This window comes from Phaeoacremonium minimum (assembly GCF_000392275.1).
Source record: "Phaeoacremonium minimum UCRPA7 unplaced genomic scaffold PA7_03_scaffold_560, whole genome shotgun sequence".
NCBI lineage: Eukaryota > Fungi > Ascomycota > Sordariomycetes > Togniniales > Togniniaceae > Phaeoacremonium > Phaeoacremonium minimum.
The window spans coordinates 101,180-354,337 of record NW_006921462.1 but is presented as its reverse complement, the minus strand read 5'-3'; the positions used below and the strand labels follow the sequence as shown (position 1 = coordinate 354,337).

The following is a 253,158-nucleotide window of genomic DNA, read 5'->3' as shown; positions in this document are numbered from 1 at the left end:
GGGGAAGAGGCTCACTCAGAAGCAATCAGATGTTGATCGACAACAGCAAGTGGCGGACTGGCCCACTACGAACAGTTAAATGAATGACAGCTACGAAAGGACGACAATCCAGCGAGTTTTCTGCGTATGATGACGGATGACGCAAGGAACAATGCCGAGGCGCTGACACGTGCAAACTCAACGCGCGTTTGTCAAACGTGGTGGGATGGGAAATATCAGGCATGATAATTTTCGTGGGGGAGATAAGGGAGGGTGTTGAGATGATGGAATGCCGTCAGGGGTGTGTCTGTCCTAAGGTAATGTACCCCCAGCCTTGCAAGGCTTGTGCAGGTACAGAGGGCGGACCATACAGTCTTCAAGTAGTCTGCTTCACAGGAAACATGAACAATTATCGGAGATGCCTCTGCAAGAAACAAGTCTTAGTCTATTCGGTGGGCTAGAGTCTCTGTGGCTACTCTAATTGAAACTGGCGTATTCGATTTGCAGAAGTCATTGTTCGTTCAATTTAAGGTGAAGAATGGGATGAGGTGCAGCAGGTACGTACCATTTTGCGGAGTAAAGCGATCTGGAAGCGTGTCGGTGGGCCACAAACCGGGCAGCGGGACCAGCTCCATGCAATCTGACCAATTAGATGAGCTTCGGTTCCCAACATTTTGGACTCAACAAATCCACAACGGCAAAATGGAAGTTTCCCAGAGCTCGGGACTGGAGGGTCTCATACAGGCCCCTTGTTGATTGCCCAAGTACTGACGCAGAGAAAGAGAGACACACACACATAGAAACTGTGACGAGTATGGCATGATCACAGGCATAACATGACCATCCTCGGCTGCGTCCGTTCCCAACTCTCGTGATTCTGACTTACACTGGCCTTTGGGGACGGAGTTGAGGAAAGTGACAACATTTGGGATCTCAAGTGGCTAACCTCAGCCCATTTGGCCCAACGGCTACAATCGACCGAGTCACGGTCAACGCCGCTTCTTTCTTGTTTTTGGGCAATCACTTTCAATGTTAGTTAAAGCGAATGGAAATAGTTACGTGTTTGAATAGGTACAGTACATTGTATGTTGGCCACGTCGGAGTCGTGTATTGTAGTGTATAAGAGACGAGGCTGTACGTCTAAGACCAGCGGAAATAAGGTACTTCAGAGCTAGGTCGGTTAACAGAAACGGAAACGGAAGAAGAGCCCTTACCCATCAGCTACGGTGCTTTACTGTGCTGTACTGTAATTGCTGTACTCACAGTCGGCCGTGGCTTCCCTTGAAACCCTGGGCCAGCCTTCGGGAATCCAAGGAGACCCTCACCCGTTCCCCGCTTGCCTTTGCCCACCATTTCCCATCCGTGTTTCGACTCCATAAATATTTTTGCCCCCCAACCGTTTAAGAAGGCTGGCCTCCGTCTCCCTTCTCTGTCCTCCAGCTTTCACACTTCAACCCCCGCCGACTTTCTTTCGATTTTCAACAGCCCAGGCGTCTCCTCCACGTCGACGTCCTCCTTATCCCCCTACTGCGTGTCCGACTGACTGAACGAGAAGAGTCCTCTTCCCAGAGACTCTCTCAATCGTCTCCGGCTCCAAATATGGCCTCCTCATCCTCCTCGATGCAGGCCGAGGCCTTCCCCGACGGGACCACAGACTTCGTGCCCTTGCGGTCTCAGAAGTATGACCTGCGCAAGCCTCACATCACAGAGTTGCCCATCACATGGCAGAACTGGTACAAGCACGTTGACTGGCTGAACTCGGTGTTCATTCTGTTCATTCCCATGGCTGGCCTGGTTGCTAGTTACTGGGTGCCCCTGACCCTCCCGACTTTGATTTTCTCCGTCATCTACTATTTCAATACCGGGCTCGGTATCACAGCAGGTAACTTTAAATTCTTATCATCAGCTTGTTGAGCAAGAGTGAATTGGCGAAGACTAACATCTAATCAGGCTACCACCGTCTTTGGGCACATACCTGCTACAGGGCTACTCTGCCCCTCAAAATCTACCTTGCGGCTGTTGGTGCCGGTGCTGTTGAGGGTTCTATCCGCTGGTGGTCCCGTGGACACCGTGCTCACCACCGATACACCGACACTGACAAGGATCCCTACTCCGTCCGCAAAGGCCTCCTGTACTCCCACATCGGCTGGATGGTCATGAAGCAGAACCCCAAGCGAGTTGGCCGCACTGATATCACCGATCTCAATGATGACTCCGTTGTCGTCTGGCAGCACAAGCACTACATCAAGACCGTCTTGACGATGGCCCTGATCTTCCCCACTGTTGTCTGCGGACTGCTCTGGAATGACTGGATGGGTGGTTTCATCTACGGTGGAATCCTCCGTATCTTCTTCGTCCAGCAGGCTACCTTCTGCGTCAACTCTCTGGCCCACTGGCTCGGAGACCAGCCTTTCGACGACCGCAACAGCCCGCGTGACCACGTCATCACTGCTCTCGTCACTCTGGGAGAAGGCTACCACAACTTCCACCACGAGTTTCCCTCCGACTATCGAAATGGTATCGAGTGGTGGCAGTATGATCCTACCAAGTGGTGCATCTGGACCTGGAAGCAACTTGGCCTCGCCTATGACCTCAAGCAGTTCCGACAAAACGAGATTGAGAAGGGCCGCGTCCAACAGCTGCAGAAGAAGCTCGACCAGAAGCGTGCTAAGCTGGACTGGGGTATTCCCCTGGAGCAGCTTCCCGTTGTTGGCTGGGATGACTTCGTTGAGCAGGCCAAGGGCGGCAAGGCTCTCATTGCCGTTGCTGGTGTCATTCACGATGTGACCGACTTCATCAAGGACCATCCCGGTGGCAAGGCCCTGATCACCTCCGCCATTGGCAAGGACGCCACTGCCATCTTCAACGGTGGTGTCTACAACCACTCCAACGCCGCCCACAACTTGCTAAGCACGATGCGTGTTGGCGTCCTCCGTGGTGGATGCGAGGTTGAGATCTGGAAGCGCGCCCAGTTCGAGAATAAGGATGTCTCCTACGTCAATGACTCGACTGGCCAGCGCATCGTCCGCGCCGGCTCGCAGGTTACCAGGATCTCGCAACCGGTTGCGAGCGCGGACGCTGCTTAAGCTTACCGCCTAATGAACGTTGACGAACGGAGTACTTTCCCAGATGGACTGGCGTTGCTTTCATGCAGCATGCAGTGGGAGCCGCGCACTAGTGCTGATGGCAGAATGTTATCAGACTTATCCTTCTACTTCGGAGTCTGAACAGCCAACCACAGCAGCCCATGTAAAGCTGACTCAGCGGGGTCTCGAGTTGTCTCAACTCTCGGTGTGCAACTCGACGAGCCAGCAACTATCTCAAATGAAGGTGGGCTTTTTACAGCTCCGGAAATCTTCTTGGTCAACACGCCACGACTTTTTGTTTCACTCATTTCATACACTGGCGTTACGTGGACCTGGTTCCTTTTTAAAGGGAGGGGTGGAGTCTTGAGGGTATATCAATGATTGATTGCTCGGCCATTTTGAAGAATGGGATGAACACCACACAAACCAAAATGCCAACAGCTGGGAGGAGTTGTTCGCTTCAGTAGATAGCTTACGGGCTGAGTAGATAATGAGAATGAACCTTGAATGATACCTTTCGCTACACTTGGTTGCTTCGCTCATGTGATGGTGCTCGTTAGCCTCGAGAATGAAATCAGTCGAAGTTTGAAGATTGGACCGCATGTCATCACGAAACATTTGAAGTCATATGGATGTTAGTTACGAAGGGTATCATCTATCATGCATTGACTGCCTGTGCCGCCCTCTCTATGAGCTAAGTACCTGGTTGATGGCGGAGATCTAGCCTCCTGAACCTAGTCTACGCCTAGACGTAATCGTAACAAAAGCCAGCTCCCCAACCAAAACATCAATGCAGCCTTTCCCCTGGCGGTGTGTCTGAGACCATCGCGCATCCATTCATAATAATGCTTCGCTTCGTGTACCGGCCGAGTAGTACGGCCCTCCATACTCACACAGTGCAGCTCTAGCTAGAGCTGCAGCATAGCAGAGTCAGGTCAGATTACCTCGAGCAGGCTCTCTGTCCACCTGGCCGGCTTTGAAATCGTGAAAGATAATCCAGTAAGCAATGTGGTTCCTCGGCGCTATCTGGAAACGCCACCTGGGATGCTGTCCGTCGAGACGCCAGGGTAAATGCAAAGCAACATAGCCTCCTGTCCTAGACCGTGGCTCGTGATGGGGTTGTCCTCCGTAGAAACGCCCGAAAATAGCAAAGTAATCCGTTGAGCATGTGTATTCGAGCCCTAGTTTATTTATTTGAATAGACTACGCAAGTCCATGAGTCGCTGCTTGGCAGCGTCAACTCGTGTCATGGTCTCCCGCCCTTCACGATTGCCGTCCATACTGAGGGACGCCAACTTGATCTTCTTGTCTTGCAGCTCGAGCATCTTCTCCTCGAAGCTGTCCTGCATGATATAGCGAACTGTGGTGACCGGGCGCTTCTGGCCTAGACGGTGGACACGATCAATAGCCTGCGCCTCGGCTGCCGGGTTGTATTGGGGTTCCATGACGTAAACTGAATTGGCGGTTGTGAGATTCAGGCCCAACCCACCCGCTGTGATTGAGACCAAAATGACCTGGACTGAGGGGTTCTCGCGGAAATTATCCATAGCCTGCGTACGGGCATTTCGTGACATCTTTCCATCGAGCCGAGTGTAAATAATTCCCGCAGAATCGAGGGCGACTTGGATCAGGTCCAAATGAGACGTCCAACCTGAGAATACTACTGATTTGAAGGGAGGTAATTCAGGATTTTCTTCACTATCGGCCTTGTTCTTCAGAAGTGCCTGAACAAGCTCTTTCGTTTTCGTATGTGGGCCGCCATAGTTGTCGATGGACTTAGTCCCCGTCTTAGTCGTCTTCGCTTTGGTGTGCAAGTCATGTTCTTCGGCTGCACGGGTCGATCGGAGCTCCACGCAAGCAAACTTAACCTGCTCTTGACAGAAAGGGCAGTGACCATATGACTTGCTGTTATAGGTGGCCCCGGTGGTCTCATCGCGGAATGAGCGAATGTGATTCGGGCAGAACAGATGGAAACAAGGTGTCATATAACCTAGCACATCCTCCTGACGCTCCGACTCGATATCCGCGCCATCGTTAGAGCCCAGCTTGCGAGTGCACTCTATGCAAACATCGGCATTCGTCTCCTTCATGAGATCGAACATGTCGTATGCCTTCTTTTCAGGCAATGCAGGCTTTCCATCATCTTCGTCGCTGTCGAGATCAATTGCTGACTCTTGAGTCATGCCCTGCAAAACTTGGAGATCGTCCTCGTTCAGGAGCTCCTTGCCATGAGCACAGATGAGGCGTAGACGCAAGATTGCCTGGAGAATATGGATGTAGGTCTTACCGCCAACCATACGCTCCCGACGATTTGTGAGAACGGCAACTCTCTCCTGCGCGTATTTGGCGAAGAGATCATAGAGACGCTGTTCCTCGTCAGAAAACTTGAGCTTAACGATAACATCCTTTCGTTCGGGCAAATTAATCTTGTTCTTGAGACGCCGCAGAGTGATAGTGTCCACAAGAATACGCAGCTTTGGTACAATCTCAGGGTCGCACGACTTGAAAGCTTGCACAATGTGCGTCGTGAAGAAACTGCGATCGTCAAAGGGTTTGACGCGTAGAAATGCAAGGAGTGCTGCGAGATCCTCCAACTTGTTCTGAACGGGAGTACCTGTAACTGCCCATCGGCGGCTTGCTTGTAGGCGACATATGGATTTGAACTGCAATGTCGACTGTTCTCGAATCATATGTGCCTCATCGAGCACAATGCGAAACCAAGATATCTCTTCCAATGGATGCGAGCCTGCCTTTCCCTTAGAGCGGGCATTGAGCTCACTTGATACAGATCCATAGGTTGTCACGACGAGATCAAAGTCCGCCAACTTCGCAGAGTCCCTGATTCGATTCGGACCGTGATAAATATGATACTTCAAGGTGCCGGGTTGGATGTGTTGTTTGATCTGCTCCTCCCAGTTCGTCACCGTACTCAGGGGACAGACAAGCAATGTAGCTTTGCCATTCCTGTGGAGCCGCGTTAACCCAAGGGATTCTGCGACCGGTGGAACGAATCGATTTGATGCGGAGGGCTTCTTCACAGGCACTTGAGGCTGAATGGGCTCCTGTTGCTCCCAGTCTACGGCGGTAGACATAGTCGAGGTAATCAGAGATAGGACACTCAAAGTCTTTCCTAAGCCCATCATGTCGGCCAGAAGGCCACCTAACATCTTCGGTGGCGGTTGCCGAGCCCTATGGCCTGTGATGACGTTCTGAAAGAACATCTCGCCATTCTTTCCTTGTTTGCGCTGCCACAAAGGATCAGGTGTATCAGGAGAACTTGATGCAGAAGCGTTGGGGTCTTCTCGATTCGTCATGAAGAACAAGGCTTGCTTCTGATGCTTGAGAAGCTCCGTCAAGATTCGAGGATCTGCCTCGGCTTCAGGTAGGTGTTCAGATTGAGTAAGCGAATCAAAGACATTGAGCACATCTGACCGTATTTCCTCAACGGTTCTAATCGTCGTAGATGAAGACGGCTCAAATGATGGACCACCGCTTGAACCGTTGCCATTCGTTTGCTTCATAGAGGAGGGCACTCTATTCTCCTTGGCCAGCGGATTGAAAACACTAATGCCCTTCTCAACCCTTGGCGGGCTAAGGAGGTTCAGACCGGCGTTTGCCAAGTATTTCCCTACTGTTCTTGCGAATTTGTATTTTCCGTAAAGCATCAATTGTACCTTATACGCACGCGAGATCGGCTTGCCAATCTCCTCGTCAGGAAACCGACGACGCGTCGGAATGATGCAATCCGTACGAAGGCCAATCTGACGTGAGTCCAGGAGCTGGGCTATACCGGAAGATGTGGCTGCGTCGACGTGACCGAAGATAGAACGTGTATGATCGTATACCTGAATCGTTGTGGTCGGGTCTCCTGTTTTCCTCCGAAGGACCACTTTCACCTGTGGCCACCAACTAGGTCCGCCAAGAGATTTCATACCAGGCTTTGGTGCAGGAACCTGATGGCAGTTGACGGTAGAACCTTCGATCATGCCGTAGCAAACTTCTTCCATCGACTTATCAAGGACGACAACGTCGTCGTCTTCACCATCATCGGCTGATTCCTATGTCAGCAAGTGAAGTTGCATAATATGATATCCTTTGCGCTCAGACTTACCCCCGGTTAGATCTACGGATGGGGCCGACTTGAGAGTTGGCACAGATTGCGTCTGATCGCGTTGCTGCCGCACATATTCTCCGAGCATGCCATTCCCGCCACTTCGAAAACTGCCGGGTGTGGAGGAGCCGTCCCCATCCTCGCCAATCTTGCGTCGCTTAGGAAGAGGGAAAGAACTCCGATCCTGTACGTTATTCATACGCTCTATCATGCGGCTCATACCCGCAGCGGGCGCATCCTGTGAGTTGCCGTTCACATCCTCAGGGGTTGGAGTAGCGGGGCTCTGATAGCCGCTATTCGGCGTGCCATTAGTGCTGGAGAACTGGAAGACCATGTGGTTCGCCGTGTTGGCGTTTTGTGCGGGAGATCGCTGCGGATCTTGAGATCTGACAGGGGTGGTGGTGGTATGAGCCTTGGGGTTTAGAAGAGCAGCAGCATTCCATGACGGAACGCCACCATTGGCAGCCGGAGCTGCTGATCGTGCAAAGGGATGTCGTCCTTGATGAGTAGAGGTGTGAGTATCATGGTGAGACAGATCTGGCTGCAAGCTCAAGGAGATATAACGAGAGGGAGAGCCCGCCCTTCTGGCGCGCTTGAAGCCCGTGGGAGACGGGGAGGAGGATGAGAGGTATAGAGGGGTGAGAGAGCGGTGGCGGGGTGGTGAAATACCATTTGGTTGATTAGTCGAGGCCATTCTGACACTGCCCTCGAATGGTGCGCCGAGTCTCAGCGGCAACACGCAGGTCGAGATTGTCAGGAGGATCGAGATACCTTCATGACAAAGGCCGAGGACGAGAGAGGAGGTGGGATGTTCGGGATCGAAGAAGAAGGTGGGGCGAGGGCAGGCATCAAAGATCTCCTCCGAAGAAGGCTCGAGTCCGTTCAGTGCGTCTCTGCTGTTGCCCGTTGCGAGAGGCCAAAGTGAGTGATATGCGCGCGCGCAAGCAGTGGACAGCGGAAGAAGCGTCGCTGGGTCGTGTCGAGGAGGAGGAAAAGTCAGCAAAAGAAGACGACTGCCGCGTCGGGCAACGGATTTAATTGTTGGAGGGCCGATCGATAACGATCGATGGAGGTGAGCCTGGATGGTGCGGCACCTTGACTTCAAGGTTGCAGATTAGTTTTTAGTTATCGGCAGGCTCTTGCGATAGGCGCTAATAAGCCGGATAAGTAGCCTACTATACCTAGGGCTCTCGCGGGTGCAGGTGGGTGCAGGTGGGTGTGATATGACAGGCGCCGCTGCAGCTCACATGATGCAAGCAAGATCTGCCCTTTTCTTGTCCATGCAAGTTGGACGCCTAGACCACCAACCTGAACCTGAACCTCAAGCTCAAGCTTCAAGCTCAAGCTCAAGCTCAAGCTTGACTTCCATCGTATATTGATTCATTCGTTGATCTCTCAAGTAGCTACCCTTCGCTGCAGTACTTCCATCCCCCTCCAGAATGAGGCTTTACCCCACTTACTCTCGGAATCGCTGAGAGGAGCTCCATCAGCATCCATCTTAACTTTTAGTAGCTGCTTAGCTGCTAAAACTGTGCGCCTCACGTGGCCCTCCCTGTCACATGGCCCCCCAACTGCAGATGCGGCAGTCGGTATTGCGCCTCCAAAAACTCAAAAAGCCCTGGACTTGTAAGACATGTCCTATATGATACCAAGGCACTCTATACATGATTACGCTTTACTCGTCTTTTCAGTATGTCTCTTCGGACAGTTGGGTAATCTGTTGACAATATTGCATATATTGTAGGTATAGGTATATGTAACACGAGGCGTATAACCAGCTTTCTGACTGATGTGGGCAAGGGGACTGGGCTAGCGGCTGTTACATAACACCACCACGGCGTCCCCACTGAAGCAAGCATCAATGTAGGCGTCTTGGGTGAACCCTAGATATCTAGGAAACACACTGGCCATACTAGGACCTTCAGACTTTGAATCCGACAAACAGTTTGAATTTCATTTGACTCCAGCCTTGAAAATCCATACTAAGCTATTCATATTGGTATCAATCGTCACAACGCCAGAACGACCTTGTCCCCGTCCCTGAAGCCCGCTTTTCTCACACATTGAAAGCTGAGGAGCAGCTGTCACCGCAAGGCAGCTCAGCTGGCCTCACGTGTAGCTTCGTATGTCGAATGTAAAATAAACCGTTTTGTGCGTATCTTGGCCGCTCATCCGGGCCTTGGACTTTTCCCGCATGCCATTGACTACCAACTCTTGTCGACTCTCGTACTGTGTGAAGAGTCGTTGTTATCCAACAGTGGCTTCTTCTAATCCGGCCGGCAGAATTCCTTCCATCCGACCCATGGCTCCGTTTTCCTTTTCCTGTCTCCAAGGCTAGGAATCTCATCCTTCTTGCTCCTTGTCTCTAGAGACCTCGGGCACGGTCGTGAACTCGAGACGTAACGGTGACTGCTGCGCTTGCTCCACCAGAGCAAACGACACCACGCCCTGGTGGTCCCGGCTATGGCTCGTCGTCCTTTGCCGCCTGCGCTTGACCCCCTCCCTGTCGTCGGGCGAGCGGGAGCGGGAGGGACTCTGACTGCGTCGCCGGCCGCCGCGGCGCTCGAGGTTGGCTACGCGGAAGAAGCGCTTCCTGGACGGCGAGTACGAAGCGTCCCGGAAGTTGCGCGAGGTGTTGCGGGACGAGAGGTTCACCAACGACGTGGACCGCTGTCGGCAGCGGCCTCGAAACGTCTCGCCCGAAGGTGTTTGCGATGTCGTGATGAGAGTGAAGGGGAGGGGGTCGCGGCGCCGCTTGCGTCCTCTCTGGACCTCTGGCTCCGGAGAGGAGAGCGCTGACAGGACCTTGGTCGTGACTTCGTCCGAGTGGACCTGTGGCTCTGTCTTCCTAGGCAACAGAGGAAGCTCCATGGTAACAAGGCAGTCTCTTTTTGAGTTGGGTTCAGAGGTTGTTTTGGAAGTTGTACTTCATATTATACCGGACTTGATTTGGCGGACGTGAGGATAGGTGGTCGTTCGAGGGGTAAGGCTCTCAAAGGGAGAGCTGATTCAGGTTCTGGCCTATCAGAACAATATAGGCGGGATGACTACCTAAGGCAGGTAGGTACCGAGGTGACACAAATAAAAGGCCAAGCTTATGCCTCTAGGAAGATGTTGGGTAGGCAAGCAAGGCAAATGAGGGGTGGCCTTGGGTGCTAATATAAGTGAAAGAGAACCAGATGTTTCGGCGTAAGAAGAGGATCATCGATGGCTTACTGGGGTCAGTCTAGCGAGCATGCTTCAGACGGCTGGAGCCATTCAATGCAATCCGGGGAACAATCCGTAGCCGAGCATCAGCGGTAGATCATGACGGAAAGCATCGAATTGAAACGGCAGCGTGACCTCCATCCTAGCTAGGAAAATTTGACAGGGTTGATTGGGCAAGAAGATAGACCTAAATCCACTGACCCAATCGAAGCTGAACTATAAATTGATATAGTGCGTTAGTTGTTTCCTGAAACTCGGGTTCACAGCCAAGACAGGCGATCGCATTACAGAGTAATTCGCGAGCTTTGGTAGCTCAGGGGACACTGTAATTCCAGCGGGTTTTCTTGATCCGAACCCTGCCTGTGAATTTTCGACAAGATGGTGCTATCTAGTTCTGCCATCATATGGAATTGAGAACTACCATCCGAAACAAACTCCAGATCGTCCGATTTATCGTGCATGTCATGCCACAATGATTGCCATGTGGTATTCTCAGCTACTTGTGTAGCAGCTAATTTATAATGCGGGGAGGACGAAGCACACGTCAAGCCGAGGAAGCGTGGAGTGCCTAGCTGAGTCCTCGTGCTCGGGAACGTGGGGAGGTCATACATGAAGGGTGCGGCTATCGAATCTGAATACTCGTGTGTTTAGATCACAACAGAGACTGGTAACATCGGCATGGTAAGCACATCTTTGCTACAAGCTTGGAGGAGGGGTATTGCTCTTTTTGTGAACTACTCGTACATACTGTACACAGCCTTAGATATACAAGTTCAGCTTACAAAATTGCACGGCGCTCTGTCACCATGCAATGTTATATACAACTCGGGTTTCACATCGAGTAATGTCGACCGGTGTCAGCCTACGTAGACCGACCGGTACGTGGCACCTGGCGTGTACATTATGCTCCGGCAATCGCTCGTGGGCGTCCTCGTTCTACAATGCTTTACGAGGCTGCCTCTTTCACCAATTTCGACACCGCTGCCCTGTCCACGTCCTTTCCATCTAACGGCCCACCCTTAGCCATGAGTCTCTTCATGACCTCGCCTGACTGTTTTGTCTTGTCCAGGCTCTCTGCCGCAATCTCTGTTATGACGTTTTGTATAATAGCCTTGAGCTCCACCTCTCCTAGGCTCTCGACGCCGCTTTCGGCCGCGTATTCCTCGAGGATCCGGACCTGAGCCTCTTCCTTTTCGACCAGGTCTTGTCGTCCTGCATCGCGGAACTCCCCAGCCGCGTCCTGAAATGCCCGAGCCGTCTTGCGCAGGAGGGCTACGAGCTGAACGTCGGTCTTGATGGGCGACGATGTCTTGGCGGCATTGTTGGTCGCGGATATAATGGAGCGGAGGACAGTTAGGCGTGCTTGGTCTTTCGCTCTCATGGCAGCCTTGAGATCACCCTTGATCTTGGACAAAAGGGGCGGTGATTGGGGCGTCTCGCTCGAGTAAAGGCGAGCCTGACATGACACCCTAGGGCTGGGGACTTGTCTTGATGAAGCCGCCCGAGTGGGAAGCCGCTCTAGAGCACGAATGGAGTAGGGCAGTAGTCGGCTGCCCATGTTGACGGGTATCGACTGAGTCCTTTTCGCGTTGCGGGATGGTGTGCCTAAATGGCAGGCCAGACCAACTCTAATGGCTCAATTAGTTCTGCAGAAATAGATCAATTACAGACAACTGTTCGTCAAGGCTTGTACAGGTCTGCGCGCGTAGTTGCAGTGCGCTAGATGCTGGTGATGACCGGACTGTAGGAGAGGAGGAGACACATTTAAGCTGGGAAAAATGAAAGCACTCTATTGCAAGAAAAACGTTGTGATAGCAAACGGGTGGGAAGAATTCCAATTGGCCACTAAAACATACAGGCCCAGCGGCAGACAGGTCAAGTCGACTGAAACGGGTGCTAAGGCGTGGGGGATTCCCACCTTATGAAGAGCACTAAGCTTGAATGGCCTTGGCCCGCAGCCAGGAAGCACCACCTGCAGTACAGTTGTTCTTGCAGCAGACTGCAGCTTCCAGGCTCTAGACTCAGACTCTAGGCTCGGATGCGCTTCGTTTTCTCGATCCAGACCTCTGATAGCAATTCCCTATATAGAACAGTACTTCAAAGCTGTATAGCGATTTCCATAAAGGCCAACAAAGTGATGGTAGAGAGCATTCACTCCTTCAGGCTTTGTCAGCTGCTGGGTTGCTTCGTGCAGGATTCGAGAAGGTCACCTGACGGAATGGACCACGCAACTTAAAATTGGGCTGGGAAATTTTGAGCCCGCTTGCATGGGTTCGGGTCTCTGGAAACAAACCCGCGGTGCGCTAGCTGGCCCCAGCCAGGGCTTGTAAGACAACTTGGGCCAGGATCATGGACCATGGGCTTGACCTCGAACTGCCCAACGGAGGGTCTTTGCGCTGTTGTCTGCGCGTCGATTTCCCACTTATCATCGTGAGACTCGGGTTCCTCGGTCGGGTCACCGGAGAAGGATCAGTTCGGAACGGAACAGCAACGTATCTTAGTGATACAAGAAAGTAGGCTCATGTGTATTCAATGCGCATGTATGAGCCGTTGGTTGAGGCTCTGAAGCCGTCCATGCAGGCGAGCGATTGGCGTCGCTGCCAGACCAGGACCGGGGCACTGACAGGCGTGCGATGCAGGACGAGGTTCAAGGGCATCGTCGGCGGAGTGGAGAATCGTTCATTACCTTAGTCTCTCATTACCCGCCCAGTTCTTGGGTGTGCATAGGTAGTCCTTGATAGTCTTTGCTGTGTTACACCTAGTGCACCAAGTACCGGGCGGGCATGCCTTATATACCTTGCCGTAGAGACCGCAGCTCGAGATACCCGTCGCAGTTAGGTCGACATGTTGGGCACAAATGTGGGAACAGGCAGGGTAGGCCGGTGTGATTGAATGTGACAGGAGTCGCATCTTGGTCCATCTTGATACATCCGGAACACGGGGCCGTGATTATCGGACCCGGTGGTTTGGAACCGAGAATGAATTTGCTTCACACTCATTTCTAGCGAGCCATATAAAGAGCTGCCCGGCCCCCCTTCCCCCGCTGGCTCTGCGTCCGGGCGAGGCGTGTCCGCGTGTGTTTGGACAGGCAATTTGTTTAGCCCCTCGGGCGTCGTTTCTGGGGCCACTTGTCTCACCCCCAAAGCGGAAGGATGGTTGAAAGCTCCCTTAGATTCGTCGTCTCGCGGGCTTGCAGGTGGTCGCTCGCTCACTCTCTCGCTCATAGCCAACGCGGGCAGCCCTCAAATGGCCCCCTGGCCCACCCTCTCTTTCAAATCGCCCCTTTCTTTCCGTCGTGTCTCTGTGGCCTGTGAACTCTTCTCGATTACGACGGTTTTCTTCGACCCACGCTCCGGTCTACTTGGCATCGCCGACACAAGAGGCCGCATTTGACCCTTTTCAGTCCTCGATGCTCAGTCTAAATCGAAATGGCAAAATGGCGAGGGGAAATCCGAGTATTGACAGAGCATGCCTTCCGAGGAAGATGGAAGAAATGAGAAGAGGAAGGAGACAATGTTTTTTATTCATGGTCTAAATGATTGACTGGAAGGAGCGGTGGTATGTAGGTAGGTCGAATGAGCGGATTGAACGCAGTCCAGACAGGTAAGGAACGACCACGTTCTTGCTGCAAGGACGTTGTCACCCTTTCAAATAAACACACACACACACAACATGGCCCCATACCCGCCGCTCGTCTTGATCATCGACGTCGTCATCGTCATCATAATTCATGAAATCATGCCAAATGCAATCGCAAACAACGCCACGCCATGCAAGAAAGGCACCCTTTATATGAACTCTCCCCGATGCGACGGAAGAGTCGGACCTAGCTCGCATGGCCGCCTCTATTGGGCTATCGCCTTCCAAGAGATACCACGGTCTCAAGGCCTATTCAGCGTCGTTTCCGACCAATGCAAACATAACTATAGACATCACACTTGTTAGCTCACGCATACAGAGGCCTATAGCGCACGTGCACTTAGGATATGTGTATACATATACAAAACCGGGCCCTTAGCACTTACACAGGAAAATAAGCCTGCGGATACACCCGGACAATCAGCCAATGCCAGCATATTCGGACCGCGCAGCGAATAGAAAGGAGGTCCTCACTTCGTCGGAGACCCAATAGGAGTTCTTACCTTGAATGCAGGATTATCAGCCTCAGCACGGGCTTGTGCTACTAACAGTTGCACGTCTGCAATGGGCATACTGAGCAACGATATCTTGTCAGTTATATCTCGCTGCAGGCGATTCCCGTGCCTAGCTTACCCCAGTAGCTCCGTGAAGGGATACGTGGCTAGCGAGGCCAATAACCGATGGACATTCTCCTGGTTCGCCGTTCCGATGTTATGTTCTCGAGTGTCTATTTCCCACAATAGTCAGACATTGGCTAGGACTCATGGCTAAGACTTCGGTATACACATACTAGTAGACCAGCCGCACAAGTGTAGCGGTAGCAATCTGGACTCGACGTCGACGAAACCAGCGTGTCTCATTAGATTTTCCAACTGTAACGGCGCCCTTGGGTCTTTGAAGGGCTGGAGGCTTTGCAGATACGCCTGAGACCATCTTCGGAGCGCATTATCTGTCGTCACTTTCGTTATTATGCTTCTTTGGCAGCTTGGGGTCATGTCATTGACATACCACTGGTCAAAGTTCCATTGTCTGACTGGGCGTTGAAGTATACCTCGACCATCTGGCACCAGCCTCCCGCTCTCAGAACTCGGAATATATCCCTCAAGTAACTCCGCCACCGATTCGCATGGATTCCTCCCACCATAAGCTGGCTATGCACAAGATCGAAATAATTCGAAGGAAAAGAAAACCTAAAACGGTGTTAGGCTAGATACGCTAAAGAACCGTTCGAAAGATGGTACCGCTGGTTCAAGTCATCTACTTGAAGTTCGAGATTCGGGGGCTGTTCTAGCGGGATCATATGCGGGCTGATATCTATTCCAGTGACCTATTGCTCCAATGTTAGTGATGACACTTGGAGAAATTATTTTCAGAGGAAAACTCCATGAAGTCTTATGGAAGCCTCAACAAATTGTCGGCAGTTCCCACTTGAGAGGTTATGAACCCCTGACTTTCCTGGCTTTTGGCTAGTAGGCGTCAAGGACAGAAACTCAACTTGGGATTCCAAGAAGAGCAACGATTAGTCTGTCACGAAGACACCGAGTCTTCTTTCGAGCTCGAGAATCAAGTCGATTCGCTGATCGGGAGCGGGAAGCGGTAATTTCTTACCTCGCAATTTGGATACCGATCCGCAACATCGGTGGCCCAAGAAGCATTGCCAAATCCGCAATCGAGAATTCTCCTGGGAGACTGTATAGGTGGAAAGATGAGTCGGCCGTCAAAAAGTCGTTGGAAGACCCCGTGCTGGATTTGCAGTCGCTCTGCTTCGTCCTATTCAGGGGTTAATCAAAGTTGAGATGTTTTACAACAATCTCGACGCTTTCCTAAGGCGTTGAAACATACCTCATCAACAGGAGCAAAATAGGCCCCATTATCGACGGCATACCTTTGGTACTCTCTGTCGTGGTGCGTGACGGTCTCGTAATAAGTGTCGTCGAGAGGGACGGTTCCCGGGTCGCTACGGGGCGAGAATCTGCTTAGTGATCTCCCTTCTGTACAACCAACAGGGGCTCCTTACTTTTCCATGGAGGTTTCCTTCTGGAGTTTCCAGTAAACAGACTTGAAGATAGGGGTATGTGGAAGTTTGTTGCAAAACTCCAAAAGATGGTGCGCCAAGTTGGGTGTCGCTTTGGGTTTCAGGCCGGTATGATATAACTCGCGATGTTCTCGACAGGCGCCAAGTAGCACCCTCGGGCGCGAGCGCGAGTTATCGTTGCCCCTTGCGCCTCAAGTTACTCTTCAGTGAACAAACTATCGGGCCATGAGCGGCAGCCCGAAGCCGCAGGCTCGTCTGGTACGCCTTCTCAAGTGTGCTGTGGTAAAAGCCCAGTTATGGAATTAGTGGACCCTTGGACCTTGTCAGATAATTCAGATTGGCCGGCTGGAGAATTCGCACCCCACGATGCTGTTGTCGATCATGGGCTGGCTGGCACTTCTTACACACATTGGGGATTTCCAGTCAGGCTAGTTCCCCCTTGCTAGAGTCTGCAAGAAACCCGGCAGCTCGGATAACAGATCAAAGTACTATGGTGGCCTCATAGCCACATAAGCCACTGTGCGAGAGCAAGAGAGAATTCAGACACGGTACTTGGCCGTCAGCATATGGTCAGGATACCGCGTCCGTCATGAACACAACTGATTTCCGCAGTCCCGGAGGCTGGCCTATAGAGATTGCTGCCCAAGGCCTACATCCCTCTGACCTCACAGGGCACTTATTCAAAACGACGCAGAACCAATGGCAGACCACTCAAACTTTGCAAAGATGGGCCGTCTTTGTTTTAACCCATTCTAGCTTCGCTCCGGGCTGTTCATGTCTTTCTGATTGGAGCAGTTCTGGCTAGGAGTGCTGGTCGACGTGTCTCTTGACCATGACTGCAGCCCCAGGATGCTGTTAGCCTGATACACCCCCCATATTAGCCACCCTCCTCGCTGGGTACTCAGCGGGTCCTCGTTTTCGTCCAGGACTCAGACAGTAATTCCAGCTGGACCAAAGCCGCGGGTAGCGGAGACATAGCTCGGTGTCTTTCTACTATGATAATAAGCCTGCTAAGTGCACACGATATGGTGCCGTTTCCCTGGTATTTTCAAGGACCAAGACAAGATTTGACGGCCCAGAAAACCGGGTCAATGAGCCAACAGCGCCTCCAAATGTGCAAAGCGGGCCTGAACGGTGATGAAGCGCTCCAGACTAGCAAGGAACGTTATTTGCTTTTGGCGTCGATCAGAGCATGTACCTGAGGGAAGCAAGCACTGGGTGATTATACATGGCAGAGACAGAAGAGAGGAACCCGGTGACATGGACTTGGGATTTCGTCGAAGGGCAGGACGCGCCGGTCCCGCCAGGATGCTGCCGCTCTGAAACTAGTTTAACCGTTTTAGAAGGCTCAGAGAAGGACGATGGAAGGCGAAATTCTCCGCTACAAGACTGCCGTTTCAAAAATTAAACCAACCATCCCGGCTTGCCACTGCTGCATGGCTGACCACTCTGACCTCATATCACTACCCCCGTTAGGCCTCGTCTGCATGCTGGCACCCAGGCTAAGGGAATTGGAGGGTGTCCCAACATGATGGTGGAACAATGGACGGACGGAATGAGGCACACACAAAGGCATGTCCTTCAGGTGAGGTGTCTGTTTGCAAGCCACTGACCCTCCCACGGACACGTTTCTAGCATGGGTGGGTGTGCTGTTGCATATGACGATCATGAAAAATAAAATCGTGGAATTTGAGGATTCTAAACCCTTAATAACAGTGCCACATACTATGCAGTACGTAGGCTTCATGCCTGAGCCAGAACAGAAACGGGTCCGAACTATAGGTAGGGGTAAGTCTCCGACCCGTGCGGGTAGCCTCAGTGTGCTGGGCGCCCAATAGTCTAGTGGTGTACGTTCATGATGACTACAGTATAGCCCATATGCATCTACCTCACTCGGTCTATTCGCCGACATCCCTGTTCTAAGCTCTGAGCATTCCCTAAGGGTCATGGTTCAGCTGAATACATACACCTGACCCCTAGAAATTCTCTCTCCGTCCTGAAATCACTTGCAGCACAACGCGGAAGAGGAGGAGGAGGAGGAGAGGCTTTAGCGAGAAGGAAGCGGAGTCTGAACCCTTGGGATCGCGTAATGACTTGCCGAGACATGAACGATAAGATCGACTTTGATCAACGCCTGTGCGGGCCGCTGCAGCGGAAAAGACCGTTCTGGGTACAGAGACGACGGCTGGCGTTACTTAACTGAGTCATTTATCTCCGGGTCCAACTCGCTCCCTTACAGCATAGTACAATTCCGGCACGAGTCTAAGGGAAATGACGCGCTGGCAGCCGAGATGACGGGCTTTAGACAGGCAATCCCTGAAGAGGCGCTTTAAGCTTCCCAGACCACCGGTAATGAGACTGAGCGGTGATGAGGATTATCCCTCTAATTTTCCCTCTGCTCCCTCAGACGGCCATCCCGAGGAGCTGGTTACTGAGAGCCACTAGCCACAGGGAGATCTGCAGTTGCCAGGTTGTCCACGCTTGTCTACCGCTCTAGTCACGGAATACTCGAATACTCTTACGACGACGACCCGCGCGGACGGTAATGGTGTCTAACCCCTCAAGGAATGCCCTGTCTGTCTGTCTGTTGGACAGGTTTGGGAACTCTTTGCGAGTTGGGCCGTCCCATCGTGGCTTAGTTAGAGACTATGGATTGATTGCCAGTCTTGATAGCGGCAGACGACTAATTAGTTTGATATCGCCCCAGCTGGTCTGGTCTCCCGCAGATACCGACAACTCAGAGCCCAAGCAAATACGAGGCACCCCAAGCTGCTGGCTGCTAGAGATCAGCAGCTACGGTTTCTGCATTCCGATAAAACCGGGCACAGCTGTCGTTTCCGAAATCTGCAGATGGCTAGTTGAAGCGAAACCGCATGGGGAGAGATTCCCGAGCAGACGGGCGCACGTCAGCGACTCGACATTGGCTGAAAATGAAACGCAACGGCCGCCCAACCTTCTGGGTCCTCTCTGCCCTTTTTCGCGTCATTTTAACTTTTGACCGTGCTGACAGGGTCTCCTTGCTCCTTTCCCAGAGCGCCGGGTCCGAGGCGAAACACGACCTTACCTCAGGTCTCTTCTGAAAAGCAGAGGCTCTCATTGCTCCAAATTTGCGACACCCCTAACCCTCCTGTCGCAGGACCGCACAGGAAAAAGGCAATTATGGAGATACAACAAGGCGGAGGAAACTGTCCAGAAGGATTTGCCTGACGACATGCATGATAGTTAAATTATGTCACACACCTCCATCATATAATAATTTGTTGTGATATGTGATGATAGCATTGCCCGTCCCAGCTCGCCGAATAATCCACCGCGGACCGAGTTCACCTCTACCTTCACAGCCCCTGGAAGCCAAAAAAGCCCCCTTCGGCCGAGTTTGCATGCTTGCCTTTGTCTAACCACTGTTACTGGAGGGTGAAGGTCTGTGTAAGCCTCATTTTCGACTGTACAACCTGACATATCACTTTGGCTCTTCACCGAAATTTGTCACTCAGCAAGCCGGCCACGACCTGCCAGGTCTCCTGTGAGGCCTCTCTCCTCCCAGCCACCTCACCTGGCCGTGATTCGATACCGGAGTTGACGGAGACGAGAGATACACAAATGCAATGCAAGGAGAATCATCCAAGGAGCAGCGTGCTTGCATTTCCCCATCCCAGAAGCACAGATGGAAACCAATGGAAACCGTACCCGCCCCATCTTGAAGTGTGTGATGTGGTGTATTTGTCTGGATAGCCTCTAGTCTCTTTTTTCATCATTGCCGTTTCTGTAACGCAGCCCAATGCAGTGCGACCTGTGTCTAACCTATCCCAAATATGGCACAGAAAAAACAATAATACAGCACACCGAGTAAAGAAAAGAAAACCCACTACCAGCATGTAAACACCGGGTTTCTAGCCTTGACCGCTTCCAGCCTCTCGACGATAACCTTGCGCTGGTTCCCCTCCATGCCCTCCGCCGCCGCATAGCCGAGATCGCCCTCGACATCATCCCCGTCATCCCAGCTCTGCCGACCGCTGCCGTATAGATGCTGCGCTATGGAGTTGCTGTTTCGTCGCCCAATCGCAGTTGCGAATGAGTACCGCCGCTCACGGTGCGGCGTGTACATATTGAGCGACCGATGTGCCCCAGAATAGCTAGCCCCGATAGATGTTTGTGGGAGCCTTGGCCGGTCCCTTGTCTTACTGGGAGATGACGCAGCCGTATCGAGGGGTGACACCGCTTCCTCCCCAGGAGATGCCATCTCCTCCCCTGGAGACTCTCCAACTCCAGCAATCTCAAACCTCCCTGGATGAGGAAGATCGGCCGGTGGACTGGCCAGGCCGAGCAGGTCGACTGGCTCGGAGGACGGATTCGCGGCTCCAATATCCATCTCCTCTTCAATGCCTTTCTGGAAGTCCGCCTGGGTCCGTCGCCGCATCTCGGCTGATGTGACCCTCATGGGAACAGCCACCGGTATCTCCACGAGGTCATCCCATACACATACCTTGGCTCTACGCGTAAGCTCCAATGGGCCATGGTCCGGCGTCTTCAACGTCTCCACCACGTTCCAGGCCTGTCCTTTCATGACGGCTATTTGTCGTGCAAACATCTTCTCCTGGAAATCAGGATCACATTGGAATATTCTTCGTAGAGCCAGCTGGGTCTGACTCCACCATTGCGTGGAGGTCAGCAATGGGAGGAAGTGGTCTCTCGTTTTCTGCGAGAATGGCCGCCCGATGAGGTCTACAGGTAGGAAAAGCCATCCGAAAGGAAAGCTGCGCCAGGCGTCTGGATGTTTCCACGGCCAAGACAGCGAGTTGTCGATAGCTCCGATGGTCATTTTCGGATCAGGCGGTCCTTCCCCGGGGCTCGCGGCCTCCATAGGCTTCTGCTTCCTGTACGGGTAGCTTGCGCGGTCATTTGTCTTCCTTTGAGACAGGTCTACCGGCCGCGGTCCCTCTTGCTCGTCTGCTGTGTTGGTGTTGAGTTGAACGGGCTCGGACACAATCGAAACATCTTGTGATTCCCAATCCACTTTGATCATCCAGTTATCAAGACCTCGGTCGGTGTTACGCATGATATAATCCAAAATGACGAGCTTCTCCAGCTCTTCCCTGAACGACTGTTTCAGGCCTTCCGTCCAGACAAAATTACCAGGGCTAGGCACTCGTGTCTCTGGGGTGTCATAGCCATCATCGCTTCCTGTATCATCTTGGGAACGAGCACTGGACGGGCGACAGTTGTCCGCCCACCTCTTCTTCTTCTTGCGGTGGGTTTCATTCGTCCGGAATCCAGACAGGTACTGGTCCGGCCACGGGTGTTCCCGAAGGAAAACATTTGCATCTTTAAAGCCTTTGAGAAATACCTGAAAGCTGCCTGGCTTTGAGGGGAGCGGTTTCCTGTTTCTGGAATAGTTATAGCGATCCCAGAACGGATAATGAAATGACTTGGACGACAGATAGACGACGTCAGTATATGGCACCATGTGGGTGCGGAGCTGAACGTCGAGAACGTACGCCGCCGCCTCGCTGACATATGAGAGATTGGGGATAAGACTGTTTAGTAGCGTTAACAAGATACCATGCTGAGGAGTCTCGAGATGATGCATACCAAGCACGTCCGAAGCAACATGGGAACAAGTTCCTGTGAATCCACTTGTTCCATTTCGGATTTCCAGCCGCATACGGCTCCTCGTCCTTCGGCTTGAAGACGCCGACCACCTTGCCCTCTGGATTCCGCGCAAAGTAACTCCCGGAGCTGCCCTGAGAGATCATCCTCGGATGCACACCCTGCTCGATGGCTAGCCGTACGCTATTAACAATCGCCTCGAACTCGTCACGAGTCATCACACCCGGCTGGGGAGCGGCAAGCGTCTCCGCCGTGGCCGGGCGCACGCCCTCGGGGGCCTGGAAGACGGAGTGGTGTATCTCAAGGCGCTCCTCCTCTCCGGTCTTCTTCTTCCCCCTCTTGAAGCGGGCGGCAATCTCGTCGGCCCAGCGCTCGAGCCGCGCGTTGATAGCCTTGAGGTCGACGCCGGAATTAGTGCGGACGCGTCGGCGTCGGCCGGGCCGAGAGGATGAGGTCGCTTTGGGCGAAGTCATGCCCGAGTGTGGGCGCGGCTGGGAGATCGGGGCGAAGCGCGGGGCCGAGGCAGGCTGCAATGAGGCATAGCTCTGAACCATGAAGTCATCGTCGGAGTCGTCGCTGAGCTGGTCGGCCTGAGCCAGACGCTCGTAGCCCGTCGTCGCTGGGCGGTCGCGCGGCATCGTGGCGGGAGGATGTGAAGGGAGTAATTCGTAAATCTAATCGATGGTCGATGAAATGGCGGGCCGTCCTAATCCATATGATTTATGCCATGATCCTCTAAGATGCAAAGAACGGCTCGTCGGTGATGCAAATGCAGCAGTCTCAAGGAGGAGGTCGCAACGAACAGCGTGATGGCCGAAGGCTTCTAACAAGGGATCCGGAAATGACACGAGTGAAGAGAGCAAAGCCTAGAATAGAAAGGAGGGTGACACGATACAATACAAGCGCTCTGATGCCTCTTCCCAAGCCAGTGGAAAAGGAATCAAGGTGCAGTCATGAACTGGGTGAATTGTGACGTCTGCTGGACAATGGGAAGTCAAATGTCTGTCACAAGTTGATGTTAGGTAACTTTAACAGGTCAGTCAGGTAGCCTGCTGGATGACCAGGAGGCTTGCCCGTTTCTTGACTAGCTGTCCCTACATCCAATTTCACTGGTCCCCTAACGGTATACGGATCAGGCCAGACCTCCTGAAAGTCCAACCCGCCAATAGCACGAATGACTAAAACGACCATCTTAAACTGAGCACGTAATTATGCCATGTGATTAAGACGCAGACGTTATCGTCAATTCACCAAACGAAACCCTCTGCATCTTATTCGAGTTTTTCGATTTCTTGAGAGCTATTCTCTCACAGCTGCCTAGACTGTCATTGCCCAATCCCCAGCTCGATCGATAAGCGGGACTAGTACAGGGCTTTTCCCCTGTGAAAACGCCTTACAAAATGAATCCACATGCATGCTCTTAACACGGTCCTCCTGCCCGCCTTCAGTCTAGACAAAGGAGATTGGTATATCATACTCATATCACGATATCTTCATCATGTCTCAGCCCAGCATACTCGGTGCCCTGGTTAGCAGTGCTAAGCCGTGCACAAAGACTGAGTAATACTACGGTCTCCGTGGCAGCGTAGTGGTTTAGCGCATCGAGCAGGATCTGAAGATGCCGGCTGAAGTTGCCCTCCCACTTCTTCATAATCTCAAACAAATTGTTGATCCTTGCGTCGGTATCTTGCCCATCCTTGTTAGAGATGCCCGAGTCATTGTGGGAAGAAGACTGCCTCTGGCTCTTCACAGCCTGGAACTGTCGCCACTGCTCTTCTGTCATACCGTGTGGCTTTGTCGTCCCGCTTAGGTCAGGGTCTGACTTCTCCAACTCTCTAGAGAGCCAATTTGTGTAGGCGGCGAAGATGGTGCAGGTCTGCATGAGCTTTGAATGAATCTATAAATTCAGTTAGCGAATACCCCTTCTTACAATAGATACAGGCAGACTCACCCTGAGAAGCTTGCTGTTGGTTAACATGCATTCCTTCAAGCAAGTGTCGAGGAAATCCACATGATCCTGCATCAACTCGTCCACCGTCCTAGTCAAGCCTCTTGGGCCACCCTGAGCATCATCCTTTTCCTTGAGACGAGACATTAGAGACTGCCAGTTCGGCTCGATGACTTCAGCTGTGCAAAAGTATAGTAATTGCTGCACGAACACAAGCATACGAGCCCTCAGTGTCCAGACACGTCGCTTCCAAATCTCCAGATTTCGCGAAGAGCTCTTGTGACACCAGGTAACGCCCCGGGCATGAGTCTGCCAGGTAGTAGACAGCTGAGATTCCAAGTATCGAAGAGATAGAAGGTACCGGAACAAGGCTTGGTATCTCCAAACAGTCTTCCTACTTACTACTAGGGAGACTGGGAAGGGGACTGCATAGTCCAGCTGCAATGACGTGAAGCCGATGGCGTTCTTGTCATTGTCTATAGTCTGATTTGCAAGAGGCTGTAAAGCCTCGCCTTGTTCAATACCAGTGATATTGACCACTCGTTGCAAAGACTTGACTAGAGTAATCTCATTCATCTCCACCTTGACATCTTCTTTGAACGGGTCGAGAGAGACAATGCTGCCTGGCTGTCGTAATACCAGATCAAGTAACGATTGTAGCTTGCCGGTGTTAACAGACTTGACTGGCTTACGAAGCTCTGAAGCACCGAGTTCAAGGAAGTATGAGAAGTAATCAGATGGGTCCAGGAAGAAGTAGTGTTTCAAGGACTGTAGTCGCGCTGGGAGGCCATGAGCTGTCAAGAGCAGTTGCATCAACGACTCGTTGGCATGAGCATAGGCATTATTGACATTGTCGAGGAATCTGTTGTCGTCGAATGACGTTGGGACATCTTTAACCTCCTTGCTGACATCAACTCCGCCGCACTCCCGAACAACATTTAGATACTTGCCCGCGAGTAGCACTTTGTCCTTGACACCTTCGAGTTGCGGAGGGACGTCATGCTTGCGGATGGTATACCGCCTCTCCCAGTACTCATCCGTATAGTCTTGCTCCAAACGCTCTCTCCTTATACTTTTCTGTTCCTTAACGAGGAACTCTGCGTGCGGGTCATTGATCCCACCATGGTGCAGCCATTCGTTCAGCATGACCATGTATGGTCGGCTGGCGTCTCGTAGGAGAGTTGTAAGTAACGCTCGAGCGGCTGGGTCTCCTGACATTGTTTCTAGCCTCTTGGTGATAAGGCCCAGTACTACACCTCCCTTACAAATCTTCTTCCCAGTCATATTGCCTGGGACTAAATCTCCGCCTTCTCTGAGCTGCTCAAGAATGTGGTCAAAGTCGTCGCCGCTGTTACTTGATTCGTCCGTCTCATCATCCAGCAGTGCGTTTCTTTTTAGTAACTCGTGCGCTAACGCATAGAGCTGAAACATCATCTGGCTGGTGGGGAGAACATGGATATTTAGAACATGAAGGGTGAATGTGTCGTTTGTGAGAAATTGCGTCTCTAGTTGAGCGATCAAGATAAGATAGTCTTGTAGAAATTTGCGGATCGAAGCGCAGAGGGCGTGGTTGACGGAACCAAACTCCTCTCTGCTTTGCACATCCACGAAGGTCTCCAAAGCAGAGTAATGGGTCGCCATCTTAAGCATGGATGATGTAAGGTCCAATAGGCTAGGATCTAGCCCCGGAAGTATTCGAAAAGTCGGGCCCGAGAGTCGGTCTCTTTCCTCATGAGGATTGTATCCCTTTGCAAAGCGAATGTATTGCCCTTCAAACCCCATGAATACGAATAGCAGGTCTTCGATCATAACGGCCTCTTGAGCCTCGAGAGACATTTCATGGAGAGGGTTTGGTTGGACGGACTGTGGCGCCTGCGATGCCAAGGGTGGGATAGATATTCGAGACGCGAGAGGAGCAGACGTGTGCGGAAGTAAGCTTGCCTCCGGCTCCCAAGGGGCTGCATGCCACTGTTAGTGAAATCCATAGAGTAAATCGGCCAGAATCACATACCTTGCGGAGGTGGTTCAGCGCGAGTATCCTTTACTTTCGCCTCTGATGCTCTTTGTCTTTCTCCATCAGTTCCCCTGCCCTTCGCACTTGGAGCAGCCGCCGCGCTTCGTCGATCTGGGCTCTTCGTCCTCGACACTAGTGTCTCCCGCGTCGTGACGACATGTCTCTCAGTCCTCCTCTCCTCGGTAGCTCGACTCGCCGGCCTGGGATTTCCAGAAGCGGATCGTTTATGTGATGTCCCAGCGAACTGCGGTTGCGGCGACGGTGCCTTTTGCTTAGATTCAGACTGCTGGGTCTTGAAGCTGTCGTGGGCGCTCATGCGGGGTCTGCCCTTGTCCCCCGCGGACGTGCCATTTGTGGCTCTCCGGTCCGTGTACGTGGTGGAGGTTCGGATGGAAGCAGACGACATGGCTGCGGTCTACATCTGACGAAGGGCTGCGCAGTGTCCTCGATCATTTGGCGGCGGTGCGAGTGTTGGCGCAGATCGTTCTATCGTGAGAGATGTTTACTCGATAGTGCAGCACAGCTAGAATCGCGGTCAAATTGACGGTGGGCGCGTCTTATCGGTAAATCTACGTACCTTGGAGGTGGGTTGTGGGCTGTGAGCTCTGATTGGTTTGAGGTGTGTAGGGCGGTGTGGGAGGCTGCTGGGAGCTCTGAGCCGCCTGTTGGCACTGAACTAGGGTCTCAGGCTGAGGCTGGAGCTGCGTAGACGGTTTGCTTGCCTGGAGCTTCCAGCATTACCATCACCACAGCAAACCACCACTCTGGCTCCCCAATTCCCCCAACCTGCAACGAACCACATCGTGCAAGCGCCTAGATCACGACTTAGAGGGGATCATCACACGATATCGCCAAGATGTTTATGGCAAGATCAGAATACGGTCAGTACTTTTGCTGCATGAAGCTCCCTCTGCCAAACCTCCTGCTTACAATTCACCTACCGCAGACCGGGGCATCAACACCTTCTCGCCCGAAGGCCGCCTCTTCCAGGTCGAGTACTCGCTCGAGGCCATCAAGCTCGGCTCAACAGCCATCGGGGTGGCCACGTCGGAGGGCGTGGTGCTGGGCGTCGAGAAGCGCGTGACGTCGACGCTGCTCGAGACGTCGTCCGTCGAGAAGATTGTCGAGATCGACCGGCACATCGGGTGCGCCATGTCCGGGCTGCAGGCCGACGCCCGCAGCATGGTCGAGCACGCCCGCGTCGAGTGCCAGAGCCACGCCTTCAACTACAACGAGCCCCTGCGCGTCGAGTCCTGCACCCAGGCCATCTGCGACCTGGCCCTGCGCTTCGGCGAGTCCGCCGACGGCGAGGAGAGCATCATGAGCCGGCCCTTTGGCGTCGCCCTGCTGATTGCTGGCTACGACGAGGACGGCCCGAGCCTGTACCACGCCGAGCCCAGTGGCACCTTCTACCGCTACGACGCGAAGGCTATTGGCAGTGGAAGTGAGGGCGCACAAGCGGAGCTGCAGAACGAGTATCACAAGGTAGGTAGCCATGATCTCCTTTGATTGTCCTGGTCTCAGGCACCTTGGCGCGGAGCACAAAGCTGATATGATTACAGTCACTGACCATCATCGATGCTGAGACCCTGGTCCTGAAGACCCTGAAGCAAGTCATGGAGGAGAAGCTAGATTCGAAGAACGTCCAGCTGGCGAGTGTTACCAAGGAAAAGGGCTTCAGGATATACACAGATGAGGAGATGGCCGCCGTCGTAGAGCGCCTACCAGCGAACTAGAGCTCTCCGGGCCTCGGACTTGACTATGCTAGAGGGTCTGAATGTGAAGACATGCGGCTCACAAAACGATTGCCTTGCCCAATCAAGGGCGCAGGTGAATTACGACTTGTATCATTAGTGTAGGAACCCTCAGATAAGCGGTTCCCTCGTCAAAGAATAGCATTCTGATCTTCAAAATGCCAATCCGTAAACATCATCTAGAGCTAAAGCTTGCCTTGCCGAATATCGTCGCTTCATGTGACAAACAACAATACGTAATTACATGGAGAACGTGTCGTCTCAACCGCGTTCTTGTAAAACCAGCTTTTCTAGATCCTGCTCAACACTCAACAGTCCAAGGGCGTAGTGTGCTCTCTCAGACTTGGCCAACACCAGCTTGTCTTCGTCCCCACTCAGTTCCTTAATCCTCGCGTCAATACGCCGTGGATTCGCCCACACGGACTCGTGCTCCTCAGCGGTCAAGTTAGGATCTCTCTCATATCCCGGCCCGTGCCCTAGGTCTGCTGCTTTCCTCCATGCGCTCTCGCACCCATTAGCAATCTGCCTCGCGGATTGCCACCCAGTCAGCCGGGCAATGTCGTGCAAACGTCTGATGGTCCAGTGTCTTTGGACGGGATCTTGATACTGTAGGTTGTATGTCAGACAGATAACTTTTGGGATGAGACAAATGGCAAGAACTTACTTGGACTCCAGCAACAAAGAGGCAGAAGCAGCTCTCAATAAAAGCAGCTCCGACTAGGGTGCTGATAGCCGAGACGGTAGCAGAGTCCTCAGCGAGACCGGCGGCGATTCGACCAATCTCAATTGCGTAGCCGGCTGTTGACCTTGCAGCCATGCCTGCAGCGACCATAGCGAATGGAGGCATGCTCGGGTGCGCCCTATATAAGGCTATCATACCCATGTAGTAGTTCATCCAGATTCCAGCAATGCTGTACGTGCGGTATGTGAGCGCCAGCCCAAATGGTGTGGCTTGAGGCGGCTCGAACTCGGGGCTCATCGGCTCAAAGTCCTGGCCCAGCTTGGACTTGAAGACCTCAAAGGCTCGCCGGATGGCGGCCCATTCTTCCAAGGCGGCCTGTGTGCTGGTTTCGAGATCGATATTGTCACTGCTCTCCGCAGTTGGAATATCTCGCGGTGGGCTGAAGCCGGTTGGCACGGTGACCCGTCCACTAGACGGCATCATTCCCGCAAACATCGGCGGAGAGTTGCCCTGGCCAGGTGGCCCGGGCGGTCCTCCACGACCTCCGGGACGGCCGGGGGGACCCCCGGGACCTCCTGGTCCGCCGGGCCCACCCCTTTCCTTCATTGCCCTTCTCTTCCGAGCCATATCTATAGACGCAAAACTTGCGAGGCGTCCGAGGACCAACATGAGATGGTCAAAGGTCCCATATCTAACCATGGCTTAGTCAAGCATCGTTGGTAAGAAGAAGCACAAAACTCACATTGCGTCTATCCTCCCGATGGGGGCTCGAGGTATACACTGGGTCCACTTCTCGTACTCCAAGCTATTCAACATTAGTCTTTCGTTTCTAGATGCGACTAATGGGGACGTACAATGGCTTTGTAGCACCGAGAAAGCTCTGGTAGACATCCATTTTGCAGTACCACCAATAAAGGTCACTTATATGCTCATAGTTCTCCAAATCTCTCTCGGTGTATCTGACGTGGGTTGGAGGCGGAGCCCCGTGGTCGTCCTCGAAGCAGACAGGCCGTCCGGTCAGTTCTCGGACCAAGTTCACGTCGACATCTTCCACATCGTTATCAAGGATGTCGTGATGTGACGGCATAAAGCTGTCATATTGTTGCTGCTGACGCCGGAGCTCTTCGCGTCGTTTCATACGCTTGATGGCAAGGATCGACTGCGTCATCTGCCGCAATGGTATCTCTTTAATGATCGCTCGTGCCCCCCACATGTGCTTACACCACTTGTCGTGGTCTGAGTTCCAAACCTCATAAAAGCCCAGCAACAGAGTGGCAGCGAGGGTTGCCGGTTGGGCTCGTCTGTTATTACTTTGGTAGTTCTTCGCAACTCTTCGCAAGCTGAGATGGTAGTGTTTCATAGATGCTGTCGCGGGGACGCCTTGCAGCTTTGCCATCTGAAGGCTACCAAGCGCAAGCATTGCCTGCAGTAACGCAGGGTGATTGAACGAAATTATGGGGAAAGTGTCTGCAAAACATTAGCCATAGGCCGCTCACGTTCTCTAGAATCAACTGACATGTCCATATATGCTGCTTAGTCTTTGGGACAGGCTCTCCCTGAAACATGGGAGATGGGTCAAATGGATGTCGCTCATACAGCGACATGCTTGGACCCGTGACATTGACGAAATACCAGAAAATAGCAGCTGTCTGAGCATCATTTAGGGGGGAATTTGTAGATGACGGGATATAAGTGGCAAGGATATTATCGTCTGCGAATGTATGGAAGGACCGGACCTGCGTTCCATACGGGTCGAAAGGGGCATGTAAACGCTTTGCAACCAAGACACCAAGGTCATTCGACGTGAGATTAGCAGCATGTTGTTCTGGGCCGAACTCGTCATCAGACTCGCCCATAGAGGCGTCATCGTCAGAATACCAATATCCGTCGTCTGCCACGGGCCCAATATACGTTGCGTGGGGGTGATCTGTGGGAGAGATCAGATCGGAGCTCTCAGCCCGGTGCAAGTCGGGTTGCTGGTGAATAGTGTGCGCCACATCATCTCTTGGATGATGAGCATGACTCGTAGCTTCCGAGACGTTGTAATAATGGAAAGCGTCAGCTCTTCCTTGATGCCCTTGGAAGGATGTCTTTCTATGGGAGTCAGGCGAGAAAACGGGCGTGTTCCCAGCATGCTGTGCGCTATACGGTATGTGATTAAAGTGCATCGAGGACGTGGAGTCCGCTCGCGGTGCCTGATAAGCTTGCGCATATTGGAAAGTAGCCGGCGTGCCAAAGTCCACTGAAGGTGGCTTGGGCGCAATGATAGGAAGAGGGCCACCTTGAGAGGAGGAAGACTTTGACTGAGCTGAAGAGAGTTGGGCAGAAACGAGGGCGTCGGTTGGATCAGGGTGATAAACTATGGGTCCGAAGGGGCCACCTTGGTAGGTTCCCATCGGCTCCTTGAAGACCACTCTGGTATTGTAGCCCTCGCATTGTCTCTTGGATTTGATGCAGTTGTTGCAAGTGGGCTTGCCCTCATCGCACTTAATTCGACGTTTTCTGCAGGCTGAAGAGAGGTTAGATGATACACAAGTCTTCCAAGACCACATGAAGGAATGTGAAGAGCCCTGTTACATACTCAGACATCCCGTTTTGGTTCGTTTCCTGACATTCGCCTTTTTAGGGGGCGGGTTGTCCTTGTTGTCGGTTGTCGGGGAAGACTCCTGAGGCTGAGACTCGTCCGCGCGGTTGCTGTCCGACGACGCCTCTGGCGTTACCTCAGTAGAAGCCATCTGATAGGAGGTATTCTGTGATTTTAACGAGAAAAGCTGTTAAGTATATGGACGCTGAAGAGACCCGCTAAGCCGTCAGTCGAGGCCGCTCCTCACATCGTAGCTGGGATACCCGGAAATGGGGCACTTCGTCGCAAGCCCACACGGTGCCATGGACCGTACCCGGCAACGAGACTGACTGGCAAAGAAGGGAATGGGCTGGAGGTGAACCGTCTGGTCTCTGGCCGAGACAATTGGCAGCTAGGATAGAGAAAGCAAGACAGGGCAATTATTTTCCGCCGCTGTGCGCAGTTACCGCTCGAGAGGGTAGGGAGTCAGCCAAAGAAAGAGGAGAAGAGGCCGGACCAAGTATATAAGGCAGCTAGCTGGTTGAATTCGACTGAAACAAGCTGGTGTAACTGTTGGGTCGTCTTGTGTGCATCGGTAAGCGTGGTTGGGCGAGGACTGGTCCTGTGAGGTTGTACTCTGGTGTCTTATACGTATATACAAAGCCAAGCTCTCCCTCTGCTCGACGGCCCACCCAGCACGCGGAAGTGGCTCCCCAGAAGGGTCTTGAGGGTCTTGATGAGAGCTCTAATCAGATGAACGGCGGATCAAAGACGTCGATAGTAGCATACACTAGTCCGCAGCGTGCTCCGCCCTTATCATTCCCGGATCTAGGTCCGTTCGGAGAGCAGCAAGCAGTGCTTGAGACTATGCAATGCGGAAGCGAACGGACGGCGAGCAACAGGGGAAAGAGACGAGGTGGTGCAAGCTTCTTTCTCTTCCTCCAATTCAGGACCTGCCCCGCCTGGCTTGTCACCGAGTCCACAGAGCCGGGAAAGGTAGACAAGACAAGAATGCTGGCTAGACCGCAGAGTGTCGAGTCGTTGAGTCGGAACTGCTTGGCGCTGCTTGGCTTAGAGCTGCTTTAGCCAACGTCTTCAACGCGCAAGATATGCGCGACGGGAGGCACTACCTTTTAAAGGTATCGGTTTGACCAGGTTCGAGGCGGTAGCCTCGGAGTGACTGTAAGGCCGGCGGTGCTGGTGGACTGAGAGACAGAGAGACAGACAGACAGCTAACTAAGGCCGGCCACTAACCCTTGGCGGCGAAAGTTGCAACGGACGTTAGTGGTGAGGTGCTACTACCTACGGATGGTGTTGAAGACGACGGGGCGATGATGATGGTGCGGAGCCAGAGGGGGGAGATCTCCAAAAATACCTACCTACCTACCTAGACTACCCTAGATAGTGCAGTGCATCCTCGTCTTCCAAGTGTGGTATGTGATGAGAAGATGGCTGCCCCTGTGGCATACGCAATAGTACGGGGTGCATAAACCTCGCTCTAATTTAGAGTACTGCAGTACATAGTACACACATTCCCTAGCACACAACAGTAGCATACATAGTACATACAGTAGTAGTCCGCTTCTCACGGCAGAGAGGCTTGGATCGACGGGCGAGGCGTCGAGACTACCTCACTACCTGTTCCCCGTTGAGGATCATTTGCAGGGGCCGGACAGGCTCGAGCTTTGGGCTCTTCTAAATAGAGGCAAGCGGCAGCAGCCCGTGGTGTTCAATGGGGATTGTGCGATAAGATTTGCGCGCTAAACGGAGGGGGGGAGGGGGGGGAGGCTCAGGGGGCCGGCACAATGGGCGCACAGCGGAACAGGGGCTTCTAAATTGGCGGAATTACTACGCAGTAGACCACTGATGCCGCATGCATGGGGGCCACAGGCGACGATTGGACAAATTCCCAGCATCCCAGTAAGCCCGATTTCATACATTCAGACTGGCTGCTCTGGTGTGTGGTGTGAATAATGAGAATGTGAAGAGCTTATTAGGTATCTAGATAGGTACTGTATCTACCTGACGTAGGTGGTGTGCCAGCCAGCGAGCCGGCCAGGCAGGAGGCCGGCCAACCTGCCTGAGCTACCTGACATTTCAGTAAGGTAGCTGAGGGCAGGTAGAAGGAGCGACGGCAGTCAAAAAGGACAGTACATGAACATGGAACATGAAACTGAACGTGAACTAAGGCACGATGTCGACTTGGCAAGCAAACGAGTCAAACCGCTCCCAAGCCTGGCGCCGAGAGACCCGGCAGAGGGAGCAGCCCAAGGACTCCCATACCATATCTGCTATGTACATGTAAGCGCACATCCGGAGAGTTACTGAGAAAGGCTGACCCGCACAGCGGACACCGAAGATAAATTTTTTCTCCTTCTTTCATGCCACTCACTGATCGCGGGCTAGTCTACCGGTAGTTGCTGCATCGTAAAGGAGGGCCGAGGAGGAAGAGCATCTGCCTTGCCAGCGATCTGCTGGCCTGCGTTCTTAGCCTCCCATCTCCCTGGTCTTCTCCAACGGACCTACTGCATAGTAGACACAGGGCCAATCATGCCCTGCCTGCAGTGTTCTTTCAGGGTCAGGGGTGGCTCAGGTGCTGCACTGTTATTGAGTAAATGTAACACGGGCAAATCTCGTCGTGCAACACAAACTCTGCGCACTGGATCGTGCAACATGAAAGGGAGAGAGTCTCTAGATGTCATCGATCCTCATTGCCCCTCGCAGCCGCAGGAGATCATTGGAGATCTTGTGCACGAACAGCCCAGAGTGCACATCGTACAGTAGAACAGGCAAGGTGGTCTGGGTTTGTCCATGAACTACCTAGCGACCAGAAGGTAATTAGTTGATGGAAAAGAAGGCCCTAGGACGACTACGACACTGAATTACTCAATTAGCCCAGGGAATACAAGCCTCGGTGGTCTCGTAGAGTTATGTTTGACGTGTGACTGTCATAGAAAGATCTGATAGCGGACCAAGCACCCGCTGGTAGACTCTGTAGAGTTTCAACATGGGGGGTGATGCTGTCGTCCTTGGGATGGTTCTTTTGGGGATGGTTGATTGTTGGTGGTGGGAAATTCCGGGCCAGTAGGTGTCGATCGCCTGCCAACATGCTTTAGTCTACACTAGGCCGAACACCGTTCATTGTTGGCGCTGTGCGGTCGATGCAGAGTCTGAACCTGTTGGACTCCTTGCTCCATCAAAAACCACACCCGAATGCCCCGGAAGGGCAGAATGGCTCGAATGGGCTCTGCTGCCCCCGCCGTGCGCCGTCACTACACGGAGAGAGGAATGGGGTCCCATATGTCGGCCACGCGAAATCCAGGGATCCCAAGAGAGCCGGCCGAGGCGGTGGAGGTGTAAGTCTGCCTTGGAGAAATGCCTCGAGTCATGGGCCAGACACTGGCCTTGCATAATTAGTGCAATATGATTCAAGTGCCGTCTGCTCAACAATTGACAATATTTGCAGTAGCTCAGTCCGTAGACCCTCGTTTCGCATGCTCCTTGCTGAGAAGTTGCCGAGGAAGGTCCATGATAGCTGCCATCTTGTTCGGGCTGCCACACCTGCGCTTACCCCACATCGAGGAAAGCGCCTCAATGAAGTCATATGGGATACCCTGGACGGTTAAGGCGCCAAACTGTCAATGGTGGAGTTGGAGAAGAAGCACCGAAGAAGCTTCCCCGTTACTGGACCAGATGGATTCAAAACCTGACAATGTGGACAATGCAACCTCGCCAAATATGTTGCTGGCATACTTTCCGTACCTCGGTGGCACCTCGGACAACCGCGTGGCAACCTTATCTGGCAAAGCATCGTCGTGTGAGATCCGGAATGAGACTATACCTGTGAGACAGGACGTTGTGCGTTGCTGGAGGCCTGAGTTTCCTAGACGCCAGGAGCTTCACAACTCTGGAAGTGATAGTCACAGTCAAGGGTTGTCTTGAGTCCTGGCCAGGCTCCTGCCCACGACCGACAGTCCTAAAGGAGAAATTAGTTCCTTGTCCTTGTCCTTGTCCTTGTACACCCCCGGGAGGTGACTTGAGTTTGGACCAGGAGATCGTAGCAATACTGAATGCAGTGACCCTCTCTCTCGCTAAAGACGGCCAAACTCATCCAAGCAAGCCCCACTGGTCAGATTACCTGGCATATTCTTCAGTCGCACAGAATATCGTCAATTCGCCGGACACTTCTGCCTTGAAGACGAAAGCGTGAGGTTCCACAGGTAGAAGCCATGACATGCAGCATACGCCCGCAAGGCGATATCGACCAATGACTTGCACCTAACGTCCGGCTGCCCAGTCGTCTTCTTGGCCTGGTGGTTGCTCCCATAGTAAAATTGTCTTAGGCATCCTTTAAACACCTGACACAAATAATTCCCCCGGCTTGAGGCATTGGCAAGACGACCAAATTGTAAGTACCTAGGCATACCTAACTTATTTCCAGGCTCTCGCTGCACCTGCAGTCGACGTATCGTGCTTTGGCTTGCTACTTGGATGTTGAGAGTATAATATAGTTCATTACAGAGTCTTCCGAGGGTTTTAAAACCTATAAAACTTAGCTGGAGAGAGAAAGCGAAGAATATCAGGGTATGAATTGGTAAAGTATTCAGATTCTGGACAGCGATCCCGGCGGAGGGACTAAAACTGCAGTGAAATATGTAATAATGTGGGTCGTCCTCCCGACCTCCGAGTGCTTTACCTTATCGGCTATCGTTATCGATAGGCTGGAGAAAACCAAAATTTCCTGCACAAGCATCTTTCTGCTATCACTGACATCTCTTTTAGACGAACTTGGTCTTGAAAAGCGCCAAAGAAATATACTTGGCCGGCAAGAAGGATGTTTGCAGTACCAGGTTGGTCCGTCTCAGCGGACAAGCTGAAGTCGGAGATCACAAACTCAGCTGCAAATGGTGATCCATCCGCACCAAAGCCCAAGAAGCGCAAGAGACCTGGACGGACAAATGAAAACGTCACGGCCGCCAACGTCGCTGACCTCTGGGAAAGAGTGATAGAGCACAAGGATGTGCCGAAGAAATCGGCTGAAAAGAAGCCTAAGGACGAGAAGGAAAAGCAGGAAAAGCGTGAGAAGAAGCGCCAAAAGACCGAATCTACTCAAGACACAATTCCGAAGAAGGATTCTGTGAAGTCACCTAAGCAGGTTAACTCGGCTAGCAAGTCAGAGCACAAGTCTGAAAAGAAGCAGAAGAGAGAAAAGAAGGACAAGAAGAAGAAGCACCATGATGAGAGCAAGTCCAAAGAGCAGCCAGACGCCCAAGCCACCTCACCGCAGGCTCAGCAACTCGTCCCAGCACCGAAGCCGGCACCGAAACTGACGCCTTTGCAAGCTTCTATGCGCGAGAAGCTTGTGTCTGCTCGATTCCGGCACTTGAACGAGACTTTGTACACCCGACCATCCGCCGAGGCCTACCAGCTCTTCCAGGACTCGCCCGAGATGTTCCAGGAGTACCACGAGGGCTTCCGCCGCCAGGTCGGCGTGTGGCCCGAGAATCCCGTGGACGGCTACATCGCCGACATACGGCAGCGCGGGCGCGCGCGGTACCCTCCCAAGGACCAGCACCGGCGGCACCACGCTCCGCACCAGGCGGCGCGGGGCGGCGCGCAGCCCCTGCCACGGACGGACGGGACGTGCGTGATCGCGGACCTGGGGTGCGGCGACGCGCGGCTGGCGTCGGAGCTGCAGGCCGACAAGCGCAAGCTGCGGCTCGAGGTGCTCAGCTACGACCTACACAGCCCGGCCGAGTTCGTCACCAAGGCGGACATTGCCAACCTGCCGCTCGCCGACGGCGCGGTCGACCTGGCCATTTTCTGCCTCGCGCTCATGGGCACCAACTGGGTTGATTTTGTCGAGGAGGCGTACCGCGTGCTGCGGTGGAAGGGCGAGCTGTGGATCGCCGAGATCAAGAGTCGCTTCGGCGCCGTGGGAGGTGGCAAGAAGGGCGGCGGTGGCCCGGGCAAGGTGGTTGAGCACAGCGTCGGGAACCGCAAGAAGGCCGCCGCGGCCGGGAAGAAGGGCAAATCCAAGGATGGTGACGACCCCGAAGCAAACGAGACGGAGCTCGCGGTTGAAGTTGACGGCGTCGAGGACAAGCGTCAGCAGACAGACGTGTCCGCCTTTCTCGAAGCTCTTCGGAAGCGGGGCTTTATCCTACAAGGCGAGGCTGAGGAAGCGGTTGACCTTAGCAACAAGATGTTTGTCAAAATGCGCTTTGTCAAGGCACTATCACCGGTCAAGGGCAAGGGGGTGGCGGCTGCTAAGGCGAGAGAAGCAGCGTTCGACGGGCAGAGGAAGATGAAGAAAAAGTTCATCGAAGATGAAGCCGACGGAGAAGTCAACGAGGCAAAAATCCTGAAGCCATGCGTGTACAAGATCCGTTAAGGGGGGTGACGTTGGCACGTATATTAATTCTAGAGGCTAGCTATTACTAGATCCTTTGGCTGTGGGAGCCTGACATCCTGCTGTAAAACAGAAAACTGTAGCGACAGCAGCACGTAGAACAAATCAGTGACCACCAACATACGCCAGAGCGAAGCGATCTACAAACAGGGGGGGTGAGAAGACCAAGATAAACCAAAAATACGTTCCGATGCTTAAAATGACCCTATGCGCTAGCGATGTCATACGCCGATTGACGCCCTCTAGAATCTGTGATGTTCCGAGCCCTGTACTGACCTTCGCTATGCCATATCCGTCCGTGCCGAGCTTTGTATGTTTGCGTGTATCTTTTCAACCCTGGAAGAGCAGGCCGGCAGCATACTCCACGTTACCTCCAGTGGCCTGCAATGCATTGATTGCTGCTTCTCTCGAGAAGCCCAGCTGCATGAGCTGTTCGATCGCCTCATTCGGAAATGTCTGGCTGGGGGGGTTCGAAGGTGGTGGTGCCTGGCGTATAGGAGTTTGTGAAGATGAAGGGGCTGGTGGTGCCGGAGGTCCTCCAGGACCCCCAGGAGCAGAGACAGCGCCGGATCGCGCACCAATCGTGGTGCCTCCAGGTCCACTAATTGTCGGTTCTTCCACCATGGCTTCCTCGGATTCCTTGGGAATATCTGCCTCTCCCAGGAAGGGTATCTCCACACCCTGGATGATGAGCTTGTCCTTAGCCAAGTCTATACTTGCTTGGTGGCGCTTGAGCATATCGAGGCCCAGAAGGAGATCCACGGACTTGCCCTCCATCACAGTGAAACTGCAAGGCAAGAATAAACTCCCAATCTTGATCTGGGCAGAGTGTACCCGACCAATAATGTTTGCTGTACCAACGCCACGGGCAATTCCAGCAAACCGCTTGTCAATCAGACGCATGATGCCACAAGCCTCAGCAGAAGCGGGTGACATGATGGTTGCCTGTGCACCCGAGTCCACCAACGCCTTCAGTTTGTGTCCGTTAACCTCGACATCAACATACAGCAGGTGTACACGGCCGAAAACTATTTGGAGAGTCAGTACAAGTTGCGAAAGCGCGCACTCGATGCAAGGGGGTGGTGCTCACCCTCGGGGTTATGCTCCATAGCATTCTGAAGATTCTCCATGACCCGTTCCTGTCGAATGATCTCCTCGATCTTAGCTTGGGCCTCGATGTCGAAGGGGTCGGCGTTGAGAGCAGCGATTTGTCGTTGGCGCTCGGCACGTTCCCTCCGCTCACGATCATAGCTCTCGTTGAACAGCTGTGCAAATCTCTGAGGGTCCTCTAGAGCAGCCGCCAGCTGGGGTTGCTGCCTCAGCGCCTCAGCGCGTAGTCTCGGGTCTCCGAGGATCTGGAGGCGGATCAACTCAGGATCCTGACCGGCCCCGGCCTCTGGCCGCCTGCGTTCTTGCTGCTGCTGTCCCCTACTTGCCACGGGCACTCCTGTGCTCCCCCGCATGTCTCTAACATGCAGGGCTAGCATTTCCCCGTCGCCTATCCTGAGCTGTTCCATTGTCTTGGTATCATCTGTTATGAGCTGGCCGTTGTGGTAAAGGTGCTGTGCTGTGGGGTGGATCTGTGTTTCGGCTTGGATGGAGTTTCGTAGCGTCTCCAGGGTCATGTCGGGGAAGACATCTAGTGACAGAAGATCCTGGTCCTCGACCTCGGGATTGGTGATGCTGAGCGTGATCCGCCTGTGTCGGCTGTCAGCTTCCGTTTGCAGCATAGGGATGATGGCCTGGTAGCCGCAACATAGCACTCACATTTTCACGATAGAACGGCTGCTGTCATCCGATGCAGGTACGTCGAGGGTGTGGGTATGGCTCGGGTCTGTGACTTCTAGACAGACGAGTGAGATATGACAGGTAAGGAAGTCTATGCAGACTGGCTTGTTTCAGTGCAATAGCGGTGCTTGAGCCGGCGCTTGGTTGTTGTGCTGGAAGAGCTGCACGTAGCGTAGTCGTGAAGCCTCGGCAGGGTGATCGTGGTGGAAAAGAAGCGGGCAATAGCAAGGCGTGTCAAGAGCCTTGGAGGATTTTCCTTCCGTCGGGGCAGGAGAGGTGGTGGAGGAATGTAGAGTGTAGAGGTGAGTGGATGGAGGGATGGAAGCTTAGAGAAGTTGAGGCGGCGGCGGGCAGGTACATTAGCATAGCGTAAGCAAAGAATGACGACGGTCTGGAGCAATACCAAGCTACCGGCCCAGACCAGGCGGCCGGCAAGCCTGTTAACCCGCTACTCCGTCAGCGGACCAACATGGGGTTTCCAGTGGATTGGACTGCGCGAATGCCCTGCTGCGACACCCCAATGAGCTTAGCATTGAGTGGTTTCAGAAGGGTACAGGACTAACGGGTCGGCGACCCAGGGATCTGAAGCCGGCGATGCGGGAGAGGTGGGGCTGGCACACCTCCCCGAGCACCCCTCCAAGGCAGCAGGTGGGATGCGTGGATACTTACGGCGCAGAACTAAGTAGGGGACTACCTACCTTAATTCAGCTGTCATGCCAGCAAACAGAGGCTAAGTCTTTTGGAAATAGACGGCAAGGCTTTCCAGGGTGATTCAGAGCTCTACATATATGATTCCAAGCAACTAATGTGACTCGAAGAGCACCATAAACATATTATCAGCCCTAGGAAGCAGAAGGAGAGTCGTTTCTTGTCAGACATGTGAAAATACGTCAGCTGGGAGGGGCAACGGAAACAGAACAGAAACACAACAACCGGTCAGGAGTTCTTCTATTTTGGTATGGTATGGTATGGTATGGTATGTATGCCTTAAGACTATATAGAGTTGCACATACAGGGCAGGGCTTACATGATGAACCTGGCTCCTGGCAATCCTCACATCGGATGAGCTTTATCTCTATCTCGCTCGGATGGCAAATCTAGCTACTCTACATGCCATGCCCATCCGTATGCCTTGTTTGTGCTGACCTGCTCACATCTTTCGGGTATTTAGGTACTCTTTGCAACCCTACTTCACATTGCCCTGAATCCTAACCCCTCCCCCCCCCCTTTGCCGCAGCCTTGCCTGCCCTATCTGGGTATCCTGCAGACCCCTCGCATCTCCTTGCAGCATGTGGACCAAGAAAGCACATCTCTGGTTCTTGGCCTCGGAAGTCATACCGGCATGTTCTCCATCTGCTTTGGGTTGACCGCCACGAGCGTTGGCGACGGGGAGCTGGTTCAGCAGAGGCAGATACGAAGCTGCTCACATAGTCTCCTTACTCGAAGTGCTTGGTGCAGTGCGACACCATGGCATGTCGAGGCCAACACAACTCGTCCTGCACACCTACCTAGGTGTAGAGGTAGGAAACTAAGTTTAGCCTGTGCTAGGTTTGCGTCGGTTGGGGGCGACGATCAATCAACCCGGGTTGATGCAACCTGAAAGGATGCACTCTACTGTACGGACGGATGGTGGACAGCGGCATCCACGCCAACTTTATACCGACCTGCAGTTGCATCTCCCCGCCCGCGGGGGCTCACAGACACGAATGAACGTTCGAGAAGGCGGCTCCCACTGCAATGACCGTCTTCTCCGCATATATCCCTGTATGACCGTCAGTTACACAGGCGCTTCTACCCATCCAAAGCCGATTCAATGCGAGCTCCTCAAGCTGGAGTGGGCTTCAAGCCGTTCAGACCGAGTACATCACAGCATTGATATACGTGTTCACGGAGATGGCTATGACGCCCAAGCTGCTTTGAGTGTCTGGCTCTTCACTCCTCTGACGGCACCAATCTCCAAGATTCCTGCCACGCAGTGGTGAGGACGTTGTCCAGCCCCCACTATACAGGTGGTTCTCTGCCCAGGTGGGTGTAAGTGCAGGCCTACTTAGCCATAAGTGATTCTGACTGCAGCAACTCGATCGAGCTCATTGGTACTTTTGAGGAACTCTGGATCACGATGGGTTTACTCGAAATGGAATCTCCACTTGAGCTTGCATGTATCGCAATATTTCTTCCTGGACCTTGCTGTGCCAATGCAGCCGTGTGGCCAAGCCTCGTGTGAGCGCCACTGAAATGGCGGAGACGGATCATGTAAGCCTTTACACATCGGAAACTAGCTAGGTGACTTCATATAGTCATTGTTTGTCCTACACAACTCCTGCGGCTCTAGAGCCTGGGCTGATTCAGAGACCTGCGTTTAATCACGGGCTACTGTCCGTCCACCATCTGGCTCAAATATCTCATGATAAATGCAACTGCTTAGTCAAACTGTATTTCAGCAACCACGAGCAATCTCTTGAACCTTTGGTAGTATGGCTGTTCAGAAGTCCCTTCGAAACTCTAGTAAGTCATATTGATCCGTTGCGTTGGTCAAGCTTAATCCGGTGAAGACTCGTTGGGATTGGATCGTGTCTCATCTAAAGGTTCTGTCATAGGACCATCATTCCTACGACATCGTTTTGAACTCTCCCTTCTGAGAGAGCTCCTGAAGAGAGCCTGCCTACCACTTGGATGCACTTAGCAGATCCTTTTTCTTTTTTGCTCAATGGTTCCATAAATAGAGCGTGTGCCGCTGTTCTGGCTGCCGTTTTTACTGAGCATTGACCCACCTTTTCTGGTAGTGCAGAGCAGCCCCAATAAGTACATTTAGACCGGCGCTTATATACATGATCATACCTACGTAGGGAGGTAGGTCTTCTTCCAAGCTCACCATAGCGATCTATTCAAAGTTGTAGATTAGATACCTAAGGTATGCCTTATACAGTAGGTAGTTTCATCACCAGCCAGTCATATCGAGAGGCAGTCAACGGCAGCTCTCAATACTAGACAGCAACCCTTCATCAAGTGAACCCTCATTACACCCCTTCTACAATACCCAGCGAAGAGCAGTGTTGATCGAAATCAATAAACAGAACGCTCCTGCCAAGCTCGTCTTTTCCAAGGGTGTGCTTGACAAGTATTCATTGACTGCAGACGGACGGTAGGTTAACTACTTAGGTAGGTAGCCATGACTATATGGAAGCAGACAAAATAGACTTTTGGTCATGGCATGTTGCCAATGGAAAGTAAGGGCACCGCTGCTTCCCGATTTTACAAAGTGATAGAGCGACAAGACGTTCGTGCTTACTACTACAATAACCTCCTACCTCAGTTACCATTTCACAGCTACAGAGGAAGAGCCTTAGAAACAGCCGAGACAACAGGAAGTCAAGTATGCAGGTCGAACTTGACGTTCACAATCATGATAGTCACAAGCCGCCTGTCAGAAACTGATGGTCCACGTCAAGCCTCTGCGTCGCCGCACCCTGAACCACACATACCAATTCGGGCTGTACGGTAATGTCTCTTCCATTTTGCGACTGGGTGCTGGCCATGCACTGTTGTACTGGTGTCCTACAGGATTGTCTTATGCCAAGAAGGTGCATTTAGATCAAAGTGTCTATAGAGGAAAACGTTCCATGGCTATGTTTACTACCTCAGAATAGAAGTCCGTGATCATCTGTGCCTTCCTGTATGCTTTGAGAAACGTAATTTCGTATTCACTCGCTCACATGCAATCTCTCCTGCCAGAATTTGATGCTAGCGAGGATGTATATGCAAGTAGACAATTCCCAATTGTCACTGCCGATGTCCTCGATACTATAGACCCGGTCTGCCTCTCTATCCTTGACTGGATACTAATACTGAATTGTTTGTGTTGCAAAAACCATGCGGAAGGAACTATTCATTTTCTCTTGACGTAGTCTCTAGCCATATATCCCCCCCAGCTTTGTCTATTATTGTTGTTGTTCTTCTTCCTCTCTTCATTTTCCTCTCTTCATCTTCCTCTCCATCTTCTCCTCTCCATCTTCCTGATCGCCATCACCATTTTCCTCAGCATGTTCTCCTCTCTCTCCCCCTCTCTTTGATGAACTGCCTGTTCCCCCTATCCACTTAATTCGTGTCTCTCCTTGTTCGCTCAAGCCCTCTGTCCTTACATGCGCTGCACCACAGCCGAATCCCCGAGCCATCACCATCTAGCTTGATTTTCGTCTTGATCCCTCCTTGTTTATGCTTCGTGTATTCCCTTGTCTTCGATGCCTTTAGTGTATCAACCGTACGATTAGCAACAAAACAATCATGTTCAATGCTCTGGATTGAACTCACCAGCCTTTGACTGGATTAAACGATTTCTACGTTTCTTTTCCCTACTCTTGATGGTGTAAGTCTGTTCCATCCTGACACTTCAGAATCGTACTGACGGAGTAATACCCAGGCAACTCGCCCTCTCACCAGGACTTGTCGATTAAGTCAGCCCCTATTCCTTAGCTCGTCCTAGCCCTTTCGTCTCAATGCCTCAGCATACATCCCAGCTCCTCCCTACCTCAACAGTGTTGTCACTGTTTACGAGGGCTGTTTCAACAGTCTGTGGAGAGTGGTGTATCATCATTGGCATTAGTTGAAGGTGAGGCCCCCAGTGAAGAGCATCGTTACGATCTGAGCTTCGGCAAAGAGGACATACAACGTCTGAGGGGACCTCATAATGTCAGCGTGAGCTGACAGCTCACTTTTTGCAACTTCTAGGGGACCACCTTGCCTCAGAATCGATGGGCTGCCGGGCAGCTGCTATCATCATTGGCTGTGAGAGCACGATTTGGGACTTCTGATGGTGACGATGACGACAATGAAGTGTGTTCGGAAGATAACTTGATCGACAGCATCGTGGGCCGAGTAGAAAGAGAGCATGCATGCACTTGCTTGCACTGGTGCTGTCAATTATCCAGTATTTAATCAATGGCAATCTTGGGCGTGAGCTTTCGCATCGTGGGATATGATTTGATACAAGAGATGTTTCCGTGCTGTGTCTTTGCGATTGACGCTCCTTGCTGAGAGCACCTAGGCATTATGAGTGGCTACGTCGTCTGTTGGAGAGTGTCGATCTATGGCCTTCGAGCGTACACCACGCACGCACGAGCGCACGCGCATGCCTTAGTGTCAAGTGACGAGATATATGGAAAAGACGGACGATTTGTTTAGTCGGATCTGATTAGTCTGATAGGCACAAAGAGTTGGCTGTCTCGAAGAAGAAGAAAAAGAAAGGAGAAAAATAGAAGAGGTCAAGTAAGATAGTTTTTAAGGGCAGCTGGTGAGTTTTGACTTCCATGTTGGCAGACAGAAAACGCACGCTATTGGCGTTGCCAAGAGAATCCTTGGTTCTGTTAGAGTCACAGAGACAATACCGACGTGACACACGACCAGGTAACGATGGGCATTTGCTTTCAAAACCCAGGGTCATTGAGCACCTTACCTAGGTAGATATGGTGGTGTGCAGGAAGGGGACTCATTTGATCTTTTTCTTCCTTGCTTTCGTTCTTCGCGCGCGCATCCACTGCTGAAGTCCAACGCACGGGCCAGGCGGGCGAATCAAAAGTGGCAATCCAATTCTTTCCTGAGTTGAAAATTCGTATTTCTTGCCGTACTGTTGACTCGTCCAAGTTTTCTCAACGTACATGTTAGAGCACCCCTCGTTTAGAGACGCTCCATACTCTTTCGCCAGGTCAATAAACATTAGGTCTTCAAGGATGAAGATATTGAATGTTGAGAATCACGATATTCATTGAGGTTTCGGAGATTCTATTAAGCACCATGGTCTATCAGCCTCTATAAGGGTAGTAATACTTTGTTGGTCAGGTAGTGATACCCTTGTCGAGTTAACATTCATCACCATAGCGGACGAGTACTCGCTTGATGTCAAAAATGTATGGGCTTCCGTTTTCATTGATGAAACCTGGCTAAACGAGCTCTGGGTCAACGTCCGAGTTGTCAACTACTCTTTCTTTTCCGTGGGCAGCTGGATTGGGTTGGGATTCAAGTTGGGGTAGCTCACGTTCACCTCACTCCACCTCCACCTACCGACCGACCTTTTGCCTCCCTAGGCCAGCTGGGGCCAGTTTGGAGACGGCAGGACATCCCATTGCCAACAAAACCGGTCACGCGACTGGAAATGATATTCATTTCATCCATTCACTGGTGGCTCGACTCTTCAAACAAACTCCTGCCCAACCAACACTGCAGTTTGCTTGCTGCATGTCCCGATTCATCCTTTCTAAGGTTTCTCCCACTTTGTCCTCTCTCCACTCTACACCTTGCCGCCCCTCTGTCACCTCGAACTCATCCCAGGTCCCACTTACAAGACCCTCCCACCGCATTAGGTCACCTTATTGAGAGCGAGCTCTTTCAACTGGACCACCATGCCAGTTTCTTCTGATCCAGAGGTGGCGAATCCTACGCCCTCGATCGAGGAGTCCGACAGCGGTGCCATCGACGATGGCGACGGCGATGATGAATTGTCAGTCAGACCTCAATTTCCTATTTAGGCCCACGCCTTACACAGGTGACGGGAGTTCAGGGCGCCCCCCCGAGAGACATGCACCTAGCCTCCGGTCTTGGCGTCACCCCGTCTACGACCTCTACACAGGACGTAAAAGCTAACCCCAGTTGCACAGCGTCATGATTCAGCGAAGCATCAGCGCGAAGCGACGAGAGGCAAAGGGTAACTGCTCTGACAATCGCATCCAGGAGCTTCTGCCCTTTCCTTTTGCGCCGAATATCAGGCCGTTGACCATATCCGACTTGCAGTCCTGCGTTGCGTTGGAGAATGCTGCATTCCCTCATCCGGAGCACAGAGCCACCCCCGAGAAGGTAAGCTTGCGAACAGCTCTTCCTATCCTTATTTCATAAGAAATCTATTTCCTGAGCCCCTGAGTTCGCCATCCTCAATACTGGCGAGAAGATCTTCAGAAACACATATGCAATGCTACATAACACTACTCACACAAGTGACCCTGCTACAGTTCGAATACCGCCTCACTACCTGCCCAGAGCTGAGCCTGGGAATCTTCTGCACTGTCGTCCCTGATCATGCAAAGGACTTCCAGGTGGAGACACTGGCGACAGCTCACCCGGTCGAGACCGATCGAGCGGACCACGCCGTGAGCGTTCTCCTAGCTCACATCATCGCCACGGCCTCTAATGCGGAGGTAGTCACCGACAAGGACATGAGCATCCCGGCGGGCTGGAGGGCGGCTCACGGGAAGAAGGCCGAGGTGGGCCATCAGGAAGGCGGCCGCACGGTGTGCATTCACTCCCTCGCCGTGGCGCCGAAGCTCCATGGTTGTGGCCTGGGCAAATTAATCATGAAGTCGTACCTTCAGCAGATCAACAACTCTGCCGCTGCGGATCGTATCGCTTTGATTTGCCAAGATGTCAGTCTTGTGGATTGCGGTCAACTGCGCAAAGTGAAAGGCTAACTTTATTTCAGTATCTGGTATCCTACTATGAGCGCTTCGGCTTCAAGCACAAGGGAGAAAGCAAGGCAGAGTTTGGAGGAGGTGGCTGGCACGATATGGTAAATATGAACAGTCTATACTGAGCTTTAAATCATTAGACGCCTATAAGCTAACAAATATGCACCAGACCTTTGACTTTGCCGGTTCTGATAAGCCGCCCAACTGAAATGAATTTGACAGGCAAGGCGGCTCTGTGTATGCTCCAGGCATGGAACCGCCTATCGAGCTAGCCACCAGCTGGCCATTTGCGAGTTGTTGGCTTCACAAAGCCCCCTTGAACATAGCATTGGGTTTCCCCGCGTCTTCTTGCTCGCATAAAAAGCGGTCATCTAACGTTATCTCATTTGCAAAATGATAAAGCAAGGAACGGTCAAGGGGCAAAGATCTTCTTCGTTCGTTCAAGTGCATGTGGCACGGCGTCTTGGCGTTTCTCTGGCTTGTTTTATTTCGAGTGTAAGAATAGACAAAGGCATCTTCAATAGACGTCGATTTCTTCTAATCACTGGCTTTGTATTTCAGGCGGTAGGCCTCTGTTCTTCTGACATCGTCCCCAGAGGCGAAGCTCTTCATGCCCTCGATGATGTCGTCCAGTGTCAGGATCGCGAGGATAGGAATGCTGTACTCCTTGCGCATCTGGCCGATGGCGCTCGGCCCGGGTTTGCTGTCGTCGCCGTCCGCGGCGGGCAGCTTCTCCATGCGGTCCACCGCCACGATAATGCCCACGACGATGCCCCCCTCCTTGCGGATCTTCTCGATGGCCTCTCTCTTGGCGGTGCCGGCCGTGACGACGTCGTCCACGATCAGGACCTTCTGGCCCTTCAACGGCGCACCCACAATGTTGCCGCCCTCGCCGTGGTCCTTGGCCTCCTTGCGGTCGAACGAGTAGCACGTCTGCGCGTAGTGAGCCGGGTCGAGCTCGGCCAGCTTGTCGACTGTGGCGGTCGCCAGGGGAATGCCCTTGTAAGCGGGGCCGAAGACGACATCGAACTCTAGCCCGATCTGCTCGCGTGCCTCGATGATGGCGCTGGCGTATGCGGTCGAAATGGCGCGCAGTAAGTCTGCGCGGTAGAAGTTGCCTGCGTTGAAGAAGTAGGGGGATATGCGCTTCGACTTGAGCTCAAAGGTGCCGAACTTGAGTGCCCCGCCATCGATGGCCGCCTGCAGGAAGGTCGCCTTGTAAGGCGCGAGGGTTTGGCTTGCCATGGTTTTAGATCTGATACTGGATAGAGAATGTCGTATACGCAATCAATTGGCTTGAGACCCTTCAGAACGAGTCGTCTTGCATATGAAATAACTTGAATTATCGGAATCTTACTTGCCCGACTGCTTGTTTTTCGGCCAAGAAGTCCTGAATAACTATAAAATTTCCAGCCAATGCGGGGCATACAATACATGTAGTGGGGTCCCCTGCCGGCGCATTTTGCAACTCATAGGAACCTCGCCGCCGCCCTTATCGATAAGTAGCCGCAGATAATTTTTTGATAGGGGAAGAAATTTATCCAAGCCAGCCCAGCCCGCCGAAACTCTCACCGATTGCCCTCACTTTTACACATACTAGGCCGCCACCGAACAGACTTGCCCGCCATGAAGTCTGCCACGAGCTGGAAGGACATTCCCCCGGTCCCTACGTCGACCGAATTCCTCGATGTCGTGCTCTCACGCACACAAAGGCGGCTGCCGACTCAGTGCGTTCCACTCAAGATAACCCAATGTTTCGCAGCGAACTGACTTTGTGATGACAGAATTCGAAGCGGCTTCAAGATCAGCCGTATCAGAGGCTTTTACACCAGGAAGGTCAAATTTACCCAGGAGACGATATCTGAGAAGATTGGATCTATTCTGGAGGCTTTCCCACGATTGAACGATATCCACCCGTTCCACCGCGATTTGCTCAACACTCTGTACGATGCGGACCATTTCCGGATTGCCCTCGGTCAGTTGTCGACAGCAAAACATCTCATTGAGACGATCTCTAGGGATTATGTTCGTCTACTGAAGGTTAGTGATATTGTATAAGCCTCTGGAGCGCTGTTCTTCATCGTGCAATGGAGCAGAATCCTAATCCTTTGTATCGCAGTACGGACAAAGTCTCTTCCAATGCAAGCAGCTGAAACGAGCCGGCCTCGGTCGTATGGCCACTATCATCAAGCGACTCAAAGATCCCTTGTCCTACTTGGACCAGGTCCGCCAACATCTTGGCCGTCTGCCATCTATCGACCCCAACACCCGGACACTTTTGGTCTGCGGATACCCCAATGTCGGCAAGAGCAGCTTCTTGCGCAGCGTCAGCCGTGCCGATGTGGATGTTCAGCCATGGGCCTTCACAACCAAGTCGCTCTTCTGCGGCCACTTTGACTACAAGTACCTTAGATTCCAGGTTGTTGATACACCCGGTATTCTTGACCACCCCCTCGAAGAGATGAACGTTATTGAGATGCAGTCGATCACCGCCATTGCTCATCTTCGCGCTGCCATTCTGTACTTTATGGATCTATCAGAGCAGTGCGGCTACACCGTGCAGGCGCAGATGCAGCTTTTCCGAAGCATCAAGCCCTTGTTCGCCAACAAGCTTGTCTTCCTTGTGATCAACAAGATCGACGTTGTCAGGCCAGAAGATCTTGACCCCGAGACAGCCGCTGAGTTACAGTCTCTTCTGAAGTCAGGCGAGGTGGAGATGCTGCAGCTCTCCTGCAATACGCAGGAGGGTGTCCAAACCGTAAAGAACGCCGCGTGCGAGAAGCTCATCCAGGAGAGAGTGGCAGCCAAGCTGAAGGCAGGCACTACCAGCAGCGGCGCCGTGGGTGGCCGTCTTGCGGATGTCATGACCAGAATCCACGTCGCCCAGCCCATGAATGGCACAGTCCGGGAGACCTTCATCCCAGAGGGTGTCAAGAATGTCAGGAAGTATGACAAGAGTGACCCAGAAAGGCGGACGCTCGCGCGGGATATCGAGGAGATGAATGGAGGCGCTGGAGTGTTCAACGTCGACCTCCGTGCTGACTGGTTGCTCGAGAACCCTGACTGGAAGCACGACAAGATTCCTGAGGTCTTTGATGGCAAGAACGTCTATGATTACATCGATCCTGACATCGATGCTAAGCTGGCAGCCCTCGAAGAAGAGGAGGAGCGTCTAGAAGCTGAAGGCTATTATGACTCCGATGAGGAGATCGACGATGACGAGGAGGAAGAGATTCTCACGAAGGCCGAGCAGATCCGGGAGAAGCAGGCGCTCATCCGAAATGAGGCCAGAATGAGGAAGTCTCTGAAGAACCGAGCTATAATCCCCCGAAGCAAGACAAAGAAGCCTCTGTCCGCTCTGGACGACCATCTGGACTCACTAGGTGTTGACACAACGGAGATTGTCGAGAGGGGTAGATCCCAGTCTCGCCCTCGTGGCCGATCTCTGGCAAGGAGTCGCCTCGGTACTGAGGACGCTGACGCTATGGATCTCGATAGCACGCCCAGAGAGCGTTTGAGGTCGAAGAGCAGAGCCCGCAGCCAGCCGGCCACCGACAGACGGCAGGATGGTGTCCAGGATGAGACCGCTAGATCGAAGGCGGAGCGTGTGGCCAAGCTGAGCCAGCGCAAGATGAACAGGATGGCAAGGGCTGGTGAGGCCGACAGACATATTGCCGCAGCGATGCCCAAGCATCTGGTAAGCCCGACTTTTTCCTACATACATGTCTTGTACCCATTGATGCTAATTGTGTACTAGTTCGCCGGCAAGCGTGGCATGGGAAAGACTTCTCGCCGTTAAGACTTCTCGCTTTATGCTGGTTTCTTTTCATGCTGGATTTGCTCATTACGATCATGGGATGGCGTTTGGACGGGTGTCAAAAAGTGTCGGCCGCAGTAATTAGTCGAAGGCTTTTGCGAAACGTCCTTTGATTTCATAGATAACTGGAAACGTCTGTGATGAACACCAAAGCGTCTTCTCACACACAACGTAGTCATGAATGGCATTCTTCAAGTCCCGTACACACGCCGGGTTCCTTGAATATGTGGTGCTCCTGACTCAAGCTGTGCTACAAGTCTCACGATGTTGCAATGGAGGTGATGGTGGATATTGATTGGTGTGATATACTGCTACGTTTCTATTCCTCCCTTTCCACCTTTTCACAAGGAGAACTCGACCCTAACAAGACCTCAACGTTTGCTTCCTGCATTTGCTTTCAATGTTCCATCTCAGCTACATTTCAAAGAGACCCATTTACTCCTCAGCAACCTGGATGCCCTCCCTCAAGCCCTCGACAACAAGCTCCTGGCCGGCTGCGCGGCGATAAATGTCCCTGACGTCGTCTGTTGTCGTCTCGAAGTGGCTGGTTGCATCGTAGCTCTTGGACACGAAAATGTTGTCCTTGGTGCCATCGTCGACAGGTGCGTATAGTGGGATCGGGGCACCCTGGGCAATAGTTAGTCTAACGGCACTAATGAGAACGGGTTGGTCATATACGCACCATGAACTGCTCCTCGATCTTGCCTAGCCGCTCAAGACCAGGCTGAAGCTCGAGATGGTGGTTGGCTGAAGACTCCGCAATGGTCGAGACAATAGCAATCCAGTAGCCCTTAGGACAGACGTTGTGTGCAGAAGAGACGCAGGCAATGTAGATATCTAAAATCTCATGTGAGCAAAGAAGAACGATACCAAGATTTCACATGTGGGTAGCTTACCGTTCTTGCGGCCGACCTGAGACTGGGGGATGATGAGCTGGGAAGAGTCGCTGTCATTGGTACCCGCCAAGGGGTGCTTGAGGATGCAGATCGCACGGAGGACATGGCCAGTGATCTTGACCTTGTTGGGGAAATAGGACGGGTCTCCCAGGATCATCTTTGCCTTGGTCTCGAACTTCATCTCGGGGTCCACGCCGGTCATGGTCGCCTTGATGCCGGTAGCCTTGCCGCCCTCGTAGACGATCTCGTCGACGTTGGTGTTGAGCATGTATGTACCACCATAGATGGCTGACAGACGAGCAAAGCCCTGGGGCAGCTCTCCTAGACCGTACAGAGGGTAGATATAAGGCGACTTTCCGTATCTGGCGACAGAGTTGCCGTAGAGGCGAATGCGCTCGATGGCCTCGGGAGCTTGGCCGGGGTTTGTGATGTAGTTGTCGTCGAGGTAGAGGGCCATGGCGTGGCCAATGAAGTCTTTTGTTGTAGCCTCAAGCCCGAATTTGTCGAATACCTCCTTCATGGTGCAGCTGCTCATATCGAGGCCTGGAGTATGGTTAGTGAGTGAACTGACGAAGTCGGGGAGTCGCTCAAGCCATAGATGTGGTGTTCCTACCTTTGTGTGTAGCCGGGTCCTTTGGGTTGAAAGTTCCGACCCACTCAATGAAGCTCTTCATGCGGCGCTTCTCGAAGATGCCCATAAGGGGTGATCGCAGTGCCTCAGCAGCATCGGACGGCACCTTGGCGACGGTGGCCCTTGAGCCAGACCCCTGTTGTACATAGCTGCCCGCGACCTGCTTGAACTCGAGGTATCTGGTGACGTCGGTGGAGACGAGAATGTTGGTCAATTCGCCCGACGACATGAGGAATTTGGGGATGAGATCGATGTTCCAGTCGTTGAGACGGCCATACTTCTTCCACGGCTCCTCGCCCTTGTTGAAGTTGCCATATTTCTTGAAGAGCTGCGTTGCATGCTAAGTCAGTACGGCACGGAAGACATCTGCCAAAGTGTCAAGATCATACCGTCTCGAGGTTCACAGAAGCCGCCTCGCTGTGTCACGTCCACGTCAGTGTCTTCCAATGCCATTTGAGCTCTAGTTGCCCAGCATCGAGGGGGCGAACACACCCGCCGTAGTGGTCATTACGATCAATGTGGAGGACCTTCTTCCCCTTGACGCTCAGAACACTTCAGATAAATCTCATGTCAGCATATAGTTGTTATGAAGCTTCGATATAGTCGTAAGGGTTGGTTACCCAGAGAGAATGCACTCGGTCAGGCCTGTTGGGAGAGCACAAGTCAGCCAGAGACAGCTTCAGCCAGCCAGCCAACCCCACATCGGGATTGCGGGGCTCAGGGAGGACGAAACATACCAGTGCCCAGCACAATGACATCGTATTCCTTCGCAATCTCATCCATGGTGAAGGCGCCTTGCTTGCTGTTCGATATAGACGTCGGCTGGGAAGGCTGAGCGAGGAAGTGGACGGGCAAGCAGACAAAGAAAATGTCGGTGTGTATGTATCAGAGGGAGAGGGTCAATGATCTAATGTGGTAAATGTGGTGACGGCGGGCAGAGCTACGGCGGCGGGTGAACAACGTTGTAGCTGGCAGGTGGTTGCCCCACGCACCCACACGCCTAGGAGCTCTGCTGCTCGCTGTGATTCGTCTGCTTGGGTTAGCGGTCCAACTGAGGTATCAGCATGCAGGTCCAAGTCTCATATCAATCATGCAAGCAGAGACAGAGAGGGAAATAGTCAGGGCTGTAGACAGACAAGTCTCCAGGTCTCGTGGGCAAAGCTCTCTAAGTCTTTGTTGTTCCGATATCAATCAAGAGCTGTAGTTATACCTAGGTAGTATCCATCTTGATAGGTAGTTAGGTATTGGTATTTCAGATGTTCTACAGGTAGTTTTTACAGATGGGTATTTGTACAACAGCGGTCGCTCTATGTATGCAGCCCTCATGTCTTTAGATCATTCGAAAGATACATGTACCGGTGCGTCTTCCGGAACAGGCTCTAAAATTATACTCTCGGTGCTTCTTGTGGAATCTTGTCAGTGGAAGGCATCGTGGAAGGGTCGACAGTCGAGCGTCCAGCGGCATCCTGCTCTTCAGCAGCTACCTTTTGATTCTCTTCAGCATCTTGGTGTTCCTGCTCTTGCGCTTCAATAGTCTCTTCCTCAAAGGCCTCCTCCTCAAGGTACTCCGCCGGCGTGTAAGGGGTTCCTTCGCCGGACAAATCAATTTCGGGATCCGTCTCCGCCAACTTTACAGCATCTTCCCAAGCATACAGTCGCTCCGTCAGGGTGTGTTTTATGGCTCTCATAGTAAGCCTCACCTGCGCGTGGAATCAATTAGCGTATGCAGATAGGTAGGAAGCCATGACTTGTCTGGCTGACAGTGAAGCTGGCAATGCATTGGCAACAGAGGCGGAGACTTACCTGTGCGTCCCGTTGGCCCGACTCAGCGGTGCCGTATCCGTATTCTTTCTTTTCTCGCTCCCAGTTTCCTGTAGCTATACGATTCCTTTCCTTCACGCACACCCACCACAGTTTGTGGAGGTCGTCCCAGCTCTTCTTCCTGAGCTCCTCGGCCGTCCATGCCCTCCCGTGTGCAGAATCTTCGGCCGGGGTGTTGATTGGCTTTTCCTTGGAATAGAAGAAGTCCCATAGACCGTGATTCGGGTCCGTCTCGACCTGAGGCATCTCCTTGGGGTCGACAGGCTGAGGGAGCTCATCGTTCGACACGGAGAGGAACTCACGAGGACCTGTCTTTCGGATGCTGCTGACGCCTCGGCTCCGACTCCGATCGGCCGTCTTGCGCTTGCATAATTGAGAAGAAGACGAGAACTTTGAGGTCTGAATAGGGTTGAACGCGGTTGCAATTGCAGCCGCAGCTGTCGCTCGTCGTGAGTGAAGCCCCGGGAAGCTTGTCGGTGTCGACTGAAGCACGCGGCCAATGCCTGGTCTTGCAGCCGCATACGGAACTGCCATTTCTGAATAGCAGGAAATTATATGGACGCCAGCGGCGCAGTCAACCTGAATCAAGAGTCGGCGCAGATAATTGTCGTTTGCCCTCCTCGTGATGCTCGCGCAGGCTGGACTGATGGATCTCCAGAAATTTTGGGAGGACGGCAGAACATAGTTTCCGGGCCCACCAATTGACCAATTCGGTCTAGGCTACAAGGTTCGGTGTCACCCATCTCAACTCCCGGTCCACTAGAACATGACTTCACGAGATATTTTGCTACTTTAGAGGTTGGGACTGACTTATAAATCATCTACGGTATGTGATGGCATCATGGGCTCTCTATGCGAGTCATGCTAATAGTGCGATGCAGAGATTACAGCTCTCATACGATGTCACTTAAATGCTAACCACGTGCCCTACGTGAAGTCAAGGTTGAAGACTAGGGGTCATGTCTATCCTGGGGTTCGTTCCGAGTTGCAACAGACATACAAAGCCACTCACTAAACATTTCTTTAGGTCCTACCGCGGCCTGTCCTCGAAAGCCAGGTTAGGCTTTGGTTTTGGGCTCTTGGCCTGGGGCGCAATCGGCCTCTATCTCTCCGATCGCGCCGAGGAGAAGTTCGGGTTCAAACCAAGTGATCAGGACAATGAGGAACTGGAGAAGTACACCCCAAAGATCCATGTCATAGACAAGGGTTCGAAGTAGCATCGGCAGACGATAGACTCAATTGAGTCGGTGATGCCTAACTGCGGAACAACACACTCCAGCATGCCGCAGGGTGGAGACGAGCATTGTGATCTCTCACAAATTGATGAGATGGCAGCGGTCTACCACAGAAGTGGCGCCTAACACATACAAAGAAAGTCAAATACTGATGCACTTTTCGGGCCTGGGCATGGTTCATTAGGACGAGACTACAGGGAAGATCAATCGAGAGGAACAAATTCATAAATGTGAACACTTTCATAACATAAACTATCATAACAGCAAACCGGCATTGGAAGCAGCCTGCCTCCCCAAACCTCCTAGTCTATGATTGTTGGTGAATGAGTCTAATGCAAAGCCGTGGGAAAATCTATCATTGCGATCCGTCTGCAAATGCAAAGCAATAGTACCGCCGTGGTGCCAATCTGATATGCATCAGGGGAATCGACTTTTTTGGACGAGAGCTGAAGATAACCCCCCATTAAAGCAGAAAAAGAACGCCGCAAAAATGCAGAGGAAAGAGTTGCCACTATACGAATCTTACGCGATTTCCGTTTTGACCGAAGTTATTCCTGGGGATTCCACAACCTGGGGTAAAGGCTTGAATAATTGTGCCATATCAAGCGTGAGGTTCATGACCCCGTAATCCTTATCAATGTCTCCGACGGAGCCCAAATCTTCTCCTCTCGATGCCCCATCATTCAACACCCATGCTCTCACTGACTTCAAGAGATGAATTACACGCGTAAACCGCTGATCAGGAGCCATCTGCAATTCAGCGGGTCGAGTGTTCTTCAACAAATAATTCGCCAACCAATAGAAGTGAATAGCATCCTTAGAAAAGCCGTATCGACGAGGATTGCCCGATGATGGAGGAAACTGTTGAATCATATCGGTATCCCAATTGTGCTTGAACTTGTCCAGGGCTGTTGCCAATGTCTTTATGACATGAGGCGGTATAATGCCATCAACCGGCGTTCCACGACCACTGCTATTGTTGCTCAAACTGCCTTTCAATCCATCATGTCCGACCCCAACCACCCAGTCATTCTGCGACAAAGGAGTGGCCGAACCTGAGACTATGCCGGCACTACCATCCGTCTGAGCGCGTCTCAACACGGCAATGAGACAGTGTATGAGTATGAATTTGCCTAGCAGATTGGTTGTTCCTGGTTGAATTTGGTATGAGCTGTCCAGAAGCGCACGTAACGCACGATACAATTCAGGCTGTTTTGCACGTTGTGTACCGTCTGAATTCCGAAGTTTTGCTTTGTCCGGTCCATGAAGACCTAGAGCTTCGGCACATGTAGTGGCATCTGGTGCATCCCATGCTGCATCGTCGCAAGGCAGGGGCACCTGGACCTCGAAGGGGCTGAATAGAGGTGGAGAGTTGAAGTAAAGACCAAGAGCTGCATCACAAAATATGAGCGTACACATGATTCGCACCCGCGTCTCCTGCTCTGCCCATGATACCCAATCAAATGTGAATGTAGATGGGTCAAAGGTGGAGAGCGAGAAGTTTGGTTGATGAAGAGGGCTGAATAGTGAGGGGCTGCTGTGTACACGCAATAAGTCTGCTTTTCTGGCCAAGTTAGCTATTTGCACCCATATCAGCCCGGCACTTTCGCGTTGGGCAGGAGTTCCGTTCCAAGTGAGCAAGACATGTAGCAGCATAAGCGCTTGCAACTCCTCGATGTCCGCCTTGTTGCTGCCAAATGCTGCGAACTCGTCTTGTGCACCATTCGACAAAGAGGCTAGTATTCTAGAGTCTCGTTCGAGGGCTGTCTTGAGGAAATTCATCATATCGCGAACATGATCGGGTGAGACACGGTCGGAATAGCATGCTCCTATACAACACATGGAAGCCAGCAAGCCGGTATACGCGGACATGATACGAAAGGTAGGAATATGCAGCATGGAAAAGTGGACGTGGAAATGGGTGTATCGCTCGAGGAAATCTTTAACGTTTTCGGGGGAGAAGTATAAATTCATGCCGGCGCTCTCGGGGGAGATGACGACATCAGGAGGGTAGAAGAAGTTGATAATCCGGGTCGAAAGTTGTTGATAAGGATCTTGTATATAGGGGGGGCCCCAGTTACCGAAGAAGAGGGAGCGGTCATCGGTCGGATTCCCGGTAGGAATAAAATCAGGTCTCGAGGGATCGCCGTTAGGCTCTGGTTTGATTGCGGTCTGCGTCTGTCCAAGATTAGGAGGGAAGGTATTGACGTAGGTATCTTGCGCACCACCTTGGGAAAACATCTGAGACCAGTCACCGCTGAACTGCTGGTTCGAGTTTTGTCCACCAAACATAGGCATTCCATTCTGGTTCGGAGGCATGTTGTAGTTCGCCAGCTGAGGGTTGATGTTGGCAGCCATGGAGGCGGAAACGTTGCCGTTGTACGTCTGGTCGAAGCTGCCGCCGCGGGTCGACGCACCCATAACAGAGCCAGCCACGCTTCTTCGGTCTTGGTTGTTCGCGTCTTCGAGACGGTTCATGCTGCTAGATCGCGAAAGTTGAGCCTGGTCATTGGACATGTTGTTAATACCGTCAGGAGCGGGGATGAGACCAAAAGGGTGAACCATGCCGTCGCCAGGGACGTTGTTCATTCCATTCATGTGGTTCAGATCCCCATCCATGCCAGCCGCCTTCTGCGCAGCCTGAGCCTTCTTGACGTGAGCATGAGGGTGGGACAAGTGACTTGCGCCAGTGGGGTTTCCGCGACGAATCGAGCACTTTTGGAAGTGGCGCTTCAGGATATCACTGCGAGAGAAGGTATCGCGGCAAAGAACGCACATGTAGGGGCGATCTCCGGTATCTAGCCCAGTCGTCAGGGACAAAATTCAGAAATCAACACAAGGAAAAGGAGATCGACTTACGACGTAGGAGATGGCGCTTGAGATGCTTCGCGTGCAAATAGGTCTTGGTACAATGAGGGCACGGAAACTTTCCGTCAGCGTCTTTCTGAGGGATCTGGTTCTTGGCAGATGCCGTGCCAGCGGCCGGAGCGGCAGGCCTCCCGGGGGCACTGGGCAGGATGCCGCGGCGACCCTGAGAACCAACCACATGGGTTGGCTGCTCGCTGTCCTGGAGGATAGAGGGCTGTGGCATCAACGGGCTCTGCGCATAGGGAGAGGCCATACCCGGCTGCGGCATGACACCGCCAGCAGGCATGGGGCGCAGCACCGGAGGGACACGGCCACCGGGAGACGGAGCAGGGGCAATGGGCTGAGGGTGGGACGTGGCCATAGAGGTCTGGGGCAACATGCCGGACGAGGTCGCGTACGACTGGTGCGGCTGCTGGTACGGGTTGTTGGACATCATCTGGTAGGAGCCTCGCCCAGCGTTCTGGGTAGGCGGAGGCGGATAGCTGCCCATGTTGGAGCCGGGAGTGTTGGGAGTAGCTGGAGTGCGCGGCGTGTGAGGGTGGCTCGCGTAGATAGATTGCATACCTGGGTTATGAGGCTGCAGAGGGGGCAAGGTGTGAGGTTGACCTTGCTGAAGATGGTGAGGAGAGATCGCTGATGGTGATGGATAGGAAGCCGTCGTTGTGTTGATCACATTAGACGCGTAATGATTTGTGTCCATAATCCTTCTCGAATCCAACCCTGATGTGTCGAACCCAACAAGACCATTCGATCACGGCAGCGTGGCGGTCGTGACTCGAGGTGTTTCGAACTCGACTTTGCTGGCCTGGACGGCGGACAAAACAAGCAGTGTCTGGATGAAGAGGTAATCCTCAACAATAACAAGCACTGACTGGAGTGAGGGGAGAGGAACCGCTGACGCGCAGGATGTTCCTGATTGACCCGACACACGAAGACGCGACGATAGACAAGAGCTGGACCTCTGCTGTGGGCGCGCGCGAGGATCTAGACTCTGGGCACAATGACAACCGCTGCAGTAGATCGCGTGGTTGCACGTTGAAAGACGTGAATACAGGCAACAACAAGCTCCAAGGGGTGGAGATGATGCTGGCAGGTGGATAAGGTGAGGCTGATTGCCGTTTGTGTAGGTGGAGAGAAACAAAAAGAGGGTTTCTTGGGCAAGATGGAAGGATGAGGTCTGAAGTGGAGCACGACGTTCAGATGCTGTGCTTCTTTTTTTTCTGTTCCTTCGGGAAGCTGCCAGGTACAGTGGTGGGCTGGGTGGGCTTCCTTTTTTCTGCGAAGGGCTGCACGAGCAGCCGTTGGGTCGATGAAGGTGGGTGAGTGGAGCTTCCTTGGGGGGGTCCAGGGAAGGTCTGAGGTAGGTGGAGGCAGGCAAATATATCGTGGGACTTGGGAGAGAGGGGGGGTGATGTAGGTTAGGTGGGACGTGGGACCCGCGACCCTCCTAAAAATCTGAAATATTTCTTATATCAGATAGTAGCTTGCCGCTTGCTGCGCGCGCGATGCTGGGATCCGGCGCTTTTCTAGAAAAAATTTCCCTTTGCCGCCAACGGAATGTACGCCGCGATCGCAAAGTCTAGTTTAGCCTCCTACTGCCGCTGACGCGGTCTAAAATGAAGTAGTCCGAGTGGATCACGACAGTGACGGATGATGTGTGTATGAGTAGGTAGGCAGGCCGGCAGGTAGTACGATGATGATGATGGCGAAAAAAAACCCAGGTAGGTGGGCGACGGATACGGGATAGGCGGTAAATGGGGAGGAAAGAAGAGGGAGAAAAGATGGATACAAGAGTCAGTCAGGATTCGTAGTCGGGGGGAGGGAAGGCGAAAAGTAAAAAGGGAAGGAAGAGAGAGAGAGAAGAAGGGTTCAGCGCCAGGACCGCCGATGTTTCTGATGGAAATGACAAGAGAAAAAGGAAAAGGAAATTTCGGGACACTGTGCTTGTTTGTAATGGTAGAGGGAAGGTATGAATCGGAAGCGCGAATCCTAAAATCGCAGGCGCCCGGGTGATATTTGTGTGGTCTACTGCTATGTACTGCATAGTAGTACCTGCCTGCCTCCTACTCTCGCTACTGTACAAGCAACTACCTAGGTAAGTCACTTTACCCTTTGGTCAGGTTGAGAGGAAAAGAGAGTACTGGCTTGCTGGATTGGATCACCTTCCGGTGCCGCTCTAACCTCATTCACGTCAATGTACTGTACATTCATTGCCTTCTACAGCTTAACGTCTTTTGCCTACTGACAGTCGATTAAATATCAAGACCGATGCGAGGAAAGAGCACTTGACACACACGCCATGCTACCTACCTACTGCATAGTATGTAGCTACCTCCAGCTAGGTAGCCACTCGATCCAACCTCGACTTGATTTGATCTGATTTTGGCTTGCCTTGCCTTGACTTGACTTGACTTGACTTGCACCGAGCAAGCAAGCAAGCAAGCAAGCACGAAGGCATGGCATGGCATGGCACTGGGCAGACAGGCATATCGTGCCTTCCTCACATCCATGCCCTTGCCCCCAATCCATGCCTTCCCTTCCTCTCCTCTCCTTAGTTAGTACCTTCCTTACCTTACCTTACCTCACCATGGCTGTACCTACCTTGCTTGCCAGCCAGCCAACCAGCCAACCAACTGATATGCAGGTGTACTTCCATTTTCACTGCTGGTGCTCAAGTTACATGCCACACAACCTCACTATGCCACTTCGAATCATAACGACATGGTCGAGCATGCCCAACCTTGGAAATACGTAGCACTCAGACAAACATGGACTGACCCGAGCGTCTGAGTATGGAGGAGTATGGATCGAGTATGGATGATTCCTTCTCCATGTCTCTCCGCTGGCCCGTCTTGACCTCGACATTGTCTCTGCCTCTGAACTCTCTTTTTCCCTAGCACTCAGAGCGACATGGCCCAGAGACCGAGACAGCGACAGCCCTTCCTCCTTACCCACATGTACCTCTGCCCAGAGCTAAGCTATCTCAACGGTATCTGCTTGCACGGCGTTCTGACAAGTGACAGGAGCACCGTGGCTCGCATGAGAAACGTGATGGCACAGTGCTGGCCCGGGGGAACAGACTGTCTTGTTTCGGTACCCTTACCCAACCTTGACAAAGCACGCTAATACCACCGGACACGGTCGACCTGCGAGGGTAAAAGACAGGGCGGTTCACTGCTTCCTCACAAAAACCTGGCGCGGGTTTACGTTCATGTGATGCCACGACCTTGTCAAAGCTACCGCTTCAGGGTTCTTTCCTGACTCGCCACCACTCGGGTCACCGCAAGCATCACATCGCCCACGGCTTGGCTAGCATCGTTTTAGCAAATTACGAATCGACGCTACCTGACCCTGATGAACGTCTCTAGCGACCCATGGCCGACTCGCGGGCTGAATTCTACTGTATCAATCCAGTTGCTCCCGCATGCGTGCGCTGCTGTACACCTACCTTACCTCTCCTCACCACATATGCAACATGCACCATGTATGTATAGTACGCGCACAAGGCGCAGTGGGCGTGTTGGCGACGATCCTACGCAAGAGAAAATCGTCCAGGGAAATTCTAGTTCTGCCCGCCTATATGCTGCAGAGAAAAGTGAGCAACTATCGCCCAGTTCTGCAGCGCACAGTGTCTCTTGTCCAGTACACATCTAACACGAATGACGGCCGCCTAACCTGCTTGTTAGTCTCAGTTTTGAAGCCATGGCCCCCGGCGGACGCGTGTAAAGATAGAATGTACTGCCTCACCCAAACCAGGGCAGGGAATACACGTCGCAAAGCTCGGCAGAAAAATCGGCAATACCTGGCAGTCATGTACCCATACCTCCGACACCCCGGCTCACTGCGCCTACGAATCAGCACGCATCGACACCTACCCTGGAGTTTTGAAGCATATGCACCTTCGTGGGACAGGTTGTCCTGGAGCGTTGGCATTGCATCAATTACATGAATCAAGAACGATGTTCTTGCGACGCTAAGAATTACTCGTTCATGACGTTCTGTCATCAAGTACTGTACGAGGAGACACGACTCCGAAGTTTCTCCTTCACCGCAATATGAAGTGCGCAACTCGGCCGCGGGTGCGATCCCATGTATCACTCTTGCGTGGTGTTAAGACACATAAAAAAAAAAGAGGACGTTGCTCAGTCCGGCATGGCAATGTGCCGTTACCCTCGCGCAAGACTTTTGTCGCCGTTCTGTACCCCTCCATATCTGATTTATTAATTAAATCTTGTCCCTCCGTGATGAAGCGCGGGCTTTAGAGTAGCGGCGTCGATCGCTTCGAAGCCGAGTGGTGCTCTATCCTTTCCACTCCTTCCCTTGCGGAGACCCCTCGAGTGCCGGCCGTTCAGAGCGATCCATGGAAACGGCACCCTAAGTGGACTTCACAATGCAATGAGGTGTCACGGCCACTCCCTAAGCTCTCCATACTAGAGCAAGGAACAATCAGCAAACAAGTCTAAACGGTACCCATCATGGGCACGAGGTGGGGATCGCGCTCTCTAGGAGATGCAAGATCTAAAGCATCGTGAAGATCTCACAAAGCGCAAGAAGTGCAACGGCGAGTCGCCGTTTACTCATCACCTCGCATCCTCTCAAATAGTGCTGACAGCTAGGAGAGTGTGTGGCATGTCCCAGCCTACTGCCTGCAATTGCGCATCGTAAACGCCCTCCGGTCACGTCGCTACGTAATTTCCTCGTTAGTTGTATACATGAATCGTCAGGACGTCGGACAGGCCAGGAACTCAAAATACTGAGGTCCAAGGGCTCAGTCTTCAACTTCCTATCAGTCATTGGCAGGACGACGAGGAGACAAGGTTGTTATATCTCGAGATGGAAGTCGAAAGCCCTGATGATCTGACCAGAGTCCATGCGGCTTTTGGACAACACATCCAGTTAAGTGCTGCTCTTTATCCCATTGATGATCAAATGTCACTTCACAAAATTTCTAAACATGTTGTCGTACATGCACAACGGCAGCCAATGCCTTCTTCCGCCTGACCGGCACTGTGAAGAAAGGACAACCTGTAATTAGTCACAGACCGTGAAAACTTTGATCTCGAAGCTCTTCCGCTCGTGATACTTCCGCGGGCAGGCAAGTCCAAAATGGATGATTATCAGACGTGCAGAAAAGGGTACGTTGCAGCAACGGTACGAAGTACACCGCGGTACTTGGCGCCAAAGTACACTACTTCGCTTTAATGTGATGATGTGCAGCATCCACGAGTCAGAAGGTAGCGAAACAGGCACAAAACACCATTCTGACCAACCTCCCCTCGATGACTTTCCCTATCTGTCCTCGGCGTTTCTTGTTATGGTTGCGGCCAATTAAGCAAATATCGGCGAAGCTGACTATAGGTCCTTTGACTTTGGATTTGCGCCTGCGCGAGGGCGTGTCTCAGTCCTGTGAGTAGAGGATTGCGACGCTCTTGGAAGTCGACTCCTGTTGGGGAAAAAAAAGATGCGATTCCTGAAACACGGCGCCTGTGTGTATTCGGCAGCAAAGTGGAACGTCGTCGTCACAACCGCAGATGCGTGCGGACTAAGATGAGCCCATTTCTTAGCTGTCAGAGACGGCATGTTTTGGGATGTTGGAGCACCTCCAGGTTCCCTGAAATAGTCCGATAGGTAGGTGTGCGACTACCTACCACGCCTCGTCCACCATCAAGCTGTTTGAAACAGGAAGAAAGTGGTCCACATGGGTCACAAAGGGGTTTAGTGAGCCCCATAACGCCCTGGGGAGATCTGCTTTACATAGTTGGAGGCTCTGGGAGGGTCCCATCGTGAATCCACTCCCACGGGATTCCTTGTGCGACGTAAATTCAAATACGATTGGGTTGCCCGACGAAAGCAGACCTGCACAGGCAACGGACGGCACTATCTTCATCACGAACTTTTGGAGATGGTCATCAGCTTCAATGGAGGAAGGCACACCTTACGACAATATGGCGTATGGCCTTCTGTGGCCTATTTTCAGTGTGACAGGGGGCCCGCGGTCAACTCCCCCGTCCAATGCGCGGCATGTGTAGTGGGAGCCGTCGGTCAACCGCGGGATTTCAGTGGTGATTGGACCGTACAGCACTCAACTACCTTTGAGGCCTCACTTGCCCGGATTGCGGTTTTCATATCACGGACAATGTCGCATTGATCCTGCGATATGGATTGGGATATTGAAAGCCATGGCACACCCTCCTACCGACGATCCTCTGCATGCCGCAGGCTTTCAGTGCAAGCTGAGTAGCACAAGTCAATTGTTCAGGGTCTCCCACACTGTCGTAGTGATAATGAAGGTGGCCTAGTCCTGGAGACAGTGCCCGAAGCGGTGCTCACAGTGGAGCTGCTAGGACATCATTTCCGATCTTAAACCCGGCTAGCCTTTGCGCGAACACATTGGCCCATAACGCCGTTCCTCTTACGAGAACGAACATGGGACCGTGCGAAGCATCGGACGCGGACACTGCCCAAATGAAGGTGGCTTGGGGAGGGAAGCGTAAGCTCGGTGATGCGAACCGCGTTGGTCACAGAACTATTGGTCATGCTGCGGCGAAGGCACTAACCCACCTATCCATCTAGCAGATCAGAAGGGAAACACCGGAAGTGAAGAACGGCAAATTGGTTAATGATGGCCGTCACACTCAGCATTCCATGTTTTAATTTGTGGTTGAGAATGACGCTATTGGCATTTATCGAGTGTCGGAGGATGCGCGTCTTATCACGTCCCTGCTTGTCGGTTGCGCTACGCCGTACACAGTACAGTTCCCCTCCTATACACATTCTCGAGGGCCTAACGGCTACGGCTATCCACAACCGGCGTGGGTTGCTAGGCTTTTCGGTTTCTAGGCGCACCTACAATGATGAAAAAGTCGCGCCATTTTTGCATTTCCCTGGCCAGGGAGATGCATGTTTCGTCGCCCGAATTTCACCCGAAAACCTCATTCGGGGTGCTTTGGCAGTCCGCGATCGGTGCTCTTCCTCTGTTCCTCGGTCGTTCCTGAATCGCGCGGTACGCATCATGCCCAGGAAGATGTTGAAGAATCCGAGTAATGTAAGCAGAATCTTGGTACTGGTGCAGCTTCGGTTTCAAAATTACTGAAGTACTATACGTCTTCCTACTGGCACTCAATTCCCTTTTTTTTTTTTTAATTTTTTTTTTTTTTTGGACGCGGTTCAGGAAAGCAGAAAAGCTATGGATAACAGACCAACCCAGAGCATTGGTACGGTAGCACGCACTACGCCGCCCTATCTTTTTTGTGGTAGGGTTGCGAATTCCAAGCAACATTGTCTGAGTTCGGCGCCCCATCTTTACCCAGATTAGCCAGGGCAAAGATGTGTACCTCTGGCAGGTACAGCACAGGGTAATTTTGTCGAGCGCACTACTGCGCCAGGTACAAGGATAGCTCGAAACGGTGCGACCAGGATTGTCAAATGCCAACAGGGCACTCTCTGATCGGCTTAAGTCGAATTGGGAACTTACGCCGACGGCACTTTGGAAGCGGTGTCGCGAGCTGCGACAACCCAATTGAAGGGAGAGAGGCGCAATTGAGGGAAGCTCGGCAGACGCTTACCAGCACCATCAGACAGCAGAGGTCGAGTTGATATTGTCAACAAAGAGCTCCTGGATCTCCATCCTCTACCCCATGAACTACTGGACCCCTCCCCTCACAGGTGACGGCATAGGGACCCAGGCTGCCGCATCTGTCCCAAACGGCCAGCAGTGTCCCACTGTGGCTTGCCGTACTGGAGAAGGACTCGCTGCCGTGCGAACGCTGGGGCAGTTTTTGGGGGGCTGGGATAGACACTGGGTCCCTCTGGGGGGGCCATCCCATCAATCCCTCGTGGCAAATCCCTGCAAATCCGGCGGCAGCGCTCAAAGGAGTATGCCGTTCCCTGCGTGTGGCTGGGCGATCCTGTCCAGGACCCTGGTCGGCCTCGGTTTGATGGAAACAGCGAATAGATGAGCACACGCGGGATGATTGGCCCGGGGTCTTGAGGGTGACTGACGACCGATTGACAACATCCTGAGGAAGCCCTGTAAGAAAGGTGTACTGCAATCATTGAATACTCATCATCCAGCACACCACAGGAGGGTGTAGCGATTGTCTTTGGCGAGTATCGCCGCTATATTCCCAATCCTCTCCCATTGTGCTGTTGTACGGTAGGGGCTTTCATTGCATGCCATGACGAGCTTATGCCGGACCTGGGGTTGGACGGGGAGTAGCGGCAGCGAAATCTGACATCGTGGCATCGCGGGGGCTTGACATGATACTCGCTCACAATGTACACAAGGCAATGCTATGCTTCAGCTTGATTAAGTGGCTTTCAATGAAGGAGTGGCGACCGAGCGCTCCGGCAAAAGAGAATCGGGGAATCGGCCGGTGTTTGTTTGAGATGATACCTACCTACGGGTGGTAGGTTTGTTCAAATGCCTCTGCCTCGACTTGACGAAATTGCAAGGTATTTCTCTGGCTGACCGCTAGTTTGGCAATTTGCCGTCGAGGTAATTCACACCCAGTACCGTACTGTACGAGAACCAGGGATTAGGTCACTGTTTGTGATTTTGCAAGACAGTCCGAGAGAGCACCGAGGTCTTTTCCAATCACGACATGGTCTTAGCAGGAAACTTTCTGTCAGTCTTTTGTCTTAGCACTTATCCGCGCCGCCGCCAGCCCAAGGCAGACTGCATCGGGACGCGGCATGTACTCTACATCTACCCCGTCTCGAGGATCGACAGCAAGTGATTTCAGTTGCAGAGTGGCTTTGGCCAAGTTCGTGACATTGGGAAAAACTAAGATGCCGGAACTGGCAGAGAGGAAGGGATAAACCTTGGGCCAAACCCTTTCTACATGCACGAGTCATGGCCGACTACTCGCCTACATGTCTAGCGCATTACTGATTGCAGATGGCCGCAGGTCGTTGATGGGTCTTGGCGTCGGCCAAATCTGCTAGAAAGCCGATCTCCGCCTTCTTCCCTCTTGTCACTGATTAATTTTTCTTCCCCCTGCTGCGACTTCTCACAGTTTACGATAAGTACGTCATCCAGCATTGGCCGGCATGTCAAGCTGCGGCCACGCCAGCCAGGGTTCAGGGAGCAGTGGTTTTTCGCACGCAGCGTTACTAGCTAGCACGGTTTCCTGCGGGATGTTTAGGATACGAACCTCGGGTCAGTTGGGGCCACCTTGGCGGGCAATGGCGCGAGGGGTCCTCAACTCCTGCATGACATTGTTTCTGGAATGACGCCGAGATTTGGCTCTCGTAGTTTACTGCATAGTACATAGGAGAATGATCGGACCAGCACCGGACATGACTCCGATAGCTGGTTGCTCGTCCCAATGGCCCAATGGCCTATTGACGCTTGATCCTTTCCCCCCCTCCGCGAGACATCACAAGAAGATGGTTGTGTATGATGTATGCAGGGCAATTTATTCTGGTATGTTACTCGTAGCATCTCACGCAAGTTGTCAGCTCGAGATCGAAGCAATAGTCTCGGATCGGATCTCGGAGCCCACTCAACAACAGAAAGAGGTAACTGAAGTCAGCGCCTCAACAGAAGGGGCCGTCCGTCTGTTTGTCTGTCCCCTCACTGCCTCGGGACCCCTGGAGTTAGGACCCATGAGGTTAAAATATGGTGACCGTTAGATGCCTTGGAGATTTCCGTCTCACGGTGGCTAGCAGTGGGGGTACGCAGAAACGAAGCGATGAAGCAGGCTTCTGCCGACGGCCTTACTATGTTGGTGATACCGCAAGCGACAACGAGACGGAATATTCCATGAGGACCCATTAGTTCATGCACTCCAAGTCTCTAAGAACCAAGGCAGGGAGAAATCCAGGGAGTTTTCGCGCACCGTACGTACAGTGCCCGTCCAGAATTACTCAATTGGAGTAAGCGGCATCTGCGTCGTCTCCACGGAAAGTGGGATGGGTGGGTGGGCTCAGCAGGGACTCAAGATGATGGTGGGCTCAGGCGGTAGTCGCTGAGTTGCATCGTGCTCGGTCTGATTCCGACGGGTCCTCCTCCTGGGGGCAGCCCCCCAGCGCCTACCCCTGGCTATTCACCGTCCAGCGGGGACGCGTAACGCGTGCCAGTGTTTTGGCCCTTGGGAGTGCACCATTGACTGATTGTGAATGCTTGAGTGTCTCGAGACGACGAAGCTGTTACGAGGCAAATAGCTCACTTTGGGGCAGTGCATCGCTGGTGGAAAAGGGGTTGGTGCCGATCTCAACCTCTGGTCCTCGGCCCTTGCAGGGTGATCTCGTCTGATAGAGTGATGCTCAGCTGAATATTGGCCTAATCACGTCGTCAGTGCCGGCTAGGAATTCAGGGTCCTCGAGGAAACGATGCGTCTGTTCCTTCATTTGACCTAATGGCTCCTTGGCCTTAGGGTGGCCCTTGAAGTCCACAGCGAGGACCACAAATGAGGGGATATCGAGGAACCCTGGGCGCAGTTGGAGATCAGCCCTGGGAGTGGAGGGAGTTCCCACACAACCCCCTAAAGAGTCTGGGGAATGAAGCTTCAAGAGGTAAGAACCAAGCACCATAGAACTGCTCAGGGTAATCAACGTCTCGATACACCCAGCGCTTAGTCTAGATAGTGAGCGCTTGATGGCGGGCCTCTTGAGAGAGGACGACTATCTGCTATAGTAGTTTGACATATCTAGCGTTAGCAAGAGCCGAGCAAGACTATGCTCTTCACCGTACCCATCGACGCTCCTAGGAGTTACCCCATCATGCTTGCCACTATACCCCACCTTCTCGCTCAGGCCTCGACAGACGGTGATGAAGACGTCGACCTTTTTGCGAAAGGACCTATATAGATGTGCTGCCTCCTTCTCCAGATCCTCTTGCCTGGCCTTCTTGGCGAACTTCAGAATCACGTTAAAGATGTCCTCTAGGAGTTTCAGAACAGGCTGTTGCCGTTTTCTCAAAAGCAATGCCAGCATGATGTTGTCTAAAGTGCCTTCGTAATAGTTCCGCAACCGATCTGGGCTGTGGTTATACTCCAGCGATAGCCCCGAGCCATCATCTTCGAGCTTTGCCTGAACTTGATCCAACCAGGACTCCAAGTGTTTCCACGGGAGCTCGATACCAGTGTCAAAGAAGTACGCCGCTATATGAGAGATGAAGTGGTGAGATTCTCTTCTGAATCGAAGAGAAGCGTTGCTCGACTGCTGCGGATGGTTACTTCGCGGGCAAATATCTCGGTATAGTTGGTTGACAACATAGAGCATCCTAATGATGCGTAGGAGGTGTCTAAACACCCGGTCGTGCTTCATCAGTATCGTGGGCGTCATCACAGGAAGGAGAGTTGAAGGTGGCTTGTAGGATAGACGGAGAAAATCAAGCGCTTCGAGGCCATCAGGATCTATGCATCGCTCCATCTCTTCCGTTGATAACTCTCTAACCGCAAAGCTCATATCCCCTGGCAAACTATCCTGCCTTGTGGAAGGGGCCAAGCGGTCGGAATCCTGTCCTTTCTGCTTCGTGATGAAACTATCGGACAAGATGCCCATCAACGCCAACCGCAGCTCTGAGCTTGCAGGTGGCCAATTATCCCTACTACTCAACCGAAGGCCCATGCCAACCCCAGAGCGGGCTACGCCTGTATGCCGTTCAGTCCCCTCAAGGTCTGAGTCGAATAGAGCATGAGACAAACGGCTGCAGTAAGTTCCGTTTCCAAATAGCGAGAACTCTTTCAACAGGTGTAGGTGCTCGGGCAGCCTGTGCGTACTGAACAAGAGCCTAAGGCATTCCCGGTTTATCAGACGAGATTGCGTCGATATGAGAGGACCAAATGACAAAAGAGGCAGGAGAGACCAATGCGGTGTGAAATCTGTGACGCCCGTCCGCGTATGTCTCGTTCTTATGAAGAGTCTTTGGCTAAGTATGGTCGCAAGTTTGTGGCCTGCTCCTGGTGTTTGAATAGGGGTGTCCAGTGCGACTATAGACGCCAGCATCTGGTCTTCAATCTGAGTTTCGTCTCTTCCAAAGAACTTCAGTTCAGAAGATCCTATACTTGTATGCACTTTTGACTTGTGCGATGCAATCTTGTCGGAAGTGGTCTTCCGACGAAGCGCATCAAAAACAGCCTGCTGGTACACGGCGGCTTTATGTTCGATCCTTGTGATATCGTCCCAGTCGAACTGCCACTCCAGCCGAGGGCACACGCTATCGTCGACTTCCATATGTGAAAGCAGGTGGTCAGGATGATAGGTCCGTAAGAAGCGCAAATTGCGACCTGTTTCGAAGATCATCTGACCAACGTCGTCTGGTACGAAGGATGGCATTTTCTCTTCATCCAAAAAGAAGTCTGGCTCTTCCATCTCAAGCCCAAAGTCATCCACCCACATTCTGTTGTCGACTTTGACAAAGCTCTTGCCTGGCCCTTCTTTGGTCATGATGATACCTTCCTCGGGCTTTAGTCCAATCCACTCTGCAACAAAATCTGTCCAAGGTTTCGATACCATCTTTAAGACCTCGCGCATTGTGTCACGAAGGTAAAGCTCGCCGTACTCCGCTGATTGGGCTTCTTCAAACAAGATCGAAAGCAGGTTCTCTTCTGATGTTGATTTGGTCAATCTGACAATGAGTTTCATAAAGTAGGAGGTTATGGCGTGTACGGGACGGACAATTGCTTGCAATTGTAATAGCGACCTTACACTCTGGCCGCGGGAGCCCAGTTCCGACTGAATGACGAGGAGTATTTTGTCCAGGGCATTTGCAAAGGCAACGGTGGCAGGGCTAGCATGCGCAGCATACATCGAATCAACGAAGGACCGCAGATGTCGATTTGCATTGCCACTTTCAAGGCAAGCCTTGTTAATGCCCCGGAGTACATCCCCAGAATATCCAGAGATCTTTGTGAGAGGCAGATTCGCAACAAAAGAGCCATCATCTTTTCTCCAGGTGAAGAGCAAAGACTCTCGGCCGAGTGCCAAAGCAAGGAGACAGTTGATATAGGCTTTGTCATCCAGCGTATCGAATCGATCATTAGATTTGGTTCCGAAGGGGTTTTCGTTTGACGCAAGCAGAGCATCGTACGCTGCCGGTCCAGCTTCTGAAATAAAGATAGGCGCCGCATGACCTGTCAAAGGTGCATCGAATGAACTCCATGTTTTGAACTCAGGCTGCTTCAAGGGAATTCGGTCATCGGAAAGCCAGAGATCATCGTGCTCTACAATCTCGTCGAAGGTTTCAGTATCCTCCAATCTGCTTTTAGGGCCGTCGGCCAAATTCTGGTCAGGCTCGACAAGCTCATTGAGACCTTCTGGCAACTTGAAGAATTCATCACCGCCAAGTCCTGAGACGTCCTGAAACTGTATGATTTGTTCACCTAGTCTCATCAGACTTGATCTGGTATTCAACTGAAAGGTCTGCATACATACTTTTGGTGCTGATGCCAAAGAGATCTACATTTTCAAGTCCAGCAGTTGGTGCGTCGTACAGTTTAGAGGACTTCCAGAAATCGGGGATAGCGAAAACATTCGCCGCATCTTCCTCGTCAGACATGACTCATAGTGGCTCGCAACTCTGCAGTCTCATGTACAGCCGATTCCGTACATACATCAAAGAAGAGGGCGTTATGGTAACTGATACAAAGCTTCATTTATCGTTGTCATACTCATATCGTAAACGCGGTCGCGCCGCTCGATCGCGGCAAATAGTTAAATAACCCTAACCCTCGTCAATGGCAAGGTGGGGCTGATCAGGGCAAGCTTTGGTTGGCTGGTCTCTCAAGCTGCTTTCAGTCTCACCGAAAGCTTCAGACCTGCAACTTGCGCGACAGGGAGCAAGCAATCACCAACTCACTCGTGGATCATACCACTGACCGGTCTGAAGCATTTTCCAGCCAATTACACCGCAGACGCAAATTCAGATTACTCTCAAGCGATGCCACCCAAGAAGAAGGGTCGCAGCAGCGTCCCTGCTGTTGCGACACCTTCAGCATCAGCAACCCCGGCCGCCCATGATGACGATGCCATGGATATTGACACACCTCAAGCGTCGGCAGCTGACACGCCTACCGCAGCGACAGCTCTGAAGCCTCCTCCCGTCGACCTTGCTAGCCCCTGGACGGACGACCAAATATCCTCACTCTTCAAAGGCGTTATTCGGTACAAGCCAGCAGGTTGGTGTTTACATGTTTAAGCAAAGCGCAAGCTGGGCAGGAGCTAATTAGCTAACAACTTCAAAGGCATGCATAAGCATTTCAGGATGATCGCAATTTCAGAACACCTCCGAAAACATGGCTTTGACCCGGACAGCGAGAAACACACACGAATACCAGGCATCTGGGTGAAACTCCGAGAATACTACAACCTGGACCTGGTCGACGATCGGGAGAATAGCTTGGATTACATGGAAGATGATACCTTCGACGACCGCTATAACTACTTCGATTTGCCCTGGACTGATTATGGCGAAGAGATATTGAAGCGTGCCCAGGCAGATCCTAGCGAAGCACCAACATCTCCACCAGAAATGGAGCTGACGCCGCCGCCCGCCGGTCAGAAGAAGCGGAAGAGGGCAAATACCGCCTCGAAAGCGAGGTCAAGCACTGTTGAAGACACGGAAGGGGAGACGCCGGTCCCTAGCCCGGCTCCCAAGTCTGCGCGTGGCACAAGGAGCTCCAAGAGGGCGGCATCGAAGCAAAAGGCCGAGTCTACAGAGGTGGAGGAGACAGCGGCCGAGGAGGAGGAAGAAGAGGAAGAAGAGGAGCACGAGTCGGGGGACGCTGACGAAGAGAGCGAGGAGGAAGAGGAAGAGGGAGAAGAGGAGACCAGCACACCGGCATCCAAAGCGACGAGAAGCGGTAATGTTCGCAGTCGAGCTCGCGGAAGAGCCCGTACGAGGGCTCGCGGCCGGGGACGATGATTTGATATCACTGGCTCTTGATGTAAAAATTGGAGAGCATTCGCCGGAGAACTGAAAATTGCATATACCCTGTATCAGTAGTAAGATTAAAATGAGATAGAAACTGGCTGGAAGTTTTGAACTTGGATTATATGTTGGTCTCTCGCCTCATGGACACAAGGACTAGATAGTTATTGCTCGGCTACATGTGCCCGTAAAATAGACAATCCTATATTTTGACAGCTTAAAGGGTTTCCATGACGAATTTGAGCGCTTAGGGGTTGTCAAGACACGACGACGCATGTTCGTCTAGAGATGAAAGTTGGCAAGTGCGATTGGTTACCTATGTGACGACATGCCCCTCTGTTATAGGGTCAATTACTGCCCCGCATCGCGATCAACGACGCGCTTCAACAAACCAACGCACCGCGACATTCGTCCTAAAGCAGAAATTTGTTTGGAAACCTTTGGTTCTGACGCCACTGATCAAAATGTCTCGCGCCGGACCTTCTGCAACGAGGAATCTGTCCTTGACTGAGGAGCTTGAGAAGCTCGAGCAGTCAATAACGCTGACACTGCAAGGTATCAACTTAAGACTGACTTCAACAGTTACCGACACTTTGTGCTAATATGTTGCAGAGATCGATCACAACTTTAGCAAGGCGCATCGCATCGTGACAACGAGTATATTACCATTGGTCGAGCAGTACGGCGAGCATTCTAAATCTGTCTGGGAAGCTTCAAAGGTTTGCCGTCTAGAAATCCGATACATAGGCATTCAAGAGGGGCTGACATGGTGTAGTTCTGGAAGCAATTCTTTGAGGCCTCTGCCAATGTTTCGCTGTCCGGTTATGAAGAGCTCGCTGCAGACGAAGATACCACAGCAGCTGAGGAGACAACAGTGCACGATGAGACCACAGCGACATACACTCCTCGCGCACACGGTAAGGACACAAGCGCCATGACCGATCAGACGCCAACGTACCATGGCCAAGGAGAGGACTCGCTCTTGGATGACGGCGATGGCGATCTTAGTGGGAGCACGCCTCGCCCGCCAGCGACGAAGACCATTCAACCGCAGTTTGCCAACTTTGGATCCCCGTATGAGGCATTGAAGCGCGAGTTGAAGGGAGATAACCAGCCATCTGGAGATGAGTCTGAATCCGACCTTCTCCCACATCAGCACACGGCTCGTCTGCCGGATATGTCGATGACTCCACGCTCATCCATGGCTCCTACAGGTGATGACCTTGATGAGGACTTGTTCGCATCAACTGCGCGCAAGAACCAAGATCCTTTGCTACATCGGATGCTCGACAAGAATTATCGCGTCCAAGCTACACCGCATAAACCTACTGGTGTCTCTCCAATCAAGTGGAAGGTGACTGAAAAGCCAGCGGAGAAGGAAAAAGACAAGGGCAAAGTGCCTATTTGGCAAGACGACTCACCTATGTCGTCTCCCGAGATGCCGGTGCCGACGCTTCGCACTGAGGCGTTTATGTCGCCGGTAAAGTCGGCTTACCGCAGTAAGCTGGCGGCTGCCACTGCAGCACCTCGAACTCCAGGGGTCAGTGTTCAGACCCCGGCTACCGGGAGGAAGACCAAAGATGTGTTTGCGACCCAGGAATCGGAGAAGAGGGGGCGTGAGCGACCAGAGATTACGTGGGACAGCGATGAAGAAGACGATCTTGCTCTCTATGGAGGCATAAGCCCGCCGAAGACCATCCAGTTTGCTCTTCCTCCGTCGAAGTTGTTGCAGACACCAGGTATGTCTCTCCTGCATCTAACCCCCAGCCCCCGATCTGGTTATATCTGACCATTTTCGAAGCCCGAGAAGCAAGCAAGCGCATTGTAGAGGATATCCTTCTAACTGCCGGAGCGGAGCCGGACGGGTCGTCGGAATATAGTCCCACGATGGTGAAGATGAACCAAAATATTCTGGACGACACATTCTAGATGCGAGAAATGACAAGGTGTTCAATTTAGAGTGTAACTACTGGTAAGCTCAGGCAGGCGAGTTAAGCAAATACAATACCCCTTTTCTGCGATTGCCATTGCCAGCGGCTTGGGAATGATACTTTTCCATATATTCGCAAAGAGAAAGGAAAGTCCGGATGATGTTCCAGACTAAAGAAGGTGAAAACACATTGAAGATCATTAACAAGCATTGAAAGTTCCTCCGAGACCGAAAGCCTCTCCAAGAGTGATTCTGCTGCTCTGCTGCTTCTCTCCTTTCTTCTTCTTGGATCCTTCTTGCTGCACTGCTCTTCCATCCTCCTTTTCAACAGGGATCTCTGCGGATCGAATTTTGTCACGGCCGACAATGGAGTCGAAGCTCCGCCCGTCCCCAATCTCACCTGGGGAGCGGGTGCTGCCGTGACGCCGCGATTGCGGCCCCTCCTTCGCGGACGCCATGTCGTCGGTGTCGAAGTTTTGGTCGGGGTGGAGGGCGCCGGATGGGATCTGGCGCTCCTCAGTTACTGACGCTGTTATGTCAGGGCGACATTGTTCTCAAGAAAGACAGTCTGATGACGAGAGATGATGACGGAGACGCTCTGTAATTAAACGTTGATGTTTACCATCGATCTGAGAATCTTGGCCTGCTCCTCGGCGCGCTTCCTGTCAGCGTCCTTGCTGCTGCTCTTGTGGCTGCTGCTGAACTTGTTCTTGAGCAGAGCCTTGGTGGAGGCGAAGGTCGAGGTGCTGGCGATGGAGGCGTTGTCACTCTTGCTGCTGTGCTTCTTCTGCTTCTCGGCGTCGGCGTAGGGAGTCTGTTCTACCGGGGGAACATAGCGGAACATATCGACGACGGGCTGGGTGTGACGTCGGTCTTGGGGAAGGGGGAATGGGACGTTTGTAGACATATTGAGAAATCCTAGGTTTGCCGTTTGCTTAGATTTGGTTGATGAACGGTCCAAGTTTGAAGATATAGAGACACTAATATAGAAGTGGATGCCTTATGATATTGAGGGTGTTGCCTGCGAATTGTGGTGATACCTCAGGAGGCTGCCTGGAACTCAGGGGCTATTGCAAGATTATATACAACTATTACGACCACCACGATGAACCACCCTAGCAATCTCATCACGCTTAGTCAAACATCATAATATCCCTTCATCGGGATCATTAGTCGTATGAGTCATCTAGAAGACTCCATCAAGGAGGCTTGCATGGTGTGGAAAAAACACACGCGTTCACGCGGCTGTCTATTTGAATAGAACGCAAGTCACTTGTCAGGGGTGGACAGAGTTTGGGGTGTAAGACGCTGCGTCAGAAAGTCAAGAGTTGGCCCGGGCGGAGCCATTCCAGCTGTTTAGCGACTAGAGTAAAAATACTATTGATCAATGGCTGTAAGATTCGGATCCGAGTGTGCGTGTCGGTCGTGGAGGGCTTTCGCGGCTTCAGGCTGATCTTCGTCAGTACGCCGGATATCCAAGGCAGACGTGCGGTGCTGGTCCATCACACTGGTGATGCCTGCTAAGGCCCAAGGAGCAACAGTCGCAATCGACACTAACAGCTTTGTGGCCCCGTGCAGGATTCAACTATTTTGGTGCCCCTCTTCGGGCCTGAGTCACCGGGCACCGCCCTCCACGCCCGCCAAGCGCTTTGTGACGAAGCCTCCTGCGAATAGAATCGAGTTGCCCGGCTGCGCGTTGCCCGCATTCGTCGGCCTGCAAACTGTAGTTGAATAAGCCACGGTTTCGCACGCATTTATGGTCGCACTGCGTCGGCGTAGCTAGCACTGCAAAAGAAATTTCTCATGACGAAGCAAGCAAAAGCCCTCCGGTTAAGCACGATGGATGACTCTTGTCCGGACAAGCCGTTTCATGTGCTTTACGCCTTTGCCCTGCTTCTAATGATGTCCCAAGTTTCCAATCCGTAGATAGCCTCTTTGCAGTGATGGTGTAAGCAAAGCCACTTAGCATACCTCACAGGACGTCTTCAGTTTAGGAGGACCTCCGCATCCCTGTTGTTTACTACTCCTCTGCCAGGGTAATAAACGTTAGTTCTTGAAGGGTGAAGATACTCAATTCTGGTCATAATACTCATCAAGCCCTCGAATATTCTGTTTACTACTATGTATCTATCAACTTCTACAAAGGTAGTAATGCCTTGTTGAGGAGGTAGTGATGCCCTTGGTGAACTAAGATTTATTACCCAGACGGGGGAGTAGTATGCTGTCCGGTCTTATCCGTAATACCAAGCCGGAGAACTTGTCAGCTGTCATGAGAAAGGCCAACCAACCGGCTCCGATTCCTTGACCCCGAGACTCGGGCTCAAGTCCGCGTATCATCCTTCGTAAGCGTCCCAAGTGATCATCGCTTATCTGACGACACATTGAAGACGGTCTCCTTGGAGCCGCATTGGCCGTACAAGCATCAAGTCCTTCCTCCGTGGCTTATGATGTCTGTTGTCATCGTCAGACTTGACTGTTTTGAAATGCTTCGCCTTTCCCACCTCAGATTTCGTCAGCACTACAAAGTTTCCCATTTCTGATCGCCGTGACTTCAATCACGGACCCAAACTACCGTTATGTTATAAGCTGCCTCGTTTTCATTCATTCAATAACTTGTCCTTATTTTCGGCATACCTGAATACAAATGTTCGGCCTTTCGAACTTTCGAGTACTTCAACTACTTGGGTGAGTAGCTATGCTGGCGTACTTCGAAGTTCATGGTTCTGAGCTTATCGCAATGACTGAGTCGATGTGCTCGAGCTTCGCATAATAACGTAGATTTGAATTGTTGCCGCAATCCATCAGGGTTTAGAGGGTAGCTACGAGAAGCTAGAAAAACTTTGGGATATCTACATGACTTTCGGTGATTGGTTGAAATCCCTTCGCGTGGGAAACTCTGCCCACGTCAAGCCATCAGGAACTACCAGATCTATTCCGGCCCAGAGGTTCAATTCCCTTGCCCTCTGAATTCAGGTATACCGTTTATCAATCGCTCCTCATAAAGGCCAAGCCATCCGAGAAGTCACAGTGATATCCTTCCAAACCCTGACCACAGATTTCGTCGAAGAAAACCTCGAATAACGTCAACAACCTTTAGGGATATCAAAGTCTTTGCAAGTTTACATTAAACTACGTATTCGAGACCTGGGTCTCACTTTATGCTGTGTTCTTAATAAGTTGAATGGTAGTAGTCAGCTATTGGTTGTCATTCCAGGAATTAATATTGCCAAACTCAAAAGAAGTGCATTCAAACCGAGCGTGGGCTTATTATCTTCACAAGCTTGTGTCTTGTATTGCAGTCATCGTCGCCTTGAACGTGTTGCGCCCATACTTGAAGAATGACACATTTGCAGCAGAGGAGATTGGCCGTGCCGGCACATATCAAAGCACCAATCTCGCACCCGCTCTTGTTATCTAACTCGGTGATTGATTGGTGATGAGATAAAACTGGATGTCTTTTGGACACAACTATAGCCTTCACCTCAGTCAATCAGAACCAAGCTACTGGGCTGTTGAATCGGTTGAATCACGCATGCTCTCGATAACCATATTTCGAGCTTTGGTCAATAGCCGGTTCATAATCAACTTGTCACTTGACAAAGGTAGTTACGCATAATCGAAACGAGGTTCCGTTGCTTGTATGGAACCTTTTGAGACAACAAGTCTGCAAGGTGAGTGAATGAATGCTGCCACCCCGCGCCGATGCGGGGTTCGACACACATGGGCAAGGAAAGGGGTGTGGTGTGGGTGTGATGGGAAAGAGCTACCCCTCGAACTCGGCAACGTATTCGTATTCGCGAGATGGCGGTGAGGATTTAAGCATCTTTTATTGCCGCCTCAGCAACGAATTGACCAATTGGATGTTGAGGGTTCGAATTGCTGTCGTCTCCAGCGTGAAATCTCAGCACGGGCCTGGCTTGAGCAACAAAGACCCCGAGAGTGCCCCCAAGCTAGTCACCAATCGTGCGAGCCGTGACAACGACAGGCATGACATGAGCCGAGTATCAGGAACGCGGCCGCGCATCATGTCGCCCAAATGTCCCCAGCATTCCACAATTAGAAGACTACCTAGGTAGCTTCCTCAGCCGCCCTCGACGTCGAGTGCAAGGTTAGAAGCCATTGCGGATGGCAATTACAGCAGTAGGTAGGCACGATCCTGCTGTTCTTGCCACATGCTGTTTGATCTTTCCCAAAACGGCGTTGATCAGGTGCATGCGAATGTCGGGAGAGGGCGAGGGTGGCAGACCTGCGGGATGACGGACATAATGAATGGAATAAGGCAGACAGACACCAGGCACAGCGGACAAATGATTTGACTGCAGCGGATGTGGGCTGTTTTCCAGCGCCCGGATCTCAGCCTAGCCGGCCCCACCAGATGTGCGCCGCTACTACTAGGTATGTATGTAGATTTTCTCTCAGAGTAGGTACTTCTCTTATCTGTTTAGTGACCTTATCGCCCAATGTCGAATCATGCTCTGGAGTTTTTTTTTTTTTGCGAATACCGGCAAATGCCCAACAAAATCCGTGCAAATGGACTGACATCCAATTGCCTCTTGGACATAACCACTCAGTGCAATCACGCTTAGACAATCAAGCACAGCGAGCGGCACAGATCTCACACCGCGTAACGAAGGTGCATGTCGAGACTCTAGAGATGCTTCGGCTACATCTTGCGTGTACATCGAGTACTATACAACATAAGGCAGTTAGCTATTCAGGCATCAGTCTGATGGACAAGAAATCATGAAAGACGCACATGCAGTTAGGATCTATGCCACACTCTCAAAACACCTACCAAGGTACCAAGGTACCAAGGTATAGGGGGGACTTGCACTAAAGTTGATGGACAACGGACTGGGCATCCCAGCCAGGGCCGTTGCCGTACTCCCCAAGCGGGCCATGTCTTGTAATTAATCAGAAATTTCCCACCAAGACTGGCCCCCCGTACTATGTAGACCACCACCAAAGCCCCCCTGTAGCGCCGGTCGGTACCCTCAACTCGCGGTGCTGCACCGGTTTAGCTAAAAACTCCTGCCCGAGCCGTCGATTAACTCTTTTCTGCTTCTCTGTTTGCGAGACCTCCATTCTTCTCTCTACCCTCCTCCTCTCCTCCCCTCCACCCTCATCCCCACCGACACCGAATCCTCCCGTCGTGTGAGGCCCATTGCCGCTTCGATTGCAAGCTCCGCAGGCTCGGCCGTGACGGCATACCAGTTCCCGCGCTAGGGCCTTCTTCTAGAAGAAGAACAAAAAAGAAACAAGCGTTGAATCGCGACTGGCAGAGAGCAACAATGGACACCAACGCAACAAGCTTCACCTCGCCTCTGGCCAATGCCAAGTATGGCAGCGTCAACGTCCCTCCTCAGGTCGAGTACATCATCGATGCCGTCTCTAACGCGAGCGGATGGACCATCTTGTTCACGCTCCTGGCAGTTGCCGTGGCTTATGATCAGAGTACGTCGCAAAGCAAGCCAATCTCTAGTTTTCAGATTGCTGACCCCGTGAACCATGTACAGTCATGTATGTGCTGAGAAAAGGCTCCATCGCTGGCCCCTCATGGAAGGCCCCCTTTATCGGTCCCTTCCTGGACTCCATGAACCCCAAGTTCGAGCAATACTACGCAAAATGGTTGAGTGGGCCGCTCAGCTGCGTCTCTATCTTCCACAAGTATGTTTCCTGATATTCTGAGCTGGACGCTATCGCAAACTCAAGGATGTTAACGTCTGCTGCCACAGGTTCGTTGTTATCGCATCTACCCGGGATATGGCTCGGAAGGTCTTCAATTCGCCCACGTTTGTCAAGCCCTGTGTCGTTGATGTTGCTCATAAACTTCTGGGTGACGACAACTGGGTCTTCCTCGATGGCAAGAAGCACGTCGATTTCCGCAAGGGCTTGAATGGTCTCTTCACCCGAAGAGCGCTGGAGTGCTACTTGCCAGGTCAGGAGGAGGTGTATAAGCGGTACTTTGCTCGATTTCTCAGGATCACCAAGGAGGCCAATGGAGAGCCGGTCCCTTTTATGCCCGAGATGCGCGAAATCATGTGCGCTGTCTCCCTCCGTACCTTCTGCGGACACTATATCACGGATGACGCCGTGAAGAAAATTGCCGACGACTACTACCTGATCACCGAAGCCCTTGAGCTGGTCAACTTCCCCATCATCATCCCCTTCACCAAGACCTGGTATGGCAAGAAGGCGACGGATATGGTTTTGGTCGAATTCTCCAAGTGCGCTGCCAAGAGCAAGGTTAGAATGGCTGCTGGCGGTGAAATCAGCTGCATTATGGATGCCTGGGTTAAGTCGATTGTTGACTCCAAGAAATGGCGAGAAGCCGAGGCGAACGGTCTGTCCACCGAGGGTATCGAGAAGCCTTCTCCTTTGTTGCGCGACTTCAGCGACTACGAGATTGCCCAGACCGTTTTCACCTTCCTTTTCGCTTCTCAAGACGCCACGAGCAGCGCCGCTACCTGGCTCTTCCAGATCATGGCCCAACGCCCTGAGATCCTTGACCGTGTCCGAGATGAGAACTACAAGGTCCGCAACGGCGATATCCATGCTCCGGTCAACTTGGACCAGCTCGAGTCGATGACATACACACGTGCCGTGGTCCGCGAACTCCTTCGTTACCGCCCTCCCGTCCTGATGGTGCCATATGAAGTGAAGAAGCCTTTCCCCATTACCCCCGATTACACTGTCCCCAAGGGTAAGTGACATTATCCCAGTGGTATTTAAAGAGATGCTTACGTAGATTAGGTGCCATGGTCATTCCGAGCACGTATCTGGCTTTGCGGGATCCTGATGTCTACACCAACCCTGACGAGTTCGATCCCGAGCGGTACTACACCGGTGACGCAGAAGAGAAGGGCGCAAAGAACTTTTTGGTATTCGGAACTGGTCCTCACTACTGCCTAGGACAGCATTATGCGCAGCTCAACCTGGCGCTGTTCCTCGGAAAGGCGTCCCTGCTTATGGATTGGAAGCATCACCCAACGCCGAGATCCGAGGAGATCAAGGTCTTTGCCACAATCTTCCCCATGGTAAGCGCAATTGTCTTCGATAGACGACAATGCTGTTTGCTAACATATATAGGACGACTGTCCATTGACGTTCGTTGAGAGGAAGTGGTGAGCCCAAAAGGGCTTATAATAGAATGCGGCTGAGTCCGATTCCCACGCAGCTCGGGATTTTAGTGAGGCGTCGCACCAACAGCCAATGGCGATGGTCATCATGATGTCGCCATGATGATGTCGAAGCCTGCACCAGGCAGGGGATCGTCTCAGTAATTCTGACCCCACTAGTCATTCGCATGCATTATATCAAGGAGTTTTAAAGCCTGGATCGCATGATATTAGAGCATCGGCAGCGGCATATGGCGCCGGCCTGTTATGAAAACCAACACATATGCCTTACTCTACGTAACTTATAATACTTAGTACTTGTACATACTTCAGACAGTTCTCTATATAGGAGACTCCGAGAATAAATAGATCTTTCTCCACAGAATATTATGTACATTTGACATCTTTAGTCACGGAGATTCGTTGAAATCTGAGATAATCTGTACAGAATGACTCAACATTTTTCACGAGACGCTTTTGGAAAAATCCAGTTCAATTATTGACCTTCCACATATATATACTTTGACAACATTGAAGTGATTTGATATCTGAAGAGCTTTGTTGGTTGGGTTCCTGCACATGTGTTGTGTCCCCTGTCCCCAGAACACTATGGCTGCAGGCGGGTGACATCAGTGGGGTCGTTGGGGCTCCAAGCACCACTTACGGGAATTGGAGCTTATAGAGGTTCAGCAAAGTCGTCCTGAACCTTAAACATATTGTCTAGATTACCTAGGTAGGGCAATTGCGCAAGCTTTCCACATATACCAACAGATTGAAAGCCCCCCATCCAATATGGCGACACGACGAGCAGTCCGTCTCTCAACTCTGTTGCGGCAGTTCCAGAAAGTAGCAGCCGCTCCATCCCGGCAACTCGTCACTCCCGTGCAGCACAGATTCCTGCCGGCGACATCGCTGCGCAATGGTGCGAGGATAGCACAGCCCATTGGCGTACGGTACTATTCAGCAGGGGCCCAGAGCAAGATATGGGACTTTGAACAGGTTCGTATACTTCTCTAGCAAAGCGTTCCTGGACTGCCATGAGTTTTCTCCGGGCCGAGGCTAACCATTGTCCGCACTACTCCAGATACAAAAGCTTACACAGGAGCCGAACGCCAGCATCACCATCGTCGGTAGGCGCATTTCCTGATTCTTCTAGTCTTCTAAACATACGGGGCTGATGGACTTACGATCAACAGACTCCCGTGAACCGGGCGAGCTCAAGAAGAGCGGACACATCCCGGGCGCGATCAACATCCCGATCACCTCGAATCCGGACAGCTTCCACATCACACAGGAGGAGTTCGAGGACAAATTCGGCTTCCCGCGGCCGGGAAAGGACCAGGAGCTCGTCTTCTACTGCAAGGCCGGCGTGCGGAGCCGGGCGGCTGCGGCTCTGGCGAGTGACGCCGGCTACACGTCGGTGGGCGAATATCCGGGCAGCTGGGTAGACTGGGAGGAGAAGGGCGGGAAGATTGAACGGTAAAGCTATGAAACCGTTCTGGCGAGGACAGGCCGTGTGTGCGCCGAGTATGTAATTCTATGGAAAAAAAGACATGTCACCTACGGTAGATAGGATCTAAGACATGCTCTTGAGAGCGCTTCTGGCGCCGAAAGTCCCAATTCAAATGAGTCTAATAGTGTACATAAAGCTGATATCACAGTGATCTCACAGCAATGCCCGCTGAAACACACTTCGAGAAACTCCAGGTATTATCATCGTCCTCAGACTGTCAATGCAACACATGCAAACCCCTTATTCCTTCACTGCCGGACTCTTGTGCGCGAAGAAGAGAATCTTGATCGCAATGGCCAGGCCAACGTGGAGTGCAACCACGACAATCAGCAGGATCTTGCTTGTCTGCTTGTCCGTGGCGCTGAGCACGGGGTACAGGTTGCGGAGGATGAAAGACACGGACAATCCGAGTCCGACTGCCACAAAGACCCAGTTCAGGATGTCGATGCGGCTCCAGCTGATCAGGGCGACCGGTATCCAGATCAGGTTCGAGTAGCCGTACAGCGCCCAGCACTCTAGGAGGTTGGCGGACTCGCTGCCGAAGTAGCGAAGGGCGAGATATAAAGCGACGGGAATCACGAGAGTGTAACCGTAGATCAGACCAGCCGCACCTGTCCACCACTTGTCAGTACATAAATCCTCTCGGACACATGTCAAGATAGACATACCGCTCAATAGCCTGAAATCATACACAAACGGCTCGCCTGTGGTTGCCAAGTACGAGCTGATTGTACCGCCTAGGAATAGAATGAACACCACAGTTGTCGCTATCCAGAAGGGGCCATAAAGATCGGGATTTCCTTCCAGTACATCGAGGAAGTTTGCTCGAGGATACAGCGCTGCCCAGCACCTTGTCAGGACAGCAGATGTGTCGACATCGAAGAACTGCGCGTAGAACGACATCGACCACAGGAACCGCTTTCCCGATGACGAAGACGCCGTTGCTGGCAGTGGCAGCCCGGACGAAGGAGCTTTCCGGTTTCCCGGCGTGGTATCTGCGAAGTTCGAGTTATGGAATTCGAGATCCTCCTGGAGGTCGGTATGGCCGAGGTCGCCCTGCAAAAGCGCACGCTGTTAGTTTGACCATAGACTGCAGGCAGGATGCCGCCATCGCACCTCGTCATCCACGTCCACTACAGCATCATAGCCAGCTCCCGACATTGTCGCACAGTTCCAAGAACGAAGTCCTCCTCGTTTATAGAAGCTCAACTATGTTTTGGCAATTAGCCGTTGCGTCGTGAAAGCCTGTGGTCGAGATGTAGACGTTCGAGTGGATGCTATCACGGTAGCTAGAGTGAAGCTGGAAAGGGAAGCTTGTGACAGGTTGTCGTAATTCTAGGCATTTGCAGGGGTGGGGACGCGGAGCCGCTATGCAGTGCAGACCAAATCGCTACTAACAGGCACACCACTAAGATTTGGAGGGTCAGTCGCTACAATTTACCCCAACGCAGCGCTCATACAATGAGTAGCAGTATTTAAGTTGATTGGAGTTGAACGTGATACCACAACATCATACTACACAGAATTGTCGGTTCACATATGCAATGGCTAAGCAAGGTCGTTTGATGTATGCTCATGACTGAATTGCTAGAGGGATCTGTATGCTAAGAACGAAAACACAGCATCGAGAGGTTTGTAAAGTGACCACCAGCCCCTTGCCATCTTCTTGCCATGATGCCAAAAACCCAGTACGCCAGAGATCCCAATGACAATCGTTTATTTGAGCTTCTTCTTGGGGCGGAGCTGGTTGGTGTGTCCGCACTTTCGCTTTCTGCAGTTGGTAGCACGGGGTGGCAGGCGGGCCTGAAAAGCTTCTTGTTAGTATTTTTTCGGCTCGGCCAAAGTCATCCAGGGAATCACACATACGTAGCACTTTCGGCAGATCATCTTGTCGCAGTTGAACTTGGAGGCAAGGGCCTTCAGGGAGGGCTCAATGATACCACCACGCAGACGCAGCACCAAGTGGAGGGTAGACTCCTGTAATCCTCGTTAGCCAAGGCCCCCAAAGTCTTTGCTTCTCGAGGTTCGCATGAAGCAAATCCCTATGCTCTTCCCCATATAGCCTTCCTTCTCTTCCTCTGAAAGCACCACCAGATGAATTCTTCGAAATCTTCGGAGGTTGGACGAACCTTCTGGATGTTGTAGTCGGACAGAGTGCGGCCATCCTCGAGTTGCTTGCCGGCGAAGATCAGTCGCTGCTGGTCGGGGGGGATGCCCTCCTTGTCCTGGATCTTCGACTTGACGTTGTCGATGGTGTCGGAAGACTCCACCTCAAGGGTGATAGTCTTGCCCGTCAGGGTCTTCACGAAGATCTGCATGGTTGAACTAATTCGAAACAGTCCGTCAGCATTTATCTCCTGTGATTGCGACAAATATTGGCGAACATCGGGGGGTGGTACTCACTCTCGTCTTGACGGCTTGATTCTTCGTGATGGAGTGGAGGAAACTTTCACAGAGGTGGGGGATTTGTTAGCCCTAAGCAGAGAAACCGCGACCCTGACGAAAAATCAGGTGGCGTTTCACGTGATTGACTCAAGGTCAATGGGTTAGCCCCAATTTTTTTCCTATCGGACAAGGGGCAAGTTTCTCCTTCGTGACTGAAGCTAACATAGGTATGTCCTCAGATGTGACTGTAGCCAGGCTTGGAGGCAACTTGAGGCGACCACATAATTGCTTCTGGTACATTCGTTTTCAATTTCTAATCGATTACAACGGATGCACTCGCCTTCCGCTCCTGTACTATCCATTTCTCAATCAAACGCTCAAGCTTAAACACAGACTTGACGAGCCTGTCTGTTGATAGCCCAGATATCTGGCCAGCTTTCTCATAGAATGACTTTGCTGTGTCGGGAAGATCTTCAACCGTTCGGTAGATCTCATGATCATCCCCGGCTCTCTTCACTTCATCGCTGGGTCGGGGACGTATCACCATGAGATATTCTTGAATCTTCATCATCCTCTCATCTATAGCTGTGTCTGTCTCGTGGAGGATTTGTGATCCAGATGCTCTCTCGCTCAAGGGAAAGAGGTTAAAGTCTTCACCATCTGCATAATTTTTAGTGAAATTCGCCCGTCCGGAATGTAGAACCGACCTTCTGTGTCTCGAAGACTTGTCTTCTGGAACCAGTTCATGTAATCGTCAAGCTTATTCTCATCCATCGCCCATGCATCCTCCGGGCCTAAGCGATCCATGTCTCGTCTCTCCAGACGATCGATTGGTGATTCTTTCATGGCTGTCTGCCACCTTGCCCAGTCCATCTTGAGGCAAGTTGGGTCGTTGTGACTGATTGGGTATCTCTTTACATCGTCGAATGGGTATAGGATTTTCGTCGTGAGAATAATACAAGAGACCAGAGCAATATCAGGATCGTCTAGACCGCTTGATCTTTGTTTGGTCAAGTCAAATGAGAAGTCCAAGTCAAGCAGGAAAGCTAATTGCCGTACTTGAAGATAGACCTCCGCGGGAAGGGCGAGTTCTCGTAGGTATTGAAGCAGCAGGAGTGGGACATTAAGGGGCGGAAAGGTCATTTCGTAGTTGAGATGGTAAGATCTGACCAGCTCAAAGATGGCCTCGTGAACTTCCCCTCCTCGAAAGCGAAAATTCCGTGCCATGAGCGCTCGATGATATGAGCCAGGTAGTCTCATCTTCATCTCTCGCGGCAAGCTCTGAACCGCTCCCAGGAACAGCATTTGATCGTCCTTGGCCCAGTTGTAGATATCGCCTACTCGTATGGGCAGCCTCAGTAGGATGCATCCCAAGTAACAGATCGCAAGATTGTCAACTAGCGCAGGGAGGTTCCAGTGTTCTCCTGGTTGTGACGTCCAGCTCCGTGCTCGACTGACAGTCGACTGCGTGGTAGATGCAGAGGTCCTGGACCGCTCGCTCTCGCTTTGGGAGCTGAACAATTCATTGTCCGTCGTGTACTCCGTGCCAGACTCCACATCTGCCTCGCCGGCCAGCTTCAGCCCAGAGAAGTTTCGCACCCGTAGATCCCATAGGTCACGAACCACAGTCTCGAGTTCATCGGGCAGGTTCTTCTCTTTGATGAGCCACCATACCTGCTTGCGCAGGATGAGCTGCAGACATTCGAGGAACAGCTCCCTGGCTGCATTACCGGTCAAATGGCGCACGACCTTCTCCTTGGCTTCTTTCTCCTTGCGCGAGACCTTGCCCGTGTTGCCAAAGTTCTCTTCCTCATCGATGTCTCGCTCAATGTAGCCCTATAGAATTTTTCAGCACAAACAGTCGTCTGACGCGGGGGAACGGAATAATTTACTTCGACTCGGTGTCCATTTTCACAATACCTGAACCCGCTCTCAGAATACCATCTTCGCGCGCGACATTCATCGCATCTTTCGCCGTTTGGAAATTTGTGAAGTTCACGGTCCCGGCCTGAGCGGCCATGTCGACCGCGCTGACTGGACATTAGCGCTCTACTTTCGCATCACAGCCTAAATCGATGAAAAATATAAGGCGATTTCATTATGATACATGATATGTTGTCTTGTTGTGTTTTGTCTTCATTGTTTAGCGTTGTCATTTGCCTTGGAATGAAATGGCAGCCCGAACAGTCAACGTGTAGAGGGGAAAGTTTGTCACGAAGATGGAACCAACAACTTTGACTTTTCACCGTATTACTCAGAGCAACACCGCCTACTTTCCTGCTATATCTATATTGTTGCCTTATCATCAAATCATAATTTCTATGCAGGTTTCTACTGATAGGGTCACAAATTACTAACACAGTTGCTTGTACGAAATTGATGGCGAAATATCTTGAATTCTATAGGACAGATCTGTCGCCACTCGCCGGCACCCATTTTTCATCTGCCAGACCAGATAGAATCCATAGTCTGGACAGAGCATTCCATGTGTGAAATACGGTGAACAAAGGAAATCCGAAGTTGTGCGAGAGGACGTTTTGTGCCGAGTGCTAAAAAACCTGCAGAAACAGGTGCCCAAATAGAATATTTTTCGGTTGCAACGACCAGACAAGCAAATGAATTGTGCCTAGGTGACATCAAAATGTGATACCTTCCCTGGCGACCAATGCCAATTGACAACAATGGCAGGCCGCACCAATGCCGCATAAAAGATCGTTGGCATGGACATCGTCAAAAAAGGAGCTCTTTAACCCTGGCGGGGAGCCTCCTTAGCCTCAACAGCAGCCTCCTCACCCATGGCAGTCAAGATGACAACGTCTGGAGAAGATGTTAGAGTTGATTCGACTGGTAAAAGTGGCAATTGTGGACTTACTGGTATCCTTCTCCTCAGTCTTGAACAGCTTGGTGATCTTGTCACCGATCTCACCGTCGGGCATCTTGACATCATCCTTGGTGTCACCGTCATCGTTCATGAGGGAGAGGTATCCATCATCGGAGATATCGAGCTGGAGAGATAATGTCAGCCATTGTCATTGTGTTGTTGTGGCTTGTATGGCGGGACAACTTACGAGCTGGTACTCGCGACGAGTGACGTTGGGGACATCCATGTTGTGGGTGGAGGGGCACAGATCTTCGAGCTTCTTGCCGGTGAAGATGTCGATGGCAACCAGATGGACCTTGGCGTGACCGTGCTTGCCAGTCTTGGAGGTAGACATGTCGACGATCTTGCAGGGACGGCTCTTGATGACGACGAAGCCGTTCTTCCTCAGGGCAGAGCACTGCATGGGGAAGGTGGCCGAGGCACCGGCGTCGGCCGAGTCGAAGGTGTGCTCATGCTGTAGAGAGGGCAAAAGAGTTAGCTATCGAATCCCAAACAATGATGACCGTTGGAAGAGACGATCGAGCACGAGCACCTGGATGACCGTGCGAGGCATCACAGCGACGTTGACAGCATTGGGCGAGCAAAACGACCCAGTCCCGTGCGCCGGCCATTTATCGTGGGGTTTGCTGGTGCGCTGCGATGCGGGGTGATTTTTCCCTCTTTCCGCTGGGGATGCCACGAAAGAGGAGCAAAGAAATGGGCATCTTACCTGAGAATCGTCCGCCATCTTGGAGATATTGACAGGTGAGGGTCTGAAGAAGGTGTAAGGAGAGGAGAGGAAGGATGCGACAGGGCCAAAACGATGTCCAAAGCACCAAAAGAGGAAGAAAGGTGCTGGTTTGCAGAAATATTTAGGAGGAGGGGGTCGGTGGAGGACGGGGCAGAATTTTGTAAGAAATAGGTTTTTGCGATTGGTTCTGGCTTTCCCTTGCCGCCTCTCTCCCACCAAACCTACCTAACCTCCTACCCTACCCAAATTCCTGTTTGGCGCGGTTCGCTAGAAGGCAACAAGAGGGACACCGTAGTTCAGTCAGTTATGTTAGCCGGCTACCTGGTGCGGCTTGTGTGGCCGCTGATGCCTGGCGGGTGTGTGGTCTGGAAGGGCCGTATTAGTCTAGCAGCATTTCATCTTCTCCTAAGTATTGGGCTCGCCGCTGCTCTTCTCATTAGGGAACTAAGGCACGCTGGCACTCGCCGCCCCTCCAGGTGAGACCCCAATCCCACTATACCTAGGGACAACCCGAGCTCAGCAATAATGCACGCCTGAGGGAGGAATTGCCTTTTACGAGTGGCTAGCAGGAGCTTTGTCGGTCCCTGCAGGCCATTGCATATGGAAGGAGACAGTTTTCAGCCTCCTACAAAGATAGAATAGCTCCGATGCACATGCCTCTCGGTGACTCGACTCGAACTGGAGGAGCACGCGGGGGACGGGAAAGGGAGCTCCTCAGGTAAGGTAGCTGTCAGTTCAGATCTACGGGTGCCAGCGCATCAGCGACCCCGACAAATACACAAATTCTCAGCAGGTCAGACACTAACTGGATGGCCTGAACACCACTGGACGAGGCTGCCAAACGGCCCGCTGTGGCTGGGACTTCCACCAATTGACGCGTACCTGACGCTAGACAACTCAGCCTTGCTGCCTTTAACAGCTACTCAAGCCACAATGCACATGCTCCCCTGCTCTACCATCAACTCGACATCGACTGCCCAAGCCGATTGTTCCATCCCATCTACAATAGCTGACGCCAGAGAGAGAGATCATACAGCTACTTAAATCGTGTATACACTCGGCGACGCATCCTATTCTTTCTTGCAACCCACCCGTCTTCCCGCCATGCTAGGACCGAGTCCGTAAGCTTTCCGAACATGTGGCTCGACCGACTCGCCAATACGGGAACCCCTTCCCCTCAGTCTAACAGTCGCCCAATATCTCCGCTTCCACTTCCGAGGAGGACGTCGAGCAAGGGCAGCCCATACATCACATCTTCGCGATCGGCTAGAGCGTCATCGCTATCATTAGCCTCCAATGACTCCACAACGTCCCTCCTCGCCTCCGCACGACGACCGAATGGGTCCAGCTTGAAGCAGTCTACCATCATTGTCGACAGTAAGGAATCGCTAGAGATACTGGACAACCTACTGAGCTCCGAGACGAGCGAGGGGAAGACGGGGCAGAAAGCTACACCAGCCATCACAGAGGAAGACCTCAGCTTTGACTTCGACTTCGGCGGGCTGTCCTTACAAGAGCTTGCCCGAGGCAGCTCTGAGCGGGATGGCGGGGTTGCATATAGATCGCAAACGATCGACGAGTGTATGTCTCTCACCCGACTTTCTATACTGTTACTTACTGTCTTGTACAGATGAGAAGGATAGGACCAAGTTTGAAGAGCTCCACAAGTCCATTCGCGCCTGCGATGACATCCTGAACTCCGTCGAGACAAACCTCACAAGCTTTAGAAACGATCTTGCCACAGTCTCTGCCGATATTGAATCACTCCAAGCGCGTTCAACTGCTCTCAACGTGAGACTGGAGAACAGGAAAGCTGTCGAGAAGAGCCTAGGTCCAGTCGTAGAGGAACTCAGTGTTTCACCGGTTGTAGTGTCAAAGATATCAGAGGGGCACATCGACGAATCATGGGTCAAGGTCCTCGCGGAAGTGGACAAAAGGAATGCCGCGTATCGCAAGAATTCGAATCAGGGGCAGAGCAAAGCTATGGCAGACCTTGGCCCATTATTAGAGAAACTGAGTCAAAAGGTGGGTTGCTACACTTCGGTTTTGAGATGTCAATTATTGACTCTAGTGCAGGCCGTGGAAAGGATACGAGACTTCCTCGTGGCACAAATCAAGGCCCTGCGATCACCACATATCAATGCGCAGATAATACAGCAACAGAATTTTCTCAAATTCAAAGACTTATTCTCATTCCTGCATTGGCATCATCCCACGTTAGCAGATGAGATATGCCTTGCATATATGAACACGATGAGGTGGTACTACGTCAATCAGTTCGGTCGTTATCATAAGTCGCTGGAGAAGCTCAAGCTCCATGTGCTAGATAAGAACGATGTACTGGGTCATGACGATACGTCAAGAAAAACGACAGTACTTACAGGATCCAAGATCGCTGGCCCGCCCCATGATGCTTTCAATCTTGGACGGCGAATTGATCTTTTGAAGGCCACCAATCAAGTCGCGATTTCTTCCTACTTAGCAGAAGAAGAGCATTCAACACATTACCTTGAAGTGGTTTTCCGCAATTTCAATCTCGCGCTCGTCGACAATGCTACCGCCGAATACACCTTCCTAGCTTCCTTCTTCAGCCCAGCCCTTACTATGGCGACGGTGTCTCGCCATTTCAACTACATCTTTGAACCTACTTTTACCCTCGGTCAAACCGTGACACGTTCCCTTGCTGGGGAGACCTACGACGCTCTGGGTCTTTTGTTATGTATCAGGTTGAACCAGCACTTCGCCTTTGAGCTGCAGCGCAGGCGCATCCCGGCAGTAGACGGATACGTCAACGGCACCAACATGCTGCTCTGGCCTCGTCTGCAAGTTGTCATGGACCAGCACTGCGAGAGCGTGCGCACGCTGACCAATGGCCTGCCGGCGCGCGCCCCAAGCGCCGGCAAACAGGGGCACTCTGCGGCGCCGCACGTCACCACGCAGCGGTTCGGGCAGCTATTGCACGGCATTCTGGCGTTGAGCACGGAGGCTGGAGATGATGAGCCCGTAGTAACCAGCTTGCGGCGGCTGAGGGCCGAGATGGAGGCTTTTTTGACAAAATACAGCCAGTCATATTTCGGCAACGACAAGCGGAAAAGGGAGAGGTTCTTGTATAACAATTACTCGCTGATTCTCACGATCATCAGCGACGTCACAGGGAAGCTGGCAGTCGAGCAACAGGAGCATTTTGAGACCCTGAAGACTGCTTTTCAGGAGGCGGCTTGAAGAGGCTCAACCTTCGTGGAAGAAAAGCTAGATGTCTATATTTCGGAGAAACTTCATGATAGATCTTACGGTGAGGAGCATAGGAGTTATGAGTCTGTCGCTTCTGTCCCAGCAGTGTTTGGACATCGACAAGTTGGCCCGTATAAAGATGTGGATAGACTCGAGTAGTCTAATTTAAACGCTTGTAGTCCCACAATGACTTTTACGACCGCGCCAACTCTGGCCTTTCAATATCTTGACATTTCTTTGAAATTTTCCTTGGTTCAAGGAGACCTATAAGAGCATCACGAGTAATGATCCTTATTGAGAACAGTTGCGTGATCGGCAATGCCAGAGAGTCAAACTAAGAGCTAGAGCAAGCCGGCTCCTGCTCGCTCAATACTTTATGAACAACAACCCTAGTCCCAAGTATCCAAAATAACAAGCCTATTAATAGTACACAAGGGGGTATGAATAGATCTAATGCCCGATCAACCGAGAAAGCCACGATGTAAGAGAGGTCCAAGAAGCAGGTGACCGCCGTAGCAGGTACGCCACCACACCCACAATGACTGCAAGACCGACAGCTCGGGCCGGCCGTCTGTACCTCCAGGCTACCGCCATGACCTTGTCTCTTGCCTCCGCGAGCCTCAACTCTATGACCTGCTTTCGGAAGAACTCCCTGCCATCCTCGATGCTTTGGCGCGCGCAGTCCTCTGTGCTCCTTGCAGTCTTGAGCACGCTGTTCCTCGAGATGCCTCTCCAGGCGCGCAGCTTCTCGGGCGGGTGGCGCTGGAACAGCACGGTGGTGTCGCGAATCAGGCCGTCCAGGTCCAGGGGCTGCGGTAGCTTGGAAAGAATGCTGTGCAGCATCTCGGGCTCGGACTCCGGGGTGTCGAAGAGCTCGGCGCGGCGGTTCAGCACGATCTGTGCGAACATGTAGACGGAGAAGACGGGCTCGCGGGCCAGCAGCACGTCGAACAGGCGTGCGATCTCGCCCAGCGACTGCACATCGTGCGCGTACATGGTTAGCGTACCCGAGAGCGCAAAGAAGGGCTCTGTGTGGGAGAGGTGGCGCCAGAGGGTTGGGTCCGCGGCTCGTAGGATGTCAGGGATTAGCCGCAGCTGGGCGACCGCCGGGGCGAGGTTGGGTAGCATGAAATCTCGGATGCGTAGCGCGGAGAGGCGAGCCACAAGAGGGGCGCGCAGTGGCGCCGGTAGGACGAGGAGGAAAACCTGGCAGATGTCATGGTAACCTTGGAAGTAGCAAAGAAAGGGATATCGTCGAAGCACTTGGACGATCACGTCCGAAAGCTCGCGTTTCTGACGATCAAGCTCAGATGTGGATTGGTCTGCCAGGGGTGAGTTAGCTGCGTGTAATGATTCATGATACCAGGCTGGTGGCTCGCGAAGGAGGGCAACAGGGACCAGGGCTGAATTTTGTGACATCGTTGGAGCGGAGGGGTTCTTACGGCTCGGATAGTAGATGAAAGCTCGGTTCACGTCAAGTTGAACCTGCTCCTCATCTTTGTGAGGACTAAGTTCCTTCCACGAGCCATCGTCTATCTCGGAGGATGTCAGAGCTGGAGTAATGGCTGTGTCACTTTCTGTTTTGGCCTCGCCAGGGAGATTGGGTAGTCCCAATAAGATTGGCCCTATATGACTGTTAGTTACAAATGATGAGATATTTTCTGTGAGCCAGTATTGGCCGTGTCAGCGGGATGCGGTACCCGAGGAACAGTTACAATGGCCAGGAAGCATGGACGCGGCTGCAGCACTTACATGCCTGTTGCCGGAGAATGTCCGTCAGGAAGCCACCTCGCGATTCGGCAAGAGCCTGAAGTTGGCTGATATTTCTCCACCTGCATGCATCAAGAATCTCGTGCGCCTTTTTGGATTCGGCGTCGGTAAGGCTCTCACGACTAGCGGTCAGCTGGGGGAACGACGAGGAGGTGTGGTGGCTGCTCTTCTCATTGAACTCCTCGTCCACTTCCATGGCTGCCGTGCAGTGCAACCTCCCCACTCTCACACTCTGCACTCTGCCCAATGCCCTCGGAGGCCGGTCGGATAGTTGACAATCCGAACTGCGTATTTCCGGAGCTTCAGAGCAGATGCAGTATGTGAATTGTTATATTGAGTCTCTGGATCTGATAAGCCGGGGCGGGCCGAGCGAGGGCTAGGGGCTGGCGCGAGATGCTGGTGTAGAATTGCCTGCCAAGACTGGAAGCTGGAAGGCGTGTATGTGGCCGCTGGTGGGAATGCGTGTGTCGCCACGACGTCCGACACAAAGCCAGCAATACCGTGGAAGTCTGGAAGCCTTCCCGGTAAGACGGGATAATGGCGATCAAGGAGGCGGATCACACCTTCCACGCGATGATCAAGCACTGGCTTGAAGAGTCATGTAGCTGAAGGTCTTTCGGTGCACTTGACTAAGATGGATTCCGATATCAGCACTGATTCGAGATCTACAGGTACGGTGATCGTCGAGTCCGTCACTTAGGCCAAGTAGAGGTGGCGGGGCACTGTAAAGGTATCGATCAAGTACCTTGATAACGAGGCAATCAACTTGAAGCTCAGTCGAGGTTGAGAGATGTTATAAGATTGCATAAAATATACATTGAGCTTGGGAGACAATCGTGGTGGATTAAGGAGCTATCGAACTTCGACGCGGCAGTGACGTGCGTTGTCTTGAGTGCTGGATTGCTTAGGTCAGGTGGCCTATCAGCGGTTCTATTGGCCGCTGTGGACATTGAAGGTGCGACCTAGGCGCATCTCTGCAGCACCCGCACAGGCCAGAGAATGAGCTCATGTCCACCTGCAGAGCCCCTTGTTACTGGACCGACAGATAATACCTAGGTATGCTCGACCAGTTGTAGATCTGAGTGTCTTGGACTCGTCGCAGAGATCTGACCGCGTCAGATCCAGACAATCATCTCTATTTTCGCAGTTGCCTCCTCAAGAATCCTCCACCACGCGGGATATATCGCTTCCTGGTAGCGCGGCCTTCTAGCGTGGCATGAGCCGAGCAAGTCTCGAAGACACTGTCTCGGGGGTCTCCTCCGCCATTCTCGCGGCCGGACTGCATGTCGAAGAGCCTCTACATCAGATCAGACAAGCAGTAGTTCTCGAGTCTCAACGGTCTAGGCCACATCCTTGTAAGGCTACTGTGGCGTCAAAAACTCGCCCTTGCATTGTGAACCGCCGCGCGCGCACTCAGTCAGCTACCTACCCTCGCGAGCCTCGATATATCGAGCAGTCATGATGCAAGCCACATGGAGGGTCGCTTCTCTGACCGCCCGAATTTGCCGATATGCGCGGGTGACAGGTAACAAGCCGGCTGCACAGCAGGGCAGTGTCAGTACCCGGGCTACCTAGGTAGGTTGGGGGAAATGTGATATATCACAGTTAGCAGACGCAAATATAGTGCCCGGTGAGCTGAAACAACGCGGCTCGACGGGAGATGGATGGATCAGATCGACCCCCGCGCTCTCGACCTGATCAACTAGCATCCATCGGGCTGTAGCCCTTCAACCCTTCTAGAAAAGCGAGGCCAGAGAAAGCATTGTCGTTGTGTGTGGAGCCGTAAGGCTGTTGCTCTATTGGAGAAGCCCGGAGCACATACCGGCCATCTCCCACCCCCTGAAGCACACCCTCGCCCGGCCCTCGATGTTGACTTCCGTCATCCTGCCCCCTTCACCGGTCCTGCCGCGCACTGACACCACGGCCTGCCACGATGCGCAACTGCAGCGGTCGTCGGGCAACAAAGTCCCGATGAATCAGCCGTTCAGCAGCCAGGAAGCCATATCAGGCTCCGAACTGCCCCGTGTCGTGGCACTACTTGCCTCATTCGGCGGCGTGGACAGGCCCAAGGGGCACGATCTGTGCCTACCCCAGGACGAAAGCGCCCTGCTCCGGCTCTTTGATCACTGTGATCTGGCCGAGTAACCGTCTGCGAGGACTACTGACCACTCAACATTCGTGGTCTGATGCTGATCCAAGGCTCGCTACCGAACTGCAGATTAGCAATAGCCCATTGCGCGCGGGCGCGGCCCCCGAGGCGTGTGTGTTACTCTGATTCTTCACTGATTTTCTTCCAGGCGGTATTGACTTGTTGGTCTACGATCACCACCACCACTACAAATCTTGACTCACCTCGTAGGAGGAATTGGCGGTCTGGGCTAGCTCTCTGGAAAGCGTTTTCCCGTAGTCATCGAGGCAAATACGAGTGCGGGATTCGTCCTGAATAGCAGATCACATCCGGCAGACATGGTTCAGTCTCTCTGGCCTGCTGAGTGCAGGTGTGTAACTCTCGTGAGACCTAAGAGGTGCAGGCGGGCTTAAGAGATGGCAACACGATCGACAGGCCTAATGTAGGCTCTGCCCTGCCGAACAAGAGGGGCAAGACCGCCATCTAGACGCCGTGTCTGGGCTGCTCTGGCAATTAAGCCCATTGAGCCTAGCCTAGGGTAGCATTCATGAACTAAGGCGGAAGATCATATCACGTCGGTTCACTTAGTCTCCTGTAGGTACGGTGGTACTCGTAATTCGAGTCTGCAAGGGTCTTGGAGCCCTCGGGGGGGGAAGAAAAAAAAAATGGTTCAACACGACTTCTCTTGTCTTTATGGGCAAAGGGAGGCTGGCATGGCTGGTCCTTGCTGCAAGTCCGAGAAGGATGGTACTTTAAGGGACAGGCAAGGGCAGACTTGCATGGTAACGGTGACGAGCTCAACTCGCGCAGCAGCTAGGTAGGTCTGTAGGCAAGCAAATAATTGACTCGAGGCGTGTAAGTGAGAGATGAGCAAAGAAGCAGTTGGTCAACTCCCTGGGCGCCTATACATACAAAGCGGAAGGATCAACGGAGAAGAAGAATATATGAGTGGTTTAATATCCTCAACGTCTTGCTGTTCCATGTAGGTACAGTACATGCTTCCTTCCTCTACACTCGCAGGTAGGCATCTTCGAGATCGGGGAAATACACACCCCTCTCTCGTGCGTTGTGCCTCCACTTGCGCATTCAATTTGAATGGCCCGCAGCCCACATTTGATGCTGCAGAAGCAGCTCCTGCACCCAGCACTATCCCAGCACATTGCACTTAGGCACAGCTGTCTATCGCCAAAACATACCATTCTTCAACGTTGCATCTTAGATCTGCTCGACTTTGCACGGCGGAAGCAGCAGCAACAGCAGGAATAGAGCCAAGGCGAGCCGGTTCGGTCTTATCTGCACATCTCATCCTGCTGGCGCAGAGAGATGCTAAGTACGTGCTGCTGCTGCTGCTGCTGTTGTATATCCATCTGATCCTTCCGGAAAAGTGCAGCTCCAGTCCCAGCACAAAGTTGACATATCTGCTCTCTACCTATTCTACCTGCATTTACTTTTCATATGGCAAAGCACAACAAATACAACACACAACAACGATAATCATAATAATACATTCATAAGGTATACCGACCTTGTGCTGTACCTGATTTAGTCACGGCCGGCTGGCACAAGGCAAGACAACCTACCTGAGCCAACAACCTTTACCCATCGCCGGAACCAGCAGCAGGCAGACCACACCGGACAACACCGCAATACTGGTGCTTGCCCACCACCACCACCACCACTACCACCAATACACACTTACTGCCGTCGCTCGCGCATACACTCGCAGACGCATGCTCATCCTGGCTGCATGGGAGCTCTCTGCACCTGACTGACTGTTGTTGTCAATCCCGGCGCTGGCCTTAAGCTTATTACTGCTAACGCAGCCCCGGTTCAAGCAGCCTGCGCATGAGGTCCTCGTGGTGCCCGCCTGCCCTGGCCCTTTTAAGTTCCGCTCTTTTCGAGAACCTCTTCTGCAAGCCAGGACCAAAGATGTGTACCAGTGACCGCACAAGAGACTTTCGCCTCCTTCCATAACCCCTTCTTTCTCTCATTCTACACTGCCAACACAGCCTGTTACTCAGGGCCCATTGTGGCTATCCTTTCTTGTCTGAGGTTCTTCACCTGCAGTCGTCACTCCTGAACATTTACGTCCACTGCTCAGTCTCTTCAAGTAAATCCAATACTTGCCTTGACAATACTTACGCTAAAGAACGAACCGAACCCGACAAGACTGTTTCCATTCCCAGACACCAGCATACAGGTAACTGGCAAGGCTGTCACGACCTCTCACTCTATCATCGCCAATATATGCAGTTTAAAAACCACTATGGTCACCCAGCATGGCTTTCCAAACTAATGTTCTGCGCGACGGTACCTGGGTCACCGAGACCATAGACCTGCAATCCGTCCTGAAGGGCAACACTGCCCCTAAACCACCGAAGAAGCGCGTCCCTAAGCCACCTCAATGTGGCATTTTGACCAGGACCATAATAGAGAGCCCCGTGGCTCACTGGATTCTCCCTGTACGGCTCAGGTCGCCTCAAGTTAATGATGTCGCATTTGTTGGTGTGAGTCCTTTCCCCCTGATCTGTTCTGGAGCTTGGTCTTTGATATTGAGCCCCGTCTCGCAATAATTTCTTAACTCCTCTTCCCCTGCCCGTGGGAAAAAAAGTCGTTATTTCGAAGGCATGGTCCAGGGGGGATAGTATCGCCTTGTATGGCTAGATACGCAAGAATACTGACAGCTTATCTCTGTAAAGGATCAATATGTTCAAATATATGAGCTCCAGAAGAACGGCCATCTCCGGAGTGTCATCAGAAAGAATGACTTTGGGTCCCGGATACAGAATGCGAAAGTCATCGGCTCCTTTAATGCAGCAGTCTTTGTCAAATCGGAAGAGGAGGACATTGACATGGGCCTTCTCGGCTCCTCGCCTTCAAAATCGCCTACAAAGGGAGGCCGCCTTCCTCCACAGCTTCTGTTGCTAGTCTTGGAGTCTGGCGAAAGCGTATTCCTCTTCCTCCGATCGAATCCGCAAGGGGACCTCGAATTTGTCACCTCCATCTTCCCAAGCCCATTACGAACGCAAGTCCTGCCAGGATTCCATCTTGCGGTGGACCCCAGCTCGCGTTACATAGCGCTTGCTTGCGCAAGTGATATATTTATGGTGTACGAACTGGAGTCGGTCAAGACGCTTAGCGATCGCTATGCACGGAATCAGCCCCTGGACCCTGTCATGTCGTACCGCCCTCGTACTGTGAATGGTGTGATCCACAAGATGGAGTTTCTCTATCCGAGACCAGCGGATCCTAACCATGTCATCCTGTTGCTTCTGGTCGTCAAGAACGGAAGGACTAGGCTCGTCACTTACGAATGGGAGCTGGGAGAAGACTTGAAGCGGGTTTTGGCCGAGGAAAAAAACGGGCATCGACTACCTCCAGAACATCAGATGCCACTACTCATCATACCCCTCACAGTCCGCACAGCCTTCTTTACGGTCTCGCCGGGCTTCATCGCGATCTGTAAAGATGTGTTAGAAGGGCCACCAGCTTTTGAAGGCGTCGTCATCGAGAATGCTCCCCCATCCGATCTTCATCATGGTTTAGATTTACCTCTCTGGACTGCCTGGACGCGTCCAGATCGTATCCCCGAATACGCAAGCAGCAGGGATGCGATATACTTGGCAAGGGAGGATGGAAACGTTATATTTCTAGAGATTGGACGAGAAAATATTCTTGAGGCAAGCTTTCCAATGGGAAATCTTGGCTGCAATGTGTCCGGCACCTTCGCTAGCTTATTGAATGCGTATGCTGATATACTCATCCTTGGCGGCGACTCAGGGCCAGGAACAATCTGGCAGGTAAGATCGAAACACTATCGTTTCCATATCTGAAAGATTACTGCTAACATGTGATAGGCATCTCCAAGAGTACTACCGACTGCACTCGGGACGATTCCCAACTGGTCTCCCACCGTTGACTTTGTTACTACAGACGAATTTCGGACATGGAACCAAGAAGAAAGCTCAAAAGGCACACCCATGACTCCATGGCGAGATAGACGCCGAGACACATTCGGGAACCCTGACAGAATATTTGCAACGACAGGAAGAGGCTTGAAGGGCACTGTTGCGGAGTATCGATACGGCCTACAAGCTGACATCGGGCTCGACCTTGAATACGGGATGCCAGTGAGACGTGGATGGCTGCTTCCGGCTGACCTAGTAGCCGAAGATTGTGGCTATCATGTGCTTCTATCAATGCCTGACAGGACTTCAGCTTTGAGCCTCGACGGAAGATTCTCCGAGGTAGATGAATTAGAGCCGGAAACAGCGGCATACGACTTTTCGTCTCGGACGTTGGTAGCCGTCAGGATATCCGCTTCCATGATCGTGCAGATCACTGAAAGGGGAATTATTATTGTCACGCCAAGCCAGAAGTAAGTCAATTTTTATGATGCCCATTCTCAAACCTGCGATCATTCATTTGCAGAAGCTGTTGTAGGGTTAACAATTCCTAGCGCCCGCCACACCTACAACGAAATCCTAAGTTTGGACAACGCTACTCCTGTAGACGCTTCGATTCGTGAAAATCTCATCGCGCTCACGACCCATACTGATACACAATTTCACCTGAATCTCCTCGAGATTCAGGATCTGCGTGTGGTTCTGCTCAGAACTTTTCCCCTTGAAGGAGAAGCCACTTGCCTGACGCTTTCCCAAATACATGGCGATCGATATGCTCTTGTAGGTCTTTGGCTTCATGAGTCTCCATGGCTGGCATCCTACTCTTGTGATGGAGACGCGCCCGGAACATTGCGGACGATCAAGATGGATCGAGGTCAGTTATCCGTGTATCCACAGGGATTGTCTTCTAACGTAGTCGCTTCAGCTGCGGCAGAATCTCCTACTTCGCAAGAAGCACGAGGCAATATCTTTTCGGTGGAAGCTCTTACAAGCGTTGTCACTATGGAGGAGACTTCTGGGCTGAGCATCATTGTCGCTGGAACTCGAAGTGGCGAGGTAATTACCCTTACATTAAGTGATCAGGACCATGAAAACTACTTGCACACGGAGAAATTCGGTGTCACGGCCGCCACTGTTTCGAGAGCAGACAATGCCACAGTCTTGATCTGCTGTAATTCGACACTTCTCCACATGACGAATTACGACAGAAAAAGAAAATTATTCAAAACGAAGCACACTGTACTTGTCGTTGACGCCAATGATCCAAGCAAATCATCGGGGCCCATCACTTCAGTCACAGTGCTTGATGAGAGTCTTTCTGAAGACGGAGAAAGTCTCTCATTACTATTACTCTCCGACACTCATATCCTCTTCGCAGAATTGCAATCAGAGGCGAGGGCAATACCAAGACACTTGCCAGTTGGCGGCACACCCTTGAAAATGATTTATTCACATGCCCTTGAATGCCTCATCGTTGCTGTCAAAGTGGACGACCAGCCCACTTTAAAGTTTGTAGACCCTGATACTGGGAAGGATCTCTCTAAGCCAAGCAAAAAAGATGGACAAATCGTCGACTACATCTCAGGGCTGGGCAACCATGGGGATCGAATCCATGGGCTAGCCGAATGGGAATACAAAAAGGAAAATAGGACTTGGCGCTTCATCCTCGTGTCAACTCACGAAGGGCGATTACTCGTCGTTTCGACAGAGAGAGAAGAGCCACAAGGATCAGAAAGGGGTATGGTACGTTACTGGACCCGGTACAAGAAGAAAGACTACGATCGACCAATCTATTCCGTCCTTGGGCACGCTGATGGGTTGCTGTTTTGCGCCGGCACGACCATATACTGGGAGATACTGGACGACGTAGAGAAGAAGCTCAAGCCGATGAAGCAGTACGAGCTCAGCTCACCTGCCACATCCCTTCGAGTTGTAAACGGCAAGATCTTGGCGTTGACAACGAAAGACTCCTTGGAGATCATCGATTTCGGCACTGACCAAACTTCAGGCCAGATGCAACTATCGCACTCTGACCCGGTGAGCCGGCGGGCATTGCATATGATGGAGATCGCCGGAGATGTGGAAGGCACACCAGAGTCATCTGTCGTGCTTTTATGCGATATCTACTGTGGCATTGCGGGCCTCTGGGTGCCGTGGAGGCAGCCCAACAGAGACTGCGAGGTGTTGTTCGAAGCGGACTTACCAGCATCCATCCGCAAATTCCGCCGAGGACGAACGGCACCAGGCTGGCTGCAGGCCCAACGACGTCCTCAGTTTGGACTGATACCTAGCACGATCGATGGCGCCGAGATTTTTGGGATGGGCATCGATGGCTCTCTACAGCACTTTGCGCTGCTGAACATGGAAGTCTGGCGGCTTCTCCGGTTCATCCAGAACATTGCGTGCGAGTCGCCTCTCTTCAGCCTGTATCAACACAACACAGGGGCGGATGATGATTTTGACCCCGAGCCGAGAGTCACGAGAGACTTGGAGATGCATGTCAACGGAGACCTACTACAGAGGATCTCGGCCAAGCGTGCCTTGGAGCAGCTTCTGAACAAGCCCAGTCATATCAGCAGATACATTGAGCTCATTGACGAGATTGACGATGGCAGGTGTACAGCAGACTTTGAGGGAGAGCCCGGGGAGATGAAAGAGCAGTATCTTGAGCTCGGGTATGACATCCTGGATTATTTCCTGGCACCTGTGCTTTGAGTTTCATGTTTCTGTATAGGCATTGTAGGCGTTTACCCTTGTCTTTTCGAAGATAGCATTGAGCGTTTACAGGGAGGCGAGATGATTCTTACATTTAGCATTGTTCCCCATCCATAGGTAGCGAGTTTGAGGGGAGGATTGGTTGATTACAGGCACAAGAATGAGATTACAGGTAAAGAGCACTAGGACAGTAACGGGTAGGCTGTTTGGACTGGCTACCCTACACCAGGCGGACGGAAGCATAGTATCATAGACAAGACGCCAGCGACTCTTTGGGATGATTGGTCCCATGATATTGGGATTGTGACTCATTGAGAAACATCTGGATAGCTCTGACTCTTCAACTGCATCAAATAGCTTGCCATCTTAGTTGTCTACCTTGCCTTGGGATGTTGAATGTGTATAAGTAGGTAGATATCTGTAAGCCTTATCGCCGGTGATATCAGCGGAGCCAGTCACAAGCACACACCTAGACACCGCGCACAAAAAAAAGATTATCGCCATTCCGCTAACAAACACTGCCCCGCAGTGCAAGCGTTGCCGCCCATCTGGCTTACAACCACAACTTGAAGCTGTAGAACTGAAAGAGACTGCTGGTTTTCCCTAGCATGCCTGGGTTCTATCACCTCAAAAAAGAAGGGAGATTGAAAGGTCTCCTTGAAAATCCAAAAAGAAAGCCACGACTTCGTATATTGAGGTGCACATATAAGTCAAGCTGGTGAGGCGAGTCTCGACTCTCTGCCCGGCTGCCTTGTCCCGCCGCCCACAAAAACCCCCACATTTTGCCCTGCACGCCAACATCATTCTGTGTGCCCCTCCCTCAACCTGCTTTTTGGCGCCTGCACCCGGGCGTTTCTGACAAAACAATCCCACCACAGAAACCTTTCACGGTTCCGGATATCTTTTGTTCAAGGAGATCTAGTCCGAGGAAACAGCTCTATATTCGTCCTTCAAGGTTCCTTCTACAGATATCCAGTCGCCTACCATGGCACCCAAAGGGAAGAAGGGCAAGAAGGGCGGCAACGACGACTGGGAGGCCGAGCTGGGCGAGAGCATCGCCCCGGCCGCTGCCTCGCCAGACGCGGCCGCCAACGGCGATGCGAATGGCGACGACGAGTCCGCAGGCGGCGGCGGCCTGATGAACCTGATGCGCAAGAAGAAGGAGAAGCGGAAGAAGCAGGGCCTGTCCGAGGACTTTGTCGAGGGCGAGACCGCCCCTGGCGCCGAGCCCGAGTCGACCGAGCCCCCGCTGTACGCAAAGGCGCCCGAGGAGGCCACCATGGACGACGAGTTTGCGCTCCCGGAGAAGAAGGGCAAGGGCGGCAAGCAACAGCAGCAGCAGCAAAAGCAGGATGCTGGCGCTGATGACGATGAGACTGGTGAGGGCGGCAGGATGTTAACGAAGGCCGAAAAAGAGAAGCTCAAGAAGGAAAGGGAGAAGCAAAGAAAGAAGGAGCAGGTGAGTTTAATATTTCCCTCTCTATCTCGATCCTTACTAACATTGCAATCTGCTATAGGCGGCAAAGAAGAAGGGCACCGGTCCAGCTAAGCCAGAGCCGGCAAAGCCAGCAGAGAAGAAGGCGGCAGCGCCCGTTGCCGAAGCAGCCCCGTCTCCTCCACCAACGGAGGCCGCTGGAGGCAAGAAGAAAAAGCTTCCGCCACACCTCGCTGCCCTGCAGAAGCAACAAGAGGAGCTACGCCGTGCCCGAGAAGAACAGGAGCGATTCGCCGCTGAGGAGAAGGCGAGGATAGAAGAAGAGGAGAAGAGAGAAGCCGAGGAGGCTAAGCGAAAGGAGGAAGAAAAGGCCAGGAAGAAGCAGAAAGAAAAGGAGAGGATCGAGCAGCTCAAGAAGGAGGGCAAGTTCCTCACCAAGGCACAGAAAGAGGAGAAGGCCCGTAATGAGCGAAAGCTCCAGCAAATGATTGCCGCTGGCATCAAGGTCGGACCGGCAGAGGGAGCTGAGGGCGAGAAGAAGAAGCCCGTCTACGACAAGAAGAAGGCTGGCAAGAAGAATGACAAGAAGGTATGGTTGTGATCCACGTGCAAAGTTTCCCGTTCTATGCTAATCTTTCTTCAGGTCGATGAAGAAAAGGCACTTGCTGAGGCCGCCGAGCGTGCCAGGCTACAAGCTGAGGCTGCTGCCAAGGAGGCAGCTGAGAAAGAGCGACTAGAAAAGGAGAAGGCCGAGGCCGAGGCCGCTGCGAAGAAGGCTACAGAGAGCAGTGATGTAGACGAGGATTGGGAGGCAGCAGCCGCTGACGAGGACGACGTCAAAGATAGCTGGGATGCCGATAGTGATGAGGAGGCCGAGAAGAAGGCAGCTGCAAAGGATGCCTCCAAGGCTGAAGACCAGCAATCATTACCATCAAGACCTAAGCCAACAGATGAGGATGAGGATGAAGATGAGGAAGAGGAGGAATCTTCCGATGAAGAGTCCTCGGAGGACGAGTCTCTGGCGGCGCAAAGGAAAAAGGAGGCAGCAGAGAGGCGCGAGAAAGCACATCAAGCCGCATTGGCTGCCCGATCCAAGGACAACTTGCGCTCACCAATCTGCTGTATTCTCGGTCACGTCGACACAGGAAAGACGAAGCTGCTCGACAAGATTCGACAGACAAACGTCCAAGAAGGCGAAGCTGGTGGTATCACACAACAAATTGGTGCTACTTACTTCCCCGTCGAAGCTATTAGGCAGAAGACAGCTGTCGTCAACCGAGACGGCGCCTTCGAGTTCAAAGTTCCCGGTCTCCTTATCATCGATACCCCCGGTCACGAGTCTTTCTCTAACCTACGGTCCCGAGGTTCCTCCCTCTGTAACATTGCCATCCTGGTCGTCGATATTATGCACGGTCTAGAACCCCAAACACTCGAATCGATGAAGCTGCTGCGTGATAGGCGGACGCCTTTCATTGTGGCTCTCAACAAGATCGATCGTCTCTATGGCTGGAAGAAGGTTGACAACAATGGTTTCCAGGAGAGTTTGGCTCTTCAGAATAGGGGAGTGCAAAACGAGTTCAAGAACCGTCTGGAGCAGACCAAGGTCGCCTTCGCAGAACAGGGCTTCAACGCAGAGCTCTTTTACGAGAACAAGTCGATGGCAAAATATGTGTCCCTTGTTCCCACATCAGCTCACACCGGCGAGGGTATCCCTGACATGCTGAAGCTGATTCTCCAGCTGACGCAAGAGAGGATGGTTGGATCTCTCATGTACCTCTCAGAGGTCCAGGCCACTGTCCTTGAAGTCAAGGCTATCGAGGGTTTCGGTATGACGATCGATGTCATTCTATCGAACGGTATTCTAAGAGAAGGCGACCGTATTGTACTGTGTGGTACTGAAGGCGTCATCAAGACGAATATCCGTGCTCTCCTAACACCTGCTCCTCTCAGAGAGCTTCGTCTCAAGTCAGCATACGTGCACAACAAGGAGGTCAAGGCAGCCCTCGGTGTCAAGATTAGTGCTCCAGGCCTAGAAGGCGCCATTGCCGGCTCTCGCCTGTTGGTCGTAGGCCCTGACGATGACGAGGAAGACCTTGAGGAGGAAGTTGAGGCAGATCTCGCCACACTGTTCAGCCGAGTCGAGAAGTCTGGCCGTGGCGTCAGCGTCCAAGCTTCTACTCTGGGTTCTCTCGAAGCCTTGCTGGACTTTCTCAAGGACTGCAAGATTCCCGTCGCCAATGTCGGTATCGGCCCGGTGTATAAGCGTGATGTCATGCAGTGCGGTATCATGCTGGAAAAGGCACCTGACTATGCTGTCATGCTATGTTTCGATGTCAAGGTAGACAAAGAGGCGCAGGCATACGCAGAAGAGCAGGGCATCAAGATTTTCACCGCCGACATCATTTATCATCTTTTTGATGCGTTTACTAAGCACATTGAGGAGCAGAACGAGAAGAAGAAGGAAGAGTCTAAGATGTTGGCTGTCTTCCCTTGCGTTCTCAGCCCAGTGGCCGTCTTCAACAAGACTGGCCCCATTGTCGTTGGTGTTGACGTTATCGAAGGAAATCTTAGAATTAACACCCCGCTCGCTGCCGTCAAGCAGAACCCGACAACCGGTGTGAAGGAAATTGTCAGCCTCGGCAGAGTGTAAGTTTGCCCTTCATTCAAACATTTCCCTAAATTCGCAGACACTAACCTTTGAAACCAGGACTTCAATCGAGCGTGATCACAAGCAGATCACAATTTGCAAGAAGGGCCAGCCGTCCGTTGCCATCAAGGTTGAAATGGGCGGCCACCAACCTGTCTACGGCCGACAACTGGAGGAAGGTGACACGCTCTACAGCTTGATCTCGCGCAAGAGCATCGACACGCTCAAGCAATTCTACAGGAAGGACGTCAGCAATGACGAGTGGGCGCTTATCGTCAAGCTCAAGCCCCTGTTCGACATCGTCTAATCAAGCCACTCTACTTGCTTAGTTTATCAAAAAAAGGGGGCTAGTATGATGGCTGTCTATACCTTCACTGTATTATGTTTTGGGATGTATTTGCGACCAGCCGTGCCATATGCGCGCCCAGGTGCGAGGTTTAGAAGTGTATTTCATGATTGATGGATGAACCGTGTCTCCTTTTCTACTACAAAAAACATCTCCGTCGCATTTTCAACCTCAACCCCTCTCAGGATCAGCAGTTGCTGGGGCATAACGTAGGCCAGACAAAAAAGAATGGGAAAACTTGTTGGCTCAAAACATGTCAAAGTTGGAGTTGGTAATAATAAAAAGCATTACACATGACAATCAGAACATCAACATCCAAAGCTCGATGGAATCCGTGTCATGAACTTTCTCATTTCGCCGTTTCTATCTAGTTAGACGGTTTCCACAATGGAAAAGAAAAGCGTAAAACATTTCCCCTGATCTATCTTGAGATATCCACAAGGCAACAACTATGCGTAGCAGCACCTCGTGAACAAAAATGCTTTCGGTTAACAGGGCCATCCAATTGACTCCAACACACAATATAGACTGTGCTCTCATTGTCGAGCCGCCAAAAGAGGAAAGCAGCCGGTTGGTGTGATTCTCTTCTTTTTTTTTACGGTCTCGCCATCCATTCTATGAAAAAACCAACGACTCTACACTTGTGAGTCTACCTCTCATGATCCGACGCCATGGGCGGACATGTGCATCCCTGGCATGGAGAAGTCGACAGTCTACTCAACCTCCTCAACCTCAGCCTTGGGGGCCGCGTCCGCGTCGGTCATCTCCTCGTCCTTCGGCGCCTCCTGAGCGGCCTTTGCGGCCTTCTCGGCCTCAGCAGCCTTCCGGGCCTCCTCTTCGGCAGCCTTCTTGGCGGCCTTTTCGGCATCGATCTTGGCCTGAATGGCTTGTCGCTCAGCCTCGACCTTCTCGAAGTGACGCTGGACGACGGGGCCGGCGAGAGCGCGGATCTCGTCCATCTTGGCGATGTAGACGGCCTTGGTGGCATCGTCACCCTCATCGTAGAGCCAGTCCTAATCGAAAGTTAGCAATGGACCAGTACTGGATTGGTGATCGATTTGTCCGCTTTGACTTACCTCTGACGCATCCAGCTTCGCGCGGATCTTCTCCTTCTCCTCGTCGCTGGCGAACTCGGCATATTGGTCGTCCAGCTTGTTGCGCAGCTCGTAGATGTAGGTCTCGAGCTCGTTCTTCTTCTCCTCGGTGTCGGCGACCAGCTTGTCCTCCATGACCATGGCGGCTTCCTTCTCGGTGGCAGCGTTCTTCGCCGACTCGTCCAGGGAGTGTGTGCCGCTCACGATGGGGAGCTCGCCCTTGCGCACCTGCTTCTTAACCTTGCGTGTCTTAGGCTTCTCCTCCTTGTTCGCGTCCGTGTCCATTGCCTTCGTGTCACTTGTCAGTATTGTATTATCAGGTCGCAGAGGGGGCAAGGGAGGACTGGTAGCGTCGCGGAGGCTTTGCTCGTCGATACGCGGACGTTTGAAAGGGGACGGCTGGTCTTCTCCAACAGATGCAGATGACGACGACGCCTTATTCTGAAAAGTGGAATGCGGATCGCGATAGCTAGAAGCGAATGTACTCACATCGGGGTCCTTCTTGTCGCCCTCCTTCTTCTCCTCCTCGACAGGCTCCTCAACCTCTTGGTCCTCAACATAGTAGCCGCTCTCTACATTCAGAACACCGTGGATATTAACCCTGGCCTTCAGCTTGCAGATCATGAAGTCTTCCTGACCGCCACCAGCCTTGACACCCTTCACGGAGAAGCGGCCAATCCACGGTGAGATCTTGCCAGGGAGGTCTTCGGGCTTGACGTAGCGAGCCTCGAGATCAAAAGGCTGTTTGCGGTAGAAAGTGAGGATCTTGGTGGAGGGGAGAACGTTGCCCTTATTAAAGACAACCAGGCTCGTGTCCTCGTCCGGAATATCAGGGGCCTTCTCCCACGCGAACTCGATCGGGTAGGTGACGATGTCCTGAACGGCGAAATCTCGGACCTTGAAGACGGGAGACAGGATAGCACAGCTGAAGGCACAACCGCGGGCAATAGCCTCATCCTGGTTCAGCGTGAACGACAAAGGCTTGCCGAAGAAAGCCTGGATACGCTCCTTGACGGCGGGCACACGCGAGCCACCGCCAACGACCTCGATGACATCGATATCGTCCTTGGTCAACTTCGCATCGGCGAGAGCCTGCTCGAGAGGGACAGTGGCGCGGACGAGTAGCGGCTCAACCAAGGCCTCGAACTCCTGGCGGGTGATCATAGCTCGCACATCGATGTCGTTCATGAGAGATTCGATGTTGAGAGGAGCCTGTTGGTTGGCGGATAGGATTTTCTTCAGCTTCTCGGCGGCGGCCAGTGTTCGGGCCACAGCTCTGGGGTTTGAGAAGATATCGATCTTGTATTTGCCGATGAACTCCTTCTGCAGATGGTCGACCAGGGCCTTGTCGAAGTTTCGGCCACCAAAGTGTCGGTCGAAAGCAGTAGACTTGACGGCCAACTCGCCCTTCTTGAACTCGACAATCGAGCAGGTGTAGTTGCTGTGACCAACATCGATGAAGGCAACACGGCGAGGCTTCTCGTCACCGGAAGGCAGGTCGAGCTTGGTGATACCGTAGCCCAGAGCCGAAGCGGTGGTATCGTTCATGAGGCGGAGGAGCTTAAGGCCGGCGATCTCGGCGGCATCGATCAGGCTGCGGCGCTGGACATCGGTGAACCAGGCGGGGACGCTCATGACAATGTCTGAAACGGGGAGCTTGATCTCGTTCTGGGTGGTCTGCTTGATCTTGCTCAAGTACATGGCGACGAGCTGGGTGGCCGAGAACTTCTCCTTCTTGCCCAAGTATGAGACCTCAGCGCCGACCTGGCCGTTGACGTCGACCAGCGGCGCCGACACGAACTGCTGCTCAATCTGGACATCGGGATCGCTGAATGTACGGCCGGCGAGACGCTTTAGGGAGCTAACGGTGTTCTTAAGGTTGGAGATTTCCTGTGTCTTGGCAGCCTCGCCGAGGTATCGAGACTTTGGGCCGAAGCCAACCAGAGAGCTGTAGAACTCGAGTCAGCAAGTCTGCGCAATGCAGGTCAGCGAACAGGCAGTGGCGAGAATCTAACTTACGGTGTTGCTCGGTTGGAAACCTCATTTGAGATCTATTGCGATGTAATATCAGTATCAGTTCACCTAGGGTGGGCTGGGCTGGGGAAACAGATGTATCGAGCGTAGTAGGATTGAGGGGCACATACAACATCGACACCTCGATTTCTTGCGACGGCAATAACCGTGTTGAGGGTACCGAAATCGACACCTGCAAGAGGAGAAGACTGTCAGCAACGATAGAGCAGCTCGAGAGGGTGCAGACTCTTTTTACTCACCTACAACACTCATGATGGCGGTACTGGAGGATGCCTGGATTTGCTTGCTTGGTAAACAAATGCGGGACAGATGGGATTTGGATGGAGGGGGAGATTGCTCACAAACTCAAGGAGATCGGTCTAGGTCACGCAGCAGGGACACAAAACACAGAGAGGATGTTGGTCCAGTCCGTGGCAATATGTAGTCGAAGAGTGTGCGGTGACAAGGCGATGTTTGTGTTTTGCGAGGTATGGGGAGAGAATAGCGGTCGAAGATTCGGTCGAGGTCTAAGGTCAGTCAAGAGTCAGGTAAAGGTAGGTAGGTAGGGCAGAACGAGAGAAAAAAACCAGTCGCCCAAAGAGCACAGCAGTGCACAACCCGGCCCGGATGGTGGTGGTGAGGGGCGCTGCCCGCAGCCTCACATCGACGCTAGCTGCACACCTCGGGCGTGGCAACTCGCGAAAAGAAGTTTACAGAACTTTCTCGATCCATTCAGAATCGCCTTGATTTTAAGCCCACTCTAATCCCTCTCATAGCGCGTACGCGTTGACCGCCTTCTCTACCTGAGTAATTCTAGGGCAGTGAGTAACTTTTCCACGGGACACATTCACTGCTATTACCATTCAGAAACCAGGTTTAAGATTCTCCCCTTTGACCAGTCTATTGGCATTACTAAAGTCTCTTCTCTACTCACTCTTTTCAAGAGTCGTGCTACATTTGCAGAGCCCACTGTTACCTAATGCCTAGCCAAGCCAGCTTCTAGGGCCAAGGTGCCTTATCACCCTGGCCACCTCCTGGTGCGGCCCTATCACCCCACCTACATGTACCAGGTACCAAGTCTTTATCCTGTTTCTTATCGCAATCGCAAAAGACCCTGTGCTCTACGCCAGTTGCCCCGCCACGACTCACATTTGTGTTGTGTCGTCTCTTGCAGTATGTAGGTGCAGAATCTGACCGTCGCCTTTTGACAACGGCAAGGCAGACTGCTGTCTTGTCTGTTGTGCACTTGTTCGAACTACATGGCTTTGGAATGAATATCCCTGAACACACAAGACTCAAAATGATGGGTCACGACAACAGAATAATAGGAACACATATATCACCGAGCAGGGAATAGACACAAAGTAGTACACACGTCCCTTCTTCTCTTCTGATCTCATCCTAATGTAGTTATCATATGGTTTTGTTTCCCGAAACGCCCCTCAAAATGCCAAATTTCCGAGCTCCGAAATGTAACCAAGTTTCTCCTTAATTTTTCTTCTCGTGTGGTGGCAACCTGCTGCTCTGTCCATCGCCGGAACTACTAACACGGGAACCACCACTCGACTCGTCAATCTGTTGCTCGACTTCATCCATCGTCGAGTATCGCACTAGGCTGGCTCGTCCAAGCGGACTGCGCCCTGCGCGGGTGTTGTCATGGATGCTATGAGGTAACGCCAGATATTGCCCGTCCAGTGACGATGCTGTCGTTGCTGTGCTGTCGTTGCTGTCCACCCGGCGGTTCGGCGGGCGCACGTGTCCGTGGACCAGTGGCTCCCCAGCATCTGCCTCATCTGGTCTTCTCAGATCAGCATCGGAGACATCATAGACGTGCCCATGCGGCGGGAAGCGTCGAGAGTTGGCCATAAACTGGGTCACCTGGTTCGCCTGGGCGAGTTCATACTTGCGCCGGTCCTCGTCGCCCATGATGCTTTCCACTCGGCGGGGAATATACACCGAGTTGCCGGTCGTTTGTGCAGACATGAAGCTATCAAACGAATCGCGGTGCTGCAAAGTTCGAGGCTTGCCGTCGCCAAATATGGACGAGGCCCCCAAGACACTGATGCTGGCGGTAGAGTCGGCCGGATACTGGTACCAGCCGCTTGCTGTACGCTCTGGGGCGGCGAAAATACCATCGACCTTGTCTGGAGGCTGGATCTTGCTCTTCGATCTGGAAACTGCGCCGCCCTTGCCTTCCAATTTGGCTTTCTCCTCCTTTTGTGCTATCGTAGCGGGTATGAATGTTTCCGGGACGATGTTAAGATCGTCGCCTGTTTTCTCGGCGTACTCAATAGCCTCTTGCACCGATGTCGTCTTGTCAGCTGCACCAGCATCGGCTCGTGGACCGCCCCATGTTCTTTGGCCAGCCGTGAAGATACCATACACCATATAGTACCAGTTGAAAAAGGGGTTGAGGACAAACATCATCGGGTATAGCCAGATCTTGAACCGTCGCAGTTTCGCCCCGAAATATATCATCATGAGCCAATTTAGACCCAGCGATACAGCAATGAATCCAACGGGCAAGTCGGCGATCTTCTTCGTGGTCGTGAGCAAGGCCAGAACCATGATGAAAAACAGCAGCGCCGTCGTGCGAATGGTATTCTGCATGAAGCGGACCAGGACGAGAATGGGATACCGTTTCCAAAGGCGCCAATCAGTCAACATGCATACCTCGTTGGTGATGAACCCAAGGAACCAGCGACGCCGCTGCTTGATCAGGGATCTCATTGTCTGGACAGCTTCAGTCTTGCAGAATGCTGAAGTGCACATCTGGATCTGATATCGCTTCTTCGCTCCAATCATGAACAGATGGGTCAGCCACCTGTCTTCTCCCAGATGACTCTTGGCAAAGTCGAAAAGATCCTCGCACTGCTCTGCCTTGTCCGCAAAGTAGTATTTGGCCATTCTCCTGAATGCGGAAAATCGTAGCATCGTCAACGCTCCGGGTAAGCAGGTGACCGCACCGCAGCCAGACTCCACTGTTCGCTCGTAAAGTTGCCCATGAATATACTCCATGTCTTGTAGAAGCGTGATGAGGCTGTGCTTCTTAGTGGTAGAGGTGATGACGCCCGTCATGGCCAGCATGTCCCTTCTATTTCCCGGGCTAAATTCCATGTCATAGAGAAAGTTCTGCAGACAGACCCGGTCCAGAATGCAGTCCGAATCGATAAATAGAATAAATAGGTTATCATTTCTCTTCAGATACTGATGATACACCTTGTCAATTAATTTGAACGTCGACTTCTGACAGTGTCTCTTTCCCCCATGAGGAAAGCGAGAGATTGTCACCCTGGCGGCCCTGTATGAGACATCAATACTCTTAGGATATGACTCCAGAGTGAGGGGAACGCCGAGGCTCTCGATGGTGCTCAGATATAACTCATCTTCTTGGTCACCATCGAAGCTCAAGAAGACGTGAATGCATGAAGGCGGGTAGTCGCAGTCTACAACAGAGTTGATAGCGGTGATGAGGATTTCCGGCTCTTCCTTGTAGCATGGCATAACAATGACGACTTTCGGAGCTGACACTTCATCCAGCACCTGTTTGATTCTCTTCGTCCTTCCAAGCTGATGTGTCACAAGCTGATAGACACAGAATAGCCACGGTATCGTCAACAACCCGGCAAAGCTCCAAAAAGCGAACCACTGGAGAAACTTTACCATCTGCTCTGGCCAGTACTTAACGATTTGACTTGGCAGCGGCAAAGTCACGATCATTATGGGCAAGAAGATACATCTATTTTCGAGGAATCAGTAAGCAACGATACACATTTCTCAGGAGATGTACCTTAGCAGGACGAAAGCAACTCCCACCACCACTGCGAGAACATTGATGGTCCAGTGCTCTGCTTTCCTAAACACCTTCCACAAGCAGTACAAGAAAGCTGCCAACCACAGAAACCATTCCAGGAACGCTGCTAGCATCACAAGCCCAACGATGGCAGTGTAAATGATCTGTAACAATTTGATGATTTCGATCAGCGATGGACTGATTGATGTGTTAGTCTACAAATACGCACCTCATTGACCGGCCATGCCTGCGTTGTGGTCGACATATTTCCAGATTGTTCAATGGAATAAGATCACCTCTCGACTCGTGGTCGGGAGGGGAAGGAGATAGACGGGGACGCCGAGAATATTCCCAAAACACGAATGGATTTAGGTGAGACTTTGCGTCATAAATGCCTGTACCGATGCCAGGATTTAGGCTCGGTGGTGTCGGGTTGGTGCAGTTATGGAAGGGCAGTGAGCGGCTGCTTGCAGATGAAGTATGTTTATTGATAGATCAGCCGTAAGAGCACCTTTGGCGAACCCAGACACCGAAGAATTATGATGCTTCAGCAAGTCGGTTCAATAAACCAGAGTAGTTATGCTAAAACCCAAGCAGAAATAGTAACAGTTCGTACGAGGCGGTTGAGTAGATCGACATCGATCTTGTCGAGGCCTCGAGTTTTAGCCTGGCAGATGGACGCAGCTGGCCAGCCTCCTATGAGGTAACACAGATCGACGACTGAGTGAAGAGACAAAAAGTGGGTGTGTGGTTTCTTGTCGATTTCTGTTCAGGGCATGCGTAACACTGATGCCCAGAGGATGCGTTGAAGCTGTCCTCATGAATAGAACTCGTTTCTTGAGGTTTTGGCGAATTGGCTGCTTCCACAAATCGGTGAAGGAAGTACACAACAAGTTGACTTATTTACGGTCAAATTCCGTTACCTAAGAAGAGGATAAGTGAATGATTCGAAGAAGTTGCAGATTAGATAAGATCGCGGTGCACATCAGACGAAAGCTACTGACGCAACTTCCATAGTCGGATGGTCCAGCCTTTGATGTCAAGGTTGATGGAGGAAGCCACGATCGAGGCTCAAGTCAGAGACCAAAAGACTTGAAGAAGTCTTGTACGTCTACTTATTATCGCAATATACCAGGCCCGTGTGGCGACGTCGATGCATATCCCGTAGCCGATGTCACCCAGGTGAAGTTTTCCTCATCCGTGCTCTACGCCGGGATGCCGTTCTACTCAAGTCCAGACAAGCAGGTGATCAAGTCCAGAAACATAGGTAGTGGGAAAGCACTGGGAATTTGACACTGATGCTTTGAGTTGCGAAGATCCTGCAGTTGCTATGCGATGAACAAACGAAAACTGTACTAGGTATCGCAGATGCGGACGGCTGAGCGGAGGAACGGCTAGTTCTGGTAGGAAAGAATGAGAAATCCTGCTCGGCAACCACGAAAGATCATTCGGTAGTCCTTCTAGATTACAGCGAAAGGGGATTAGTTTCCGGTAGACCTGACGATGACTGAGTCTGAACAGGGTATCGCGCAACGCATGAATACCAGCACACTCTGGCCTAGATGCGGTCGACTCAAGCAATCCACACTGCCACTCGGTACCGAACGAAGCTACGCAGAGATAGCAAAGTGCCAGCACACAGAGGTCGCATGAGAAAAAGATTCAGGTAATGGAAATTACATCTAGGGTGGCCGATCCCGGGTAAGTCACACTTAAGGTAGCTCAAGTCTCGCGAGACTATACAAGGTTGGCAGTATAACCTCCTAGGCGAGAAACATTATCTCACTACTACTGATTTCCAGCATGTGCGAGTTGGTAGGGTAGGATGAGGCTGCATCTCCACGGGTAATGGTGCCGACCCTGAGGCTAACATATATGCACTATAGACGTACCCCAGGAACAGCTCACCTCGACCCAGGTAAGCCTTTCTACCGAGCCAACCACTTCGTTGATTGACAGATCGCCAAACTTGATCGCGCTAGAACGCCGTCGTTGGGGGTACTGGGAATGTTCGGGGTTGTGGAGGATGGTGCCGGCAGAAGTGTCGTGCGGCTCGACTGAACAATCAATGTTGCCCGGCTAATATCAGCTAGAAAGTCCAGCCCACAAGCTGACATCTAATTCGATGGACATGGCGACACAAATAGAGAACACTCTAATATGGGGTATACCTGGGAGCTGGTAACACCAACTATGCTAGAACGGCAGACGGGGCACTGGAGAGCCTTTCTGTCTTGGGGTTGCCGTAGTACTTTCCTGCAGTGGCTGGAGAACCCATCAAGTCTGCTTCCAAGAAAGCTTCTCTTATGGGCCGTGTAGCATATAACTGGAAGACTTTCCTCCGCAGTCGTCGTCATCCTCATCAACTTCCCTGCCACCTGGAGATGGTGACCCTCCCAAGGAAAACTTTCACGAGAGGGACAAGGTGGCATCGGAGGTCTGTGATCTCTGCGATCTAAATTTTGCTATCTCGCCATGATCTTCTTGTCGGCTGTTCAGAGCAGAAGGGTCGAGGAGAATTGTCCATCGAGAACATATCGACCTGGCACTGGTGATTCTTCGGGGGCATAATCTGACATGATCAATTCATCTTTTTGAGGTGCCGATGGTTCCAGCTGATCGACACGATACTCCCACAATTCTTGAGATGCCTAAATAGCCCAAGTGGTGGGCTGCGAGAAAGACATGACAGGCACGGCACGAGATTTCATCCGGGGAAGCCCCAATATATAGCAGCGGTCGGCCCTACCACAGGCGGCCCGGCGATTGCGAGATAATTACAAGAAGTGTTACGCCCAGCTCCATAGGGCGAAAATAAGCAATGACGAGCAAATCTTGAATTGCGTCTTTGTACATGGTGGTCTTTCAGCCACCGATGTCCATCTCGGTTTACTCGCTCCTAATATGTAGGATCGTCGGTCCTCCACTGCGATAGATCGTAACTACCCACTGCCAAGCACGTCGTGCATGATGGCAGCATCGTCCTCCTTCTTCAGGACGTGTTGCATTCCTTGACCTTGTCTCAACCCCAGGTTGCAGAGCCTGTAAGGTGCGAGATTGTGAACATGTGACGGCTGGGCTGTCTGCCTCACCACTCAACCTGAAGACTTCAAGTGCCATATTCGAATGTTCTCGAGAAGGGGTTCTGGCTTGATTAGTTGGACCAACTAGACAGATTGCGCCCTAGTCGCACTCTGTCCGAAAGGACCAGGGGCACGCTAGATCTTATTAGAAAGTTCTTAGGTTCGGCTTCCTGATGAGCTCTATTCAGAGGCTCTCTGATCATGTCCTGTAACCACGCCGAGTTCCGGCTTTGTCAGCACTATCCGTCTGAACGAGTTTGCCTAGCGACGTTTTCCGCTAAAGTCCTTGCCCTGCTGAGGTCGATCAGAAGAAAGCATGAAACGCTTGTTCAATTTTTCATCTGTCGCATTGACTGGAGGCTGCATATCCTGAGCCTCTCCGTGTTTTTTCGTGGAGTGCTCTGGATATTCTGCTTGGCTGGAGTCGCTAGTACTATTTCTTGAACGAGGTCTATCATACCAGTCAAGGTCGCTCACTTGGAGCTTGCGGACGCGTTGTGCACCGCGCTCTTTGCCAGTCTTGTCGGCTCGATTATGATGGTACGTGGAGGGCTTGGTTTCGTGACCTGAGGATGAGGTTGCATGAATATTTGTGTTTGGTGTCAAGGGGGGCAAAAAACTATCACCATCTTGATCTTCGTTTTCCCGAAGATCGTAGTTGAGCACGAGATTCTTGATACGCTGCTGCTCCTCCCACTCAGCCTGTTGCTGATTCTTCATTGCCACTGCAAAATGAGAATCAGATGGCAACTCCAAGGTTCGAGTCTGTACGCTATTAGTAATGGCAATATGACCGTGAGTAAGGCGGCTCACCTGTTGACGATTGCCACGCTTTGTGAGCAGGGAGAAAGCCATGGTCGGCGCCAGGCCGGCTTCCATCTCTCCTGGCTCTGTGGTGCTCGTCGTCTCGCGCGCAGTTCTAGGCCGAACTGGAAGGGGGACATCGAACAGGGGCTTGCGATCGAATTTTCGTGATTCTAAGCTTTCAGCCATCATCTTTGCATACTCACGCTCAAATTCAGCCTCGTCCTCGGGATCGACTTCTTCTTCTTGTCTTGTCACCACAATAGCTTCATCCTCAGATTCGGAATCTCGGGAGGATGCTTGCTGCTCAATATCCTGTCCCGCGAGATCATCGTTGGTATAGTTCACTGACTTGTTGGTAAGTTTAGGAGCGCGTACCTCGGCCTCTTCTTCCTCTTCCGAGCCTGACTCTTCATCCCCGTCAGGATCCGGCAGATCATCAGCATTCTCATCATCTGATGAGGCTTCACTAGGGGCATCATCTTGATCAATGGCCTTGTCTAAGCCAGAAGTCTTCCGATCTTGAGCGACAGCTAACTGGAATGCCTTGCTTGCCTCATCAAAATTCGAAGCAAGTTTCCACTGTGGTCTAGTGAGGGCAAAGATATCCTGGACAATGAATTCAATGTCCATTGGTAGAGGATTTTTTGTGAATATGTAGTACTAAATTCAGGTGAGCATTTCCTCCCGGTTGCTAGGCTCCGGGCTGCTTACCTGAAAGAAAGAGAGGAAATAATCCAGTTTTTTCCCCGCAGCACCACGATTGAAGAAGATGCCACAAGTCTCGAGGATTGTGGCGATGAGTCGAATGCGGAAATAATCATCTGGTAGGTCAAGAGGGTTGACGCGTCCAGGTGCTGGAGGCCCACCATGGCCGAGGGTCATGATCTTGTACATCGTATCGAATATCACCGGGTGTTCGAGCATCCGATAATTATAGAGTTCTCCCAGATACTTCACCTCAGCGATTCTTCTTTGGTTATATTTGAAATCGTTTAGCTCCAAACCAAAAACGACGGACTCGACAACATTGTCGATGACAGTGACCACGAAGTCCGCATGATAGCGGTACAACGCACTTAGGAGAATGGCTAGAAGATGAATATTGCCATATTTGACTTTGCCAGGCTTGGAAAACACTTTCTCGAGGATAGTAACGACCTATGAAAGTTAGAATGACCAAACAAGAATATTTTGTGTACTGACCTCTTTCTCCTCCCAATGCAGCCGTCGTATTTGCTTCAGAATCTTGCTGTAGTTACGCTTAGTAAGATCTACGTAGACCAGCTTCCGGATGAAGAGCTCCATCGGTGTACGCTCCTTCTGCTGGATTGCAGGTCGCTCTGGTGGATCTACGTAGTACACAGCGTTCTCAATCAGCATTCTCTCAGCCTGGCCGATATGCTGCACAGACTTCTTTCTTTGAAGAGTCTCTAAGAACGATGCCATCCGGGGCGAGGTCTCTGGATTCCTTAAAAGGTATCGGCCGCAATTTTCGAGCAGATTGCAGATGATCTCGATATTCATCCGCGAAAAATCGTCTAAGCTGACTTTGAGACAATGGAAAACGACGTGCTCGGGGACCATGCCAAATTTTGTCAGTTCGGCCAAGTATCGAATATTGCTAAGCCGAACTTGCCCGAGGAAGTCCTTCTCTTTACGGCGCTGAAGACTGCGGAACTCAGCATCGAGATACTCCACAAGCGCCTTCGGAACATCAGGCATGTATTGGCCAAGTGTCGCAACTAGCCTTGCCCAAGATGGTAGAAGATCGCTGCGACCTTTGGGAACGTCTGTCAATGCCTTGATCAACCTATTTCTGGACGCCTTTGAGTTCAGAAAACAGAAATCAATGGCTGTCTGATCAATGGCATCCTTCGTTGCTAGGTCTGGGAGACGCAAGAGTAATGCATCAACCTGAGCACCGATAGTTTTGTTTGCAATAGCAGTAGACTGATCGTCTGCAGAAGTGTCCGTTGGCTTGGAGGTTTCGGTATTCTCACTTGGTTCGATTTTCTTGCCCACTTGCTCGTCGGTATCCGGCTTCTTCTTCTTGACGTCTTCGAGGAGGATTCCAGGCACCTTGCCCTTAAGATCAACGAGATTCTCATAAAAGCGGCGCTCTTCCTCATCTTCCCATATGCCTGAGCCGTCTCCTTGACCACGCAGATATTCTCCAGCTTTCACTATGCCGATAGAGCCGCCTGTTGATCCAAGGGAATCTTCACTGTTCTTCAGGTCTGGCATCTCGGCACCGAGAGCATCCGCGATGACTTGGGCATTCGCTACAAGTCGTTCCTGTGACTTGACCTGTTTCTCAAAGTTTGCCTGGCGATCCTCGAAGACTTCACCGGATTTGACATATGCCTCAGCATTTCTACGGGATTGTGAGAAGATAGCCTTTTGGTCTCGCTCAAGGTGGCTTTTGACATCGTCAAAATAGCGTCTCAGGATGTTTCGGAACCGCTCTTGAAGCTCTGGTGAGGTGAAGGGAGGATCATCGGAGGTATTTTCTTCCCCTTCCTCGCGATCGGCCGGATCGGCCGACTTCGTTGCACCATCTTCCTCGACAGTTTTGCGACCTTCGGATCCGGCAGCTTTTACGCCCAGGATGTCCCAGCTGAAAGCCTTCACGAAGGTGACCAATAACGGAAGGTTGGCATGATCGCGATCATGACCGAGCAGGTCTTTTAAGACCTCGAGCGGAAACGGCTCAGCACCTCCTCCTTTGCCGCTGGTGCTGGGGCGAGGTTTAAGCTCTGGTACCTTACCGGCGGCTCCCTTGGTGGCATCATCGGGGCGCACCACATCATCGAGCGTTCGGAGGACGCCCACCAGCCACAGCTCGCTGACTACACGTAATAACACTCTCTGCCTGACAAGCCGATCTTTCTCTTCTTTCTCACGGGCTTCAGGGGCTAGGGTTTTGAGAAAGCCCTTATCCGGCGTTGCTAATCCCTTGCCGAGCAGCCAGCCCAGATGCTCTGTAAACTCCTCGGGGCCGAAACGCTGGTGCAAGGCACTAACAATCTCGACGCCAGCCTCGATCTCGCCGGGTGTCTTGAGTTTGCAGAGACCCTCGTAGCAGGCAGAGATTATTTCGGACAGGTATTTGTGGAGGCTGAGGGTGCGGATCTCCTGGACAAAGGTGTTGAGGGTTGCGGCAGTGACGGCGGTACGCAATCGCTTTATAAAGGCTGTGTTCTTTTTCATGGACGAGTCAAGAGACTTGCCTACGGAGAATAGGTCTAAATGAAGATAAGCAAGGAATTCCAGAAGACCTGAAGTGGCCAGGGTGCTTGCCTTTTTCTCCAGCCCATGCGCGCTCATTCTGAGCACGAAGCTCGCCTATGATGTCTAGTCAGATCCGGAGTAGGCGTAGATGCAAACGTAGAAGAGGTGAGGGGGTTGGCCATACGCTTTCTTGGTCGGTCCATAGTTGATGGAGATGATTATAGTCTTGCGCGCAAAGAAATGGCCCGTCAAGTGTGCACTGCTACATCTGCAAGGGCTCAGATGCTATGGGATGACCTGAGCTAGGAATCGGAAGAGGCTGTCTCGGTCGACCTGGGTAGGCATCGGTGAGGCGATTCTGAGCGAGAGGCCGGGGTAGGCACTCCGAGAGGGCAGATCGATATCGATGGTTTGGGGAGGAGTCGCCGAAAAAGAACCGGTGAGAATAGAGTCGCCGGGAGATCAGTCGTCTTCAAAAGTCAGCGAGGCGCCGGGGGTGGTCGTCTTGTCTCACTTACTGTTTGCGACGAGATCGCACGGGGGGTTCTCGAGGTTGCTCTGCTGGGAAACCCAAGTCGCTGCTGCAGTGGGCTGCAGTGCCTGCATCATTTACCTGGTCACCCAGCGGTTTGGTTGGCCTACAGCGTGTTAGCGTTCCTTCCCGGATTATCGTTCCAGCGATTTACCTTCCAAAATTAGTGGATGGGGCAGCCTACCTACCAAGGTAAGGTACTTGGGTAGGTATCAGGTGGGGGCGGGGTCTTTTTTAACCCAACGGTGCAGCGCTGTAAGTGCTTTCCTTTGAGATGCCTCTCAAGACGGCCCTACCACATTGCGGTGCGTAACGAGCTCAAATTCGGCCTGATGCGAGAAGAGGGTTGAGGAGGGAGTTCTTGCGTCTTTCCATTTCCAGGGTGTGTGGACTGCCAAAGTTCTTAAATATGGACCTTACTAGTTGTTGCGATTCACGTCCTAAATACATGACTCTTGAGTCAATTCAATTGACTTCCCAAGAATGAATGCCGTGCTTCTCAACTTGTAGGTTTTCTCTCCAGTAGCAAGCCATCTGGAGCTTGTGAAGATAGTTGCGTATCATTCTTGAGATCTGGGTGATTGGCGCAACAAATGAGCCTCTGCAACAAGGAGCAACAACTTTTTAGTCACGTCTTGTCAGTCATCTAAGAAAGGCATGCCTATCAATCAGGCTTGAGTAGTTGTTCTCAGCAAGCAGCCTCAGAAAGCTACAAGCCAAGCTATCGACATCGAGAGCACCCAAGGATTGTTCAAATAATACAATCCCGCAGAATCTGAGAAGAAGAAACAGTCCCTGTTGCCGTTCTTGGCGGTAGGGGAGCGAGAACGAGATGGGCCACCACAATCCATTCCCCCCATGCCATGCCATGCCAGTGCCGTCGTCATACACGGGATGGATGCAGCTCGACCTTCTCTGATCACCACGATGGGTTGCGCATGGCACTGCACTGCACTGCGCTGCAGCAATGCCCTTACGACGTCAATAATTGCCCCGCAGCTCTCTACATCGGTACTGTGCTAAGGTTCTTATTATCCCCTGTTGTGTACAGACTCTTATCTCGCAGATCGCACGGCGCAGCACTCAGATTGAAGCAGATGAGAAAAGCAGCAGCAGCAGTATATGTATATAGCTGTCTTATCATACCATTCAAGCAGGCTCGTAGCCATCAAGCTGCTGGACTTCTAGGCCCTGGATCAGTCCGCTCTGCCGCCGTCGTCTTGGGGCTCAAGAGGACCCTTGCCGTTTATGGAGTCCGCCATCGAGTCTAAGAGCTGCAAATTGACGTATCTCCGCCCATCCCTAGTAGCTCGTCCTTATCAGCCAATGTGATTCGAGCACGAGAATCCATTTTCAAAAGAAGTCGACGGCGAGAGATAAGAACAAGTCGCCAGCGCCCAGACAACCCAGGCCCGACTTACATGACGAAACCGCGCACATCCGCGGAGGAGATGGCTCTCTCGACGTGTGGGGACTGTTGCATCTCCGGCCGACCTCATCGTGTTTGTCAATGTTGTCACCCTGCTTTTTGGGCTTGTCCTTGGGCGCCGGAGATCTCTCGCAATGCCCCAAGCTCCCGTGTTTTCGGCGTCAAGAGTCTCGCCCAGATCACACAGAGGTGCCGTGTGCCGTTGAATAATTATACGTGCAAATCGTAGGTCGCCAGTCGTGGCCCATTTCATTCCGTCTTACCATTTGCCTCTCCTTTTTCACTCCCCGGAGTTGGCTGTCTTCGTCAATTTTCCCTATTGATACAGTGAAAAGCCCTTACAATCCCAATCCTGCTTGTATCACTTACAAGTCTAAGCGCCTTTTGCACCACCTGATCCTTCATCTGTCTGTCTCCCAAGTCAGATCGAGTCTATTGTCCTGCATGTCTTATCATGTCTACGAGGTAGACCACCCCTTTCCTCGCCCCCTTTTCTTCACCTCGCTGTACATTGGCCTCCGCACAGCCCTAGCATGGAGGGCACCGGCGCAACAGCCCAGCCGTTGAGCGTGCCTCAACCTTCTATGCAATCATTACAATTACCTCCAAGCCCCCCGGCAACAGTGAATGGGTCAAAGAGCTCCAGCGCAGATGGGGACTTGGACTTCCCCGGTCCCGCAGGCGACATGGGCGACTACACCACAGATGGACCACGGACATATCCCCTGCCGCCCCTGGCCAGGCAACAGAAAGTGCTGTCAGAAGACCTCAAGACTCCCGACAGCCATGTACCCAGAGACCCGCGCCTCATCCGGCTGACCGGCGTCCACCCCTTCAACGTCGAGGCGCCCCTCACCGAGCTATACGACGAAGGCTTCCTGACGACCAAGGATCTTCACTACGTCCGGAACCACGGCCCCGTGCCCCGTGTGGAGGACGCCGAGATCCTCGACTGGGAGTTCTCCATCGAGGGCATGGTGGAGAACCCGGTCAAGATGACGCTCAGAGACCTCCTCAGGGACTACGAGCAGGTCACGTATCCGGTGACGCTGGTCTGCGCAGGCAATCGGCGCAAGGAGCAGAATGTCGTCCGGAAGACAAAGGGGTTCTCGTGGGGCGCCGCGGGCCTGTCGACCGCGCTGTGGACAGGCGTGTCTCTGTGCGATCTCCTCAACAGGGCGGCCCCGAGGCGTGGTGCGAGATATGTGTGCTTTGAGGGTGCGGACAAGTTGCCGAACGGATACTACGGGACGTCGATAAAACTGAACTGGGCAATGGATCCGAACCGGGGAGTGTTGGTGGCACATAAGATGAACGGTGATGTGCTCGAACCGGACCACGGCAAGCCCCTGAGGATCATCATACCGGGCCAGATCGGCGGGCGAAGTGTGAAGTGGCTCACCAAAATCACGGTGTCGAATAAGCCGAGTGACAACTGGTATCACATCTACGACAACCGCGTGCTGCCAACCATGGTTTCGCCAGAGGCCAGTGCAAACTTGCCAGATACCTGGAAGGATGAGCGGTACGCTATCTACGACCTCAACACCAACAGTGCCACCGTCTATCCGGCGCATAATGAGAGTTTATCTCTCACGAATGCTTCAGAAAGCTACAAATTTCGAGGATATGCGTACGCCGGAGGCGGTAAAAGGGTGACCAGGATGGAAGTGACCTTGGACAAGGGTAAGACCTGGACACTGGCCAACATATCATATCCAGAAGATCTATACCGAGAGGTATTGGAGGGCGAGATGTTATTTGGGGGCAGGCTGGATGTATCATGGAGGGAAAGCTGCTTCTGCTGGTGTTTCTGGGACCTAGACATCCCCATCACACAACTACAAACAGCCGACGACATCATGGTCAGGGGCATGGATGACTCGATGATGGTGCAGCCCAGGGACATGTACTGGAGTGTACTAGGAATGATGAACAACCCGTGGTACAGAGTTGTCATTCATAAGGAGGGCCATAGCCTTCGATTCGAACACCCTACACAGCCCGCTTTGATGCCCGGCGGGTGGATGGAGCGAGTGAAGAAGGCAGGAGGTAATCTCAGCAACGGTAACTGGGGAGAGAAACAAGCCGGCGAAGAGGCACCAGCAATGGAGGAAGAAGACCCAGCTCAAGCTATATGCATGGTGAACAAAGACGTGAACAGAAATATAACTGTGGAAGAACTGAAGAAGCACGATGGAGAGACACAACCCTGGTTCGTGGTAAACGGCGAGGTATATGATGGTACAAAGTTCTTGGAGGGTCACCCAGGAGGCGCGGCATCAATCATCGGGGCAGCTGGGCAGGACGCAACGGAAGAGTTCATGACCATCCGTAAGTCCCGCCGGTATAATGATGACGAGTCTGCGAAGCGATGCTGACCTTTCCCTTAACAGATAGCGAGAACGCCAAGGCCATGATGCCCGACTATCACATCGGCAGCCTCGATGAGAAGGCCAAAGCCCAACTTGCAGACGACGAGGTCATTGTCGAGGACACCCAGCCACGCGAGGTCTTCCTGCAGGCCAAGACTTGGTCCAAGGCAATCCTCACAGAGAAGCGTAAGGTCTCCGCCGACACCAAGATATTTACCTTCACGCTCGACCACGCAGCGCAGACGGTCGGCCTGCCGATCGGGCAGCACCTCATGATGCGGCTCCGCGACCCGGTGACGCGCGAAGCTATCATCCGGGCGTACACGCCCATCTCCGAGGGCACCGGGCGCGGTGTGCTGCACGTGCTGATCAAGATCTACCACGACGCGCCGGACCGCAAGGGCGGGCGCATGACGCAGGCGCTCGACGGCATCCCGCTCGGCCACTTTGTCGACTTCAAGGGCCCCGTCGGCAAGTTCGAGTACCTGGGCCGTGGCCGGTGCAGCATCTCCGGCAGGGAGCGCCGCGTGCGCCGCTTCGTCATGGTCTGCGCGGGCAGCGGCATCACGCCCATCTTCCAGGTGCTGCGGGCGGTCATGAAGGACCGGGATGACCCAACGTTCTGCCTCGTGCTGGACGGCAACCGCGTCGAGGAGGACATCCTCTGCCGGCCGGAGCTGGACGCCATGGTCCGCGGCAACGAGTACAGGTGCCGCATGCTCTACACACTCAGCCGGCCGACAGCAACCTGGACGGGCTTAAAGGGCAGGATGGACCACACTTTGTTCGAGCGTGAGGTTGGGCGGCCCCTAGGCACGGGTGAGGACCTTGTGCTGATATGTGGGCCGGAGCCTTTGGAGAAGAGTGTTCGCGAGATCTTTACGACGAGCTTGGGCTGGAAAGAAGATGATCTATTGTTCTTCTAAGTTGTTGAATCGTGATCATCTATGTATATATGCATTTACGACACAGCGTTTCCTACTCTGATTGCATGCAACGACGAAACGAGGTGTACGTGTGTGGTCTACTCTAACCTTAGATGCAACTCATCTTGCACGTGGCAGAGGGAGTTGCATAGTTGAAATGGCTGAGAAAGCGGATTGTTTGTTGGAGAAACATGCTACGAGGGCAAAAAGTATGGCCAGTTAGAGTTACATACACAAAGAATTAACGCCTGCCTTTCTACCAAACAATGTGATACATTTTGCCGTTTCGCTCGCTATGCGTACTGTGCCGACCAAGAACCAAAAGAAAACATAACCGACACCGAGCAGCTAGACAATCGATCTCACGTCGAAGTGATACTAAAACATCATGAGTCTGTGAGCCTCAGAGCCACTGGACTCGCCGCCACCCTCAGCTGTGGATCCCTCCTCATGTGGGTTCGGATAGTAGAAGGCGGCGACAGCAATGGCAATGTAGACGATGACGCAAAGGAAACCCTCGAGATAGTTGCTCTTGCCGTCTCGCAGGAACTGCCCGACGGTGACGATGGCGAGGATCAGCACGACCATGTTAAAAATCTCAAAGTCCAAGCCCATCTCCTTTTGCAAGCCCCAACCAACAATAACGACAAGGGGTGCGTTAAACAGGGCTGTCTGCAGCGTGGCGCCGAGAACGTGTGACAGGGCGAAATTCATTTGGTTGTCCCAGGCCTCGTCAATGGCTGTCAGATGCTCTGCAGCCTTCTCAACAAGAGGCACGAGAATAAGACCCATAAAAGGATCCGAGACACCATGCTCAATAATAAAGGGGATCTCATCGACCAGGGCAATTGCACTATATCACAGCAAGTTAGAATACACATGCGCCAGATGCCGTTGGGACCAACTTACAGGATAGTGACGAGCGCGATGGAGATCGCTAGAGCAATAGCGCACTCCGTAAGGGTAAGCTTATCCTTGTGCATATCTCTAGTCTTATCATTGTCTCGCTCCTCGTCGTGTTCGAAGATGGCAGCATAGATTCCGTGGTGGGTGCGAGCCTGGAACCAGATGTAGACGAAGTAGGCGATGATCAATAGAATGGAGGTAATACGGCTGACTTGCATTGTGCTATTTGTCAGGCTCTCGGCGTTCTCAGTCTCGGCGAGGGACCAGCGGAAGACAGTTGGCACGGCAAGGCCAAACCCTCTGTGGATACATATTAGCAAGTCGAGCATAGACTATACATATTGGAGCTCTATAACTCACGCTGTGAGCAGGAGCCCGTTGCCGGCTTCGCTAACAACCTCGCTAAACGAAGACTCGTCACGTTTCATGCCTCCGGCGAAGAAGCACAATCCTAGGCATAGGAGCATTGTAGCGAGGATCGAACCTAGAATAGCCGCCTGAATGACAGGGAACTGGTCTCTGCTAAGAAGCACCATGAAGAGAACAATTTCGACGACCGAACCGAAGCTAGACACGAGGGTCAGTTTTGGAAGGTAACATTCACTCGCGGGAAACTATTCTCACCATGTCTCTACGAGGACGCCAGCTACGTGGGGGACTTTTCTGGCGAACTCCTGGCCGGCGAAGCCAACGAGATTGGCACAGGGTACCATGGCGATGTAAGCCAGGACAAAGATGGCCATATGCCACTCATGGCGGGCATATTTGACTGCGATGGCGGCTGGTACGACAGGCCACAGGATGCTGACGACCATGGAGATGCGGCTGGAGGAGCGGAAGGCAATGCGGAAGAAGTGAAGCGGATGGATGCCACGTCGGCCACTCTCACCGGCGGCCTTGATGTGTGGTGTAAGCTTCGAGTTGCCGTTCGCATCGGCATACTTGTTGACGTGCGTGGGCAGAGTTGGCTCCCGCGAGCTGGTCTTCTCGGCCAACACAAGGCCGTGGTCCCTGGAACGGGACGAGGACGGTGGTGACCTTCTCGACATCTTCGCGGTATCAGTGTTTTTGGGCGAAGGGTAGAGAGGTCCTTCTACTTTGGGAATTGAGCGTCTCCTCCACTGAGCCTCTACGAAGGGAAAGTACGGTATTAAAAGTAAAGGTACGATCGGGGAAGATGAGGGAAAGAGCTGACGATGGAGACAGAGGAGGTGGCCCGCCAGCAGGTCTTTAATATTACTCTCCCCGTTGGTCAAGACGAGCTTTGACGCCACCAGTACCAATGGTGCAAATCAAGGAAGACAGAGGCTGCTGCAAGGGAATGGGCGGATGGAGGAGGAATCGGAATGACTGCAATGAGATGAGTTGAGAGGCGTGCGTGGGAAAAGAAAGCCAGCCAGCCAGCCCCAGTCCAGCCAGACCAGCAAGCGACAAACGCACGTATCACTTCACTCACTCACTCACAACTTGCTCGCTTGCTTGACTTTTGCCCGCTACACTATTGGCACCGCACCGTAGCACTGTGCGGTCATCGCCAAGCCGCCAGCTGGCCCTGGCCAGGGATAGAAAGGGGTCTTGGCGCTTGTTTCAAGTGGTCAGAGGCCGCCAAGAGCAAGTCGATCACTGGCTTACGGCGAAACTCCACTGCGGCATGCAGTGGATGACGGAGTTGCAGCAGGGTTCACCGCTGTGGGAAATCGTCCTTTCAGCTGAGCGATCTGAACAAGCCTGGGTTCTGAATTGCTTGGCTGTCGCGATGGTCCTGATTCACGCTCGGTAAACCGTAGTGAATTAAAGAACCGAAAAGGATGAACTACTCAGACTAACAGCGTAAGACAGACGGCATGTTTTTCGCTACGTCAAGCAGCATAAAGATTGACAGGGGTTGCTTTACTCATCGGTGACAGTACCCGGATACCGACTAATTTGCTCTGTTCAGCCACACTGGGGCATTCAGTCCCACACAATTTCATCCAGGCCTCGTATCTTATGAGAAGAATATACCTAGGTACCCTTCTTACTACTCTATTGAATCGGGAATGCCGGCTTTCCAAAATCAAATACGGCTGGGAAATAAGGCATCACTGAGAATTCGCTATTGATCAAGTCCATCTCCTTTAGTAGCTTTGGTGCTACAATGAGTGGACCCGCGCGGGTGCTGCCGCCACGTCGTTTCGCTACTAAAAAGTGACGGCAACGACTTGGCTCCAAGCCCAAGCATCAGCCATTTTGCTTGTCTATCGCCAATCCGCCTGGGCGAAAGCTTGACATCCGTTTCCAGCATGCGCCATGTGTCATCACATTTCTTGGGAGCCACCGTGGCTGACAGTCTGGTCAGCCGTACATAAGGGCCATCCAGAAATCCCCTAACTCGACTGAGGACAACTCTCTGAATGAGAGCAACCATAAAAGAAGCTCACACGGAGATTCGGTAACTCTCAATCCGATACCTTGGTTGCACACTGATGTGCAGTTTGCTGTGCTTGGTCAGGTTGTCATGTAAGATTGGAAAATGTAAGGGCTTCTGCACTAGAAACCTCGTAGATTCAATACTTATATTCGTGACATTGCCGTGGCTCATGTTTCTCGTACATTCACCCGCGGAACACTCGCAAGCACTCCCTCGCCCTCATCTTCTTCCAGCTTGATACCTAGCTCCTGAAGAAGTCTCTTGTCTCTCGGTAGAACAGGCTGCGCCAGGACCACCGTCTCAACGCCAGCGGGACTGAACTCCTCTGGTCCCATCGGCAATGCATCCACGTCAATTTCAATGTTCAGGAGACTCTTCAGGATCACCTCACTTCCCGCCTTGCTCATGACCTCATTCGCCTCTTTACAGAACTCTGATGCCACACACTCCGGGCATCCCGACAGACACCCACACCCGACCACGCGCTCGAGCGCCTGCATCAGGAGTAAGTCAATGAACTCGAATGCTTTCGTGTTGATTCCTGACCCGCCAGCACCACCCTTTGCATCGTAGAAGGTGAGCCGAGCGGGTCGCTTCCGCTGAGTTTCTTTTTGCGCGAACTCCTTGAGGCTGTTCTTACACTCCGTGCGTATGTCGGTCGGCATGCTGATGACAAAATTCGGAACAAGACTCATGATGGCATGCTCGGCCGCATGAATGGCGCCTGCTACGTGAAGTCGCCGCTCGACCAGGATCTCCAAAGCCTGCTTTGGTATATCGAGCCACATGCCCTTGCTGTATCGGATGACTGGCGGATTACTGACGTGGACAGCGTCAAGAATACGCTTGTTCCTGTCGACCTTGAAGTATCCAAAGACAACCTGCGTGATTTTGATGGTTCCATGGAATGCCCTTGATCGAGAATTTGGAATTTGTTTAATGGCCTCCGTCTCGATCGGGTCGATGTCGGTGAAGTCTCGCTGTTCCGTGGTCCAGTCTACTTTGACCTTCTCGACCTTTGCCATATGCCTCTCCGGGTTGAAGTCCCTGACGAGATACGTATTGCCTTGGTGCAGGAATATGGCACCATCGTATATGGTGAAGGTCGCTCTGGACGCTTCGAGCTCTTCCAGAACCACATTTCGGCCGTGGCTGATATCGATAATTGCAAAATGCTCATCTTCGGTATCTCTTATAGAGACGAACTTGGAAGGTAGCGGCCGAAATCTGTCATGGCAGTGGAAGAAACCTAATTCATCCTTCAGAAGTCGCTCTTCACACAGTTTAAGTAAATCGTCTCCAAAATATTGGGCATCCACCTGTGGTCGGATTGGCATTTCATATGCTGCACACTGCACATGACCCTCTCGAACGAGCATGTTGTCAAGGTCGACCTGCAGTTCGCAGTTCGGCTTCGTGAACAACTCATCAGGATTCTGCATGTAATGCTGGTCTGTAGCAAAACAGTCGCCAACCAGAATGGAAAGTGAGTCCTTGTTCCGTCGGCCAGCTCTGCCACTCTGCTGTCTCAGATTGGCGATTGTGTATGGAAACCCCCAGGTGAGTACACAGTCCAGGGATCCGATGTCAACACCCAGTTCAAGCGCAGTGGTCGCGATGATGCCCATCAGCTTGCCCTCGAACATTTCGGTCTCGATCTGGCGCCGATCTTGCGCGGTGTAACCGCCACGGTAACCCATCACACGTGCGATGCATTCGGGTCGTCCAAGGGTCTGCAATTCGTGTTTCACAGCTCCAACAAGCTTCTCACACTGTTCCCTGACCCTGGTGAATGCGATGACACGAACACCGCGTAAGATGAGTTGGCAAAATAGACGAGCACACTCGTACATGGCATTGCCACGCCCGCTCGAGGGATCGCCAGCTTCCTTGAAAGGCGTATTCCAACAGAGGAACTCCTTGCGACCAGACGGCGAACCGTCAAAATCAACCAGTTTGACATCATCAATGCCAAATATTGTCTTGAAATGCTGTTCGGGGTTGGCTACTGTGGCAGAGCATGATATGAAGCGAACGCGCCTGTTTCCTACTGCTGCACATATCCGTCGTAAGCGCCTCATGATGAATGCAACGTGTGATCCCATCAACCCGTTATAATAATGTAGCTCGTCAACGACAACATATTTCAGATTCTTCAAGAATGTTCGCCACCTCTCTTCCTGAGGAAGAATGGTAATGTGCAACATGTCTGGATTAGTGAAAATGATGCGGGCTTCGTCACGAATGAGATTCCTCTCCTTCATGGGGGTGTCTCCATCGAAAGTCTCGACCAAGACTTCTTCTAAACCTGGTAGATAGGAAAGCATCTCCTTCAGGCTCCGTTTCTGATCTTGAGCCAGAGCTTTTGTGGGGAATATGTACATGGCTCTCGCATTGTGGTCACTCTCTAAGGCGTGCAAAACCGGTAGCTGATAGATTAGTGACTTGCCCGAACTTGTCGAAGTCGAGACAACGACGTGATGTCCGTCGTGAAGATTATTGATGGCCTCAGTTTGATGAGCGTAGAACTGCGTGACGCCTTTCGCGTTGTATAGTGCGTTCACCAAATCTTGACTCAAGAGAAAGTTAAGATCTCCGTACACCGGCTCTTGAGCGTCAAACACCCGGTGGCCATCAGGGACAATCTGTCCCGTGTACCAGGAGCTCTCTTTCAGTTCTTGTATGATTTCCGGAATCGTCTTCCGTTCCGTCGGGATCGATTCTGGGAGCGTACTTGGTACCAGCTGTGGCGAAGACTCTCGGGTCTCAGTTGGCTGCGGGATGAACTTCTCAGCCTCGCTCTTGAGAGCCATCTCTGGATCAAGACTGTCGGCAACACATCGGTTGATAAACTCATTTGCTGCGTTTGTGAATCTAGCGTTGCGCTTCTCGATGAGCTCCGTCAACTGCTTCTGGCTAAAGACTGGCATCTTAAGCTCCTCCTCCCGGAGCTTCCTTGTCGGCTTTGTCGGCTCCCCAGTCTTCTTGTCTTGTACCTGGCGCTTCAGGTCGCCGTCAATGAACTCTAAGTAAAGAACTTCCTTTCCGGTTGTCTCGATGTCCTCCTCCGGGCCAAGACCTTCTCTGCCAGTGAAGCCACCGACGGATGCATCGGGCGCATACGCCTGTGAAGACTTGCCTCTATACCTGCCGGTCTTGAAAGTATCGTCTTTTTCTGCTCCCTTGACATCGATTTGCAGCATGACCTCATCCACATAGCCGAAATTGATGCCTGTTGGACGAAGAGCCACAATCGCCGCTACATCCTCGATGAGCAGCTCCCGCTTGATATGAGACTCGACTGTGGAGCGAATCGTATCAAACGTAGTAGCTAGGTGCTTTCTGGTGCTGCAGAACGTAAAGACAAGATTCAGCGCCCGGTGCGTCTTCTCCAGTCTCTTGAACCATTCAGGCCACTCAACGAGACAATCAACAGCTTGTATACTTGAGTCTGCCTTCTGCAGCTTTGGCGCTTTCTTTGACTTCGCCGTTCGGCGTGCCTTCGGAACTCCCTCCTCTTCTTTGATCACCGGCGAATCCGCCTCGGGCGGACCATCTGCTGTAGCCAACCCATCGGCAGCAGCAATCTGTGCTGATTGAGGACGTTTCCGCTTTCCAGTCGCTCTGCGCAGCGGCACCGGTTGCCCGAGCGTAGACATGGTTGCTCACACCATCACACTTGAATGATCTTGATTCTGGCCTGCCAAACGATCATTCAACCTGTTGGCACCGTTGTCTCAGGAGAGTGGTGACGTCTTCTAGAGCAGGGTGGCGTATCGCGTAGACTTTGACACGAAATTCACGCGCGTCACGTGCGACCACTTAATTGAACATCGGATCCGGCCTGTCATGAAGCCAACCACTATAGATGCCTCACGGGTCAGCAGTATTATCTGAGCCCAGAGGGAGGTATCTGTTGGTTTATAATTAGTAAAGTCTGGTCACAAATCAACGCCTGGCGTCGCAGTTATAGAGTAACGGTGAATTGTTTGACAAATCCTGATCCGCATTTTCCACGGCTACCTCGTCTATAAGGGTGTGTTGCGGGTTTCTCGCTATCATAAACCGAGTATGAACCACCGTTGGTATATACATGAGCTACCTTGATTCCGGCGAGCCATAGCCATGCTCCTTGTTTCCATTGGTATGCCGACGAACCTCCTGGCCTAGCCATCCTTACGTCCGTCTTGAAATGCTCATTTGCCAGAAAAAACTCCTCTCCTCTCCCTGAGGCAAGCAATGATGAGAGAAATTGCCCCTGCACAGTCATAGTTGTATCATACGTGTGTTCGTTTATTCCACCACACATTGTGTTTCATGCAAAGAACGGTTACTTAGGACGACTTCATGATTCGAGCTCTCGCTTGATAAACTCTACCTCGTTCAGGAAGACTTTGGCGTTGGCGGCGTTCATCTACATCCCATGTTAATGGCAAATCAAAGAACACTTCCGTAGGAAAAACTTACCTTCATCTGTATTTGCGTGGGTTTGCCTGTCTCGCCCTCGAAAGCTGTGAAGAGAACAGTTGTCGACTTTAGCGAGCTCTTTTCTTGAAAGTCCATGCCTCGAACGATAGTTGTATTCAAAATGACACGAAGGGTAGAGTCCTGACGCATGATCAGGCGGACAACTTTCCTAGCCTTGCCCTCACCCTCGTCATTGTCGCCGTCATCCTCGAGCTCCGAGGCATCGAACGAGCCCGGAATGGGAGCGCCATCATCGCCGAAAGACACGCACTCCTCTGGGACATTGATCTTCAAGTTGCCAACTCCGCGTTCCTTCCAAGCAGGTTCCTCTTTACCGTCCTTAGCGGTAATCTTATCGAGGTAGAACATCTTGGCTCGCACGGCAAGAATGGTAACTTCGCCTGCCTCGCCGTCGTCGACCACCACTAATAGATTCGTTAGCCGTTTCCTGTCCGTAGATGTGACAAGACATGAATACATACCTCGTTGCAGCCGCAGCTTCTTCTTCTCTTCAGCTGCAGCCTTCAAGTCCTCCTTATCGCCCTCATCTTTCTCCTTCTCGTTCTCAGCCTCATTCTCAGCCTCGTCGTCGTCTTCGTTGCTGTCATCCTCAGCATCGCTCTCTGGGGCACCGAACGGCTTGGCTGGCTTGTCGCTCTTAAGGACTTCGCCAGGCTTGCCGAAGCTCGACAGAGGCTTGCCGCCAGACAGGGCGCTGCCGAATGCGCTACCACCGCCAAATGGACTGCCGAAGCCCTTGGAGGGGCCGTTGAGACTTGCGAAGGGAGAGGCTGCGACGCCATTGCCGAAGCTCAGGCTGGGAGTAGGGGGTTTCGCAGCAGATGCAGCGCCCAGCGCACCGAACGGTGAGGGAGAGGCGCTAGCTCCACCAAAAACGCTCTTTGTAGAAGATCCTAAAGCTCCAAATGGAGATGTGGTTGCGGCAGACAGTTTGGCAAAACCTGACTTCTCGAATGCGGTTGAAGATGTGACTGGTGGTGTGTTCTCCTTCTTGTCGGTCGCGGCGGTCTTCTCGGCTGCCGGGATACTGTCCTTCTGCTCTTTGGGCGAAGGCTCCTGGAAATTTCCTTTAGCCAAGGGATCGAGCCTTCATAAATGCTATAACTTACCGAACCGTCCTGTGAGCCCTTGCTCAACTCGTCGTCGCCGCGCTGGCCATCTCTGGGGCGCTTCTTCTCTGGCTCAGATCTAGCCCCCTCACCGGCGGCCTTGTCTTGAGCGCTGTCCTTCGGCTCGTCGAGTTGGTCATGAGCGCGCTTCTTCTTGGGGGAAGAGACCTGATCCTTCAGTAGATCATTCTGGTTCTCCGAGACCTCGCGCTCGGGCGTCTTCGTTCTCGCCTCGTCGGGCTTGGGCGGCGCATCGGCGCCGTATCGTCCGCCAGATCGTGTAGCCACCATCTCGTCTTTTGTTGCCTCGTCGGCTGTCTTTGCTGTTCTTTCTGAGATGACGGTCTGCTTCAACTCTTCCCGCGCGGCGGCTGTCTCGGCGTCTTCTTTGGTTTCAACGTCAACTTGCTCGTCGGAGACGTTGCTCGTGTTGTGTGGATCGTCTGCCATCTTGAGAGAGGGCTCTGCGGTCGGGTTTTATGTGAAGAGGATTGCTGAAAGCGGAGCTATCCTGGTATTGTTGCTATTGTTTGTGTGGACAATACGGCCTTGTGCAGCCTTGTCTCGGGGTGGCAGCTATTGTAGTCCAAAAAAGGTCGCCGTTATTGTTGTCTTGTAGTTCAATCGTTTGAATAGGCAAAGCTTATTTATTGTCGTGAAAGAGGTGAGGTAGTAAATAGCTAACTACGGGTAGAGTCCAGCTGGGTGGGTGGTGGTCGCGCTTTGGGCTACCCAACTACGACTAGATGGCAAGTGGGCTGCTTGCGCTGCCCAGGGCAATGGTACTTCCAGGGCTTGGATCGGGGCACAGAACGCCGTCTCATTGGTAGCGAGGCCCCTGCACGGGTCCTGCAGTGATGAAATGGCACTGGCCATTGCTGTTTCCGTAGGCGGGACAATGCACGGCATTTTAATTCGCACTGCCTCGCCGCATCGGCGCAAATTGAGGCGCGACGACGTGGGGCAGGAGAAAGCACGTTAAATCCGTAAGACCTCTCTTATCAAGCCTATAATTTCACAGCGTCGAGCCCTTGGGCCAATGGAATTCTGTCTCACGCCGTTCTCTGTCTAGGTAGCATACCGCTGACTATACCCTTCTGGATTTGGATGAGCCTGAGACAGAATGAAAAGGAAGTGCTTGAGAAGCTACTGTACTCTATCTCCAATTCGCTTAGACAAAGAGATGAAAGCCGGACTCTGGGCGCCTGCGAACAATGTTACAATAAGGCTTGAGACTTCCGTCCAGAAGACTGTGTCAAAAATGGAATAGAATATGTCCCGGCAGTACTATATGAGCCGAGTACATGCAACCAGCCTCTCGCTTTGAAGTCAATATTACACTTGGATATTTACAAGTACACACGATCGGTCATCCCGACATCTTGCGCCGTCCATGCAAACCAATGATCCTCCATCCAACACGCCCTGCAGTATCCTCGACAATCTCACATTGCCTCTCTAGCTGATGAAGCACAAGCACCCCAAGCTAAGATAGAAGACGAACAGGGGATACACCGCAATCCCAACTCGGTTCTTAACCACACCGCTGCCGCCGAGAATGCTGACACCAGCAGCCAGCGACCAGGCCACCAGGACGATGTAGATGGGGATTCGAGGGATCGGATGCAGCCCGACCGCAGACAGCGTAGCAGCAATGACCAGGGGGAATAGCGTATATCCAATAATGCACACGCTCTGCGCAAAGGAGCTAGACAGTAATCGTTAGCAAAAACTCTATTGCACAGCGCCATTTGTGCTTGTTGACTTACATGTTGCCGCCCAACAACTTGATCTGCAAGGTGACGACGGCTTCTCCAATCCAAATCAGGGCGAACACACCGCTGAAACGAACTTCGCTCTGTCCCTCTTTCGCGTGAAGGCTGAGGAGTACACTCAGCAACAGGCAGAAGATGAGCGGGCCCCACAAGTCCCAGTCCCTCAAGCCGGGCGTCATGGTGTTCTGGGTGAGGAGCGACTCGGGATCCATGACGCGACCGGCGAGGCCCTGCAGCTCCTCTCGGGCGCCCGCTAGTCCCGCCGTACGGAGATTGGCGTACGCGCCTCTGAATCCATCTTGGGATTCAAACATGGTTCCGCCAAACAGGTATCGGGGGTAGAGCACCTCGCGCATCTTGGACCAAACGGCCAGGAGATCTCGTCGCAGGGTGTCCCAAACGGATTCGTCTATCGTGTTAGTCGGGGCACGACGGTCCTCGCCAGGTATGCGAGATGTCAGGTAGCCTTCATCAAGCGGACGCGAAGAGGATGACGAGGAGCCAATGTTGCCCGTTAGGGGTTGGCGGGAGGACTGCTGCAGAGGATCGTCGAAGTCATTCAGATCAGCTGTTTTGAGTTAGCGACATCCATCATTACCATTGCCCCAATATCTCTGGAGTTTGCAGGTGGCCATGCCGAAGCGGATCCATAGGTAACGGATTTACGCACCATCATCAGGGTCGATCAAGTCGTCCTCGTCGTCGATCGGGGGATTTGAATAGTCCCCCCTGCTGCTCGAAGCTGCCATCTTCGCTTAACACAACTAGCTGGTGTATGCAACTTGATCTCGCAATCAATTTTCGACGCCCACTTCGTAGTCGTGGTAGTGGGGTGGCGGCACTGGTGCTGGTGCTGTAAATTAAGTTGTCGAAATGGCTGTGATGTTTTGTCCTAGGCAAGGAAGCACCACGGTTTCCTGAAGCTCGAGGTTGCGTAGGCAGGTGGTCCAAGCTCCCTCCCTTCCAAGGTTGTCTCCAGATGTGGGCGGGTCGGCGAATCAGAGTACTCTGCCGCCAAGACTTACAGGACCCCTATCTCGTATAAGTCTACCCTGATACCTCAGGCGAAAAGAATGCACTGCATGACCACTTAATTGCTCGCCTAGATTGACAGTCATTGGTTTGATCTACCTAGGCTGGTCTTGTCCTGAATGAATCGATTTCTTCTACCATATAGCTATGTACAAATATGATTAAACGATAACTAAGCTTGCAATACTAACTTCAGCATACGTTCGTAGGCATTGGGTATCTCTCAGGTTCATTTATCGTCCGTCCCAACCGAATAATCATTTCTAGTAAAATGATGTGTATGCTCCAATGTGGTATCCATATGATATGCCCCGAACAAATTTTGTAAACAAAGTTGCCGCCCATTACCCAATATGTTGTAAGCGTAGTGATTAAAAAAGAAAATGACCGAGAGCGAACACCAACTTGTCTCTCGATCTGCGATATAAACCGCAGGATAAAGTATATTTGATGTTCTCGTGCCCTTGATAGTACACCATCTCTTCCGCATGATGACTTGTGGACTAAGAGTCCCGGCAACGAATGACATTGCCTAGATAATAGATAATACCGATATATGTGAAACAAGCTGAAGAGACTAGGCCTCAAGCCAGATTCATTTCCAGTAATGGTAGTGTTGTGAAGTGTCATTGGGGGACGGTGATTGTGTTGTCGGAACTACATAGCTGGCTTGGAAGTTCGGTGAGCCCACCGACGGCTCAGGCCACGATTCTTGTTGTGGCAAACCATGGTAGGCAGGGGGCGGCTGCTGATGGTGCCGAGTTGCCTGTTGGAGCATCGTCTGCTGTTGCTGGCGTTCGTAGCCCGCGCTGTAAGGCGTCGTAGACCCCGGCCACATCGTCGGTGTGCTATAAGTATAATTATCGCGACTTTGTTGCGGTACTTGGCCGTAACCTTGCGAAAGGTCTGCACGCTGCGAAGGAGGAAGGTAGCTTGCGGCGGGCGGCGCCTTGCCACTATCCAATTGCGCCCAACGTAACGCTGCTTGGTTCTCGGGCCCGCGGTACGGAACATTCCCGGCATTTGGGTCCCAAACAGGCAGGCCGTCTGGAGGAGACGCATCGCCTCTTGGCAGTCCGCGAGAGAAGGCGGCAAGGTTGCCATTGATTCCCACTAACGCCCATGCGAATACTGCAACATCGCGGATCGACCTCATTAGTTGGTCCAGTGGAGGGCCGCCAGCTGCCTTGACACTTTCCCTCAACGGCATGTATTGCGGTAGTAGAGGCGGTCTAAACATGTACAGCATGTCTGGGTCGACATGCGGCTGAATGGGCTGTTGACCCCAAGGCGCAGCGAAAAGTCCGTTTTCGAAGTCTAGTGGAAGTAAGGGTGGATGTGCGGCCGGAATAGGGGGTCGCGCTTTTCGAAGCACAACGACGAGACCATCAGATGTGCAAGACACGACTGCCTCCAACTCTATAGATGGAAGCGGTTCTCGTATCCTTTGACGAGGAGCTTCGGGGATTGAAGAAGTCCTGTGTGATGTGGGGCCCATTATTGGGTTCGTCATCGCGTCGATGCTAGGCGGGAATCTTTCTCTCAATCCCTGCCTCGGAGGACTTTCCTCCCGCTTGATATTGTGAGACGTGTTGTCCGAGTCGATGTCCATGTCACAGCTAATATCTACACCACCGCCATCTGAGTCACTAGAATCACTGCCGTTACGTGTCACGTCACCTTCGTCGTGTTCCTCCTCGTCGAAGTCTTCCTCATCCCGGGGATCTCGAAACCAGAAGCGCAAGTAAGCGATCGAATCGTTTGCCTTGGCACTTTCAAGACATTTGAGCGCTTCTGGCAGGCAATTTTCCTGAATGCATCGGTAGAAACTCTTGTTCTTGATCTGGTCCGGCCGTAGTCCAAAGATGGATGACACGGCGTTAGTGGCAAACATAACAGTAAGGTTTCTTGTAAAACGATTCAAGATCAATGCTGCTCTGGGTTCACGCTCCATCGGCGGCATCTTAAATTTGGGAGAGAGGTGCTCCAGCATGTGGTATCGCGGGTCTCGAGGCGAACATGAAAAGATCCGCCTGATCTGTGGAGCTTCGATTGCGCGCCCTGCCAACCCACGCGATTAGTTTACCATCCAACAACCAGATTCAAGGAGAGCCACACATACTCTGGCTTCTCTCACCCCGGCGATATATACTGGTGCAGGCGACTAACACATCATGCACTATCGTGAAGCAGCATTCGCAGCTCACCCATTGCTCATCCTTGGAGAGAATTCTGCAGTAATGAAGTACGGCTGCCTTGTCAAGCAACACGCCCCTGCTATGCACCGATCGCGCAAACGGAACCTCTTCTGGATGAAAGTAGTCAAAACATGATTTCCCCTGCACTTCGTCTGGATGATAGCCTAGAATATCGATAATAGAGTCAGATGCAAAGAGAATGTTCGCATCGGGAGTAAGGTCTGTGCATTATATGTTAGCACCATGACCACGCCAGACCACCATACGCCGTTCAATGACATTGCCATTCACATGTATAACACTAGTCTTGACCATGATTTGCACTCTTGAGGTCGCAAGGGATTTCCCACTCACTGTGAATTGTCATAAATGTTTGTTCCATGGAGATTGCGTCTTGCCAGCAACTGCGATTTCCGGTTAAGATTTGCAAGCAGCTTCTCCATGCGCCGACCAGAATGAAATGGAGAGAAAGCCAGACGTATCTCCTCAACGGCAGTGTTAAGTCTCAAGTACGCCCAGTAGAAGACACGAGACCGGGAGGAGCAATGGTGGTGCTCTGTCTAGCTCGTGCGAAAGAGCAGGGACCGGCCTTGTGGGAAGTTCCGACACGGGTGCTTGAGTTGGTGATGTTGGTGGTACAGAGCAAGAAAAAAACAGTTTCTGGCCAACGGTGGTAACGTGTGGTCCCCCTGCGATGATCCCAAAGGGGGCCCCAGTTGTGGTCTCGCGAGCCGAGTAGTGTAGGACACAGATCCCGCCGTCACGTTGGAATGGCTCTACCAAGACTCGTTCGTTCTACCAAGAAGCAGTCTGTGAGATGCGGCGTACGGACGAGAGAGATGGCAAAGCTGACGGCCGTTTGCAGGGCCTGTCCGATGGGAAACCTGATATCCGTTTCAATTGCTGCGTCGGCGTGTCATGACAGGTTAAGGCAAGAGGGAATGGGCTCTCCCAAAATGTCCCCTGCCGGTTCTCGTCTTTCGGCTTGATGCAGGATACAAAGCCAAGTGTAGGTAGGTTAGGTACTATGTAGTATGTAGTATGGGTGACAAGCCAAGGTTCAACAGCAGTAGCGGGGTGGGGGGCTGGAGTATAACGTTATGGAGCAGCGTGGAGACACGCTGGAGACTGTAGGCTGTGTTTCCCTGTCTACTCTCTCTAAAAAGAAAGGAAGACAGGAGGGGGAGGATGATGAGAGGGGGGGAGAAAATGTAGAGGTGGAGAGAACGAGGTTGAAGTCAAACAAAGTCGACGACAATGGAGTGCTCTCGACTCAATGGGACGATGCAGACAGGCTAATAAGTACGGTCAGGTAGGGGACGGTAAGGTATGGTATTTGCGAAGTCCGGTGTGTGGTAGATCAAACAAAAGCACCGGCTTCTTGTTGGCAGGCAGGTAGAGGCGGGCTGTGAAGCGGACAATTGGCACTTTCTCCAGGGAAGAACCCTGAATTATGCAGCGGGAAGGACAGCGAGCAATCAATCAATCAATCTTCGTCACCAGCAGCAGCGAAGTCCGTCGGACGGGGGTTGCAGCAGCCACGGGCAAGACAGGATGTCATCTCTTTGCCTTCCAGCAGGAAAGCGATTGGGATATGAGGATTGTATGTCGAGAGATGATACAGTAATATACCAACCTACGGCATTGATATGTGTGTGTGTGTGTGTGTGTGTGTGTGTATGTCCAGTACGTACCGTACCGGAAAGCCAGACCGTTGAAGCTGTGCCCAGGGACTCCCTCGTGTCCCTTCGCCAGAGCAACTTGCATAGCCGGGAACGGGAACGTCCACTTTCTGTCCGTCAAGCCAAGCGAGCACTCGCGCGTTGACTCCAGTATCACCTTACCCTGGCTGGCCTGGCCTGGCCGGCCTGGGTGCTGGTCGCTTGTACTCTACCTGGCTGAGGACTCGAGTTGGTACTCTACAAACCAACTACCATGTAGTGAGTACGCAACCCTGCTCTGTCTTTGTCCTACTTATTCTAGGTCGTAATCATGGTCTCCGACTACCTACACTGCCAATCGACAAGGTAGCTGTGTTCCTGGCTTGGCCCAGCTAGGTTGGCACACCATCACATCCACCGGGGAGGGGGGACCACCGTGGACAGCCGCCTGCACTACAGCTTGACGAGCCGAGCTCTCCCAAGACCACCATCACCGCCTTGTCCCACCCCAGTCAGCTTCGAGGGTCGGGCAGGCAGGCGGTATCTCGAACTACACTACTCAATGTGGAAAGCACCTGTGGGGTGTCTTGACCACCCTATTCTGTTAGTCTGCCTCTTATGTTCAGGTTGCTTGAAGCTCGACTTGCTTGTCCACCAAGAACCTGGACATGAGGCGCCTCTTGGGGAATTGTGCCAGGAGACTACGTGATAGAGTCTTCGGGTTCTGTTAGCGCCGAGTCTGTCGCGGAACCCATGATTTCCGTTACGTTCATTCTCTGGGGAAGCTGAGAGGTCAAAGCACCGCTGTACCGCTGTTATCAGACAAGCGACAAGCTGATCAACCCGTCGCCGCGCCGTAGACGGCCCGACATTTGGTTTTGTTTGTACTTCTTTATTTCCTGATAAAGGCAACTGACTTCCAACAGAAGCAGCAGGTACGGTCTCTCAAAAAAGGGGCGCTGAAGAAGCCTGCCCGGAGAGACAATTGATACCAAGCAGAGCTGTGCCGTTGATGGCCCTGAGTGGAGCGGCTGCGGAATTGAAGTGCCACGATACAGAAGCTCTGGCGAGTCTGGTCGATTCAGAGCTCCACCCCACTTGCTGTAGTAGCTCTGCTCCCTCCTCACATGAGATCATAGACAGCAAGCAGCAAGCACTCTTCTGGTAGAGCTTGCGAACAAGCGGGCTCTACAAGGGGCTCCGCGGCCAGGACAACTCTTTCAAGCTACGGGGCAGAGACTAAGTTATCGATCCCAGAGCGTTGCATGTATGCATGAGCTTTTGGTTTGACAGTAACAATGCCAATTGACAGCTAAACAGCTCCCAGTAACACCTTAGATAATCGATCACCCTCTATCTTGATTCCTGGTCCTGGTATGCCTGGCCAATGCTCACAACCTCTGTGCACTGCATAATTCGCCTCTGTACTGTACTGTACAGTCCAGTAGTGATGAGAGCTGGGACCAATATGATCTGCCCCGGGATTTGCCTTCGCCTTTCTCAGCTCTGCTGGAACAGCTTGACGCGTTCGGTTATCAACCTCGAGCATCGTGGTGTGATGAGAGACAATTATGGGGCAAACAGGGGCGTGGCTCAGCTAGCCTGGTACTACTGTGCATTAGTAGTGGGATTGTCTGCTCAGGAGGTGCTGAACCTCACAGTAATGTTAATGAATTAGCCACCAACCCCAATGTTTCCCTGGAACGAACCTTCAGAAAACCGGCCCGTCGTGGAGTCTGGCGGGTTTTAGGGCTTGCGAGTGGCGCCTCGCTTTCATTACTCGCATACGCGGACTCACGCAGTTTCTTGACGCCGATCGTAAACGTCCCAGGCTGGCGGCACTCGCTCGCAGCAGATTCAGCTCCAGCTCCAGCTCCAGAGGGCTGGTTGTGGTGTGTAGACGATCGCCTCTCTAGCATGCAACCTATACTACATCGAAACACCAAGGCAGTAGTCCCTCGACTGTGTGTTTATTGGCTCTCGTTGACGCGAGTACGAACAAACAGCATCCGATGTTTGATCAGATGTGTCAAAGCTTTCCCAGCATTGAAGACCGTGCTCGATTTGAAGGCACCCTGGGTCGCTACACTCATCGAGAATCAATCATTGGCTTGAGATTGAGAGGCCCCCCAGTCAAAGGATCCCCGAAGAGCTTCGGCTTGGCCGAGTTTGAGGAAAGTGACTGATGAGTGCTGAAGAACACATAAAAGCATTAAACCCCCAGCAGCCCATATCCGAGAGCAGGGTAAAGGAGGGGAGGGGCAAGGGACCGACCGCATGCAGAATGCAGAAGTTTGGCTCTATGACAATTCCCCCGCAGCTGTTTGCAAGACCGTTAACGTTAGAGGCTCGTGGAATTGATGCCAAGACTCTACTCATGAGCCTCCCTGTCAACCAATGTAGCGAAGGACAAGGGGTCGCAATCTAGCCGGGCTCTGGAGGGTATAGAGTCTACGCCTGTCGGATATTGGTATCGCTCTGCTGCTAGTGTTGCGGGGGGTGCTCAAGGGCGAGGAGTATCAGTCTAACCTGGATGGCCTGTTCATAGTGGCACAAGAAAGCTCATGGTCATCGGAAGGACAGAAGCAGTATCGCTCTCTAGTCTAGCGACTGTGTAGGATTGCGATGCTCTTATCAGAGCCTGCACTATCTCGACGATGCACTTGTTGCTCTGACGAATAGCAATCCAGTTGTCGTCCCTTCGAGATATGATACCCTTTTGAAGTGGTGTAGGCAAATCTGCACTCTTCCAAGTTAGATCGCCACACATCGTGAAGAGGCCGGTCTCTCTAGTTTCCACCATTCCCCTCGCTGCTTTATGACTGTGATCAAACAACCCGTCATGGATCGTAAAGTGAGGGGTTGAACAAGTCATCTGGTCATGAAGTCCAAATGTGTGGAAGTTGTGAATAATGCCAATGTCGAAATCTGTGTGTCAGTGAGTGTCCTGGCTCGACACGGGCCTCCAACATGGGGGCTCCTTGCCATCCTATCAACTTAATGGACCCAGGCTCAGGTTGCACAGACACCTGAAGCCTGAAGGAATCTTTTTCGCTCCGTAGTATGAGTGGGCTAGGTGGGCTCACCGCGGTCCCTGTCCCTGCACCTCAACCTTGGTCAGGCCTGTCAAACTGCAGGGTCCTCTCTCTCCATATGGCGACACCTGGCAGCTCTGACCGAAGGTTGACATATGCAGACGAGTAAAGGAAGGGCACATCGTGGCCAGAGGTCTAGATTCTCACTTCATACATTGCAAAAGGTTGGGCTCGACTAATCAGACCCTCAATGGAGCCTAATGACACACATTCAAACAACGGAATGTCTTCTGCTTTCGGAAAGCCATGCGTCGTGGCATGGCTACAAGGATAGCGACTAGGTCGTTGGAGTTGGAAGGAATGATTGACACTTGAGCAACTCTGATTTGAGGGCGGAGACGTATGAGGAGCCTGTCAAGGAATTACTCATGGCTAGGTGAAAGCTTAATGCCATGCCCAATGTACTGTACATTTTTGAGCTCTTATCCAGGTAATGAACAGACTTTCAAAGAGTGGAGTGGATAGTAAATTGAGGCGAAAGCAGCCTTCGATCGCGAATGGCTCTTGGCCGCCGAGACATCGGTGTGGTTTACACCCTGGCTTGCCTGGCTTGTAGAATCAAGGAAAGGCCATCGCGACGATTATTGGAGCAACGACGTGCTAAATGCACCCAACAAGACATTGTCACGACTATGGTTTGGGGAATGATCGACAGGTAGAAGCCTCAAAAGCTGGCAAGTCTCCATTACAGCTCCATATAATCGGCGTCTTCGGTATCGCTTACAAAGAATCTGGGTTCAGGTAGTATTAGGTGCAGAATGTCGTGGGGCGGCAAAGTGAAGCCAAGGAAACACCGAAAGGCCTCGCTCTTTGCAGTACCTAGGTAGATATGATATGCTCACACGCAATTTCAGCTATTGCTGTTGTGTAGAATTGACAAAAACAAGACACAACAAATTGGGGGGGGAAATCGGTCCTGTAAAGTATGACATTTGACAATAGAAGGACGTAAACATTTGTAGGCCCTCAGCCGTCTCACTGATCTTTCTTACTGGTGTCCTGTCCAGCTTTCCAACACTGATCGTGAGCCTTCTAGATGTAGGCTGAATCAATCAAGTCAACTTATAAGTTGAGCTGTCTCCGGGGTACTGTCATGATACTAGGGAAATTTGAATTTGCCATGAGGGTTGAGGGCCTCATTCTATGAACTACTGCCTCACCATTCAGACATCTAGTAACCAAGGCAACAAACGCGAGCTTGGCTCATCGACTTCATGATCAGCATCACATCTACCGAGATCTCGGTCATGCAGCCTCATACATCTGTTATCAAAATAATAGCCTTATATCCTCATGGCCGTGAAATTTATCAGAGAATATGCCCATGTCTGTGCATTCACAAGTTGCACTCGTCGTGCCTTTACATTCTGGGTCCTACTCCATTGGTCCATAACTACCGCGGCCACTTTTGAAGCAATCCAATCAAGACATAAATCAATTTAGCGTTTCTTCCTAGAGGCCATCAATGATATGATAACAATAATAAATTGAGATCCAAGAATCCAGCATTTCATTCTCAAGGCGATCTCACCAATCTGCTATTTATGACTATGATGGATGTAAGCAAACCTGGGAAATTAAACAGGGTATTGGTATGTCTGATCCTCGTTTCGGACTACCTTCACCTATCCCCTACTATTTTCACTAGGAGATCTAAATGCTCAAGATAGTGTAGAATTAAACACATTACTTTGGCTACAATATCGATTCTTGATGCAATAAGAGATGAGATGTCGCATTAATGGTCGAAGTAGGAGCTTGGTCGGCTGTGGAGCCACCCAGAGTTGGCTCGTCAGTTCCCACCAGCTGCAATGGCCTGCCAGCCGAGGGTGCCAGCTGGATGTTACCAAAACCATTGCACACCCATGCCATCAATCTTTATGTGCTTCTCCCTTCGACTTCATGGCCCAGCTGACCGCGACGACATCACTTCCTCAACATGCTAGGTGTGTCAGCAGTTCACCACCGACTGAGTGAATATTGAGGAGACGTGCAATCACCAAGTTAAAACATCTCCTTGCATCAAGCGAAGCATGCCTGCACTCATCACAGACGCGGAGTGGGATCTCCCAAGGTTACGCGCCTCCTTCGGATTTGAGGTAGGTCCTCCCCTATGTTTACAATGATGATCTTGCCCCAGCACCACCCCATATTTTCCACTACATACATGTACTAGGTGATTCACAGGATCTGTATTCTACTTTAACCTGATACAAAATCCGCATAGTGTTCATGTGAATTTCCCATACTTGTTTACAAAGCCCGCTCACTGACTACATGGGCCATAACAGGATGACTTTGATTATGTCTCTCAGGAGCTTGACGACCAGGGAGATACAGGTATGTTTTTCTGGTGTGCTTTCACTGTATATTCTTTGTTGCTAACAATCACTTACCAGAGTTTTTTGATGTCAAATTCTACCCCTATAATCCTATAGGGGCTGATCCTATATTCGCTGCTGTTAGCAAGAAGCATGTATGCAACCCTTGGTCTCCAATTGAGCGCATTTCTAAGATTATTTCTTCATATTCTGATAAATTAACAAAAATCCTCCAGGTTGTTGTTTGTCGGCTTTCGCAGACAGCCGGTGGTAATCCATGCCAGGTCATTCGCGTGATTCGAGATGATGATGTGAGTTGTGAGTTCTTCCACCAGATTAATAGTCTAACACAAGAGTCAGCCAGAAGCTTTGAACTGTTCATGTTGCTGGACGAAAGATATCGAGACTGAACGGGCATATCTCTGCATTGCTGGCCGAGATGCCAAAATCAAAATTTACAATATCAGGGAAGGGACATTAGTCACGGTAAGTCATGCCTTATTTCGTCTATATACAGAGCTGATGTCCATCTATAGACACTGGTCGGTCATGGTGGAGTGAGTAGATAAGCTTAAACTGCTTCTCTCGGTCTTTGTGACTGACTGTGCTTTCAAACAGGAAATCAATGATCTCGCAACTTCACCCGTCAATCCTTGGATCATAGCTTCTGCATCCGATGACACTACCATCCGTATATGGAGTTTGGAACCTGTCCATGCTAATCAGCCATGTCTCTGCCTCCTAGCAGGAGAAGGCCATTCCTGGAATTTGCTTAGTATCGTCTGTATCCCGCATGATTATTAAAAACCCTTCAGGTCTGACAGTAACATAGTCATTCCACAATACTGGCCGTTACTTGATCTCTGCCGGCCATGATCAAGTAATCAATCTCGTAGGTCTATCCTCTCCGCATAACCGACACACATTATCTAATGACTTGAAGTGGACGGTGCCAGATCTTCCCACAGAGCCGCTACCCAAACCCCCAACTCTCGTGCACTATCCGCATTTCTCCACGTCGGAGATTCATAGCGGTCTTATCGACTGGTAGGTCTCTTCAATTCTATATGACTGATGTTATACTAAAATCCTTTCGATACCTAGCGTTGCGTTCTTCGGTGATAACATAATGTCTCGGGCTTGCCATGAAGAGACTCTTGTTATCTGGAGAATAGAAGGCTTCAGCAGTGATGACCCTCCGCCCCCTCCGTCGACAGCGCCGACAACATATGATCAAAGTCGGACTACTCGATCTGCATTCGCCCCCATCATCTCTCCTTCATGCCCATCACAGTATACCCGTCTCTTGACTCTAGCTACGCCGGGATGTGGTCCACAGTTCTTCATGAGATTTAGTCTATTTCATTCCTATGGCCAGCACCCGGTATTAGCTTTCTGCAATGCGAAGTCCAACATCTTTTTTTGGGACTTCGCTCGCTTCTCGTCATATAAGGAGTACACAGATGCCCTTACTGACCCGGACAGAGATCAAAGCATTCCTATTCCCCGGCCATCGTGGTTGGTGCCGATCGCTCATCGTAAGAAATCGGTAGCTGCAGCCAACCAGAAGGCTCCAGTCCCAGACGAGAAGGAGTCAAAGCGGCCCGGTGCAAAATGGGACGCAGATACTGTGGCGGCTTTGTCGACCCTGTATAGTGCAGAAACTATAGCAAGCTGGAGATCCAAATACAACATGGCAAGTCCACATGACGCGATAAAGCCACATCGTACAGAGCAGTTTGGAAACGCCTCGTTTGTGGGCAGGCAAGTAACCTGGAGTCCAGAAGGCGACTATTGCGTTGTTGTTGGGAGCAGAAACCTGGCAGTAATTCTACAACGTTGGGCGAAGAACAAGATCCAGAAGCCGCCGAAAGAGACAGAGGACGATACTGAGATGATAGATGCTTGAGACAGAAAAGGCTTGATATAAGCTTTCTAATGAAACCAAGATGTACTCCAAATGTACCTTATCGTATTGGTAGTGACGAAAACATTGGCGTGTCTAGCTCATCGACAAATTCTTCTAAGCCTAGCAGCTGCTCAATCCATCTATCCAATTTTCCCCCTTGCTCAACTATTTTGAGGAAAACTCCCCTTGCTCGCTCGCGCTCTTCTGTTTTTCTAGTCCGCCCTTCGTTCTCCTCATCAGCTGACCTTGGAGGTGGAGGCATTGCTAGATCACCCATGTAAAGAGCCATCATCCCACGTAATCGTAAGAGTTCGGTGCTGGATGAATATGGTTGACTTTGCATAAGTTCGTCCATTTGCCTCGTGATCTCTCGCATGTCTGCGTATGCATCTTGTGACACTCTGGCTTTCTCCGCTTTTGAGCGTATATCACGGCCACTCCGCTGTCGCTCATGGAATGAGTCCTCGCCGCCACTGCTGTAATCCACTGGCATCTCGGATTCTCCAATATCCGACCAATTCTCAGACTCGATCTCCAGCCTCTCTAAGCGCAACTTATGTTCAATGTAGACATTGTAAAACTCGCACCCCAGTAATGCAGGCCAGAAGTCCAGCGCGCTGATTGATTTAGGAAACAGGCGGCTGTAGGGGTACCGGCGGATGAGGCCCTCAAAGAAAATCCTAACCTGGGGCATGTTTGCAGCAGAACCCCATCGTCGATGTTTCTGATCGATGGCGATCTCTTGCTCACGCGGGACATCACCTGTAAATTCATCAATACGACCCAGTGGCTGTTCCCCATCTCGCATTAGGATTTCTGCCCCAAGAGTCCAGAGTCCGTCCTTCCGCAGATCTACCGGCCGACCCTGGATCTCTGCCCGCCTCACAAGGCCGAATGCGCGCTTCGCACGCGCAATATTGCCGTCTTCTAGGCTGCGTAAAATCACCGCCGTCAGGAATCCAAGATGTTTTTCTTGCGCCTCCCGTTTGCGCTGCGCATTTCGGCTTTTCCGCTGGCGGGAATTGGCATCAGAAGCCGCCGTCGTGTAGGCATCATCGCTGTCCTCCTCGTCCTCCTGATCGTCTTCATCGGCACTACTAGCCCGATCGATAGGCTGCTTCGACCTTTGGCTATGCTCAGCCTGACTTGCCTGTCTGGGTACGGGCCGGTGCGGAAATCCAGGTATCAGACGAGACGGAACATCTTCATAATCGGGTTGGCCGGCGACGACAAACTGCTTCAGTGTGCTGGGGGTATGGCTGAGAGGATTGATAGAACCCTCCGTGAAACGCGGTGTTGCGGGCTGTGATCGACTACTCGCAGAACTGAAGACGGACGATGATCGTCTTCGTTTGCGAACAGACATGGTGGTGTATAGATATGCGTTTGGAATTTGGTGACTGTTTTCAATGCTCCTGGTAAGTTTTTATGTGATAATCCTCCGAATTCCTCAAATGTCGTTGAGATCGACACGGACGAATGTATCTTGCAGGCTCAGTCATTATTGGTGCGGAAGTTTATGCACAATTGCCTTTCCTCTCCGAAAAGAATAGTTTGGAATGGTGATATGTTGTTTGGGGAGTGAAAGGTTTCGTTCAAGATTTCTCAGAGTTTGCCTCTGATTGTAATACCCCACTATAACCTCAGCAAACGCAGGCCAACATGAATAACACGAAAACAAGATACATGCTCCATGAAATCAGCAAGTATGAATACATAGCTGCGATAATGACTGTAGATGATTTACTTTACTTTTACGTTCTATCATCATCCGTTACTTATATTATAGCGGTGTGATGATCATGTTTGGACCATTGCGATTTCTATCCAACCGAAGCTTACCTGTCGCAGATACACGTGCGTCTCTTCAGATTGCCACTATTCAGATCTCGCACCATAGAGCCAGCCAATTTCGAAAGTCACAGTTGACGTAGACGTTGCGAAGATACCTTGAGCGATCAACCGTTACGATTCCCAGAATGTCTAAATATGTACATCTTCTAGCTCTGTACTCTACACAGCCTGCAATAGACTACTGAATGATGTCCTATCATTCATAGATCGTGCGAAAATCCACTATGCTTTCCTCTCGAAGTATGACCATTGACCCTCTGCCGGCTTCTCATCGAGGCTCTCCCATCTACATCATCATGACATTAGCTTCGGCCGTGATACACCAGACCTATATCACTTACACTTTAGCTTGAATCATTGTGTCGACTATTCGTAGCTCGCCCTCAGCAACCTGAACAACCTCCTCGATCAGACCGGCCCCGATCTTGCCTTCGATCTCTTCGATTCTGGGCTGGGTTAGCATTGAATGTTCTGAAGTAGTTGCTTTCTTGGTTGCACATACTGATCAGCAGTTAATTGCGGCTCCGGCTCCCAATGAATCTGTTCGACTTCGTCCAGAGACTTTCTCTCCGCAAGGAGTACCTGGTCCTTGCGCTCCTCCTCACTCCGCGGGCCCTCGAGTTCCGGACCCTCGTCAATCTCGCCATCCCACTCCTCGTAGCGGATATCTTTCTCCTGGGGTAGATGACGGATCACGAAGGACATGCCGCCACGCTCGACACGAATGGCACGAGCTCCATCGACACTCCCGAGCGACTTGACGTTGAAGCTCTCCGGGTGCTCTGACATCTGCTTCTTGGCCTTGGCCACCCACTCATCATAGCCGGGAGGCTTCGCGGACTCGACGATCGACATGCGGTGCTTGGTCAGAGCTTCGACAGACTGGCGGTAAAGCGACGACTCCGGGACGGCCTTCAGCTTGTCGAGGGTGCTTGTATAGAGGTAGATGAGGGTCGACCGTGGAGAGCCATGTGTGTAGAGGCCAGTGAGGCCAGTCGGAACGCCAGGCTCCAGATAGCGCGCTGGCTTGACGCTCGCGAGCAAGCGGAATGTCCGTTGCATGGTGGCGGGGGTCAATGGCTGCGAATTGAGGTATTCGTTGTGATGCTTGCCAGCTGCTCGAAGAAAGTTGAAGCTGCCCTTAAGCGAATGAGAGATCGCTTATTCAAGCGTAGCAATTGGGTTAAGCGACTATTGCCGAAAGTCACGTGCTCTCTCACTTAGACGCGATAGAAACTTTGGCGCATCTTTCCCTCTGAGACATCGCTTTCTAGAAGCCTTCAAGTCACCAAGAAATCGCATTGCGCTTTCAACTGCGAGCAACATTGGTAAACTATGGAAGTAAAGATCAGACGGTTTCAATTGACATGACCCTGCTGGTTGCTGTCATGGCATGGCAGCCAATCACGCAGCATTTATGGAGACAATTTTCTCATAACGCTGTCGCGCATCCAATTTTTTAGGCGCATCGTGATACCGTCTGCCTCCACGTGGCTTCAATGGGTTTCTGTTTTGTCCTGAGAACGGGCTGATCAAATGCTGAAGATTCAACATTCCCGGCAGCAACCTTCAAACTACGTGGCGTACAGATGGAAGCTGTCGAGTAGATCTCGACGATACCTGTCCAGCTTCTACACTCATGCGAATGACTGACCGAGCACTCCTCAGATCAAGGCCATGTCGTATTAGAAACGCCGCAGCTTCATACGCTGAAGAGTTTGACTGATGCTATGAGTATCGCTCGCGCCTTGGACTTGATCCTCTAGGATCTATGAATCGTGGGACGCTGTTCACACCATATTCAAAGACAAATGGATGACTTCATGATACCCTCGGTGAGGTTACGCTTGTTATCGAGGCCAGGAGCAGTACCCAGTCCCTTCATCCTGAGCGCCTGGCTTCTGGGTATTATTTTTGAGGTGTTACTGTCCTACTAGCCACTGTGGCTGAGCTGTGTCATTTTCGATCCAGTACCCGAAGACAAGTATTAGCAGCTGCAAGTGGCTGCTTGTATCGTCAAACCAAACGAGATGTGGTATGGCTTGTCTACCTCGTTATTGCTCTTTCATGAACTTTGAGCTGGATGGCCCACCGTACATCATCCCCCGTGCCCAGTCGGCAGTTCATGACAAAAGTCTAGTGGGGTCACATCGCCTCACCAGGATAGGGCTGGTTATTGGCTGAAGCTGAGCACACATCGCAAAATCCATCAAGACGTCAAGATTATGATCAGTACGGCGTTCAAAATAATCTTCATTTGAGGATTGTTTCTCTTTCGTGTCAGCACAGTATTGCATCATACTTTGAAGTTGATGCGAGCCGCGAGCGAGGCGGTAATGCCGACCCCAGTCGGTGGTTAGATCAAACGGGCTAGAGGGATTCGTCACCCTTTCTCTGGCTCCTCCCACCTGAGTGGTTGCCTGCCAAGATGGCACCCCACCAGCATCCAACTGCTTGCGAATGCCTCCCGGTGAGCATCGGAGCGTATCAGCCTTAGGAACCAAGTTAACTGATGTTTTCCTATGTTTTCATTCTCTCCCGTCGCAGTATCTGATTTTGATGGTTAAAGGCAATTATCACGGTGCTTTGGCGCTACATATCTTGAGATATCCTGCGCTTTGAAAATTTAAAAACCACTAGATTGAGAGGTGTAAGTCGTGGTCGAGCCCGGATCCCATCGACCTGGTTTCGATTCAGACCCGACCCCGTCCCCCCACATTCGCGGCCAGGAGACTCATTTGCGCCTCTTATTATCCTCGCCACCCCGGGAGCCATAGTCTCAGGCTTCTATCTCTTCTATTCAGTGAATCGTCTGCCTATCACTGACGACGCTGCCTTGGCCATCGTCCACAAAGGGTGCCTTTTCGAATCACAAATTTCCCTGTATTGGACTGGTGCTTGATTCTCTCTCAGCATGCGTGGCCTTTCGAAGGCTGCCCTCTTGCTGGCGCCGGCGCTGGCAAGAGCTGTATCATTGGAATCAGCCGATGGTAAATGATACATGTGTCTATAATCGTTCGAAAATTCACTGACTTTGGATTTCCTGCAGATGCTATCCCGTCGGCTTTCATCAATCTTCGCCTTCCCGAGTCAGGCCATGAGCCATTTTCTCAGGATTTGGTATATCCAGAATCATAACTCCGCAAAAAAATGGGTTGCTAATCGTTACAGGCCTTCCGTTTCGATGTTCTCGAATCCAAGGATGCTTGTGGATATGCGAATGTGACCATCAACGGCCAGACCTTGCCCAAGGGAGGTTCTGGTTCTCTTACAGCTGACCAGGACCGTGTTTTCATTGCTAGCTGGAACTTCACCTGCGTGAGATGGAATGATGAACCCCAGGAGCAGCTCATGAGTTTCGATGTCAACTATGTTAACGGCAACCCGGTTAAGGACGTTGGCTTTACCATTCGATTCCAGCAGGTTGCTCCTGTCTGGATTTCCGATATTGAAGGCTCGGCTTCGATGACGCGCGTTCACAAAATTGGTGATTTCAAGAGCGATTTCGCCAAGGACGAGATGGACCGTGATTTGGATGATGAACTCGCCGAGCTAGATTTTCTACGGATGCAGTTGGCCGAGTTGGAGCAGCGTATCTTCATGAAGGAGAGGCATCTTCACCATGTGTTTGGTTGGTCCGACAGGAAGGGTGGCATCGGCCAGTGCGACAATCTGAAGTGTATGATGAAGGCCATCTACCACAAGATGAGCGGTGCCGCAATGGCCTTCTACAGCGATCTCGACTTCTTCAACGGCGAGGGACCGAGACACCACCACCGCCGCCCGCACCCACACTGGGAGCACCCTCACGGAGAGGCAGGAATGTCTGGACATCATGGCAATCACACTCATGGCAACCATACTTTCCCCAGACCGCCGTGGCATCCTCCTCACCACAAGAAGCCAGGCTTCCCTCATCCTCCTCCCTTCTGCAAGTGCCCACCTCCTCCTCCACCTCCTCCACCGCCGCATCATCATCCGGAGGAGCCTCCTCATCGTGGCCCTCCTGGTCCGCCGCCACCTCCCCCTCCCCCTCCTCCTGAGGGACCGGATCACGATTTCCCGCACGAGTTCCCACCAGAGTTCCCGCCCGAATTTGAACATCCTGATTATCACCGAGGCCCCTGGCATCATGAGCAGCCGCATGAGGGCGACTGGCCGCACCACCATGGCCCCCCACCCCACTTCGAGGAAGATCGTCCCGAGCGACCATTTGATTTCGAGAAGCCTGATGGGCCACCTGATGGACCGCCTGAGGGCCCTCCTGAAGAGCCACCTCATGGTCCTCCTCATGGTCCTCCCCACGGTCCTCCCCATGGAGAGCCTCCGAAGGATGGTCCACCATTCCCACCCCCTCCTCCGCCACCACCACCGCATCACCATGAAGGGCCTCCTCATGGCGGTCATCGGCGACCACCCGTACGTTTTACCCTGAATTCTAGAATAGACGCCCTTACTGACCCGTTACAGCCTCCTCCTCCTCCCCCTCACTTTCGACGCTTCCCTCATCCCCTGAAGGCTATTGTCAGCGTCGTCCTCCTGACAATCCTGGTCACCATGCTGCACCGCCGCTTTTGCCTTCGCGGCACCCGAGAAGAGCGCCGTTCCCGCCGTCAGTCTCGTCGCGAGGCCTTCCAACGCCGACGTGCCTCCCGCAAGGCCCGCTGCAAGTCGTTCTTCTCGCGGCTGTGCTTCGGGCGGTTCTGCGCCGACGACGGTGAGGACGAGGAGAAGACCGCCATGATGCGCGAGAGGTCCGACAGCGAGGACAGCACGACCATGGAGCAGGAGATCGCATCCTTCCGCAACGCCGCCGATATGGTGGGCGACATGGTCGCCGCCGAGGAGGGCCGCTCTCACCAGCGCGTTTGCCAGCACCATCACTGCCACCATGCTCAGCAAGCACACCACCCCGGCCATGAGATCAGGCAGATCCCCGCGGAGCTGCCGAGCCCGACCTCCGCCTTCCCGGAGTATCACGGCGTGCAGGACGAGATGCTGCCGGCGTACGAGGACAGCAATGAGAACACCTCGGCGATGGCGCCGAGCGTGGTGACCGATGGGTTCAGATACACTCCCGGCTCGAGCATCTACACGCCGAGCAGCGATGGAGACTCGTCGGTTGGAGCGGATGATGTGTTGCGGGACACAAAGCACTAGAAAATGTGTCCTTGAAGCATGGCGAATGATTACACTCGTTGTGTCCCTTGTCATTCTTTCTTCATTGTATATTAGCCTTCTGTGATTCACTAATCCACATTTCCTATGTTTTTTTGGTATACCTTTTTGCATTGAGCGCGATGTCCGTCGCATAATGAGGAAGAAGGCCATTGTCCGTCATCTAGGTCAGGGGTTTCGAGAACGGTCCAACGGCATATGGGACAGTATGATAGATCAATATGAACGACGGCTATTTTAGATTTTGTTCGCTTTATTTGATTAAACTGTGACTATCTCGATTGAGATCGGCTATCAACCGAATATAAACTCCTCATAATTCTTTCGTATCCTCTCGATGCCTTCTCTTAGTCCCCAGCCCTTGATCTCACAGACTTTCCTATACATCTCTGCAAGCATGCTGTCCATGGACTTGCCAGCTGTGTGGAGGTCGCTCTCTATCAGAATGCGGTTGTCGGGACACTCACGGATGACCTGCGGAGTCTTGTCCTCGCCGCTGGGCGTAGAGAAGTTTATGCATACGGAAAAGGAGAAGAAAATTTTAGCTGGGATCTTCTTGTCCTCGGTGTACTGCTTCATCACCTGCAGCGGCCCGCTGAAGGAATGCAAGCATATACGTGGGGGATACGGCCTGGACTTTGGTGTCTTCGTCGTCTTCTTCCCGCCGCTCTGTCCTTCGCCTTCGGATGACGAGAAGTCCTCGTTGACCCCTTTCGCCAGCATTTTTTGCTCGCGTTTGCTCACCACCCGCTTCTCGTGCCCTTTCCAAAGACTCTTTAGGGCTTCGAATAAAACGCCATGCGCTTGGACACCATGAACACTGCATGCTCGTCCGAGCTCCCCAGCCACAGCCAGCTGGGCTTTCAAAATGCGGACTTGGTGATCCATATTCACCCGGTATGGCGACAGTTGTCTGCCCTCCCGGCCACCTGGAGTCAGTGTATCATCGCGTGCCGAGTGCTCGGCATCCGACCAGGCATTAGGCAGCCGGAAAGCCTTATCTAGACCGACTTCGCCGATGAGAGCCAGCGGATATGCATGCAGGTAATCCCGGGTTTGCGCAAGAAATGCGGATAGGGGCTTGGGGTCTGGAAGACCGGCGATGAAGCCATCCTCCTCAGAAGGCGGCGGAGCTAGCACAGCTTTGTAGTGGCCTGTTTTCTGGGTCTCCGGCGATGCGTCATTAGGATTGTACGTAGAGTCTTTAGACTCCAGTGTGTCGTCGTACAGTTGATAGGAGAACCAGGGGTGCCATCCGAAGGCCGGGATGACGCTCTCGGCTGTATTTGATGCAAGAATGGCCTCCTGGCTGCGAACGCCCTTTTTCTCGGCGACAGACGCCACAAGTTCCTGATCCTGAGACCGTGTGGCCATAATAGTCAGGACACGAGCGCCCATCCCAGGAATGCCATCGATCGAGGACATTGTGTCCGTCGGGTGGCAGTGTGCGTCAAAGACGCCGGCATCCCAGGGGAAATCGTCATTTTGCGGAGAATCTGCACGGTCATCCGTAGGGTGTGGTGGGTTCGAGGATGTTGGTGGACACATGGCTGTGACCGAGTGACTGACACAGCGTGTCTACCTCAAAATGCTATGATGTGGAGCGAGTGTTCATAACTGAGAATGATATCGTATTAGTCCCGAAGAAGTACTCTCGAGGTACAATGGGGCCGGTCAGCATGTGTAAGTTGTTCCAGACTCGCAGAGGCCGACCCGGAGTGTGAGTGATGCTGAAGAGCTGTGCAAGCCACAAACGCAGGGCATCAAAGCATCGAGGGTGAGGTAAAGATAGGGAGTGTACGTGTGAATGATGTCAAAGAGCTAATGCAAGTCAGTGTGCGAGGCAGATAATTAGTCAATCTGGGTCGCCCTGTCAGCAGACGCTAATGCGGCCCCGGATTTCAGAAGGCCTCGGCCGCTACGACACCATCCGATGCCCCATCTCCAAGGTAAGACAAGGGTTCCCTCGCTTTGGATGGATTAGATGATCAATACCGGGGCCTCATGAGCTTTTCCTTTAGTCACTGATGCTAAAGGAAACCTTGGGTGATCTAGCAGAGCCTCTTGTCGCCCTTATAGCGATTAGGATGAGGAAGAATGGAGTCAGTCCGGTGGGTTGCGGGAGACTCTACCTAGGTAACTACAACACCACTAATTTATTCAACATATGTTATTTGGAAAAGTTGCTGATTGCCTCGATAAGGTTACTTCCGCTGTGGTAGAGAATAGAGGATAACATTACGGATCGACATCCGTTGGCGGTTAGGTGGCAAACCATTGCATGCAGATGGCTTAGGTGCCCTGACTGACAGAGCCTGCCTCTCGGGACGCATGTGTTTTCTGTCGTTGACTGTACTTTCGACACATCTTCAAATAGCCCGGCAATGAACAAAGCCTATACTACCTAGGTAGGTACCATAAAACCACCTAGGTAGTTTACAATGCCACGGACTTCTTGATCAATTGCTTCAAGCTCGCACTCGGGCACACGAGCTCGGCTGGTTCCAACATGCCCTTTGTTAATGGCCGGAATGCTATTGTATGCTGTAAGCCTGCTCCTAGAATCTAGATACCCCGCTGGGTTTTGATTTCACATGTCATTTCTATACTGTATGGTCTGTGAAACACCACCAAGAAAAAACGCCATCTGCGAGCTAATGTAGGCCAGTCTCCTCATCCAACCGGCGGCATTGCATTGCATTGTGGTACTGGACTGGAGCTTGCCGCAGCTAACTAACACTCTAACACACCTCCAGCTCCTTCACAATCACACACCCTCTCTCCCTCTCACTCCCTCTCCTCTAAGAGGAGGCGTCTCTTATCTAGCGTTCCCTCCATCCCCCTCACGGGCCTCACGGGGAAGAGCTCTAGCTTTCTTCTTTCAGGAGCTGCTCTCCTTCCCTCATCATCTACGGCATCTCGGCTCACACAAGAACGACCACATCGGGTGCCGATATGCTCTTCCCCGCCATGTGAAGTGAAACATTCTGGGGAAAGGACGCAAGCCATCACAGTGCCGTAGACCTTTATAGTCACCTTCGTCTGTCACACTCTTACCGGCACACCCATACGCAATGGCGCTTCTCAATCCCGTCTACGGCCTCATTGTGCCCTTCCTCTTCGTGGTGACGCTGCCGTTGGCCATCTTCGCCGGCATCACTACTACTATCGCCTTCGCTCTGCTCATGTTCCGCGTCGTTATTGTCTATCTCGATCTCGCCTTGCACCTGATCCCACAGTATTTTGCCGGCGGCCAGCGGGGTCTACATGCCCTCCCCCGCGGCTATCACGGCGGTCACGCACTGACGTCGCCCACGAGCGCCGTGAGCATCAGCAGCGGCCAGAGCAGCCCGACGCACTCGTTCTCCCGGCAGAACGGGGGACGGTACCGGCGGCGTCGGCTGAGCGGCGCGGGCAGCAGCGGCTCGCTGGGGAGCCTGACGCCCAAGAGCGACAATGGCAACGGGAGCAACAACAACAACAACAGCGGCAGCCTGCAGGGCTCCATGCTGATCCCGTCTGTGGGGATGAGCCGGGACTTTGAGGGCGTGGGCGGCTGGCGGCTGGACGACCAGGACGATGGGGTCTGGATGCAGATCAACTCGCGGCTGGAGCTGCCCATGGAGCGGAGCAGCGGCCGGGGCCACCACTGGGCATCTCCCTCTGGGGTGCCCAGCACGCCGGCGGCGGAGGGCAGCTGGGTGGTGATGCAGCCCGCCGCCCGACCGAGGTCCAAGGACGGCTCGCCGGAGAGCGGCAACGGCAATGGGCCCCGAGGTAGAGAGGCACCAGCCAAGGAGCGAAGCTTTGTTTCGCCCAACAGCTCACGAGTGAGGACGCCGACTGCCGCGCCGCACGCTCTAACGGCCATGGATCGCGAACAGTCATACTTTGCCTCGCCCACTAAACAGGGGAGGAAAGTTGCGTGATAAAGGACAGATTCCCGGCGGCGGAACATTCTTGTATGATTCTTGTCTTAAAAGCAGTGCGGAATTTAGGTTATCGAGGCTGGAGACAACCTGGATAGGACTACGGTACTAGGAGTCTCTGGATGGATGGCCAAGGCACGGTATGCACAAGGTACAGGGTTTAAAAGGGGCCAACTGTACGAGGCTTTATGAATGTTACGACGTCAATTGAATAATGTTTGTCACAATCCTCCCATCCTTAATCTGACAAGTGCCCTCGTTGCACGAAGTAGTATCCTATACAACAATATCCTGAAACGCCGACCCTATGCAAATGCCATAACTTCATCAATGCGGTCGCTGCAAACAGCTACTCAGAGCGTCTGCCAAAAGTAGTTGGCGTAGAAGAATCGCGAGAACTTCTTGTCCATGTTGACCACATGCACGTCGCCCTTGCGGTCGTTGCGCACGATCGCCTTCGTGAAGTCGCCATCCTTTTCGTCGCGCTCAATGTCGATCCCCAGGCTGCGGTACACCTTCAGGCGCAGCAGCACCTCGTCGTCGACGGGATCGCGCGCCGCGTCGGCCGGCGAGCCGTCCACGCCCTGCAGCTCGAGGTCCTGCAGCCGCGCGGCGAGGTCCGCGGCCTGGCTGGACAGGCGCTCCGTCTCCATCTCTAGGTCGGAGGCGGCCTTGGCGGTGCGGAACTTCTGCGTGTCGAGGCGCGCGATCTCCGAGGCGTGCGCGACGGATGAGTGTGTGGAGGTCAGATCGTTGTGCTGCGACTGCATCGTGTTGAGTTGGCGGGAGAGCTCTGTTGATTGTCAGTCAGCGCGAGGGTTATATTTTGTCAATGACAAGGCGCAAGACATACTCTTGAGCGCATTCTCCGCCTCCTGAAGACGCAGCTCACGCGCCTGCTGAAGAGTTGAGAGAGATTCATTGACTCGTGCAACAGCAACCTTGTCGGGCGCGATGTTGAAGTTGTTGATTGTGTGGTGGATGAACTGCCGCATCGTCAGTAACTGGTCGTAGCGTTGCAGATGTAAGCAGCGCGGTGCCTTACCGTGGCTGGTTCTTCTCCGAGGATCATTTTGATGGGTTTATATGGGTGATAAAATCCTTCTCTACGGTGTTCTTCGAGTATGATATGTGTTCTCCGTATTGCAGTCCTATGTTCGGCGGTTTTCTCCTCTACTCTTACAGATGCGAAATGATAAAGTGACCGCGCGTGGTTGAGCAAAGTACAGTGTGTAAGTCTGGTGCCATTGGTTGCCGATCGGACAACAATCTCGTCGTCGGGACGACTATCTTATCGCGGGGGGTGCCAGGATGCGAGCCTCTCGAGCCCGACCGAGGTGGTGGCGTCACCGCTACGCCACTTAAGAGACAACGGGGGCTACCTGGGTACCTAGGTGTCTGGCACATGCTGGAAGATGTGAGGCCTGAGCTCCCCAGCTTCAGCCACACAAAACCCGCTGTGGCCTTGTGACGACTGCAACACGACCTTTGCATCTCTATATCATCCTCTCATTCTGACTTCCCACAGCGAGCGCGCATACCAGCTGTTACTTCATAACTCTAATCTGCGAGCAGAAGACTCTCCATACTCCAGCGGCAAAAGCAAGCGCACTTACATCCAATAAAGATGACCAACTTGCCATGTCAGTCCACCTCGGTTATGCATCACTTCGTCCACGCAGCATCACTAACACTCCATGCAGATGCCATCGATGCGGAAACGCCGCTCAACCCTGCAGAGCTGCAGGTTCTGCGGTCTCAGTATGAAAAGGAGGGCGACATGGTCGGTGTCCAGACCAAATTCAATTATGCCTGGGTAAGTCTTTTCACACGTTCTCCACTCAAACATTGAGCCGGACTAACACTCGCGTTTGCAGGGTCTTGTCAAGTCGAATACACGAAACGATCAACACCTCGGTGTAATGCTTCTCTCAGAGATTTTCAGGACATCGCCGGAACGGCGACGAGAGTGCCTATACTACCTAGCGCTGGGCAACTACAAGCTGGGCAACTACGGCGAGGCGAGGAGGTACAATGATCTACTGCTCGACAAGGAGCCAGCAAATCTGCAGGCCTCCAACCTGAGAGCATTGATTGACGATAAGGTGGCAAAGGAGGGCCTCATGGGTGTGGCCATCATCAGCGGAGTAGCAGTTGCGGCAGGAGTTGTCGGCGGTATCCTGCTGAGGAACCTGGGCAAGGCCAGGAGGTAATAAGAGTCTCGACTGAAGAGTGAAGAGATACGCAGGAGTTGAAATTCTTCAACCGGGTTCAGGATTGGGCAAGGAGAAATCTCCACCATTAGGCTCTGTATTCGTAGTACATAAGGTAGGGCACATGTTACTGCCCTCGATAGTGGGATATATCAGACTTGGGCGTTATCATTCTGCTACGCCTTTAATAGCAGTATGGACACACTTTTATCGTCCTTTGATGTCACATAATCCTCTTGTACAAATAAAAGACCATTCAAGACGCCACCTTGGTAGGGCAGCCTAGAAATGACGGTTTTCGATTCTGGTGTAGCGATATGAATCTCAGAGGGAGACGTGGGGATGGATGGCTGCCGGCTGATGCCGGACACTCGGAAAATGAACGTGTGGCTGTGCGTCATGTAGAAGAGAGCTAACGTTATGTCACTGCCCCGCCATATAGCGGCCAAATAATCGACGGCCTTCGTCACGGTTCCATTTGCCGCAGGTCACCCAAAAAGCTGAGCAATCTGTTCGACCTCCTGCCACACAGTGAGTGAACGGGCATACAACGCGGCATGGCATATGCGCCAACGAGCAGCAAACAAAGACATTTCCTTTAGGCTACTTGGGATCCATCGTTTGCTGATAGACTCATCTCTGCACGTGCAAGCTCTGCCTTCTCTTCTTCACAGTCACGATAACCAGCCAGCAGTATTCTACCTTACCTGCTCACCTCACGCCTCACCTATACCTACCATCTACATCACATCGTTGCATACCAGTCCTCAGCCTCCCCACCCGCTCTCTCTCTCTTTCTCTTCACTTACCTAGACGGACTGCATCTACTCAGTAGATGCAACTTCCACTCTTGCACGGCGATATACGCATAGGTGACCCGTCAGTATCTCTCGCTCGCGGCTCGAAGTTCCAGCCTCAAGACTTGCCCACCACCGACCTCCATGCAGCAGTAGAATACACTCTGCAAGAACCAGCGGAGTACCTGAGGCTGAGGCTACACCAACTGGATGCTTGCTCTTCCAGTCCTTTGCAGCTTGCCTGATATTTCTCTCGGCCGGTTCATGGCAAGGCAGCCTCCTACCCTGCTATCGTCCTCCTGATTCGCTCTGCACTCACTTGCCACGACCTTATACGTGTCGCTGGTCGCCACCTCGCTGCTCAACAGTCATTCAAAATAGTATGTGGATGCATATTTGTTTTGTTTCCTTTGCCTGAACGTTTACAAAACCACCAATCACTTCTCAGCCGCAGGTCCGGGCCTGGATTCTCGGGCCTAGGCCACAGTGTGTTCCGTGACAAGTTGCACCTGACTTCGTCATCACCAAACCCGTTTGTTGGCCATACTCTAACAACAAATGACTATTAGGATCTGCTGTGACGGCACAGCCTTTCTTCAACCATTCCACATAACTTATCAAACATAGCATTTCTCTTTGAATGCAGCTGCCGGAACAAAGCCTTTATTCGCGATATCCTTGACCTTTATTGCCTTGTTCTTTCTCCAGCCCACTGTTCAGCAACCGAGACGCAAGCTATAAAAATTCACCAGAGAGTCTAAGACAACGGCGTCGAGCCTGACTTCACCTCAAACCTCGAAATCCCTCCTCAAGCGCGGTACTCTCAAGCAATCAAACATAACTTTACACACTGGCTTTCCGGGCACTTCGAGCAGCAGGCCTTGCAGTCGGCCTAGGACTAGCCGCACTAACGGCTTACCAACAAAGCCAAGAGGGCAGACGGGAGGCAATGGCGGCGTCTTCTGCCGCCCAGCACCTCGACGCCTTCGCCGGCCGAGACGTCGTCTATTGCCACTCGTGCCAGAATGAGTGGTTCCAGGACGAGCATGGACTACAGTGCCCACGCTGCTCAAGCGAAGCGACAGAGATAGTGAGTGACTTGCGCAGTTTCCCAGGTGCTCTCTCTAGGCTAACATTCAGTCAGGTGGAACCTGACAGCGACCCACGAGACATTCATGACGATGAGCCTTCACCGCCGCCTCTTCCTCCTTTCGGGGGGTTTCACGAGTTTCACCATGGGCACGACGAAGATTCCGATCCCGAGGAGGCTGATATAGAAGAACAGGTTCGGCAAGGACCTGGGGGATTCTACATGCGGCGCACAATATACCGTTCTCCATCTCAGCCGCCGGAAGGCAATGCCTCAAGATCAGGCGAGCGGCCCCCCGCGGACCCCCAAGATGGAGACGCGATTCTGCGACGTTTCACAGACATGTTGATGCACGACTTCAGAGTTGGCACGGCTGGCAGATCAGGACCGGACACTCTGTATCCTGAAGAGGAAGGTGAATTCATGTTTGGTGGGCGGGCTCCTCACGTACACCGGACGACATTCAGAGGCCCCGGGTTCTCGGGAGGTACGACGACATTCACTATTGCGACGGGCCCGATCACACGAGGGCCGGGGAGCCCATCGAATGCCCCCCCGGGTATGGACTTCGACACGTACGATCGCCCCCGTGATGGACAGAGGCGTCTGCCAGCTGTCACCTTGATTACTCTGGGCACCAGCACTAACAACCGTCCCAGGGTCTTTGGAAACATAATGGGTGGTGGAAATGTCCCTCCACCGGATCCCAACCGTGCTGGTGGTGCGGCGCCTCCCCTACCCGGATTCGCGGCAAGCCTGCACGAGATTCTCGCCTCACTCATGAACCCTGCAAATGCCGTCCACGGAGATGCAGTCTATTCTCAAGAGGCACTAGATCGTATCATCACGTCATTGATGGAAGCGAACCCCCAGTCAAACGCAGCCCCGCCAGCAACCCAAGGTGCCATCGAGCGTCTCGAGAAGAAAAAGCTGGACGCGCAGATGATGGGCTCGGATGACAAGGCAGAATGCACCATTTGCATAGACGAGATACACCTTGGCGACGAGGTCACCGTCCTGCCTTGCAAACACTGGTTCCACGGCGACTGCGTCGTGCTGTGGCTCAAGGAGCACAATACGTGCCCGATATGTCGTCACCCGGTCGAGGGCGGCAGCGGCAACAGTAATGCTAATCCTAACATCCCAAATCAGCCACCCCAGCCGTCCGCTGCACCATCAGGTCCCTGGGTGCCGCCTCCCTCGTCGCCCCCTTTGGAATTTACCAGCTTCCGCCGCCGCGAGCGGCCAACACGCGGTCCCGCAGAGAACCAGGAGCGACTCGACGCCATCCGCAATGCCGCCGGTGGCCCACCGGCGAGCTGGCGCAGCACACCGCCCCGGCCACGTCACGGCTCGCTGTCCCCGCCTAGTCCGCGGGGTGACGGCAGGTCGGCCACGTCGTCAAGGACGAGACTGCGCAGCCCGTCGGCGTCCAGCCGAGACCGAGACAGGGAGCGCGAGCGGTACCCGCACCGCTACGAGTCCTCGTCGTCGCAGCGTAATAGCAGCGGAGAGGACGGCAGCGGCGGCACGGGCGGGCACGGCGGTGGAGGAGGCCACGGGCCGTTCAGCTGGTTCAGAGACGCGTTCTCGCGGAACTCGGGGAGCGGGAGTGGCAGCGGATCGAGTAACAACGGCCGCAGGCGCTCATGAAATACGAGAGCCTCCCAGGAGGTCTCAGGGGCTGATTGCGTAGGACGATTTCACGAGATAGCTTATAGGGATGACCATCACAGGCGGCTCTCTCACCTTTTCTTTCCCGGCGAGAAAATTCCGTAACGTCGTCGTTGCAGCCGGCCGTGGCGTTGGTTGGGGACTGGAATTACCAATTGTAACATAGATAATGGCAAGCACCCGTGGGTACAGTTTGAGCCCGCTTGACAAGGGGGCACGATGCCAATGATAGATCATGGACGGCCCCGAATCGTATACACCTTTAAAAATTCACTTTCGTGCTATGCAAGGTTCGTGCAATGTGCGGGTATATTTGTACCTAAATTACATCTACAGGTTGGGTCATTAGTTGCTTGTTGTGACTGATACTGACTACCCTCTCCTCCTTTGTAACGCCCTGCAAGCCGATACCTATATGTTGAATCCTTCTCTCAAACGACCATGCTTGGTTGGGTGATGCGATGCCAAAGGATATAAATCACAAGAACTCATTAAGCACTTGGACTCGCGTCCTTGCCACCTCTGAGCCGTTCTCGCCATCCCCCATGGCGTGCAAGATTGCAATCATGCGTGCTGTTATTTCTGTTAGTCCAGCTGCGACAGATGGAAGTCCACTTCCGGATGTGGATAGCACTCACTTATATCAGACTTGGCCCTCACGAACAGCGGATCCTTGGCCATCACGTCTGCGGTATTGGGATCCCTCATGGCCTCGCGCAAGACGCTGCCGATACACAGCGCTTCGAGGAACGCGCGATGGTTGAACACCCACCACACCCGTGCCTCCAGCTCAAACAGGTTGTAGAGCATGAAGAACGAGTTGATGGCGTCGTGTGCGGCTTCCAACGTCCCCCTTACGTTGACGGGCACATCTGGGCCCTCTGAGGCGTGGACGAGCATCAGGTTGTGGAAGTAGTTGCTCGTCAGGAAGAGAGTCTGGCGCACGACGCGTTTATTATTCTGCGCCATCGTGGCGATGGTGTCAGGATCCCAGCTGCGGAAGGTATCGGGGAATGACCGGTACACGGCGCGGAAGTCAGCGATAAGCTTAGACTTGTGGCGAGCCGTTGCGCAAATGGGGAGATCAAGACAGCGGGGACTGCATATTGTCTCCTGCACCAGATTCGCCAGCGTCCAGGAACCGCGGATATAGGCGGTGTCCATCGGGTTGCTGTGTGCGATGGAGGACGAGTCGTCCATGAGGTCGTCCACATTGACATCTGTGTGCGTTGCGTTAGGTGGAAGAGCCAACAGAACAGTCAAGAAGGTGTCTTGGTGTAAGACAGCCTGCCAGACTTTCCGCCGTTGTTGCTTCTCAAATATGGTAGCATCAGGTGTGACTTTGGGAATGTTAGAAAAGATGATCTCCATAAATGGACAGTCAGGTCAACTAACCAATATTAGGATCTCGATGCAGACCCATGGCGTAGGCTTGCCTCATGAGAATACCAGCGAAAGCCCACCCATCAGATGCATGGTTGTCGTTGATCAGGAAATAGACAATCAGCACCATGGCCTGGATTGACCTTAGACTGGCAGTGCTCAAATAGGAGCTCATACGCAGAGCTTGATTGCTGGCAGATGCATAGAATTCTGCGGTCTGTTTCCTCTCTCTTGCCGTAGTGCTTGTGACGAATTGCGTACCTAGGGCAAGCATGACGAAAATGAGAGCGACAAATGAAGCGTCCACACGATCCTTCTCCGGTTGCGGCAAAGACCAGAAATGCTCGTAGTCGGCGTAGAAAGTCTGCCTGTGAAGCATAGGGTATACGGGATCGACACACTCAAAGTAACGGCCAAGAAGAATATCTGCCTGCAATTTGTCGGGCAGTACTGATATCACTTCCGGCAATCCACCCTCGCAGGTCCAATAGTTGGCAAAGGGGTGTTCTGAACCAATGCCAAAGACATTAGACGACTTAGGGTTGGAATATGGGATGTTAGACAAAAGTCCCGTTGACAAGGCCACGGCGCCTCTTGAGCTGCTCCGGCCATGTACAATACCACGGTCTGCCAGATTCGAAGTCGGGGATTTGATGCTTCCTGACCTCTTCTTAGGAGGCTTGGTCATCCGCCGTCCATTAGCAGCAGAGCGTGTTGTTTCCCTGAGCACAGATGAGTTTCACGCGCAAAGAGGAAGAGGGGCTTAAAAACGCACTCGAGTAGATTTGCAACATGTGCATATTTGCACTCTGTCTGGCGTTTGATACCTAGGAATTGGTTAGCAACCAACACTTCAAATGATTAGAGGTCAATAGGACTAACAAGCAAGACAATGAGGTCGTCCTCGGTCACACTAAACGGTCTTGTCAGCATGCTGTACGTATGGTTGCGAAGATCGGAAAACACTGCGTAAGAACACCAAGCACAGCATGTCTCAACACAGTGCCACACCAAATGAAGGGAACAAGCTGCTGAAGCGATAAATGCAGGCAAGCCAAAACATGCAAAAGTGAAGAGTCAAATTTGAACAGTGACGAATCCATGTATCTGAAGAGTCAACCATTGTCTGCACCCCGAATTCCCCAAGTTGTAGGGGCCATCCGGGCAACTCCATACTACCAGATCCAGATACTAGTACCAGCAACCAAGACAAGCACATTGCGGGGGAAAGGAACGGGTCGGTCAGAAAGCCACGTGGAGTAGGTGAGTTGCATACCTTTGTCTTCCTCTCGACACACTCGAAACAGCTTAGGGTAGGCTTGTTGCGCTTCTGCTTCTTCCTCGAGGGCTGATCGGTAGTGGGGCTGGCAGTTGTGCTATTCCCGTTGCTGCTGGCGAAGCCGTTGACGGTGACGCTGGTGCTGGTGGGACTGGACTGGTCGTCCTCGTAGCTGGTAGCGCGCCGGGCAGGCAGATGGTGATGGCTTGGCGCAGGAGAGGCATAGATGGGGCCGGAATTGGGCGTGAGGATGGTGGTGGCTGGCCCAAAGGCTGCGATCTGGTGGTGATGGTGCTCCATCGAGGGCGGCAGATGGGCGGGAGCGCACGCCGGCGCAGTCACTACTGTGACTTAATTGAGCAGCAGCAGGGCCCAGGGCCTCACAAGTGCCGGCAGCGTCTGCGAGCGAGCGGCTCCAGAAGCAAATAGCGAGGCGAGCTGAGGCGCCTCGCCTTCGGGAATAAGCACGCACGCACGCACGACGGTAGGCTACGGTGATGTTTGGAGAAGCGGCGGTCCGGCAGAGGAAGGGTAAGCTCTGTCGCGGCGCCGGCTTTAAGGGCGCTGGACCTGGGAATAAGACGAAGATCGCAGCGGCGCGGGGAATTGGCTTGCGCTGGCTCGGCTGGGCAGGGCGCTGGTGGAACAGAGGGGAATAAAAGGATGGGGAAGCGGTGGAAATAAGAGATGGAGGATCGTGGAGAGAGAATTGGCGAAGATTGGATTGGATTGTGAAGAGGAAGAATGGAGAGCGAAGATAGGTATTAATCATACGACGAGAAACCCGCCCGCGCTACTACGTCTTGCTGAAGAAGAATTAAGGTCAGTAATTGCCCCCCTTTCGAAGCGGGGAAAAGAAAAGAGGCCCTACTACGGAGCTCCTCGAAAGAACGAACAAAAAGACGAACGAACGACGACACCGGCGGAAACTCGAGGCAAGGCAAGGCAAGGCAGTCGAACAAGGCAATGAGTGAGTGAGCGCGTGCGTGCGTGCAGTGCAGTGCGTGAGGGAACGGCCGGGCTGCTCGTTGAAGAAAAACCGGGGGAGGGAGACGACGACAAACCATCGGGTGCACTCGAAAATCCCCCCATTCAAATCTAAGGGACTAGACTAGAGAGTACTGGGTCCGATACCAAAAGAACCCAAGGGGTACCCGTCGTGCCTGGGTCCACGAGTGGAAGAATCGAGGCGTTTTTCTACTCGGCGCAATCCAAAGTTCCAAACGTCTGGCAAGCCATGGAACGCATGGCTGGACAGGGAAGACATGACTTGTTTGGGCTCCGCTCTTCGGGCTCGCCATCAAGATACTAAGTAAGATGAGGCCATGACAGCTTCCTCTTACCCCAAAAGTGGCCGCCGAGGGGCCTGGTTCTCTCTTGGTACTTGTGCTACTCCCGGCAACTCCCATCGACATCGATTCATCGTACACCGACTGAATGACTCGCGCGCGGGGGCGTTCGTGCAGCATGCCCACGAACCACGAACCCCAATCCCATCCACGCCTCTCTGGGGGACAGCCGCTGCACAGGGGATGCATGTCCGCTGCAGCCTCTCCGGAGTTCCATCTCGGCCATCTACCGGACCAATATCAGATCGAGAATCCACCCTTCACCTCACCTTCCCCCTTCAAACTTGACAGGACTGACGAACACACGGGCAGACAGCTTGACAGATTGACAGATTGACATGACATGACATGCATGCAGACGAGACAGATGGATGGATACGACTTCCCCGATCCATAAGGGTTTTGCCAAGCCACCACAAGCAATCAGGATCAATGAGCTTAAATCGCTCGCGTTTCCCGCTAGAGCATGTACCGAGTCTAAGATACATTCTACACTAGTCAGTTGCTCAGCCCATTCAATTGGGACTACGGAACCCGTGTCTTGGGAGACGAAGAAGCGTATGAGTAAGATGCTCGCTCCATGTCATGTATGCTTTGTCTCTCTTTTCCAGCTGACGGGCCAGGCCCTCGCCCTGAATCGTTGCATAGTATCCGCCTTGCAGTCTCGCCCTGTTGGCGTCATTGGGGTCAGGGCACGGGGAGGCACGTAGGATCACACCTACATCGCGACACCTTCACTACATGTGTCCATTGACCCAGGAATATTGCAGTTCCTACCTTACCGACATAATCAACTGTGCATGCAGGCACTCCTGCATCGTTCCGGCCGTCTGGCGGTCTGGTAATTGAGGCTCACGTCAGCTGCATCGCAACTACTCACCTTTTTTACCTGTGAAGTCTCCTCCGAATACCCAATCCAGGCTCTCTAATTTGCACATGATCTCATTCCGTGAGTTGTTTTTCGGAAGCGGGTACCGAAACTGCCTTTATCACCTCTTGACCCCATGCAACAGCACAGTTACATTGGTAAAGATATCTCCGCGCGGCGCGCACGCCCTTCGTGTGTCGTCCAACACCTTTTCACGAATACCGAATGCCGATGATGCGGTTGCTGATAAGACGCAGCCGATGGGCTTCGGGTACCGCCCTGCATATGGGAGGCTGCCAGCCACGTTTTCTGGGGGAGGTTGGGGTAGCACCACCCTCCGCGTTGCTTTTGTCTCGCCCCGGGGTCTGCCGGGATTTGACATCGGCTCCGGCCATGCCGTGACAATCAATGTGCGGCCGTCTTTTCCGACACTTCAGAATCGTGTATGACGTAGTCCCATCGTGCTCATCTGTTGTTGTGGTCACCCTGACGGGTAGCGTCGGTGTAATTGCAACTTGGCGTTGTAACTGTCTCGGAGAGGAGCCAATGTCTTGTAGGTGTGAGGTCGTCTGTGTGTTGCTCTGTGGCGAACGTAGATTCGAGAGTGAGATGACTAATATATGCCTTTTGATATGGCTTCGGTGTGAGGTCAGTTGGGACGGTATAAATGAAAGTCATGTTGGATGGTCCAGTGGAGGTTATGAAGATATCTTGCACATCGAATGACAGCTAAGAGAAATCTCAGCCGAAGAGTGAAGTGCGGATTGCAAGACGTTGACCTGTCCAGCTGCAGATTGTAGTAGTAACGAAATCTCATATCCGCTGTATTCTTGTAATGGATTGCCTGAAATTATTAGACGAAAGCATCGCGTGACGTCTTGATGAAGCATCGTAGGCATTGTTTGGTGTCTTGTGTCATAAAGCTTCTAAGGAGCACAGTGAAATATTTATGAATTGAACCACGCCGTAAGTTTTCGCTTCATAGGATGAGGATTGTTTTGGATGTTGTCAAGGCCCTCTTCGAATTGTAGTAGTTCATGATCAGTGAATTCGATACACCTCGACCTTTATCTCCGTGTTGCTATCCCATGGAGCCTATGCTTGGATGATTGTGAACAGCAGTCTCCTTGGCACCGTCTTGTAACCAGACCGAACTTGTTAATTTATTGAGCCTGCTTCTCTAAATATTGTGAGATGATATATAATACTTCATTCCAGCCGACAATGTATCGTATATAGGTCGCCTCCGGACGGGGAAAACTTGGACCAAGGTTTGGCAGGATTTGATAAATCAGAAGTCAGGGGGGGCTCGAGACAGTTGGCATAAACCCTGACGCTCAATATGCTCAATACATATCAGGAAAATGGTAGTGCATGGTTCCGAAAGATGGTTCAGGATCGTGTTGATATATTGTAGGATTCTGAACGTACACGGGGTACCGCCCTTCAGCAGAGGAAAAGGAGAGACAAAATGAAAAGGGCGGGCACCCCTACCCATGTTAAATCATTTTCTGAGACACCAAAATCTCACAGTTGAGTCCCCATCGTGCACTGCCCACCAAATTCAGGAGGTAATATCGCGGGAATACTGTGGGTTTGGATTGTGTGGCAAGGCGAGAATGCAATGCCCACACCCACAGATATAGAGACTACGTATCGGAATATTGTTCTGCTTTCATGACGTGAGAAGCGCTCGTGGCTCTTCTCGTGTTGGTGCATCTCACCTAGAGTAGTCACCTACGCATCACAGAAACGAGCTGGCCTGGATTGATGAGGTCCCCTGATGGAACTGGCAGTGGTTGAAGACGGGTTAAATACGCCACTGTCCCTACAATAGCACACAGGTAGTGTCGTATGCGGTCTCCGTAGCGACAGAAAGCACTCATCGGCAATGGCCTACTCACAAACGACAAATATAGGACGTGTTGCACCAATTGTCCAACGATATAACCCCGTGAGGCCGTTTTCAAGACCAGTCACGATCTCCGAGTAGCACATGTAGTATCTCAAGGAGCAATATATTGCTATTCCAAGTGCTTTTCGTATTGGGTCGCTTGTAGTATGGATGTCGTTCCCTAGCGCTCCTACCATATCTGGTCTAGAAGTGGGAAGTGAAAGCACAACTGAGGCTATTGAGCTTGACTTCCTTATGTACGTACACCGGTGCTAATGCAGCTCCTGGTCTAATCTGCATTATACTCATCACGACACACCCCCTGGAATGCTTTTATGAGAAGACACGTTCGACCAGTTCTAGTGAATGTCTTCAAGCAACGATGCTCTCGGTAATGGCAAGTCCACAAGCTCTCCCCAACTTCTGCTTTCTTGCAATTTCTTCCACTGGGGCATTGATCTAGCCAAATATGGATTGTTTTGCTGTCCAAGTGGGCATCCATTGAAAAGGGGTCGGTTGCGAAGCGTTTGTCACCTCGTCCCCACTAGGCTGAGCAACCATAACCTTTATATGTTGGGACTATGACAGTATTAGTCGCCCTTTGCAGACTATTATTTCATAGTCAGGGCTCAATCAGCCAAGATCCTCGATGTTGTAGATTGAAGTTTGAGAGGGAATTTGCCTGGGATGTGAGCCTGGGCCCAATCAGGATTAGGGTCATGCCTACGTAATGGATAGAACCTCAATCTTATATCAAACTCTCAACTTCAGCAAAATCCCCCATCGTCTTTCAACTGGCACTTCCCCAGAAAATGTGATTGACGAAGGCAATTGAATTGCTTCTTACTATATCCGCATAAGTCTTTTCACTTTCATGCTCAGTGAGCTTAAGTGATTTCTATTTCAAGTAAGCATCATCTCCACACAAGTCATGAATCACCACACCCAAGTTCCAAGTATCAACTAAGAGCCAACCTACCACAACATCTCCAAGCATCATAAGACATCTCAAATATCTCATCAGAGACACAGTCTTCAAATTTGCTTATCCGGCTTAGGTAAAAAGCGACCTCATCGATTATTTCTGCACGGGGGTGACTGAATGAGTTCCAAGCTCTCCCAGCACCTTTTCACCACGGCTACATACAGATCTACACAGAGGCTATCTTCCATTTCCTCCCAACTCACCGGGATCCATTCAGAGACTATGTCTTCGTCATCCTCTTCCAAGGCGGTAGCAGCGCCATGGCGATCTCTCTTCCTAGAGCACGTTTCGGGCATGAAGCAAGCCCTGTTTACCTTCTCCACGCTTCACCCCATCCCCTCTTCAGCCCCCAACGCCCCCAGCGTAGTCCCCCGGGCGAGGACTTGCGTCATGCGTGGCGTCTGGGGCACGATGCCGGAGAACGACAAGAACAAGGCGCCCCGCAATCCGGAGGGCGTCTACGAATCCGATCTGCCCATTTTCACCACCGACTGCCGCATGGACAAGGTTCCCGAGATCTTCGGCGGCTCCGGCCTGCACTCTGTGGGCAGCAGCGGCAGCGGCGGCGGCGGGGCCGTTGAGGCCGTGTTCTGGGCCACGGAGCCGCAGACACAATGGCGCGTGCGGGGCACAGCGTGGGTGCTCGGCCCAGACATTGATGGCGAGGGAGGCAGGGCGGTGCGGGAGGCGTTGGAGAAGCGGATGCGCACACCTACAGATGGCGGAAAGGGCTCGTCGGAGGAGAGCTGGAGCTGGAGCCGAGAGATAACGGGCCATTTCGGCAACTTGAGCCCCGGGATGAGGGGCACCTTCCGAAACCCGGCGCCGGGCACTCTCCGTTCTGTCCCGCCGAAAGAAGGCGAAGGTCTTGGCCAGAAAGTCGAGGACCTGGACGACGAGCTGGCCCGGACGAACTTCAGGGTGGTTGTTATTGTGCCCACAGAGGTTGATCAAGTCGACTTGTCAAACCCAGAGGATGTCCGTAGATACCTTTACACTTTTGTGGGACAGGAAGGGCGGACAGTTCATGAGGGCGGCAAGATCACTGGAGAGTGGGAGAAGGTCGAATTCTGGCCTTGAGCCTTATTTACCTACAAACGCCAGGGCATCGTGATAGGCCCGCGATATTGAAATAACCCCTCGAGCATTGCGGTAAGGCCGAGTACATGAAAAAGCACCGACCTCTTAACCCGTGGCCATTGTGTGCGAGCACTTCACTTATAACGAGATATTGGAACTGAAGGGCTCAATGAGAGATCGAAACCTAGACAATTGAAATCGTCAAGGCATTTAAGAACACTTATGCTCAGCTTCACCAAACCCCTTGCTGTCGTGCTTGTTATATATATATACAATATCGTGATTAGATACTACAGGAAAGTCCGCGGATCATCACACTATTCCCCGAACGTAGGGATAGAACCGCTAGCACATGTACGTTGAATAGTTTCTAATTTTTCCTATACATATATAGGCTCAGATGGTCCTGGTGATCCTTATACTACCAAAGACCCATATCATCTTATCCAGGTATCAGATCGACGTAAACTGTCTCGAACCTAGCTGTGAGTATATATAAGCTTTCTGAGATCTAAGATGTGGTCTACTACTTAGCCACCCAGGTAGCCTGCAGAGACACAGCCATAGGGGTCGTGTACACAGTCACCTGGGGTGTGCCGGTGGGAACGGCGGCAGCGTAGAAAGTCGAGGACCCGTCATAAGTCAGGTAGGTGCCATCGTACCCGAAGGAGCTCGCATCAGTAACGCTCGCCGCGCAGGAGATGGACGCGTCGTCAAGAATGGTGCATTTCCCCTTGCTGGTGTTCAAGGTGAAAGTGAGGCCGTCGGCGTTTGGCGTGGCGGTGTAAGTCGCCGGCGTGCCACCGTTGCGGTACCAGGTGCCGCCGCTGATGAGGAAGCCGCCGGTCTGGCTGGGCGGGACATCGGGAGACACGACGTTGAAGATGCCCTTGCCGCTGAGCGCGACAGGAGAAGCGCTCGTGCTGGAGGTGGCGCCAACGCCGGTAGTTGTAGCTGTGCCAGTGCTGGTTGGCGCGACTGTGCTGGATGAGGCAGTTTGGTACTTGGGCAGGTACTTGATGCCAGTGGAAGGGCAAGTCGAACCAGAGCCAACGGGCTCGACAGGGACGAACTCTCCGGTCTGGATAGAGCCGCGAACATTGAAGTGGTACCACAGCTCATTGAGCTCGTGCTTGCTGTTACAGTCAATGACCACGTTATGTCCGAAGTTAGCCTTCAGCGCAGCCTGGATGGCGGCCAGAGTGTATGTTGTGGTCGTCGATGGCACAATTCCAGCCTCAGCGAGCCATTTATACGACGGTAGGGTCTTGAAAACGGACACGGTCCTTTTGAAGTAGTCGGTGGCCTCCTGGGTAGGTTGATAGTTGTCATAGCAAGTAGGTTCAAGTGTACTCATGCAGGTACCATGTTTTCCGAACTCATGCTCCCAAAAGGACTCATCATCACCGGTATAGTCTTTCCAATAAGTCTCCATATACTTGAGAGTGCACGGAGCAGTGGCCTTCAAAATTGCCGTAATATTGGTATATTCCCTGGAGGTGTCACACCATTGTGGGTAAGATCCATCACAGTAGTCGGGCCTGTCCTGGTGTCAGCAGATCGATGGCAACATTGTACCGGATGGCCAGGCAGGAGGAGCTACCAAAGTCCGTGAATGGTCCAGGAATCGGAAGGGCCTGTGGAAGGATCTGTGTCCCAGAACTGTGTCTGGAGAATTTCTCCTCCTGGGTAGTTGAAGCAGCAAGTATCAGCATACACGGTCGTGTTCTGGCAGCTGAGAGGTGCATCCACTGGGCAGCTGGCGGAAGCGGCCGTGACGGAACCGACCGCCAGAGCGGCTTCAATGATGAGATATCGGGACAACATCTTGAAACTCGATTCGGAGCTGGGAGCAACTGTCTTACCACCTGAGAGATTTTGAGGGACAGCGGAAGTTAAGATGGCCCTTTCCAGCCACCTCCATCCTCAGTGCGGTGGATTCACATATCTCTTAATATATACGCTTGATAGGAGTGAAGTTCTTCATTAATGCAGGTTGGCCGATACCATGGTGTATTAGGTAGGTAGGTTCGGAGTTGGAATGCTCCACAGCGAATCAGCACTCCTCACAGGTTCCCGTGTCCTGACTACCGAGTAAATGTTACGCTGTTCCAACTCACAACTGTGCGCTAGGATGATCTAACGAGAATACGACTCCATCACAGCAGCATGCAGAGCATCTGCCAAGCTGCTAGCAAGCACAGATCTGCCCTGGCTTTGCGTTCGGATCGTTTGGAGGAAGGGCGTCACGATCTAAATAAGCAATTCAACCTTCCACCTTAGTGCGGCTCAGCCGCCTCCCACATGAGGGCAGCTTGGCCTGTTATAGGTCTGGCCAACTGTTGTTCCCTTCTCAACAACCCCAGATTGTCAGCTATTGAAAACTGGTCTCTGATCGTCTTCACGAAACGGCCCGCTAGTAGGGTAGGATCCGATAGAATGCCTGCGAGGTTAGAAGGACTCCGCGGGGCAAAGTCTGGACTGCTGGGCGACCGTTGTGATAGAGATGGAGTTGACACCGTAATGTTGATGCTTACTGCTTACACTTGGGCCTAGAATTGGCCGACACATTCGCCCCTAGAGAGGCGTCACAGTTGATGGAAACATACCATGGAACATGCTGGCAGATGTTGATATCGAATTCGACGACGAACCCACGTGCCCCAGATCAACGCGTTTCTAGCCGTCACGAGATCTTCAAACTACTCGAGCTTCCAGGTAGACCATCAGTTCAGCTAGTCGAGACGCTTCTGATATATTGGCCAGGAGGTGAAATAAATGCTGGGATATCATGTGGTTTCTACTTCACATTTCACAGGAATGACAACGACAATGGGATAAGCATCATAAGATGACAATATTGAAATACTTTTACCACAGCTGGACTGAAGCGATGATTGCTGTGAATGCCATCTACGAGAGTAGTGTACTTTATTGAATACTGCCATACGATACTTACTATCGGCGACGATATTGGCCATGGGGTGCGTTGGTCATCCGAAATTGATCATTTAGATTGACCGTCTGCTTGGGACGTTAAGAAGCAGGGTTGGTTCAGTATATACTAGAAATCAATCATCGTTGGCTCTCGTGCAATGCATGCAGATTTCAGCTTGGACCACATGTACCAGAGAGCCGTCTGCCTCCTTATGCAGTCGCATTGGCGGTAGGCAACAATATATTGGGACGCGGAACCAATGGTAGGATCCGCGTTGATGATGTGCAGATGGGGGGAGCACGGGCTCGACCTGCGAACGGGGGGGATCCAAGTTAGTAGCACCTGCTGACAAGTCAGCATGAGCCTACCTTGTCATCGAACGACAAAAGTTGTTGAAGAGTTGCTGAAGGGCATCTATTGAGTGCTGCCACGGCACATGCTCTCTGCACGTAGCTGCCCGTGCAAATCTCCTGGCCCCTTTGGACACGTTTCGTCATGATCTGCCTGCTGAACGCTTTCAGGAAGGTCCTTTCTGCAGCCGCGAAGTGTGGCTGTTCACCTAAGCCAGCAAAGGGAGTGGTCTCGTGCCTTGCGTTTCACGACGAGACAAGCTCTACTTCCTCTAAGGCTTTTGATGAGGGAGAGCGAAGGGGGGCTGGCCTGCGAGAGCGTCTGCAAGTGGCAGGAGGTTTGAGGGTGTAGGGCAAGGAGAAGCGAACGCTAGTCGAAACGAGGTTGGCATCTCGTTCAGTGCAGCGATCGCAAGAGTGAAGAGACACAATACCCCACTTTCTCGCAATGAGGGAAAGTCGGAAGATTGCGGTTAGGGAAGATGGACAAATTTGTTGGAGAAGCTACTGCAACGCACCTCAACATACTTGCAGAAAGTACCTGGTGAGGTACTCGTCAATCCGTGTTGGAGTTCAGTCAGAGTCGGACTACAGGGTCGGTGTGTTCATTTGTGGGTCGACAGTTGTCTGACGGTTGAACAAGACAGGAAATTGTGTGTGTGGGGGTCGTCGAGATGCTTCATGTAGTGAGAGACAGGCAAAGACGAGAGACAAGTCATTGTTGACCTCACTGAGATAGTCGTGATCCTCAGTGGGGAGAGGCTGGGGACGAGATAGCGCGCCACATATCATGTCAGTGAGTTGTCAATCAAGGAAGGTCGTTAAATAAGGGTCGCGACAAGGCTCCAAGATGTGATCTGTGCTCCCCACCATGCTTTCCATTTACCTCACTTGCAGACAGAAGTGCAATTTTGCGCACGATTCTGCCTGACTAACATGCATACCTAATCATACATGAGGTAGGCGAGGTTAAAAGTGCCAGACTCACTCGGGACCCCTGAGGCTATTCCCTCTCAGACTACGGCGATGCGTCTTGGGTTTCACTCAGGAGAGGTGAAGAGACATCGAGTCGAAACCTAAACTCGCGTGTAGTGATTCAGCCCCGCGGCTGTTCACCAACCCGGGTGCTTTAGCATGGCCGTTGTTGCCCGATACAGCCCATTGAGGATAGACACAGGGGTGTGGTCGCGACCCGTAGTCGATTCCCCTCATAAGGCCATACACACTGTTGATCTTTGAATACAAATCGGGCAACTTTACAGATGGATCAAGCACGCTCTGCTGCCGCGTGGCATCGCTTCATTTCCTCTGCACTATTACTTTTCATCGAATACTTGTCACTTTCACGAGCCCGGGCGAAGTCGTTGACTAGAACAGTTAGTGGCGGAGGTTGTGAGGTCCGTCTATTGTAAGTACTCCTCGGTTGGCGTCCAGTTTTCGTCTGTGCTCTACAATATCCTCCGCTACTGGGCACTGCTAGGCCAGGAGATCAGCATCGACACGTGCCAGTGCGATTAGCAGAATCATTGTGGAGTACGCTAAAGAACCTAGTTGCCATCGAGAGACGGCTCGGAAATGGCGCACCAAGGGGATACGCTGCACCAGCAAAAGAACGACAGCGCTGGCTGTGTGATCTGCCTTGACACCGGCCTGCTAGCGAAAGGATAGACGGCTGGAGATGTTGCTCTTGTACGTGTCAGGCAGGCGAGCAAGAGTACCCCCAATGCAACCCGCGCTTGCGTCTTTGTCCCCCCTCACGCGCAATCAATATGTTGCGTAAACGTCGATTTCAACGGTGCAAGGTATTCAGCGTCGAGGAGAGTTTCGGGAGGCCGGCGATGGCCCGTCTCGCAGCGTGAAAAGCCACATGGCAAGTCATCCAGGGACCGCGAAATTGAATTGACGAGTCAGGCTAGGGTACCAGAGCAGGGTTATTCGAGTAGTGGTAGTAGAGCAGAGTATCATAGTAGTCAAGAAGATCCGGGTCCCCGGCACCAGGGCTAACACATGATGAGATATCACAGCGCTTGGGTTCCAGGCAAGCTGCAAATGGGCTCCTGGAACCTGGTGTGTGTGTGGTGTGTGTGTGTGTGCTCACTTGTGTGTCTGTGTGTGATAAGGGTCTCGCCAGCACAAGTTCCGGCTCCCGACCAGCCATCCAGCCTATCGTGTGGTGCAGATCCACCAATGTCGACCCTGGTTTGGGTGATCCGCCAGACCGGAGCAGCGACACCGACCCTGGTACTGTAGCGTACAGTCAGTGTGCTACTTGACTGGCCAGACTGAACGGGAACGCTTGGGTGGAAATTGAAATGATTTGACCGAGTAGGCGAGTCGGCCGTGCTTTTCTTGCCTTGTTGCTTGCTGCTGTTCCTTCGACTCCTCAGAGAATAAAAAGCGGGCATAGCATGTTGCTTGTTGCAATTGGAGCAGACTCACTGGCCCGTCTTCCCCCCCAATCGTCGTCCACCAATCCCCAGCCAGCCTGCAGCCTTTTCCTGCGTTCCGACCCACGGTGATGGTGGCTTTTCCCTTATCTCTGGCCCCAGCGGGCTGCAGGACCGAATGAGACTAGGCCGTTTAGCCCGGGCATGCTAGGTACCCTTAGAGACTGTGTCCCCGAGACGGGCTTGACTGGTCTGGCCGCTGTCCCAGAAGCCAGCAATACGCATACGCAGCATGCTCTGGTAGCGACGATGTACCGCTCAGGTTCGGTACATCCCACTCGTCAGATTGTGTCGGTGTCTGTATTCTACCTGGCGTCCCAGTGCCACGACCCAAACCCAAATCTGCCTCTGCTGCGCATTGCCTCCGGTTGGGACATCTTGGCATCTTCAGACAGACATGCGATAGCCTAGTGCACTATGCAGCACTGGTGCCAGTTCGGTTCGTAGGAACAGTGTCCACTGGGCCCCTCTGTACTGAGGTACGCCATAAGTGTTTCTGCAACGCCAGCCCGAGCGTAGGGATGGATATGGAACCGTATAGCCCCGTAGTTGAGAACCCTTGACCGACAGAGATAAGAAACCGTATGTTATCCTAGGCGAGGCGATGCGATGCGATGCGATGAGATCTGGGACCAGCCACCAGGGAGGGAACAATGAGCAGATCGGGCTGGACTCGAGCATCTCAGACTCGCCGTCTCACGTAGCAGCCTCCTTCCTCCACCTTCTGGCCCGCTCGGCCCAGGGCAAGCAGAGAGGCTTGCGCCCAGCAGATGTACAGTACGTACTCGAGGTACTGCAGGTTGTGTATTGAAAGTGACGGTCAGCTTGCAGCGGGCGGGCGGGCGCGCCAGCGGTTTGCGGGATGCACCCGGACCATGTCCCGTCTTCCTCGCTCGCAATCCAATCCGATGTGATGTGCCCATCCCATCCTGCTGCTCGAGTCGCATTGTCACTCCTGCTGGTAACACGTTACCCGTCGTTCTGTACCTCTGCTACATACCAGCGATACCACTCCTCCTCGCATGTGCTTGCTGGATGGTGGTTGTACTTGTGGTAGCCCGGGGCAAGGCTCCCTGGATGCCTGTATCTCTCGCTCTCTTGTGTTGTCTGTCCAAAGGAAATTGAAGTGAAGAGAAAAGGCAAGTACCACCGCAATGTACATGCGGCGCAATACTTGTTCGGTACCCTCGCGCCATTTAGATACGACGGACGACAGGCGGGCCCAGGGCTGCGATAGTACACCACTGCTACTATGCAATACTGTGCATGTACCAACGCCAACGCCAGCGCCAGCACCAGCAACCAAGGCCGCAGGATGGGGATGGACGGGGGAGGGAACGGCTTGGGATAGGCCCGCGATAGCAGAAACAGGCCAATGCCCGTCGTCCTCCCACCCTGAGATACTCTTTGCACCCTTCCCGGAATCCCAGCCCACGGGCGGAGATCCACATTCATCGAATCCATCAGCAGAGCGGCGCACAATCCATGTCCGCTCTGCTCTCACTTATAGAGCAGAGTACATACTATGCAGTACTGCCTACTGCTGCTGCATATTATTAGAGTAGTGGGCATCCCAACCCGGTCCCCGTACCATCTCACTCCAGCTGGCCACTCTCCGGTCTCCAGTTTCCAGCCCAGCCCTGGACCCTTCCTTGCTGGCGGGCGTATCTTCGGTGCTGCTTGTAGTCTAAGTCTAGGGTATTGCTGCCTCTCTTACCGCACTCTCCCTCCTCCTCCTCCCCCTTCACTTCGCCATATCAACCACCACACACTCGTGTGATCACGACGGTCAACGGTTCTTCACCTCGCCCTGCATGGGATGTGCCGCCGGGACTCCCTATCTCGAACCTCGCATCACCTCAGATCGCCTCTTATGTCGAAACAAACCGCCTATGACAACAATCGCATTGTTCATGCAACCGCAGCAGATTCACTCGCTACCAATTTCCAGCGCACCACAGACCACTTTCACGTCATAGTACCCCCCGAGTCCTATACGACCCTTCGAGTCCCTCAATCCCCATTGTCTCGAGGCTCTCATACCAAAACTACCGGTCACCAGCAGGACGACGAGATAGCCATCGCCGTTAATTGGGACCGACCCTTTTCGTCACCTCCCGCCGATCGAAGTCTCTAAACCCTTCCCGCTCGTCCCTCTCCGGAGGTTGACGAGCGTGGCGACTCTCGAGAGCGAAAATGACGCTCTATTCAGATCCCCCGGCGCTTCATTCCTTCGACCAGGAGAAGCCGACCCTGCTAGTATGTTGGTGGATCACCCTATTTTGCACGACCATTATCATGCTGCGGGTGGGCGGACGCTTCATCCGCAGCGAGAGGCTGTTCATGGAAGACAGGGTGGCGGCGCTGGCCCTCATTCCCCTATACGCACGCATGGGCTGCGTGCATGTCGTGCTCGTCTACGGTACGAACAACGTCGACTTGTCGGGCGCCAGGTTGAGCGAGGAGGCTCTGCGGAGGAGAGAAATCGGTAGCGGCCTCGTGCTCGCGAGCCGATTCTTTTACGCTGCAACGTGAGTGGCTACCATCTAGCCGGGTTGCTCTTTGTTAGAGTTGTCGAAGTCTACGGGTGCTAACGGTTTTCTTGCATACAGGTTGTGGATACTCAAGAACACGATTCTAGAGTTCTTCAAACGTTTGACTGGCGTCACATGGGAACGTTCCTACGAAATGACGCTACTAATTATCCGATGCACCTTGGCTGCCACCTTCATCGCTGTCTTGATTAGCGATCTCGCCGAATGCCAACCTTTCGCCCATTACTGGCAGGTCCTACCAGATCCTGGTGGCCAATGTCGCCAGGGCTATGCGCAACTGTTGACTATGGCGGTCTGCAATATCCTTACTGACCTCTTGCTGGTCTTCTTCCCTATCCCAATCATCATTCGAAGCCAAATGACAGTCAAGAGAAAGGTTCAGCTCACCCTCCTCTTCTCACTTAGTCTCGCCCCTGTCGGTGTGACCCTTTATCGTGTGCCGCACATTATCTGGCAGGACGGGAACCAACAGACCCGGTCTCTGCTGGCATCCGTTGAGCTTCTATTCGCTACAGCAGCTGCCAACGCCCTAGTCCTCGGCTCATTCGTAAGAGACCGGGGAACCAAAAAGAAGAAGTTCAAGTATGGGTCCGTCGCCGACTCCATGGACCGATCTAGTGCCTCACGATCACGGCGTCCGACGGTACGGCCATGGGGCAGTGATGAGGATCTCGTACGAGACATGGGCTACGGTATTGACCCCAACCTCCGGGAAATCCCCGAGTCGCCTGGTATCGACGACAACAAGTTCTACCCCGCTGCTCCTGTAGGAAATATCGCCAGCGATATGAAACACTGGCAGTTCCCAGAACGTCGAAAGAGTGGCGCCGCAAGAAGCGACGACTCTCTAATTCCACGGGATCAGCTATCACCTGCCCGGAGCAACTCTTCTGCTACTCCGCGTAGAGTTTCTTTCTTCGACGTTGGCGGGCTTCTGGCCGAAAGCGATGATCGAAGTACGCTCCGTCGGGATAGTTATCTGTCCAGCGTAGATCCATTGTCGCCACACAGCGCACCGTCTCCGACGATACCAGCTGGCGCAAGCGGCTTCAGGAGAGGCTCGCAGGCATTACTGCAGGATCTAGGAGGACTTCTCGGTCCTTTCAATAAGACGCCATCAAAAGACTCTGGCGGATCGAGAGGCAAAAATGGGACCGAACTGCAGCCCATACCCCGAGAGTCCCCGTATGAGTCCTACTACGATTCCCCACCGGGAGGAGGAGGCGGCGGCCCAGACTTGATGGATGTGGGCGGGCTACTGAGTCCCGGAAGGCAGCACTAGGAGCCCTTCCAGCTCTCCTTGGAGCAAACCCTGTACAAAGTAAGCGACGACAACGCATTCGCTGGCGCTGTGTGCTGGCTTCTTTTTTACGAGCATTGTAAGATTTTGGATGATGATCCGGAACGTTTTTGGGAGGAGTTCTAGACACTAGAGCCGGGAGGCGTTCTTTATTTTGGGGACAACTCATTATTTACCACGCTTATCACGGATTCATGAACTAAGGTATTATTTTTGGGATGGAAAGATCTGGGGGAAGGGAAAGAAACATCATGACTCATGATGGTAAACGGGGGACAGGAATTTGGGGGGGAGTGGACGAGAAAAAACTGAAGCTTTGATAGCTTCCTTACTGGGTCACCCCTTGTTGCTGTCGCTCGATGTCGTCTGTTGCGTGGCTACTGCTGCTACTACTGATGCTGCTGCTGTTGATGTTATAGATATACCCGGGCGGAGAGAGCGCCTCAGTTCTCAAGGTCGGCATTTGCAGCGGACTCCTTTTGTTGTTGTTGTTGTTGTTGCTGTTGGTCGTTCAAGACGATATACCTATTTGCTTGAATGCAGGTTGATTGAATGAAAACTAATAAATATTACTTGAAAGTCATCAATAGTAAATGTCCAAATGTGATGGTATTATAGTCCGAGCAGTACTTTTATTTTGTATGCCAGACACGCAAGGTTTCGGGTGATTTTATGTGGAACAGTGAACACAACTAATCTTCAGTTCTTCTCAGTGTTCAACACAGAAAGTTCTATGGCTGACAAGCCTTGGTCGTCCATCTGTCTATACATATTGGTTGGATGAGTTGTACTCTTGATCTCGATGCTCATCCTGAACAGGTTACCCTACCTAAACTGAGCCCTCAAGGACAACAAGATGTGTCTTGTACATCCCATCAGTCGTCAAACATATGAGGTATCTTGAAATGAGAGAAAGAATCTCGAGGATTCAACTGTATGATGATACTATTTACTATGACGAGAAAGACCGTACATAATGAGCCTCAACCGTGTATATTACTATTGCTGTCCGGAGCTTTGTAGCTCTGAAAACATCAAATCGATCTCATCAATGTCACAAAGACTCGTCAAGACAGCCCATGAGTCCCTTATGCGAGAAAGCTGGACCACGATTTAGTATCTTCCCGGGATTAAGTGATGAGCTAACCATCAATAATCCGCCAGCTTCAGGTCGCCTTGAATGTATGGCTTATAACAATCACGATCTGAATAGAAGCAGCATCTTTTGCTAACATTTTTGCTGTCGAGTTTATAATATTCGAGACAGTCCTCTCGAATCGAAGATGTCACAGCTGAGCGCCTCTGTTCCCTGCTGAAAATAGGAGACCACATGTATGTGCCCAATGCACCAAGACCAGTTTATGTAACTTGCATGCTCATGCAGATTATCGTCAATTCCATGTAGTCTAGTAGACATGTAGGCTGCAGCCAGCCTATCTAAAACTCCGTGACGCCTCTCAATTCCATCCCTCAATCAGTGACGCCCCTTTTCAATGAACCCCCAAGGAGAAGTGTTTACGGGAAAGAAAAACACTCAGACGCACAGCCTGTAGCTGGCATATCGGCCAGCCGTCTCACTCTTCCGGATGATCTTGACAACCTGGCCGCGCTTGAGGCCCAGGTATCTCGCGACCGGGTCCTTCTGCAGGATACGAGGCAGCTGCGTCTCCTTGAGGCGGTAGCGCTTGAGCAGCGCGATCTTCTCCTCCTTGCTAAGCAGGACATGGGTCGGCACGAGCTCGTGGTGGGTGATGTTGACCAGCAGGTCCTCCTGGATGAAGCACTCGATCTGTGTGTACTGCTGCGTGGCGTTGATGACCTTGCGCGCCTGCGGGCTGAGCGCGCCGACCGTCACCATGATGCCCGCCTTGAAGTTGGAGCCTGCGCAGTGCTGGACGAACTTCTTGATCTCCTTGACACCGATCGAGTTGTCCGACATGAACTCCACCCAGATGTTGCCGCACTCTGGCGCCGGGTCCGGATTCGCGGGCGTTGGGGGCGGGGTGAACTTCTTCATCATGGCGTCGCTCGGCCGCGCGGAGAAACTGAGCTTTGATTGGCTGTTTTGAAGGGGTTTGTCAGTGTTTTCACTCTTGAAGCTGTCGCCTAAATAAGTCGGGCTTCCACTGACATTACGCTACCGTCTGTAGTGCAGAACTCGGCCTTGAATTGATCCAGAGATATCTTGACTTCCTCCTCTGTCAGTTCGTATCCCTAAATCCAGTCGTTAGCACCAGATCTTAAGGAATACGGCCCTGTCTCATTCAGATCTCGGGCAGAGCGCTTGAGCCTTGCGCAAAGGCAGGAGGAGGAGTCGCATACCCGGTCCTGAACCATCTCGTGCACCGTCCTCCAGGATCGCCAGAACTTGAGCGTCTCTCGCGCGTTGGCGTCTCTGTTTGAGTTGCCTTCTTCATCCATGATGGCGGTGGACGAGTACTAGGGTGGAGAGTTGAGTGGTGATGGGTGGCGACAGCAGCAGTCGTGGAGGAAAGCAGATCTCTTTGTCAAAGAAATCTTTCTACCACCGATGAGGTTGGTGGGTCACGATACGCTCTGCTTTCAGCCTCCTGTAAGGACAGCCTAAAAAAATTCCCAGCAGTTGCTCTCACTTCCTCAGCAGTCACTACAGGGGTCGTTTGGGTGGTGCGGGGCCGGACCGGATTAATTCTGGGTCAGTGCACGGGCCAGCCAGCCAATTGTGCCTGGACCAGAGACCGGACGGGACACGAGGCAAAAATTTGGAGTGAATTGGCGGAAGCTGGCGAATTTCAAAGGGTTTACAGTCTCGTCCCAACTCAGGTTCTAGGCTGCACACCTTGCTTACCTCGACTCGAATCCTTCTTAAGGGAGCCCGTCGACGGTTCATCTCTGTTGCAAACCTGTAGCTATCCTTCTACAGGCGCTGACTCTTGGACAATTCTTTCGGTTCGTCGACATGGCTGATTCTACCGCTACCGCTGCCGCTGCTGCCCCGGCGGCCAAACCTCAGAAGCCAGATGAGGCCCTTTACAAGGAACAGCTGGCCAAGGCCGAGAAGGAGCACAGCGAGGTCATGACCAAATACGTACGTTTTACTTGATTATTTCCTTGCGCATAATGCATTGGGTCTCCACGCTCAATTCCTTATCAAACTGACTCTCCGTTTGCAGAAAGCCATCAAGGAGAAGATTGAGCTCGCCCAGCCGAACAAGAACTCCGACACCCCGAACCCGACCCAGAAGCGCCGTCAGGAATTGATCGCCCAGGCCAACGAGATCCGTCAGAAGCAGGCCGGCGGCAAGAATACCCGCAACACCAAGCTGGATCAGATCAAGCGCATCGACGAGCAGCTGCGTAGCCGTATCAACGAGCAGAAGAATGCCAAGAGCAAGGTCCCCTTCAAGAGCGTCGAGGATGTCGACCGAGAGATCAACCGTCTCGAGAGCCAAGTCAACGGCGGTATGATGAAGCTGGTTGACGAGAAGAAGGCTCTTGCCGAGATTAGCTCCCTCCGCAAGCAGCGCAAGAACTTCTCCCAATTCGATGACCAACAGAAATCTATCGACGACCTGCGTGCCAAGATCAAGGAGATCAAGGACAGCATGGACGACCCGGAGGCCAAGGCGCTCAGCGACCAGTACACCAAGATCCAGACTGAGCTCGATGCCATCAAGGCCGAGCAGGACGGTGCTTACAAGAACCTCTCTGGCCTGCGAGACGAGCGGACCAAGCTCCAGGCCCAGCAGCGCGAGAAGTACGATGCCATCAAGAAGCTGAAGGACGAGTACTACGGCGCCAAGAAGGCCTTTGCTGCATATGAGCGCGAGGCCAAGCAGAAAGCCTGGGAGCGCAATAAGGCTGAGCGGGACCGCATTGTGAAGGAGCAGAAGAAGGAGCGTGCGCAGAAGATGCTCGCTGAGGCCAGCGACCCGGCGTACCTGGAAGAGATCCGCCGCGCTAACAGCTTGCTGCACTTCTTCGACCCCTCTCACGTCTCTGCTGAGAAGGCCCCCCTTCTGGCTGACAGCGGCCTCGGCGCCCAGGCTCAGCGAAAGGTTGACGACTCTGGCATGAAGGGAACCCGGCTGGTGCGCAAGGAGGACCGTGATGAGGACTATGCTCCCGCCGTGAAGAAGGGAAAGAAGGGCAAGAAGGGCGGTGCCGCCGAGTCCGCCAAGTTCAACCTGCCGCCTTCCGTCGTGGAGGACTGCTCTTTCATGAACATCGACCCTCCGATGAGCGCTTCTGATGTCCCGGCTGCTGTCGAGAAGATCAAGGCTAAGCTCGACCATTGGAAGTCTGACCAAGCCGCTCAGACTCAACGGGTATGTTAAACCAATTACTTGCCGCGCAGAAGCAGACTAACATGATAAAGAACGTCGAGAAAGCCAAGAAGGAGATTGAGAAGCTTGAGGCTGACGAGGCCGCCGAATCCGGTACCGCCACACCCAACGGCGTCAACGGAAAGAAGGGCGAGGACAAGGCCGTCGCCGATGTGACCGCCGACCTGAAGGACTCCTCACTCGAGGATAAGAAGGAGGAAGTGGCCGCATAAGCCGTGCTTCCGAACAGACTATCCGACCAAGACGGAAAACCAAAACATATTGGACATCACATGCATCTTGTCCACAGTCGCCGCAAGAATTCTCACCTGCTGATTTCGGGCGGCGCAATTGACTCTTTCTTGTCTTTACTTAGGGTGGGAAAATAACTGAGATCATATTGACTTTTTGTTGTCTCCCTCGGCCCGTCCCTGCAAATTGAACCTTCCAGGTAGCTTAGCTTTGCAGCCGCATGAGATGAACGACTTGCATCATACATCAATCCACTCAGATCCTCCACGCGTTCGTTGCGCCCACCACCTTGGGCACTCGTTGGGCATGCCCACTCTTGCCAATCGTCGTGACTTATACCCCGTTCGATGCATGCCATTGAGCAACGCAGCCAATGCATTACGGTATTGCTTATCAGCATAGCTCCCACGTACATGTGAACCAACAAGATCAGGTTGTGCCGATAGCGCTACGGATCATTACCAAGATGTAACAGGGTAAGCTCAGGAGCTCAGGTGAGTTTTGTGACGAGGTTGATGGTGTGCTTTCACCTAAACATGCCATATTTGCGAGCGTTTAAAATGTGTTTCGATTTTCGATTACTTGACCTTAACCTTGCGGGTACCGTAATAGCCGTGGCAATGATAATTCACAAACCGTGTACACCCCTTGTACTCCAATAAGAGAGACAAAACACAGGAAACAAGGTATCTGTCCGTCCGTCCAGTTCATTCCGGCCCAGAAGCAGCGTTAAAAAAAAATCCATGCATGAACATGTCTTATCCAAAGGGGGTCAGAAAGGGTGAAGATAGCAAAACTCCACCAAATGGGAATCATCAGTGGGTCTTTGTCTAAATGAGAATGCCATAAAACGTCCGCTATGCAAATAGTCGTCAAGTTCCTTTTGTAGTTTTCCACTATCATGCACTTCGTACTCGTGGGACTCGTAGGCGTCATCGCATTACACACAAAATCGGAAACATAGGGAAAAGAGGGCAAGAGGGTGGTCATCAGGTCAGTAGGGCATTCCAGGGAAATACGTTGTGGGCGGCGGGGGAGGAGGCGGCCGGTACGCACTCCTCCTGGTTGGCCCGGGTGTTCTTCTGTCGATACGTTCAAGAGGCGGAGGCGTCCTCCCCCTCGGGAGGGCGTCATGGCCCAGGCTGGGCCCGCTGGCAACGGTAGCTCCACCTGTTCTCCGTGAGGCCTTCCGTGAGCCGTTGAGGGCGCTCAGCGGTGGATCCCTGACTTGGGGCTCCTCATCCGCTGGCAAGGTCAGCTCGACCAAGCTGTAGAAATACTCGAGCACCTCAGGGTACCGCTGTACAGATGCCTGCCAGTCCTCGTCGATACCTCGCTTCAGGGCTGCCTGGGCCGCCTGGATCTCATTCGGATGCGGCGGAGCGTGATAGTAATGATATGCGTGTGCTGTGATCCGGTCCAGATGTGCGGTATGAGCCTGCTTCCGCCGCTCTGTGAGGAGGCGGAAGTACTCCAAGATGTAATCTTGTGCATGAGCCCGTACCCAAGAACTGAGATGTCATGATCAGCCTCGACTTCCTTAAACAACATTTGCCGGAATGTTGACCGCTCAAGAGCCAGGAAATCTAAATTACTTACCGTATGTCATTGTATATGGACTGCATCATTCGGCTCTCAGCTTGCCGGACAGCTACCTCGAGGCCTTTGGCCTCACAATCGCAAGCCAGGGTTGCCGGAGCATGGCATATAGCACAATCCGGGTCCATCCTGATCACAGATTTTCGAGGTCGGTACTCTGTGGTATACATGGTTTAGCGGGGAAGCGGGGGGAGGATGATACAGTGCACCGGGCAGTTAAACAAGAATGATATCTATTAATACAAAAAGAGTGATGCTGCTATCACAAGTACTCATGCTTCCTCATGTTCACCCCACGCGGGGCTGGGAGAAAGACTCACAAAGAAGGAGAGAGGAGGGCAATAACAGCCGGGGAAGAAAGGAGCAGCAGGCCGAGTAGTAGATAAACGACGAGAGAGCAAAACGAACTGACCTGATTATATGAATACACGCAGGTGAGAGGTGCAAATGCTGGCGGTAAGAGAGGGGAAGAGGGAAAAAGCCAAATAACGCTCCGCCTGCTTCTTTCCTGCAGCAGTAGCAGCAGCACGAAGAAGAGGCGAGCGACTTCTTGAACGCCGCGTCAGGAGAGGGACGAGGTACGACACGAACTGGGGAAAGCTGTGCGTGTGTTGGAGGGGAGAAGAGGCCGAGATAGTGTGGTTTGTCTGTGGGAGCTCGTCGAGTAAGGAAGAACTGTGGGTAGCAAGAGCGTCCTCTTTGGTGGAGAGATGCAGCAAGAGAAGATCTACTGGAGGAGTGGGAAGACGCCCCGGTTGAGTAGTGAGGGCACGTCTTTTAATGCCACGCTCTGAGCTTAACCACGTTAGCCCGGAAAACTGTGTCGTGGCTCGAATTGTGTCGAATTGCGGGCTCGTGCTTGGAGTCGAGTGCAGCTTGCTTGCAGCAGCCCAATCGCCGACTGTTTATGATCTTCGGTTTGGGCTGGGCTGGAGCGGGCCCCAGTAAATCTCCAATTGTGCCTCCGGGTGCGGATGCGGGTTGCAAGTTACAACCAGTCAGGCCCGGGGCGATATGCGAGAAAGTAATCGAATACCTCTAGCTGCTTAGGTGATTTGCCCGTTGTGAGATGAGGGGCGTTCCGAGATAGAGAACCCCCAGATCAGAGAGACGAGGGTAGCAAACAAATATGAAAGGATCAAAGAGATTGGAAAGAAGAGACGATGCCCAACCCCATTAAGAATGGAACCCGTTCATTCCGCTTGGGCTAGAGTCTCTTAGTAGACAGATGTAAGTATGCATGGAACGGCGGTACGCACGCACGCACGGTACGGTACCTGATCCCCGGAAGAAAGACAGGCATTGGAATGAAGAGGGGATCTCGGTGCGGATGAGCCCACTCCTGGTTGGGCCATGGGCCATCTTGGATACACCGCATCTTTCTTTCCCCTTCTCGTCTTGGGTACCGGTAGTGGAGCAATCAATGGCAGGATGACCCGAGCCGTCTCATTTATTTCCCAATCCCACAAAGCCATTCGAAGAAAAAGAGACCACAGGCTCGCTCTGTGACATTTAGAAACAGCAGCATTCATTGCTCCGTGAAGACGGGCAACCGCTGTCATGAGACTGCTCTGGCAGTCGCAGCGGCAGGCTCTGGGGATATGCCCAATGGAAATGACACCGTCCTTTTGTGGCACCATGGTGGTGTCGCGTGAGGGCGATCATCAAGCCCCTTCGATATCAGCCGCAACAGGCGCTGTTGTTGAGGCTCGTACGGTGCTCTCGCCTCAGAATCCCTATTAAGCTGTGAGAGAGTGACTTATAGCGGGCGATCCGCTTTCGTGGGGAGGGGCTGGGCTGAAACGGTTCAGTTCGGCTTACGGTGGTAGTAGACCATGTGCTGGGTACCAGGAAACGGCCCGGTGCGTCGGCGCCTGTCCTTATCTTATCGGAGCTTACAAAATTTCCTGCCGACCTCGAGTGATCTCAAACGCCAAAACTTCAACCAGCTCCGAGTTGCCTCCTGCGACTTAGACCTCTCTACTTTGCTCCACGGATGAAGAGAGTTTGCAATGGCACCAAGATGCTCTCGAAACTCTCCGCTCTTGCTGCCATTCCTGTATCCCTCCCTATTCCTGTCCAATTCGAGTCGAACTGCTAGGGCAGCAACCCGGTTGAGCGTTCGCTTTCACGTCACTGAAACCGCGGCTCCAGCGCCATCATCGCGTCTCAATCCCGACCCAGACGACTATTCGATTACCAGTTTTGCAGACAAGGCAAAACTCAACATATTTGCGGGTGATGGTGGCAGTGGCTGCATATCCTTTCTCAGAGAAGCATACCTAGATGAAGGACCTGCAAACGGAGGCGATGGTGGCCATGGTGGCAATGTCTATATCCAAGCAGTCCACGGAGAGACGTCTCTTCATAAACTCTCAAGAAGACGTATAGTAAGAGCTTCGAGAGGAAAGCACGGTCAGGGCAGCAGTAAAGCTGGCCAGAGGGGCGATGATGTGGTCATCGCTGTGCCAGTTGGGACCGTGGTCAAGGAGCTCAGCCGAGAAGACCCAGTGGCCGAGGAGATTCAACTACGGCGGGCGCGTAAAAGTCGCAAACTTTTGTCCGCTGAGGGTGATAGCCCTGCGCCACAAGATGAGGACAATGACGACCGTCACAGATGGCTCCTCTATCCTGGGATGTCATCGTCGGAGGCTAAACGAGTGGAGTTGCCAAGGCTGCCACATCGTGAACGGCTCTTCGCGCAGCCTCCTGGGCCGATACACATCGACCTTTCTAGGCCAACTCCACGCCCCATTTTACTCGCGGCTGGTGGCATTGGTGGTCTTGGAAATCCTCACTTTGTATCAAGAACTACTCCGCGACCGCTGTATGCCACCAAGGGTGAGAAAGCTGTATCCATGGAGATTGAATTGGAGTTGAAGCTCCTTGCTGACGTTGGTCTTGTGGGCTTGCCCAATGCGGGCAAGAGCACTCTTCTTCGAGCAATAAGTAACAGCCGCGCAAGAGTTGGCTCCTGGGCTTTTACCACACTCCAGCCTAATATTGGCACCGTGGTGTTAGACAGCAACAAGGGTCGCCCTGTGGTAATGAGTTATACTCGGCAAGCTGTGTCTGGCACCCCAGAGTCGTCCGGCATGATGGGCGAGGAGGAGGAGACGGAAGTTGTTCAACGTACTAAATTTACCGTCGCCGATATTCCTGGGCTCATCGAGGGCGCTCATTTGGACAAGGGCCTCGGGATTGCTTTTCTACGGCACGTTGAGAGGGCTGGCGTACTAGCCTTCGTGATTGATCTCAGTGCCGGCAACGCGGTGAAGGCACTGAAGGCTTTATGGAACGAAGTTGGTCTATACGCCCAGATGCGAGAGGAGGAAGAGCAGGATCGAGAACGAGAATCCAGAATTGACTGGAGCAGCGACGCCGGCATGTTCAGCCGACCACATTGGGCAAACGGCCCCCTGATGATGGCCGACTATCCAGCTCCGCCAGCACCCGAATCGGGGTTGCACATTGCTGCTAAACCATGGTTCGTCGTGGCTACTAAGGGAGATCTGCCAAACACGCAGGAAAACTTTAGGGAGCTGCGGGAATACCTATCCAGGGTCACCAGTGGCGATGAACCCCATCCCAGCGGTGTTGCTAATGCTTGGGTCAAGGACTGCGCAGTGATCCCTGTCAGTGCTATCAACGGACACGGGGTGGAGCGGATAGTTCACTGGACGGTTGGCCTGCTTGATGGCTAAGCATTGGCCGAGGCTGTAGCTTTGGTCATCTGTGTTGCAATCCTGAATCTGTACAAATACTGCCCTAATATATAAAAGAAGACAGGAAAATTCTACTATGTTTCTCTGTCTTGATGTAATACATATCTACCTGCCCAGGTAGGCAAATAGATATATATAATCGTACATGTCTGGCAAGACATCCCCATTTTCTTAGCGTATCTGCCTCAAAGTCTGGGCTGCACATGGGAGGGACCACCAACCCCTCTATGTGGTGGGAACCCCACCTTCCATTTTAGCGGCAGACAAGCCTTGCAGCTTTCCCATCAATTGAATTGAAATTTTTGGTTTTGGAGCTTGCGACCAAACCTTCAACCGTGCATGTGCTCACTTGCGCTTCGTTCTTGTCACCCTCGTGGAAAATAACAAGGGCATCAATCCAACCGCAAGATGGGTCGCGGCAGGTTCAAGGTGAGTCCTATTTCTACCTACAAGCAAGTACAGTCACTCACCAACCACCAGGGACGAGGCGGTCGAGGTGGCAACCGTGGAGCTCCTCGTCGCGATAATCGAGCTTACCCACCGGTCCATAAGGAGAACGAGAGGCTGCAGAAGTATTATGACTTGCTCTTATCTCTACCTCAGGAGGAGAACAAGGATTTTTGGGATGCTTACAAGAGGGACTTACCCAACAGCTTCAGATTCTGCGGTTCTAAAGGGTAAGGGGTACGAGTTCAGTACACTTGAGGGTCTGCCGCTAAACGGATTTCTAGGCATGCGCTCACCGTGAAGAAGCTGCTCGAGACCAGATACATTCCCGAAATCACCACAATTACTCACTTCGATGGCCAGCCTATCGAGCCCCCTCTCCCCGTGCCGTGGTACCCTGAGGGACTGGCTTGGTGGATGACTACCCCCAAGAATATTGTACGGCGATTCCCGCCCTTCGCTTCTTTCCAGAAGTTCCTGGTGTCAGAGACCACCGTTGGAAACATTAGCCGGCAGGAGGTTGTCAGCATGATTCCACCTCTCCTGATGGACCTCAAGCCTGGCATGGTCGTGCTGGACATGTGCGCCGCGCCAGGAAGCAAGGCTGCGCAACTTTTGGAGATGATTCACATGGGCGAGGAGGGCCGCGTGCGCAAGGCGCTGCAGCTACACTCGAAAGAAGATGGCCGTGAGGTTTCGGCAGGTCCCGACGACCAGGACGTCGACATGGATGCCGACCCCTCAGACGATGGTAGAGCTACGGGCGTGTTGATCGCCAATGATTCCGACTACAAGCGAAGCCACATGCTGATCCATCAGCTCAAGCGACTCTCATCACCGAATATGATCGTCACGAATCACGATGCGACTATGTTTCCACCTCTAAGAATCGGCGTGGACGAGCACAACAAGCCAAAGTATCTCAAGTTCGATCGTATCCTTGCTGATGTGCCGTGCTCGGGAGATGGCACTTTGAGGAAGAATGTGAACCTCTGGAAGGATTGGCTACCGGGAAATGCGCTCGGGCTTCACCTTACCCAGGTCCGAATCTTGGTACGGGCTCTTCAGATGCTCAAACCAGGAGGCAGAGTGGTGTATTCGACCTGCAGTATGAACCCTGTAGAGAACGAGGCTGTTGTCGCTGCTGCCATTGATAGATGTGGCGGGTTGGAGAAAGTTGAGATTGTGGATTGTAGCAAAGAGCTGCCTGGCCTTAAACGTGTTCCTGGTTTGAAGAAGTGGCCAGTCATGGACAAGCAGAACCGCATCTGGAATGACTGGAATGAGGTTGAGGAATGGACCAAGCAGAGCAAGGATGGCGTGACACCCGGACGTCTCGTCGAGTCCATGTTCTCGAGAGTCGAAGGCAGTGACACTGAAGATCTTCCGCTTGAGCGCTGCATGCGAGTCTACCCGCATTTGCAGGATACCGGCGGCTTCTTCATCACGGCTCTGCACAAGAAGGCGGAGTTCAAGGCCAAGCCCGAGAAGCCCGCAAATAATCCTACTACAAACAAACCTGCAAATGGTGATGCTCAGGCCGCGGAGCCAATTACGAAACCTGAAGAGAACGGCAATGAGAATGGAACGACCGAGGAGCCCAAGAATCCGCTGAAGCGAATGATGGAGGATCCTCTTCAGCAAGAGAATGGCAGCTCTGAGTTGATCAAGAACCCCCTCAAGAGAGGTTTAGAGGAAGACGCCGGCGAAGAGGTTCCTGTGAAGCGACAAAATACGGGAGATGAGAAGCCAGACGCCAAAGTCGAATTGCAAGACGGATATGGCGTCAAGAAGAAGAACAGCGAGCCTTTCGAGGAACCGTTCAAATATCTCCCTCAAGGCCATGAGGTTATTGAGACGATCAAGACCTTCTACAGCATATCTCCTCGCTTCCCGACGGATCGCTACATGGTCAGGAACGCTATTGGTGAACCTGCCAAGGCTATCTACTACACCGGCGCTCTTGTACGCGATATCCTGGTGAACAATGAGGGCAAGGGTGTCAAGTTCATCCACGGCGGCGTCAAAATGTACATGAAGCAAGATGCACCGTCCGCGGAGGTATGCCGATGGCGTATCCAGTCGGAGGGCCTCCCGATTCTACAGGGTTACGTCGGCGACAACCGCGTCGTTCGCCTCCGCAATAAGGAGACGCTTCGCCGGCTGTTGATTGAGATGTTCCCGAAGATCTCGGGTGATGAGTGGCAGAAACTGGACGAGATAGGCGAACGCGTCCGTGAGATCGGCATGGGCTGCTGTGTGCTCAAGGTCGAGCCTGACGGTTCGGATGAGGATTTCACCGAGCACATGGCTCTCCCGCTATGGAAGAGCTTCCATTCACTGAATCTCATGTTGCCAAAGGAGGACCGAGCTGCTATGTTGCTGCGGATCTACAATGATACGACACCACTGGTCAACAACGTTCAACCGAAGAACAAGCCGCAGCCGCAAACCGAGCAGTCGGAGGGCAAATCGACTGCAGAGGAAGCTGATGCGAAGATGGTGGAGGGAGACGCTGCCCCTAAGGAAGAATTGGACACCGAGCTTGCTGCCGTCAAGGATGAGGAACTGGAGGCAGAGCTCGCTGCTGAAGATGCACCTTCGCCGTGATAGATACCTTGTTAGATTAGATAAAGGTCGCAATTGATTGTTCTGTGGTCACATAATCATGTCTTTGGCGAGTACTCATCTCTCAGGTTCAAGAGGGGATTTCCCAGTCCTATGTAGATCACCCTTATAAGTTGCCAGAACTTCTTTAGACCCAGAAGCATAGACTTAATTAACACTCTGACGCGTCTACTCTTCGAGTGTATTGCTATGGAGGCAAAAGTCCGAACCTTACAGCAAGTGATACAAAGTATCTAAGCAGTCTAGTGAATCCTTTCATAGTGCCAGTTTCGCGTTTTCGGAAAACTGACAGCTTATGTCGCCTGTCACATGCCGGACTATTCGGACTGGGGGTCTTGAAGTTGGTCATCTCGCTTTACTTGCCACTACTGGTGTTCAATTTGGCGGCACTGACCATGGCCAGCCCTGCTGACTAACACAAGCTTCTGTTCGAGATGGAGACCTTGAAAAATCTATTTTCAGACCCAAGTGAACTGGAGCACTGCATGCCAAGCAAATGACAAACAAAGCACGGCAGACGACGGGCTGTGGCCGCTGGGCCGGTCACCACGGCAGACATTCCAGAAGCACCCGCGTGTTGATCACAGAGGGCCCGTTCATTCCCGCAATTGCTTGGTGAAGAGCACCTACCTGTGTATGCATGACGTGATGGGTGAAAAACTCGTATTAATTAGGAGCCTTTTTCTTTGCTTGCAGAACAGAGACTTGGAAATACGGGGTTCTTGTCGACCTGCAAGCTTTCCCAAGCGTGGGTGGGTCGGAGAGGAGTAACCGCAATTGGCTGTGGCGGCGACGGATCGCTGCTATTAATGGCCAAGCCTGAGTACATCAGGTACCCTAACCGCAGAAACCCCCCGGATAGGCCGCCCGGGATGGATTCCACCATTGGATCAGCCGGGAAAAGGAGATCGACTGGGGTGTCATTGATCTTCTACTGATCCATCCATCCATGACTTCATGCACGCGGCGCGGCGCACAAACAAACACGAGAGAGTCAGGCCAAAGGGAAAAAAAAAAAGACCAAGTCTCGTGCAAAAACACGAATACTGTAAGCCTGGACCGCGAACTGAGGGCAGACGGCCTACAGCGAGCCAGCATAGCCCCGGCAGCCTAAGGGAATGCCAGAGCGAGGCAATTCTTGTCAAAACAGTCTTTTCTCAAACCCACCGGTGTCCAGCTCTAGCGTGCAAGAAACAGAGACATTTCGACAATGTTTCCCCTGAGCTTACGTGTAAGGGCGCTGGCCGCAGTAACGTGTGGTGGGCTTGTGGGCTCGTGGGCTCGTGGGGCGGGAGATGGGGAGCGAGAGTGGGAATCCTGCCTGGATCTCGATGCCCAGACTCGCCAGACTCGCCAGAACGGGCCCCCCCCCCCAGCGATGGAAAGCGATGGAGAGGAGAGAAATGGGTCGATGGCAATTGGGGCTTTTCCAAGCTTTCCAAAATTATACCGTTGCATTCTGAGCAAGGAAGGCCAGCAAGGAGTCTGGGAGTATCACACTCACAGCGAGGGGGAATCCCGTCATTCATGGGTGAGTTGCCACTAGCGCAAGGTACGATGCACAAACAAGGAAACAGCAAGCAGGGGAGCTGCGTGGTTGCGTGGAGATGTGGCCCCAGTGTGCCCAGGTGGCCCAGGTGGCCCAGGTGGCCCCAAGACGGCTTGAGATGGCTTGACTCTACTTGACTCTAAGAAGCTCCCAGAGTGGATTCTTGACTCTCGCTTGTCGGCTTTGGGTCACTTTTGGCTGCGCGTGTTCAGGGATCGGCCGTTTCTTTTGGTCATTCCCGGCCAGCCGGCCCCCTGCTTTGTTGTTTCCCTCTCGATGCAGGTGGATGCTGCTGGATGGTCGCCAGCGCGGCTTCGCCTGTGACTGGCTGCGCTGCCAACTTACTCGCACCTCCATTTCGTATGCTAAGAAGGTCTACGCAGGTAAGGAAAGGAAAGGTACGTTACCATACATATTCGTATGCCTTTTCTCTCTAGCTCTTCCTCTCTCCTCCTCTCCTCTCTTTTCCCTCTCTATCCTCAACAAAACTGTACGACAAACACCTTGAATCCTCCTCTTCGCTGAGTCTGGATCTCGACACATTCGTTTTTTGACACCATCAGCCAAACACGCATCCTAACAACGGACCACCGCTTTCCTAGCTTGTCTGCTTTGACACAGTCGCTCTTGCTCACGGCCTAATACACCCGGACCTGTAGTTAAAAAGTCAATAGTCTCGACGACGCGCTCTTCAGATCCTTCAACTTCTCCTCTTTGGAACTTCTTAGGTCTCTTCACGTCCTATACGTTGTAAATTCTCCTTCCGACAAAACAACAACATGTACGCCAAGTCGAGTCTGGTGGCTCTTGCCGCCGCCATCGCCCCTGCTCTGGCCGCTTACCAGGGCTTCAACTACGGCTCCACCGACAGCAGTGGTGCCGCCAAGCAGCAGGCCGATTTCGAGAATGAGTTCAAGATTGCTCAGGGCCTCATCGGTGCTCCCGGCACCTTTAACAGTGCTCGTCTCTACACCATGGTGGTAAGTTTCTGTCACTATCATGATCCTTACACCTACCTTACTCAGGTGCAAACTCTACATGCTTTCAGTGTGACTGACACAACTTATAGCAAGGCGGTACTACCAACGACCCCATCTCCGCCATTCCTGCTGCCATCAGCACCAAGACTTCCCTCTTGCTCGGTCTCTGGGCATCTGGCGGTGATGCCGTGTTCGCTAACGAGCTGGCTGCGCTGAAGTCTGCCATCTCTACTTATGGTAGCAGCCTGGGCTCTCTGGTTGCTGGCATCTCCGTTGGAAGCGAGGACCTGTACCGCATCACTCCCACAGGCATTGAAAACGGCGAGAACCCAGGATTGGGACCCGGCCCTCTCACTGATTACATCAACCAGGTGAAGAAGCTCATCTCCGGCACCTCTCTGGCAGATGTTCCCGTTGGCCACGTCGATACCTGGAACGCTTGGACTAACGGTTCCAACTCGGCCGTTATCGAGGCCTGCGACTGGCTCGGTGTTGATGAGTACCCTTACTTCCAGAACACCCAGGACAACGGCATCGATAACGCAAAGGCCCTCTTCGACGATGCCTACGGTGCCGTGACCGGTGTTGCTGGCGGCAAGCCTGTCTGGGTGACCGAGACTGGCTGGCCCACCGCCGGCAAGTCCCAGAACCTCGCTACTGCCAGTGTCGCCAACTCCAAGACTTTCTGGGACGAGGTCGGCTGCCCCCTGTTCGGCACCACCAACACTTGGTACTACACTCTGTTCGATGCTCCTTCGTCTCCCACCTTCGGAATCGTCGGCGACACTCTGAGCACCACTCCCGTCTTCGACCTGTCCTGCAAGGCTGTTTCTTCCTCTACCTCTTCCGCAGCTCCCACCACCACTAAGGGCAGCTCTGGAACCGGCTCTGGCTCTGGATCTTCTACTACCACTGCTGCCGTCGATTCTAGCGCTAGCGCTTCTGCTTCTGAGGCTGCTTCTACCTCTGATGCTCCTGTCGAGAGCGGCAGCCCCGGTATTGGTGGTGGCCTGCCCAGCTCTCAGCTCTCCCTAGAGACCTCGACCATTGCAGCGACCGCGACGGGCACTGGCTCGGGATCCGGCTCTACCGCCTCTGTCACCTCCGGCAGTGGCTCTAACAGCACCATCTCCGGCACTGCCACTCCTTCCGCGTCCGTCATCTCTGACAACGCCGGCGGTGCCACCACTGTCTCCCTTGGCGCTGCCTTCGCTGCCATCATGGTTGCCGTCCTTGCTCTGTAAATATCCTCCTTTTGACATTTTGCTAGACAGCCTTTCCTAGCAGCATGATCGGCGTTTCATATGGAAAAGGCACGGCTCATAGGGGGGGAACATACTGTCTGCCTCTTCTCTCACCAGGTGGTGATGGGTTTAACATACAACACTTGTAATTAAATGGGGGAAAACTGGCATGGCATAGAAAACGGAATGCATTTATATATTTTTTGGGCCCGGGAAATAGAATGGGAGCACAATAGACCTGATGGGAGGATATTTCGTGCTCACTGGGCCACCGACACTCCTTTGTATACCCAAAAAGAGGTGCGACAACGAGCGCCTTACACACACATATGATACAATCTTATTTATCAGCTGTTCAAATTGACCTTCTTGTGCCATTCTTGTTCATCAGTCGTTGCCTTAGACTCGTGTGATCGGCAATGCACCGTTCGCACATACCCGTGTCTTACCATACACATGGCCTCCCTATCGCATCTATCCGCCCGTCCATCCATTCCCTTGTGCAACCAGCCTCCCCCAACCCTACCAGCCTACTAGCCCAGCTAGAAGTTTGTCTCGATTAGCTGCGAGACAAGGTCGTTGCCCTGCGGCAGCTCAGGGTAGTCCATGGGCACTATGCCCAGGCGCCTCTTCCCCGCGCCGCCGGCCCCTTGCTTCCGCAGGTAGTCGCCGATCGAGACGTTGACGCCGTCGATCCATTCCCCGGCGTTGCTGTAGCCGCCGACCGCCACCCACCGCGCCTGGGCGACCTCGCCGTGCTCCATCGGCTCGCCGACCGCGCTGCAGAAGTTGACGAACCAGACCTCGCCGCGGTTCGAGGGGGACGTCCTCGTGGCGTCGTGGCGGGGGCGCACCAGCACGAAGTCGTCGACGGAGGCGTCCGAGTCCGAGTCCGAGTCCGGGTCCGAGTCCGAGCCGGAGGGCGTGGAGGGCCGCGACGACATGGCGCGCTGGAACATGGCCTCGACGTACGCGCTCTTGGACGCCACGAGGTCCCGCAGCCCGATGCGCTCCGAGTACTTCCACTTGTCCTGCAGGCGCACGACGACGCCGGTCGGCGTGACGATGGTGAAGTCCGGGCTGTCGTTGACCCACGCGCTCAGGTCGAGCCCGTGCCGCAGCGCCGGCTTGATCGCCGGGTGGCCCGGGTAGCGCCGCAGCAGCACGGCGCGCCCGCGCACGTCGCCCAGCCGCGAGGTCACCGTCTCGACCACCCAGCGGGAGGTGCCGTCCGGGTAGGGCGGCGTGGAGATGATGGCGGCGCCGATGGCGTTGTAGAAGATCGCCGGCGCGTTGCCTATGCCGCGGGAGTTGTTGTCGTTGTTGATGGAGATGAGGACCGTCTCGGTCGGCTCGTTCTCCGCGGAGGGAGGGTTGAGGAAGTCCCAGATCTCGTCCATGACGGACTCGAAGGACAGGGTGCGCGGCCACCCCAGGGGGATGCCGCCGTGGTAGCAGTACAGGCGACCGTCCTTGTGCAGCCGTAGTCGGAGGTCAAAGAAGCGTATGCCCAGAGCGAGCTGTTGTGTGATGGTAAGATTCTGTGTTTTTGTGAAAGGTATTGTTGTCCTTGCAGGGCTATCGTGTGTGCCTGGGATAGTCATGTTGCTCAAGAGGGTATCATCGGGAATGCCAGCCATCCAGCTCGAGGGAGAATAGTCCAAAATCGACCGGCTGTACCAACGTAAATCTCGAGAGGATGTTCCGTCGGGGAAGATGGCGTGGATCCTGCCACTTAGTATCGCAATCTGAGGCACGTCCGCGCAAGTTGTTTCTATTACAGTCTCTTCTTGTGGAGAAGAAACTCCACCGCGATACTTGGCGACATAGCCTGTGTGGCCCCTGATGAATCCCATGTACAAAGCACCCCCATAGCTAGCGTAGCTAGCCAAAGGAATGATGGTCTCCCCAGGTGTGTTGTCCGTCTTTATCCATGATTTTGCGTTCTCATCGTAGATGTGTTGAAGGTACTCGCACCCTGTGGCGTAAGAAAGGCAAAGGAGGTGCAGAACTCCCTCAACAACAAACAACCTAGGAAACCCAAAAGCGGGATGGAAATAGCCCCTATAACATTGCTCGCCCTTGGTTATGAGGTAGGAGTTGGTCCATTCCAGCGCGTCATGATTCCAGACCATGCAGTACAGCTCATCGTCTTGTACATACGCGAGGAATAGCCGGTTGTGGAAAGCATATATCGCTGGCCTTGAATACTTCCCTATGTAGAAGTTGCAAATGATTTTCCAATGCTGCTCGCCATTTGTCAAGCAATAGTGTGAAGCTGTCCCACTAGGGTGGATTAAAATTGCGTGTAGTTGCTCGTTGAGACTGGCTATGATCGGTTCGCCAGTTTGCGAGCATGGGAATGGTTCCCTCGGCATGAATTGCTGGCCATCCTCTGTTGTAGCCGTGAACCATAGATGCTCTTCAAGGTCCTGCCAAAGACACCACAGCCGACCGCAGTGTGCAGCTATGGCATGCCATGTCCGCTCCCTGGATTGCGCCTTTCCAGCCTCCAGCAAGAAGCCGGAACTGCCGACACCGTTTGCTGTCCAGGACATATCTGTGTAGAGCTAAATACCTTGAAGGCGATGACGATGACTATGACGTGTGTTTTGGCGTCTATGCCAGCAGCGCTGACTATACCGGGTCCAGCCCCATAAGATGTAAGACGAGGTTATGATACCTGAGACTTCATTGACTGGGCCGAGAGTCGGTGCTTCCGTATAGCGATACTGAATAGTTGCTGAAGTGTTGTTAGGTGGCGATTGTTTCGGATGTTACGGTGGGTGTGTTTGGATGGGGCGTGACAGCCGAGTCCCTCACCAATCCGGTTCAGGCTACGCTAACACCCCTCACCAGGACACTCGTCAACCTTGTTCCTCAATGCAAAGACACTGAGAGTGGTTGTCAACCTCAAGAGTTATAAGGCGATTATTTTCCAATTCTTATTCCACGAATAGATGTTCGATCAAAGTACGTAATCCTTGTGGCGTGACCCTGTTTCGGAGCTCTTCAGAAAGCTGGAATCACTGTGCAATTACAACTCACGTATGGCGAGTTTACCCAAGAGCCAATCTACATATCAGAGCACAAAGAACGACATATACAAACTTCGGCTGGCTCAAGCCTGCATCACAAGCCTCATACCATAGATGTTGCCTTCCTTACCTTTGTTGGCATTTCACTCGCGGAGCGCCTCAAGTCGAAAGATAGAGCCGCCACAAAGGCACAGATAGCAACTAGTGCAGGTAATATTAGCACCGGATGCAGCATGGACACGAGATGATCTTGATTCGGAAGAAGTTCCCCGGATTGCTATATGGCTATACAGAGTTACGCACTGTGATGCCTGCTGATCAATGAAGATTGTCATATCAGAGGTAAGATCGCTAATAAGCTGACAAGGACCACTCTCTCTTTTAAGACAATTAGTTGCACTTTGATACCTAACATAGACTCCGGCTTGTATCGGGTCTGCCATTTTAATGTCAGCGGGTTAGCTTTTGATATATTTGTGTCCGATGATGTTGCCATGGGGGAGATAATCCCAGGCCAACGGTTCTCGGGTTAGGCGGTTGAAGAGCGGAATTACGAGTGTTTATGTTTGGTACCGGATCGCGGGAGGCTGAGAATTTAAGTTAGAGCTCAGCTTACCCCTGGCTTTAGCCCCTCAGCCTTACACGAGCTTAGCGCAAGGGCAGAAGTTGAGGTCCACAACCCGCACTTCTGGGAAACCGCGCTCCTGAGCTGTCCTCTCTGCCACCTGTCGTGTGCTACCCAATTTCGACACGTTCCCCTCTTTCACCCAGCTTAGGGGAGAGTCAATTCTATCCTTTCTGCCAATTGACTCCGCGTGTCGTGCCGACCGACGACAATATGCCTTCTCCACGGCTCAAAGGGTGCTTCACCCTTATCCTCTGCCTCGGCGTAGCTCTCGCGGTGGCTGAGAAGGCTCTCAAAAAGGGCGCGGTTTCTTCACTTAGCCTTGAGGATGTTGGGGAGAAGCTGCAGGTTCATTCGACTTCACTGCCTCGGATACTTAGTCGCAGGCTGACTGGAGACAGGAATGTGCAATTGTCCAAGAGCTCAGCGCTCACAAGAAAGCCCACGCTCCAGGCGAGTCCGCCATCGAGCGCATATTCGCGATCATCTTCCCTGGCAGCCCAGCCGTGAACTCCCTATTGGCGACGTTGTACATCTCCGGTCCTCCCAACTTCCTGCTCGCGCTATGGCCGCCAAACCCGAGTCCCGCCCTCCTGTCCATAATGGTTGCTTTTGCGGTGGGCGGCCTGCTGGGTGATACAATCTTCCATCTGTTTAGCGAGATCTACGTGGGGGAAGATGATCCTACGCGTGCAAAGTTCGTTCTGGTCGAGCCTAACAGGAACCTACTACTTGGTGCTGCCATCCTTGTTGGCTTCATGACATTTGTGGCGTTAGATAAGGCATTGCGGATTGCAACGGGAGGCGAAGGTCACGAGCATTCACATGGCCATTCTCACTCACACAATGAGACCAGTGCGGCTTCAACATCTGTCGAAGCCTCTGACAAGAAGGGCGCTAAGTCTCGAAAGAAGGGCAATGGCTCGTCAAACAAGGGCCAGACGGAAGTTGCCCACGAGAAGGAGATAAACCCCAGCGTAAAATTGAGTGGATACCTCAACATGATGTGAGTGCCGCTTCCTGCGCTATATTCTTAAATAATCACCAGTCTGACAATTAACTCAAGCGCTGACGCGACTCACAACGTCACCGATGGTCTGGCCATGGTCGCAAGCTTCTATGCGTCGCCGACTATAGGGGCTACAACGGCAGTTGCCGTCATGATACACGAGATTCCGCAGTAAGTCGTTGTAAACAATGGTTTCATGCTCAGTGTTTCGTACTGCCAGGGCCTGTACCGGAGTCTGGCTTTACTTTTGTTTTGACATACCTAAGACAACGCCTTGGATGTGCTTCCTGAAGGAATAAACGATACTGAAAGACTAAAGCTGCGGCGAAGAAATGGCTAGTGGCCAAGTTGGCACAACTACGATCAATACTGTCAAGTGACTTGAGCAAGCCGCGGTCATCAAGCGGTCCTGTATTGCAGAGTAGGCATTGCGGCGTAGTGGTCTGCAGTCCCATCTCTTGACCAATACGATTTGGTCTACATTGCTTAACGATCCCGGGACGAATGCTGACCCCAAGTGCTGTAGTGAGGTCGGCGACTTTGCTCTGCTGGTAAAAGCCGGATTCTCGAAGCGAGCTGCGATGGGTGCCCAATTTGTTACGGCCATTGGCGCCCTCCTTGGCACACTCATTGGCATCGCTATCCAAGAGTTTGGTGGTAGCGGTGCCATCGAGGGATCCATGCCCATGAACGCCGGGCTTTGGGGCACCAGCTTGACCTGGGGAGACATGCTCCTACCTTTCACTGCTGGCACATTCCTGTATGTCGGAACTGTCGCTGTCATCCCTGAGCTTCTCGAGACTGGACCCAACAAGTTGGCGGAGGTCCAGAAGACCTTGACCCAGTTTGCCGCCATAGCAGCCGGAGCTGGCATCATGCTCTACATCTCTTGGCATGACTAAACAAGGAGGCAGAGAAACAACAATACTGTCTCCCCCGAAGCGAAGCATCGAGTCATCGACGGTAAAAGATTGGGCGGAGATTTCCGCCATGTTTACAACATGAACGGACACGATAAACAGAATGACTCCGAGGTTGTTGTGGGACGAATATCAGGCTAAGCATGAAATAGACGATAGAAAGGCTTACTCGCCAATGCATACCTTTAGAGGCAAGGCTGGCGCACAGCATTGGCGTACACATAATACGGCGGAAGATGGAGCCGTAGCCAAGTAATGAGACAGCGTTGGAGCAGTGAATGGAGCACTTAGGTAATGCTAAATGCACCTCCATTGTCCCATTGACAAGGCCTTCTTGCGTGCCCTCGCCCAGCAGCGTTTCATGGTCCCAGCAGGGCGTCCACGTTCCCCAGGGCCTGCTGTCCGGCTGGTGGCAGGCGGTGACTCCTCCGACTGCAGGAGGCTTGAGAACTTGGCGAGCCCAAGCTAGCGGGAACGGCTTCTGTTAACTGCATGCTTTCCGCCCTTTAGGACAGCAGCCAACGCGCAAGCGCAATGGGCGGAATGGCTTCGTCAGCCGGGCTCTGGACCCTCGATCCAGCCTGCTTATAAACCCACAGTAGCACAGTAATGGAGGTGTCCTTGGAAAGGCGCACGCTTAATTGACATTGCGCTTGTGGGAGTGTGTCACCACGAAGAGTGCGATCCGCGTGGCCCACCCTTGCATGCCCGTATGTACTATGCAGTATCTGCATCCTGTAAGGTGCAAGCTGCAAGCTGTTTGCCATGTAAGCTTTGTATTTTGATGCTTTTCCCCTGGGAGCAACATGTCTTGGCCCTTAGAGGCGTTGAATTTGCACGGCACTTTGCTGTACTGTACCTCACCGTTCTGGGAAACATGGACCGCACGCCTTCTGGCCGACATGACGTCTTAGGCGGCTTATACTGCTCTTCTCACCAAAAATAAGATCGCAGGGCAGCAGGCGTGGCTGTGGGAGCATCATCAATAGATACCAAGGTAGACAGATCGACTGGTTGCGCCAGATGACAATAGATTCGCCAAGAACGGCACCACGAGGCGCTTTCTCTAGCCTAACTCGCCTAGCAACACCACCACCACCACCAAGGGCATTCAACAGCGAGATTCAATAGCATGGGGAGCGAGCGGTTCCCAGATCCCAGATCCCTGGGAACATGCAAACTGACAGTCTAGGTACGGGACTCTCGTACTGGTCTGGCACACCCACCACGCCCGCAGTTTTCTCCGCCTCGCCTTGCTCGCTACCCGCAGCTAAAATTTTTCCCATTTTGTAGTCATCAGTGCCGGCTATGGCGATATCGGCGGCCGCTATGTCTCTAGTGGTTGGCTACGGCTTTGATGCTACGGCTTTGATGCTTCAAAGCCGATTGATAGCTCGCTCATTTGCGCGTCAGAACTAGAACACACTGCGCTGCGCTGGAATCTAAACGTCGGCAGTGCGAATTTGCTCTACTGCTAGCGGAGGCTCCTTCGTGATATCCGGCTTATTATTATGGAGAAACCAGGTGGTCTAGGATTACTCTCTTAGTTGACGGACGCTTTGTATCGGTACCTCGACCGACCTGACCCTTGTTTTTTCCTGTCTTGTTGTGCCTGATGGTGGAAAGGCATAAGGTAAGCCGTATCACTTAAAGGAAATCAATTACGCATCAAAATACTCTGTATGGGGCGTTGTTTGCAGTGTCCCTGATGGCGCAATGACAGGCTTTGGTGGTGCTCCCGTCAGCGGACCAGGTTGTCATGAGAAAGAACATTCAATCTTGACAAACATCAGCAAACAAAGCAAGCAAAAGGGCCTGCGGCCAGACTCTTCACTCTTCGCAACCTCCTGCCTCCATGTGGGTGCTTTCGTGGTTCCACGGAGCCATGTGCATGTCTACGAGAATCAATGATTGGATAAACTAGTAAAATTTATAATTAATCCATTATAATGAATGAAATGCAAGGAATAGTCTGATTGATGGGACATTCCGTTGCCCGATTCGAGTCCCTTGTTGGCGAGTTTTGCCTGCAAAAGTTAAACTCGTCGATGGCAAACACTTTACTTGCCTTTTGATGTCATACCGTACAGAAAATGTTTTTTTTTGTTTTCTACGTGCTGCACCCTTCCAGGCTTCCGGCCCCGTCACCGGAGCTAGCAAGCGAGACACCTTCCTTTGGAGGTCTGGACGGGCAAAAAAAGCTTGAACACGTCGCTTCAGCAGCGAGATGCGATTACATGATGAAATCCAAGGATGATCGCGCATATGGCACAATCCTGCTTAGACAGCATTCATTGTTAGTCATCGTCACGAACATTGCTTGATTTTTGAAACCTACTGCGCAGTAATATGGAGAAGACCGGGGATGACCGGGCTGCACTGCACTGCATTAATAATTCGAGAGCCTTGCCTGCTTGCTTACCACTGTGACGACTTGCTAGGGGGGGAGGCTCATTACTTGTACGAAGGAGTACGAGAGGCTCTACCAGCAAGAAAATAAGCCCTGTCAGTTACAGGCCAGGTCTTGCCAGGTAGGCCACGCCCAACTGTCTACAAGTTCAAGTAAAGGGCAGGCAAGGTTTTGTTTCAATGGGCGGAGTGCATCCAATCCACTGCCCGCTCTCGGAATTGGATGCCTTTGGCGGCGTCAGGAACTCCAGGCCCTGGGCATGACTCTTGGTGGAGGGGGGGGGACCCAGGCCCAAAATCCACCCTGTCCGCATATGCGCGTGCGCCTTGATGGGCTCCCATTGAGCGCTAGAGATGGGCAGCTGATGAGCCGTGCGTTTGACGTTCGGCACCAGCTTGGCGATCGGGAAGTGGCATAGTATCTACTGCATAGTAGGTAGTAATGTGTCGTTGATTCATTCTGTCCCGATACCCATACCCATACCCATACCCATGTGCTCTCACTCACCATTGCTCCCGTGCCATGCGCCGCCCGCCTCCCCACTGACCGAGCACCGAAGCCGAACTAATAATTTACGGTAATGAGCAGCCAGCCAGCAAATGGGCTAACAAAGGGCGTACATGTTTAGCAATCATCAGGGTCCTCCTCCCTCCAAGTCAGCAAGGCGAGCCAAGCCAAGTCAAGTCAAGTCAAGTCGAGAGTTTCAAAGCGAGCTCTGGGCGTCTTTGTCATGAGGACAGTCGGATCATCACCGACACGAAGCTTCCAAGGCTTGGAACAGCGCTGGGTATTGCGCCATGGCGTCGAATCATGATGCCGCGCTGCTCTTGGCCGCCAACTGAACTTTGTTGTATCACCCAAGAAAGCCATAGTCACCTTTTTTATGACTGGGCGAGCGTCTGATCCACATGTGCTCCCTTCCATCGACATGGCCACCGGCGCCAATCACCTAAAGGTAAGTACACCCAAGCCCAGCCAGCCTTTCCAGCCCAGCCCGCGGACATGCGCACTGACGGGTGGATGGATGGATGCCATGGATGTGGATGTGGATGTGGATGTGGATGGTGTGCGGTAAGTCTATTGTAGCGTCCATAGTACCGGTACGCAAGTACAAGGCGTCGTCTAGCATTGATCTTCCCCGCCGTCAGGAATTCAGTTCCTTTTCTCATCATACAAACCTACTAGTTTCTCTCCTAAGTCGGGAATGACTCAGATTTTCTCTCCCATCCCCATCCTGGTTCCATTTGTTTGTTTCCCAATTGAGTCCTGTCGTCTGTATCGAAGGTTGGCACTCTATATAAGCCGGGTGGTCCCCATCTCAACCTGAGGCTGTTATAGTTATCAGTTTCCAGAACATCTAAAGAAGGCTTCCAGAAGTTATCGGGGCTCCATCAGTTAACGGTCCTCGATCAATTAATCATCACTTATAACGCTCATCGATTAGTTACATTAGTTAACCTCACTCATCACCTTCATCGCCTTGTTACCATATATCATTGTCTCACAACGCCGTTTTCCCCTCTTGCCTTGTCCTCAGTGACACAAGGTTATGCACACTGCAGATAGTGTCCTCATCTACAGACAACTTGGCAACAGGATGTCGTCCGCATCCACCAGTGCGAGCGATGCCAGCTCTTTCTCGGGCTATGCTCGAAAGATGGCACACCCGAAGTCGAACATGAACATTCATCTAGACAACCATTTCAAATCTAAAATCTACACATCTTCTTCGCCGATATCTGGAAACGTTACGATTACGACTCAGAGGGATGTCCGCTTCGACAGCGTAGAGATCATTCTTCTTGGAGTCGCTCGCACACGTGTTGATGGTGTTAGCTCACCTCATGAATCCTCCCACACTCTCCTGAAGATCCCGATGCCTATTCCAGAATCCAGCTATCCAGTCCCTCGAGTACTAGAGGCGGGAAGAGAATATTCCATCCCTTTCAACTTCATCTTGCCCAACCACCTGACACTGAACGCCTGCGGCCACCGCGTGGATTCGGATGCCGTTCACCAAAGCCACTTGAGTTTGCCACCGACGATGGGATTCGTTCAAGGACTCTGGGAGAAGGACGACCTGGCTCCGCAGATGGCCACCATTGAGTACTCGGTGAAGGCCAGGATCTACAAAGACCCGGAAATGAATGGACGACCCCTCAAGATCATGGAAGCGACCGAGCCTATCAAGGTCCTCCCTGCCTATGCTGAGGAGCCACCTCTGAACATCACCAAGAATGATAAACTCTACCGGATGACCAAGACGAAGAGCCTGAGGAAAAACATCATCTCTGGAAAATTGGGGCGACTGACGGCTTCAGCACCGCAGCCGGGGGCTGCCTTCATCGGACCGGACGGCAAGGTGGCATCGAACACGGCGGCACAGGTCGAGCTGAAGTTCGAGCCATCCTCCCCAGATGTTGCTCCTCCGAAAATCACCAGCATGTCTGGCAAGATCACAGCACACACCTACTACAGCGCCGGCCCGATCAGCTCGTTCCCTAACCTGTCCGACTTCAATAGCGGCTTTTCTATCGAGCGGCGCGGCTCATACTCTACCTCCGTCCCGGTCTTCTCGAGCCCTCTGGACAACATCACATGGGCGACACAGGTGATCCAGGAGCGCCGAGACTCGGGCTACGCCACCGAATCCGACGCGCGCACCGACTCCGAGCACTCGGCCCCGGAACGGAGCCGACGCGGGAGCAAGCAGCTGCACACGAAGCAGGCGCGCAAGAGCTCCGCGTCCGCGTCCGCGTCCGCGCCCTCGGCCTCGGCATCGCCCGTCTTCCACGCCGCGACGCTGCACGTGCCCATCCACCTGCCCGCCGCGAAGCGCACGCTGCTGCCGACCTTCCACTCGTGCATCGTGTCGCGCGTGTACACGCTGACGCTGTCGCTGACGCTGTCGCCGTCCGCGGGCTCGACGGCCAGCAGCAGCAGCACCACCCTCTCGCTGACGCTGCCGCTGCAGATCGGCGTCGACACCGCCGGCTCGCCCGCCCACTTGCGGCTGCAGCAGGAGAACCCGGCCGGCCTGCCCAGCTTCGAGGCCGCCGTCCAGGAGGCCGAGGTCGACGAGTTCCTGCGCCCGCGCCTGCTGTCCGTGCCGGACGTGCAGTTCAGCAGGGACCCCAGCGCGCTGCCGGGCTATGCGGTCCACGGATAGATGGGCTCATGGCCATGAAAATCGATCCTCTTGTTGTTTTCTTTGCTGTGTGTTACGATATGAGTAAAGCGAACATGCGGTTGTTGTTATTGTTGTTTGTTGGTTTGTTTGTTTAATTTACAACTGGTCTGCTGGTTGATGTCTGCTGGGCCGAGATTGACACGCACCAGCTTTCCTATGTTTCTGAGTGGTAATGGGGCTTGGGGTCAATGGACAGACAGATTGGACATTGGATACAAAAGCGAGGCGTTCTTGGTGGTGCTTTTGTGGAAAGGCTACAATGTGGATTTGCACTTCATCATAAAGGGGGCTGGAAAACAGGCCTAATTGGTAACTTACATAATACCCAATATGAGTAATGCTGTACGTTGATAATACCTTTTGTTGTTGCTTCGAAAAATGGTGATATGTGCGTGCAACTACACAGAGCAAACCTACGAAGTGTTTCGGAAGCTATGGCCCAAATGGGCTGAAGACTCTGGGAACTCGAGACTCATTCCCATTGGACAGTCAAGATGGCTTTACCGGACTGAGGATGTAGTCTGCACTATCGTGCGGTTACCTGGATTGAGGCGGATTCCTCTGGACAAATCAGTAGGCCATGTCATCTCTTTGATCAGTCTTGCCGCGTATCTCAAGTCTCCTTGCAGAAGAACGGGAGACTTGCGTGACTGTCCGCCTGTCGGGATAGGCCATCCGTATCCGTGTCACCACCTTCGTGAGGATCATAGGAGGACAAGAGCTGTGTGCGAGCGAGGATGACGCTTGGCTACGATGCACCGATGCACGACATGGTCGTGCGGCTTAAAAGCTTAGTAGAAATTAGGGGTCCCGAGAGGAAATCTGCAAAGGATAACGACACCTTGGCACCGTACAATACAATACGAGAGCTCGCGTAGCACAGCACAGCACAGCACACTTTTTTTCGTGTGTGAAAGAGCTTTCTCGGAGACGCGTCGAGGGATCGACGTTGAAGAAGAGAAGGAGGAATACGAGCATACCAGCCCCAGCCATTCACATGTTACAGAGCGGCCCTTGGCCCTGCGATCCTGCGCGGAGTGCATAAAGGGTGCCCGCGCTCGGAGGGGAGTCGAGGGTGTCTGGCTGTGTGGAGAGAGGCCCCCGCCGAATCCCTTGGAAGAAACAGGAATGCGAGGGATGGAGCTGCCGAGAGAGAGAGAGAATGTGTGTGTGTGCTGATGATCTGATCCATTGCATAGGTAGGTAAAACATTGTGAAGGGCACCAGAGCTGTGCAGCGAGAGATCAGACATGTATTAAATATACTTATATTCACATTCGACACGATATGATATGAGGTCTGTCAATTACATGTAGAGTGATCCTTTGATAAGATGGTCGTATTCTCTAATAAGGGCCCCTACCTACTAATTACAGTAGAGCACGGGGAATTGGGGAAAAGCAACGCCGTTGTAAAAAGACGGGTAATCAATCGGGGGTAGCGTAGTGTGTGTCCCTGGGCCTACTGTACGTACCAGCACCTGCACCTTAATCAGTGGCATGGCACCTACTGCATACCTAGTACCGCATAGTATGTACTGCGTAGAATCTTCAGCTAAAATTAGGCGTGGCAGCGCCCTCCACGTGATCTCATTCGTAGCAAATCAGGCAATCAGAGAGCGAGAATGTGAAAGGTAGTGGGAACATGCGTGGAGCCTGCTAGTGGCCTGCCACTGAGCCGCCAGGGCCAGCATTAGCAGCCTCCCCCCTAACGTGGGCTTAGCCTGACAGGTTTTACTAGCAGAAGGGTGGGAAGAGTACCAGTAGGGGAAAATAGGGGACTGGGGCACCCTCTCCCGTTCCTCTAATTCCCCCCCCCCAAATCCAATCCCATACCATACCCATCTCACACCACGCACGCACACATCCAATCTTCTTCCCTCTGCATCTTGCGCCTCAATTGCTCAACAGACTCGACCAGATCCAGCTGCACCAGCACGCCGGCTGAGCTCAGCTCCACCACACTGCCGTCTTCTGCTTGACACTGTCTGACCTGGTACTTTGTGCCGATTCCACTCGTTTGTGCCTTCTTGCACTGCTACTGTGACAACTACAGCGACAGCGACAGCTACAGTACAGTACAGTACATACAGTTTGCAAGTGTCGTACCCGCAAAACCGCCGTACATACACCTCCCGCACCCCCTTCGATTCGATCCGATCTGATCTTACCATCGATCTGTCATCCAACATCCTGCCTCGTTGCAGTCTCAATCGGCACACGACACCTAGCCTTACCGTCTACAACCACATAGGCTTGGCCGCTACCAAAGACCAGGACTCCATCTCGCCGAGCGGCCTTTGTCGATTCCCTCCAACGCGCCCTTGTTCATGATCCCGATAGAACGATCTTGCTGACGGAACGGGAGAGCTGTCACCATGGACGCGGCGATAAGGACCGGCTTTGCTCGCTTCTTCCTCTGGGCCCTTCTCGTCTGCCAGATCCAGGCATTCTACATCCCTGGTATGTTCCCTCCGTCGCTGTCCGGATCATTCGGACCTTATCTAATCTTGCCATGACTACAGGCTGGTCCATCAAGAGCTACAAAGAACACGAGCAGATCCCTTTGCTGGTCAACAAGGTATACTCAGACAACACCCAATTACAATATGCCTACTATGACTTGCCCTTCGTCTGTCCCCCCAGCGGCCACCATAGTGCCGGCTCCGGTCTCCTCAGCGGCCAGAGCATCCCCCTCAACCTAGGAGAGGTTCTCCGAGGCGACCGGATCATCGTATCCGACATTGAGCTCTCCATGCTGCAGGACAAGGAGTGCAACTTCCTCTGCAACAAGGAGATCAGCAGAAAGGACTTGAAACGTGCGCGGGAGCTGGTCTCGGATGGCTACGTGGTTGAATGGATCGTGGATAACCTCCCCGGCGCTACCAGCTTCGTCACCGTGGACAAGTCGCGTAAGTATTACGCTGCCGGCTTCAAACTAGGCTTCACGGACCAGTCCTCTGGCAAGCCCCGGTACTACTTGAACAACCACCACACGATCGTTATCCGCTACCGAAGCGCTCCCGGAAAGGCCGGAGAGAAGGGCGGCAAAGTCGTTGTTGGCTTTGAGATGTACACCAAGAGCGTCGGTCCCAACATCAAAAGGGACGAGGGCGGCTGTCCTGTAGACTTGCATGGTGTTGAGGAGAGCTTTGAGCTCTTCATGAGGCCCAACAGGACTGAGTCTGATCAGGACCTAGATGTCCAGTATGCGCATTCTTCCTACCGACCGGAACAGGAGGAAGAGACCAATGATGATGCCACCATGACCATTCCCTACACCTACTCTGTCTATTTCCGCGAGGACAAGACGATCGAGTGGAACCGGCGCTGGGACTTGTACTTCGTCAACCAGGAGGAGGGTTCCAAGATACATTGGCTCGCCATTATCAACTCTCTCATCATCTGCGGACTTCTCACGGGTATTGTCATGATGATCTTGGCAAAGACCATCCGAACGGATATCAAGGGAGGCAAGAACAGTCATGCAGAGGACGGTAAGCTCAGCTTCAAGCGAAAGGTCAAGAGCGGCTCAAGAACACCCAAATTATCTGAGAAGGCGCCGGGACTGCTCGAACAGCCAGTTGATGCTGACGAAGCTGATGCTTCTTCCGATGATGAGGCTTTGGAGGATATCACGGGTTGGAAACTGCTACATGCCGATGTCTTCCGTGCCCCCAGATTCGGCCGCGTATTGGCACCTCTGGTCGGCTCTGGTATGCAGCTCTTATTCATGGCTGTCGGTCTCGTGGCTCTGAGTGCTATTGGCATTCTAAACCCCAGCTACAGAGGCGGTTTCATTAGCTTTGGCGTAGGTCTCTTCGTCTTTGCAGGCCTATTCTCCGGCTACTACTCGGCGAGAGTCTACAAGACCTTTGATGGCCAGAACTGGAGACGCAACGCGATCGAGACCGCCTTACTGTTCCCCGGCTTGACATTCGGTTTGGTCTTCCTCCTAAACCTCTTTGTCTGGGCCCAGGCCTCCAGCACGGCCATCCCCTTCGGAACACTGGTTGCTATTCTATTCTTGTGGCTTTGCATCCAGGTTCCCCTCGTGTATGTGGGCTCGTGGTACGGTTACATCCGGGTTGGTGCATGGGAGCACCCGACCAAGACAACTGCGATCCCCCGACAGATCCCCCAGCAGGCGTGGTACATCAAGGGAACCCGGTCGATTCTCATTGCCGGTCTCATCCCATTCGCGGTCATCTTCATTGAGCTCCTCTTCGTCTTTCAGTCTATGTGGCAGGACAAGAGCGGCTACTATTACGTCTTCGGCTTCCTGGGAGTTGTGTCGGCTATCCTTATCATCACTGTCGCCGAAGTAACGATCGTCACGATCTACATTCAGCTCTGCTCCGAGAACTACCGCTGGTGGTGGCAGTCCTTCCTGGTCGGTGGTGGAAGCTCCGTCTGGGTCTTCCTGTACTGCGTGTGGTACTACTTCGTCAAGCTGCACATCACGGGCTTTGTCAGCAGCATGCTGTTCTTCTGCTACAGCTTCCTGGCTTGCCTCGTGTATGGCTTGCTCACGGGCACGGTGGGCTTCTTGAGCGCCTATGCTTTTGTCAGGAGGATATACGGGTAAGTCAATATGATTAGCCTCCCCCAAACTACCATCACGACTAACCGCATCGCAGAGCTATCAAGGCGGACTAAAGGTCCGAAACGTGGTAACGAAACAGGCTGCAACATGCCTCAGCAGCATTATTCTATTGCATCACTTCTGGCGCATCATTCAGGCTCTCGATAAACTGGACCGGCGTTGGGAGCACAACATCCTGAGGAGAAGAGGTTGACTCTATTCCAGTCACTTCAGATGGGCTTTTCGGCGATGGACCTAGGTCACCTACTCCTGTATAAACTTGGAAATCTACATAAATATATAGTCGTAATAAGTTAAGATTTGCATGATACTCTGTCTTGCCCATTTCTATCCACAGCCTGTAATTCTCTTTTCAGGTGGCATATGATATTCGGGTGTTTACTACGTTGTTATCCGTGGGAACACGCTGCCACCGTGACAGCCGCCCCGCTATTTAGTCCGCTATGTAATAACAAGTAGTCAACGCGGATCACCGTGATATCTCGAGCAGTCAATGCAGTAATGACCGTGGGAGAAGTATACCAAAGTATATAAGATCAAATTATAGCACACAAGGATAATCCATCACTATGATTCATATGGCTCAGGTGGCCGTCTTCGTCTTCCAACCTACACAACATCCCCGTTTCGATCAAGTCATCCTCAAGTCTTCCAATACTTGACTCCGATGCCCGCCCGAGCATATCTTGCAAATGATCGCGGAGCCCAAACAAAGAAAAGCCTCTGTCAACTCTTTTTATATGGATTTGATGACTTGTACTAATTCGGCCGAATCCTGTTTGTCTGGGACATGATGCTTTCGAAGGCGATAATGGCTGTCGCTCTCTTCTTCATCCAGGGCAGTGAAACCTAGAGCAAAAGCATGGTCCGATTGTTGTGACCATGGTAGGACCACTCCCAAATGTTTTAACCAAGAGCTGAAGAGTAAAGTATGATCAGCCAAAAACCCCAATGCTGACGTCCATAAAAACAAGAAAATATTGTCTTTCCATTGGATTAACTGAAGGATACCAATCCAATGAAATGAGATTCTCGATTGGACTTTTGTCGTTTTTATCGTAATCAATACTCTAGAGTCAACACTTGGCCACAGGTTGAGGATTTTTGCGCAATGCTGATGCAGAAATACCGGGGTGAGACCGGGCGCGCGAACATCAACTCTACGATGTTCAGCATCGGCGTCATCCGTGGTAAAAACACTTCTTCGACTCATATGACGAACATAATGAGAGATCGAGATCCTGCCAGAAGTGTCGACAAGGTCATCTCGGTCAATCAGAGCTGCAACAAGCCGGGACCTACGTCCTGGATCCGGTCTAGAATTATAAATATCGAAAGGCTGTAGAGCAGACGTCACGAGATAAGCGCAGTATAGTGCCGATAATGCCCCTCGCGCCTTCTGCAGTCTGATCAGGGCTGTAAGAATACGGCAGCACAAGAGGTCGAAATAGGATGAACAAATTCTATATACTGATAGATTTCGACGAGTAGGCTTCCAAGAATTATCTATTTGTTGGTTCCGACGGCACTGAATTGGACCTGGTAACTCATGCTCTATCTACGGTCGCTATCTATTGGACAATGGCATCTAACAACTCCGAAGCCGGGTCTCTTGCAGTTCGGCCCTCGCAGTCCCCACAAATGCGCATCACGACTTGTAGACCTTGCATGCTAGATCCATAGTAGTTCGCATGATACGTTTGACATCAAGGAAGATCTGAGGTACCGGTATTACCTGAACTCATCATTGCATACCAAATTTATCCCAGATTTCCTCAAAAATTTAATTTTAGCGCAAACACTCAACTGCATTTTACGGATTTCGAGCCAGATCATTCCTTGTTCTCTTGGAACAGTTACTCATCTATTGTGGCAAGGGGGCAACCTGAGCATTGTGACAATTCGTTATTCTACGTTTATTACTGTCACACGTTGACTACTCACTTCACTGGCGTTGCTTACCCATTATACCATACAATCCTGCCAAACATGAACGCGGATCAGTTCAAGGAAGCCGGCAAAGCCACTATTGAACAGAGTAGGCCGAGTTCCCGCCCCCATATTGTCCTTGACAGTTTCGCCGCCAGATACAGGAAGAGAAACTAACAGTTGCCTACAGTAGTGAACTACTTTGAGAATATTACCGACTACAGTGTTGCCTCGCAAGTAGAGCCGGGGTATCTGAGGAAGTTACTGCCTACTGAGGCACCTGAAGATGGCGAGCCCTGGCTTGACATCCAAAAGGATATCGAGACAAAAATCGTTCCTGGCATAACGCATTGGTCTGCTACCTAGAAACCCCTTTTCTGAACTTATATGACAGAGTTGCCACAGGTAAACGGGGGCTGATTGAGTCTATAGGCAGTCACCAAACTTCTTCGCCTTCTTCCCATGCCCGACCTCTTTCCCCAGCATCTTGGGAGAGATGTACTCAGCCGCTTTTGGAGGTGCATCTTTTAATTGGATATGCAGTCCTGCTGTGACGGAGCTTGAGACCATTGTTCTTGACTGGCTAGCCCGCATTCTTGGGCTGCCAGAATGCTATCTATCAACAGGTCCGACGCTCGGGGGAGGCGTAATCCAGGGGACCGCGTCCGAGGCTACCCTCACAGTCATGGTGGCAGCCAGAGACAAGTATCTGCGCGAGACGCTGCCCACCGATCTCTCGGAGGAGGACCTTGAGGAGGCAACGATCCGGAAAAGGGGTAAGCTGGTTGCGCTCGGTAGTGCGGCGGCTCATAGCGCCACCAAAAAGGCTGCAAAGATCCTCGGTGTGCGCTTCATGCCCGTTCCGGTGCGAGCTGAGGACAAGTACGCCATGACGGGCGCTGGGCTCGCTGCCGTTCTGGAGACCTGTCGAACAAAAGGGCTCGAGCCGTTCTACCTGACGACGACATTAGGCACGACAGACACGTGCGCCGTAGACGACTTCGGTGGGATCATCACCACCCTATCAGACGATTCTCTCACAAGCCACCCCCTAGGCAAGCCGGGCGAGATTTGGGTGCATGTAGACGCTGCCTACGCCGGCGCAGCCCTTGTCACCCCGGAGGCCCAAGAGGCTGTCGGCATCTCGCACCTGGCATCTTTCCACTCGTTCGACATGAACATGCACAAGTGGCTGCTCACCAACTTCGACGCCTCGACACTCTTCGTGCGCGACCGGATGTGGCTCGTCGAGGCGCTGTCCGCAGACCTGCACATCCTGCGCAACACGTACAGCGACGGCGGGCTGGTCACGGACTACCGCAACTGGCAGATCCCGCTGGGTCGCCGGTTCCGCAGCCTCAAGATCTGGTTCGTGCTGCGCAGCTACGGCGTGAAGGGCTTGCAGGCGTATATTCGGCGCACGACCAAGAATGGGGAGCTGTTTGCGGAGCTGCTTGGGTCCCGGCCTGACCTGTTTGAAATTTTGACGGGCCCGAGATTTGCGCTCACAGTGTTCCGGATGGTGGGACGCTCGGCAGGGGCAGATACGGAGGAGAAGAATGCGTGCACGAAGGAGTTGTGCGAGACTGTTAATGCCAGTGGGAAGATTTGGGTAAGCAGCTTTCGGAGTTCCTTTTTATCTATCCTGGAAATGTTTTGAACATTGGGGACAAGGGCGCAATCCAAGATTGGACACTTACTCCTGAAATATATCTACTTGGACATTTTCTTCAAGAGGCAACTACTGACCCCAGATGTTGTAGATTACGGGTACGATGCTCGATGGTCAGTTCGCGATCCGTGTGATGACAGCGAACCAGTTAACGGAGGAAGAGCACGTCAGAAAGGGCTTTCAAGTTATCGTGGAGACTGCCGAGATGATCTTGAAGAGCAAATGAGTGGATGTACAGCGTATAGTTTGATAAGATTTGGACAAGTATGTGATTTCTTGAGTACATATCGAGGATAGGTAGATGCTACATAGTTACAATATCGCTGAATGAATCCCTTTCGCTCCTCCTAACGTTTCCCATGCTAATAAACCAAATACTAGCAACCTGGCAATTTATAAAACACCACATCTTGTCTATTGAATGCCCTGGGTATAAATCGTACAATGCCTGCCAATGTCGTGTCCTTGCCATGCAGTCGTTATCATGCCACAGCTAAAGTCCAGCTTAGCTATGGGGTTTTATGGTTTTTAATGCTAATTCGAACGGGGAAGTAGACAAAGAGGTGCGTCGATGAGACTAATAGGAGGTCGAGTATCTCCTATTGCGACGCTCATCTTTCCTGTCCGGCTCGTAATAGTATCGGTCGTCCCGGCTGGAGCCTCTATCCCTATCGTAGGCGCGGTCGTAGCCTCGATCGTAGCTAGTGCCGCGGTCCGATCCGCCATAGCGGATCTCTTTCTCCCTCTTGCGCCGTCGCTGTTCCTCTTCCTTTGACTCCTTTTCCTTGTGTCGTTGCTCGTACTTCTCAACTTGTTTCTCAACGTTCATCATGAGAGTGACGCCCATGAGACCAAGGATGACGCCAGGAACCCATTCGAAGTGATCCTTCTCGAGCTCCTTACGTTTCGCTCTGTGGTGCGGATCCGCTTTCGAGGGACGTGGATCAGGAGGAGCAAATCGTCGGCCCATATTGAGTTTGATGTGGGTAAGGAGTGTAGATTCGGGTTGAGGCAGTATTCTGATATTGATGCTCTAGACGACAAACCGGTGGTTCGTGTCGAACTCTGGTCTCCGAATATGGTAAATAGCTAGAGCGGGTAACAATGTGTGAAGGATCTGTCAATGTATACAGGGGAGATTGATGTTGCCACTGAAGGTGGGCAGGAGTAGTGCACTGAGCAGCGAGGAGGACGATTTTAAAGAGAAAGGTGGTGTGCAGCAACCCTGCACGCCAGGTGTAAAGATCGAGGAATGCGTGGCCTATGGTGAATGCCATCATCGCATCCAATTGGCGGAGTTGAGTGCATCTCAGGGTCCCGGGTGGCAGGGGGTTGGGTATGATGTCACCACCGCCAGGGGACGGGACGAAACGAGTCTCCTCCCCACGGTTGACGGAATGTGTCTCAGCCAAACGGCACCTGGCCCCGGGAACATTTGCCATGTCCATCTGACCACTCGGTAGCAAATGAAATGCAAAGGCACACACACCGCATCTCGCACAATTTCTAAGCGACCACTGCGTTTATTTAAAACCCTGTCATGACGTACCGTATGCCCTTGTTGATGAGCGTGACACAGCAGCGTCACTCAGGCACCGTAAGAAGATGTGCATAACTCTATGCTGCAGCTCATCAGCCACCGTTTAGACGACCACATCCGAACATTGTGATCATCTAATGATGAGGATGTTTGATTTAGAACGATATATCGTGATAGGGCTTATGAGGCTGAAGAGGAATTCAAAGGATCATCATTATTGATGCCTGCTGAAAGTTGGAAGGTAGAGAAACACCTTCGTATTCAGGAAAAGAATGCCATAGATCGTGTCCGCGTGTGCTATGACACTCTCACCTCTAGATACATTCCCAACGCCGTCTTGACACCCGTCTGTATGCGAGGCAGTTTGCACTGTCTGTATCTTAGTCTTTGTCTCGGTCTTGCAGCTCTAAATGCTTGCTCTACGCGGAGCCATTGTGCGTCGCAACGCCTTCTTGGCCTCTGTCTCCTCGATCAATGGAAGCAACCCCTTCTCACGGGCCTCCTGCAAGAACTCCTGGCCATACTTGTATCCTACCTGTGTGATCTCGTCAAATTTACCAAAGTCAAGCGTTCCGTATTCGTCGATAGGTGGCCTCATGTAGATACACCCTGGCATCGTCTTCGCTCGCTCCAACGCGTCGACACTGGAAACATAAGCAAGTCGTGCTTGGATCTCTGCGAGGGTTGGTGGGTTTGGCGTTGATGAGAGTGGATTCCACCGATTCCAAAATGCCCACATCCCAGAGAGTGAGTCTCCGAACGACTGTGGAGTATCGTCATCGAGAGACCCCACATCCACAGCAAAGATAACGTCCACGCCGAGCGACTTCATGTGGGACACCGTCAGATTGTCGATGTAGCCACCGTCTAGGAGCATGCTGCCCTCGTCGCACAACGGCGGAAGCAGACCGGCAAGAGACATAGATGCCCGGACATATCTCCAGGCGTAGCCGCTTGTGTGAAACTCGGCGCGGCTCTTGCTGATGTTGGTTGTGTTACAGTAATACTCCAGCCAGAAGTCTTCGATTTGCGTCTTTCCAAAGGTTTTGAAGATACCTCGATTGAACTCGTGCCCCGTAGTGTATGATGCCGAGGGATAAGTCAAGTCCAGCGCAAACCTCCACATACTGGCCATGCGGCCTGAAAATTTCTTTGCAAGACCGAAAATAGGGACCACATCGGCATGGCGTGCGTATAGACCACCAATGAATGCACCAATCGACGTTCCGCCTATAATGTCGATGGGGATGCCAGCTTCTTCCATCGCTCTGATGATACCGACCTGAGCAATACCCCTGGCACCACCACCACCTAAGACAAGACCTACGGATCTCCCACATAGCCGACGGGCGAGACGATGAAAGTCGCCCTTAAAGGGAGCATCCGGCGAATAGTAGGGGCTATGGCGTACCTTCCTTGATGTATATTTTTGTATCTCTGCTTGCAGAATTTGTACGCGCTCTTTGAGGCTAGGTCCAGTACGTTTTGTTGGAGGATGAATGGGAACAGACTGAGTTCTGAAGGCCATTTGGACATGAAAATGACCACCATTGATCCACATGCGATTTTTCAGCCAAGCTCGTGTCAAGCCTGATATCGAATATCTCTCGGCGTGAAGCAAGACCAGGACTTTTCTTGCGGTTGATTTCATACCCAGCATGAATCGTTCATACTCGCCAATCTCTGGAGAGCCTTCTGCAAGGCCAACAAGAAGGATACAGTCGGCCTGTGTTATGCAGGTTTGCGTCCAGGGTGAGTTTACATTCGTGTCTGGCTAGTCAGCATAACATTCTAGTCTTGAGAGAGCAAGAATAAACGGGTAGTAACTTGTGTTCAGGAAAAAATTAGAGTTTACATTGGCCATCATAAGCTGGCAAGCTTTAGGAATGTGGAAAGTTCTCATCATAACACAGGGAGCGGTATAGAGTAAAGACATGCGCAAGACTTACCCGCTACGTAAACCACCAGATCGTATTTCTCTTCAAGGTCGGCAAGATATTGTGAAAGCCTAAGCTTGCCCATCTTGTTGAAGGCATGCTTGCCGAGATGATTGAGAATAGCGGACTGATTCAAGGACGTCGCTCCGTTGGGAGTGCCGACCTGAGAGAGGGCGTTCATTAATCTGTTGCCGAATTCAACAACGGGTACGCCAGCCGTGACGGGAAGAATTGCGACTGTTCGTAGATTCAACGTCGTAGAGCTTCGATTGATTCCAGTCCTGGAGCCCGCGTCTTTTGCAGTTAAAGCGAGGGTCGGATCATCGATAAGATTCCTCATCCGGGATGCAATGATCTTGGAAATTTTGATGGTGATGTTTGGATGCTCTTGTGCGAGACTGTTGAACAAGGTCCGTGGAAACTTGACCACTTCTGTGTCTCGGATCGCATGTAGGGTCCCAGAGCGAGCAGACTCTGTCAGGACCTCTAATTCACCAACGCTGTCTCCCTGACCAAACTCGCCCCGAACATTCACACCGCCATCTTTTCTGTCCTCCACAAGTCTAAGCCGACCGTTGAGGACGAGGTAGATTGCGTCGCTCTCCTCCGCCTCATGGTAGATGACTTGCCCCGCATTAACCTGCAGCCATTCTAAAGCGAAGTCAATGTGAAGAATTAGACGTGGTAGAATATTGGTCAATCGCTTCGCCATCGTCAACAGCACAATTGGATATTTGTCGACGATTCTTTCAAGAGATGCTCGTGGCAAGAAACCCACGTAGACGTCCGTCTTCGCAACCACATCAATGAAAGATCGGTAGGAAGACACCGTCCCAACATATCCAGCGAGACCACCGGGCTTGACAAGAGCAACGCTGCGACGACTAAGCTTGCCCTTTTTCCGGCCTTCACCAACACTGTCGCCTAGCTCAGATAGAGAGAACCGTGACGATGTGGTGGCAGATCGGCGAGGAGCAGGGAAAGATTCCGTGCTGTCCATGGCCTCAAATGATGATTGATTTGGTGTGTGCAAAATATTGGTCGACGACTCTTCCACTGTAATGCAGATATCAAGGAAGCCATCTACAACATAGTACAGACCAGGATTTCTTTCCCCTTGCTCAACAAGCACGGAACCTTTGGGGAAGAATACTATCTCAAGTTCATCCTTCATGTCATGAGCAAGAGCATGAGCGTTCGGGGTGGCATTCATCGTGATTCCACCTGAGGTCATTGATTCAGCGTCTCCCTCGGTCGAGCCATCGAACGACTCCATGAAACCAAAAGCGTTATTACTGAAGACGGCCTTTTGACGTCTTTGGTCATATGACACGAGACGTGGCGACGCTTCAACAGAGTCAGGGCCTCTTGATGCTGTGCCGCTGGACGTAAGGCCGATGGCCTTAAACATACATTCAAGGATGGATTCTCGGAAGATATTGTCCTCGTCTGCCGTTTCTCGCTTGTCAAGTGAGATGCGTCCATGTGTTTGAGTCGCGAACGGGTTGAAGGATTTTTCTGCCAGAGGCGATACAGTCTGCTTATGAAGTGCATCATTGCTCTGTGGCGGACTAGTTACTGGGATACCAAGGTTGCTTGATGACCTGCCTCCGCTCCGAGATATTTGAATATTTGCAAGCAAATCGCCCGGACCAGGTGTGTCAATTGAGCTTCGCTCATGCGGTGGAGCGATTGTAGAAGTCACGACAGATGTAGGCCGTCTCTTAGATATGGCCTGCAAGACTGCCTCTTTGCGAAGGGTTGACGATCGGCGGCGATGGCCAGCACCGGAGTTATGCAAAGCGATGCCCTTGCCTTCCTCATCTTCTCCGATCCTTTCTCGCTCTCTCTTGAACTTCTCTTTCAGCCTCTCGAGTGGATCACCTCTGAGAAAGTTAGGAAGCTGAGAGGATGTATATTTGATCATATTTCGTTCCGTTTGGAGGACCTCGCCCGTCAGGCCTAAATAATTGTAAGCCGTGGCAAGTGTGACTCGTTGAAAGCGAGACAGGATGACATGGACAATATGGGCCGTTGCCTTTGGATAAATCCTTATCAATCGTCTGAACGCACTCGCAGGTATGATGGCTATTGTGGTATCCACAGTCGCCCTGGCAATGATGTCTGGATGTGCAGAGTTTGTGGCAAGACGTTTTGGCACTGGTCGCTTGCTTTGGTGAGGGTGAAGAGGGGATGCGGCATCGAGAGACATGGGCGGAATGTTGGGCAGTGTAGCGCTCCCGTTAGAAGGCATCCTTGTAGGCCCGTACTGCCTAGGATCAGGCCGATCTCCAGAATCGTCCAACTGTGGAGTGCTAGGAAAAGACACAGGAATGTCATGGGACGACTTTCTGAAGTCGGCGCTCAGAGGATATCTAGGATGACTACGAGTACCAATAGCGGTGTTTGGCTCAGAATTATCATCATCCGTATGCCGTAGCTTGACATCCTCAGTGAAAAGAGACATGATTGTGAAAAGCGAGGACATGGGCGTGCCATTTGGAACCTCTGTGAGCAACTGGTATCGCTGCTGACCAGGGGCATGATTCTCTTCATCTTCGCTGAAGTCTGAATCGTTGTAATTCGAACCTCCTAGTTGAGAGTTCTCGGGCGTGAGCCGACTATTTCTAGCCGACTTTACGAAAATTTCGACGAGGCCGTCTACCACGATGCAGAAGCCTTTCTCTTCCTCCAAATTCAAGGTCTCACCAGCGATCAGTTTCCTGGTCTGCATGCTGCGAGTCAACTCGTGGAACACGGGTCGCTCCAAGTAGCCAAAGATCTTGATAGCGCTCAGAAACTCGTCTAGATAGTTGCCCAGCCCCGACTTGATGCCCTCTTCATGTGTGTCAGGGAAGAGATCAATCTCTGGCTCTTTCCGCTGCGGCTCTGGCGGCAAGCGAGAATACATGTTCAGATAGCGGTAGCGGACTACCCAGCTGACGGCCGAGATCACGAGTGCCATGATCAGCATGAGTGTGGTGGCATTCATGGTGACGGTCAAGCTCGTGGAGAAGAGCGTGAAGAGAAGGGTGGGGATGTTGATGGTGGTGATCTTGAGCGCAAAGTACAGTATGGTCGAGATCAAGTGCAGGATAGCGAGGATGAGCCTGCCGAGCAGTCCGATCCATGAGGACGACTTCGTGGCAGCCACCACCTCATCAGCCCTCGCCGCGGCGGACGACAGAGCCGTGCTCTGCGCGTCCCCGATCATGGTCGAAATGCTCTGCAAGAGGGTATCGCTAAGCGTTGTTGCATTTGAAGGATCCATTCTCAGTCCTGAAGCGCCGAGCTCGACCTCACATGTTGCGCGCGGATATGGTGCAGTAGCACCGTTGAGCACCAGTGATGCTGTTGTGCAGAGTGTCTGGTTGAAGGAAGCTTGAAAATTCCTAGCTGTCCAAAAGCTTGAGCTTCGTCGCTGTTTCTGGCCGAGGTCCCCACATAGTCTTACCTTTTAGTAGCATAATGTTACTGGTTAGTGGGATAAGGTCCGAAATTCAGCAACCTCCACAACGGCCAAGCTGCGCTCGAGACTGGTACCATACTGGTCGAGGATCTGGTCTAGTTGCGCTTCTTTCATTCCAGACGATTAGAAATTCAGGATGTCAGTATGGCTCTTCGAGTCTACCCTATCAGTATGATTACGTGATTTCAGAGATTCGGTGGTAGGACAACGTATCACACTCATTTGGCAACGGTATAGACTTTCACAACCCGTCTTTCTTCGATGGCCGTTCAAAACCAGTCTATGGAAAGGTCAAGATTTTAAACGGATTCGCATGTTGACAATCATACTCATTCATTAATTGACAGGGAAGCAATGTCCCGTGAGCACGATCGAGGCTTTGCTCTTGAACCTCCGTCCGCCAAACGGATCTGATATATAGATACAGTACACAAACTCTGCAGGCCTAGCCCTGAATTGATTGATCCATTCCCCTTCCATAAGAACTCATTCGTAGGTCGTCACTCAAAAATGCACAGAGGTTATCCGCCTTACCACATGACTCACTTGCCACCTTGCCTCAGAGTCTAGTCTCTATCCATTGTCGCAAACAGGGTCGTTATAAAACATCGCATCCGTCGACCCTACCAAAAAAAAACGCCTCTTTGATACGTCTGATGAGCCCGTAAGTCCACCTGACCCATGCGCTGACACAATTGCTGCCGAAGGTGTGTGTCGGAATTGCTTCCCTAGCCTCGCTATGTACTCTCATCTTGTTGCGGGGAGCCCTGCCCAGCCGCTGCTTTCAGTGCGGGAGAGATGCTGATAGCTATTTTCTTCGGGCCGTTCCCTCCGGAGTCTCGATTGCTGGCGAAGCTCTTCTTTTTCCGTAGAGCAGTTGTGGTGCCAGCGTTATGGCCCGCGGAACTGCTGTTGCGTCGCTTGTTCTGCATAAGCTTGCCGAGCTCGTCATCCTCATCATCTTCACGTCTTCGTTTCTCAGAAAGACGCTCCGGCGGGGACTTTGCGTTGATTACGCCAATCTTTGGACTCTGATCATCTTCGTCGGATTTGTTTGCTTTGATTCTGTCATCTTCAGATGAAGCTGGTGACATGATCGCGTCTCCGTTTTCCTCTGGCTCCTCATCAGATGCATAGTCAACTAGAGGCTTCGCTGAAGCCGGCGTTCCGTTGACCGAGGCCGAACCGCTCGCGGGCTTGACGTTCTCATCTTCGTCATCTGACGTATTCCAATATTCCTCCTCGACGGGATCCACAGCTATATGCTCCATCAGGCCTCGCGCGCCTGCATTGGGAGGTCGGCGGACAACATCGTCCTCGGACTCGATGAAGTACGAGTCCATGTTTGTTGTGTACCCCTGGGTTTGTTCATATCTAATGAGTAGATCTCGGAATGTCTCCAAGTAACTTAAAGCTGCGACCTTCTCCCTCTGTGTCTCTACCAGATGCCTGACAAGCTCCTTGAGATTCTCTTTCTTGATTAGCTCGAAAAGATCGAGACAAGCTGAGCAAAGAAGATTGTCCCGCGGTAGGGATCGTAGTAGAACATCAAGAATTGGCCCAAGAGCTGTGACGTCTTTCAGATGCTTGATATAGAATTCGTCTTGCAACGTGACCAGCTGACGGAAAAATCGAATGGCAACTTATTTTATTAGTAAACATCCAGACATGAAACAGTCAAATGGTCTTACCGAGTTGTAAATGCTTCTCGCGACACGAGAGCAGCTGAGCAAAGCGCTGGGCAATGTTGTTTGTTAGAACAAAAAACTTGCAGCGGTTGCCATGCTGCCGTACGTAGAAGCAGAGAATGTCATTCAGGTAGCTGAAGATGCCATCGTTCTGGACAGAAAACTTCATCTCTGTGCGTCCCTCTAGTTCAAGCAACGGCCTGAATAGCTTGACGACTGAGTGGTCATAGAAGTATTGTAGGAAGAGCTCCTGGTTCGGATCGACTTGAGGTTGCGGGCGTCTGCCCTGGAACTCCGGGTTTGCCTTCATTAGGCTCTCTGGCGGCTGTGCTGGGGGATTCGGGTCAAGAAGAACCTTCAGTGCATCAGAGACCTGCGACTTGATGCCGAGGTCAACTTCTACAATTAGCAGGTCGATAAGCGTGTCGGTAAGAGGCGATTGCTTTTCGTGGATTTGGCGGTAGATTGTTTGTCTGATCATTTGCGGATCATGGTCTATCATTGATACCAGTATGTCCGTGGCGCCGACCCTAACGGATACATCGAAGTTCCGAAGTCCAAAATTTATCACTTGAAGCAGCCCATGGGCCAGGAAGTTGTTGTATAGAGTCTGTCGTGCGGGGGGTTGAAGATTTTTGGCGATCGCACAGCACTGCTGTATGAAGAGAACAGCCTCCTTCTTCCTCAGCTGCTCTTCAGTGGGGTCGACGAAAATGCCAAACAAGTCATTGAGGAAGCCACCGTTCGATTGAAGATGTTGAACGATATCAACCTGATTGAAGAAGATGAGAGAGTTCAGCACTGAGAAGGTGGGATCATCCAGAATACGAGCCAACACAACGTCCTTAAGATACTGTAACCTGTAGGTCTGATGAATCTTTCGCCGAATCTGATCGTCCTCGATACGAACGACTTCTTTATATCGGCCCTGATTATTCAACCACTGTCGATGATTCGCCTTATGCTGAGGGAAGTCAGGGTCATATTCTAGAGCTCCTACGACTCCAAGAACACAGTCGTCTGATACTGCATGCTCGATGATTGTGGTGTCATTGAGTAGGAGGATAGTTTTCATGATGTTGCAGAGTCTATGAAGATCTTGAAGGCTTTCGAGGTCTTCGGCCATTTCGACAAGGGGGATGAGCTTGTTAATGTAGTCCTCGTTCATGATGCACTTAGCAAGAGCGTCCCGGCCATTTGCTGACGAGCTCATCATCCGCATATTGTTTTCTAACTCGCCGAGATTACCAAGTTCTGCTGCTGGAAGCTGAATAGCCGTCGGCATATCCATAGCGAGATCGTCGGAAAGACTGTCGTCTATAAATCATGCATTAGTTTGAATGTAGATATTGAAATCCATTGAGCAATCATACCTGGTCCACCAATGGAATTCTGGAAAGATTGCTGGACCCCATTCACAAATTTCCTGTGTCAAAATCGTCAGCAGCGAGGCTCTTTGATTCAGAGATAGATGAGATGTGGGTTGTTACGGACCATATCAGGGCGCAACCTTCGGCTTCCTGAAAGCTCAGAGCCATGTCTACCCCATTGCTGGGTTCAGTCCAGACAATCAGGGTCTCTGCAGCGATGGTTAGTAGCCAGTAACCGTAAATTGCGTCGTGACAACAAACCTTGCTGCTTTTGAAAGCCATCCTCTCTACAGATCCTTGTTTCCAACAATAACCTATCTGGTTGGTCCTCTGACTCCACAATGACCCTCGGTTCTTTGGACTGGCCATCGTCAATCTGAATTGAATGATGATACAATTAGCCTCTACTATCATAGACAACAAGCGAGTAGATGATGTGTCATTAGACAAGTGTATACGCCAGGAAGTCAACGTGGGGTTTGCGGGGTGGAGGCGTGGAACAAGGCTGACACGTACCGGGACGAAGGCAGCCGTGCAAAAACCGGTGCCTCGGTCAAACCAGTCGTTGTTACGCAACTCGTAGACCTTGACCCGTTTCTTGTCGGTCGAGGGATGAGGCACCGATTGTGCCATCATCAAAGGTTGGGGATCCCCCTCGGTCGCGATGCGATTGTAGGTGAGCAGGTCGGGAGCGAGATCCAAGTGTTGCTGCAGCGATAACTCGGTGTCGGTCTGACTGAGGAGTGTGAGTGCCGCCACCTTTGTCGGGAAATGCGCGCGAAGAGGACGCGCGCTTTCTTCGGGTAGGAAGAAGGGGTAGAGGTCGTCGGTGATTAAATTGCAAAGGCAGTGACGTCGGTCGGAGGTTGGAGATCGGGTACTTAAGGAGCCATCAATGAAGGAAAGCGAGCCAACACCCGTGATCCGAAAGATAAGAAACCAATACACCAGGTGCCTTGAGAGTTGCCTATGCTGATCAGCGAGGCCCGTCACGAGCAGTCGTGGTTGGGTTGTGGCGCTGATTGCGATGAGGTCTTGCGATGGTGAGTGTTGGGCCGACCGAGAGAAGTTCGCTATGACCCGCCGCGCGACACCATACTGCATTGAGTGGCCACCCGCCAAGCTTAGGTAATCACCTTAGTACTGCGGCTCCTTGCCTAAATTTATCGCGCGCTTATCCTTACTATTCGTCCCTGTCACCCTTTCGTCTCATCTTTCTGCTGCGCTTCACATGTCAAAAATGGCACAATCCATAAAGAGAATTCCAGGCCCTTGGTTCGAACCATGACGACACAGGTCTCTTGAATGGTTCCATCCACTCAGCCTCCCCATATGTGCCGGGTGATACCAGCCACCCTGTTCAGTTGACTACATATAAGTTGTTCTAGCATCGCTATTCAGTCTTAAGAAATGAAAGCAAGTCAAACGGCTAGCTGTGGCTCATCTATTTCAATAAGCTGCCTAGTAATACCACAGATTTTATTGACTGCGGGACAGATAGCCTGGATAACTGAACGCAGAGAACATCATCTGGCTTGGCTATCGGGGTAACACACTGATCTTGATTCCAGAAAGTTCGAGTCGTGCTAAGCTGAAAAGCACCGTGTATCGATTTTTTTGAGGAGCAACACGCCTTGCGCACATGATATAACTTCCAAGATTCAAATCACTAGACTGTTCACAACTCCTTAGGACCCGACTGCTGGGCTCCGAACATGAGACTGTAACCTGTCTCTCAATAATTAAGCGATTCTCTATTTTGAAGGTGATTACTAGTAATGAAGTATTGTTCTTAATGTTGACCATCGTTGCTATGCTATAGGAAGCGGACGTGCCTCCGGTTCCGCTATTAGTAGCAACCTATGTTCGCAATCCGTATGAAGCTGGTCCGAGAGATTCTAGAATTCTTTGCAAGAGAAGACAGGGTTCTGTGCAACACTGGTTCACTCTAACCTCTGGAGTGAGTAATGACGGTGTGGCTTGTTCAGAGCTTGGGGGTTAGTTATTACATGGGCAAAGTATGGCCGTACACTTCGTAAAACGTGCCACATTGTTTCCCGGTTTACTATCACGCTGTGGCCCCGTATAGTTCTTTGTGCTCAACTGTAACATAACACGCTCTGTAGTGCTCCCAGCCAACGCTGCCTGAGCAACAAGCGAAGAGACTGTCCCAAAGCCATGTCACCAACTTGCTTTGAGTCATCAAGCAGCTATCTACCTGTGCGAGTAATTTGCCAAAAGAGAGTAGGTTATAAGCAACCAACTTGTTGTCATTGCCGTCTTTTCGATCAACACTCAACTGTCTTCATGGTGTTAATTTTCAAAGTGTGCACCTCTACCACTTGAGGTCTCAGGTGGCGCCAGGGTCAGGTCTCAGCGGCTAGACGGAGGGCAGAGGCTCTGCAAATGGAGAGTACGTACTTTTTGGTTGCACAACATTGTTTAAAGTTAATAAGACCAGCAAGCAGACTATGCGACCTTCCGAGGTAGGAGGTCGGGGTCGATACTCTATTTTGTAGGGAGTGCAACATGAAATGGCATCACTGCGGTATCCTGGTTGTAGTAGTTGCTGTCCTGGACAGCCAGCCTACCTAGGTACCTGAGGTAGGCAATCCAGACGGTCTTTGGAAAAAGGAGAAGGAACATCTCCCCACGCTGCGTCTGTAATCACGGCTCACGATAATGGCCATGCTGAGTGAGGGGCGGAAATTAGCGATTCAATATTGGCTGCTGACCGCAGCTCTACATGACCATTCTCTTTGATTAATCCCGATGCTGAGAAGAGGGACAGCTACAGCCTACTATGCAGTACGTAGTAAGACACCCAGCTCATCCAACATATGCCGGGCCAGCCCCTGTCAGAATGAGGGCCTAGGTGCTGCCCATGACCCCATGGTCCCCTGGTAGCAACAAGGTCCGCCTTTCTGTGCGCGGTCGAGAGAGGAAAGGCGGGCTTGCAGGGAGGCTCAACCATAACAACCTTACCCCTGTCCCGGGCGCCAAGGGCAGCTGCGATAGACCACAGCTTCATGTAGGAAAACGCCACACGCTCCTTCTTGCTAGGAGGTGATGCCATTTATGGAAGGGGTAGCAAGATTGGGCTGCTTCTTTCCAAATCACAGCGTATCTCTCGGGGGTCGCGCTGTGGCTGCCTCTCGCGGCCGCCGTGGGTTGCTACCACAGTTTGCATTTGGCACAAAGTTCGCACAACCTACCCAAAGGAACCCTCAATCTCCTTATCGTCCCGGCGCTCCATTCTGCCACAAGAAGCAGAAGCAGCAGAGAGGCCTGGAGAGATCGAAATGAATTCGGCTAGACACTGTCGGTACACCAGAGGCGCCGCTACGAGACCACGCTCGTTCTCAGTAGACTATTACAATTTGCGGCGGCATAGGAAACGCCGCCGGTCGTTTCGGAGGCGCCCGATGCTTTGCGACCGCAGAGTGACCCACAGTCAGGACGCTGAAACATTTGCGACACCGCTGTCTCCAGAATAGTGTACGCTACAGCAAGCTGCGGACTGAGGTGCGTGGGATCACAGATGAAGTGTTTGGTGTGGATTATGACGAGCGTCGGAAGTTCAGCAGATATGGGCCCCTGGTCATTGGGTGGTTTTGCTAACATTCGAACTAGCTAGCATTCACATCTCGGCAGCTAAACTTGTTCGAATAAAGTCTTCGCTAGGCTGACACGGCTGCCCAGGGGCCTCGGACAGTTCCACGACGCATCCACTGACGATCCGGGAATTACGGCAGGGCTTAGGCGACCTAGCAACCCTAGGGAATTCTAGCGAAAGACAATGGCAATGGCAAAGATAAGGTCCCCATAGAGCATCGGAAAAGAGACCGCCAGGAGAGGCTCAGGGTGGGCGCTAGGCCAGGAAACGTGGTAGCGTCCAAGACTACGAGGTGAGCGCCCAGCCCAGGAATGTTCCCGCCGTCGATAGTGGTGCAGAACGACGACTATTGACGAATAGACATGCAATCAAACAGCCAATATTTGATCTTGGGCCCAACTCAATTCGTCCGTGGCCACAGACTTTTGTTCAGCTACTGAATGTTGAGCGGAGCACTGAGCTTGAGCGTCCAACCTCTTGCAGAACTCCTGCAGCGTAGAAGCTCGACAGCAACGATGATGGGGCCACCTAGCGTTGTCACGATGTGGATTTTTATTGCGCCTTCGGGTGCTTCCTTATCTCTACTCGCACAAACTTTAAGACATGCGGGCCGTAGCTGACCGTTACGAGCAAGGCTCCGAGGCCAGCGAGCCTCCCAAGCATAAGCTTTCGGAATCAGTGTTTTGGTCCATCAACCTCAGTTGTTGCCCCATTGAGAAACCGGCAGCGACCTGCAGGTTTCAAAAAATTTCTCAGGGCATCAAGCATGGCCCATTCCTTTCAATATACTGACTAGATACGGCTTGGGACCTAGAAAAGCCCCTGTACGGACGAGGTGCGGCTGGAAATGGCGCCTTTGGGCCATGTCTGCCATGCATCCGAATAGAAGTATCGGGACCTTAAGATACGTCAATCATGCCCCAAAATGGACAAGCAGGAACCCAGTGTTAGGTTCGAGATCTGGCTATCTCCCGCCTCAAGGTACGAACGGCCTGATGTGATTCAGGTACCCCTGGCACAGGCGTAGTACTAGTACAGCCTCTGAATACGAGAAGAGAGCCCACTTTTGGCACTCGTTTCGTGGACGGTCCTCCACGGATGCATCAACATCCTCCGTTAGGCCTACCTATCAGAAATGCGCAAAGAACCAAGGCCTGCATATTGGAACCGTCTTCCTGCTCATCCGTCATCTGTGTGTGTTGGCTCACAGCAGGAGGCAAAAGAATCATTACGGTAACGACAGGACGAGAGGTTAAGGCACGGTGAAGAGCTTCGAGCGACAACGACTGACAATAGACGAGTCTAGCCTGACGAACAATCCAACGGATTTCCCAGACTGTCGCTAGCCTACGTCTGGCGAAGATCTCTAGGTGCCATCCGAGCGTTTACTTTGCGAGGTTTCCGGTGTGCTTTGTCACAGCCATTAATTGATTTCCCATCCGATGGTTTTCCAAGGACCCCTGCTGGCGCTCTTCCAGCTCACCGGCCAAGAGACAGGGTATTGAGCGACAGGGATGCTTGAGCGAGCGAGGCCCCCGCGTGGCTATCTCTGCAGTGCAACACAGGAAAGTCGTTGCCAGTCCTCTGTTATGCCCCCCTCATAAGGCAGAAAGCCCCCCAAGTTGATCATTCCTATTCTGAGCCTCTCCTTTTTCTTTTCTTGAGATAAAAAGCCAACGCGGGTCGCAATACGATATATTACCCAGCCTTCGGGACTTGCATCTCGGTAGTGACTTGTCCCCGGCCTCTTGGGTGAAGCCACTTTTCGGGTACATCGACGCCAACCTCTACTGAAGTCCACGTACTTGGTGAGCCCGCAATCCGAGAGTTTGCTTCCAAAGTCAACGGCAGGTGGTTCCACGCGAGTTTCACCTGTTTTGCCGGGATCGACTCTTGTCCGCCTGCTTGGTTATGCTTCTCGAACAGTCAGGCGATCCATAACTCGGGGATCCCTCACCAATTGACCGAAGGTGTCAGTTTCTCCGCTTATAACCCCAACCTTACGTACTAGCCATTTAATCCGCCGGCCGTCCACGTACTTTGGATTCTTCCTTCTCGCCCACTCATAACGACACGGGTTCGGCCATTCGGCAGACTAACGGGCTGTTATCCTCACCGGCTATCATATAATATACCTTGCAGCTGCTCGGTGGCCAGGGACACCCCTCGTATCTAACCAAGTCCTCGCGAACCATATTTCCACATTTATCCCCTCGCCTGGTACATACACGGCAATACATATTTTATCTGTCGTGCCTGTCTTGACTTTCTTTTATTGTCCACTACTTGACGAATTAAGCCGGTGCACCGGTCTTAGACCTGATCATTCACCATGTCGGTCTTCTCACTCATCAAGAGAGGCCGCCAGGCAGCGAAGGAGCACAACGCCAAACAGGCTGAGAAGCAAAAAAAGGAAGGAGAAGCTATTCCTTATAAACACGTCCCTACACATGCTGCCGTTGATGCTCTGTCCGGGGCACCGTCGAGTTACAGACATGAGGACCGTCCAAGAATTCTTGAGGCACATAGGAGGAGAAGTGCCATGGCTGCAAGTAGCATGGGCATGAGCAGCATGGGATCCTTTGGACCAGGTTCAAACCCCGTTCATATGGGCATGCCTCGTGTCAACAGTGCACTTTCTCACGTATCATACCCTTCCAACTACGCAAACCCTGTCGTTCAGATGCCGAGGACCTACAGCTATAGTAGTGTCCAGCCACCACAGGGCTGGAGCCACCAGGGAGGAGAGGTCGTCTACTCATCCGGAAACCAGAACGGCATGGGGTGGAAGGGGAAGGAGGTTGAGAGACCTACAATGATTGATTCTGGGCGGGCTAGTCGATCATCTAGCAAAGGTTCGTTGACATCAGACCGTATCTGTCCACCACAATCGCTCACACACATTGCAGCAAACTCCCCCGTTGGTAGCTCAAGCAATTCCACCAGCTCTCAGGATGACCTGGAAATGAAGCCAGCTCGACATGCCAGCCAACCCCCAGCGAGCAATGCCCCTGAAGTCAAGACTCCGCAAGGGGAACACTTGCATCGTCTCCATCCTCAGAGCCGCAGAATATCGGATCCCCCTGCCGCAAACGGATACTTCGCGCTGCCTCGAAATGTGTCCAGTTCGACTCGGCCTTCGCCATCTCGTGCATCGAGCAGCTCGATGATAACACCTGGAATTCCCCCTGTCCCCGCTCTGCCACCTATGCAGTTCGGTCCTCTGACAACACCTCCTCTTTCGACAGCTATGCACGCTCAAACAACCTCCACTGCTACATCAGCAACTTCGTTGACGTTTGTTCAAGGCAACTCTACGCCCAGCCCGAAAGCCTCTTTCATGATGCCAACCCCGGCATCTGTGCCGGAAGAGATCACCCTGTCGGATCCTATTACACTGCCACCTGTGGGCACTGCTATCACAACGCCGCCTCTGTCTCACAAGAACCGAAGGATATCTAAATCCACGAGATTCACAGAACTGGAAACCATCAACTCCCACATTGATCCGCCTAAGCTGCCAATCAACGAGAGAGCCCGACCGATCGCGGACAACAAGACCCTCCCGACAGAATTTGACGAGTCCAGTTTCTCTCTACCGCCTACACCTCAGGAGCCGGTTGTGGTTGCGATGCCACAAAAGTCTGGCAAGCTCAGCAAGGCCCCTGGCGCGAAGCTAAGCAAGAAGAACCGTTGGTCGCTAAGAAGCAGCAAACCAACGGCGGTGGCGGTCTGAGAGCCCGACGGGTGCAGATCACTCGGGAGTCTACAAGACACCAACTCTTCCCATTGCGGGATTATCGACATTCTCGGTTCCTTTTGTGCGGATTTTTCACGAATAGGTGCGCGGCGTTCCTGGGCTTTTGGCCAAGTTTTGTTGGTGCATTCGCAAACCAGCGCTTACTTCAACACGACTGTATTCATCCATACTAAACATTTGAGCTGAACATACACATTACACATGACATGCCGCCATTTTCATATGTGTCTACCACATTTACCTTCATCATGGCGCCAAAAGCAAATATTTACGGGGAGCCTCCGCAGCATTCTTCCAGTGTCTCGACTGAGTCGAATAGGGACGCAATGCGTTTGGGAAATATAGAATGGGACTAGGAACAGGAGGGAACACTTGACTGCCAGTACTACTACCAACCAGGTTGAGAAAAAAACGTCCTAGGTTGTGATACGATTTTTACGATTCATGGGAGGATCTTAGACTAGGAGTTCTCATCAACGCCGATGATTTTTTATCTTTTTAATAGCGTTCTCGTGTCAGGAAACACACGAGAAAACCGTCCATCATGGCAATTCAAAGACGTCATTCATCAAGACTATTATCTCTCAAGTGCCATTCTAATGTGCCGGGTTCCAGCATCGAGCAGTCTTTTTGGGGGTGACCATTGTCTGTACTAAAATAGCAACGGAGCAGAGGAACCCACTGTGGCGCTCACCATGTTTGCACACCAGACGCCGTCGCCCCGGGGGATGCGGGCTAAGCGTCCGTAGTTTCACACGCCGTTTGGCAAAGCTCGAAAAGCTCGCAAGGACCACCACGTTTTCTCGACTCTTTTCACCAGATCCGGATAGCAGGAGTCGAGGCGGACTCGCTGGCTCTCTTCCTCTCTCTCTCTCTCTCTCTATCTGTTGAGCGGAATAAGCCTGAGCCGGGTTGAGAAGCTTCTGCAACTCAAGAAGCCTCAACGTGCGTGAGAGAAAGCATGCAAGTCAATAGCATGCGGAGTAGGAACATGATAGTGAAGTAGAGAAAAAAAGCAACAAAACAATGTATTGGTGGCTGCACCTGCGAGACATGCTCTGAGTTGTCAAGCTGAGGAAGCCTGCTGCCGCCGGGGAATTTACAGGTCAGGTGGCTTCAGTTGATGCGAATTGACGAGAACAGCCACCAGAATGAGACAAGGCCCAAAACCAAGCGGCAGGGTGATGGAGGAGACAGGATTGTCTCAGACAATGGCTCAGGCACAAGAGACACAGAACAAAGTTTGGGGGTCCTCCTCTCCCGTTCCGTTATCATGACTTCAGCTTTCCCTTGTCTCTGGCGTTGTCACTGGTGGCTGCTCGCCTCGCTAACCCAACAACTTGTAAGTGGTGGGATGGTGTGAACCTCCTCTTTTCACCCCCTCTTTTTATTTTCTGGTTTGCTCTCAGCCAAGCAGGCGGTGGCCGGGCCAGCTCACAACACACCATTCGCCGGACCGATCGCGTTTCGCCCACTGGATCGAGCGAGTTGCGTGCTGGCTGCTGCTGCTGACTGCAGCCTGCAAGTAACTTGCATTGCGTGGACACTATCGAGCTTTTTAACTCTCCGAGGCTCAAAAACCTGCTTGGGCCATGGGTCCAGAACGGCCCCTCGACAGAGTTGACACAGACGGTTGCTGGACAACTTTCGATCCAAGTCCGTCGCTGGTGTGCAAGCTGCGTATAAGTCCCATCGACCGAGCAGAGCCTTTTGGGACCACTTAAACATTTGGCCGAGCCCGCCCCCGAAGCTATCCGTTGCAGACTACTCCCTCTGTGTCTGTGCTCGCAGTCCAGGTCCTAATAAGCAAGAAACTCCACTGACGAAACGGTTTCCGGAAGAGTGCTGAATGCCCGTCTTATGCCCATTCCCTCCGAGCTGACGGGGCCAAGGCCAGGAACAGGTTTACGAGATAGGGTATCACCGCGCGGTTATCTGTGGATCGTTATGCTTAATACCCTTTGTGTCGCATCCACCACTGGCACCCTGAACCAGTCTGATCATCCCCTGGAGGGGCGCAACTGATAGCGGTCACCCACTTATGATTGACCGCTAGCTATTGGGTTCCCGTGTCACCATTGGAGTCATAACAGCTTCCTAAGATCGACAGGGACTCTGTCCGTGGGACCCTTTGGACTCTTTCTTGAAAAGGATCGTTGGAACGCATCGTAGCGAACGCGTGCCAAGGCTGTAGCCCTGGGCCTCTCATAAGAGCGTAATGCTCACTTGCATCGCACATCGCTTACATCTGATGCAGGAATTCCAGGGAAGTTTCCAGAGCCTGGCAGGGATGAGGGCAAGAAATAAGTTGGCTGTAGATGGGCACTCCGCGCACTCATCTTGCTGGTGAAAATACCACTCGATAACACTTCTGGCTTTGAGTCGCCGGCCCTGGCCTCGTTCCAGGATACCAGCTTGCTTTGATGCCCTGGTCCGTTGCCGTCCGCGCACTGCACACCGAATCAGCCCATCACAGATGTGGCGCCGCCGTTTCACACATGGCATGGCCAGCCGGGAGGAGGTTGGCAACTTGGCAAGCCAAGGTGTGGTTGCGTGCAGCATCAGTCATTTCGCTCCGATGACAAGGCAAGTCGAATCTGGTGAATCTGGCCGGTGTCCGTCGCTCGTGACAACATTCAGTCACCGTTGCGTATGCCGGGTCCGTTTCAGCCTCCGTCATGCTCCCATGGAACCGTGATTTGCAGTTGTGACAGTGTCGACGGGCCAGCCCGAGATATTGATGCTTGATAGGGAATTAGACATCGTGTTATTGGATCTGGCGCAGACACTATCTGTTCCTTGGCAACCGCCAGCCGTCACGATAGTGGCTGTCTGGGCGAAGCTGAGCTGGCCAGCCTTGCCCAAAGACGACTCCCGGAGCTCCGAATGTAGTATCGCTTCCGCTGTCATGGAAGTGGCTTCGATGGTTTGTGAAACCTTCACTTATTTGCAAGAACTCTGCTCCTAGTATGCCAAGACGGTTTGGTGGTCTAGTCTTGTTGCAGAGAGGTCTTCGGTGAGACTAAAATTGCAGTGAAATGCATTACCGGAGGCCAATTTGGCTTTCATTGGCGGAGCATACTGAATTACAATTGCAAAGGTTCACCACAGAGTCTAAACTAGCAGCGAAGCCGCAGCAATTATGAGGTGCATGCCCGGGAGCAGTGGTGCAGAAGGAGACTAACCAATGGTATTTCAAACCCTTTCTTCGCTCGAACAATACGATGGTTCTTCTGTCATTGATGTCGACCCCGTAAGGCCAGAGCATCTTCGGTATCTGCGATATACCAATTGTTTATTTTCTTTCGACCTCCAAAACATTGATCCTCTTCAACCCGTTGCACACTGGCACGTTGGCATAAGGAAAGACGAACTTGTCAACCCATTGATATTGTTGCAGACCCCTCTGTTACTACGACGTTCACTACCAAGTTGGCTACCACAGATCATGTGCACATCAGGTGGGTTGAGGTTCGTTATCAAGAACAAAGTGCACCCGTACCCTCCTCTCTAAGAAACATGGCAGTGTGAGAGGCAGTAGAGCAATGGCAGTCGAAAGAGCGAGAACCTTAGACATGTCTGCAAGAAAATGCTGGCAGCTCTCACTTAGAGTATGTGGATAGACAGCAAGAGGCATACGGAACAGGAAGACATGTTTCAATCTAATGGGGTGTGAAGCCGAAATATGACGAGCTCTGCCATAAATAAGTAGCTGTCAATAACACTAGCAGGCAGAATCAATATCCATCGCAGGTTGCCAGCCATTTGACCACGAGTCCTCGAACTAGGTCAACAATTAAGGTACAATGACATATCCAGTTCCCAATGCATGTTGTCCATGAACAAACAGGAGTATCTTCAGATAAGCTCATGCCGAAACCTAAACAAGGTCAATAAGACACAGAACAAAATGTCATCTGGCCTGGCTACAGAAGAACAATTCAAGGCCCTCCGGGGCTACTATCGACTCCGGGTTTTGCCTGACTGTTTCTCATGCGCATGGACATGCCTCCACTCCGTGGGTTCGGGTTAACGAGGAGCGACCCTAATCAGGCAGGGGCGAGGGGATGCAGCTTCCCAGACAGCCGAATATATCGCGAGACACGCGTGATTCCCAACTAATTACCCCGGACTTTTGAAAACCTGGGGTCGAGACCAGACACATGCATGTGTCCTCAAGCGGGGAATCTCCAACCGCTTACCTTTTCTGGACAGCCAATAATCACAAAAATACACATGATACAACTCAAAGGAACGTTTAGGTACCGAAATGGATGGGCGTTTAGAGGTAGGGCCTCTCTTGCCTTAACCACAGTAGATATCAGTTGACATCTTCAACCTGTGGTTCTGGTGAGTTTCCAGACTGGGCGGTGGTGGTTCCACTGATTCGGGACCAGCGTTGTGGTTCGCACCGGCCCGGATGAGGAGGGTCCGCGTGCAAACCTTCCCAAGTTGTCATGAAGCCCTTCCAGTGTATCGTGGTCTCGCCACAGTCTTGATTAACAGGCCTCTTAGCATACGTGGACTGCTGCCCAAATGGACATAGCATGCAGGCTATGCCACTACTATTCCCACAAAAGGGCAAGTCTCGAGGGCATCGTGTAAATGGGACCCGGTGGCGGTTGAAACTTCCACCGCCTTCCCCGCAAACAAGCATGTGGAATGGTAATTATCCCAATTTCAGGGTCCTCCCTCCTATCCCGTGAGGCTTCCAGCCGTTAACCAGTGACCCACGCCAGAGGTCTTCCCCCACTGTCGGGAACCTTTTTTTAGCGGGTAAGGTGGGCTTGGTGGGGTAATCTGCCGTGGTATGGGTACCACTTAGTGATCGACAGGGGATCATCTGCCCTCTCATTTGCCAGCCTTGTACAGCTCCCATTTCGTTGTCGTGGCCTTTCATTCTAAGCCTCGTATCCTCCATCGCCATTCTTCGTCAGCTTCTCTCATCTAACCATTCACAAACAGTTGGTCGCTGTGTCTTCTGCAGTGCCAATTCCAGTCATTCTTTTTCTCATGTTCACTTGATTTGAATTAGGGTATCCGGCGGCCCCTAAACCGCACATCGGCAGCCCTGCGTTGGGCCTCTGACCACAATGGCCGAGCCTCTAAGCGCGCCGTGGCAGCTGCTCGCTCATCTCTACGACGCAGCTAGGGATGCACCATTCTACATCCTGCTCCTAATATTCAATGCGATCATTGTCCTGGGCGTCTTCCTTGTAAGTGACCTCTCTGGCTCTCCAATTGATACCATAGCTCTGACAATGGCCTTAGATCTACCTCACCCTCCACCTCATTGCGCCAAAGCCCCGCGCCGTCCTCCCCTCCGAAAAGACCTACATCACCACAACTCCAGATGGCAGCGTCAGTGCGCCCCGCCAACTGCCCTGCTGGTTCGACCGCTGGCTGGCCGAGCGCCGGCTCAGCGAGGCCAAGACCGCCGCCGGCGAGGACGTCTTCTCCGTGCCCGACACGGGGTCCATCGAGCCCGCCCAGGTGGAGGTGAGCGTCGTGATCCCCGCGTACAACGAGGCGCTGCGCATCGAGCCGGCGCTGGAGGAGGCCGTCGCATACCTCGACGCCAAGTTCGGGCGGCCCGACGGCGCGAACAGGAACCAGAAGCGCGTGACGAGCCCGCTGACGCCGCACCGGCAGGTGTTTAGGAGGCCGCCGGCGAAGGAGGTGTCCGGGTACGAGATCGTCGTGGTCAACGACGGCAGCACGGACAAGACGGTGGAGGTGGTGCTGGAGTTCTCGCGCAAGCACCAGCTGCACGACGTACTGCGGGTGGTGACGCTGGAGAAGAACCGCGGCAAGGGCGGCGGCGTGACGCACGGGTTCCGCCACGTCCGGGGCGAGTACGTGGTGTTTGCCGACGCGGACGGCGCGTCGCGCTTCAGCGACCTGGGCAAGCTCATCGAGGGCTGCGAGGACGTCGTGGACGGCTCGAACCGCGGGGTCGCGATCGGCAGCCGCGGCCACCTGGTCGGCAGCGAGGCCGTGGTCCAGCGCTCGGCCCTGCGCAACTTCCTGATGAAGTCGTTTCACTTCGTCCTGATGATCTTGACGCCGCCGGCTACATCTCGCATCCGGGACACGCAGTGCGGCTTCAAGCTGTTTTCGCGCGCCTCTTTGCCCCACATCATCCCCTACATGCACACAGAAGGCTGGATCTTCGACATTGAGATGCTCATGCTGGCTGAGTCGGCACCCGCGACACCCGTGCTCGCTATTGACGGCACCGTGATCGGCATCAGTCCGGGCATTAAGGTGGCAGAGGTGCCTATAGACTGGCATGAGGTGGAGGGCAGCAAGATGAGCCTGGTCAAGGACAGCATCAAGATGGCTATAGGCCTGACTGTGCTGCGAGCTAGCTGGATGATGGGTGTATATAGACGACGACTGACATGATAAGACCAAAAAAGCAATCCGTTCTCATCTAGACTTGGCTGAGCATAGCATTGGCAGGACATCTGTAGATAGATTCACAAAAGACTTGCCTCGCGAACAATGTGAGTAGTCCGATATTAATCGTGTGCGTGTCTTCTTATTGTCTTCATTAATATTACGATTCTACCCATATGAATATGTACAATCATCTTTAATATGATACAAAAATTCCCATGCATTTGCGCCAGAGTCAGCTTGAGGCTCGTAATAGAGCAACGACTCTTTGGATCCATCGCTGGAGAGACCAATAGGGGCCTTAGACGCTCCTCGATCCTTCGACGCCTGAAAGCGCCACCGTGCAACCCGAGCCCAGCCTACTGGAACTCGCGATAAATGACCGGCAAGAACACAACACACGCCCTCCAGAGAATGAGGATGCCGTCAATGATCGCGATCGGCAGCTTCAAGAAGCCAAAGACGCTGCCGCCCATGACCTCCAGTGCGTGCAGCCAGATGGCGAGGAACGCAACGGTGAAGAAGTGGGACGCCAGTGTGAACGGGCGGTGCAGGATGCCGCCCATCAACGCAACAGGCTCATCTGTCATGCCTCGCTGGAAGTAGTCGAAGCAGCCGATCTTGAGCGCCGTCAATTGCGGGTCCGACGCCGCAAAGAGGCTGTACAGCGCCATGGCGAGCGTGTTGATGATGGTCGACAGGCTCTTGCGCCGCCAGTGGAACTCACGCATCGCATTGTGGATAGCCTTATAATCGCCCAGATTTGGAATGTCCTCGAGCAGCTCCGTCAGCACGACGGCATCGTTGAAAGCCACAGTCATACCGCCGCCAGTCAAAGGGTGGCGCATGTTCATGGCGTCACCGAGGACAATCACGCCTGGATGTTGTATCTGTTTTGTCGGCGGTAGGTAGCTGTTGGGCATGCTCTTTGGGATCTTGCCGTCCGCAAGGGCAGCTTCGACGCTTGGCTGGACGTGTTTGGGCAGAGTGGGCAACACAACATTGCGGATATAGCCACGAACGCCTCCCTTCTCCGGCGACGCCTCCGGAATCTTCTCTGGTACATCAATCAGAGCCCGCGTCTCATGTGTACCGATCTGGTAGAGGAGAACGGGATACGCCTTTCCGATGACGACGTGACCGTAACCTTCTGGAGGGAAGGGGCAATCGATTAGCTCAAGAGCGTAGAACTTGCTCTTGACGACAGGCGTCTTGCCAATGTATTGCTTTCGGAACTTAGACGCATAGCCGTCCGCGATAATGGTCAGCTGGCCGAAGAAGCAGTCGGGCTTCTTCTTTCCCGTGACTGGATCGGCAGTCCTGGTCTCAACACCAAGAATCTCGGGGCCTGAATCGCCTTTAATCGTCGCGGTGACTTCGGTCTCAAAAATGCTGATATTCGGGTGTGCCGCGCAGGCCCTTCGCAGCTGCATGATAAACCGACCGTGGTGGAAACCCCTTCCTTCTGGCCTCTTGAACTTCTTCTCGGAGTGTGCTGAGCCATTGGCTTGGGGATTCGACACCTGTACATTGCCCGCATCATCGAGTCCTGGATATGGGATCACCACGTCTGTCCCATTGAACAGCACATGATAGCCATAGCAAGGAATTGCATCAATGCCCTCCAGGCACTGTCCTAGGCCTAGTTTCCTCAGTGCTATACACCCGCCCGGCTGCAGGAGCTCGCCAACAATCCTGTCGGGCTCGGACATCCATCTCTCCAGCAATATTACGCTGCGCCCTTGTCTAGCCAGTGCATATGCAATAGCGCACCCAAAAACGCCGGCGCCTACCACAACCACGTCTCCCTCATGATATCTATCCCGGCGTTCCGCGCGGGGGTCGACCGACTCGGTATTGATCGTCATAGGGAAGAATAATGCAGATTTGCTTGTACGACTGTACTGTTCCGGATAGGGGTGTTGCGGCTGAAGCAGCTCAGGTAAGAGGCTCTGCGCAAGTGGCGATTTTGACGTCGTAGATACAAGAGTAGCGGCCGCCTAGTAAAGGGTCCTAACCGTTGAGGGGGACTGTTGAGAGAAAGCAGCGAAGGCGGTACAGTAGACAGCCGCGGCGCGATCAATCGCAGGGCAGACGGGAGGACGTCGTCTTAATTGAAATTCTCGCCAATCAATTGGCTCGTGGCATGTCTTGTCGTCGTGAAGCAACCCTTGAGGAAAAGGCGGCCTCGTATCGTTTTCGACTTTGGGGTGGATTTGTTCATGTGAAATTAGTTCCGATCTTGACTGCTAATCGTTCCATTGCGGATATCGCCGCGTAGGCTCGGCCAATCAGCAAGGCGCCCATCGTTCGAAGCCACTGACCGCCAAATTCACATGTCATTGGTATCATTCGATTTCGAATAGGAGATGGTCCCCTATGCGCCATGTACCGTGCCAAAAACCGCTGGAATCGTCCCAAACGCAGGAACAATTTGACACCGTGGGGAATGCTAGGAAAATGTCCTAATAGGCCATTTGGTTCAAGATTTAGTGTAGGTTTTGACATTTCATTACCTCTTTTTTCAATCGAGTCATACACACTCAAAAGTTGTATCATAATTTAGGTCTTGTGTGATCATAGGCACACGATATCATGTCTAGGTTGTCTAAGTATACATATTGGGCAGTATACATCCATCAACAGCACTCCAAGCCATCATTTAATAGCCCCCTCCCCCGACCGCAATGGGTCTATTGAATGATTCTGCTTTGTAGATCTCTCGCCCAGGGCTTGTTGTAGAGATGTCGTCTCGCCTGGTAGCATGTTCAGGAAGCACTGCAGTTGGTGCCTTGGACGTTACACCTTCCGACGATGCCCTTGGTGACTCCGGAGAATCCATTGAGACCGCCGGGAGATACCCAGCTTCCTCTGCAGCCGTTTGCATAATACGCATTGTTTCTGTCTCCAATATCTTCCTGTCCAGCTCAAGGCGCTCTTGAAGTGATTGGCACTTGATGATGCCCTGTTTCACATACGCTAATGACAATTTAACATCCCTTGTCTGCGTTGTTGACTTGAGTCGTGCGCGAGCAACTTTCAAGGTTTTCATGCACGCCTTTGAATGTCCAAAATGACTATCGAGGGCGCCCTGAATGGCCCATTCCACGCCGTTTGAGTCTGCGATGCCCACGTATGCGGAGAGAAGCACGAAAAAGTTGGAAGGATGGCAGGGATACATCTCGCCTCTTTCACGCAAGGCCGCAAGGCCAAGAGATATAGCTCCGGTGAAGTGTTTGGCCTCAAGACAAACCATGGCAGCACGAGTCAATTCAGCTTCAGTAAGACTGATGCCTTTGGCCTCAAACTGCTCGAGGACACTTGTAACTTCCCTCATCACAGCATCTCTCTTGGACTGAACGTTGATTTTGCTGAGTTGAGACTCAAAGATGGGGAGGATAGCAACACTGATATCGCGTCCTGCCTGCTGGTATTTGAGAAGGAGATCAAGTGCAGGCCGAATATTGCCCCGACCTGCGGCTACAGAGCCTTGGATAGCGAGTTTGAAACACCGCTCACAGTACGGCATGCCACGGCGCATGGCTCTGGTAAAAATTTCCCCAGCAGCTCGGGGATTACCATGCACCAAAGCCTGTTTCATTGCAATGTAAACGTTGCCCTGATCTGCAGTTCTTCCTTTCACGATTCGTACGTCGGGTTTGATGTTCAACGCACGTACTCGCCTCTGAGGGGTTGTTCCACCATATTTGAACTTCACGCCGGAATAGGTTGTACGGAGCATAAGTCGATCTGTAAAGTCGTCCCCCACGTTCGGGTTGAGCCTCTGAAGCCTGGAGTATATATCTTGCAGACCCTCAAAGCCGAAGCCCCATTGTCTGCAATTGACCAATATAGCATGGCTTAGAGCGGCATCGGCATTGATATTCGCCTTGGTGCAATAATCAATCCAATTGATAAAGGCCTGAACATCTCGGACTCTGCCATACTCCTTGGCAATAAGAGTGACCATGTAAGGGGATAGAGGAACATGCAGTTCATCAAGAAACATTCTCATGAACTTCTCCGTGTCCTGAATGGCATGATTCTTGGCATACTCCTTGAGAATCGGTACGAAGACCCGATCACTACCACTCATGCTATCCATCGCCTCGAAATCCTTCCGCACGCCAACCCAGTCGCCGTTTTTGGCCTTCTGTAATGCTAAGAGTCCCAAAAGTCGCGGATTGGTCCTGGCAGCTGGGTCTTTGCTAACCAGTTCTGCGAAATAAGACTCCGCCATAGCCTCTTCTCCCGCTTCTATAGAGATTTGAATCATAACTCTGTACAGGGCATCGAGATGCGTCACTATCGGTTCGGAATCCGCATCGACTGCTGTCAGCTGCCTGAAGAGCTGTGTTGTTTTGTCGTAAGATTCGCGGCGTTGCCAGTGGCAGTACAACAAGTTTGTGACCCAGCGCGTCTTAAGCTTCCATTCTGCTGGTCTCGATTGTAGAAGTGCCGTAAGGACCTCCTTAGCCTTGAAGCCGTGGGTAGCATCGACAGCCACAACAACCATGTCTCCAACGACAGGAAATGAGCTTTCATCTGGCTGCATTTTTGAATAGCATAGAAGGAAGAACTTGATGGCTCTTTTATGCTGGCCACTCTTGTGCAATGCAGAAATGAACCATTGGGTAAATTCAACGGGCCGTTCAAAGTAAGAAGTAACGCGCCAGAAGAGGGCATCGACAAGCCGGGCATCATTCAGATCGAGCGCAGTTTGAATAAGTCGTTTTGCCAAATCCACAATAGCTTCCCCATGTAGACGAGGTTTCTCGGGAAACGTTGGTAGAAACAGAGTAATGGCGGTTTTTAGCCTCTCGAGAGATCCCGGCCGATCGGAAACTTGAATGTCTTCCGCCATCTTCAATGTAGATCTTACAACTTCCAATGGCATGAAAGTGTAATATTCTTCCTCAAGAAGAGGACCACGTTTGATGACTGCTGCCAATAGATGTTGTGCTTGCAGCAGGAGCCCTGCATCGTGGCACTTGCGAACAAGCTTGGAAGCTAATTGTAGAGCTTCTCCCTTTTCCTCAGGAGAAATCTGTTCAGAAGCCAGCCTTGACAGAAGTGCAGCGATCACTTCATCAACTCGGCTAAGATTCACACGACCATCTCCCTCGAAAAGCACCGAAAGGCTATCTTCGAATGTCGGTATTGGCCGGTGCGGATTCGCATTCCTGTGGCCAAGTTCGGTATGGGCGATTGACGCTTGACTTTCGTTCCGAATGATCGGGCTGATGAAAGCGAGAGGCGTGATAGGAGCGGGAAGTGAGCGAGCTTGAGTGGTTGGAGAAGAAATCTGAGGTTTGGCGTCATGTTCGATAGGTTCTTGCGCAGCCGCATCTTCCTGTGTTGCCGTCTTTGTGCGCCTGCTGGGCCGTGAGCCGCCCAAGAATGCCTCGGGGGAGATCTCCATCCAGGCCACTCGCCGTTGTGTGCTGACTTCAGAGCCATCCTGATTCTTCCACCTGATCAGGCCCGCATCAGAGAGATCTTCGTCAGGCCCGACTAGAGCGAATGCAGCGCCGGCCGAGTTGTATTGTTTGGCGGACTTGATCTTCTCTGCGTTTGAGATAGCGCTCCGTGCAGCATTGATGCGTCGTCGTCGATCTTCGGTGACTAGAACAAGTGTGCATGATGTCCCTACAACGAGCCCACGAAGGGCCGTGAGGGCCGCCTTCGATGGCACGGGGAGCTGTGATGACATTGCCTACAAGCAGACAATTCCATTGCTTTTCTGGAATCTCGGCCCCAATGGCAGGAGTAAACACATGGGGACCGGAGGCGAAAGCTACAGTGAGCTATGTTATGTTGCGATTGCTGGCCGTAATTGAGAGTGGAAATTTAGTATGGTCTGATCATGGAGGTCCACTCTTGGAGCATCTCTACCTACGAAGCGTAGCGTGCTGTTGCTGCACGCCCCACCAAACACATTCCAGGCCGAACACCCCATTCGTTAAATGCATTGGTCATTCTGCAGCCGGATGCTGGAGCTTGAGATGCACCACCACCACCACCATCACAAGATCAATGACGGCCAGAGCATTGAGAACACGAAGAGTGTGACGACTCCCAATGGCCCTCGGCTCAGCATGGGCACGAGTACGAGGCCAGCGCACATTCGCCCGACAATTCGGACTGTACTTGTTCGGTTTCGCAACATGGCTGCCACCCATCATCTGGTTTAAGAACAATGTCGCTGAGCTTACATTCATCGATGGACCTTCCATGTCCCCCTTCCTGAATGAACACTACAATGAATCACTGCGACGAGATGTCTGCCTCACCTGGAAGCTATATGCACAGAGCGACCTGCAGCGAGGCATGATCGTTACGTTCAAGTAGGTCCTCATTCCAAACTTGATAGGCGACCAGCTTTGCTGATGAACTCTGCAGCAACCCTCTCAAGCCCGACACTCTCACAGTGAAAAGAGTCATTGGCCTAGAAGGCGACGTCGTGCACACCCGACCACCGTTCCCAAACCCATATATTCGAGTTCCTCCTGGACACATTTGGGTGGAAGGGGATGAAGGCGGGAAGTTGACACTCGATAGCAACACCTATGGACCTATCTCGGCGCGTCTTGTAACAGGCCGCATCACTCATATATTGCTGCCGTTCAATAAGGCTGGAAGAGTCCAATGGTGGCAGCACGTGGATAGAGTTGGCATATTGAGGGAATGATACCGAAGGAAAGCATTCAGGACCTTTTGGGAATGTTCTTTTCCATTGGCAACTGACAATTGCCATTGAGGATCGGTATACATATCCTACACTTTCCCTTAGAGGTAGACGAAAGCATTGCAATGTGCTTCATTCGGGGCTTCGGTCCCCGCATCTTCCGAACAGCAAGGCTAGATATTTCTTGCGCTCGGATATACGAGTCTAACTGGAGGCCGGGGACATTGGCCGACGGCCCCGAACAGTAATACATAGGCTTTAAGGGAGTTCAGGTCAGGCCTCTTCAGAACTCCCTTGTGTTGTAATCAACTTGGCTCCAATCGGAAGCAGCTGTAAAGTAAATCATGAATAGAATAACTACCATATTTCGCGCCGATATGTGATTTCTCATGCAACTTCAATCAATTATTTCAAGAGGCATACGCTAGCTCAAGTCTAGTTGTAGGGCAATGTTGAGAGCTGTGGCTGTGCACTTACACCTAGGTATAGGTAGGTAGGTTGACGTAGTGAGTGCACTGACCAGTTGCCACGGTCCGGATTCCTGGAAAATTGCTGGGAGCACTGAGGCTCGGCCCCGGCATAAAAATACCATCAGAATATCCCGCCCCGGAGACCCGAGAGAGCACACGATACAAATAATTCACCAATACCACAGCGACCGCGAGCGACGTCGACCACCCCGTCCGCCCAGCCCTGCGGCGCGTGTCCACTCCTTTTCGATTGGCGGTACAGACGGGCCATGTTCTTTGGCTCTCCCCTTGGCAACACCTCGCTCTCTCTTTCCTCGACGAACACCGCGCAACTATGCGGCCCGGAACCACGCTCTGAGCTGCCCGTCTCTGACGATGATGCGTCTTCGCCTGGCAAGTGGTCGCTGTCGAATCTTTTCTTTGTCAGACGGCAATTTCAGGGTCGCTTCAACATGGCGCAGGACGAAGGGGAACAGGAGGCGCGGCCTCCCTACCTTCATGTATGATTTCTCGATGCCGAGGGCTGCTTCGGCTGCAAAAGCCAAACTGATACCAATTATTTCTAGTCCATGATCGCCGGTGGTCTCGGAGGAACTAGCGGTGACATGTTGATGCACTCACTCGACACGGTCAAAACGAGACAGCAGGGCGACCCTCACATACCCCCGAAATACACCACCCTTGGGTCATCCTACTACAAGATTTTGCGCCAGGAAGGTGTCCGAAGAGGCTTATATGGCGGTTGGCTGCCTGCCCTTCTGGGGTCATTCCCAGGCACGGTCATGTTCTTTGGGACGTATGAATTCAGCAAACGACACATGCTAGACTATGGCGTGCAACCACATCTTGCATACCTCACTAGTGGTATGTTGCAACCGAAACAACGGCCATATCTGCAAAATATACTAATAATTGAACAGGCTTTCTTGGTGACTTGGTTGCTTCGATAGTCTACGTTCCATCTGAAGTATTAAAGACTCGATTGCAGCTCCAGGGCCGACATAATAATCCATTTTTCCATTCCGGTTACAATTATCGGGGCACCGTTGATGCGGCAAGAACCATCTACCGCCAAGAGGGCTTCGCGGCCTTGTTTCATGGTTATAAAGCAACCCTTTTCCGGGATCTCCCCTTCTCGGCTCTCCAGTTCATGTTCTACGAGCAGGCGCAAAATTGGGCAAGACAATGGAAAGAGAGTAGAGAAATTGGCGTTCAACTGGAATTCCTTACCGGCGCTGCTGCAGGCGGTCTTGCTGGCGCGATGACATGTCCGCTTGATGTTGTGAAGACGAGACTTCAAACTCAACTCCACCCGGAGGCATATCTCGCGGCTGCACGAGCAGGTGCCAAGGCCGGCGGTTTGCCAGAGAGCCATGTCACGCCAGCCGCGGACGTGTCATCACAGCAAAAGCCACAGAAGCGGCTAATATCAACATCTTCGCCGTCGACTCACACGCCTCGCCCCGGCGCTGTCAGTCTAGACACTTCCTCTGTCTACACCGGCTTAAAGATCATCTACAAGTCCGAAGGCGTCAGCGGATGGTTCAGGGGCGTGGGGCCCCGCTTCGTCTGGACAAGCATCCAAAGCGGCT

General features: G+C 52.4%; 60 protein-coding genes across 60 annotated transcripts; 26 read left to right on the top strand and 34 right to left on the bottom strand.

Moving 5' to 3' along the window:
- Positions 1 to 1,578: 1,578 nt before the first annotated feature.
- UCRPA7_7963 (putative acyl- desaturase protein) lies at positions 1,579 to 3,065 on the top strand (the record flags this gene model as incomplete). The annotated part of the gene is made up of 2 exons (XM_007920483.1): positions 1,579 to 1,861; positions 1,930 to 3,065. The coding sequence occupies 2 exons, from the start codon at positions 1,579 to 1,581 to the stop codon at positions 3,063 to 3,065; spliced, it is 1,419 nt and encodes a 472-aa protein (XP_007918674.1).
- A 1,190-nt stretch (positions 3,066 to 4,255) lies between these two features.
- On the bottom strand, positions 4,256 to 6,157 carry UCRPA7_7962 (putative transcription termination factor 2 protein; the record flags this gene model as incomplete). Its single annotated transcript, XM_007920482.1, has 1 exon — positions 4,256 to 6,157. One exon carries the CDS (start codon positions 6,155 to 6,157, stop codon positions 4,256 to 4,258), a length of 1,902 nt encoding a protein of 633 aa, XP_007918673.1.
- Positions 6,158 to 11,329: 5,172 nt separating this feature from the next.
- UCRPA7_7961 (hypothetical protein) lies at positions 11,330 to 11,941 on the bottom strand (the record flags this gene model as incomplete). Its single annotated transcript, XM_007920481.1, has 1 exon — positions 11,330 to 11,941. One exon carries the CDS (start codon positions 11,939 to 11,941, stop codon positions 11,330 to 11,332), a length of 612 nt encoding a protein of 203 aa, XP_007918672.1.
- Positions 11,942 to 19,922: 7,981 nt separating this feature from the next.
- UCRPA7_7960 (putative phosphatidylinositol 4-kinase type ii subunit alpha protein) lies at positions 19,923 to 22,302 on the bottom strand (the record flags this gene model as incomplete). Its single annotated transcript, XM_007920480.1, has 3 exons — positions 19,923 to 20,089; positions 20,240 to 21,591; positions 21,647 to 22,302. The coding sequence occupies 3 exons, from the start codon at positions 22,300 to 22,302 to the stop codon at positions 19,923 to 19,925; spliced, it is 2,175 nt and encodes a 724-aa protein (XP_007918671.1).
- An 839-nt stretch (positions 22,303 to 23,141) lies between these two features.
- Positions 23,142 to 25,262, bottom strand: UCRPA7_7959 (putative spc97 spc98 family protein; the record flags this gene model as incomplete). Its single annotated transcript, XM_007920479.1, has 3 exons — positions 23,142 to 23,561; positions 23,616 to 23,813; positions 24,015 to 25,262. 3 exons carry the CDS (start codon positions 25,260 to 25,262, stop codon positions 23,142 to 23,144), a joined length of 1,866 nt encoding a protein of 621 aa, XP_007918670.1.
- A 1,220-nt stretch (positions 25,263 to 26,482) lies between these two features.
- UCRPA7_7958 (putative proteasome component pup2 protein) lies at positions 26,483 to 27,362 on the top strand (the record flags this gene model as incomplete). The annotated part of the gene is made up of 3 exons (XM_007920478.1): positions 26,483 to 26,507; positions 26,573 to 27,111; positions 27,189 to 27,362. 3 exons carry the CDS (start codon positions 26,483 to 26,485, stop codon positions 27,360 to 27,362), a joined length of 738 nt encoding a protein of 245 aa, XP_007918669.1.
- A 279-nt stretch (positions 27,363 to 27,641) lies between these two features.
- Positions 27,642 to 28,557, bottom strand: UCRPA7_7957 (putative c6 finger domain-containing protein; the record flags this gene model as incomplete). Its single annotated transcript, XM_007920477.1, has 3 exons — positions 27,642 to 27,986; positions 28,045 to 28,199; positions 28,260 to 28,557. The coding sequence occupies 3 exons, from the start codon at positions 28,555 to 28,557 to the stop codon at positions 27,642 to 27,644; spliced, it is 798 nt and encodes a 265-aa protein (XP_007918668.1).
- Positions 28,558 to 35,459: 6,902 nt separating this feature from the next.
- Positions 35,460 to 37,019, top strand: UCRPA7_7956 (putative ribosomal rna-processing protein 8 protein; the record flags this gene model as incomplete). The annotated part of the gene is made up of 1 exon (XM_007920476.1): positions 35,460 to 37,019. One exon carries the CDS (start codon positions 35,460 to 35,462, stop codon positions 37,017 to 37,019), a length of 1,560 nt encoding a protein of 519 aa, XP_007918667.1.
- Positions 37,020 to 37,367: 348 nt separating this feature from the next.
- Positions 37,368 to 38,767, bottom strand: UCRPA7_7955 (putative dna damage-inducible protein 1 protein; the record flags this gene model as incomplete). The annotated part of the gene is made up of 2 exons (XM_007920475.1): positions 37,368 to 38,065; positions 38,128 to 38,767. The coding sequence occupies 2 exons, from the start codon at positions 38,765 to 38,767 to the stop codon at positions 37,368 to 37,370; spliced, it is 1,338 nt and encodes a 445-aa protein (XP_007918666.1).
- A 6,450-nt stretch (positions 38,768 to 45,217) lies between these two features.
- Positions 45,218 to 46,481, top strand: UCRPA7_7954 (putative polyamine acetyltransferase protein; the record flags this gene model as incomplete). The annotated part of the gene is made up of 6 exons (XM_007920474.1): positions 45,218 to 45,319; positions 45,376 to 45,425; positions 45,473 to 45,668; positions 45,821 to 46,231; positions 46,288 to 46,374; positions 46,443 to 46,481. The coding sequence occupies 6 exons, from the start codon at positions 45,218 to 45,220 to the stop codon at positions 46,479 to 46,481; spliced, it is 885 nt and encodes a 294-aa protein (XP_007918665.1).
- A 329-nt stretch (positions 46,482 to 46,810) lies between these two features.
- Positions 46,811 to 47,518, bottom strand: UCRPA7_7953 (putative orotate phosphoribosyltransferase protein; the record flags this gene model as incomplete). Its single annotated transcript, XM_007920473.1, has 1 exon — positions 46,811 to 47,518. One exon carries the CDS (start codon positions 47,516 to 47,518, stop codon positions 46,811 to 46,813), a length of 708 nt encoding a protein of 235 aa, XP_007918664.1.
- Positions 47,519 to 47,899: 381 nt separating this feature from the next.
- UCRPA7_7952 (putative nucleolar gtp-binding protein 1 protein) lies at positions 47,900 to 50,072 on the top strand (the record flags this gene model as incomplete). Its single annotated transcript, XM_007920472.1, has 4 exons — positions 47,900 to 48,000; positions 48,058 to 48,313; positions 48,393 to 49,970; positions 50,031 to 50,072. 4 exons carry the CDS (start codon positions 47,900 to 47,902, stop codon positions 50,070 to 50,072), a joined length of 1,977 nt encoding a protein of 658 aa, XP_007918663.1.
- Positions 50,073 to 50,525: 453 nt separating this feature from the next.
- On the bottom strand, positions 50,526 to 52,400 carry UCRPA7_7951 (putative rab gdp-dissociation inhibitor protein; the record flags this gene model as incomplete). The annotated part of the gene is made up of 7 exons (XM_007920471.1): positions 50,526 to 50,717; positions 50,773 to 50,927; positions 50,987 to 51,529; positions 51,600 to 51,957; positions 52,106 to 52,169; positions 52,238 to 52,262; positions 52,355 to 52,400. The coding sequence occupies 7 exons, from the start codon at positions 52,398 to 52,400 to the stop codon at positions 50,526 to 50,528; spliced, it is 1,383 nt and encodes a 460-aa protein (XP_007918662.1).
- Positions 52,401 to 53,002: 602 nt separating this feature from the next.
- UCRPA7_7950 (putative 50s ribosomal protein l4 protein) lies at positions 53,003 to 53,972 on the bottom strand (the record flags this gene model as incomplete). The annotated part of the gene is made up of 2 exons (XM_007920470.1): positions 53,003 to 53,317; positions 53,421 to 53,972. The coding sequence occupies 2 exons, from the start codon at positions 53,970 to 53,972 to the stop codon at positions 53,003 to 53,005; spliced, it is 867 nt and encodes a 288-aa protein (XP_007918661.1).
- A 2,482-nt stretch (positions 53,973 to 56,454) lies between these two features.
- On the bottom strand, positions 56,455 to 58,031 carry UCRPA7_7949 (putative c2h2 transcription factor protein; the record flags this gene model as incomplete). The annotated part of the gene is made up of 3 exons (XM_007920469.1): positions 56,455 to 56,502; positions 56,585 to 57,471; positions 57,533 to 58,031. 3 exons carry the CDS (start codon positions 58,029 to 58,031, stop codon positions 56,455 to 56,457), a joined length of 1,434 nt encoding a protein of 477 aa, XP_007918660.1.
- A 13,395-nt stretch (positions 58,032 to 71,426) lies between these two features.
- Positions 71,427 to 74,345, top strand: UCRPA7_7948 (putative dash complex subunit ask1 protein; the record flags this gene model as incomplete). The annotated part of the gene is made up of 5 exons (XM_007920468.1): positions 71,427 to 71,664; positions 71,731 to 72,381; positions 73,029 to 73,135; positions 73,192 to 74,155; positions 74,218 to 74,345. 5 exons carry the CDS (start codon positions 71,427 to 71,429, stop codon positions 74,343 to 74,345), a joined length of 2,088 nt encoding a protein of 695 aa, XP_007918659.1.
- Positions 74,346 to 74,546: 201 nt separating this feature from the next.
- On the bottom strand, positions 74,547 to 75,190 carry UCRPA7_7947 (hypothetical protein; the record flags this gene model as incomplete). Its single annotated transcript, XM_007920467.1, has 2 exons — positions 74,547 to 74,852; positions 74,969 to 75,190. 2 exons carry the CDS (start codon positions 75,188 to 75,190, stop codon positions 74,547 to 74,549), a joined length of 528 nt encoding a protein of 175 aa, XP_007918658.1.
- Positions 75,191 to 79,637: 4,447 nt separating this feature from the next.
- UCRPA7_7946 (putative cytochrome p450 61 protein) lies at positions 79,638 to 81,474 on the top strand (the record flags this gene model as incomplete). The annotated part of the gene is made up of 5 exons (XM_007920466.1): positions 79,638 to 79,800; positions 79,863 to 80,013; positions 80,082 to 81,049; positions 81,100 to 81,383; positions 81,436 to 81,474. 5 exons carry the CDS (start codon positions 79,638 to 79,640, stop codon positions 81,472 to 81,474), a joined length of 1,605 nt encoding a protein of 534 aa, XP_007918657.1.
- Positions 81,475 to 82,641: 1,167 nt separating this feature from the next.
- UCRPA7_7945 (putative rhodanese domain-containing protein) lies at positions 82,642 to 82,947 on the top strand (the record flags this gene model as incomplete). Its single annotated transcript, XM_007920465.1, has 1 exon — positions 82,642 to 82,947. One exon carries the CDS (start codon positions 82,642 to 82,644, stop codon positions 82,945 to 82,947), a length of 306 nt encoding a protein of 101 aa, XP_007918656.1.
- A 270-nt stretch (positions 82,948 to 83,217) lies between these two features.
- Positions 83,218 to 84,138, bottom strand: UCRPA7_7944 (putative yip1 domain family protein; the record flags this gene model as incomplete). The annotated part of the gene is made up of 3 exons (XM_007920464.1): positions 83,218 to 83,588; positions 83,646 to 84,033; positions 84,094 to 84,138. The coding sequence occupies 3 exons, from the start codon at positions 84,136 to 84,138 to the stop codon at positions 83,218 to 83,220; spliced, it is 804 nt and encodes a 267-aa protein (XP_007918655.1).
- Positions 84,139 to 84,693: 555 nt separating this feature from the next.
- On the bottom strand, positions 84,694 to 85,295 carry UCRPA7_7943 (putative ubiquitin-60s ribosomal protein l40 protein; the record flags this gene model as incomplete). Its single annotated transcript, XM_007920463.1, has 3 exons — positions 84,694 to 84,780; positions 84,844 to 84,954; positions 85,107 to 85,295. The coding sequence occupies 3 exons, from the start codon at positions 85,293 to 85,295 to the stop codon at positions 84,694 to 84,696; spliced, it is 387 nt and encodes a 128-aa protein (XP_007918654.1).
- Positions 85,296 to 86,717: 1,422 nt separating this feature from the next.
- UCRPA7_7942 (putative 60s ribosomal protein l40 protein) lies at positions 86,718 to 87,382 on the bottom strand (the record flags this gene model as incomplete). Its single annotated transcript, XM_007920462.1, has 3 exons — positions 86,718 to 86,759; positions 86,821 to 87,198; positions 87,362 to 87,382. 3 exons carry the CDS (start codon positions 87,380 to 87,382, stop codon positions 86,718 to 86,720), a joined length of 441 nt encoding a protein of 146 aa, XP_007918653.1.
- A 726-nt stretch (positions 87,383 to 88,108) lies between these two features.
- UCRPA7_7941 (putative eukaryotic translation initiation factor 5a-2 protein) lies at positions 88,109 to 88,970 on the bottom strand (the record flags this gene model as incomplete). The annotated part of the gene is made up of 4 exons (XM_007920461.1): positions 88,109 to 88,179; positions 88,235 to 88,367; positions 88,431 to 88,697; positions 88,953 to 88,970. 4 exons carry the CDS (start codon positions 88,968 to 88,970, stop codon positions 88,109 to 88,111), a joined length of 489 nt encoding a protein of 162 aa, XP_007918652.1.
- A 2,256-nt stretch (positions 88,971 to 91,226) lies between these two features.
- UCRPA7_7940 (putative vps52 sac2 family protein) lies at positions 91,227 to 92,195 on the top strand (the record flags this gene model as incomplete). Its single annotated transcript, XM_007920460.1, has 1 exon — positions 91,227 to 92,195. The coding sequence occupies one exon, from the start codon at positions 91,227 to 91,229 to the stop codon at positions 92,193 to 92,195; it is 969 nt and encodes a 322-aa protein (XP_007918651.1).
- A 459-nt stretch (positions 92,196 to 92,654) lies between these two features.
- On the bottom strand, positions 92,655 to 93,623 carry UCRPA7_7939 (putative gtpase-activating protein gyp10 protein; the record flags this gene model as incomplete). The annotated part of the gene is made up of 1 exon (XM_007920459.1): positions 92,655 to 93,623. One exon carries the CDS (start codon positions 93,621 to 93,623, stop codon positions 92,655 to 92,657), a length of 969 nt encoding a protein of 322 aa, XP_007918650.1.
- An 8,124-nt stretch (positions 93,624 to 101,747) lies between these two features.
- On the top strand, positions 101,748 to 102,722 carry UCRPA7_7938 (putative thermotolerance protein; the record flags this gene model as incomplete). The annotated part of the gene is made up of 1 exon (XM_007920458.1): positions 101,748 to 102,722. One exon carries the CDS (start codon positions 101,748 to 101,750, stop codon positions 102,720 to 102,722), a length of 975 nt encoding a protein of 324 aa, XP_007918649.1.
- A 985-nt stretch (positions 102,723 to 103,707) lies between these two features.
- Positions 103,708 to 107,111, top strand: UCRPA7_7937 (putative eukaryotic translation initiation factor 5b protein; the record flags this gene model as incomplete). Its single annotated transcript, XM_007920457.1, has 4 exons — positions 103,708 to 104,181; positions 104,240 to 104,746; positions 104,801 to 106,803; positions 106,865 to 107,111. The coding sequence occupies 4 exons, from the start codon at positions 103,708 to 103,710 to the stop codon at positions 107,109 to 107,111; spliced, it is 3,231 nt and encodes a 1,076-aa protein (XP_007918648.1).
- A 752-nt stretch (positions 107,112 to 107,863) lies between these two features.
- UCRPA7_7936 (putative heat shock protein) lies at positions 107,864 to 110,530 on the bottom strand (the record flags this gene model as incomplete). Its single annotated transcript, XM_007920456.1, has 6 exons — positions 107,864 to 108,163; positions 108,227 to 108,532; positions 108,734 to 110,192; positions 110,264 to 110,295; positions 110,389 to 110,450; positions 110,518 to 110,530. The coding sequence occupies 6 exons, from the start codon at positions 110,528 to 110,530 to the stop codon at positions 107,864 to 107,866; spliced, it is 2,172 nt and encodes a 723-aa protein (XP_007918647.1).
- A 1,215-nt stretch (positions 110,531 to 111,745) lies between these two features.
- On the bottom strand, positions 111,746 to 113,275 carry UCRPA7_7935 (putative chitin synthase d protein; the record flags this gene model as incomplete). Its single annotated transcript, XM_007920455.1, has 1 exon — positions 111,746 to 113,275. One exon carries the CDS (start codon positions 113,273 to 113,275, stop codon positions 111,746 to 111,748), a length of 1,530 nt encoding a protein of 509 aa, XP_007918646.1.
- A 4,119-nt stretch (positions 113,276 to 117,394) lies between these two features.
- On the bottom strand, positions 117,395 to 121,374 carry UCRPA7_7934 (putative nonsense-mediated mrna decay factor protein; the record flags this gene model as incomplete). The annotated part of the gene is made up of 7 exons (XM_007920454.1): positions 117,395 to 117,427; positions 117,611 to 117,699; positions 117,760 to 117,858; positions 117,928 to 118,600; positions 118,652 to 119,080; positions 119,144 to 121,170; positions 121,356 to 121,374. The coding sequence occupies 7 exons, from the start codon at positions 121,372 to 121,374 to the stop codon at positions 117,395 to 117,397; spliced, it is 3,369 nt and encodes a 1,122-aa protein (XP_007918645.1).
- A 2,444-nt stretch (positions 121,375 to 123,818) lies between these two features.
- UCRPA7_7933 (putative nitrate reductase protein) lies at positions 123,819 to 126,433 on the top strand (the record flags this gene model as incomplete). The annotated part of the gene is made up of 2 exons (XM_007920453.1): positions 123,819 to 125,466; positions 125,529 to 126,433. The coding sequence occupies 2 exons, from the start codon at positions 123,819 to 123,821 to the stop codon at positions 126,431 to 126,433; spliced, it is 2,553 nt and encodes an 850-aa protein (XP_007918644.1).
- Positions 126,434 to 126,811: 378 nt separating this feature from the next.
- Positions 126,812 to 128,388, bottom strand: UCRPA7_7932 (putative ca2+ h+ antiporter protein; the record flags this gene model as incomplete). The annotated part of the gene is made up of 4 exons (XM_007920452.1): positions 126,812 to 127,286; positions 127,343 to 127,639; positions 127,700 to 127,906; positions 127,964 to 128,388. The coding sequence occupies 4 exons, from the start codon at positions 128,386 to 128,388 to the stop codon at positions 126,812 to 126,814; spliced, it is 1,404 nt and encodes a 467-aa protein (XP_007918643.1).
- A 1,528-nt stretch (positions 128,389 to 129,916) lies between these two features.
- Positions 129,917 to 133,408, bottom strand: UCRPA7_7931 (putative dead deah box helicase protein; the record flags this gene model as incomplete). Its single annotated transcript, XM_007920451.1, has 1 exon — positions 129,917 to 133,408. One exon carries the CDS (start codon positions 133,406 to 133,408, stop codon positions 129,917 to 129,919), a length of 3,492 nt encoding a protein of 1,163 aa, XP_007918642.1.
- Positions 133,409 to 134,094: 686 nt separating this feature from the next.
- On the bottom strand, positions 134,095 to 135,796 carry UCRPA7_7930 (putative dead deah box protein; the record flags this gene model as incomplete). The annotated part of the gene is made up of 4 exons (XM_007920450.1): positions 134,095 to 134,163; positions 134,217 to 134,641; positions 134,699 to 135,293; positions 135,347 to 135,796. The coding sequence occupies 4 exons, from the start codon at positions 135,794 to 135,796 to the stop codon at positions 134,095 to 134,097; spliced, it is 1,539 nt and encodes a 512-aa protein (XP_007918641.1).
- A 1,008-nt stretch (positions 135,797 to 136,804) lies between these two features.
- UCRPA7_7929 (putative yip1 domain-containing protein) lies at positions 136,805 to 137,870 on the bottom strand (the record flags this gene model as incomplete). Its single annotated transcript, XM_007920449.1, has 3 exons — positions 136,805 to 137,054; positions 137,116 to 137,689; positions 137,792 to 137,870. The coding sequence occupies 3 exons, from the start codon at positions 137,868 to 137,870 to the stop codon at positions 136,805 to 136,807; spliced, it is 903 nt and encodes a 300-aa protein (XP_007918640.1).
- Positions 137,871 to 151,413: 13,543 nt separating this feature from the next.
- On the bottom strand, positions 151,414 to 152,253 carry UCRPA7_7928 (putative nadh-ubiquinone oxidoreductase kda subunit protein; the record flags this gene model as incomplete). The annotated part of the gene is made up of 3 exons (XM_007920448.1): positions 151,414 to 151,477; positions 151,533 to 151,637; positions 151,694 to 152,253. The coding sequence occupies 3 exons, from the start codon at positions 152,251 to 152,253 to the stop codon at positions 151,414 to 151,416; spliced, it is 729 nt and encodes a 242-aa protein (XP_007918639.1).
- A 1,925-nt stretch (positions 152,254 to 154,178) lies between these two features.
- Positions 154,179 to 156,351, top strand: UCRPA7_7927 (hypothetical protein; the record flags this gene model as incomplete). Its single annotated transcript, XM_007920447.1, has 4 exons — positions 154,179 to 154,181; positions 154,363 to 154,870; positions 155,064 to 155,614; positions 155,662 to 156,351. 4 exons carry the CDS (start codon positions 154,179 to 154,181, stop codon positions 156,349 to 156,351), a joined length of 1,752 nt encoding a protein of 583 aa, XP_007918638.1.
- A 312-nt stretch (positions 156,352 to 156,663) lies between these two features.
- On the bottom strand, positions 156,664 to 157,794 carry UCRPA7_7926 (putative cut9 interacting protein; the record flags this gene model as incomplete). The annotated part of the gene is made up of 1 exon (XM_007920446.1): positions 156,664 to 157,794. One exon carries the CDS (start codon positions 157,792 to 157,794, stop codon positions 156,664 to 156,666), a length of 1,131 nt encoding a protein of 376 aa, XP_007918637.1.
- Positions 157,795 to 159,443: 1,649 nt separating this feature from the next.
- UCRPA7_7925 (hypothetical protein) lies at positions 159,444 to 160,298 on the top strand (the record flags this gene model as incomplete). The annotated part of the gene is made up of 1 exon (XM_007920445.1): positions 159,444 to 160,298. The coding sequence occupies one exon, from the start codon at positions 159,444 to 159,446 to the stop codon at positions 160,296 to 160,298; it is 855 nt and encodes a 284-aa protein (XP_007918636.1).
- Positions 160,299 to 160,651: 353 nt separating this feature from the next.
- On the bottom strand, positions 160,652 to 161,370 carry UCRPA7_7924 (putative kinetochore protein spc24 protein; the record flags this gene model as incomplete). Its single annotated transcript, XM_007920444.1, has 3 exons — positions 160,652 to 161,091; positions 161,152 to 161,284; positions 161,344 to 161,370. The coding sequence occupies 3 exons, from the start codon at positions 161,368 to 161,370 to the stop codon at positions 160,652 to 160,654; spliced, it is 600 nt and encodes a 199-aa protein (XP_007918635.1).
- Positions 161,371 to 161,925: 555 nt separating this feature from the next.
- Positions 161,926 to 162,511, top strand: UCRPA7_7923 (putative mitochondria fission 1 protein; the record flags this gene model as incomplete). Its single annotated transcript, XM_007920443.1, has 3 exons — positions 161,926 to 161,941; positions 162,002 to 162,114; positions 162,176 to 162,511. The coding sequence occupies 3 exons, from the start codon at positions 161,926 to 161,928 to the stop codon at positions 162,509 to 162,511; spliced, it is 465 nt and encodes a 154-aa protein (XP_007918634.1).
- A 4,039-nt stretch (positions 162,512 to 166,550) lies between these two features.
- On the bottom strand, positions 166,551 to 167,834 carry UCRPA7_7922 (putative zn 2cys6 transcription factor protein; the record flags this gene model as incomplete). Its single annotated transcript, XM_007920442.1, has 3 exons — positions 166,551 to 166,645; positions 166,711 to 167,412; positions 167,468 to 167,834. 3 exons carry the CDS (start codon positions 167,832 to 167,834, stop codon positions 166,551 to 166,553), a joined length of 1,164 nt encoding a protein of 387 aa, XP_007918633.1.
- A 6,218-nt stretch (positions 167,835 to 174,052) lies between these two features.
- Positions 174,053 to 174,910, top strand: UCRPA7_7921 (putative zn 2cys6 transcription factor protein; the record flags this gene model as incomplete). Its single annotated transcript, XM_007920441.1, has 1 exon — positions 174,053 to 174,910. The coding sequence occupies one exon, from the start codon at positions 174,053 to 174,055 to the stop codon at positions 174,908 to 174,910; it is 858 nt and encodes a 285-aa protein (XP_007918632.1).
- Positions 174,911 to 175,436: 526 nt separating this feature from the next.
- Positions 175,437 to 176,345, bottom strand: UCRPA7_7920 (putative ribonuclease t2 protein; the record flags this gene model as incomplete). Its single annotated transcript, XM_007920440.1, has 1 exon — positions 175,437 to 176,345. One exon carries the CDS (start codon positions 176,343 to 176,345, stop codon positions 175,437 to 175,439), a length of 909 nt encoding a protein of 302 aa, XP_007918631.1.
- Positions 176,346 to 182,943: 6,598 nt separating this feature from the next.
- Positions 182,944 to 184,106, top strand: UCRPA7_7919 (putative integral membrane protein; the record flags this gene model as incomplete). The annotated part of the gene is made up of 3 exons (XM_007920439.1): positions 182,944 to 183,176; positions 183,258 to 184,012; positions 184,066 to 184,106. 3 exons carry the CDS (start codon positions 182,944 to 182,946, stop codon positions 184,104 to 184,106), a joined length of 1,029 nt encoding a protein of 342 aa, XP_007918630.1.
- Positions 184,107 to 186,034: 1,928 nt separating this feature from the next.
- On the bottom strand, positions 186,035 to 186,921 carry UCRPA7_7918 (putative dna-directed rna polymerases ii 24 kda polypeptide protein; the record flags this gene model as incomplete). The annotated part of the gene is made up of 3 exons (XM_007920438.1): positions 186,035 to 186,560; positions 186,632 to 186,714; positions 186,823 to 186,921. The coding sequence occupies 3 exons, from the start codon at positions 186,919 to 186,921 to the stop codon at positions 186,035 to 186,037; spliced, it is 708 nt and encodes a 235-aa protein (XP_007918629.1).
- A 517-nt stretch (positions 186,922 to 187,438) lies between these two features.
- UCRPA7_7917 (putative nuclear segregation protein) lies at positions 187,439 to 189,037 on the top strand (the record flags this gene model as incomplete). Its single annotated transcript, XM_007920437.1, has 3 exons — positions 187,439 to 187,567; positions 187,653 to 188,807; positions 188,858 to 189,037. The coding sequence occupies 3 exons, from the start codon at positions 187,439 to 187,441 to the stop codon at positions 189,035 to 189,037; spliced, it is 1,464 nt and encodes a 487-aa protein (XP_007918628.1).
- Positions 189,038 to 193,702: 4,665 nt separating this feature from the next.
- Positions 193,703 to 194,359, top strand: UCRPA7_7916 (putative gtpase mtg2 protein; the record flags this gene model as incomplete). Its single annotated transcript, XM_007920436.1, has 1 exon — positions 193,703 to 194,359. The coding sequence occupies one exon, from the start codon at positions 193,703 to 193,705 to the stop codon at positions 194,357 to 194,359; it is 657 nt and encodes a 218-aa protein (XP_007918627.1).
- A 429-nt stretch (positions 194,360 to 194,788) lies between these two features.
- UCRPA7_7915 (putative trna (cytosine-5-)-methyltransferase ncl1 protein) lies at positions 194,789 to 197,437 on the top strand (the record flags this gene model as incomplete). Its single annotated transcript, XM_007920435.1, has 3 exons — positions 194,789 to 194,809; positions 194,861 to 195,057; positions 195,112 to 197,437. The coding sequence occupies 3 exons, from the start codon at positions 194,789 to 194,791 to the stop codon at positions 197,435 to 197,437; spliced, it is 2,544 nt and encodes an 847-aa protein (XP_007918626.1).
- Positions 197,438 to 199,783: 2,346 nt separating this feature from the next.
- On the top strand, positions 199,784 to 201,228 carry UCRPA7_7914 (putative gpi-anchored cell wall beta- -endoglucanase protein; the record flags this gene model as incomplete). Its single annotated transcript, XM_007920434.1, has 2 exons — positions 199,784 to 199,984; positions 200,074 to 201,228. The coding sequence occupies 2 exons, from the start codon at positions 199,784 to 199,786 to the stop codon at positions 201,226 to 201,228; spliced, it is 1,356 nt and encodes a 451-aa protein (XP_007918625.1).
- Positions 201,229 to 201,770: 542 nt separating this feature from the next.
- UCRPA7_7913 (putative phosphatidylinositol phospholipase c protein) lies at positions 201,771 to 202,832 on the bottom strand (the record flags this gene model as incomplete). Its single annotated transcript, XM_007920433.1, has 1 exon — positions 201,771 to 202,832. The coding sequence occupies one exon, from the start codon at positions 202,830 to 202,832 to the stop codon at positions 201,771 to 201,773; it is 1,062 nt and encodes a 353-aa protein (XP_007918624.1).
- Positions 202,833 to 205,493: 2,661 nt separating this feature from the next.
- Positions 205,494 to 206,802, top strand: UCRPA7_7912 (putative zip zinc transporter protein; the record flags this gene model as incomplete). The annotated part of the gene is made up of 3 exons (XM_007920432.1): positions 205,494 to 205,897; positions 205,958 to 206,071; positions 206,427 to 206,802. The coding sequence occupies 3 exons, from the start codon at positions 205,494 to 205,496 to the stop codon at positions 206,800 to 206,802; spliced, it is 894 nt and encodes a 297-aa protein (XP_007918623.1).
- Positions 206,803 to 210,779: 3,977 nt separating this feature from the next.
- On the top strand, positions 210,780 to 212,399 carry UCRPA7_7911 (putative arrestin protein; the record flags this gene model as incomplete). The annotated part of the gene is made up of 1 exon (XM_007920431.1): positions 210,780 to 212,399. The coding sequence occupies one exon, from the start codon at positions 210,780 to 210,782 to the stop codon at positions 212,397 to 212,399; it is 1,620 nt and encodes a 539-aa protein (XP_007918622.1).
- Positions 212,400 to 214,797: 2,398 nt separating this feature from the next.
- UCRPA7_7910 (putative multispanning membrane protein) lies at positions 214,798 to 217,078 on the top strand (the record flags this gene model as incomplete). Its single annotated transcript, XM_007920430.1, has 3 exons — positions 214,798 to 214,882; positions 214,945 to 217,003; positions 217,060 to 217,078. The coding sequence occupies 3 exons, from the start codon at positions 214,798 to 214,800 to the stop codon at positions 217,076 to 217,078; spliced, it is 2,163 nt and encodes a 720-aa protein (XP_007918621.1).
- Positions 217,079 to 219,014: 1,936 nt separating this feature from the next.
- On the top strand, positions 219,015 to 220,852 carry UCRPA7_7909 (putative aromatic-l-amino-acid decarboxylase protein; the record flags this gene model as incomplete). The annotated part of the gene is made up of 3 exons (XM_007920429.1): positions 219,015 to 219,063; positions 219,581 to 220,566; positions 220,718 to 220,852. 3 exons carry the CDS (start codon positions 219,015 to 219,017, stop codon positions 220,850 to 220,852), a joined length of 1,170 nt encoding a protein of 389 aa, XP_007918620.1.
- Positions 220,853 to 221,203: 351 nt separating this feature from the next.
- On the bottom strand, positions 221,204 to 221,596 carry UCRPA7_7908 (hypothetical protein; the record flags this gene model as incomplete). Its single annotated transcript, XM_007920428.1, has 1 exon — positions 221,204 to 221,596. The coding sequence occupies one exon, from the start codon at positions 221,594 to 221,596 to the stop codon at positions 221,204 to 221,206; it is 393 nt and encodes a 130-aa protein (XP_007918619.1).
- A 976-nt stretch (positions 221,597 to 222,572) lies between these two features.
- UCRPA7_7907 (putative lysophospholipase nte1 protein) lies at positions 222,573 to 227,570 on the bottom strand (the record flags this gene model as incomplete). The annotated part of the gene is made up of 3 exons (XM_007920427.1): positions 222,573 to 223,489; positions 224,116 to 227,484; positions 227,558 to 227,570. The coding sequence occupies 3 exons, from the start codon at positions 227,568 to 227,570 to the stop codon at positions 222,573 to 222,575; spliced, it is 4,299 nt and encodes a 1,432-aa protein (XP_007918618.1).
- Positions 227,571 to 228,309: 739 nt separating this feature from the next.
- Positions 228,310 to 231,266, bottom strand: UCRPA7_7906 (putative suppressor of mek1 protein; the record flags this gene model as incomplete). Its single annotated transcript, XM_007920426.1, has 6 exons — positions 228,310 to 229,214; positions 229,264 to 230,577; positions 230,634 to 230,686; positions 230,755 to 230,839; positions 230,892 to 231,006; positions 231,147 to 231,266. The coding sequence occupies 6 exons, from the start codon at positions 231,264 to 231,266 to the stop codon at positions 228,310 to 228,312; spliced, it is 2,592 nt and encodes an 863-aa protein (XP_007918617.1).
- An 11,833-nt stretch (positions 231,267 to 243,099) lies between these two features.
- UCRPA7_7905 (putative dolichyl-phosphate beta-glucosyltransferase protein) lies at positions 243,100 to 244,414 on the top strand (the record flags this gene model as incomplete). Its single annotated transcript, XM_007920425.1, has 2 exons — positions 243,100 to 243,222; positions 243,278 to 244,414. The coding sequence occupies 2 exons, from the start codon at positions 243,100 to 243,102 to the stop codon at positions 244,412 to 244,414; spliced, it is 1,260 nt and encodes a 419-aa protein (XP_007918616.1).
- A 353-nt stretch (positions 244,415 to 244,767) lies between these two features.
- UCRPA7_7904 (putative squalene epoxidase protein) lies at positions 244,768 to 245,841 on the bottom strand (the record flags this gene model as incomplete). Its single annotated transcript, XM_007920424.1, has 1 exon — positions 244,768 to 245,841. The coding sequence occupies one exon, from the start codon at positions 245,839 to 245,841 to the stop codon at positions 244,768 to 244,770; it is 1,074 nt and encodes a 357-aa protein (XP_007918615.1).
- Between the last annotated feature and the right edge of the window lie 7,317 nt (positions 245,842 to 253,158).